At 42.3% G+C, this 273,920-nt stretch overlaps 3 protein-coding genes and 3 long non-coding RNA genes across 19 annotated transcripts; 4 read left to right on the top strand and 2 right to left on the bottom strand.

The window, feature by feature from the left end:
• Positions 1–45,550: 45,550 nt before the first annotated feature.
• LOC100054381 (adenosylhomocysteinase) lies at positions 45,551–62,693 on the top strand. 2 transcript variants are annotated; one of them, XM_001501175.7, is made up of 10 exons: positions 45,551–45,684; positions 51,059–51,249; positions 52,388–52,463; positions 54,037–54,186; positions 55,298–55,410; positions 55,876–56,083; positions 56,175–56,262; positions 56,360–56,477; positions 57,630–57,824; positions 61,787–62,693. In XM_001501175.7, the coding sequence occupies exons 1-10, from the start codon at positions 45,657–45,659 to the stop codon at positions 61,916–61,918; spliced, it is 1,299 nt and encodes a 432-aa protein (XP_001501225.4). In that variant the 5' UTR covers positions 45,551–45,656; the 3' UTR covers positions 61,919–62,693. The 2 variants fall into 2 exon arrangements, with proteins under 2 accessions (XP_001501225.4, XP_070103439.1); XM_070247338.1 differs by lacking the exon at positions 45,551–45,684 and adding an exon at positions 48,667–48,831.
• Positions 62,694–87,949: 25,256 nt separating this feature from the next.
• LOC106782400 (uncharacterized) lies at positions 87,950–92,234 on the top strand. Its single transcript, XR_001379463.3, has 3 exons — positions 87,950–88,055; positions 90,240–90,349; positions 91,173–92,234. It is a non-coding gene; the product is annotated as an uncharacterized lncRNA (long non-coding RNA).
• Positions 92,235–97,981: 5,747 nt separating this feature from the next.
• LOC138920149 (uncharacterized) lies at positions 97,982–103,569 on the bottom strand. 5 transcript variants are annotated; one of them, XR_011430865.1, is made up of 5 exons: positions 103,446–103,569; positions 103,168–103,340; positions 102,758–102,895; positions 99,835–99,958; positions 97,982–98,265 (listed from the first exon to the last, which is right to left on the bottom strand). It is a non-coding gene; the product is annotated as an uncharacterized lncRNA (long non-coding RNA). The 5 variants fall into 5 exon arrangements; XR_011430864.1 differs by having other exon boundaries at positions 102,815–102,895; XR_011430863.1 differs by lacking the exon at positions 97,982–98,265 and having other exon boundaries at positions 98,981–99,958.
• A 4-nt stretch (positions 103,570–103,573) lies between these two features.
• On the top strand, positions 103,574–120,125 carry AHCY (adenosylhomocysteinase). Of its 3 annotated transcripts, none has more exons than XM_023626392.2 (10): positions 103,574–103,712; positions 109,314–109,504; positions 110,643–110,718; positions 112,576–112,725; positions 113,607–113,719; positions 114,185–114,392; positions 114,484–114,571; positions 114,669–114,786; positions 115,577–115,771; positions 119,213–120,125. In XM_023626392.2, exons 1-10 carry the CDS (start codon positions 103,685–103,687, stop codon positions 119,342–119,344), a joined length of 1,299 nt encoding a protein of 432 aa, XP_023482160.1. In that variant the 5' UTR covers positions 103,574–103,684; the 3' UTR covers positions 119,345–120,125. The 3 variants fall into 3 exon arrangements, with proteins under 3 accessions (XP_023482160.1, XP_023482161.1, XP_070103438.1); XM_023626393.2 differs by lacking the exon at positions 103,574–103,712 and adding an exon at positions 103,909–104,312; XM_070247337.1 differs by lacking the exon at positions 103,574–103,712 and adding an exon at positions 103,941–104,731.
• A 6,000-nt stretch (positions 120,126–126,125) lies between these two features.
• ASIP (agouti signaling protein) lies at positions 126,126–243,412 on the bottom strand. 7 transcript variants are annotated; one of them, XM_070246852.1, is made up of 5 exons: positions 190,526–190,618; positions 182,904–182,995; positions 134,356–134,525; positions 132,991–133,055; positions 126,126–130,697 (listed from the first exon to the last, which is right to left on the bottom strand). In XM_070246852.1, exons 3-5 carry the CDS (start codon positions 134,513–134,515, stop codon positions 130,521–130,523), a joined length of 402 nt encoding a protein of 133 aa, XP_070102953.1. In that variant the 5' UTR covers positions 134,516–134,525; positions 182,904–182,995; positions 190,526–190,618; the 3' UTR covers positions 126,126–130,520. The 7 variants fall into 7 exon arrangements, with proteins under 7 accessions (XP_070102953.1, XP_070102955.1, XP_023481688.1 ...); XM_070246854.1 differs by lacking the exons at positions 182,904–182,995; positions 190,526–190,618 and adding an exon at positions 243,234–243,412; XM_023625920.2 differs by lacking the exons at positions 182,904–182,995; positions 190,526–190,618 and adding an exon at positions 190,661–190,769.
• On the top strand, positions 132,391–137,124 carry LOC138920148 (uncharacterized). The gene is made up of 3 exons (XR_011430861.1): positions 132,391–132,515; positions 136,811–136,883; positions 137,029–137,124. It is a non-coding gene; the product is annotated as an uncharacterized lncRNA (long non-coding RNA).
• Positions 243,413–273,920: the final 30,508 nt, after the last annotated feature.

The following is a 273,920-nucleotide window of genomic DNA, read 5'->3' as shown; positions in this document are numbered from 1 at the left end:
GCATTTTTAACCACAAACCACACTTGGAGAGTCACTCCTGTAGGGCAGTGTTTCTCAACCTTTTCTCTTTATTATCATTTCTCTAAGGAACATTTTTAGACGTTTTTTCTCTGATCATTCCACCCATGATATTTTAATATCACAAATATACTGTATATTTACATACTATATGTATATCTGTGTTTTTATATAAAAAAGTAAAAAAATTTTCTTCTCCACCCCTAACTAGTTTTTGTTCCACTAAGAATGTATGGAGGGGACGGCCATGCCAAGTGGTTAAGCTCACAGTGATCCACTTCTGCACCTAGGGTTTCGCCAGTTCCCATCCCATGTGCAGATATGGCACAGTTCATCGAGCTGTGCTGAGGCAGTGTCCCACATAGCACAACCAGAAGGACCTACAACTAGAATATACAACTATGTATTGGGAGGCTTTGGGGAGAAGAAGAAAAAAAAGAAGATTGGCAACAGATGTTAGCTCAGGTGCCAATCTTTAAAAAAAAGAAAAAAAGAATGTACGGGGCAGGCTGACCCAGTGGTGTAGTGGTTGGGTTCCTACACTCCATTTTGGCGGCGTGGGGTTTGCAGGTTCCCATCCTGGGCATGGACCTAGTAGTGCTCATGGAGCCACACTGTGGCAGCGTCCCACATAAAGTGGAGGAAGATTGACATAGATGTTAGCTCAGGACCAATCTTCCTCACACACAAAAAAGAAAGAATGTATGGGGCCAGCCCCAGTGGCCTAGTTATTAAATTCAGCATGCTCTGCTTTGGCAGCCCAGGTTCAGTTCCAGGGCACAGTCCTACATTGCTCTGTTAGTAGCCATGCTGTGCTAGTGGCCCACATACTGAAAAATAGAGGAACACTGGCATGGATATTAGCTCAATATCAATCTTCCTGAGCAAAACAAAACATGAATTTATGCTCTGGGGAATGTGGGTTTTTAAACTAGTGCCCTAGGTGATTCTTGTCACCAGGCAAGTTTGGGAAATAGTGTCTCTTTAAGGTATAAGGTATTTTTATGACTATTATACAGACAAAGAAATGAGTCTCAGTGAGATGACTAGTCCAAGATCACTCAGCCAGGAACCAGGGATCCAACCAAAGTCCTCTGGCTCCAGATTCTGTCTTCATCTACAATTTTTTAAATTATATCATGTTAGGCAAAACTAATCTATGGTGTTCGAAGTCAGGATAGAGGTTCCCTTTGCAGGGGGATAGTACCAAGGAGACACAAAGGGGCTTCTCAGGGCTGGTAATAATGTTCCATGTCTTGATCTGGGTACTGCTACACAGGCATGTTCACTTTGTGAAAATTCATGAAGCTGTATACTTATGATTTGTGTATCTTTCTGTATTTATATGTCAATAAAAGTTTACTTAAAATAAATACATGTTTTAAATGTATACACATTTTTGGAACAAAAAGGCACCTCTTTCTACTATGTGCCAAAGATTCTCAAGCTTTAGAGTGTCTCAGAATCACCTAGAGGGCTTATTAAAACTCAGATTGTTGGGGCAGGACCCGTGGCTGAGTGGTTAAGTTCACGCGGTCCGCTTTGGAGGCTCAGGGTTTCACCAGTTCAGATCCTGGGTGCAGACATGGCACCACTCGTCAAGCCATGCTGAGGCAGCATCCCACACACCACAACTAGAAGGACCCACAACTAAGAATATACAACTATGTACTGGGGGGCTTTGGGAAGAAAAAGGAAAAATAAAATCTTTAAAAAAAAAAAACCCTCAGATTGTCAGCTATCACCCCCAGAATTTCTGAGTCAGGAAGTTCTGGAATCAGGCCCAAGAATTTGTGTTTCTAGCAAATTCCCCAGGTGATGTTGATGCCCAAGGATCACATTTTGAGAAGCACTGGACCATGCTATCCTAACCTTCTTGCTAATGCCAACAGGGTGGAATAGCTCTGACCTAGTAGGCAGTACCCAGAAGAGTTAATAATTTAGGCTTCTTCAGAGGCATATGGATCAAAGATCTAGTCCTGCCTATCAACAACTTGCTTCAGGGTCTTAGGCAAGTCCCTTGAACCTCAGTGTCCAAATCTCTAAATGGAAATAATAGATCCTACTTCCTAGGATATTGTGAAGATTCTAGAAAAATCCAGGTAGGTAGTTGGTGGTTCTCCAAGGACAAGCTGAGTTGGTGAGAGCAGAGAATCCTAGCCTGGCCATTTCCTCATCTCCCATGCTGTGTGGCTTTGGCTCCCAGGTGCCCTGATCCAGAAGTTAGTCTAGTCTTGGCCTAGTCAGAATGCAGGACCTATGGCTGATAAAGCCTTGAGCCACCTACACCCTCCTTCTGCCTTGGACACCCAGGTCAGCCTGAGACAGGACCCAGCCCTGCTACAGCAGGGACAGGAGCCTAGAGGAGGCCCCCACCACTAAGAGAAGGAGCTTCCCAGGCCTCTGGGGAGAGAAGGATGCAAGGATTCAGAGCTGAAATGAGTGGGGAGAGAAACCCCAGCAGCCCACATGCCGTCTGTCACTTCCTGGCTTTCCCTGCAGAATGCTTAGTCACACTGCTGTCCCCCTCTTCCCTGAAGCCACTCTGCATTCAACTGCCAGAGGCAGGGGAAGACTTGAAATGTGGCAGAGCTGTGTGTTGATGGAGAAAAGACACTGGATGGGGCTTCTGGGAGCCTAAGATCTGGGTCCAAAGAGACCACTTAAGACCTGAGGTCATGGCTCCATCATTTCCCCTCTTTAAGACTGTTTCTTCACCTGTAAAATGAGGCACACAGGTTCTGCAGTCACTCCCTTCCAGGTAAGGTTGCCAGATTTAGAAAATAAAAATATAGGCTGCTCAGTTAAATTTGAATTTCAGACGAACAATGAATAATTTTTTAGCATAAATGTAACAAATATTGGTGTAACATACTTATACTAAAATTATTTTCCTTGTTTATCTAAAATCAAATGTAACTGGGCATCCTTCATTTTATTTGGCAACCAGACTCCCAGGGCTTTATACACTTTTTCCATCAGGGGTAGTAAACTTAAATTCCTCCAACAGCCAGTAAGGTAAAATAAAAAATAACAGCTAATGTTTGCTTTCTACATTGTAATTACCAAATAGAGTCTTAAGTGTTTTATACGCTCTATCTCATTGAATACTCGCAGCAACCTAAGTGGGGTGCTCAGTTTCCACATCTATAAGATGGAAATAGTTATATACCCTATCTCAAGGGTCGTTGTGAAGATTCAGTTAGCATATAAAACACTTAAAACAATGCCAGGCAAGCACTCAATAAGCATTAGTTATAATTTTTCCCATTATGCAGTTGGAGAAACTGAGTCTCAAAGCGGAAAGGTAACCAGCTCATGGTCATACATCTAGCAAGTAGCAGAGCCAGGATTTGAACTCAGGTCTAAAATATTGGCAACCAATTCAAAGCATTTAAAACTCCTGCGTGTTCCATCAGCAGGAAAATGGATAAACTGTGGTATATTCATTCATACAGTGGAATACTACTAAGCAATAAAAAAGAACAAATTACTAACACACTAAATAAAATAGATGTCTCAGACATTATGCTAAAAGAAAGAAGCCTTATACAAAGGAGCACACACTGTCTGATTCTATTTGTATGATGTTCTAGAACAGGTAAAACCTAATCAATGGTGGAAAAAAATCACAATAGTGGTTGCTTCTGGAGGGAGGGAATTTTCTGGGGTGTTGAAAATGTTCTTTCAGTATCTTGTTAGGTCTGTGGATTACATGGATGTCTGCATTTGTTAAAACTCAGCAAATGGTATACTTGAGATATATGCATACCATTGTATGTAAATTTAACCTAAAAAAATATATTAAACTCTAGTTAATGATAGGCATGCTGAAGTGTTTAGAGGTAGAGTGAACTCTGCAGCTTCTTTGAAAGGCATCAAAAAATAGGATGGATGGGGTGGAGCAACAGATGAATGAATAAATATGTGACAAACCAAATGTACCAAACTGGAAACAATTGTAGAATCTAGGTGGTGGGAAATGGATGTTCACTATACGATTCTTTCAGCTATTCTATATGTTTGAAATTTTTCATAAAAAATGTTGGGGACAGGGGAAATCCTGCACAAGCAAAATGCAGTCCATCCTCAAGGCTGGGTTTGTAACCCCTGATCCGTTCACAGGCATCTCCTTCTCCAGTTTATTCCTCTCTTTTGAGCTACAAACTGACATAACTTTATGCCTTTGTCCCAGTATTCCTCCTAATTAGGTTCCAGTCCCCTCCTTACTATTTACTTGCTGTATGGCCTGGCCTCCCTCGGCCTTTGCTGACACCTGGAAATTGAGGTCACATGTCCTTTTTTATCTAAAGGCAGCAGACTGGACCATTTAATCTTGTAAGATTTCCTCTTCCCCAAACCATAAGACTTTTAAGGGAAAAAAAACAATCTTAGCCATCCCTGTATTTCATCTGGCATGTGGTAACAATGTAAGGGTGCTCAGAAAATACTTGAATGAAAACTTCTTTGTAAATTGTGAAAGGAGGAGACAGAGACACATTTATGGAGCGCCCACTGTAGGTCTTGAAATAGATGAACCTATATTCCTCCCCAATGAGGAAGGAGGTATTGTGATTATCACTTTTGGAGAGGAAGAAACAGAGATTCAGAAGAATGAAGGGACTTGCCAAACTTCACGGAGAAACATACTTGGGATTTAAACTCAGAAGTGTTTCTTTCAACTACCTCACAAGTGATTCTTCTTGGATCAAGGTAAAGAAGAAACTTTGTGCTTCTCTGTATCCTTCAGATTTTCTATACTGAATATAGAAATAGAAAAAAAGTTATAAAAATAAATAGCCGTAAGGAGATCTCAGCACCTCCTCCTACAGTTTTTGGGAGGACTGAGATTCAGATGAGCAATTTCAGGACCGGAGAACTCCCTTACATCATAAACAGCACATCAGAGCTTCTTCTAGTCCTGCTATTATCCTGCTATAGTCCTGCTTATTATCTTCAGTTCCCTCTTTTCTTGCTCTCAAACCTAAAGATGTTCTTCTCCTAGGAAAGCACCATTGGCCCATCTCTACAGATTGCAGATCAGAATTATTTCTTGCCTACAGTCCGCACTGGAAATGTCTGTCCAAGACCAGAATCTACATCTCTTGAAAAAAAAAAAAAAAATTAAAGTCGTGCCTGCAAATTCCTCAGGCAAAGAAAGAATCAAGCCACAAGCATCCAGGTCACCTTATGCAAGCTGGGATGGTGTCGTCAAACCAGAAACACTTCTGGGCATCTTAGAACTTAGGACTCAGCCTTGATTCATGAGGATACCTCAGGTATACAGGTATGTGTGCCTGTCTTAAGTCCTCGAGGACTTAGATCAAATGGTCCAGTCACCTGCATTCAGGCTGCTTCCTCATCTATGAAACAGGACTAATAGTAGTACCTTACCTCTCAGGGATGTGGGGAGGATAAAATGAGAGAGCATTAACACAGAACAGGACGATACGAAGTGTTCAATTGAAGTTAGTGCTTGATTTTTCAGATGAGGCAACTGTATTCCAAGAGGTTTGACGACTTGCCTGAGATCAACTAGTGACTGGTGGAAGCAAGATTCAAATTTGGTCAGCCTGACTCTAGAGCCCTTACTCTTAACCTTTAAGCCAGTATCCTCCAAAGGGTTATGCACTGATGGGGGTACACAAGATAATTTTAGGTGGTGCCGTAAATAGTCATTTACAGAAAACTTTTCATTATGAAAAATTTCAAAGACATATAAAAGAAGAGAAGATAGTGTGATGAATTTCCAGCTTCATGCAGCTTCAAGTATCAACTCATTAACAATAGCTTTCATCCATTACCTCCACCGATAGTTTATTTTGAAGCAAATTTCAGACATCATATCATTTTATCTGTAACTATTTTGGTAGATTGCATGGTAATTTTTATCTTAGTAGTTGTGTTTCTTAGTAATGTATACCGAAACAGCAGGTAGCTAATACATCAATCCAGTTATTTCACAGATAATGCTTAAGATGTGGCTAAAGTAGGAATTCAGCAAATTAGAACTATGAGATGCTGTGTTTTCACTATTAGATTGGCTAAGAACAAAAAGTTTGATATCTCAATTGTGTTAGCAAACGTGTGAGAAAAAACTACGCTCACTGTTGATTGGTGTGGTGTCAGTTGTGTGGTGGGAAGACAATTTGACCATATCTATTGAAATTAAAAATACATATGTCAGCATATCCACTTATCAAAAGATGAGCTTATACCCATATTTCACAGCATACACAAAAAATATCTCAAAATGGATCAGAAACCTAATGAGAAGAGTCAAACTATAAGATTTTAAGAAAACATTGGAGAAAAATCTTTGAGGTCTTGGGTTAGGCAAAGATTTCTTAGATATGATGCCAAAACCATTATCAGTAAAAGAAAAAATTAATCAATTAGACCATCAAAATTCAAGATTTTTGTGCTTCAAAAGACGCTATCAATGAATCGTTCAATTTTAAATGGCTAATTTTATGTTATGTGAATTTCACTTCAATAAAATTTTTTTTAAAAGATGCCGTTGAGAAAGTGAAAAACAAGTCACAGATGCAGAGAAAATAGTTGCAAAACACAAATGTGATAAAGGATTTGTATCCAGAATATACAAAGAGGTCTTAACACTCAATAATAAGATGACAAACAACCCCATTAAAAATAAGCAAAAGATGTGAATAAACTTTTCACCAAAGAAGATACAGGTAAGCACATGAAAAGACGCCCAACATCATTAGTCATTAGTGAAATGCAAATTAAAACCACAGTGAGATGCCATTTTACACCCACTAGAATGGTTATAATAATAATAACAATATGAAAAACTCAGACAATAGCAAACATTGGCAAGAATGTGGAGAAACAGGAAGTCTCGTACATTGTTGACAGGAATGTAAAATGGTACAGCCACTTTGGAAAACAGTTTGTTGGTTTCTTAGGAAGTTAAACATAAATTTATCATACAACCCAACATTCTACTTCTATGTATCTACCTAAGAAAAATTTAAAAGTATTTCAACCAATGACTTTCATGTGAATGTTCACAGCAGCATTATTCACAATAGCCAAAAGTGAAAAAAACCTCAAATGTCCATCAACTGGTGAATAGATGAAAAACTATGCTACATTCGTACAATAGAATACTATTCATTAATAAAAGAAATGAGTTGTTGATACATGGTACATCATGGATGAACCTCAAAAACACTAAACTAAATGAAAGATGGCTGGGGCCGGCCCCGTGGCCGAGTAATTAAGTTCCCGTGCTCCGCTTAGATGGCCCAGGGTTTTGCTGGTTCGGGTCCTGGGCGCGGACGTGGACCACTCATCAAGCCATGCTGAGGCGGCATCCCACATGCCACAACTAGAAGGACCCACAACTAAAAAACATGCAACTATGTACTGGGGGGCTTTGGGGAGAAAAATGAAAGATAAAATCTTAAAAAAAAAGAAAATAAAGTCTAAACATTTGGTAAAATATAAAAATAAATAGACTATCTATCCATTTGCTTGTATATGCATAAAACATCTCTGGAAGACAAAAAAGAAATAAGTAAGACTGGATGTCTCTTAAAGGAATTGGGTGGCTAGGGGACAAAGGTAGGAGAAAAACATTTTCCTTCTATGCTTTTTCATACTTTTTGAATAATGTTTCAGATGCCTATATTAGCTATTTGAAAAACAGAATTTTTAAAAATAACTAAAATTGGGGCCCAGCCCGGTGGCACAGCAGTTAAGTTCGCACATTCCACTTCTCAGCTGCCCGGGGTTCACCGGTTCAGATCCTGGGTGCAGACATGGCACCGCTTGGCACGCCATGCTCTGGTAGGCTTCCCACATACAAAAAAGTAGAGGAAGATGGGCACGGATGTTAGCTCAGGGCCAGGCTTCCTCAGCAAAAAGAGGAGACTGGCAGTAGTTAGCTCAGGGCTAATCTTCCTCAAAAAAATAAATAAATAAATAAATAAAAATAAAAATAGCTAAACTTGTTAAGTTAAAAAGAAAAAGTGAGTTGATCTAAAGAAAGATATGAGTAAGTCACATCACAGAGTGTATGTGGGAAAGGACAAAGCACAAAGGTAGAATGTGGAATGTGTGGCTGGGAGCCAAGCCAAGGCCAACCACCAGGGCAGTGGGCCTGGGCCTGCCTACCTGGTGGCTCTACACCCAGCTCTGCTTGGCCTGGGCTTGGAGAGGGACAGAGACTAGGCCCCTGACATCACCTTCCAGAGCTCTTCCAGACACTGCCCGGCATAGTGGATATGGAAGGAGCTGTCAGGTGCTTGTGACTGCTGCCTAGCAGGGTAAGAATGGGTTCATGTCACAAAAACAGAGTTCCCAGCCACCAGGCTGCATCAATCCTGCTGTCACCAGGCATGGTCAGGGCACCTGGGTCTTTAGGACACTAGGAGGATCCCTCAGTCTCAGAAAGCAGAAGAAGTAAGGGTCTTTCTCCCACTCCTCTGTAGCTAAAGTGCAGAACTCAGGATGTGGAGTCAATCCTGGTGCTGCTACTTATTTGCTGTGTGACCTGTGTAAGTCACCTAACTTCTCGAAGCCTCAGTTTCCTCAGTTGTAAACATGGAAATGATATTTTTAGAAATACACATAAATGAAATAAAGCAATATGCAAAGGAAAGTAAGGGAACAAGCTAAATGTTATCAATAGGAGAATGAATAAAATAAATTGTGGTATATCCATACAATGGAATACATATAGCAATAAAAAAGAACAAACTACTGTTACACACAGAAACATAGGTGCATTGCACAAACATAGTGATGACTGAAAGAAGCCAGACCAAAAAAGAATATACACCATAAAAAGTGTACTTTTTTTTTTACTGTTTAAGAACTGGCAAAACAAACATAAGGTGTTAGAGGTAAGAATACTGGTTACTCTGGAGCGTCAGGAATTAGCTGGGAGGGGTATGAGGGAGCCTTCTGGGGCATGGGAAATGTTCTATATGTTGATCTGGTTACACGAAAATCTATACACACGTATAAATTAGAGTTGTATACTTAATATTTGTGTTGTTTACTGTTTATATGTTATAATTCCATAGAAATTTTTAAAAATAAAAAAGAGAGGGGATGATGAACAGATGATTCAGGAGGATGGTTCCCTTGGTCAGGGCAGGAGTTCAGTGGGGAGGGGAGCATGTGGTTAGATGCAGGTTATTGTGAGGTTCTGCATTTTGCTTTTGGGATGGTGGATTCACAAGTACCTATATCATTACTTTAAAAAACTAATTAGGGGGACCAGCCCCGTGGCCGAGTGGTTAAGTTCACGCACCCTGCTTTGGCGGCCCAGGGTTTTGCTGGCTCAGATCCTGGGTGCGGACATAGTACTGCTTGTCAGGCCATGCTGAGGAAGTGCCCCACATAGTACAACCAGAAGCACTCACAACTAGAACATACAACTATATACCAGGGGGCTTTGGGGAGACAAAGAAAAAAAAAAGAAGATTGGCAAAAGATGTTCTCAGGTGCCAATCTTAAAATAAATAAATAAGTAGATAAATAAATTTTTAAAAAGCTAATTAGGACCCAGCCTGGTGGTGTAGTGGTTAAGTTTGTGTGCTCCACTTCAGCAGCCCAGGGTTCACAGGTTTGGATCCCAGGTGTGGACCTACACACTACTCATCAAGCCATGCTGTGGTGGTGTCCCACATACAAAATAGAGGAAGATTGGCACAGATGTTAGCTCAGGGCCAATCTTCCTCACCAAAAAAAAACCCCCAAACACTAATTAAATAACTCTAAAATAGTTTTTAAATAATACACATACCTCATAGAGTTGTTATGGGGTATATCAATCAGGATTCTTAGTTGCAAATAAAAGAAACCAGCTCTCTTCTGTTTGAGGGAAGTAATATGTTAAAGGATGCTGGGTGGCTCCTAGAATCTTCATGACAGCCAGAGCACCAGGCTTGGGGGCTGTGTACAGTTGGGAACAACTCCCAATATCACCCTGAAGATTCAGGCCAGGAGAGATGCCAAGGTCACTATTGCAAAGCATGGACACCACAGCTGGCTTTGCCAACCCTGTGCTCTGGATGCTACCAACAGCTACCACTCTTACTTCTCTGTGCCTAGTTTGTGAAACAGTAGAAATAGAAACAGTATTACATGTATATTTTCTGGATGTGTATATGCATATGAAATTATGTACATAAAGTGCTGGGCCAGATGCCAGGCACACTGTAAGTGCCTCCTCAGTTAGAGCTAGCCATGGTAAGGTCATGTGGCAGCTGACAAGACTTGTTCTGGAACGCAGGTAAGACATCCTGTGAGATTCCAAGGAATTCTTGGAGGGGACTTGACAGGGAATGCCAGCCTGCTTTGGCAGATGGGAGCCAGGAAACGTGGAATTCTTTTAAAAAGTTATTCTAACAAGAATGTTTTATGCTGGTACAAATGCTATCATGTCCATTATCTTATGTAATTTCCACATTTTGGAAAGGGCAAGGACTGCGAGAGTCAGACATATTCAGGATTGATGCCAGCTCGGCAACTTCCCTGATATGTGGTCTTAGATGAGTCTTAATCCCTCTGAGCCTTGGTGTTCTCATCTGTAAAATGAGGACCGTAATGAGAAGTCATGATGAACAACGAAAGGGGATACATGCCAAGCTTGCCATAGAGTAGGGGCTTGATAAAGGTAGTAGAAGCAGGTGTTGTTATTTTCATTATCACTCATTTCTCTTACAGTCCAGGTCAAAAGAAGGACTAGCCAGGGGACAGGCTGTGCCGTGAAAAGCAGGATCTGGAGCCACCAGGGTAGAACAAGTTCTGGAGACAGAGCCAGCTAAAGGTGAGGAGAAGTCTATGATAGAGAGCAGAATGCAGGATTCAGAGATGATGGAGGCAGGTGACTGGGGTAACCCATGTTGGCAGTTGGCATGAGGTGGCCTGGCATAGACAAGCCCTGCGGGAGAGGAGACAAAAACACTCAGGGCCCCAGCCCCAGAGGCTGAACTCACTGAGTCAACAGTAGAGTAGTGGTTTGACCCAGGCTCTAGGGTTAGGCAGAACTGGCCTCAAATCCCAGTGTCACCTCCAAGATCACCATGTGACCTTGAGAATGTTCCTCACCATCTCTGACCTCCGTTTCTTCCCCTGTAGAAAGACTGATTGTTTTACTTCTCACCTCTACTCATGCCATCCTTCTAGCATGCCTGGTTCAACACGAGAGCCTTCCTTGGTCTCCTGACCTCCAATGACCTTGGTCTCCCAGGGTCATACTTGAACACCAAGTCTGAACCCTCGATTTCCCTTTACCGTGTCCTCCTTTTCCATCTTTGACCTCATTGAGACCACAAATCTAGTGGCCCTGACACACTGCCCACCCATCCCCTCTGCTTCCATATACCTCTTAGTCCACCTGAATTCCCTGCTCCATCATTGTGATCAACTCCTTGCCCTACCTGCTCCTGGGTAATTCCCAACTCAGATTGAACCCTATCCTCTCTCTGCCTTCTCTGGCATCCATGTTGAACACAGCTGGAGAAAACCATACATCTCAGTTTTCTTTTACTTTAGATTCAAGTTCATAAATCCCAGTAGAGTCTCAACCTTACTGGGATAACAACTTTGGCTCACTCTATCAGACAACCATTTTTTACATCCACCTATCTTTCAAACCTCTCTCATAGACTTCTGTCCACTTTCAGCTGGCAGTGTCGTCTCAAGCTTTTTGAGGAAATGAAGTCAAGAGAACTCCCTTACTTTCCCATCTGTACTGAAGAAATATCTGTCACAAAACCATCCCCTCCATTGGTGCTCTGGGTCTCAGGAACCCATTCCTTTCACCTTCTCAATTCTCCCCTCTCTCCCGCACCGCTAGTTTCTCCCTCTCTATTGGTTTATTCTATGAGCAAATGAACGTGTTTTGGAGCCTCCCGTAATGAGATCAGCATGCAACTCTCCTTTGACTCTACATCCCCCTCTATCTGTGTTTCTATCCTCTCTTCTCTTTTACAGCCTAACTTCTTCAAGGAACTGACTCGATTCAGTGTCTCCACATTCTCACCCCAAATCCACTCTTTATCGTACTCCAACCTAGCTTCTGTCCCCTCCTTTCCACTGAAATTGCTCTTATCAAGAGCACCAACAACTGCCACGTTTTGGAATCCAATGGGCATTTATAGGTAAGAGCTTGCTCTAGAGGCAAACTGCTTGGGCAAGAAACCAGGTTCCCTCACTTACTTGCTGTGTGGCCTTGGGTGAGTTGCTTAATCTCTCTGTAACTCAATTCCTCACATGGAGAATGGACGTCATAATAGTGCCGACCTCATAGGCTTACTACAAAGATTAAATGGGTAACTGTGTATAAAGCACTAAACACGGTGACTGGCTGTCTAGGAAAACTCACTGTTTTCCTTTACTGTCACAGTAGTACCACACTTACAACACATCTGACACCAGACGTGTGGGTTTCCACACCATGCAATCCTGACACTAATTGCCTGGCATTATCACAGATCTCGCAGGGTAAGGGCTCAGTCCCATAAGACTGTTCCCCACTTCAGATGCCAATCACAAGTAGTGGGTTCCCAGGTCACCACAGCCTCTGTCTGACTTGGCTGCAAATTGAAGGTTCCCATGACCCCCTCCTTGGGTTTGATAATTTGATAGAGCGGCTCACAGAATCCAAGAAAACAATTTACTTACTATTGCTGACTTATTACAAAGGATATCTTAAAGGATACAAATGAACAGCCAGATGAAGATATACACAGGGCGAGGTCTGAAAGGTCCTGAGCACAGGAGCTCTGCCTCATGGACTTGGGGGCCACCACTGTCCTGGCATCTAGATGTGTTCACTAACCTAGCAGCTCCCCAAACCCCATACTTTTGGGATTTTTGTGGAGGCTTAATCACTTAGTTAATGATGATTGATCGTTAAGTCAATCCCCAGCCCCTCTCCCCTCCCTGAGGATGGAGGGTGGGCTGAAAGTTCCAAGCCTCTAATCATGGCTTAGTCTTTTTGGTGGCCAGTCCCCACCCTCAAGCTATCCAGGAGCCCAGTGTGGACAGATTTTTGGGATCCCTCTCCCTGGTCTAACAGGCGAATCTAACTAGCAAACTGCACATGCTTTAAGACAGTATGGTGAAATCCATGCCATACTGTGAGGCAGCCGTGCAGGCCATCCTCAGCCTGTGTCAAAATGACCTTGCAACCCCACACTGCATGACTGAAGACACCAGCTGGACAGATCCACAACAAGAGAAGATAAAGGGGTACCTCGCTGTCACGTTTCCCAGCTGCGTTTCTTAGAGATTGCGGGAATAATTAACGACTCTGTTCGTGGCCTCCCCCAGCATATAGATAACGTCAGCATCTCTGAACTTGTTTGATGTATAACCAAGAAATTCCTGCTTATGCTTCCTTCAATGTATAATCTAGAGAAAAGTCCAGATGTACCCTCCTCCTCTTTTGAAAAAAATCTAGTTGTAAGTTTTTTTTCTTTTCCTCTCTCTGCACGTGCACTGTTTGTAAAGGAGACATAAGCTGCACACACCTCGGAGCGGTTCCATCAGAGCACTCTGTTGAACTGTTTGCCCAGGGTTTGAACTCTTCATGCTCATTATTGAATAACCTCCTTTTAATATCACCAAGACTCTTTATTTCAGTTGATACCAGCAAGAGTTGACTCATTAGAATAAAAGACACTCCTATCATCCAGGAAATTACAAGGATTTTAGGAGCTCTGCGCTGGGAACCAGGGGCAGAGACTAATATTATTTTCTATTATTTCATCCTGGCATATAGAAAAGAACCCAATAGGGGTTGGCCCTATGGCCGAGTGGTTAAGTTTGTGTGCTCCGCTTTGGTGGCCCAGGGTTTTGCTGGTTTGGATCCTGGGAGCAGACATGGCACCACTCCTGAGGCCATGCTGAGGCGGCGTCCCATGTAGCACAACCAGAGGTACTCACAACTAGAATATACGACTATGTATTGGGGAGCTTTCGGGAGAAGAAGAAGAAGAAAAAAAAAAGATTGGCAATAGACATTAGCTCAGGCGCCAATCTTTAAAAAAAAAAAAGGAAAAGACCCCAATAAATATGTTATTTGTTATTTTTAGTAGTATCTGTATCATGTTTGAGCTCTCAGCAGCTGTCAATACAATTGCAGACCCTCCATGGGCAATGACAAACTTTCCTCTCTGAGTTCCTGTGATACTTCAAATTCTTGCTTTCCTTCCTACCAACTGTTCTACTTGACATCTACATGCTGCTGTCCTCAGGGACCTGTTCTCTTCTCCATCTAAGTGATGAAACTCATTCCCGTGACTTAAAGTGAGTAAGGAACAATAGAGTGACCTTTGAACACAGAAAGTCTACATACTTAAGGGGATATATTCTAAGGACCAAAACTTCATCTGTTATTTTTATTGTTACTATTAATATTGGCACGGTAATTTTGGGACTATAGAATAGTGTAGGATAAAGCAAATAAGTAAACATGTTATTATTAGAAATCAAAATTTTCCATGTAAGAGAAAAGAGATCTCAATGTAAAGTCAAAGAAGTTCAGAAAAAACACTTACAAACTGGAAATAATAACATAACTGCGTGACCACATATATTCCTAGATTTACCCAATGAAAGGGAAGGCCTGGAAGTAATAACAAACCAGTATCAATGAGCATACCTCAAGCCCAAATCTTAGTCTTTAAATCTCTTTCCCCATTAAAAGTGGCCAAAATACTTTGGAGAAATGGCTGATTCTAGAGCTGGGGCAGGGAATGTATAAGCAGAGCCTGGAACATCTTGTTGTACCAAAAATATGGTTACCTTCAAGATTAATAAGAATGTGTCACGAAGAAGCGAAAGCCAGTTTCAAGAGGCTTCCACTGCCTAAATTTGGGACAATTTGAGCAGCAACAACAAAAAATGAATGTAATTAATTGTAAAGCACTGACTAAATAAAAATCTATGAGTTTATAAAATAACGAAGAGAGAAAGCATAAGAGAGAGAATGCATTTGCCACCATTGGAGATGACTGTTATGTCAATTCTTTACTCTGATTATCAGTTATTAAAAGGAAAGAGTTAACCACTTAACCTGTTTTTTTAGTAGGACCTGTAATTCATTCTCAGGAGAAAGGAAAATTCTTCTCTACAGAAGAGTGACGCTAATAAATGTAGACAGAGTGACAGAATTGAAAAATTTTGAATTAGCATTTTGCAACCCCCAGTGAAACAATTGATGAAAGACCACCAATGGCTGCTAAAACCATTAGGTAAAAGACTGTTGGACAACAGTATAGTCCCACTGTAAGGATGTGTCAGCCCATAGATTATTTGCTAATTGCAAAGAGGAAGTAGATCCTTTTTCTGATAGAGAGATCTGGCAGTTGGTTGCCACCTTAACCAATCCATCAACCTTAGCATCAGTTACTGAAGGACAGCCTGTTATGATGTGCCTACAGAAGTGATACAATGTGAAGTACCTGGGGTGGGCCTGGTGGCTCAGCGGTTAAGTTCACATGTTCCACTTTGGCGACCCGGGGTTCACCGGCCAGGATCCCGGGTGCAGACCTAAGCACTGCTCGTCAAGCCATGCTGTGGCAGGCGTCCCACATACAAAGGAGAGGAAAATGGGCATGGATGTTAGCTCAGGGCCAGTCTTCTTCAGCAAAAAGAGGAGGATTGGGGGCAGATGTTAGCTCAAGGCTAACCTTCCTCAAAAAAAAAATAAATAAAAAGATCATTTAAAAAAAAATGAAGTACCCCAAACAACCTATGAAGCATTGTATTTTTGCCCAAAATATTTATCCTGAAAATAATGAGGTTTTTAGACCTAGTTTCCAATTTATAGGAAATATATAAAACAGACCGATAATTTAAATACACCACAAAGAATTAGATAATGACAGAATGTAAGACATTCCTCAAGGCAATTGGCTTTGTTACTTCAAAACAGCAATGCCATAGGGAAGTAAGAGGGGAAAAGGGCTGCTGTTCTAGATTAGAGGAGACTAAAGAGACACAAAACTGAAATATATTATGTGAAATTTCAATGGATTCTGGTTCCAAAAAAGCTATATAATGTGCAAATAAGAATGTCTGACTATGAACTGGAAATTAGGTATTAGGGAATTATTATTCATTATCCTATGTGTGATAATGATACGGTTATGAAGGAAAACATCCTTCTTTTTAGGGCATGCATGCTGAGGTAAGTAGGGCTGAAATGCCATGATGTCTAACATTTATTTTCAAAGGGTATAGCCAAAAAAAAAAAAGGAACACACACACACGCCTATGGGTAAGTAAAGCAAATATAGCAAAATGTTAACAGTTGTTAAATCTGGACGCTGGGTATTTGGGTGATCATTGTACTATTCTCTCAACTTTTCTGTATATTTGAACATTTTCAAAATCAAAATTTACTTAAAAAAATAAAAATAAAAATTGCCATCCCTGGGCTAGTGACTCCAAATTTTATTTCTATAGCTCAGATCCTTCCTCTGAGCCTGGAAGGAAATATACTAAAGATATCAACAGAGGTTATTTTTCAGTAGTGTGATTGTGGGTGATCTTTTATCTTCTTTCTACTTTTATCTATTTTTCCAGATTTTATTGAGCATATATTACTCTTCTGGTTAAAATTTAAAAATGAAACAAACTCCCCAAATCCCAAAGAACTTGACATAAGAAAATATGTGCAATTTGAAGAAGAGACTAGATGGTCTATCAGAATGCCAACAGTAGTTGGGATTGTGTGAGATTATGGGATTAAGTTTTAAATGTTCTGTAACAGTATTCTAAAAATTTGCTGTATCTTAGAATCACATGGAGAACTTTTTAAACTAGCTTTATTAAGATATAATTGACATACAATAAACTATTCATATTTAAAATGCGCAGTTTGATAGATTTTGCCATATGTAAAGATCCGTGAAACCAAACCTACCCACACTCCCCAAAGTTTCCTAATGCTCCTTTGTAATCCCTTCCTTCTGCCCTTCCCCAGGCAACCACTGATCTGCTTTTTATCACTATAGATTAGTCTGTATTTTTTAGACTTTTATATAAATGGAATCATACAATATATACTCTTGTGTCTGGTTTCTTTCACTCAGCACAATTATTTTCAGATTCATCCATGTTGTAGCATATAGTAACAGTTCATTTGTTTCTACTGATGAGCAGTATACCATTGTATGAATATACCACCATTTGTTTATCATTCATCAGTTGATTGGCCACTGGATTGTTTCCAGTTTTTGGAAAATACACTCACAGAATAAAGCTGTTGCTATGAAAGTTTGTGTACAAATCTTGGTTTGGAAATATGTTTTCATTTCTCTCGGGTGTACGCCTAGGAGTGGAATTTCTCTATCATATGGTATTGTTAACGTTTTAAGAAATAGCCAAATTATTTTCCAAAGTGGTCGTACCATTTTACATTCCCAACCAGCAGTGTACAAGAGCTCCAGTTCCTCCAACACTTGGCAGGTCAGTCTTGTTAATTTTAGCCATTCTAACAGATGTGTAGTGGTTTCTAATTGTGGTTTTACGTTGCACTTCCCTGATAACTAATGACGTTGAACATCTTTTCATGTGCTTATCTGTCGTCCATATATCTTCTTTGGTGAAGTGTCTATTCAAATTGTTTGCTCATTGTTGGGTTGTGTGTTCTCTTAATGACTCTTGAAAGTTATTTCTATATTCTGGTACTTTACTATTTATGATTTACAAATATTTTCTCCCAGTCTGTGACTTGTCTTTTCATTCTTGTAACGGTGTCTTTTGAAAAGTGGAAGTTTTTAATTTTGATGAAATCCAATTTTATCAATTTGTCCTTTAATGAATTGTGCTTTTGGTATGGTATAAAGAAAACTTTGCTTAACCCAATGTCAGAAAGGCTTTTTTGAAAAGTTTTATATTTTTAGGTTTAACAGTTAGGTGTATAATTCAATATGAGTTAATTTTTTTATATGGTGCATGATGTGGATCAAAGCTCTTTTTAAATTTTATGTTTTTCTTCTGCATAGGGATAACCCGTTGTTTTGGCACCAGTTGTAGAAAAGACTCTCCTTTCTCCATTCAATTGCCTTAGAATCTTTGTAGAAAATCAGTTGTTCACATATGTGTAGATCTGTTTCTGAACTTTCTATTCTTTTCTAATAATCTATTTCTCAATCTTTATGCCAAGATCATATTATCGTGACTATTATAGCTTTATATTGGATTGAAATCAGGTTTTGTCTACACTAGGCTCTTGCATTTCTGTATGATTTTTAGAACCAGCTTGTCAATTCCTACAAAAAGCCCACTAGAATTTTTTATTGGGATTGCATTGAATTTATAGGTTGATTTGGGGAGAATTAACATATTAACACTATTAAATCTTCCGACCCATAACATAGTATTTTTCTCCACTAATTGAGGTCTTCTTTAGTCTCTCAGCAATGTTCTGTAGTTTTCAGAATACAGAGATATATCATATCCTTCATCATATTTATCCCTAAATATTTCATAGTTTTAGATGATATTATAAATTATATATATATATATATATATATTTTAAAGATTGGCACCTGATCTAACAACTGTTGCCAATCTTCTTTTTCTTTTTTTCTGTTTTTTCTCCCCAAGTCCCCCCAGTACATAGTTGTATGTTTTAGTTATGGGTCCCTCTAGTTGTGGCATGTGGGACGCCACCTCAGTGTGGCCAGACAAGCAGTGCCATGTCTGTGCCCAGGATCCGAACCAGCAAAACCCCGGGCTGCCGAAGCGGAGCGCGAGAACTTAACCACTCAGCCACTGGCCGGCCCCTATATTTTTTTTTTTGAGGAAGATTAGCTCTGAGCTAACATCTGCCACCAATCCTCCTCTTTTTGCTGAGGAAGATTGGCCCTAAGCTAACATCTGTACCCATCTTCTTCTATTTTATATGTGAGACACTTGCCACAGCATGGCTTGATAAGTGGTGTATAGGTCTGCACCTGGGATCTGAACTGGCAAACCCTGGGCCGCCAAAGCAGAACATGTGAACTTAACCACTGCGCCACTGGGCTGGCCCCTATAAATGATATTTTTATTCCAATTTCCAATTATTTATCACTAGTATATAGTTTTACTTTTAGATATTGATCTCTGTATTAGTTCTAACAGTTTCTTAAAAAATAGATTCCATTGGGCTCTGGTTCTACATAGACCATTATATTATCATATTTGGAAGATTTTCAGCCCATTATTGCTTCAAATAATTTTTCTGTTCCACCCTCCTCTCTTTCAGAGACTCCAGTTACACATATATTAGACTACTTGAAGTCATCTCACAGCTCACTGATGCTCTGTTCATTATTTTAAAATTCTCATTTCTCTCTGTGTTTCATTTGGGTATTTTCTATTGCTATATATTCAAGTTCACTAATCTTTTCTTATGTAATGTCTAATATGCTGTTAATCCCATCCAGTGTATTTTTTTAAATCTCATTCACCTCTAGAAGTTTGACCTCTTTTTATCTTCCACATCTCTGTTTAACTTTTTGGCTATGTGTAATATAGTTATAATAATTGTTTTAATTCCTTGTCTACTAATGCTAACACCTAAGTCAGTTCTGGGTCAGTTTCAATTCATTTTTCTCTTTATTATTTCCTGCTTTGCATAACTGGTAAATTTTTCTCTTGGATGTCAGACACTGTGAATTTTACCTGATGGATGCTGAATATTTTTGTAATACTATGAGTGTTCTTGAATGTTGTTCTGGGATGCAGTTGAGTTACTTAGAAGCAGTTTGATCCTCTTGGGTCTTGTTTTTAAGATTAGATGGGACCAAAGCAGTGCTTAGTCTAGGGCTAATTTTTCTCCAGTACTGAGGCAATACACTTCTGTGTCCTCTACTGAATGACCTATGAAACATGAGTCTTTCCGGTCTGGCTGATGGGACAGGTACTATTCCTGGCCCTTTGTGACCACTGAACACTGTTACCACTAATCCTTGTGGGTGGTTCTTTCCCCATCCTCAGAAAGTTTCTTCACATGCAGATGCTAGCGAGTACTTAGAGGAATACTTTAGATCTCTAGAGTTCTCTCTCTATGCAACTCACTCCTCTCTGGTTCTCTGTGAACTCTAGCCTCTTTGGTCTCCTCAGACTCTCTGCTCTGTCTCCCCAACTCAGAGAGTCTGCTGGGCTCCACCTGGGTTCCCCCTCCCTGCACCATGGCCTGAAAACTCTCTCAAGACAGTAATTTGGGGAATCATAGGTCTCACCTCATTTGTTTCCAGTCTCTCAGGGATCACTGTCCTTCATTACCTGATGTCCAGTGTCTCAAAGATAGTTGTTTCTTTCAGAGGAGTAAGGCAGTGGAGCTTTCAAAAATCCCAATGCCCAAGATGCCCCCGAGATAATTAAATCCAAATCTCTGGAGGTGGGGTCCAGGCATCAACCTTAACCCCTCAGGCTGATGCGAATGCACATCCAAGTTTAAGGATCAGTATTCTACACTGTGATTTAATATTTTGGTTATTTAAAAATGATTTCTTTTAAACTAGGCTTGGACATGGAAAGAAAGTACTATGCCACATTTTCAATTTATAGCTGAGCCCCTCATTAGAGATTAAATCTCCTTAAAGTCCCCTGATTAAAAAACAAAGTTGGTCTCAAGCCCAGAGCAGGGCAGAGGCTGCATGTGAGAGATAAGTGGCTCCAGCTGTGGGAGGACATCTCCTGGGGCAGAGCAGGGAGGTGGCAAGCACCTGACAGCCTGGGGGCATTCATAGTTTATTATTTCCATTTAACAAAGCATCCGTACTTCACTGTCTTACTTCATTTTCTTCCTCCAACAACCCTAAGGCAAAATTCACTCTCTCTGTTTGGCAGATGAGGAAATGGTGCTCAAGAGGTTGAGCGACTTGAAAAAGGGCAAATCAGTAGCAGAGTTAAAATTTAAACTTGGTTCTCAGAGACAGATTAAGGACAAAAGCAATCCTTAGCTGGGGTAAGAGAACATCTCAGGAAAGTGCTGAGAAAAAAGTGCAAATCCTGTTGATAAGGCCTTCTAGCAGAGGAGCAAGAAATTACTTGATAATCTCTAGGTGTGGCGGGGGTTAGAGACTGAGACCTGCAAGGGGAATGCTTGAGGAGCAATCAATAGTGCCCACATGGCCTTTTAAGGGGAGGAGATTGAGGTTGCTTGCAGAACTTCTGTCTTGGGAGAGAGTATGCAAGAGTAGCGTCAGAGTTGAATTGCCAGGAAAATAAAGAAGATACTGGGTGTTGCTACTTCATGCTCCCTCCGAGCCCTTCCTCACATGGTATTTAACCTCTGCTCTCAAATAATAAAGACCATGAAATAATACAGCAATATTGGCTCCCATCTACTAGTGTTTGCTATGAGCCAGAACATTTCCATGCATCATCCTTTTGAATCCTCACTGTGATTCTATGAAGCAGGTACTATCATTATCTCCATTTTAAAGATGAGGAAAGAGAGGCAAAGAGTGACTGTATTCATTATCTATTGCTGCATGAGAAATCACCCCAAAACTTAACAGCTTACAACTACAGTAAACATTGATTACCTCGTACATTTTCTGTGGGTCAGGAAGTTAAGAGCAGATTAACTAAGTGATTCTGGCCTGGGGCATCTCATGAAGTTCCAGACAAGATGTTGATCAGGGCTGCAGTCATCTTAAAACTTGACAAGGGCCTGAGGATCCACTTCCAAGGTGGCCCATGCACATGGCTGGCAAATGAGTTAGCAATTGGCAAGGGGTCTTAGTTACTTGCCATATGGGTCTCTCCATTGGGTTGCTTGAGCGTCCTTACAACATGGTAGCTGATTTTCCCCTGAGCAAGTGATCCAAGAGAGCAAAACAGAAGCTGAAATTTCTTTTCTGACTTAGCCTCAGAAGTCATATTGACATTTCTGCAATATCTTAGTGGTTTCACAGGGAGGGGCGTGGCTACACAAGGATATGAATACCAGGAGGTAAGAATCATTGTGGGCCACCTTAGTGGCCAGCTACCACAAGTGACAAAGTAATTTACCAAAGATCATGCACATGGGAAGTGTTTAGAGGTGGGCTTTGAATCTAGGCAGTTACTACGTCACAGTAAATATTGGCTTGAAGGAGCAGAGGCAGGCAGGTACCCACAGGTCTCCCCTGTCCTGGAGGAATTCAAACTTGAGGTCCTGTGCATCTATCTGATGTGTCTGACCCACCTGTTTTGCCACTCACTTCGGCAAAACAACGTAACCTGGGCATGTTTATAACAGATGGCACAAATCATCACTTGACGGTGGACTTGGTGATTCTGGCTCCAGCTTTGCCACTGACTTACTGTGTGACCCAGGGCAATTTCCAGCCCCTTTGAGGCCTTTGTTTTCCCATCTGTACAATGGGGTAGTTGGATTCCATGGGCCCTGAGGTCCTCTGGCTGAGAGATTCTGGGATTCTGTGCACAGAGTTGTTCACGAGGAAGCTGAAGGGATTCCTTCTCCTCTTTCCTCTGCTCTCTCAGAACTTTGCCCAAGTGGAGAGGACCTCTCAGGTGCAAGGGTTGCTTTTCTGGTCCCTGGCCAGGCCAGGCTGCTCAGCCCTGCTTCACCCGCAGCTGGCTGGCACCATTGTTCCCCATAAAGCCAGGCCCCTTTCCAGCTGCTGCTGCCCCGGGGGGCAGAGGAGAGGCTCAAAGAACTCAGTTGTGTGGCTTCTCCCCTCCCCCAGGGCAGGCCTGGGTCACCCAATGGGCTGACTCAGCCTATGCAGGGGAACAAAGGAGATGAGATATGGTTTAGGGAAAGAATTTGACATGTACTATTTCCTCCCCAAAAAACTCAAAGTAATCATCATGGGGAAAATCGTCTTACACTTATTTTATAGTTTAGTGGGATACGAAAAAATTGGGGTGAGGGCACTATAATCTTTCAGTGCTTTAAGGACCCACATTTTAATGGTTCTACAATGCACATTTGTTTGCCTTTTAACATCTTTGAAATTGAGATGCATGTAACAATTGATGACAAGTCATAAACTAATTGCATTCTTTAAAAGTATGTATTATTACAAAAAGTAATGGTGCACATTGCAATGCTGGATCTTAAATTTGACGAACTATGGTAATTAGGCCCTGTTCTTGGAGCCTGGGCCCTACTGCATCCCCTCCTCTAGCTCCCCCTACCCAGGCTTTCCACCACCCACAGTCTTCTTCCCCTACAGTCTTGTCTTAACCCTGTGTCTCCAGTACAATCCAAACTTGTTAAAGCTTTTCCTCTGCATAGGATCTTGAAGGAATTGTGAGGGGGAAGCTGTCCCCTATTTCTGATCAAGACAGAGAAGTTATTTAGTACAGTGAAAGGGCACAGAGAATGAAAAGAAATTTTATCCCATGAGTAATAGCTAACACATATCTTACACTGCTTAACAGGCACTATTCTAAGTGTCTTATGTGTGTTAACTCATTTAACCCTTACAAGCATTTATCAAGTAGCTACTAGTGTATCCCCATTCTAAAGATGGGGAAACTTAGGCACAGAGAGGCAATATAACTAGCCCAAGATCACAAGCTAGCAAGTGGCAGAACACAGGGGTAAAAAACCAAAATTCTTCCTTTGCCCCAAAGGTAACACTGGCATAAATGTGGTGCACATCCTGCTGGATCTTGTTTTCATGTATTTGTGGAACAAACATGTAGAAATATATCATTTTGCTTTCCAAGGCAATCATGTTGTTCTGCAACTAGTTTTTCCCACTTCACTCTGTGACTTAGAGATTTCTTTTCCATATAAGTACATATGGATTTAGCAGTTCTTTTAAACTATTGCCCAGTATTCCACAGTGCATATACTGTGAAAATACGCCCAAGTGCCTAGGAGGCACCAGGTCCTATCCTCCGTGCTTAACATGCATGTCTCATTTCAAGCCTCTGATCACTTGCATTCTTTCCACTTTAAAGATGAAGAAAGTGAGGCTTGGAGAGGTTAAGTATGTTACCTGAGTGAGTGAAACAGGATTAGCCCTGAGCTAACTACTGCCAGTCCTCTTTTTGCTGAGGAAGCCTGGCCCTGAGCTCACATCTGTGACCATCTTCCTCTACTTAATTTGTGGGATGCCTACCACAGCATGGCTTGCCAAGCGGTGCCATGTCCACACCCGGGATCCGAACTGGCGAATCCCGGGCTGCTGAGAAGCGCAAAGTGTGAACTTAACTGCTGCGCCACCCACCAGGCCGGCCCCCCAAGTGCCTTCTTAAACATAATAGTTTATTTAACTCATGACTCTGTTGGTGGATATTTGAGATGTTTCCAATTTTCCCCCATTACAAACAATGCTGAAGTGAATATCCTTGCACATGCGTCTTTATGTCCACACAGATATGTTTCCTAGGATGGGTTGTGATGGTGAACTTGCTGAGTCAAAGGCCATTACATTTCTAATAGTGATACTGCCAACCTTCCTCACAAAGGCCTCCCTAATTTATCTTCCCCTCAATTGAAGATCCTGTTTCCTCTAAGAAGCATAGGATTTGGAGCCACCACACCTGGGTGTGAGTCCTGCCTTTGCAACACGACTTTGGGCAAGTCATGTTGTTGTGTGTGTTAGTAGTTTCTTACCCTCCTCTTCTTCTTCCTCCTTCTCTCTCTTTTTGTTACAAAGTGTCCCATTGTATGAATAGTTCACAATTTATTCTGCTGTTGATGGGCATTTGTGTTATTTTCAGTGAAGAAGGCTGCTGTGAACACCCATGTACGTGTCTTTTGGGAGACATATGTATTCACTCCCCTTGGGTATATAAACCTAGGAGTATTGGCGAATCAGAAGGGAGGTGTATATTTAGTGCGTATTGCCAAATAGTTTTCCAAAGCGGTTGTACCAGTTTATTCTCCTACCAGCAATGGATCAGAGTTCTAGTTGCTTCTCATCCTCATCAACACTTGATATTGTGAGTCTTTTAAATTTTAGCTAATCCGGTGGCACTACACTCTTTTCACCTTCATACCACTCCTGAGAGGTGGATGTGTGCGTAGACACTGTTGGTTAGTGCCTGGCTTCGTCAACATCCTCCTTTCCAGCTACCTTCCTGCTAAGCAGGGGCCTGTGATATAGTTCTGGCCGACAGAAGAGAAGGTCCACTGGGTGAGACTCCTGGGAACATGTTGGCTTTCCTGAGAAAAGAAAAGACTCAGGTTGCTCATCCTTTATTCCTTTACCTTTTTTCTTCTGCCTGGAACATGGACATGATGTCATCTGTGGAACAACATATTTCACGAGGCCACAACATGAGGCAAAGGCCAAGATGATCACAGAGACACGGGCCATGACTTCATCAAGCTGGTGAAGCAACACAAGCAGCTCCCTGTGTTGAGACTTCCTGAAAGATAAAGTACCTACCATTGGTCAAGTTTTCTATTACTTGTAACCGAGAGCATTCTTTGGTAATACTTGGACTATCTCCACCTTAAAATTGAGGAAACAGGCTCAGACGGTTCAATTGACTTGGCTCAAGGAAGGATTTGAGTCCACATCTATCTGATTTCAAATCATGAGATTTTTTTCCCTGGCTTCCCAGGAGCCCGAGGAAAGGAAATTTAGGTCAGAGAAAGGTATGGCAGCAAATTTTCAGCCAGGCATCTAGCTTCACGAAATAAAAGGCTATATTTTCCAGAATCCTGTGCAACCGGCTGTGGCCATTTGATAAGTCTGGCCAATGTGATGTAAGCTGTGAGATGATTTGTGATTTCTGCGATATTTGGGGGAAGGGATGATGTCATATCTTTCTTCTTCCTGTTCTTCCTTCCCTCTGCCTAGAAAAAGGATGTGATGACTGGAATTCAAGCAGCTCTCTTGGACTATGAGATGACCCTAATGGTGGAAGCCACACTGAGAACAGTGGAGAAGGAAGATGAGATTTTGGGCTTCTGATGATATCAAGAAGCTCCCATAACAACCCTGGACAGCCTACCTCCAAATTCCTTATACATGAGAAAGTTATTTCTTTTTTATGCCACATTTAGTTTTTCCTTTCTATTCTATGCACCTGAATCTAATTTTTGCTGATACAACAGCATTTCGCATAGGCATGAGTAGGTGATACAGTTCTGGTCACTAGGGAAGTTTATTGCCATGAGTGGGAATGCAAGGGGGAGAGCACAGGTAGGAAAGTTTTCCTTTCATCTTAAAAAGTGACCGAAGGAAGTGAAGGTCCCTTTCTTATGCTTCTGAACATTGTCATAAGATGTGATATTTGGGCTTGGGGTTGCCATCTTGTGAGCATGCAGGGAGCCAGTTTGATGACAGAGCTACTACCTGAGGGCAGCAGAATGAACAGAAAGGAAGAATCTAGACTCTTGTTGAAGGCACAGAGCTGCCACTGAATTATTGTACTCTGGAGCCACCCTATCTCCAGATTGGCTTTTTTTTTTTTTTTTTTTTTTGCTGAGGAAGATCAGCCCTGAGCTAACATCTGTGCTAGTCTTCCTCTACTTTATATGTGGGTTGCCACCACAGCAAGGCAGACAAGTGATGTAGGTCCATGCCCAGGATCTGAACCGGTGAACGCGGGCCGCCGAAGCAGAGCACAATGAACTTAACCACCAGACCATGGGCCTGGCCCCTCCAGATTCTTGTTACATGAGATAATAGAATCCCTTTCTGTTAAACCCATTTTATTTGGGTTTTATGTTATTTGCAGCCAAAATTTTGACTAATATGAGCAGGATGATAAGATCCAGGGTGTGGCCATTGGAGTCAGTGGCTGAAATGAAGTGGAGGTGAAGGCCATTGGTGATCAGGAGGATGAGGAATCAGGAGGCCAAAGTATAAAAAGGGTCAATTTTCTATAATGTGAACTCTCCCAGGGAGATGGCAGGCCTTGGGAGGGAGAGAAAGAGTGTGGGGCAGAGGTCAAAGTACTCAGTGAGTGAAGAAGAGGTTGGGAACAGCAAAGCCGTGTAGAGGGGAACGTAATTGAATAGTGTGAATCCCCAAGGAGCTGGTGTTTTGATGTGAAGAGGAAAAACGTATCAATCAGAATAGTTTGGGTTGTAAGAAACAAAAAATAATTCTGGCTAATTTAGCAGAAAAATTATTTACAAAAAGATAATGGATAATTCACAGAATCTGGTGGATGTGTAGAGAACCAGGAGATCACCTAGCCAAGGTCAGTGTCCTAGAACATGGGCCAAAACTGTCCTTATGAAGACAGCACTGTTGCTGCCAGCAGCCCAGACATGGCGGCCTACACATGGAGTCTTCATGGACCTGTGAGTGTCTGATTGGTGGAGCCTAGGTCACATGACTATACCCTAGCAGTAGGAGAGGCATTTCTAGTTTCTAGCGTGGGAGGAGGGCTCTGTCTCAGAGGGAGGGGATTTTTCCCAAATACAAGAAAGGAGTTCAGATGCTGTGTGGCTAAAAGGGATGATCAACACCCATTACAAGAAGTAACAATGTGTAAGGAGCACTGGGAATGGAGAAGGTTCAGAGATGCAAGGGGTTGTTAGGAAATTAGGAGTGTCTGATTAAGAGGGTTCTAGGGGAAACAGTATCCTTTCTGAAGGCTCAGGAGGGGAGACAAGGCCACCAAGAAGGCCTTTGTGAAGATTAGGTATCTCCCTGGACAAATTTACAAAGCACCCTTCCTCCAAGTGAAGTCAACCTCCAGGCAGGGCCCCCCATTTACTCTCATACAGAGGCCCTGAAGGAAGGAAACATTCTGGGAAGGTGAAGTGTGCTTTGTATGGAAAAAAAGGTTCAGGGGCCACAGAGGAAATATCCAAGACAGGGACCTACGTGGGAGGAACCAGGGGTAGGGAAGCCTGGAACAGCAAGGGGTGATGGTGTGGCTGAGTGTGGGAGGGCTAGAGGCAGGGCAGGGGTGGGGCCAGGGTGGGAATCCAGTTTAGATACTGATGGGGTGACAGTCTTAGTGGAAGAGCCTGGCACGGATGTCCTCACACTGCCCCAACTCCCTCTGCTGGCAGTACCTGCTGAGGGTCCCTGAGAAATCCTGGCCTGGTCTCAGAGAGGTGGGAAAGATGTCATGAGATTTGTGATGGGGCAGCCAGGCTTTGAGCTGGTCAAAGGATGTCCCTGTGGGTAGAGTGTCCCTACACCCAAATCATGATTGTGCTTACCTCCCCATGTTTGTGTCTGTGGCCCCCAAGGAAGCTCCCTGAGGAGGGATTATAACCAATTTCCTTTTCCATCCCTGGGGTTGAGAACTGGATTGGGAATAAGAAAACCTACGCCTAACCTGACTTGTCTGTTAATTTGCTGTGTGACTTTAGACAAATCGGTCAACCTCTCTGAGTCTCAGTTTCATTATGTCTAAAACAGAGCATGGACTTGATCTCTGAGGCCCTCCTAGATCTACTACCTATGATCTTCTTACTTTTTCTTCTCTCTAACCCACCTGGTATGTATAAATACATTACACGAGTATACCACATTTTATTATCCTGTTGATGGACCTTCAGGTTGCTTCTAATATTTTGCATTTACAAACAAGGATGCAGTGAACAGCATTGTACGTGTCTTCTTATGTGTACATGTCTACATGGGTGAGTTTCTCTCAGGTATAGACTTGGGAGTGAAATTGGTGGGTCAAAGGCCATGTACAGCTTCAACTCTGCAAGTTATTGCCAAATGGCTCCCCAAAGTGGTTGTACCTATTTCCTCCTCTCCTACCAGCAAAGCATGAGAAGTCTTGGTGCTCCTCATCCTCATCAACATTTGGTACTGACAGATTTGTTAATGTTTTGATTGAGATATAATACACACACAGTTAAGTAAATAAAATGCACCTAATTGTCCAGCTGCATGCATTTTTACACTTGTTAAACTCATGTAACCTCTACCCAGATTGTTTCCAGACCACTAGAAGGCTCCTTCACGCCCCTTCCCAGGAGAGTCCCCAGCTTCCTTGCCAAAGTAACTACTATTTGAATTTCTATAAACACAACTTAGTTTTGCCTGTTCTTGAATTTCATACAAGTGGAATTAGGCAGCATGTGCTCTTTTTGTTTGGCTTCTTTCACTCAACATAATATCTGAGATGTATCCACGTTAAGAGAGAAAGAGAGAGATTTATTTTGAGGAATTAGCTCACGTGATTATGAAGACGAAGTTCCGTGATCTGCCATCTGCAAGCTGGAGACCCAGGCAAGCTGGTGGTGTAATTCAGTCCCCGGGCAGAAGGAGATCAATGTCCCAGCTCGAGCAAGCAGTCACGAAGGGAACGGTCCTCCCTTCCTCCACTTTTTGTCCATTCAGGCCCTCAATGGGCTGGATGATGCCCACGCACACTGGGGAGGGCAATCTACTTTACTGAGTCCACAGATTCAAGTGCGAATTGCACCTCATGACGTCATTCCAGTGCACACTCACAGACACACCCAGAAGTAATGTTTAATCTGGGCACCCCATGGCCCAGTCATGTTGACACACAAAATTAACCATCACGAAGGGTGAGGGTGGCAGGTACCCTTTGCCAACCAGAGCAGCCTCAGGAGGAGGCTCCAATCCTCGGCCTGCCCCTTCCTTTTTGACTCCCCTGGTGCCTAGTAGAGACTCCGTACTCAAAAGAAGCTCAAAAAACTTGATGAAGTGATTTATTCGTGGGGACATCCTCTGAATAATAATTCATCCTCTAATAATTCAAAATTGAGCACCCACTGTATGGTGGGGTGCCACAGAGCACGTTTGATATTCATGATCTCATCTTTCCCTCTTCACAAGCCTGGGACCTGTGCTATTGTCCTCTTTCACAAAGGTGGAAACAGAAACCTAGAGAGGCTCCACTTGGCTCTGCCTTAGATCCTGGAAAAACGAAGTGTAGTGGGTTGAACGGTGGCCCCCAAAAGCTATATCCACGTCCTAACTCCAGAACCCGTGATTGTGAACTTATTTGGAAAAAGGGTCTTTGCAGACGCAATTAAGTTAAGCATCTTAAGATGAGTTTAGCAGGGTCTCAAATCCTAAATCCAACAAGTATCCTCAGCAGGGACACACAGAGGAGAGAGACAGAGGGAGACGAGCAGAAGGCCGTGTGAAGATAGAAGCAGGGATCGGAGTGATGCAGCCACAAACTAGTGAGCTCCTGGAGCCTCTGGAAGCTGGAAGGGGTGAGAGGTTCTCCCCTACAGCTTTCAGAGGGAGTGTGACCCTGCCGACACCTCGATTTTGGATTTCTGGCCTCCATAACTATGAGAGAATAAATTTCCGTTGTTTTACACCACCAGTCCATGGTAATTTGTTCCAGCAGCCCCAGGAAACTAACACATGAGGGTAGTGGAGAAGGGAAAGGAGAGGAAGGAGAGTCATCCTCCTCTGCATAAACTCACAGTCCTCCATTTCCCAGCCACTTTATGACCCAGTTTCCTCTCTCTGCCCCCAGTTTACTTCACTGCAGCTCCAGTGGCCTCCTTGCCATGCCTGGAATGTGCCAGGCACTCCTCACCCAAGGGTCTTTGTCCTTGCTGTTCTCTCTGCTTCAAATGTCTTCACCCAGACACTCTCAATTCTCTGCCCCTCAGAGATGCCTCCCAGACCTCCTCTCTAAAGGGTCTCCCACCTCCCAAGTCACCCCATCCCTTTTATTTTTCATCATGGCACTCACCACCAGCTGACGTTATATTTGTTCATTATATATGTACTTACGCACATGACCCCTACTAGGACATTAGCTCCTCCAGGACAGAGGCTTTGCTCCCCGCTGTATTTCCAGCCTCTAGCACAGTGCCTGGCCCATAGGAGGCACTCAATAAGTGTTTGTTGAATGAATGAACAAATTATGTACTGATAGCAATGGGGAGGAGGAGGAGAGCTCAGATGTGGAGCTGTCATCCAAGCTGAAGAGGCCACTGTGTGTGGGAAGCAGTTGGCCCTGATAGGGCCCCTGGCTCCCAGCCCAAGCATGACTATGAACCTCAGAAAAGCCTTTCTTCACGCCCCTCCACCTGGCTTGCCTCGTCTTTCCAGCTGGTCTTAGTCCCCAGGGGTTCATTTGATTTGAACATCACTGGGTAGTTCTGAAAGCGTTCTTTGTTTCTACATTTTCTCATTTTTTGCAAGCCTCAAGCACCTTCTGGAAAACACACACACTCACGCACACATATACACACAATCTAACACACAATGCTTGGCCATATCCCACGTTCTTGTACACCCTCATGGCTCAGTCTACCCACGTCCAGTACTAATTACACATATGTGGACACACACTCACACTTGGCCTCAGTCTTTCTTACTCCCCTATCCCACACACTCATGCACACCCATAGTCCTGCATGTGCCCTTGTGTACACAGGCAGGCCTCCACCCAAGTTCCCACCTATACACGCACTCACACTGACACACACACTCATTCATTCAGCTCCTGTGGACATATGCACATAGACCAACTTGCACATACATCTTTGAACACACCTCCAGTCTTCCTCACATACATACAAACAGGCAATGGCCTGGTGTGGTGAACCACACTGCTCAGAGCTTAGCACGATGACCTGACCCAACAACAGTGATATCCACTGAGCACTGGCCTTGTGCCAGGTACTCTGCACTTTGTGTCCTTATCTCGTTCAATCCTCATAACAATCACATGAAGTAGGTGCTATTATTAGTCTCATTTTATAGATGAGGAAACTGAAACTCAGAGCCATAAATGGGGGAGCTGGGATTCTAACCCAGGCATCTGACTCCAGCAGCTCACCCCCATATTTGGTGTGGCAGAGTGTATTTTTCAAAAGTGATCACAACTGTATCTGCCATCCCTCATGCTCTTCTAGAAACTTGCTCCTCCCCAGTCAAGAGGTAGAGTCTATGGCCCCTTCTCTTGAACTTGGGTAGGTCTTTGTGACTGCCTCAACTAACAGTATGGTGGAAGTAATGCCATATGAATTCCAAGGTTAGATCATAAAAAGTGATACATACAATAGCCAAGACATGGAAACACCCCATGATGTCCATTGTCGGATGAATATACACACAATGGAATATTATTCAGCCATAAAAAGAAGGAAATCCTGCCATTTGGGACAACATGGATGGACCTTGAGGGCATTATGCTAAGTGAAAAAAGTCAAAGACAAATACTATATTATCTCACTTGTATGTGGAATGTAAAAAAGCCAAACTCTTAGAAATAGAGAGTAGAATGGTGGTTGCCAGGGGCTGGGGAGTGGGGGAAATGGGAAGACGTTGGGCAAAGGGTACAAATTTCCAGTTTTACAATGAACAAGTTATGAGGATCTAATGTATAGCAGGGTGACTATAGTTAACAATACTGTATTGGATATTCGAAAGTTCCTAAGAGAGTAGATCTTATGCATTCTCACTATCACCACCACCACAAAAAATTACCCAGTAATCATGTCAGGTGAATGATGTAGTGACTAACCTTGTTGTGGTAATCATTTCACCATATATATATATATATATGTGTGTGTGTGTGTGTGTGTGTATCAAATCATCACATTGCATACCTTAAAGATACATAATGTTATATGTCAACTATATCTCAATAAAGATAGAAAAAAATTTTAAAGAACAGTTTAAAAGAAAAAGGTGATACAAGGTCCACCTGGCTCTCTCTTGGGATGCTTACCCTTGGAACCCAGCTGCCATGCTGTGAGGAAGCCCAGGCCACATGGAGAGGCCACATGCATGTTTCCTGCTGACAGCCCCTCTGAGGTCCAAGTTGACAGCCAGCATCAACTGGTAGCCACGTGAGTGAGGGAACCTTCAAGATGACATAGTCCAGTCACTGCTTTACTGCAACCACACAAGAGACCATGAACAAGAATTGCCCAGGTGAACCAAATCAATCTCCTAACCCAAAAGATAATAATAATAATAAATGATTGTTATTGTTTTATGCCACTAAGCATGGGTGGTTTGTTACACAGCAATGGATAACCAGATGCCAGGCCACAGAATTATGTGCAGTCAGCCTCAGAACACCATGAAGAGGTGATGCCAAGCTCTTTGTCCTCCTTCAGGACATACAAGATCCATCTTCTTGGAGCACAACCCTCATCATTGGATCCTCACACTACAAGGCCACTGGCCCATCAATCTCCCTCTTTGGGTGTGAGCTCTTCAAGGCCCAGGCTCTTGTTCACCACAGACTCTGTGATGCTTCAGCCAAGTGCTCATCCCTCAGTCTCCTCTTCTGTAAAGTGAATAATGATCCCAGCCCTGCCCATCCCACAGGGAGCCTATGAAGATCCATTCAGAAGCTTGAGTTCAAGGGATTATTATTAATGCTTGTATTTTAGGATCCTGGTTTGCAGCTAGAATCACACAATGTCCTAAAAAGACCTTCCAGGATCACCTTGTCCAGCCTTCTATATTGTAGATAGAGAAGGTGGAATATTAATTATTTACACAGTCCTGGCACCTAATAAGTGCCCATGAATATGAGAGAATGTGATAAGGAAGAAAACAAAAACAGGCAGAATTGGATGAAGGATCCAACTTCTCTCACCACTTTTGTCTGAGAAGCCACACCCCATGCCACCCTCCTTCTCTCTGCTCTTAGGATTCCCTGCTGCTGTCTCCCCTCCCCTTCCTGGGTGACCCCTCTGCCAGACACCCTGCCTGGAATGGGTAGCTGGTGTGAGCCCCTGTCACTTGAGATGCCAGGCCCAGCCGCTTTGCTTCCCTACAGACCCACCTCACCCTCCCAAGAGCGGTTCCCTTGGGACACTTGCTTACAAGATTAAAATAAGGGACAACATGATGGGAAAGTGGAGTAGCACAGCGCTTACCAGTAGAGGTTCTAGAGTCAGTATCATTCGTGCTTCCTAACTTTGGGCCAATCAACCACTATAAGCCATAGTTTTTCTTTTTTCATCTGTAAGATGGTATTATTGCAGCAGCTACCTTATAGGGTGGAGCATAGGAAGTACTTAACGAATGTCAACTAGTATCATCACACTGAGTGTCACTATCAACACTCAGAGCAGATGCTTCCATGAGCTAAAGGCCCTCAGAACAAGTCAAAAGACTACTCACTAGCCATGTCCATCAAACTTCTCTGAGCCTTAGTTTCTTCTATGAGAGGGAGCAAAAACTGCATTTTGCCTGTCTCCCAGGGCGGTTGGGAGGTATACCATACATGAGATCACAGTACTGCGGTAGCGAAGCTAAAGCTAGGAGCTGGGTGCCCTCTCCTGGCAGTATGTGGTAAAGGTTGGCTCTCACCGAACAGAGACCAATCTCCCAGCAAATGGAGCCGGGCAGAGCGCCAGGGGGCTGGGGACTTTTATAGCTCCCCAGTATGAGCTGCATCTACCCTCTTTGTCTCCTGAACTCCTTCTCGCTTCAGGAAGTCTTCCCTGACCTCGGCCAGACTGGGCCTGGCACCCCTGCGACAAGTTCTCAGAGCATCCCGTGTTCATTTTACATTCCTCTGTGGGATTATTTAGGCAATGTCTCTCTCTCAGTGAGGGAAAGGATCATCTGAGAAACGAAAGGGAGTGTGGCGCCTCAGACTGTTGGATCCCTAAGGTCCCTGGACCAGGTTCTCAGCAAATGTTAGAATGAAAGGATCGTGGACTCAAGTGGGAATTGACCCAAAAGGACATCTAGCCCCCTTGGGGAACGCTCCAGACTCAGTTGGGGACATTAGAGACCCAGATTCCGGGAGCTCCTGACCCCTCAACATAAGACAGCCAGATCTGTGGGCTGAAGACAACAGACACTACAAAGTGGGCTCCTGGGCAGACATCTGGGAGCATTAATGCCCTCCACAAATATGGGGAGCCTTCTGTGTGCTAGGCACCAAGCTGAAGATTGGGAATACAGCAGCGGGCAAACCCAGACACGTCCTGACTCTCCCGAAGGAGTGGGACAGACACAGAATCAGGTCGTTTCGACATCATGATATATAATACACACACACCCACTTTACAGGTGGAAATATTGAGGCTTAGAGAGGGCATTCAGCTGGTGAGGAACATTCTTTTGTATTCTCTGAGTTTGGGGGGCTCCTCCAAGGAGAGAAGCGTATGAAGGGGGGAGGGGTGTGCAGGCAGCTCCAGGACTCTCGTAGGCTCCCTCACCACCTATGACGGAGCGGTCTAGGAAGAGAAGGATGGGGGAGAAGGGGGTGTTCCAAACTCTCTAAGAAATCCACCCCGGGTACGCCCCCGCCCAGCAGTGACATCAAGGCAGACCAAAGGGACGTTTACAAATCCAAGGGGGCTTGGAGGGAGGGGTGTGGACAGAGTTGGGGAGGGGGAGGAGATACCCTGAATGGGGAGAAACGGGGGGTAGGGGCTGTTGATTCCCCAGAACTGCATTATTCTGTCTCCATCAGCGGGCGTTGTCAGTGCCTGGACCCCATTCCTCAGCCTCTCAATTAATCCAGAGGATAGGCGCTAGAGGCCGGAGCAAGGGCAGTCTCCAGGGCCCCTGGGCCAATGGGCAGGTTCCTTTCCTCTCCTGTTTTCGCCCTCCACAAGGGTGACATAAGTGTCACCGACCGGGCTGGGTCAAAGGGCGGGCAGTGTGGCCGCAGAGCCTGGCTCGTGTCTGCCAGTTGCTTCGGGCACCCATGGCTTCCTCAGATCCCGCCGCTGGCGCCAGAGCTTGGAGAAGGCCGGTCCAACAGTCCACTGCGGCCTTCAGCAGATGGGGCGGGCGACCCTCGAGGAAGCCATGTTCACAGTTGCTTATGTAACCAGCCTCATACATATTTTTTGCGTATACAGGCAAATACCTGTTTGTGCATTTTTTCCTTTTACACAAATGATAATATACTTGCACTGTTCTGCATGTTCCCTTCTTTTTTCTTCACTGAACATTTTATCTTGATGATTGATCGTTTCATATCAATGGGTTAACATCTTTTTTTAAAAAGTGGCCACCTCAGTATTCCATCGCATGGACGGCATCATTTTTAATTTAAGAAGTCTCCTACTAAAGGGCGTTTAGACTGTTTCCAATCTTCTGCTCTTAATGTTACTTCACTCACGTGTGCTTACATCTGTGGGATAAGTTCCTAGAAGCAGGACAGCTTGGTCAAAGGGTATGTGACTTTGTAAACAACTGTTACCAGAGTGTTGCCCATGAAAGTTGGACTAATGTACAGTCCCAAAAGCAATGCATGAGGGGCTGGCTTCCCCACAGCCTGGCCAACAGATAAACAACAGTATCACACTTTATAATTTTTATCAATCCGATAGTAAACTTAAAAAGAAAATTGAGCACTCTCCTAACTACATGGAGAGCCTGGACTCCACTGCCACGTGGCATTAATAAGGAATCCCTTCCCTCCTTGATTTTTTTCTTATTGCTTCTTTTCTATTATATAATGATAAAAGGGTCAGTCCACCAAGAAGACAAAGCAATCCTAAATGCATATGCACAAAACAACAGAGCTGCAAAATATGTGATGCAAATTGATGGAACTGAAAGGAGAAACAGACGAACACATAATTAGAGTTGGAGACTTCAACAACTGATAGAACAACTAGACAGAAAGTCAGCGAGGATATTGAACCTCAACAACACCATCAACCAAAGTACCTAACTGACACATACAGAATATGCCACCCAGCAACAGCAGAATACGCCTTCGTTTCAAGTGCCCAAAGAACATACACCATGATTGACCACACCCGGGGTCATAAAACAAATCTCAACAAATTTAAATGAATTGAAATCATATGGAGTGTCTTCTCTCATCACAATGGAATCAAACTTGGAAATCGATATCAGAAAAGATAACAAGAAAATATCCAAACACTTGGTGACTAAACAACATACTTTTAAATGGTCCTTAAGTCAAAGAGAGAGTCTCAAAGGAAATAAAGAAATACATTGAACTGAATGAAAATAAAAGTAAAACATGAAAAATTTATCAATAACCTAAGCTCCTACCTCAAGAGCACAGAAAAAGCAGAGCAGAATAAATGCAAAGCAAGCAGAAGGAAGGAAATGTAATAAAGGTAAGAGCAGAAATCAATCAGTTTAAAACAGAAAAACAGTAGAGAAATTCAGTGAAATCAAGAGTCAGTCCTTTGAAAAGACTGATAAATCTGACAAACCTCTAGAAGACTGACGAAGAAAAGAGAGAGAAAAGACACAAATTAGCCATATCAGGAATGAAACATGGCTGTCACTACAGACCAGACAGACACCAAGAGCATAATACGGGATTACTACAAAGAACTCTACACACGCAAATTTGACAACTTCAACAAAACGCTCCACTCTTCAAAATACACAAACTGCCACAACTCATTCAATGTGAAACAGATTATTTGAACAGACCTATAAGTATTAAGGAAATTGAATTCATAGTTTAAAAACTCTAAGGAAAGAAATTTCCAGGTGCACATAGGTTTATTGGAGAATTCTACCAAAGTTTGAGAGAAGGATTACCACCAATTCTACAAAATCTCCTCCAGAAAATAGAAGAGAAGGGAACACTTCCAAATTCATTTTATGAAGCTTGTATCATCCTGATACCAAAACCGGAGAGACAGAACAAAGAAACTACAGCCCAATATCCCTCATGAATGTAGATGCAAAAATCCTTAACAAAGTGCCAGCAAATGGAATTCGGCAAAAATAAAGAGAATTGTAGACTATGCTGAAGTGGGGCTTATTCCGAGGATGCAAACCTGGTTTAATATTTTTAAAACCAATGAGTGTAATCCAGCACATTAACAGTCTAAAGAAGAAAAACCTCATGGTGTCAACTGATATCAGAAAAAGCACATGACAAAATTCAGCATCTGTTCAAGATTTAAAAAAAAAAAATAGAAAAAGAGGAATAAAGGGTAACTTTCTCAACTTGATAAAGAACATCTACAAAAAAATCTATGGCTGGGACTGGCCCTGCGGTCAAGAGGTTAAGTTTGCGCCTTCGGCTTCAGCAGCCCAGGGTTTGCCAGTTGGGATCCTGGGTGCGGACCTAGCCCCACTCATCAAGCCATGTTGAGGCAGCATCCCGCATAGCAGAGCCAGAAGGACCTACAACTAGAATATACAACTGTGTACTGTGGGCTTTGGGGAGAAGAAGAAGAAAAAAAAGAAGATTGGTGACAGATGTTAGCTCAGGTGCCAATCTTAAAAAAAAAAAACCAAAAAACCTCTATGGCCAACATCCTTAATGTTAACTATGTTATTTATGTGGCGACAACCTTGGGGAGAACCTTGGACCCATGGGAGTCGGAAGCTGACAAGGTAAGTGTGTTAAATCTGCATAAGCAGGAGTGCTGACAGCTCCAAGAGGCCACACTTTCCATTCACACCAGAACTTGATTGGAACACAGAAAAAACCTAACAATAAAGGACCCTATCATGTCTGTCTTTCTCATGGCACTTCGTACTAGCCAAACATGCTGAAAGTGATCATAGAGGAGGAAAAGGAAAGACAGGGAAATCCATGGGTCCTTTTCCTTTCCAAACTTCCTTACTCATTATTAAGCTGAAGGTAGAGAAAAGTGAAATAAAGTTGGTTTTGTTCAGTGTTTCCTCTTTCTGGTAAGACCAAAACACATATGCATGCACAAACTATGAAATACAAATTGTGTAATTTTGGTATGAACATGAATTAAATGCTCTTATATTTTCCTTTTAAAATGTCAGTGTATTGTAAAGATGAATGGTAAAATTAAAATTTTTAACTTGTCTTTATTTAGAGTGACATTAAATACCAAATTAAAAAACACCATGACAAGTCAAGAGAGAGACTATGGAAGAAAAGAAGTGGTTTTTTTTTTTTTTTTTTTGTGGTGAGGAAGATTAGCTCTGAGCTAACATCTGTTGCCAATCTTCCTCTTTTTGCTTGAGGAAGATTGTTGCTAACATCTGTGCTGATCTTCCTCTATTTGTTGTATGTGGGACACCACCACAGCATGGCTTGATGAACGGTGTGTAGGTCCATACCCCAGATCCAAACCTGCAAACCCCAGACTGGTGAAGTGAAGCACATGAACCTAACCACTATGCCACTGGGCCAGCCCAAAAGTTTTATATTTTAGTAGCTTTAATGGTACTTTTTCTTCCTGCTTTTGAACAAGGATCCTGCATTTTCACTTTGTATTGGTCTCTGCAATTTATGTAGCCAGCCCTGGGTACAGAGACACATTTCATACAATTCCTTACATGGCTCTATGGTGGGAGTGAGGAACCCAGAGTGCTGGCCAGCTCAATAATGCAGCTTCTCATTTGCTCTCCTTTCTCTGCTATGCCTCCTTGTCCTTCCTCAGTCTGGCTCCCAGGTTCATACACCCCGAAGGACCTACACTTAATCCTCTGTCCCAAGTTCTACTTTGTGTGAAACTTGGGCTAAGATGTGGCATTTTTTTTCTTTTCTTTATTTTCCAACTTTTCTATATAAGAATGAAAAATAAATTTAATTTAATGCCAAAAAGCTAAAATGTAACTACATTCAATCCATCAATCATACCACAAATTCAACATCTACCATGTGCCAGGATGATTATCTTAGGAGCCCAAGGGGCCAAAGTGCAGTTGACAACATTGCTGCAATGGGAAGGCAGTGTCTCAGGTTGGGAGGGACTTCAGAAGCCACTGAGGGCCCCTCTCTCCCCACCGAGTCACAGAAAAATAATAAGAAAGCTACACTATTGCGCACTTGATTTTGTGTTTGTGAAATTTGTGCCCTCTATAGGAAGAGCAGTAGCTTGTCACCAAGAGTCAGGAAATCTTCTCAAGCAGAGAGAATACCATGTGCAAAGGCCCTTAGGGCAGGGCAAACACATCCTTCACTGAAATAGCTTGTTCATTTATTTGTTATTTTCCATCCCCTGCCCACTAGAATGCAAATGCCCTGAGGGCAGGACAACGTCTGGCTTGATCACAGTTGCATTCTCAGAAGCCAGTTCAGTGCCTGGCAGAAAGTAGAACTCGATCAATACTGAATGAATGAAGGAACAAATGAATGACTTTAAGTTCTGGTTTTTATTAATATTTTTATTATTATTTTTATTAACCAAGGCCTGTGCTGGATTATGGTGTCAAAGAGAGAGATGCCCCCCAAAAGATGGTATAAAACCATGTGGAGAGTGCAGTGCTAGAGCTGCACTAGGGGTTTTACGGGAGCGCAGATGAGGTATTTAATCTGGCCTGGGGGGCTCAAGGAAGGGCTGGGCCTTAAAGGACAAGCGAGACTTTGACAGGAAGACCAGTCAAGGAGCATCCAGGCAGAGAGAGGGGAGGGTATTAAGGCTGGAAAGAACACAGTGGATTCGAGAGGACCATCTGGAAGTTTTGAGTTGCTGTAATGTGATCTGTGATGCTGTTGGGGGCAAAAAGACAAGGTGAAGTGGATAAGCAGGGACCACACAAGGGAGGGCCTTGAAGGCCACAGTAAGGTGCTTGGACCGTCTCTTGAGGCCAGCAGTCTCCAAAAGTTTTGTTGAAATGAACTTAACAGACATAAGTTAGCAAATACGCCCTTAGCTGATATCTCAAAGCACAACATACACTTAGCGTGAGATTCGTCATTAATGATAGAGCATATAAATTTATGTTTCAAAGTGTCATTTTGATAAATTTTTTTTCTCAAATTTTATTACATTCCTTACAGCATGGCTGTTAAATATTGGAGTTCATATGAGAAGGAGGAGACCTGTCAGCTTTGCCCTTTCCCCCCTTTTTTTTTCCTGCTGTTGTAATTTTAGTATTACCTGGAATTTGCCATTTCTTTGGAGGAATATTTTAAAGCCACTTGTCTGCTTTTTTTTTTTTTTTTTTGAGGAAGATTAGCCCTGAGCTAACTCCTGCCAATCCTCCTCTTTTTTCTGAGGAAGACTGGACCTAAGCTAACATCCATGCCCATCTTCCTCTAGTTTATATGTGGGATGCCTACCACAGCATGGCTTGCCAAGCGGTGCCATGTCCACACCCAGGATCCAAACCAGCGAACGCTGGGCCACGGAAGCAGAACGTGCGCACTTAACCACTGCACCACTGGGCTGGCCCCACCACTTGTCTGTTTTGTGGGGTTAAAATATGAAGTCCTAGTAACATGATCCTCATGTTTGCTTCGCCTGACAGAGGTGCATGCTACACACTACAATGTAGTGCAGAATGCTGATGGGGGGAGTGAGGGCCCCGCTGTCCACCCCTCCCAGGTGTGGACACCCCTCTCTCTCAGGAAGTCTCTGCTACCTCACATGACACTGAGCCTCAGACACAGGTCAGATACACACCAAATGAGGGTATTGGTGTCAATGCATTTACTAAATACTAGAAGAACTTAATTCCCTTTCCATTTTTAGGATTAACAATGAATAGAAATAGAAGGTCTAAATTTATTCCTTGGTATTTTACTCTTTTAGTTGCAATTGCAAATGGAATTGTATTCTTGAGTTCTCTTTCTGTAAGTTCATTATTGGAGTATAGAAAAGGAACTGATTTTTGTAAGTTGATTTTGAATGCTGCAACTTTATTGTAGTTGTTATTTCTATTAGTTTTCCAATGAATTCTTTGGGGTTTTCTCTATATAAGATCATGTTGTCTACAAATAGCGAGAGCTTCAGTTCTTCACTCCCTGTTTGGATTCCCTTTATTCCCTTCTCTTGCCTAATTGCTTTGGCCAGAACCTCCAGTACTATGTTGAATAAGAGTGGTGATAGATGGCATCCTTGTCTCGTTCCTGTTTTCAGGGTGATGGCACTCAGTTTTTGCCCATTGAGTATGATGTTGGCTGTGAGTTTGTTATATAAGACCTTTATTATGTTGAGGTAATTTCCTTCTATCCCCATTTTGTTAAGAGTTTTTATCATAAATGGCTGTTGGATCTTGTCAAATGCTTCCTCTGCATCTGTTGAGATGATCATGTGACTTTTATTCCTCAATTTGTTGATGTGGGCTATCACCTTGATTGATTTGCGGATGTTGAACCATCCCCATGTCCCTGGAATAAATCCCACTTGATCATGATGACCTTTTGATGTTTCGCTGTATTCGGGTTTCCAATATTTTGTTGAGGATTTTTGCATCTATGTTCATCAGCGATTTTGGCCTGTAGTTTTCCTTTTTTGTGTTGTCCTTGTCAGGCTTTGGTATCAGAGTGATGTTGGCCTCACAGAATGTGTTAGGAAGTGTTCCATCTTCCCTAAGTTTTTGGAATAGCTTGAGAAGGACAGATCTTAAATCCTCTCTGAAAGTTTGGTAGAATTCCCCAGGGAAGCTGCCTGGTTCTGGGGTTTTATTCTTTGGGATGCTTTTGATTACTGTTTCAACCTCTTTCCTGGGGTGTTGCCTTGATGACGTCACCCCCCGCAAAAATGTCTGCCCCATTAGAGGGCTTCCCTCTAGGCTGCAAGGGCCCTAGGGAGTCCTTGTTTCTGCAAATGAGCGTTCTCCTCCCCCACTCCTTCCCTCATGGATCCTCCTGCAGTCACAATCACAGTCTTTAGTGGAGGGAGTGAAGTTTTCTCTTACCCCATTCCAGCTCCTCCAAGAGGGGCTCCAGCCTCTTCACCCTCCATTGTGTGGCTGCATGTCTCTCCAACTTTTTTGTCTTGTGTTAGGATGTCCTCTGTTGGAGCACTGATGCCCCTTTTTGTTGTATGTTGGAAGGGAGAGAGTCCCGGGCAAGTTCACTCTGCCATGATGCTGATGTCACTCCCTTGCCTTGATTATTTTTAAGAACAAAAGACTCTGAAAGAAACTTTGACTTTCCCTCTAACTGCCTAAAAGAAATTTAAGATAAAGGCCTGTCCCCAGGACAGGCCATCACCATAGATAACTCTGGGTATCTGGTAGGTTGGGAGGATCCTTGCTAAGCCCACTCTTACCAAATTTCTATTTATCAAACATTTGCTTTTCTACTTCCACGTGGGTTGCCTTCCTCCCCTTTGTAGTGCCAAACTAACCGCACCACCCCCCAACATCCTCCTTTGCCTTTAGCTGAAGATGGTATTTAAGATGAGAGCCTCCATGATTTTGGTGATTTTTTTCCCTTTTCCTGAGTCTCTCCCATGTATACATGTTATAAAGCTTTGCTGGATTTTCTCCTGTTATTCTGTCTCATGTCAATTTAATTTGTAGCCCATCGAGAAGGACCTAGAGTAGGAAGAGGAAATGTTCTTCCTCCCCTACAGTAAAAACAAACCACCTATTTTTAAATGAGCAAAGACATGAATGGGAGTTTTCAAAGAAAGAAGCCTAGGTGGGTTATAATAACAACATGAATAGATCCTCAACCTTATTAGCAGTCAAAGAACTGCAAATTAAAACCACAATGAGATATTACTTCATATCTGCCAGATTGGCAAAAAATAAAATTTGATAATAGTAAGTGGTGATAAGGGCACAGAACAATAAGGTTTGTGGGGTTTTTTAATTGTTTTTTTTTTTTTCCCTGAGGAAGATTAGCCCTGAGCTAACATCTGCCAATCCTCCTCTTTTTTCTGAGGAAGACTGGCCCTGAGCTAACATTCGTGCCCATCTTCCTCTACTTTATATGTGGGGACGCCTACCACAGCATGCCTTGTTATGCGGTGCCATGTCTGCACCCGGGATCTGAACCAGCGAACACCGGGCCGCCGAAGTGGAACGTGCGTACTTAACCGCTGCGCCACTGGGCTGGCCCCAGAACAAGAAGTTTTATCCATTGTTGGCGGGAGTATAGACTGATGCAACTACTTTGGGAGACAGTTTCAAATTACCTAGTTAAGCTGGACATGCACATATCTGTTCAACCAATTTGACTCCTAGATATATGCACCTATATATACACAGAAGAATGTTAGAGCAGTATTCTTATAGTAGCAAAAAATGGAAACAACCTAACCTGCATCAACAATAGAATGAATAAATAACTGGTTTATACAGAAATGAAAATAAATAAACCACAGCTACAGCATCTACATGAATGACTCTCAAAAGTAAAGATGAAAGAGAAAAGTAAGTTGCAGAAGAACATAAACAGTATGATTTCATTTTTACAAAGGCAAAAAAGTCATCCCTAAACAACGTACTGTTTAGGGATAGTCTCATAGGTAGTAAAAGCAATTAAGAAAAGCAAAGGAATGATTAAGACAAAATTCACTGTAGTGGTTAACTCCAGGGGTGGGGAGAGGAGGCATGCGATTGAGAAAGGAACAGGAGGCTTCTGGGGTAAGGCAGTGTTTCATTCCACGGACACACGGCTCAACTGGATAGAAGTGGTCACAAAAGCCCTAAGTGTGGGTGAGACGGCCCAGGAAGATGGAGCCGAGTAAGAGCAAAAAGGATCACCAATCCTTGAAGGCACTAGAGGAGGAGGAGGAAGTTGCTATGGCCAGAGAAGGAACCAGGGGAACAGTGGGAGGAGAGGAAAGTGGAAGACAAGGGCACATGGATGCAGCAGAACAGGGAGGTGGGTTGGGACGCAGGCTGAGGCATATCCACTGGATTCAGCCAAGTTCCCTGATGACCTTGGCTGCAGCAGGTTCAGCAGAGACCTGGGGGTGGAGGCCACACAGCTGAGGACTCAGTGGGAGCTGAAAAAGTGCAGACGCAGAATAGGACAACTCTTAAAAAGAATGGGAAGGGGAGGAATGAGATGGGATAGCAGCTGGGTGGAGGTTGGGGGAAGGATTCCTGCAGAGATGTTAAAGGGTCTTCGGGTGGCCAATTAAAAACACAAGGAGACATTTTCACATCCATCAGGTTAACAAAAATTTGGGTCAGACTGACAAGTGGTGACAGAGATGTGGAGCAACAGGTCGTCTGAGACACTGCTGGTGGGAGGGTCAGTAAAGCTACCTTGGAGAGCAATTTGGCAGTACCTAGGAAAGCTTCAAATGTGCCTTCAGCCCAGAAACTCCACCCCTAGGTACACTTACGTCCCAGAGACACCCACTCATGGGCACTCAGAGACGATGTTCATTGCTTCATGGATGCAATAATGGCAGACTGGATACAACCTGAATCAGTAAATAGGAGAACAGATAAATTAATCATGGAATGTATACAATAAAATACTATACAGTAGCAAAGATGAATACTTTCAAGCTACATGCACGACTCTTACAAATACAGCATTGACAGAAAAAAGTTGCAGAAGGATAAGTACAGTACGGTACCATTGATATAAAGGTTTTAAACAAAAGAATTCTATGAGGCATTTAACGATTTACCCATATGTAGTAAGAGTATAAAAATGCATACAAATTTACCTAAACTCAGGATAGTGGTTACCTGGAGGATGGTGGAAGCTCTGGGATGTGCTAGGTGACTGACATATTGCAACTTTACTTATAACCTCTGTGATAGGTTATCATTCGGCCCATTTCTAGATGAGAAAATCGAAGCTCCGGGAAGTGAATTGGTTGGAATTTCAGTTCCACTCGGTTTTGACATCGGATTCATTGGCTGAATGAGTAAAAGAAAGAATGATCTCGGATTCGCTCTCAGGCCTCTGGCCAAGCTCCCTTCGCGACCCCGGGCGGAGAGACGAAGGAAAGCCCCAGATAGCATCTGGTTTCGTCTCAGCTGGGATCGACGTCCGTTCCGGCCCCGCCCCCTTGCGTTGGGTCCCGCCCCGGACCGCTTATCTGCCGCGGAACTTATGAATATGCAAACTAGAGGAAGGTATTTAAAGGCGCCGGTGCCGCCCGCTCGGGACGCGCCCTCAGTCCTAGGCCTGGGCGACTTTGTCTTGTGTCCATCACTGCCTGCAGAAGTGCCGCCAGCATGTCGGACAAACTGCCCTACAAAGTCGGTGAGTTCCAGGACGTGCAGCCGGGCGCTCCTCCGCGCCCGCCGAGCCAATCCGGGGCACTCAGGACTCCCTTGAATCGCCGGCGTGAAACGATCCTGGCTGCCTGAGACCGCTTGGGGGTTGGAGTTCTCGTATCGCGCTTAGCGGGTCGTCGGAGGCAGGCGCGGACTACAAGTCCCGGCGTGCCCCGCGAGGCAGGCTGCCGCGGCACGGGCTGCGGTGCAGAGAACTGGGGGCGTGTTCCCGAGCCAGCAGAGCCGGGTGGGGTTCGTGCACCTGGCCGCGGCTTGGGAGCGCTGGTACCTGCCCCCACCTGCACTAGGAGGCTCGGATCCTGCCTCCCGGGTGTGGACCAGCCCCCTGTGCGGCTAGGTGGTCCCGAACAAGTGCCCCCCTCTCTCTGAACCTCTTTCATGGGAGGCCAGGGCACTGGAGCTCTGAAGGGTGTGAAGAGAGGCCTGGAGAGCGAGCCTGAGACCGGGCCGCCAGTGGTCCAGCTTTCTGGGGACTTTGGACTTGTTGGTCAACCTCTGGGGTCACCTGCCTGACCAACAGGGACAGTCGTACAGAGATACTCTGGAAAATTTGGAGTGGTTAGAAAAATTCTGCTGTCTTGGGATCGAAGACTGACATAAGTTAAAGGCTTACTGAATATTACTGGGGGTGGGCACCACTTTCTACCTTTGTTATAGATTAATTCATTTTATTCTCACAGCTCTTTAGGGTAGGGACTATTTCTTATTTTGCTTTGAGTATACTGAGACACAGCAATAAAGGTAACTTAGCCATGATCTTACAGGTGTTGGAGCAGGATGTGAACCCTGGCCGTGTAGGCCTCTGAGCACGCCTTTTCACCAGTGTATACAAGTGAACACACTGGGAACAACCCTAATGAACTTTGAGCAAAAAACAGTTCATGCTGGCTAGCAGTCTTTGAGTAACTTCAAGACACCACTGAACCTGGAGGAAGGCATCAGCATTTATGGAGCACTTGCTGTGTGTCTGGTGATTTGCATGTGTTTAGAGAATGATCTTTAGAGATGGACATTATCCTAGTATACCAAGAAAGAAACTGAGGCCTGATAGGAAATGACTTGCAAAAATTCTCTAATAATCAAAATAGTAGCTTATCAAGCAGTGTCTGGAGTATACTGTTGTCCCTGTTGTTTGGATGATGAATCTGAAGCCCAGAAAGGTTAAGCTGAGGTCGCATCAGTGGCAGAGCTGGAAAGGGGCCTTGTTGTACTGTGGAGAGGTCAGAATGTCAGAGTTGAGGGTACCGAGTTGTGTGGGAGGAAATCAGGCTGCAGTAGGAAGCTGGGGAGACTGGTGGGGTAGGGTTGGAGGAACGAAGCCCCCATCCGGGAGGGCATACTGTGCCAGACCTTGCCCGTATGGCATCTCCTTTAACCCTCAGGACTCATCGCAAGGTTAGGGATGATTATTCCCACTTTACACATGAAGAAACTGAGGATCAGGGTGTTTGTATTCCTCTTGGCTTGTCCTGGGGCAGGTGTTCCTGCAACCCCTGCAGGTCCTCGGTTTCCCTGGGCACCAAAAGCCCCAGTTTGGAGCCCCAGACCCTCCTATGCTCTTGGAGTTGAGGAATCCACGGAAGACTCTTGAGGGTGGCACTGCTGTCCTGAGGGCAGTGAAGGAGTTATGTTTAGCTAGAAGGCCAGGTGGTAGTGGAGGGGGTGGTGCTTAGCAGGACAGGACAGACCCCATTGTCCACTACTGCTGGGCCCTCCCAGGAGCCTTGAGAAGGGCTTCTGGCTCTAGCTCTGTCTGGCCACCATCGACTGCCTACGGAACCTGGGGCAAACCCCTCTGTGGCCTTTCCTCATTGGTGAATTCTGGGAGTTGGACTAGGTTCAGATTTATTTCAGCTTTTTGCCACCCCTGTCCCATGTCAGCGCCTTTCATGCACCTTCTCTCATTCAGTCCTAACAACAGATATGGTCAGTAAACATTTGTTGACCCTTTCTCTGTGTCAGGCCCTGCTGGGCACTGGAGATACAAAGGTGACTCGAGGACGAGGGTGGGACAGACATGCATGTAGAGATAATGTAGTATTATTGTCTCCGTTTTGTAAGTGAGGAGATCTCTCCACTTCTGTGTCTCCGCAGCCACCACCCCACTTCTGGTCCCCCTCCTCACAGATCTCTGGGTGTTTTGCTCCACAGATCCCTGCAGCAGCCAAAGGGGCTTTCAAAAGACAAATCTGGTCATAATATTCCCCTTAACACTCTGTAGGCTTCCCACGTCATTAGGAGTAAAATCCTGACTCCCCATTTTACTCCCTCTGCTAGAGTCACCCTGGTGCACTCTGTTCCTACAGCAGCAATATACCAAGTTCCTTCCTGGCTCCATGTTTTTAGTGGGCATCCATTGTGTGCCACATACAGTCTCAGGGGCTTGGGGAAGAGCCTTCCAGCTAAGAGAACTATTTGGGTTAAAACCCTGAGGTGATAATGAGTTTAGCTGGTCTGAAGACAAAAGAGGTCATGTGGCTGAGCTAGTGAGGTGGAGAAGAGGATGGAGCGATGGGGGAGGAGGGTGGCAGCCATGGGTGTAGGGCTCTAAAGCTGTGTCAGGAGTTAGGACTTTATTTGTGACAAGGGGAAGCCATTGGAGGTTTGTATGGTTTTTACTTTAGTAGAAGAATGGAGATGATATAAATTAAATTTTAAAACCTTCCTTCCTCTGGCTTTTGTGGGGAGAGCAGTGTGTGTGGGAGCAGGAACCCCAGTGAAGAGGCAGCTTCAGCAGTCCAACTGAGATGTGGTTTAGATGACAGTGGTGAGATGTGGTTGGATTGCTTATACATTTGGGACATTGACCCAACAATGTGCTGATGGGTTGAAAGGGGGTGAAAGGGAAGCAGAGGAATCAGGAAATCTTGTAAGCTTTTGGCTAGAGCGGCTGATGCAATGGTGGTTTCATTTCCTAAAATAGGAAGTTGGTGGAGTAACAAGTTTTGTGGGGTGGCGCAAGGAGTCACAAGGACTCAAATTTATCACATAATAGATCCAATTGGGCATCCAAGTGGAGGTACTGAATAGGCAGTTGGATTACAAGAGTCTCAAGTTCAGGGGAGAAGTTTGGGCTGAAGATAAATATATGGGAGTCATTCCTGTGGAGAAGGTATTTAAAGCCGTAAGGTGGGATGAGTTCATCTGGTAAGAGTTAAAGAGGGAGATGATGGAGCCCCGAGGGCTTCCAAACATGAGTCAGTTAGAGGAGGAGGAGACAGTCAGGAGGAGGAAAACATAGAAGGCCAGGCATAGGAGCCAAGAAAAGAAAAGGTCTCAGAAGGAGGGAGTAATTAGTGGAATCAGCACCTCAGGGAGCAACATGAACATAGGTGATTGACCCTTAGATGTGGGGATCAGGTGGCTCTTCAGAGACTTGAGAAGAACAGTTTCAGTGGAGTAGTGAAGTCTGCAAGGAGGTGAAAGGATACGGGATCAGGCCTCATGGAGCAGGGACAGCTCGTCTATTGTAACAAAAGAATGCCCAGACTGTAGCTACAGATGAAGAGAACTGGGGGATTCCATGGAGGAAAAGTGGCACAGTTCTGAATTCTTCTCAATGAATTGTGAAGTGAGGTCATCATTGATGAGGAACAGTATGAGAGGTTTGGAGAGAGTAGAAAAGGAAAGTAAATTTACTAAGAAAATGTAATGAGATTGCTGGAGTGTCCCTTGAGATTTGTGATCTTAACAAATGAGACCTCTTGATGTGGTTGTGATTTTCCTCCTGCTGGGCACAGTGGCTTGGGTGCACTGGAGGGTTGGCTTTAACTGGAGTGGAAGTTTTGCCAAGGAGTTTTCAGAGGACAAGAGGTAGAAGGGACACTGTAATCTTAAACTGTGGAGGAAGAAGGTGAGAACATGCAGGGGTGTGGTGGGGGACAGTGTTAATCAGTAGGCTTAACAGATTAGAGGTTCTGCAGGCTTCTTGGAGTTGGGGCTCTAGAGGCAGAGGGTTGGGAAGATGAGACACCGTTGCTTGAAATGGAGATTTCCAAGGGAGAGTATCATAGGAGATGGCCTGCCGAGGTGGGCGGGGGTGGGGTTGGGGGATGATAGGGGGAGAGGGTGTGTGTTGAGGCAGAGTGAGAGTAGTCCCTCTCATCCGGGGAGGAGTATGTCATCTCTGAAATTGTTTAGATGTGCCGTAGGAAGCAGACCGACTTAATCGGTTTTATTGGTTATTACTGTATTAAATTCTCTGCAATCCTTTTCCTCACACCCTTCACCCCCCTGGGTGGTTGGCAGGATCTGAGCTTCCCTAAAGATAAAAATCACCAGGACTGCCAGGCTCCGTCCTACACATACTGAATCTGATTTTCCAGGGGAGATCTACAAGCTTGCCAGATGAGTCTTCACAGGGAAGCTTGCAAACACTGACCTTAGGAATGGCTAGTGTGGCAGGGAAGGGAGGGTGAGATTATCAGCAAGAAAACTATTGAGATAGTGAGCGCTCATAATAGTATCCTTTCCTGCCTGAGAATTTGGACAAATTTGAGACATTTGGGGTGGCAGATAGAAGCCAAAATTTAACTTTCATTACTAATAACATCGATGCCAGAGTGTGTGTTAGTTTCCAAATCCAATGATCCTGCTAACTGAACCCCAAATTCAGCAGTACCCACTAGTTACAGGTAAGGTGGGCCTGAGTAGGTCTCTGTGAGGAAGAACGTGCTTCCTGGAGGCAGGCTGGCTGCTGCTTGCTTGCAAAAGTGAGCTGAACTGAGCATGACCAGTTTATTCCCCTCAAGTTTGCTAATCAGAGGTGGCACTCTACCTCCCCTGGGGCAGACAGAGGTTAAGAGTGTTCCTGCATAAATGAGTTCCCTCCGTGTGGAAAGAAACATCAGGAGTGGGGAAGAAGGGTTTTCATATCTTCAAGAGGATCAAGGAATTGTGTTGCATCCAAGGTGTTTGATAATATCATTTGTGAGTGTTGGAGTCACCAAGAGTGATGACTTGGAACTTGGAGAGCCAGGAGCTAAAATCTTTAGGGAGTGAGGAGGTTGTTAGGTGGCAGCAGAAAGGGTTTTGGGAGGTATAGGTAGGGCGATAGCTGTTTTTCAAGAGGGCACCTTCCTTGTGTTGTAATTTTCGGTTACTGTGTGATTCTTTGATGAAATGTGTTCTCCCACAAGGCTGTAAGCTGCGGTTAGGCAGGGACCATGTCTTTCTTTTTCGACTGCCCCAGCTCCGTAAGTCCTGGTTGAAAGAGTCAGAGACTGCAGTGACCACATTGCTCAGCCTAGTATTTCGAGTCTAGGATGAGCGACGAGTCGCGGTGCTCCATGTTATTGGATGAGACTGCTCATGAACTCCCATCCATCCTGTCCCTGCAGCTGACATCAGCCTGGCCTCCTGGGGACGCAAGGCTATCGACATCGCAGAGAACGAGATGCCAGGCCTGATGCGCATGCGGGAGATGTACTCGGCCTCCAAGCCACTGAAGGGCGCCCGCATCGCAGGCTGCCTGCACATGACTGTGCAGACAGCCGTCCTTATTGAGACCCTTGTCGCCCTGGGTGCTGAGGTGAGGCTGGAAGGTGTTGTGGGGGGCGGGGAAGTCCAGGTGGTACCTCTTGAGGCCCAGCAGGGCGTCCAGCCTTGTCACAGTTAGTGCCACCCCTGGTGGTGACTATTCTGCACATTTTCTCCCTGACTGGGAAGATAGCATCTGACTGCCCTTAATTCACAGCCTCCTGACTGAGGAGCCCTGCTAGGAAAACTCAACCCCAGTGTCCCACTGTGTCAATTAAGGGGTGACTCTCATTGGCCCTCCCGGTGCCATGTGCTTGCCCTGGGCCAATCATGGCTGCCGGAAGGATGGTGTGCTCTGGTTGGTTCAGCCTGCGTTATGTGTACCAGTGATTGACAGCTCTTCCTATCTCTCCAGGAGTCTCCAAGCAAGATGGTTTCCTAAAGAGTGGGCTGGGCAGAGCAGCCAAATCTAACTGAGTTCACCAGGGCTTAGTCCTTGGACCTCTTCTTTCTTTTCAACATTCACACTCTGGGTGCTCTGATTTTATGGCTTTAAACACTGTCTATATGATGATGACTCCAAAATATGTACCAGCCTGGACTTCTCCCCAGAACTCCAGACTTGTATATCCAACAGCTGATTGTCATCTCCACTTGGAGGTCTAATGGACATGTCAACCTCAACACGTCCAAACCAACTCATGATTTCTTACCCGCCTCCCCTTCCTGCAGGCTTCCCCGTGTAAGCAAGTGGAAACTCTAACCTTCCAGGTTGTTTCAGTTCAAGAGCCTGGAGTCATCCCTGACTGTCTCTCAAACTCCAGCAACTAATCCTGCAGCAAATCCTGTGGGCTCAGCCTTCAAAATACACCGGTCATCACCTCCACCGCTACTGTTGCATTTCTTGTCTGAACTCTTACAACAGCTTCTTCACTTGTCTCCTTGCTTCCCTGTGGAGCCCTTTCCCCTCCGCACAGCACCAGAAAGATGTTTTAAAATGTCAGTCAAGTCTTGTCACTGCTCTGGCTCCCATCCACTTACCCGGGTCCCCAGCCTATGGTTGCGAGCTGGCTGGGCCTAGATCCCAAGCCTTTCACCCCGGACTCCAGGGCTTTTCCTCATCCCTGTCCAGTGACCCTGGTGCTTCTGAGCCATCTGCGACCACAGTTTTGTCTTGCTGGCTTTTCCAGGTGCAGTGGTCCAGCTGCAACATCTTCTCTACCCAGGACCATGCAGCGGCCGCCATTGCCAAGATCGGCATTCCAGGTGAGTCCTGCTTGCTGCTTGACGATGTGGGAATGCATGAAGGGGCTCTGCTTCTCCTTGTTTGCTTCACTGACTCACAGTGACCGGCTTCCCTATTACAGAGGAGAAGAGTCATGGCCCCAGAATCCTAGCCTAGTGACCCATAGGAAAGAGCTTTTTGGCCTACTGGTCATCTAAAATCCTATGGGAGGTGTTTATTGGCCCAGTTCAAGTTGTGACCAGGAAGAGTGGGATCTTATGCTTGGGGGAGTAGAGAGCATAGAGGGGAAGTTCCTTAAAGAAAGGAACTTAAGTTCCTTCCTTAAAGAAAGGATGTCGATCTGTTTCCAAAAGAATTGAGGAGGGACACTGGGCAGAAAATGAGCCCCAGTGTTCTATAGCTGAGAGTCTGATGGTCTATGGGACTGGGGAGGGACCAGGACTAAAGAGGGACTTTCATAAGCTGCTAGAGAAATGGGTACGTGTTGGCCTGGGCCTGGGGCGGGGAGTGCTTATCTCTTATGGTGATTAAATTGGACACTCAGGAGGTCTTCTAGCCAACCTCAGGTGAAGGCGTAAGGGTCAGGAGGACGCCTTCAGAGACTGACCAGGGCTGGATAGGCATGTCTCCTGCTCTTCAGCCTCGATTGTTTCTCATGGCCCTTTTCTGGGAAAGGCCGTTTTATCAAGACCATTTACTGCCCCAGTTAGGGTGAGGGGCAGCTGGCCCTGCTTGATCCGTGTCCTTTGCTCGCAGGAGGTTCATGGGATCCCTACATCTGTGTCTCCTCATACTGGATGATGGGAAGAACCTGGGCTGGTGGTCAGGAGCCCTGGGTTCTGATGCCTGCTCTGAAATGCCATACTGAGTGAGCTGGGGACCTCTTAGCCCCTCTGGGCATCTGTAAATGATGATGATGATGATGATGTAATGCCTGCCTCGTAGGGTTTCTGTGAAGAAAAATGAGGTGGGGCATGAAGCAGTGAGAGTAATGTCTGGCAGAGAAAGTGCCCCATATATAGTAGCTGCTATTAGTAAATTTTTGGGCAGGCTTTGCCTGAGGCCAGCCGCCACAGAGACTGCTGGACCCTCGAGTATTTTCAGTAAAGAGTGAACCTTGGATCTTGCCTTGTAGGTCCACCTGAGTGGCACCCTGCCCCTCCAGCATCCCCCTCCCAGCAGCAGACGTTGTGGGTGGTCACTGTAGGTTGATGCCCCAGTTCTTGGGGCCCAGGCAGAAGAGATTGGGAAAGGAAATAATTATATCCACATACCTATATCTGGGGGACCGGACTTGGCCTCTGTCTGACTTAATCCATACTACTGTGAGCCCCATTTACAGATGAGGAAAGGGAGGCTCAGAGAAGTGAAGTGCTTTGCCCAAAGTCATACAGCTGGCGAGTCCAGAACCAGGATTGGAACTCAGATCTGTCTGGCTCCAGGCTGTGTTCTTACCACCGCAGAGTCCTCAGAGGGGCCGGAGGTGGCTGGGGATGGGAAATAGGAAGCAGATGGTATTGGCTCTGCCCAGGTGGTTCCCTGGAGCGGGTGCCAGTGGGGAGGGCAGGTGCTGATGTGCCACTCACCCCCCAGTGTATGCCTGGAAGGGAGAGACAGATGAGGAGTACGTGTGGTGCATTGAGCAGACGCTGTACTTCAAGGACGGGCCCCTCAACATGATTCTGGACGACGGCAGTGACCTCACCAACCTCATCCATACCAAGTACCCGCAGCTCCTGTCAGGTGAGCAGGGCAGGTGGCTGGGCTCTGGGTGCTGGTGGTTTAGACGGGGCCTGCTTGCCCATGTAAAAGCAGCAGGTCTGGCAGGACCTCCAGTGCCTCGGGCAGCAGATTCTATGGAAGATGTGAGGACAGCAGGCTTCCGTAGACATGTTGGGGCCTGGGATCCTGACTTCTGATGGTGTGGGGGTAGCGTGGCTGGGGGAGGCCTGGCTGATGTGACTATGGCCCATGGGCAAACACAGGGCCAGGGCTGGAAACAGCTGGGAAAGGAGTCAGCTTTCTAAAAGCAGGTCAGAGAGGAAAGTTGAGGGGAGGGAGGCAGTGAGTGCCAAGGCCATGAAGCAGGAAGGGATGACTGATTATTCAGGAAAGAGAAAGGAAGCCAGGGTTTGGCTGGAGCATTCATGAAGACCAGATGTGTGAGGACTTAACAGGCCAAGAGAAAAGAATTTGGCTTAATCCTGAGAGCAGAGGGAGTAGTTGGAGGGTTTTGAAAAGACTTCTCTGAAATATCCATGTTAAAAATGTCTGCTGGGGGCAGCCCTGTGGCCGAGTGGTTAAGTTCGTGTGCTCTGCTTCGGCGGCCCAGGGTTTCGCCAGTTCAAATCCTGGGCATGGAGATGACACTGCTCATAAAGCCATGCTGAGGCGGCATCCCACATGCCACAACTAGAAGGACCCACAACTAAAAATACACAACTATGTACCAGGGGGCTTTGGGAGAAAAAGGAAAAATAAAATCTTAAAAAAAAAATATCTGCTGTGTGGAGGATGGGTTGTGGCTGAGAGATCAGGCAAGAGATGATGGTGGCAGGGACTAGGGCAGTGGCAATGGGAATGGGGAGTTCCGGAATGGTTGGGAGGTAGAATTGCTAGGACTGGTGCTGGTGCCACTCTTTACTCACCCTGACCTGGCTGACTGGGTGGACTGTGGTATCAGTCACAGAGTCACAGAGATGAGAACCCAGATAGAGGAGTGGCTTTTTAGGAGGCAAAGTTGAGGAGTTTGGGTGAGTTCAGGTGTAGGCTCTCAGGGCCTCATCCCAGAGATTCCCAGTCCTTTGGGCAGCCCCTTCCGGGCCTGAAGCTCATCCCGTCTGCCCTTGTTAAGGCATCCGAGGCATCTCCGAGGAGACTACGACGGGGATCCACAACCTCTACAAGATGATGGCTAGTGGGATCCTGAAGGTGCCTGCCATTAATGTCAACGACTCTGTCACCAAGGTAAGCCATGGGACAGTGGCAGCTCCAGCTGTTGGCTCCCAGTGCTGCTCAGGAGTAGACTCTTGAAGAGTGGCTGCTGGGAAGGCTGCAGACTAGAGACTTGAAGCCCTTATGTGGCGGGGGGTGGGGGGGTTGTAGACTGAGAGTAATGAGTGCCCTAAAGAGGGAAAGAGCTACACAGTGAGCCTCAGAGCTGGGCATCCACTGCTTTAAAGTGAAGCAGATTCTTTGACTGTGCAATCTCTCCTAGTAACTGATCCTCAGGAAGCCTTCTGGACCAGCAGAGAATGGCTGGCAAGGAGGTCCTGGGGCCGATGAGGGCGAGGGGCATATGGGTGTTAGCTGTTGGGGAGAAGTCACAGGAGGTGATCAGCCCGAGGCTCACCAGGCTGAGATGCTGAGAGTGGGTCTGAGGCCCCAGGGCCTTGCCTGCCCCCATCGCCCCCTTGCCCCCTCTCCTTTCAGAGCAAGTTTGACAACCTGTATGGCTGCCGAGAGTCCCTCATAGATGGCATCAAGCGGGCCACAGACGTGATGATTGCGGGCAAGGTGGCGGTGGTAGCGGGCTATGGCGACGTGGGCAAGGGCTGTGCCCAGGCCCTGAGGGGTTTTGGGGCCCGCGTCGTCATCACAGAGATCGACCCCATCAACGCACTGCAGGCTGCCATGGAGGGTATGATAGGGCGAGGGTTGGCTGTCAGCCACTGGGTCCAGAGGAGGGGCCAGACCACCCTGCATGACCCACGGTCACTGTCTCTATACAGGCTATGAGGTGACCACTATGGATGAGGCCTGTCGGGAGGGCAACATCTTTGTCACCACCACGGGCTGTGTTGACATCATCCTTGGCCGGTAGGTACCAGGTGGAGGGTCCTGGGGAACGAGGGAGGGGCGGGCTTGGGGCAGCTCTTGTCCCTGACAGTCTTCCATGGGCTTGGGCTCGCCACAGACACTTTGAGCAGATGAAGGATGATGCCATTGTGTGCAACATCGGACAATTTGACGTGGAGATTGATGTCAAGTGGCTGAATGAGAATGCGGTGGAGAAGGTGAACATCAAGCCCCAGGTGAGAAGCCCCAGCCCTGCCAGCAGGGTGGGCAGATGGAGGGCTGAGGCGGGCATGCTCGTGGGCTGGCCACGAAGGAGGGCGGATGCGGAGGGTCTGGCAACACGGACAGTGGGCTGGGGAGGAGGAGGGCCTGGTTCAGGGCCACTTAAATAGGAATCTCGGAGCCAGGCCAAGCCACCTCCATTTCTTTAAAGCTCTGAAGATGATTTGATGTGCAGCTGTGGTTGAGGACCACTGCACTCAGCTTTCACTAAGTGTGGTAACTGAGAACTTGGGCTGTGTCCTCAGACTGTCCACGCTCAGATTGCAGCCACTTCATAGTGTATGGCTCTAGACAAATGACCTAACCCTTGAGACTTCAGTTTCTTTATCTGTGAAATGGGGATAATAGTAGCACTTAAGTCATAGGGTTGTTATTAGGATTAAATGGGATAGTTATCTGTGTGTGTGTATGTATATGAATATATACATATGTTTTAAAGGTATGCTTTTGGTGTGGAAGGTTGGCCCTGAGCTAACATCTGTTACCAATCTTTTTTTTTTTATCCCCGATGCCCCAGTCCATAGTTGTATATCCTAGTTGTAAGTCATTCTAGTTCTTCTATGTGGGATGCCACCACAGCATGGCTTGGTGAGCAATGTGTACATCTGCATCCTGGATCTGAACCGGCGACCCCAGGCTGCCATACCAGAGCATGTGAACTTAACCCCTCGGCATTGGGGCTGGCCCCCTATAGAAATATTTTTATTTGTATGTGTGTGTGTGTATATATATATATGCATATATGTATAGTTATGTGTATGCTCTTAGCCCATGGCTCATGGCAATAATAATAATAATGATAAAGATAATGATAATAATAATGATAACAGCATTAACTAATACTTACCAAGTACTTAGTATGTGCCAAGCCATGTGTCAAGTGCTTTACACGTCAGGTTTTTAAATTCTCACAGCAGACTTGTGAGGTCTGCAATTTAGAGTTGCTTAATAAACATTGGCTCTTATTATGAACTGTGTATGCCAGGCCCTTTCATGGGCACTGTTGGAGGCAGGGAAGCCTGCTGGACCAGAGGGTAGGATGAGGCAGGAGTGGACACTGGGAGCAGTGCCCCACGAGCCCTCAGCACTGCTCTGCCCACTTGCAGGTGGACCGCTACTGGCTGAAGAATGGGCGCCGCATCATCTTGCTGGCTGAGGGCCAGCTGGTCAACCTGGGCTGTGCCATGGGCCACCCCAGCTTTGTGATGAGCAACTCCTTCACCAACCAGGTGCTGGCGCAGATTGAGCTGTGGACCCACCCAGACAAGTACCCTGTTGGGGTCCACTTCCTGCCCAAGAAGGTGGGTTCCCCCTCCACCGCAGGGCGAGGGTCACGTGTCCAACCCTGGGCTCTCCACACAGGGTTTGCCAGAGATCATAAAGTGCTCGCCTCTACCCTCTTAGAGATCCTCATAGGATTCTCCACAGGGCAGAAATCATTCTCTCCATGTAACGGAAGAGGAAACTGAGGCCCAAAGTGGGGGATGGCCCCCAGGAGTAGCAGGGCTGGGTGGTAAGAAGAGCATGGGCTTTGGAGTGAAATACACCCAGGTTTAAATCTCAGCCTTACCACTTAGAAGCTGTATAACTGGGGCAAGTTACTTAACTTCTCTGTGCCTCTGTTTCGTTACCTGTATAACGAGGAATAGTACCTCCTTTAAGGATTGTGAGGATTTCCTTAGATTAGGGGTCACAAATCCCACATGGGATTGGGCAGGTAAATGAGTGAAGTGGGCTGGGTGGGAACTGACCGAAGAAAACATGCCCCAGCTGAAGGGGCTGGCTGCCTGTCATCAACCTGAAATCTGGGTCCATTGGACCAGGGCTCCTGGTATAACCGAGCAAGGGCTCATTCTGCTCACTGCAACATGGTGCTAGTCAATTGCAAGACAAGTTGGCAGTTGAGAAAGGGGTTTTTATTTGACTAGTCAACATAATTGAAACACGGCGGACTCATGTCCCAAAGGCTACCTTGAGTAAGTACAAAATCTTGAGGCAGTTATATAGGGAGAAAAGCAGAATAAGGAGGGGGTCTAGTTATTTCTAGCATTCACTCTCTAGACTTTTTGTCTCTTGTGTTGCTGGCAGGGTCTGATGTTATTTCCTCTTCTAACAATGGGTTTCCATCATGGGCGGCCTCCTCATTCGTCTTGGTTCCTGGAAAATAACTCATACCCAGGTCAGCAAAGTTCCATATCAGATTTGAAGACTGCTGAGGCACGTCAATTGCAGCCCTTTAGGGAAACACACTTTTTACAGCAGTGCCTCAGCTAGGTTAATATAGATTAGTGATTGATTAGGAGCCTGTTATTAACAGTTACACTGACATTTCAAGGAAAGCCAGATATCAAGATGTTTGTGTGAAATATTCAATTTTGAAATATAGGCAACTCGTTGCAGTTTTTAAAAATAACCAGGTGAGTCCACTTGGACATGTCTGTAAGCCGAATGCAGCCTGCAGGCTTCAGGATTGTGACCTTGGAATGAGATGATGCCACTAATACACGGAGCATGGCACCTGACACGCTGTGGGTGTGTGGTCAGGGTCACCATGACAATGGAGTCCTCTGATGTCAAATCCAGTGCTCCTCATGAAACTCCATGCAACATGCCCATCCCAAGGGGTCAGAATGGCTGTTTTAGTCTTGGCTCTTTTTGCCAGGTTTGTGGGTGAACTTGGCTTTGCTGCTTAGCCTGTCTGGGCCTCAGTTTCCTTATCAGCTAAATATTAAGCGTAGGTCTTACTCTTCAGCCTTTGGCTACTGGACAGGCTGTGATGGAGTCTACATACTACCTCTCCCACCCCTTGAAAACTTGGTTCTGCCAACTCATAAGAAGTAGGAAGAGGCCTGGGTGTCTGTCCTCAGAGCCAGCCAGCTCCTTTCCCCGTAGTCTTCCTTAGGTGCTCTCTTGCCAGTCTAGATGTTTTACCCGTAAGGGCCTTGAAGGCTATCCCATTCTGTGCAGCCTGCCAGGTCCCCAGGCTTGTTGTGGGGTTTTAAAAAAGTCTCATTTGACCTTCATCTGATCCCAGTTGGAGGAAATATGGCTGTGAATATAGAGAGAAATTGAGCTGGGCTTTGAAATGAGGCCAGAATTGGAAGTAAAAAGGAAAACATCTCACCTCCTACCCCAACACCTTGACCCAACCCGACTTCCTTCCTCCATCACTGCTAAGACATGGACTGGGGACAGGCTTCATGCCTCACATGCAACGTGTGGGCGAGGGATTAGGTACCTTGATAAACAACGACAGAGCAGCCACCATTTATTAAGGTACCTACTTGCACCAAGCACTCTGGAGGTCACTGATTTTCAGTGTAACAGCCGTGAGCCATCCATCCTGCCAATAAGGAAACTAAGGTTCGGAATTGACTTGCCCCCACAGCTGTCAAGTATTAGGCCAGAGTAGAACCCAGCTCTGTCTGTCCAAGTTGTTAACCATTGTGACACACTGCCTTCTGGGTGCAGGGTGCAGGGAGAAGGAAGGATGTTCTGGCTTAGGCCAGGCCAAGTGAAGGAGGATTCAGTGTCCTCTGGGACTGGAGACCTTCCTTCTGCCTCGAGACCTGATGCGGTCTTGGGCTCTGCTCCTGCCTTTGCCTCTCCCCAGTTTCTTCATCCGCTAGCTAGAAGGATAAATCCTGCCCTCCTTCTTAGGGTTGTTGTGAGGCTGTAGTGAGGCAGTAGATCTGAAACCACTTGGGAATGTAAAGCTCTCTGGGCTGGGGTGTCGTCAAAGGCTGTCAGGCCATCATGGGATGGGGCTTGGGACCGTAGGGGTAGAAAGAGGCCCTGCCCAGAGCTAGAACCTGAGAAAGTGAGAGCCCCTTGTCTAACTGCAACCACATGCTCTTCTTTTCAGGGCCCTTTTATGCATTTCAGCACTGGTGAGACTTGGAAATTGGCCTTGTCTAACCCCAGCCTCTGTCCTCTTTGGTTTCTGTTCTCTCTCTTCAAAGCTGCTTTGGAGGCCATAAGTAGGGATGCTTGAGACAAGTGTTGGGACTTTGGAGCCGGATGGACCCGGGTTCAAATCCTAGTTCTGTCATTAACTAGTTGTGTGACTTTGGACAAGTCATTCTACCTTTCTGAACCCGAATTCCACATTTGTAAGAGGAGATGGCAATTTTATTAGTCAGGTTCCTTTTGGTGGCAAGTGGTAGATAGAAACTCTGTTCAAACTAGTGTATTAGTAATGTGTTGCTTTATAACAGTTTAACCCCCAAACTCAGTGGCTTAAAACAATAAACTTTTCAGTTTTTGTGGGTCAGGAATTTGAGAGCAGCTTAGCTGGAGGGTCTGACTCAAGGTCCTTCATGGGCTTGCGATCAAGATGTCAGCCAGGGCTGCAGCCATCTGAAGGCTTCACTGGAGCTGGAAGATCCACTTCACATCACTGTTGGCAGGAGGTCTCAGCTCCTTGCCACGTGGGTATCTGCATAGGGCCGCTTTAGTGTCCTCAAGAGATGGCAGCTGGCCTGCCCCAAAGTGAGTGATCCAGGGAGAGAGCAAAGGAAGAAGCTGCACGCCCTTTAGGACCTAGTGTCCAAGTCATACACCATCGCCTCTGCTTCATTCTGTTCGTTAGAAGTGAGTAACTCAAGGGGTGAGGAATCAGGCTCCATCTCTTGAGGGGAGGAGTATTATGAATTTCTAGACAAAGAATTTAAGGACGTATTTTAAAACATCCACAAGCAGTTTAATCTAAACAGGAACTCTCTTGGCTATGTAATGGAGGAGGCTACGTTTCAGACACTGGATCCAGAGATTCAGTGTCAGAGCTGACTTTTTCTGTCTCTTGGCTCTTTTTTTCCTCTCTATATTCACTTCATTTGTGAAATAGATTTGCCACTGGTGGGGAGAGACTGACACCCTCCCTGTTTAGGAATCCCAGTGGAATGGGAGAGCCCCTGTCTCTACCTGTCATGGAAAATATATCCTGTCCATGGATAAGTTCCAGAGAAGCATTTTGGTTAGCTGCTTGGGTTGGTGGAGGGCGTGGAAGGACATGTAATTGATAGTCGTACCAGGGCTTCTTGGATGGGAGGATGTAGCATGGTTCCCTCTGGAGGAAGGGGAACTGGGCAGCCCAAAACAATACATCCACTGAGGCTGGCTGTGAGGATAGAATGAGGTAATGTGCATAACACACATGGCAGATACCACAACAGAATAGTTCTTACCTCTGTTGGCAGCTGGATGCAGGTAAGCGGTCCCAAAGCATGGCACTGATTCCAGGTCTTCCTTTGTTTCTCCCCAGCTGGATGAAGCCGTGGCTGAAGCCCACCTGGGCAAGCTGAACGTGAAGCTGACCAAGCTGACTGAGAAGCAGGCCCAGTACCTGGGCGTGCCCCGTGATGGCCCCTTCAAGCCAGATCACTACCGCTACTGAGAATCAGGCCTGTCCTTAGCCTTCCCGCTGCCGCCCTTGCCCAGATTCCACCTCTCCTCCCCAAGAGCAAATGGTACCAACTTTGAGTTTGGTTTGTTAATGTCCTCCATCAACTTCATGGGTTGGTCACTCAGTTTTTGGCCTCTGCTGCATCCCTCATTCTCTTCTAAGTTTGACAGGGGGAATTGAGAAGCCCTTGCTCAAGCCTTGTCGTGGTGGAGGTACATGGGAGATACCCACAGGGAACCATGAGCTCGGGGGTTTTGGAACTGCTCACTCCATCAGTCGTTGCTTAGGCTGGAAGTTGGCAGTGATGGTCACAAAACCCATTCACTTTACCATCTAGGTCCCTACCTGGCCTGTGGACTTGATACTCATATTCTTGGTTTATAGGTTCACTGGTTCTTCAGCCCGTGACAGATGAGAAGGAGCTATATCAAAGGACAGGGAGGAACTGTTGGAGTGTGAATGTTCCTAAGAGCTTGGCTTAGAGCTGGGCATTCTCTTAAACCTCAGAACAGTGAGGTTGGTACTTTCAGTCCCTGTTCTACAGGGGTTAGAATATACTGTTAAGGGATAGTCAAGAAAAGACAAGAAAAATGACAGGCAGAGGCTGAGAGGGCCCAGAAAAACAAATACATGCATAAATCTGCCTCCACATTGTAACATGGTGGTTCCTGTCACAACTCTAGGTCAAAAAGAGATTAATTTGTTCTATAATTTTATAATGTTAAAAGAGTAGGAAGGTGGGTAAATAAATATTTTGTACCTAAAAGAATTTTGAGCTTTTATTGTATAGATAATCCATTGCCAACAATGTATGGCATGAGCATGGGGTAATAGTTGTGTGCTGATGAAGATGAGGGATTGTCTGCAGTGTGGGGTGATAAAGGCTGCAGGCAAACCCTTGGGCTTGGAAGGGTGGGTAAAGTGAAGAGAGAACTCTTATCTCTTCATGTATGTCACTTGTGAACAGCCTGTTTTTTAAACCAACCTGAGACTGTCATTTAATAGCTCAATTTAACCTATTTATATTTATTGTAAAACTGTTTGTATTTATTTCCTTGATCTTATATTTTCTGTTCCAATTCATATTTTCTTATTCTATCCATTTCCACTTTGGATTGATCCAGTGCTCCTAGGGGGACTGTTGTTTATTGAACACCTACTGGGTGCTAGGTGCTTTGCAGTTGATTTTCTTTATTCTCAAAACAAGCTTAGTGATATTATCCTAATTTCATAGATGAGAATGGAGCCTCATAGAGGTTAAGTATGTTTCTTAAAGTCACACAGTTTATAAGAGGCCTCATCATGATTCAAGTCATGGGAAGGCGGGTGGGAAGTTGGGCTCCCTCCTACTTGCCTGAATAGTCATTTACTGAACTGCTGTTCTGGTCTTGGAGTTGAAAGAAAAACAAGAACCCACGTGGGAAGGATAACTAGAGACTCTTCTAAGGGTCATCGACTGAATGGCAGGCCTGATGGGGATGCTGGGATGTTTTAGGCCTAACGCCAGCCTTCTGGGAATCTCAAGCTAGAGGGACAAGGCAGGCACATGAACAGCTTTGCCATCTGTTGCCACTTCCCCTTCTCTGCGCAGTCTCAGAGTCCAGTGCCTGGCAGCAGTAGGAAAAAGGGAGCAAGGGAGAGGCGGTGCTTGAAATGGATTTTGAAAGAACTGAAGATTTTTAATAGGAATTGAAGGCCAGGGCATTCCAGGCAGCAGAACAGATTAAGCAAGAGTGAGTTAGGAGGCAGGAGGTTTGGCTCTATTACAGGGCGAGCTATGAGATAGCGGGCTAGAAAGGTGGCCTGGGGGACAGGAAGGAGGGGCCTTGAACACCAGGATGAGACCTTACTTTTAATCCTTGAGCTGCATAGACTCCTGAAATGTCTCTAGTTGACTGAACAGTCCACACTTGTGGCTTGTTCCTTTTTGTATTCTTAGCCCCTGGCTGTGAGGTAGTATTATTACGCCCTTGTTACTAGTGAGCAGGGAGGTTGAGAGAGGCCAAGTGGCCTGACCCAAGATCATACAGTAAGTGGTGATGCCTGGACTGCAACTCAGGTTGGTCTGCGTCCGGGGCCATGCTCTCATGTGAGACAAACGGGGAGTATTTAAGTGAAGATTGCTCCACTTAAGGCATGATGTTTCGACAGAAGGTAGAGGGTTGGGGCTCTTTTTAGTATTTCTTCCTCCTTCAGAGTTGAGTTGAATAAACAAGGGAATGTGAGGAGATGGAGGTTGAGGCTGACCCTTCCTCACAGATCAGCTTTCCCACCTTAAGTCCATAGCGTCGTGCTTGGCACACCCTTGGCTGTATCTGGCGTTGTAATTCCCCCTCTTCTCCTATTTGAGTGCAAATGCACCTGAGTGCTACAATGAAGGCCTCGTTTGCTCTACTTATTTTTGAAAACTGCACTAAGTCAGGGCTCACGTGAAGTTCTAAAGGCATTTTTTCCCCCTGCATGCATATAGTTGAAGTTGCATTAGGTTACATACATACATGATATGACATGACTATAAATTTACAAACTGGTACTTCAGCTATTGTTAGCAACAAATGACATGGGAGTCAACTTTGAAGTGATCTCGACACAAATGTTCAAAACAGTCCGAGATCTACTACCTCATACCACCATTTCTTTTACACCTAATTGGTGCCTTTGTGCTAAGTAAGCTCTTATTTATTCCTTATGATAACCTTGTAGAGTCTTGAATTCCTGTTTTACAGTTCAAGAAACACTCTGAGATAGTGAGCTGGCTCTTGTACTAGGTAGGACTGTCTGAGACCCAAATTCCAGCTCTTTCCATATCCCCAGGCCCAGATTTGGAGGAAAGGAGCCTGGTTTCACTTGGAACAATAAATCTGGGAGTGTAACCCAGGTCCCCTAAACGCAAGGCTGCCACCAGACAGTGCTGCCTACAGTGCCCGGCTCAGCTCCTCTACCATGGTAGCCTTGGGACAATGACTTCTCGGTAGAAAACAAGGGCAAGATGCTGTACATCTGAGCCAGAGAGGTTAAGGGTCTTGTGTGGACAGCAGCCATGCTACTCCCTCCAAGTGGCCCCTGCCCATGGGGAAGCACACTCCCGTCCCCTCGAGTCTGTCTCCTCCCAGACACAGGAAATCCTTGTAGCAAAACTGCTTACAGCAAAGATGCTTATGGCGAAAATCCTGGACATGACAGGAAATTCCTTTCCAGATGTTTCTTGCTGTGAGATCCCATGCCGCCCCCCACCTCCTGTCCCCCAGGGGTTCTGGTTTCTGTTATCCCTGCCTTTTCCTTTTCTCTTTGGAGACGTCCTGCAGAACCTTTTCTGGCTTTTTTAAAAAACACCCTCTCCTTTCACATCTGGTCTCAGCCTTACCTCTGATCTTAGGTCTGCTAATCTGTCACATGTGTGACACTGACCAGGTACCTACCATGAGAGATGATGGGTCTCCTACTCCCTTAACCCCCTGTTCCTGATGTCCGGGGTCCCCCATCAAAACTTCATGGGGAAAGAAGGAATTGTCCAAGGGTCCTACAGTATCAGGCCTGGCCTAGCTGGATTTTCTTTCCAGGAAAGGAAGAAGGAAGGTTAAGGCCTGGGGCGTTTTGTGGAGCAGTGGACTGGGCTTTGAAAGGAGACCTGGCTCTGCTGTTAACTCAGCATGTGGCTTGGGCCAGGGACAGAAATACCCACCTCAGATGGTTATTTTGAGGGTCCGTGATGTAACATGTATGAAATGTTTCATGTCAAGTTTTAAGGGCTGTGTCAGGCACCAGTGGGTGAGATGGAGCTGTTTTGAGGGCAGGGAATTTAGAATACTTAGAAAACGAGACAATACTTTAGCAAATGATAGGGTCTTAGAACTTGGAAGGACCTTAGAGCATCTATAGAGCTGAATGCAGATTTGCATATGGAGAAATGGAGGTCCAGAGAGCTTAAGTGATGTCCAAAGTCGTCGTGCAGATCCAGGTGTCCTGCTTGCCTCCGGGTCAGAGCTCTTTCCTGCTCACCAAGCCCATCTGCCCACCTCCGTGGCAGGCTGTGGTGGGAGGACCCTGCTAGGCTGGAGGTGCTGGGATCCCTTCTCAAGTCCTGCTGGGGACAAGTAATGAGGGGCTTGGAGGGCTTGGGGTAGCATGGACTAAAAACCCAGGAGGGGGTGTGGGGGCGTGTTCATGCCAGTGAGAACTACAGGAGGTAGGAGGCAGGAGTTAGCTCTGCTCTGGATCCAGACTCTGATCACTGAGACCCACTCAGAACTACCCCAGGAGACAAGGCTAGGAAATCTGCTTGAAGTGATGGAGGCAGCCAGGGGTGCTTATGTGATTAGGCTTCATCAATCGGCTTCAACAAGTTCCTCATCAGTCAACTCTCCAAATTGGCTGAAGGTCGGGCATATGGCTCAAGTTGGTCCAGACTCCAACCCCAAACTTTAGGACTTTTACTACAAGTCTGGTGTGGTGCAATGGAATTGTCCATCAGTGACCCCAGAAGCTTACCCTGGGCTGCCTGGACCCAGTGGGGGCTGTGCTTGGACCCAGATTCCCCCAGGTCTACTGGCTTCCTCTCCTTGGCTGGAGGAGTTACAACCTCCCAAGGGTCCCAAAGGTCCCCAAGTGCTGGGCAGTGGGCCTTTCCTGACATAACCCATAAATAGTTGGCCCCTAAATTCACACTGCCTAGCACTCTTACAGGCTGATTGCTCCCAGTCACGGTTGTTCTCACACTTGCCCTATTACAAGGGAGAGAAAAAGAGAGGCGGATGGGAACATACACCCACAGGATGGCTCCCCATGTCTCTCCATGGGGACCTGTGTCTACTCTTCTACTAACTGCTGGCTTATTTGTATCCCCCCTAAATCCTGTTTCTTAAGCCAGTGGTTCTTACTGAGTGTGTGTCAGAACCACCTGGAGGGCTTGTTGAAGCACAGATCACTGGGCCCACCCCCAGAGCTTCTGATTCACTGGGGCTGGGATGGGGCCCTGTAATTTGCATTTCTAACAAGTTCCCGGGTGATGCCTATGCTACTGGTCCATACCAAGTGTTGTAGAATTTGCTCCTGTGCCTGTTGCACAGCAGGTGGCAACTGTAAAGAGACTCACCTGTCTTGAAAATGGAGAAAAGGTACTCTTTAATAGGGCTGTCAGTCTTGGAAGGAAGGTGAGCCTAGAGCCACTTCTTTGCCCCCACAATGACGAGCTTGCCAGAAGGTGATGCCAACACAGAAATAAAAGACAGAGTGACACATTCCTGACGACCTGAATCTAGCCATGCTGTATGCTGACTAGATCTACCCTCTGGACTTGGTAGTGATGTGAACAACCACAACAACGACAATGACAAAGTTCCCTTTTACTTTAGCCCATTTGAACTGAGTTGCTGTCCCTGGCAACTTCAAGAGTCTTGCTGATGTGAAGACACAGATGGAACCAGGTTGTAGGAAAACGATAGAGAACAGGAAGTTGGACCTTGGGGTCCCAACTCAGATCTTGTGGCTGAGTCTCCTGCATGGTGTTGGCTCTAGGCAGACGGAATCCCCTATGCCTGGCTTTCAGTGGCCTAGTGTTTAAGGGCATAGGCTTTGGAAAGACGTGGGCTAGGTGTGAAATCCAGCACTGAGGCATGAGATCTAGGTATAATATGTAGCCTCTCTGAGGCCCAGTTCCCTATTTATAATAATACCCACTGCAAGCAAACTTGAGAACCCTGGCTTAAGGTAGCTGCCCAATTAATAGTCACCGTTAGTATGATGTTGTGATAGCCACAGATCACACAGGCCTTGGGCTGTGGGCAGCAGCCCTGGGTCCCTGGCAAAAGGCAGGAAACAACCTCAGAGGCAGCCTGGGGATATGGGGCTTGTCTCAGGGCCCTCCAAAGCCATCAGCGAGTACAGGGGCTCTATGATTCTGGTTTGGAAGAAATTACTGAGGGTTACTTAGGGTGCTTCAGTACAGCTGAGCCTTCCTGGGGGGGTATCTGTCAGACAGAGATCAATTAATTCCCAGATCATTCAAGACTGGGAAAGCGAGGCTGTCTTCAGATTCCAAAGGGGTAGCCCTTGGCCCATCAGTGAATTCAGTGTCCCCTTCCCCTCATCAAATCCCCCTCTTTTCTTTATTTCCCAGTTCCCAAGGGGGTGCACTGCTCACTCTTCCCCCCAGGTCTCATCTCTGCTTTTCCTTTGCAACTTCTAACATGCATACATTATGCAGAATTCCAGATGTTGACAGATATTGGGATAAGTAATGAGAGAGAAAAACTAAACTTTTTCCCAAAGTCACAAGACTCTATTTTTTGATTTGAGAAGGAATCAGCTCACCCAATGACTTTTAAATATGATCTCAAGATATCAGGTGACTTTGACATCGAAGCTGAAGTGAGTTCACTCACCCAATATGCAGCAAGCCAATCTCTGACACTGAGTGTAGTGGAAGAAAGTAGGAATGTTGTTATTGCACATCTCTGAGCAAGGAGAAGTGGCAGCTAATGCTGAAATCCCCAAAACCCTGAAAAGCTAAATGTAAGAGTTTTTATTTGGGGTTTTAGGTAGGGGAGGGGGAGCATATGGCCTTGCTGGTCAGAGCTTTCCCATCAGCCTGGGGAGGCTGCTTGTAGGGAGGAGGAGAAGGGGATAATGAATCCAGGTGGCTGTCCTTGGCCATTTGTCTCTGTGGCAGATAGTGGATTCTGGAGCCAGGAAGCCAAGGAGCAAGCAGGGAATGAATGCTTTGGTTTTAACGTCACATATGCTGTGTTTAAGGTAGGGAAACCAGTATCAGGGCAAGTATCAATTCCTCCCTATTTTATGTTCATCCTTCATTCTTGAGGGATTTGGGATGGTGACCAATCTAGCTACTTTCTGCTGAATTGGGGCATAGGTTGTTCCATCTCATTAAACCAGTCTTTTAATAAGGCAGTGTTGCAGGTAGGCTCCCAAAGTGAGGCCTGTATCATGTAAGTAACCAGGTATTTAATAAGAAGTTTTTCTAGAGAAACAAAAAGAGGAAAACAAGGTGGATGGCTGGAACAAATTATAGACTAGTTCTTGAGCCCAGGGGGCAGCCAATCAAGATTCCTAGAAGTCAGGCTCAAAGCATCTTTTGCAGTTTGAAATGTCTCTGATGGTGTCATTGGGCACTCAGGTAGCTTTTTGAGTGGCTTACCCAGCAGCAGACATGAATCTCTCTTAAGTTTATATCAAGTCCTCCATGTGTACTTTGTAAAGCTTCAGGAAAAAGGGAAGATTTAGTTTTTAAATGATTCCAAGTGAAAATGATGGGAAAAAAGTGGAAAATGTTAGTTTGGAGATTTGTTATTTTGGATATGTCAGGAGACTAGAAGAATTCAGGACCTAGTTCAGTTTACAGATATAAAACAAAAACCTCCAAGACAGTTGACAGAACCAAAATCCAATATTTATAAATTTGTATTATAGTTTTTATTGAGACATAATTTTATTTCTCTAAAATTACCCTTAATTTTACCAAATATAGCCAAATGAAGACTAACTGGGTTTATCAAATAAGTCTAGTTTTAACAAATTTCACCTATTTACATAAGTGCAGCAAGAATAGTAATTGATTATCTGCTTTGCTGGAACTTTTTATAAAGAATCTCAGATTGAACTTTATAGGTCTCTTGATGCCAGGAAAGCCAGCTCAAGGACTTGTCATCAGTCTCTGCTTGTAATAACTACAGGTTTGGGTGAATTCCTCTCTTCGTGAGGTCCCCAAAATATCCTGGGGTTATTTGTACCTGCCAGAGGGAGTGACATTCTTTACTCATCCTTGTCAGGTCACTGGGGTCCCATAAGCAAGGTATCAGGCCAATATTTCCAAGTGGCTGTATTCCAGAAAGTCAACCTTTATTCCTCAAAAGCTGTGTTGTCATATCCAAGTCTGTATGTTTCTTTCAAATATAACATTCCTGTCAAAACCTTGGTAATATAACCAGTGTTTCCAGTTGTGTTTTGTTATAAGAAGAACAGGTTCTTATTGAACTTATGCAAACAACTATATAGCCGTGAAAATAAGAATACTTACTCATCAGGAGGTTTTAAATTTTGGAGGGATAAAATAGGGAGGAAAAAGATAAATGTTTCAATTTTGTTTACAAATGTGTAATTTCATCAAATTGCTGTAAGTCATAGTTAGCATAAGAGAAAAGAAAAAATGATTTCCTTTAGTCTGAGAAAACAAAACACAAAAGATTGAAAAAATCAGCAATATTTTAAACAAGTCACAAAAATTATAATCATCTCTATCAGTTCGTTTAGTTTTATGTAACCAACTCTTGATCTTTTGATGGCAGTTTCATGAGGCCATCAGTTTTTGAGTTACAGTTCTGTAATTTTTTATCCAGCTCAGTTTTATAATCTGAAAGTTTACCAGAAACCTGTAATCTAGAGTAAGTGCCAGAGTCCTTTCCATGAATTTCTCTGAAGATGAAACATATTTGCAAAAACATCAGAGTAAAACAACTGCTTGTAAATAACAAAACATTAAAACATAGTAATTGACAAAGACACTTGACCATTCTTGTGACATATAATACTTTGAGATAATAACCAGAATCATGGCTGACAATCAGAACAGATCAGAATTTTAGGACTATTATATAATTTTTGAAATACTTATATCAATAACACTCATTCACATAATATCACTGAAGAAAGTTTATCATTACTTATTTGACAACACTTCCCATATAATCTAATATACCAAATAAGCCTAATTAGTAGTACTTTTTCTTATAGGAAGAGAGCAAATTTCTCTGAGAAGTCTCAGGGGCCCTCTGGAAATCCCCAGAGAAATTCTCCCTCTTCTTCTGGGGCAAAAGAAAGCCTTTATTCAGGACTTGAATATTTTGGTGTGTGAGGGAGAGCTTGTCAAAAATATTAAAAGGCAAAGAAAAGTCTTTTATAACCTCTTTGTTAAGAACAGGCCAAAAACGGGGCTGGCCTGGTGGCACAGTGATTAAGTTTGCATGTTCTGCTTCTCGGTGGCCTAGGGTTCACCGGTTTGGATCCTGGGTGTGGACATGGCACCACTTGGTAAAAGCCATGCTGTGGTAGGCATCCCACATATAAAATAGAGGAAGATGGGCATGGATGTTAGCTCAGGGTCAGTCTTCTTCAGCAAAAAGAGGAAGATTGGCAGTAGTTAGCTCAGGGCTAATCTTCCTCAAAAAACAAAAACAAAACACAAACAAACAAACAAACAAACAAAAAGAACAGGTCAAAAGTTTAAGAAGATTATCCTTTTGAGAGAGAAAACCAAATTTTATTTTGCACCAGCTTACTTTTGATATGAAGACTTATTTACTTAATAAATTTATTTCAATCTCAGCCAACTTGACCATACACAAAACTCTTTAGGGTATTATTTCCATAAACCTTCTGTCACTTCCTTTTTACATTCAGAATTTGTCCTATGTCCTTGTTTTTTCCTAGTATTTTAGGACAGATTTATCTTTCTTAACAAAAGAAATAAAAATATCACTCTTCATTTTACCTTCTTTCCTGAAAACATACATTTTACTTTCCTTGTATACAGACCTTTTAGAAATATGTGTTTTCTCATAGAAAATTCCTCAGCATACATGAAACATGTGTATCAATAAGCCTAAGCATCTTTCAGTTTCTTTGAGATAAGAAACCAATGGCAGACAAATCTATGCTTAGGAGTTAACCTTTAACATTTTACCTTATGTGGAAATGATGTAGCTACCCAATAAACTTTTATTACTTAATTTAACTTAGTAAGGCTTTAAAGTTTAAGTTTCTAAAAAGATTATGGAAGCTGTTTTTTTTTTTTTAAGATTTTATTTTTTCCTTTTTCTCCCCAAAGCCCCCCGGTACATAGTTGTGTATTCTTCGTTGTGGGTTCTTCTAGTTGTGGTATGTGGGACGCTGCCTCAGCGTGGTCTGATGAGCAGTGCCATGTCCGCGCCCAGGATTCGAACTAATGAAACACTGGGCCGCCTGCAGCGGAGCGCGCGAACTTAACCACTCGGCCACGGGGCCAGCCCCTATGGAAGCTGTTTTTAAGTACGCAGACTATAAAACATAATTACTGTGCTTAAAAACTCTTACCCATTTTTAACAATTATGTTTAAATTAGTCTTTTTTCTCTTCAATTTTAAATTTTTCCTTCTTCTCCCCAAAGCCGCCAAGTACCTAGTTGTATATTTTAGTTGTGAGTCCTTCTAGTTGTGGCATGTGGGATGCTGCCTCAGCATGGCTCAGTGAGCGGTGCTAGGTCTGAGCCCAGGATCCGAACCCGTGAAACCCTGGGCTGCTGAAGCAGAGCACACTAACCCAACCACTCAGCCATGGGGCCGGCCCTCCTAAATTACTCTGAAAAACTTTGTGTGACATTAAAACAGTTAATCATCAACTTAAGTTGTTTTAAGTACATACACCATAATCCATATAATTATTGTTAACAAGTTTTTCCAAAAACTATTATACTTTTACATTTATTTAGTTTACCTTTCTTTAACAAGTATATTTAGATCATCTACAAAAACTTCACAAGACATCAAACAAAATCAGCTATTATACCAAGTTATTATTTTTGCTGATAAATTTTGTAACAAACATAACATGAGCCCACTTGACCAGTAAACCCAGGCTATATGTTTGCATTATATCCAATGCTGGTAACTTTGAGGATATGTCTATTTTAAATCAAACCAACAAATTTAAACAGGATCTGATTTACTAAAGATCATTTTATATCATGTTAAATAACTGTCTTTTAGAAGTTTTGGCATATTAATCAAAAACTGCATTCCATTATGAGAGGTTTAGAATCCGCTCTTTTCTGAAACAGAGGTTTCCCAGAATGGCCATTACAATTTTAAGTTATCTCAGAAGTTTAATTATTTGTACTTGCTTAATTTTAGATCAGGAATTTCGGGGGAGTTGAAGTGAAGCTCATCTTGCTGGGAAGCTCAGCAAGAGAGGAGAGAAAAGCAGCAGATTTGGAATTCAGCTGCTGGCATGTTTAATTATTTATTTTCTCTTAAAGAGGCAGTAACGTATTTCTGATTTTATTTAGAAGCCTCAAAAGATTAAAACAGGCTTCCCATTGTTGTAGCTGGCTTTTTCCAATTGCATACATCAGTTTGGGTAAACTGAAGTTGGCTATGTTAAAGAGAGATCTCCTTTAACATGTTTAATTAACACTGCCTGAAGGGGATTTAGATGCTCTTACACTATCAGGCAGGGGAAACGTTTCCAGTGAAACATAAGGTTTATCCCCATGACATAATTTACAATACAATCAGACAAAAGAGATGTTATTATTTTACTAACGCTCATTGAAGTATACCAATTTTTACAAAACTTTATCTTAATTTTACCAACTCATAGACTTTTAATTATAACTTATATTAGAATTCCATTAACAAGTTTTGGTATTACAATATTACATAGGGAAAGCATTCCCAGCTAGACATAACGTCTATGCCCAGAGAAAACATCCAGGCAAAGTTGATATAATCTCTTCATAATATTAGCTTAAACACTTTGATCTTTATATCAACCTGAGCAGCCTAACTGTTGCCCCAAATAATTGCTGGTCAGGTTTCTTATTGTGGTTTCTGCCTCCTGACCTTTTAAAATTTTCAAACTGGGATGAATAGAACAGGCCTGTCAGATGTCCTTTAATATTGGGGGGCCAATATGGGTGGTCCTTTAGCCCACCCAAGCTTAGGCAGTGTTTTATTAAAACCTTTGTTTTAACTTTATTTATGTCTGTTCCATTTATCTCATTTTCCTTTTCTATATCTAGCTAAAGATTTTCATCCTGTTGAGATGAGTCCTGTGACTCTTCCCTTTCTGATTTCTCCTTTTTTTCCCTTTAATATTTGTCTATTTAATACACTGCCTTATTTACCTTAACCTTATTATTATTATTATTTCAGGAAGATTAGCCCTGAGCTAACATCCACTGCCAATCTTCTCCTTTTTTTTTTTGCCGATGAAGAGTGGCCCCGAGCTGAAATCTGCACCTATCTTCCTTTACTTTATATGTGGGATGCCTGCCACAGCATGGCTTGATGAGTGGTGTTGTCGGTCTGCGCCAGGGATCCAAACTGGTGAACCCCAGGCTGCCAAAGCAGACCACACGAACTTAACCGCTGAGCCACTGGGCTGGCCTCTTAACCTTCTTATTTTTTAAAAAATCTTTAAAAAAATTTCCACCTTGGGGCCGGTCCAGTGGTGCAGCAGTTAAGTGCGCACGTTCCGCTTCAGCAGCCCGGGGTTCACCGGTTCGGATCCTGCATGCAGACATGGCACCGCTTGGCAAGCCATGATGTGCTAGGCATCCCACATATGAAACAGAGCAAGATGGGCATGGATGTTAGCTCAGGGCCAGTCTTCCTCAGCAAAAAGAGGAGGATTGGTGGCTGATGTTGGCTCAGGGCTAATCTTCCTCAAAAAAAAAAATTTCCACCTTGTTGAAAAGAGTTCCTTTATTTTTCCTCAGCTTTCTTCTATTCTTTTGTTAACCTAATGTTTTCATTAGCATCTGTAGGACCACAAGAAGAAGCTGAGACCTCATGTTTGATTAAGTTTTTAAGATTAGTCATAGTTTCCTTTTAATTTGGTCTTTTCATAGGTACCAACAAAACAGCTGTTTATGATGAGAGCTCTCTAAAAATGTTTCCAACTTAAGGATCTATTGTTTGGCCATTTTCTCTTTGGAATTTAAAGAATATTGTGGCCACGTGGTGTTACAAAAGAAAATCATCCCTCTTCAGACGTTGGCTTCTAACTATAGGTCGACCAATCAGCCAGAGTTTTTCCCAAGGGGCTCTTAAGTGGAATAGATGCAGCACCTCCCATGTTAACACTTTGAAAAGGACAGACAAACAGACAAAAAACAACAAATCCTAAACAAGCATGCTTTCCCAAAAACCCTTGGCCAGCAAATGGAAGTTAGAAACCAAAACCAAAGCCCAAACCCAAAACCAAAGTGCTTCCAGTCCCAGCTTAGTCCGTGTCCTACACTCAGTGGGCGCCCAACAAATGAAGATCCACTATGCAGATCTTCCCAAATGAGCAAGGACAAGGGACCTTGGTGTGCATACCGGGGGACTTACCAAAATCTGGCCAAGGTATTGTGACTTCAAAGCAACTGGAGCCCAGAGGGCTGCCAGGTACCCATCATTTCCAGATAGTCCTGTTGGAAAAGGTTAACACAAAGACAAAAACAAAAACTGCCGACTGCTTCCAAGAGACGCCTTCCTAAGACCTTAACATAGTTTCTTGTACCACCAAAGCAAAAGTGCCATGTGCCAACAATGTCTGGTTAGCAGCCAGTTACTTGGGGCTGTCCTGAGATGAGGGGCTCAGGCAGCTGCAGGTCAGCTTCCAAGAGAGGCCTTTAGCCAGAGGCCGGTGTGCCACAGGCGAGCCATCTCCTTGGGACAATGTCCCATCTGGGTTCCCAAATTGATATCGAACCTGAAGTGAGTTCACTCACCTGTTGTGCAGCAAGCCAATTTCTGACACTGGGTGTAGTGGAAGAAAGTAGGAATTTTATTATTGCACAGCACTGAGCACAGAGAAAGAGCAGCTAATGCTGAAATCCAAAACTCCCTGAAAAGCTAAAAGTAACGGTTTTTATTTGGGGTTTTAGGTAGGGGAGGGGGGCATATGGCCTTGCTGATTGGAGCTTTCCCACAAACCTGGGGAGGCTGCTTGGAGGAAGGAGGAGGAGGAGGAGGAGATAATGAATCTGGGTGGTTGTCCTTGGCCATTTGTCTCCATGGCAGATAGTGGATTCTGGAGCCAAGAAACCAGGGAGCAAGCAGGAAATGTGTGCTTCGGTTTAAACTCCATATATGCTAGGTTTAATGTAAGGAAACCAATATCTCAGCCAGTATCAACTTGAGAAGGTTATTTTTTATCATCATCATCATCATGATATTAATTTTTCTAGAAGTTATGTTTTTATTTTTGCTGTGGTATTCTATGCAGCTGTTGGGTCCAGGAATTCTAAAGAAGAGCTCTGGATGGTGTGAAAACCTTAAGGAGCCAAAGGAATGAAGCTATTTGCTGGGCTCCCCAGACAATAAGAAGGCAAAATTGTCATCATCATCATCATTGTCATTAAATGGTGCCATCTCCCCGACTCCACAATTCCCATAGCCTGCTGAGAGGGCTGGCAATAGCTCTTGTCTCTCTGTAAGCCATCAGTAGAAAAATCCTTTCTGGAGTGAATATCTGACGAGTTGATGCTTTTACTGATAAAACCAGAGACATTTTTGCCCCACCCCTACCTACAACAACACACACATCCTATATCCCACAATAAATATACTTGGTGCATGTAAGAAGAAAGAAGGAACAAGTTTACTCTAGACTAACCTGAAATTTACTGTAGATAGTTTGGCTAATTCAGTTAAAATCAAATTCTTTCCTTCATCTGTCCTGTCCCTTCAAACATGGGAAGTGGCTCTGAGAGTTAAATTCCTTTATGAAGTTTGTATCGTATGACTGGGGGTAATTTCCTGACAGTGGATAGAGATGTTAGATCTGTGGTTGTTCAAACAGATGGAGGAACCAAAGACTGCCAATTAGGTTGGCCTATGGTCCTTAATCCAAGAAGGGGTTTGAGGCCCTGAGGCCCTGCTACCCCTCTGGGTAGTGGTTTTTGAAGTATGTTGCTTCTGTAGAATCATGTGTTTCAATTTCTACTTTTAAAAACATTGAAGACTTTTAAAAGGTGTAATAAAAACATGCATGTCTAAATGTTCCATGCACCAATTTTAACATGTTGGAGACCATGTAGACCAGATTCTGAAATAAACCTCTTCCTGTTTCTGTTTAAGAGGAGACTAATCTGAGGTCCAAGGGCGAGCAGTTAAAACCTTTTATTTTTTGAGGAAGATTAGCCCTGAGCTAACTACTGCCAATCCTCCTCTTTCTACTGAGGAAGACTGGCCCTGAGCTAACATCTGTGCCCATCTTCCTCTACTTTATATGTGGGACGCCTACCACAGCATGGCTTGCCAAGCGGTGCCATGTCCACACCCAGGATCTGGCAAACACTGGGCCACCAAAGCAGAATGTGCGCACTTAACCACTGCGCCACAAGGCTGGCCCCTAAAACCTTTTTGCAAGAACTTCTCTGTGTGAATTAGACCTTTCTCAGTACTGTGCAACCAAAACAAAAGACAGAAACAAAATGGTTGCTGAGGCTGATATAGGAGGACAACTGTTAATCTCTGACCCCTGATGTCAAATTTTTATGAGCATCATTATAACATTTTACTAACTTAAAACTGCTTTGATGTGTATTATATTATGTGGTTCCCCCTAAGATTTCAACTGAGGAAAGGGTACCTCTCCTTAAAATTAAAAAAAAAACACCAAAAGAAAACCATTGCTTCAGATTATGTTGCAGAATTTCTGGGGCTGGAAGTATCCTCGGAATAAACCTGGAGTCCAGCCCTCTCATAAGGGCCAGTTGTGGATTTTGCCCCCCAGCAACTGTCTCTTTGATTTTCTCTTAGAGAATTACCCCTCCCACATTACAAACAGACTTTGTAGGACTGTCAGCCAAGATGGACCACCCTTTCCTGGGCATTACTTCAGGTCAATCAGTCTCCCTCTTGGGAATTCGAATTATGAATCGTCCAGTGCAAGAACTGAAGTGGTTGGAGCCGACCTATCCCGTGGCCTTGCCCTCGCCTTCCCTTGGGAAGACATTGTCCATTGCTTGCTTTGACCTGGCTCCTTTAGCACCCCTCAGGGTTCTGTCTTTTCCGAGGCCTGTTGTATGCTTATCCCTTTGATTCTTTAAGGTCCCCAGACGTCTCCAGTGGACTAAGCCCCTGCCCCACTTTAGTTTTCGCTAAGCTAGCCAGAATTGTTTCTGTTGTTTGCAGCCAAAACACTCCTACTGATTTACTCCTCATTTTGCAAATGGGGAAATGGTAGTAGCATCAAGAGGTCAGTGACTTATTGAGGCCACGCCCTGAGAACTTGGGGCACAGGTTTAAGGCCATGCCCTATAGGAGGAAATGATCCTGAATCAATAGCCACACAAGTGGAACAAATCTTTCTAGGACAGAGTTCACGCTATGTGTGTATGAGAGAGAGAAAGAGAATGAATAATGGTGTGGGAAATGCAGGGAGATCCCAGCTCTTCACAACAGTGGAACCATAACTCTGAGCCACAGATGCGGTTCAATACTGGTCACTCAGGCAGAGTGTTGCAGAAGCCCAGAACCATGCTCTCAGGACCCTAAGGTTTGAGGAGGAATTCTGAAAAAATGGAGGACTCTTAGGATCTCAAGCTGAATGGAAAGTTGGGCAGATAAATTCCTAACCAGGCATCTGAATCAACAGAAGCAAGAACTGAGAGTCCAAGGGAATAGAGCACACTTGCACATAGAGTCCAAGGGAACAGACCACATAACAGTGGTTCTACTTCTGACATTTTGTTTTGTGAGTTTTTGGTTAAAATGATGAGATTATATTCATTTTGATGTTTTCCTTCCCTTTATAATTAAGCGTTTGCTGACCTGTTCTGATAGAGAGCTGCAATTTTCTGATTTTGTCTGCCTATTTATCTCCTTGCTCAAAGCTTTGTAAACCCTTCATTTCCTTTTTCAGGTGTGAGGGGTTTTTGATCATTTCTTGTAGTGGGGAGGTCTTGTGGCAATGAACTCACTCAGCTTTTGTTTGTCTGAGAAAGTTTTTGTTTCTCCATCATATCTGAAGGATATTTTTGCTGGATAGATTATTCTTGGCTGAAAGTTTTTATCTTTCAGAATTTTAAATATGTCATTCTACTCTCTCCTAGCCTGTAAGGTTTCTGCTTAGAAATCCACTGGAAGCCTAAAAGGGGTTCCTTTTAAGTTATTTTCTTGTGCCTTGTTGCCCTTAATATGTTTCTTTGTCATTGACTTTTGCCAGTTTTACTACTATATGCCTTGGAGAAGGTCTTTTTACGTTATGCAAGTAGGAGTTATGTTAGCTTCATTTACAGGTAATTCCAGCTCCCTCCCCAGGTTTGGGAAGTTCTCAGCTACTATTTCTTTGAATATTCTCTCTGGTCCTTTCTCCCTACCTTCTCCCTCTGGAATACCTATAATCCTTATGTTGCATTTCCTAATTGAGTCAGATATTTCTCAGAGAATTTCTTCATGTATTGTTAGTCTTAGTTCTCTCTCCTACTCCACTTGAAGCATTTCTATATTTCTGTCCTGTGCATGCATGCGAGTAAATTGCTAATTCTTTCCTCCATAATTTCAGTTCTGTTATTTAAGGGCTCCAGATTTTTCTTTATCTTGTTCATTGTGTTTTTCATCTCCAACATTTATGATTGGTTTTTCTTTATAGTTTCAATCTGTTTTATGAAGAATTCATTCTCTTCATTAATTTTAGTTTTGATTTCATTGAACCGTCTTTCTGAATTTTCCTGTAACTCATTGAGGTTTTTTTGTTGTTGTGGAAGATTGGCCCTAAGCTAACATCTGTTGCCAATCTTCCTTTTTTGACTTGACGAAGATTGTTGCTAAGCTAATCTGTACCAATCTTGCTCTGTTTTCTTTGTGGGATGCTGCCAAAGCATGGCTGGATGAGCCATGTGTAGGTCCATGCGCAGGATCTGAACTAGTGAACCTTGGGTCGCTGAAGCAGAGTGCACGAACTTAACTACTACGCCACCAGGCCTGCCCCCCATTGAGTTTTTAAATGACACCTATTTTGAATTCTCTGTCATTTAGATTGTGAATTTCTGTGCCTTCAGGATTGATTCTTGGGTGCTTGTCATTTTCCTTTCACCTCATTTTCCATCTGGTCATAGTCCCCAGGGGTTCATTTAATTTGAACATTCCTGGGAAAGTCTGAAAACATTCTTTATGTCTACATTTTCTCATTTTTTACAAGCCTCAAGCATAGTCATCTTCTGGGAAACAAACACACTCATGCACACATATACACACAATCTAACACACATGCTTGACCATATCCACACACTCATACACCCTCATGGCATAATCTACCCACACCCAGTACTAATGGCACACACCTGTGGACACACACTTACACTAGGCTTCAGTCTTTTGCGCTCCCCTAACCCACACACTCATGCACATCCATAATCCTGCATGTGCCCTTGTGTAGACAGGCAGGCCTCCACTCAAGTTCCCACCTATACACACACTCACACTGACACACACACTCATTCATTCAGCGCCTGTGGACATGTGCACATGGACCCACTTGCACACACATCTTTGAACACACCTTTAGGCTTCCTCACACACTTACATACAGGCAGTCGCCTGGTGTGGTGAACTACACTGGTCAGAACTTAGCATGATGACCTGTCCCAACAGCAGTGATAACATTGAGCACTGGCCATGTGCCAGGACCCTGCACGTTGGGTCCTTACTTGTTCAATCCTTACAACCATCACATGAATTAGGTGGTATTATTAGCCCCATTTTATAGATGAAGAAACTGAAACTCAGAGCCATAAATTAGGGAAGTGTGATTCTAACCCAGGCATCTGACTCCAGAGGTCACTCCCTTATTTGGTGTGGCAGAGTGTATTTGTCAAAAGTGATCACAACTGTATCTGCCATCCCTCATGCTCTTCTAGAACCTTGCTCCTCCTCAATCAAGAGGTAGTGTCTATGGCCCCTTCTCTTGAACTTGGGTGGGTCTTTGTGACTGCCTCAACTAACAGTATGGTGGAAGTAATGCCATATGAATTCCAAGGCTAGAGCATATAAGGTGATATACAATAGCCATACAATAGCCAAGACGTGGAAACAACCTGTGATGTCCATCGATGGATGAATATACACACAATGGAATATTATTCAGCCATAAAAAGAAGGAAATCCTGCCATCTGGGACAACATGGATGGACCTTGAGGGTATTATGCTGAGTGAAAAAAGTCAGACAAAGACAAATACTGTATGATCTCACCTGTACACGGAATGTACAAAAGCCAAACTCTTAGAAATAGAGAGTAGAATGGTGGTTGCTGGGGAGTGGAAGAAATGGGAAGATATCGGGCAAAGGGTACAAATTTCCAGTTATACAATGAATAAGTTCTGGAGATCTAACGTACAGCAGGGTGACTATAGTTAATAATACTGTATTGCATACTCGAAAGTTGTGAAGAGAGTAGATCTTATGTCTTCTCACCGTCACCACCACCACAAAAAATTACCCAGTAATCATGTCAGGTGAATGACGTAGTAACTAACCTTGTTGTGGCAATCATTTCACAATATATATGTGTATCAAATCATCACATTGCATACCTTAAACTTACATAATGTTATATGTCAATTGTATCTCACTAAAGCTAGAAAAAATTTTTTAAAGAATACTTAAGAAAAAAAAGTTGATACAAGTTCCACCTGGCTCTCTCTTGGGATGCTTACCCTTGAAACCCAGCTGCCATGCTGTGAGGAAGCCCAGGCCACATGGAGAGGCCATGTGCAGGTTTCCTGCTGACAGCCCCACTGAGGTTGACAGCCAGCATCAACTGGTAGCCACATGAGTGAGGGAACCTTCAAGATGACATAGTCCAGTCACTGCTTGACTGCAACCACACAAGAGACCATGAACAAGAATTGCCCAGTTGAGCCAAATCAACCCCCTAACTCAAAAGATGATAATAATAATAAAAAATGATTGTTATTGTTTTATGCCACTAAGCATGGGTGGTTTGTTACACAGCCACAGATAAGCAGATGCCAGGCCACAGAATTATGTGCAGTCAGCCTCAGAACACCATGGAGAGGTGATGCCAAGCTCTTTGTCCTCCTTTTGGACCCACCAGATCCAGGTTCTTGGAGCACAACACTCATCATTGGATCCTCACACCACATGACCACATCAATCTCCCTCTTTGGGTGTGAGCTCTTCAAGGCCCAGGCTCTCGTCCACTGCTGACTCTGTGATGCTTCAGCCAAGTGCTCATCCCTCGGTCTCCTCTTCTGTAAAGTGAATAATGATCCCAGCCCTGCGCATCCCACAGGGAGCCTATGAAGATCTGCTCGGAAGCTTGAGTTCAAGGGATTATTATTAATGCTTGTACTTTAGGATCCTGGTTTGCAGCTAGAATCACACAATGTCCTAAAAAGAACTTTCAGGATCGCCTTGTCCCACCTTCTATATTGTAGATGGATATTATTTACACAGTTCTGGCACCTAATAAGTGCCCATGAATATGAGAGAATGTGAGAAGGAAGAAAATGAAAACAGGCAGAGTTGGATGAAGGATCCAACTTCTCTCACCACTTTTGTCTGAGAAGCCACACTCCATGCCACCCTCCTTCTCTCTGCTCTTAGGATTCCCTGCTGCTGTCTCCCCTCCCCTTCCTGGGTGACCCCTCTGCCAGACAACCTGCCTGGAATGGGTAGCTGGTGTGAACCCCTGTCACTTGAGATGCCAGGCCCGGCTGATTTGCCTCCCTACAGACCCACCTCACCCTCCCAAGAGCAGTTCCCTGAGGACACTTGCTTACAACCTTCAAATAAAAAGCTTTCTATAATAAACCCATAGCTTGCCAGAATGCTTCATTCCCTGCGAGTCTTTGGAGTCCCGGGGGTGGTGGTGGGGGTGACTCTGACCAACCCTTGCTACTGCCCCATCACCTCATCTTTCTCCATATTCTCCCTCTCTCTGAGGGACAGGGGAAACTGAGTTACCAGGGTCAGCCTTTTCCACGCTGCCCACTCTTCCATTTTCTCTCGCCTTCCCATCTGTGTTAGAGTCTTAGGGCTTCTGTGACAAAGTACTGCAAATTTGGTGGCTTAAAACAACAGAAATGTATTCTCTCACAGTTCTGGAGGCCAGAGTCCAAAATCAAGGTGTCAGCAGAGTTGGTTCCTTCTGGAGGCCCTAAAGGAGAATCTGTTCCATTCCTCTCTGCAGTTTCTCTGACTGATAGCAATCCTTGCCATTCGTTCACTGGGCGTAGATGCTTAACTCCAGTCTCTGCCTCTGTCTTCATGTGGTCTTCTCTGTGTCTGTCTTCTCTCCCTGCCTTCTCTTATAAGGACATTTGTCAGTGAATTTAGGGCCCACCTGAATCCAGTATGATCACATTTCAAGATCCTTAATTTAACGACATCTAAAAAGACCTTTTTTCTAGATAAGGTCACAGTCACAAATTCTATGTGAACACATCTTTTGGGAGGCCACCATTTAACTTACAACACCATCTTTGCCCATATTTCTGGACTAAGGTCCAGGAATCCATCTTGGCCCCTGAAAATAGGCAATCAGTAGGGTCTGGAGTGACCCCTCCCTGTCTGTCCCATCCTTGCCTTTGGCTGGGCAGCCTCTACTCCAATAGGGAGAGAGCAAGGCACAAAAGATGGCCTCATTGACATCAGCTAGAGGTGACAGCTGACAAAAGGGGAAAGATAGGTAAATTATAACCAACACAAGAATTCACGGAGTCCTACAATGTGGGGACATGTAGCGTAGGGGCAAAATCTCAGTGGATGTTCTGCAAATGAGAATGACAACCAATGTTCATTGGGATGATCCTGGACCATTGAGAAAACTTTAAGTCAGAGGTCAGGCTGGCATGACAACCGAAGTGGGCCAGGGATGGGGACATATGTTGGCCTGGAGAGCTTAAACAGCATCTAAAGAGGTCCACTAACATCCAGCTCCCCCACCCATTTCCATACGACAATGTAGGCTCAGTTGCTAGATCTGATAATTTCTTAAAGAGAAGCTGGAAATATGGATTTCCATGTCAACTCCTCTGATTTTTAAAAATTACCAGCAAATTCAAAATGTCAGAAAACGTCAGCTGTAAGGCAAACATCCCAAGGACTACCATGTTCTACCCTCTGCTCAAACCCATGTGTCATCCATTCTAGTCCACAAACCTTGACCAGGTAGCTACCCTGGGCCAGGCTGGAGGCTGGCATGCAGAGATGCCCAAGGCTTCGCGGCTTCCCTGGAGGAGTTCACAACCCTCTGAACTTTCAGAAGAGTTAGGGGCATGTATAACACATTTTACAAAGCTGTCTGCCCAAAACAAAACCAACCCGTGTGTTCCCTAAGGGCATACTATTTGGAAGTTCTTCTTGGGCAGAACAGCTTGTTGGGTAAAGGAGGCACCAGGGTACCTTGATGAGTTTTGGAGACAGTAGAGAGAGTGACACTACGTTGGTGCACCTGTCAGCATCCCCTTCAGTGTCAGAGGGAGAGAAAGGGAGGGTGTATATGTGTGGGAAGCAGAAGTGATCGTAGCCAAGGCATCAGTGGCCTGCGGCCATGAGCCTACACCCTGGAGCCAGGAGGAACTGGGTTCAGATTCTGACTCTGCAGCTTACCAGCTAGGGCTCCCTGATCCTCAGTTTCCATACCTATAAAACGTAGTAAATAATGATCTCTATCCCATAGGGTTGTTGAAGGAGTTTAACAGGATAATCTACACAGAGGGTTTGAAACAGTTCACGATGTTAGCTGCTATTTTTTTCCCCCCACTTTTTAACTGTGCCATGACTTTGCAGATGTTTTTCCACACCTGGGAAGGTCTCTGCTTTCTGCTTTCTCTGCCTGGCTTTTTCTGAAGACCCAGGTGGGAACCTCTCTCTCTGAGAAACCCCTCTAGCCCCCAGGCCTGTGCATCATCCCCTCCCTCCACTCTGGAGATTTTGCAGACCTGCCCTGGCATGATGATCTGTGTGGTGCTTGTTGGTGAGTCTTTCTCCTCCACTGCTAGGAAGTTCCTGGAGCGCAGGGGCCAGGTCTGAGTCATCCGTGTTCCCCAGTAGCCTGCCCCTGAGTGGACAGCTGGCAATGTGTTTGGAATGAATGGAAGGGAAAAGGAAAGGAAGGCTGTTACAAACAGCTCACAGGTCACTGGCTGAACCTCAGGCCCCAGGGACCTGGCAGTTAAAGCACAAGTCAAGGGACAGTCCTACACACTAACAGAGTAGGTGTGTGTCTGAATATGTGTGAATGAGCATGTGAGAGTGTGTGAATGTGTGTGCAAGTGTAAGAGTGTGAATCTGTGTGTATGTGTATTTGTATGTGATGGTTGGGAAAGTGTATGCATGAATGACCATGTGTGTGAAGGTTTGTATAACTGTAGTCGTGTGTAAAGACACACATGTCCACTAAGAAGGAGCTCCAAGGGAGCAGGGTCTTTGTTCTGTTCCTTCCTGTGTTTTCATATCTAGCATCTAGCACTCTGTAGTGAATGTGTGGTGGGGGGTATAGAGAACAACATGATGGGAAAGCTGAGTAGCAGTGCTTACCAGCAGAGGTTCTAGAGTCAGCATCACTGGTGCCTCCTAACTTTGGACCAATCAACCACTATAAGCCATAGTTTTTTTTTTTTTCATCTATAAGATGGGTATTATTACAGCAGCTACCTTATAGGGTGGAGCATAAAAAGTACTGAACAAATGTGAACTAGTATCATCACACTGAGTGTCACTATCAGAGCAGAGGCTTCCATGAGTAAAGGCCCTCAGAACAAGTCAAAAGACTACTCACTAGCCATGTCCATCAAACTTCTCTGAGCCTTAGTTTCTTGTACGAGAGGGAGCAATAAACTGCCTTTTGCCTGTCTCCCAGGGCAGTTGGGAGGTATATCATACACGAGATCACAGGACCGTGGCAGGCTGAAGCCAAAGCTAGGAGCCAGGTGCCCTCTCCTGGCAGTATGTGGTAAAGGTTGGCTCCCATTGGACAGAGACCAATCTCCCAGCAAATGGAGCTGGGCAGAGTGCCTGTGATAACAGCCCTGTTATTGGTTTCCCTACAATAAACCCAGTATATATGGAGTTAAAACCAGACACTCATTCCCTGCTTACTCCCTGGCTTCCGGGCACCAGAATCCACTATCTGCCATGGAAACAAATGGCCAAGGACAGCCACCTGGATTTGTTATCTCCTTCTCCTCTCTGCCAGTAGTCTCAAGGCCAAACACAGGCTGGTGGAAAAGCTCCAACCAGCAAGGCCACGTGCTCCCTCTCCCCTACCTAAAACCCCAAATAAAAACCCTTACTTTTAGCTTTTCAGGGAGTTTGGGATTTCAGTGTTAGCTGCCTTTTCTCCTCGCTCAGCACTGTGCAATAATAAAATTCCTACTTTCTTCCACTATACCCGGTGTCAGAGATTGGCTTGCTGCGCAACAGGTGAGCAAACTCACTTCAGGTTCGATATCAATTTGAGAACCCAGATGGGACATTGTCCCAAGAAGACATCTCGGCTGTGGCACACCAGCCTCTGGCTAAAGGCCTCTCTTGGAAGCTGACCTGCAGCTGCCTGAGCTCCTCATCTCAAGGACAGCCCCAAGTAACTGGCTGCTAACCAGACATTGTTGGCACATGGCGCTTTTGCTTTGTTGGTGAAAGAAACTATGTTCAGGATTAGGAAGATGTCTCTTGTAAGTAGCTTGCAGTTTTTGTTTTTGTCTTTGTGCTAACCTTTTCCAATAGGACTGGCGGGAATAATGGGTACCTGGCAGCCCTCTGGGCTCAGTTTGTTTTGAAGTCACGACGCCCTGGCCAGGTGTTGGTAAGTCCCCTGGTGTGCACACCAAGGTCCCTTGTCCTTGCTCATTTGGGAAGATCTGCATAGCTGATCTTCATTTGTTGGGTGCCCCCGGAGTGTAGGACACAGACTAAGCTGGGACTGGAAGCACTTTGGTTTTTGGTTTGGGTTTTGGTATTTGTTTTGGCCTCTGTTTGTGGCCAAGGGTTTTTGGGAAAGCACACTTGTTTGGTCCTTGTTGTTGTTTGTCTGTTTGTCCTTTTCAAGGAGTTAACGTGGGCAGTGCTGCATCTATTCCACCTAAGAGCCCCTTGGGAAACACTCTGGCTGATTGGTCGACCTATAGCTATAAGCCAATGTCTAAAGAGGGATGATTTTCTCTAGTAACACCACGTGGCCACAATAGTCTTCAGATTCCAGAGGAAAAAAAATGGCCAAATAACCGATCCTTAAGTTGGAAAAAATTTTCAGAGAGTTCTCATGATAAACAGCTGTTTTATTGCTACCTATGAAAAGACCAAATTCAAAGGGAAATATAAGGACTAGTCTTAAGAGCTGAATCAAACTTGGGGTCTCAGCTGCTTCTTGTGGTCTTACAGATTCTAATGAAAACATTTAGTTAACAAAGAGAAATCAGACAGGGAAGAGGCACAGGACTCATCCCAACAGGATGGAAATCTTTAGCTAGTTATTAAAAAGAAAAATGGGATAAATGGAATAGACATGAATAAACTTAAAACAAAGGTTTTAATAAAACACTGCCTAAGGTTGGATGGGCTAAAGGGACAGCCCCCATTGATCCCCCAACATTACAGGACATCAGACAAACCTGTTCCTTTCACCCCAGTTTGAAAAAATTAAAAAGCCAGAAGGCAGAAATCACAATAAAAAACCCTGACCAACAATTGTTTGGGGAAACAGTTAGGCTACTAAGGTTGATAAGACTATAAAAATTAAAAGCATTTAAGCTGATATTATATAAAGAGGTTATATCAACTTTGCCTGGATTTTTTTTGCGGGGGAATAGATGTTCCGTATAATTGGGAATGCTTTCTCTACATAATATTGTAATACCAAAACTTGTTAATGGAACTCTAATATAAGTCATAATTAAGGATATAAGAGTTGAAAAATTAAGATAAAAGTTTGTAAAGATTAGTATATTTAAATGGGCGTTAGTAAAATAATTATATCTCTTTTGTCTGGTTGTATTGTAAATTATGTCATGGGGATAAACATTATGCCTCATTGGGGAATGTTTCCCCTACCTGATATTCTAAGAGCATAGAAATCCAGCTTTCAGGTAATGTTAATTAAACATGCTAAAGGTGACCTCACATTAAAATGGCCAAAACGGGCCAATTTCAGTTTACCCAAACTGACGTATGCAATTGGAAAAAGCCAGCTACAACAATGGGAAGCCTGTTTTAATCTTTTGAGGCTTCTAAATAAAATCAGAAATACTTTACTGCCTCTTTAAGAGAAAATAAATAAATAATTAAACATGCCAGCAGCTGAAGCCAAATCTGCTGCTTTTCTCTGCTCTCTTGCTGAGCTTCCCTTCAAGATGAGCTTCACTTCAACTCCCCCGAAATTCCTGATCTAAAATTGAACAAGTAAGAATAAGTAAACTTTTGAGATAACTTAAAATTGTAACGGCCATTCTAGGAAACTTCTGTTTCAGAAAAGAGCGGATTCAAAATCTCTCACAATGGAATGCAGTCTTTGATTAATATGTCAAAACTTCTAATCGACAGTTATTTAACATGATATAAAATGATCTTTGGTGAATGAAAGCCTAAGTTTGCTGGTTTGATTTAAAATAGACATATCTACAAAGTTATCAGCATTGGCTATGATGCAGACATGCAGCCTGGGTTTACTGGTCAAATGAGCTCAGTTATCTCTGTTACAAAATTTATCAGGAAAACTAATAGCTCAGTAGAATAGTTAATTTTGTTTGATGTTCCATGAGGTTTTCTTAGGTGATCTAAATATAATTCTTGAGAACAGGTAAACTAAATAAATGTAAAAAAGATAAAAATTTTTCGAACAGCTTTTTAACAATAATTTTAGGTATTATGGTGCATGTACTTAAAACAACTTAAAATGATAGCTAACTGCTTTAACTTTACATGAAGTTTTTAAGAGCAATTTAAAGATAATTGTTAAAACTGGGTAGCAGTTTTTAAGTACAATAACTATGTTTTATATTCTGTATACTTAAAAAAACAGCTTCCAAAATCTTTTTAGAAATTTAAACTTTATAGCTTTGGTAAGTTAAATTTAATAATAACAGTTTATTGGGTATCTAGGTCATTTCCACATAAGATAAAATATTAAAGGTTAACTACTAAGCATATATTTGTCTGCCTTTGGTTTCTTATATCAAAGAAACTGAAAAGTTCTTAGGTTTATTGATAAACGTGTTTTATGTATGCTGAAGAATTTTCTATGGGAAAACACATATTTCTAAAAGGTCTGTATACAAGGAAAGTAAAATATATGTTTTCAGCAAAAAAGTTATAAAGAATGGAAATATTTTTGTTTCTTGAGTTAAGAAAGATAAATTTGTCCTAAAGTACTGGGACAAATTCTGAATGTAAAAATTAAGTAACAAAGGTTTGTGAAAGTAAAACCATAAAGAATTTTATGTATGGTCAAGTTGGCTGAGATTGAAATAAATTTATTAAGTAAGTAAGTTTCAATATGAAAAGTATGCTGTGCAAAATCAAAATTTGGTTTTCTCTCTCAAAAGGATATTCTTCTTGAACTTTTGGTCTGATCTTAATAAAGAGGTTATAAAAGATTTTTTTTTTGCCTTTTAATATTTTTGACAAGCTCCCCCACACACAAATATGCAAGTCCTGAATGAAAGCTTTCTTTTGACCTGGGGGAAGAGGGAGAGTTTCTCTGGGGATTTCCAGAGGGCCCCTGAGACTTCTCAGAGAAATTTGCTCTCTTCCTACAAAAAAATAAAGCTAAACTAATTAGGCTTATTTGGTATATTAGATTACATGGGAATCATTGTCAAATAAGTAATAATAAGCTTTCTTTTTTTTTTCTTTGAGGAAGATTAGCCCTGAGCTAACTACTGCCAATCCTCATCATTTGCTGAGGAACACTGGCCCTGAGCTAACATCCATGCCCATCTTCCTCTACTTTTTTATATGTGGGACACCTACCACAGCATGGCTTTACCAAGCAGTGCCATGTCCGCACCTGGGATCCGAACCAGTGAACCCCAAGCTGCCGAGAAGTGGAATGTGCAAACTTAACCACTGTGTCACTGGGCCAGCCCCTAACAAACTTTCTTAAATGGTATTATGTGGATAAATGTTATTGACATAAGGGTCTCAAAAATTATACAACATTCCTAAAATTCTGGTCTGTTCTGATTGTTAGCCATGATTCTGGTTATTACCTCAAAGTATTATATGTCACAATAATGGTAAAGTGTCTTTGTCAGTTGCCACTTTTAGATGTTTTGTTATTTGCAGACAGATGCTGTTTTACTCTGATGTTTTTGCAAATATGTTTCATCTTCAGAGAAATTCATAGAAAGGACTCTGGCGCTTATTATAGAGTACAGGTTTCTGATAAATGTTCAGATTGTAAAACTAAACTGGGTAGAAATTACAGAACTCTAACAGAGAAACTGATGACCTCATAAACTGTGACAGAAGATTAGGATCAAGAACTGCTTATACAGGACTGAATAAACCAATAGGGATGATTATAATTTTTATGGCATTTTGCTTGAGATACTGCTGATTTTTGATGTTTTGGTTTTTTTTCAGATTTAAGAAAACCTTTTTCTCTATTCTCTTAAGGAATTATGATTTCAAAATTGAGGTATTTATATTTTTCTCGCTATCTGAGCCCTCCAAATTGGAAAAACTCCTGATGAGTAAGTATTCTTATTTTCATGGCAATATGGTTATTTGCATAAGTTCAATAAGAATCTGTTCTTCTTATAGCAGGACACAATTGGAAACACTGGTTATAATACCAAGGCTTTGACTGGAACATCATATTTGAGAAAAACATACAGGCTCAGATATGACCAGACAGCTTTTGAGGAACAAAGGTTGACTTCCTGGAATAAAGCCACTTGGTAATATGGGCCTGATACCTTGCTTATGGGTTCCCAGTAACCTGTAAGGTTGGAGTAAAGAGTGTCACTCCCTCTGGCAGGTGCAAGGAAGCTCAATATTTCAGGAAACCTCACAAAGAGAGGAATTCACCCAAATTTGTAGTACTGCAGTTGGAATCTGATGATAAGTCCATGGCTTGGCTTTCCTGGCCCTGAGAGGCCTTTAAAGTTCAATCTGAGATTCCCTATAAAAGGTTCCAGCAAAGCAGATTTGAAAGAGCCTACTTAATCAATTACTATTCTTGCTGTACTTATGTAAATAATTGGGCCAAGTTTATCAAACTAGACATTTTGTAAACCAGTGGGTCTTACTTTGGCTTTGTTTAGTAAAACTGAGGGTAATTTTAGAGAGAGAAAAATCATGTTTCAAGAAAAACTGCATTTTTGGATATTGGATTTTGGTTCTGTCAATTGTCTTTAAGATTTTTGTTACATCTGTTCACTGGACTGGATCATGAATTCTTCTAGTCTCCTGAAATATCGGGCTACAAACCTCCAAACTAACATTTTCAGGATTTTTCCCCATCATTTTCACTCAGAATCATTGAAAACAAAACCTGCCTTTTTTCCCCTGAAGCCTTGCAAACTGAAGCTGGAGGACTTGATACAAACTTAGGAGAGATTCACGTCTGCTGCTGGGTGAGCCTCTCAGAAAGCTACCTGTGTGCCCGATGACACCATCAGAGACATTGCAAACTGTGAAAGATGCTTCAACCCTGACTTCTAGGAATCTTGATTGGCTGCCCCCTGGGCTCAAGAACTACTTTATAATTTGCTCCAACCATGCACCTTGTTTTTCTCTTTTTGTTTCTCTAGAAAAACTTCTTATTAAATACCTGGTTGCTTATTTACACAATACAGGCCTAACGTTGGGGCCTACGTGTATAACTACCTTATTAAAAGACTGGTTCAGGTCCCAGCCCTGTGGCACAGCAGTTAAGTGTGCACGTTCTGCTTTGGCGGCCTGGGGTTTGCCAGTTTGAATCCCAGGTGCGGACATGACACCACTTGGCAAGCCATGCTATGGTAGGCATCCCACTGATAAAGTAGAGGAAGATGGGCATGGATGTTAGCTCAGGGCCAGCCTTCCTCAGCAAAAAGAGGAGGATTGGCAGCAGATGTTAGCTCGGAGCTAATCTTCCTCAAAAAAAAAAAAAAAAAAAAAAGACTGCTTCAATGAGATGGAACAACCTAGGCCCTGATGCAGCAGGAAGTAGCTGGATTGGTCACTGCCCCAAATCCCTCAAGAATGAACATAAAATAGGGGGAAATTGATACTGGCTCTGATATCGGTTTCCCTACATGAAATCCAGTATATATGGAGTTAAAACCAAGCACTCATTCCCTGCTTACTCCCTGGCTTCCTGGCTCCAGAATCCACTATTGGCCATGGAGACAAATGGCCAAGGACCAGGATTCATTATCTCCTCCTATTCCTCTCTGCAAGTAATCTCAAGGCCAAACACAGGCTGGTGGAAAAGCTCCAACCAGCAAGGCCATATGCTGCCCCTCCACTACCTAAAACCCCAAATAAAAACCCTTACTTTTAGCTTTTCGGGGAGTTTGGGATTTCAGTGTTAGCTGCCCTTTCTCTTTGCTCAGCACTGTGCAATAATAAAATTCCTACTTTCTTCCACTACACTTGGTGTCAGAGATTGGCTTCCTGCGCAACCATGAGCAAACTCACTTCAGGTTGGAAATCACCATGGGGCTGGGGAGGGGACTTTTATAGCTCCCAGCATGAGCTGCCTCCTCCCCCTTTGTCTGGTAAACTCCTCCTCCCTTGGATCTCATTTCAGGAATTCTTCTCTGACCTTCGGGAGGAATGGGCCTTGCACCCCTGCAAGAAGTTCTCAGAGCATCTGGTGTACATTTTGCATTCCTCTGTGGGATTATTTAGGCAATGTCTCTCTCTCAGTGAAGGAAAGGATCATCTAAGAAACGAAAGGGAGTGTGGCATCTCAGACTGTTGGATCCCTAGGGTCCCTGAACCAGCTTCTCAGCAAATGTTAGAATGAAAGGATCGTGGAAGCCCTGACTGAAGTGGGAATTGACCCAAAAGGACATTTGGCCCTCTTGGGGAACGCTCCAGCCTCAGCTGGGGACATTAGAGACCCGGATTCTGGGTGCTCCTGACCCCCCAACCCACGGACAGCCAGATCTGTGGGCTGAAGCCAAGAGACACCACAAAGTGGGCTCCTGGGCAGACATCTGGGAGCATTAATGCCCTCCACAAATATGGGCAGCTTTCTGTGTGCTAGGCACCAAGCTCGAGATTGGGAATATGGCAGCAGGCAAACCCAGACACGCCCCGACCCTCCTGCAAGGGGTGGGACAGTCAGACACATAATCAGACAATTCTGACATCCTCATATAAAATCTGCACACACCCCCACGTTACAGGTGGAAAGACTGAGGCTCAGAGAGGGCACTCACTTGGTGAGGAACATTCTTTTGTATTCTCTGGGTTTGGAGGGTTCCTCCAAGGGGAGAAGCATGTGAGTGCGCGGGAAGAGTGCAGACAGCTCCTGGGACTCTCTTAGGCCCCCTCACCATGCAAGACCAAGCAGTTTGGGAAGAGGAGGGGGTGGGGAGGCTGTTCCAGGCTAAGAAATCCCCCATCTCTGTATCTCTCTCCCAGCAGTGACATCAAGGCGGACCCAAGAGACATTTACAAACCCGAGGGGGCCTGGAAGGAGGGGCGTGGACAGAGTTGGGGAGGAGGAGGAGCCACCCTGATTGGGGTGAAGCAGTCGAGGTTAGGGTGACGCCCCAGAACCGCTTTTTCTGTCTCATCGCCATGAGCGGGCGTTCTCAGTGCCTGGACCCCATCCCCCCACCGCGCAGCCTCTCCATTAATTAAGGGTCTGAGCACCGGACGCCTGAGTGAGGGCAGTTTCCAGGGCCCCTGGGCCAATGGGCGGGCTCCTTCTCTCTCCGCCCTCCACACTGGGGACCTAAGTGTCAGCAAAATCAAACACCGACCAAGCAGGTTCAAAGGGCAAGCAGCGTGGCCGCAGGGCCTGGCTCGTCTCTGCCAATTGCTTCCACCGCCTGTGGCTTCTTTAGATCCCGCCGCTGGCGCCTGGGCTTGGAGAAGGCCGGTCGGACAGTCCACTGTGGCCTCAGAGGATGGGGCGGGCAACTCCCGAGGAAGCGCTGTTCACAGTTGCTTGTGTAACCAGCCTGATACGCATTTTTTGCGTATACAGGCAAATACCCGTTTGTGCATTTTTTCCTTTTACACAAATGATAACATACTAGATGCACTGTTCTGCACGTTCCCTTGTTTTTTCCTCACCTAATGTTTTATCTCAACGATTAATCATTCCGTATCAAAGGGTTAACATCTCCTTTTTTGAAAACGTGGCGGCCTCAGTATTCCACGAGTGGACCGCACCATTATTAATTTAACAAGTCTCCTACTAAAGGGCGTTTAGACTGTTTCCAATCTTCTGCTCTTAACGTTATTTCACTCACGTGTGCTTACATAAGTTCCTAGAAGCAGGACAGCTTGGTCAAAGGGTACGTGACTTTGTAAACTTGTTAACTATTACCAGAGTGTTGCCCATGAAAGTTGGACTAATGTACAGTCCCAAAAGCAATCCATGAGGGGCTGGCTTCCCCACAGCCTGACCAACAGATAAACAACAGTTGTCACGCTTTATAATTTTTATCAATCTGACAGTAAACGTAAAAAGTAAACTAATCACTCTACTAACCACACGGGGAGCCTGGACTCCATCCCCACCCGGCGCTAACAAGAAATCCCTTCCCTTCCTTGATTATATAACCATAAAAGGGTCAGTCCAACAAGAAGACAAAGCAATCCTAAATGTGTATGCACAAAACAGCAGAGCTGCAAAATATGTGATGCAAACTGATGGAACCAAAAGGAGAAATAGACGAATACACAATTAGAGTTGGAGACTTCAACAACTGATAGAACAGCTAGACAGAAAGTCAGCGAGGATATTGAACCTCAACAACACCATCAACCAAAGTACCTAACTGACACATACAGAATATGCCACCCAGCAACAGCAGAATACGCCTTCGTTTCAAGTGCCCAAAGAACATATACCATGATTGATCACACCCTGGGTCATAAAACAAATCTCAACAAATTTAAATGAATCGAAATCATACGGAGTGTCTTCTCTCATCACAATGGAATCAAACTTGGAAATCGATATCAGAAAAGATAACAAGAAAATATCCAAACACTTGGTAACTAAACAACCTACTTTTAAATGGTCCTTAGGGGCCGGCCTCTTGGCCGAGTGGTTAAGTTTGCGCACTCCGCTGCAGGCGGCCCAGTGTTTCGTTGGTTCGAATCCTGGGCGCGGACATGGCACTGCTCATCAAACCATGCTGAGGCGGCGTCCCACATGCCACAACTAGAAAGACCCACAACAAAGAATATACAACTATGTACCGAAGGGCTTTGGGGGGACAAAGGAAAACAATAAAATCTTTAAAAAAAAAATGGTCCTTAAGTCAAAGAGAAAGTCTCAAAGGAAATTAAAAAAATACATCAAACTGTATGAAAATAAAACATGAAAAATTTATCAATAACTTAAGCTCTCACCTCAAGAGCACAGAAAAAGCAGAGCAGAATAAATGCAAAGCAAGCAGAAGGAAGGAAATGTAATAAAGAGCAGAAACCAATTAGTTGAAAACAGAAAAACAGTAGAGAAATTCAATGAAATCAAGAGTCAGTCCTTTGAAAAGACTGATAAATCTGACAAACCTCTAGAAAGACTGACAAAGAAAAGAGAGAGAAAAGACACAAATTAGCCGTATCAGGAATGAAACATGGCTATCACTACAGACCAGACAGACACCAAGAGCATAATACAGGATTGCTACAAAGAACTCTACACACGCAAATTTGACAACTTCAACAAAACGCTCCACTCTTCAAAATACACAAACTGCCACAACTCATTCAATGTGAAACAGATTATTTGAATAGACCTATAAGTATTAAGGAAATTGAATTCATAATTTAAGAACTCTCAGGAAAGAAATTTCCAGGTGCACATAGGTTTATTGGAGAATTCTACCAAAGTTTGAGAGAAGGATTACCACCAATTCTACAAAATCTCCTCCAGAAAATAGAAGAGAAGGGAACACTTCCCAATGCATTTTATGAAGCTAGTATCATCCTGATACCAAAACCAGACAGACAGAAGAAAGAAAGAAACTATAGCCCAATATCCCTCACGGATGTAGATGCAAACATCCTTAAAGTGTCAGCAAATGGAATTCAGCAAAAATAGAGAATTGTAGACTATGCTGAAGTGGGGCTTATTCCGAGTATGCAAAGCTGGTTTAATATTTTAAAACCAATCAGTGTAATCCAGCACATTAACAGTCTAAAGAAGAAAAACCTCATGATGTCAACTGATATCAGAAAAAGCACATGACAAAATTCAACATCCGTTCATGATTTAAAAAAAAAATTAGAAAAAGAGGAATAAAGGGTAACTTTCTCAACTTGATAAAGAGCATCTACAAAAACTCTGTGGCTAACATCCTTAATGTTAACTATGTTATTTATGTGGAGACAACCTTGGGGAGAACCTTGGACCCATGGGGGTTGGAAGCTGACAAGGTAAGCGTGTTAAATCTGCATAAGCAGGGGTGCCGACAGCTCCAAGAGGCCACGCTTTCCATTCACACCAGAACTTGACTGGAACACAGAAAAACCATAACAACAAAGGACCCTGTCATGTCTGTCTTTCTCATGGCACTTACTCTGTACTAGCCAAACATGCTGAAAATGATTATACAGAGGAAAAGGAAAGACAGGGAAATCCATAGGTCTTTTTCCTTTCCAAATTTCCTTACTCATTATTAAGCTGAAGGTAGAGAAAAGTGAAATAACGTCTGTTTTGTCCAGCGTTTCCTCTTTCTGGTGAGAACAAAACACATATGCATGTACAAGGTATGAAATACAAATTGTGTCATTTTGGTGTGAACATGAATCAAACGCTCTTATATTTTCCTTTAAAAATGGCATTGTACTGTATAAAGATGAATGGTAAAGTTTAATTTTTCTTTATTTAGAGTGACATTAAATACCAAATAAAAAAACACCAGGACAAATCAAGAGAGAGACTATGGAAGAAAAGGAAAAGTGTCCTTTGCTTTTTATTTTGTGGTAAGGAAGTTTGGCCCTGAGCTAACATCTGTTGCCAATCTTCCTCTTTTTGCTTGAGGAAGATTGTTGCTGAGCTAACATCTGTTGCCAATCTTCCTCTTTTTGCTTGAGGAAGATTCTTGCTGAGCTAACATCTGTGCCATCTTCCTCTATTTTGTATGTGGCACACCACGACGGTATGCCTTCGGGAGCAGTGTGTAAGTCCACAACCCGGATCCAAACCCACGAAACCTGGGCCACCAAAGTGGAGCGCACGAACTTAGCCACTATGCCACCGGAACGGCCCAAAAGTTTTATATTTTAGAAGTTTAATGGTACTTTTTCCCCCTGCTTTTGAACAAGGGTCTTGCATTTTCATTTTGTATTGGGCCCTGCAATTTATGTAGCCCGCCCTGGGTACAGAGACACATTTCATACAATTCCTTACATGGCTCTACGGTGGGAGTGAGGAACCCAGAGTGATGGTCAGCTCAATAATGCAGCTTCTCATTTGCTCTCCTTTCTCCGCTATGCCTCCTCATCCTCCCTCAGTCTGGCTCCCTGGTTCACACTCCCCAAAGGACCTACACTTAATCCTCTGTCCCAAGTTCTACTTTGTGTGAAACTTGGGCTAAGACATTGCAATTTTTTCTTTTCCAACTTTTCTATACAAGAATGAAAAATTAATTTAATGTCAAAAAGCTAAAATGTAACTACATTCAATCCATCAATCATACCACAAATTCAACATCTACCATGTGCCAGGATGATTACCTTAGGAGCCCAAGGGGCCAAAGTGGAGTTGACAACATTGTTGCAATGGGAAGGCAGTGTCGCAGGTTGGGAGGGACTTCAGAAGCCACTGAGGGCCCCTCTCTCCCCACCGAGTCACAGAAAAATAATAAGAAATCTACACTATTGCGCACTTGATTTTGTGTTTGTGAAATTTGTGCCCTCTATAGGAAGAGCAGTAGCTTGTCACAAAGAGTCAGGAAATCTTCTCAAGCAGAGAGAATACCAGGTGCAAAGGCCCTTAGGGCAGGGCAAACACATCCTTCACTGAAATAGCTTGTTCATTTATTTGTTATTTTCCGCCCCCTGCCCACTAGAATGCAAATGCCCTGAGGGCAGGACAATGTCTGGTTTGATCACAGTTGCATTCTTAGAAGCCAGCTCAGTGCCTGGCAGAAAATAGAACTTGATCAATACTGAATGAACAAATGAATGACTTTAAGTTCTGGTTTTATTAATATTTTTATTATTATCTTTATTAACCAAGGCCTGTGCTGGATTCTGGTGTTAAAGAGAGAGATGCCCCCCAAAAGATGGTATAAAGCAATGTGGAGGGGCTGGCCCAGTGGCGCAGCAGTTAGGTTTGCACGTTCTGCTTCTTGGCGGCCCAGGGTTCACCGGTTCAGATCCCGGGTGCGGACATGGCACTGCTTGGCAAAAGCCATGCTGTGGTAGGCGTCCCATGTATAAAGGAGAGGAAGATGGGCATCGATGTTAGCTCAGGGCCAATCTTCCTCAGCAAAAAAAAGAGGAGGATTGGCAGTAGTTAGCTCAGGGCTAATCTTCCTCAAAAAAAAAAAGAAAAAACAAAGAAAAACAAAGAAAAACAAACCATGTGGAGAGTACAGTGCTAGAGCTGCACTAGGGGTTTTATGGGAGTGCAGACGAGGTATCTAATCTGGCCTGGGGGGATCAAGGAAGGGCTGGGCCTTAAAGGACAAGTGGGACTTTAACAGGAAGATGGGCAGGGACTGTCCTGGCAGAGAGAGGGGAGAGTATCAAGGCCGGAAAGAACGCAGTGTGTTCGAAAGAACCATCTGGAAGTTTTGAGTTGCTGTAATGTGATCTGTGATGCTGTTGGGGGCAAAGAGACAAGGTGAAGTGGATAAGCAGGGACCACAGAAGGGAGGGCCTTGAAGGCCACAGTAAGGTGCTTGGACCGTCTCTTGAGGCCAGCAGTCTCCAAAAGTTTTGTTGAAATGAACTTGACAGACATAGGTTAGCAAATATGCCCTTAGCTGATATCTCAAAGCACAACATACACTTAGCGTGAGATTCGTCAGTAATGATAGAGCATATCAATTTATATTTCAAAGTATCTTTTTGATAAATTTTTTTTCTCAAATTTTATTACATTCCTTACAGCATGGCTGTTAAATACTGGAGCTCATATGAGAAGGAGGAGACCTGTCAGCTTTGCCCTTTCCTATTTTTTGCTGTTGTAATTTTAGTATTATCTGGAACTTGCCATTTCTTTGGTGGAATATTTTAAAGCCACTTGTCTGTTTTGTGGGGTTAAAATATGAAGTCCTAGTAACATGATCCTCATGTTCGCTTCGCCTGACAGAGGTACCCGCTACACAGTACAATGTAGGGCAGACTGCTGATGGGGGGAGTGAGGGCCCTGCTGTCCACCCCTCCCAGGTGTGGACCCCCGTTCTCTCAGGAAGTCTCTGTACCACACATGACACTGAGTCTCAGACACAGGGCAGACACACAGACCAAATGAGGGTATTGGTGTCAATCCGTTTACTAAGTACTAGAAGAACTTACAGTATTTTTCTACTATACCTCAATGGATGGTCTTGTGATGAGACTGGCAACTGTACATTCTACTTTACAGACCACTACTTTAGGCAACGGGAAGCCAATGAATAGTTTTAAGCAGGGGGAAGATAAGGGCATATTCGTGTTTTCAAAAGATCACTCCGGCTATGGGGTGGAGGATGGGGGCGACATGGCTAGGCTAGATGCTTGGAGACCAGTGAGGAGGCTGGTACACTGACCCAGGTGGAAGATGATGAAGGGTGGAATTAGGCTATTGGCCTTGGGGCTGAGAGGAAGGGATGAATTTAAGAGCTCTACTGATGATAAAACGTTGCTGGGTGGAGGGAGGGTCGGCTAATCAATGAGATGAAGGACACAAGAGGTAGTGGAACAAGATACCGGTGCGCACATCCACCTCTTCCAATTACCATTGTACCACAAGTCTAGCCAGGACATAGGGCAAGAAAAAAGAAAAGACAAAACAAATCAGCGTCAGCATTGGAAAATAAGAAATGAAACTGTCATTACTTACAGATGATTTGATTGTGTACATAGTCAACGCAAAGAATTTATAAGCAGTGAAACTTCATCAAGGCTGCTAAATAGAAGATCAATCTACTGGAAGCAATTCATTTCTATACATCTGCCATAAACATCTAAAAAATAAAAATTGAAAAAGATAAAAAAATAACATTAAAAACACCTAGGAATAAATCTAATAAATATATTCAGGACCCTTATGGAGAAAATATAGAACTTTATTGAAAGACATTAAAGAAGATCTTAATAAATAGAGAAAAATAACATGATATATCTACATATATCATGTTAATGGATTAGAATACTCAATGACATAAAAATGTTAATTCCTCCTCCATATAATTTAAAGATTAATATAATTTCAGTAAAAATCCCCAAAAGCTTTTATCCTCCTAGAACTTGACAAGGTGATTTTGAAAGTATTTGGATGTGCAAATGTCTAAGACAGTCACGACATTCTTGAAGACAAGCAAGATGGGGGACTTGTCTTATCAGATATCAAGATTTGTTACAAAAGTCTAGTAACTTTGACAGTGTAGGGTTGGTGTAGGCCAAGGCATCGATATAGAGAGTGCAGAAAAAAACCTGTGTATTTAACCTCTGACAGAGATGGCACTATAGGTCACCGGGGGAAGGATGCACTACTCAACAAGCGGTGCTGGGACAACTCCTTATCCTTACGGGACAAAAATGAAATAGAATTCCTACCTCACACCACATACATATTTGAGTTATAAAACTTTGGGAAGACTATAGGAGAAATTCTTTATGATCCTGGGAAATACTGGCTTTCTAAAACAAGGCAAAAACTCCCACTAACTCTCAGGGAGAAGACTGATAAATCTGACTACATTAAAACTAAGAATTTCTATTTATCAACAAACAACATACAGAGGGTGAGAAGATAAACCACAAACCTGGAGAAGGTATTTGCAACACACATAATTAGCAAATCCATATCCAGAACATATAAAGAATTCGTATTAATTGAAAAGAAAAAACAAACCACCTAGTTATAAATGAGCAAAGACATGAATGGAAGTTTCACAGAGAAAGAAGCCTAGATGGGTCATAATAACAATATGAATAGATGCTCAACCTCATTAGTAGTCAAATAAATGCAAATTAAAACCACAGTGAGGGGGCTGGCCCAGTGGCGCAGCAGTTAAGTGTGCACGTTCCGCTTCAGTGGCCCAGGGTTCACCCGTTTGGATCCTGCGAGCGGACATGGCACCACTTGACACGTCGTGCTGTGGCAGGCGTCCCACATATAAAGAAGAGGAAGATGGGGATGGATGTTAGCTCACGGTCGGTCTTCCTCAGGAAAAAGAGGAGGATTGGCAGCAGATGTTAGCACAGGGCTAATCTTCCTCAAAAAAACAAAAAAAAACAAAGAAACCACAATGAGATATCACTTCATACCTGCCAAATTGGCAAAAAAATAAAAATTTGATAATAGGAAGTGCTGATAAGGGCACAGAACAAAAGGTTTTATCCACTGTTCGTGAGAATATAGACTGATGCAACCACTTTGAGAGACAGGTTCACATTACCTAGTTAAGTGGGACATGAGCCTATCTGTTCAACCAATTTGACTCCTAGATATATACATTGATATATACACAGAAGAGTGTTAGAGCAGTACTTTCTTTGTTCTCTTTTTGAGGAAGATGAGGCCTGAGCTAACATCTGCTGCCAATCCTCCTCTTTTAGCTGAGGAAGACTGGCCCTGAGCTAACATCTGTGCCCATCTTCCTCCACTTTATATGTGAGACACCTACGACAGCATGGCCTGCCAAGCAGTACCATGTCCACACCCAGGATCCGAACCCTCGAACCCCAGGCCACCGAAGCGTAACGTGTGCACTTAACCGTTGTGCCACCGGGCTGGCCCAGAGCAGTCCTCTTTATAGTAGCAAAAAAAACAGAAACAACCCAACCTCCATCAACAACAGAATGAATAACTGGTTCAAACAGAAATGAAAATAAATAAACCACAGTTATAGCATCTACACGAATGACTCTCAAAAGCAAAGCTGAAAGAGAAAAGTAAGTTGCAGAAGAACATATACAGTATGATTCCATTTATACAAAGGGAAAAAAGTCAAAACTAAACAATGCACTGTTTAGGGATAGTCTCATAGGTAGTAAAAGCAATTAAGAAAAGCAAAGGAAGGATTAAGACAAGATTCACTGGAGTGGTAACTCCAGGGGTGGGGAGAGGAGGCATGCGATTGAGACAGGAAACAGGAGGCTTCTGGGCTAAGGCAGTGTTTCATTCCACGGACACACGGCTCAACTGGATAGAAGTGGTCACAAAAGCCCTAAGTGTGGGTGAGACGGCCCAGGAAGATGGAGCCGAGTAAGAGCAAAAAGGATCACCAATCCTTGAAGGCACTAGAGGAGGAGGAGGAAGTTGCTATGGCCAGAGAAGGAACCAGGGGAACAGTGGGAGGAGAGGAAAGTGGAAGACAAGGGCACATGGATGCAGCAGAACAGGGAGGTGGGTTGGGACGCAGGCTGAGGCATATCCACTGGATTCAGCCAAGTTCCCTGATGACCTTGGCTGCAGCAGGTTCAGCAGAGACCTGGGGGTGGAGGCCACACAGCTGAGGACTCAGTGGGAGCTGAAAAAGTGCAGACGCAGAATAGGACAACTCTTAAAAAGAATGGGAAGGGGAGGAATGAGATGGGATAGCAGCTGGGTGGAGGTTGGGGGAAGGATTCCTGCAGAGATGTTAAAGGGTCTTCGGGTGGCCAATTAAAAACACAAGGAGACATTTTCACATCCATCAGGTTAACAAAAATTTGGGTCAGACTGACAAGTGGTGACAGAGATGTGGAGCAACAGGTCGTCTGAGACACTGCTGGTGGGAGGGTCAGTAAAGCTACCTTGGAGAGCAATTTGGCAGTACCTAGGAAAGCTTCAAATGTGCCTTCAGCCCAGAAACTCCACCCCTAGGTACACTTACGTCCCAGAGACACCCACTCATGGGCACTCAGAGACGATGTTCATTGCTTCATGGATGCAATAATGGCAGACTGGATACAACCTGAATCAGTAAATAGGAGAACAGATAAATTAATCATGGAATGTATACAATAAAATACTATACAGTAGCAAAGATGAATACTTTCAAGCTACATGCACGACTCTTACAAATACAGCATTGAGAGGAAAAAGTTGCAGAAGGACAAGTACAGTACGGTACCATTGATATAAAGGTTTTAAACAAAAGAATTATGAAGAATTTAACGATTTATCCATATGTAGTAAAAGTATAAAACTGCATACAAATTTACCTAAACTCAGGATAGTGGTTACCTGGAGGAGGGTGGAAGCTCTGGGATGTGCTGGGTGACTGACATATTGCAACTTTCCTTATAACCTATGTGATAGGTACCATTCGGCCCATTTTCCAGATGAGCAAATTGAGGCTCCGCGAAGTGAATGGCTGGAATTTCAGTTCCACTCGATTTTGGCACTGGCTTCACTGGCTGAAGGAATAAAAGAAAGAATGGCCCCGGGTTCGTTCTCAGGCCTCTAGCCGAGCTCCCTTCGCGACCCGGGGCGGACAGTGGGAGGAAAGCCCCAGATGATACCTGGTCTCTTCCCAGCAGGGATCGATGACACTTCCCGCCCCGCCCCCGTGCGTTGGGCCCCGCCCCGGACCGCTCGGCAACGGCGGGACTCATGAATATGCAAGCTAGAGGAAGGTATTTAAAGGGGTCGGCGCCAGTCGTAGGTCCCTGCCTGGCGCCACCCGCCCGTTGCGCGTCGTCAGCCTGAGGCCCGGCCCCCTTCGGCCGTGTCCATCACTCTGTGCGGAAGCACCGCCAGCATGTCGGACAAATTGCCCTACAAAGTCGGTGAGTTCCAGGACGTGCAGCCGGCCGCGTCTGCTCCGCGCCGGTCGGGGGCCTGTGGGGCGGCGGGCGCGAGGCCAATCCGGGGCACTCGGAACCCCTTGAGTCGCAAGCTCGGCGCGATCCTGGCCCCGCGGGGCCGCCTGGGGGTTGGAGTTCTCGTTTCGCGGCTAGCGGGTCGTCGGAGGCAGCCGCGGACTACAAGTCCCGGCGTGCTCTGCGGGGCAAGCTGCCGCCGCGCGGGCTGCGGAGCCGTGAACTGGCGGCGTGTTCCCGAGCTAGCGGCGGCGGCGGCGTGGGACGGCTGCTGTCTGCATAGACCTTCTCTAGGAGGCTCGGGTCCTGCCTCCTGGGCCTGGACCAGCCCCTTGTCCGGCTAGGTGGTCCCGAACAAGTGCCCACCCCTCTCTGGGCCTCTTACAGGGCAGGCCAGGGCACTGGAGCCCCGAACGGTGTGAGGAGAGACCTGGAGAGGGAGCCTGAGGCCGGCGCCGGCACTGGTCCAAGCTTCCTGGGACTTTGGGCTCATTGGTCAACCTCTGGGGTCACCTGCCTGACCAACGGGGACAGTCGTGCAGAGAATTTCGAAGAAAATTTGGAGTGGTTAGAAAAATTCTGCTGTCCTAGGGATTGAAGACTGATAGAAGTTAAAGGCTTACTGGGTGTATGCTGTGGGATGGGCGCCACCTTCCACCTTTATTATAGATTAATTTATTTTATTGTCACAGCTCTTTAGGGTAGGGACTATTTCTTTCTTATTTTACGATGAATATACTGAGACACAGCAATAAAGGTAACTTGCCCACGATCTTACAGGCGTTGGAGCAGGATGTGAACGCTGGCCGTGTAGGCCTCTGAGCACGCGTTTTCACCAATGTATACAAGTGAACGCACTTGGAGCAACCCTAATGAACTTTGAGCAAAAAGCAGTTCATGCTGGCTGGCAGTCTTTGAGTAACTTCCAGACACCACTGACCCTGGAGAAAGGCATCGACATTTATGGAGCACTTGCTGTGTGTCTGGTGATTTGCGTGTGTTTACATAATGATCTTTAGAGATGAATTTTATCTCATTATACCAAGGAAGAAACTGAGGCCCTGATAGGAAGTGACTTGCAAAGATTCTCTAATAATCAAAATAGTAGCTTATCAAGCAGTGTCTGGAGAATACTGTTGTCCCTGTTGTGTGGATGATGAAACTGAAGCCCAGAAAGGTTAAGCTGAGGTCGCATCAGTGGCAGAGCTGGAAAGGGGCCTTGTTGTACTGTGGAGAGGTCAGAATGTCAGAGTTGAGGGTACCGAGTTGTGTGGGAGGAAATCAGGCTGCAGTAGGAAGCTGGGGAGACTGGTGGGGTAGGGTTGGAGGAAGGAAGCCCCCATCCGGGAGGGCATACTGTGCCAGACCTTGCCCGTATGGCATCTCCTTTAACCCTCAGGACTCATCGCAAGGTTAGGGATGATTATTCCCACTTTACAGATGAAGAAACTGAGGATCAGGGTGTTTGTATTCCTCTTGGCTTGTCCTGGGGCAGGTGTTCCTGCAACCCCTGCAGGTCCTCGGTTTCCCTGGGCACCAAAAGCCCCAGTTTGGAGCCCCAGACCCTCCTATGCTCTTGGAGTTGAGGAATCCACGGAAGACTCTTGAGGGTGGCACTGCTGTCCTGAGGGCAGTGAAGGAGTTATGTTTAGCTAGAAGGCCAGGTGGTAGTGGAGGGGGTGGTGCTTAGCAGGACAGGACAGACCCCATTGTCCACTACTGCTGGGCCCTCCCAGGAGCCTTGAGAAGGGCTTCTGGCTCTAGCTCTGTCTGGCCACCATCGACTGCCTACGGAACCTGGGGCAAACCCCTCTGTGGCCTTTCCTCATTGGTAAATGCTGGGAGTTGGACTAGGTTCAGATTTATTTCATCTTTTTGCCACCCCTGTCCCATGTCAGCGCCTTTCATGCACCTTCTCTCATTCAGTCCTAACAACAGATATGGTCAGTAAACATTTGTTGACCCTTTCTCTGTGTCAGGCCCTGCTGGGCAGTGGAGATACAAAGGTGACTCAAGGACGAGGGTGGGACAGACATGCATGTAGAGATAATGTAGTATTATTGTCTCCGTTTTGTAAGTGAGGAGATCTCTCCACTTCTGTGTCTCCACAGCCACCACCCCACTTCTGGTCTCCCTGCTCACAGATCTCTGGGTGTTTTGCTCCACAGATCCCTGCAGCAGCCAAAGGGGCTTTCAAAAGACAAATCTGGTCATAATATTCCCCTTAACACTCTGTAGGCTTCCCACGTCATTAGGAATAAAATCCTGACTCCCCATTTTACTCCCTCTGCTAGAGTCACCCTGGTGCACTCTGTTCCTACAGCAGCAATATACCAAGTTGCTTCCTGGCTCCATGTTTTTGGTGGGCACCCATTGTGTGCCACATACAGTCTCAGGGGCTTGGGGAAGAGCCTTCCAGCTGAGGGAACTACTTGGGTTAAAACCCTGAGGTGGGAAAGAGTTTAGATTATCTGAAGACAGAAAGGAGGCTCACTTGGCTGAGCTAGTGAGGTGGAGAAGAGGATGGAGCGATGGGGGAGGAGGGTGGCAGCCATGGGTGTAGGGCTCTAAAGCTGTGTCAGGAGTTGGGATTTTATTTGTGACAAGGGGAAGCCATTGGAGGTTTGTTTGTATGTTGTTTACTTTAGTAGAAGAATGGAGATGATATAAATTAATTTTAAAAAGCGTCCTTCCTCTGGCTTCTGGGAGGAGAGCAGTGTGTGTGAGCAGGAAGACCAGTGAAGAGGCAGCTTCAGCGGTCCAACTGAGATGTGGTTTAGATGACAGTGGTGAGATGTGGTTGGATTGCTTATACATTTGGGATGTTGAGCCAACAGTGTGCTGATGGGTTGAAAGGGGGTGAAAGGGAAACAGAGGAATCAGGAAATCTTGTAAGCTTTTGGCTAGAGCTGCTGATCCAATGGTGGTTTCATGTCCTAAAATAGGAAGATTGGGGGAGTAACAAGTTTTGTGGGGTGGCGCAAGGAGTCACAAGGACTCAAATTTATCACATAATAGATCCAATTGGGCATCCAAGTGGAGGTACTGAATAGGCAGTTGGATTACAAGAGTCTCAAGTTCAGGGGAGAAGTTTGGGCTGAAGATAAATATGTGGGAGTCATTCCTGTGGAGAAGGTATTTAAAGCCATAAGGTGGGATGAGGTCTTCTGGTAAGAGCTAAAGAGGGAGATGATGGAGCCCCGAGGGCTTCCAAACATGAGTCAGTTATAGGAGGAGGAGACAGTCAGGAGGAGGAAAACATAGAAGGCCAGGCATAGGAGCCAAGAAAAGAAAAGGTCTCAGAAGGAGGGAGTAATTAGTGGAATCAGCACCTCAGGGAGCAACATGAACATAGGTGATTGACCCTTAGATGTGGGGATAAGGCAGGTCTTGAGAAGAGCAGTTTCAGTGGAGTTGAAGTCCTCAAGGAGGTGAAAGGATATGGGATGAGTCTGTAGTCACAAGTGCGGAGGTGTAGTGGATTCCATGGAGGAACGGTGGCACAGTTCTGAATTCTTCCCAGTGAATTGTGAAGTGAGGTCATCATTGATGAGGAAAAGTATGAGAGGTTTGGAGAGAGTAGAAAAGGAGTGTAAATTTACTAAGTAAATGTAATGAGATTGCTGGAGTGTCCCTTGAGATTTGTGGTCTTAGTAAATGAGACCTTTTTTAACAAAAATCTTTTTTAAAGATTGGCACCTGAGCTAACATCTGTTGCTAATCTAGTTTTTTTCTTCTCCCTAAAGCCCCCCAGTACATAGTTGTATATTCTAGTTGTAGGTCCTTCTAGTTGTGGCATGTGGGACGCCGCCTGGCTTGATGAGTGGTGCCACGTCTGCGGCTTGGATCCAAACTGGCGAAAACTTGGGCCGCCGAAGTGGAGCATGTGAACTAAACCGCTTGACCCTGGGCCGGCCCCTAAATGAGACCTCTTGATGTGGTTGTGATTTTCCTCCTGCTGGGCACAGTGGCTTGGGTGCACTGGAGGGTTGGCTTTAACTGGAGTGGAAGTTTTGCCGAGGAGTTTTCAGAGGACAAGAGGTAGAAGGGACACTGTAATCTTAAACTGTGGAGGAAGAAGGTGAGAACATGCAGGGGTGTGGTGGGGGACAGTGTTAATCAGTAGGCTTAACAGATTAGAGGTTCTGCAGGCTTCTTGGAGTTGGGGCTCTAGAGGCAGAGGGTTGGGAAGATGAGACACCGTTGCTTGAAATGGAGATTTCCAAGGGAGAGTATCATAGGAGATGGCCTGCCGAGGTGGGCGGGGGTGGGGTTGGGGGATGATAGGGGGAGAGGGTGTGTGTTGAGGCAGAGTGGGAGTAGTCCCTCTCATCCGGGGAGGAGTATGTCATCTCTGAAATTGTTTAGATGTGCCGTAGGAAGCAGACCGACTTAATCGGTTTTATTGGTTATTACTGTATTAAATTCTCTGCAATCCTTTTCCTCACACCCTTCACCCCCCTGGGTGGTTGGCAGGATCTGAGCTTCCCTAAAGATAAAAATCACCAGGACTGCCAGGCTCCGTCCTACACATACTGAATCTGATTTTCCAGGGGAGATCTACAAGCTTGCCAGATGAGTCTTCACAGGGAAGCTTGCAAACACTGACCTTAGGAATGGCTAGTGTGGCAGGGAAGGGAGGGTGAGATTATCAGCAAGAAAACTATTGAGATAGTGAGCGCTCATAATAGTATCCTTTCCTGCCTGAGAATTTGGACAAATTTGAGACATTTGGGGTGGCGGATAGAAGCCAAAATTTAACTTTCATTACTAATAACATCGATGCCAGAGTGTGTGTTAGTTTCCAAATCCAATGATCCTGCTAACTGAACCCCAAATTCAGCAGTACCCACTAGTTACAGGTAAGGTGGGCCTGAGTAGGTCTCTGTGAGGAAGAACGTGCTTCCTGGAGGCAGGCTGGCTGCTGCTTGCTTGCAAAAGTGAGCTGAACTGAGCATGACCAGTTTATTCCCCTCAAGTTTGCTAATCAGAGGTGGCACTCTACCTCCCCTGGGGCAGACAGAGGTTAAGAGTGTTCCTGCATAAATGAGTTCCCTCCGTGTGGAAAGAAACATCAGGAGTGGGGAAGAAGGGTTTTCATATCTTCAAGAGGATCAAGGAACTGTGTTGCATCCAAGGTGTTTGATAATATCATTTGTGAGTGTTGGAGTCACCAAGAGTGATGACTTGGAACTTGGAGAGCCAGGAGCTAAAATCTTTAGGGAGTGAGGAGGTTGTTAGGTGGCAGCAGAAAGGGTTTTGGGAGGTATAGGTAGGGCGATAGCTGTTTTTCAAGAGGGCACCTTCCTTGTGTTGTAATTTTCGGTTACCTGTGTGATTCTTTGATGAAATGTGTTCTCCCACAAGGCTGTAAGCTGCGGTTAGGCAGGGACCATGTCTTTCTTTTTCGACTGCCCCAGCTCCGTAAGTCCTGGTTGAAAGAGTCAGAGACTGCAGTGACCACATTGCTCGGCCTAGTATTTCGAGTCTAGGATGAGCGACGAGTCGCGGTGCTCCATGTTATTGGATGAGACTGCTCATGAACTCCCATCCATCCTGTCCCTGCAGCTGACATCAGCCTGGCCTCCTGGGGACGCAAGGCTATCGACATCGCGGAGAACGAGATGCCAGGCCTGATGCGCATGCGGGAGATGTACTCGGCCTCCAAGCCACTGAAGGGCGCCCGCATCGCAGGCTGCCTGCACATGACTGTGCAGACAGCCGTCCTTATTGAGACCCTTGTCGCCCTGGGTGCTGAGGTGAGGCTGGAAGGTGTTGTGGGGGGCGGGGAAGTCCAGGTGGTACCTCTTGAGGCCCAGCAGGGCGTCCAGCCTTGTCACAGTTAGTGCCACCCCTGGTGGTGACTATTCTGCACATTTTCTCCCTGACTGGGAAGATAGCATCTGACTGCCCTTAATTCACAGCCTCCTGACTGAGGAGCCCTGCTAGGAAAACTCAACCCCAGTGTCCCACTGTGTCAATTAAGGGGTGACTCTCATTGGCCCTCCCGGTGCCATGTGCTTGCCCTGGGCCAATCATGGCTGCCGGAAGGATGGTGTGCTCTGGTTGGTTCAGCCTGCGTTATGTGTACCAGTGATTGACAGCTCTTCCTATCTCTCCAGGAGTCTCCAAGCAAGATGGTTTCCTAAAGAGTGGGCTGGGCAGAGTAGCCAAATCTAACTGAGTTCACCAGGACTTAGTCCTTGGACCTCTTCTTTGTTTTCAACATTCACACTCTGGGTGCTCTGATTTTATGGCTTTAAACACTGTCTATATGATGATGACTCCAAAATATGTACCAGCCTGGACTTCTCTCCAGAACTCCAGACTTTTATATCCAACAGCTGATTGTCATCTCCACTTGGAGGTCTAATGGACATGTCAACCTCAACACGTCCAAACCAACTCATGATTTCTTACCCGCCTCCCCTTCCTGCAGGCTTCCCCGTGTAAGCAAGTGGAAACTCTAACCTTCCAGGTTGTTTCAGTTCAAGAGCCTGGAGTCATCCCTGACTGTCTCTCAAACTCCAGCAACTAATCCTGCAGCAAATCCTGTGGGCTCAGCCTTCAAAATACACCGGTCATCACCTCCACCGCTACTGTTGCATTTCTTGTCTGAACTCTTACAACAGCTTCTTCACTTGTCTCCTTGCTTCCCTGTGGAGCCCTTTCCCCTCCGCACAGCACCAGAAAGATGTTTTAAAATGTCAGTCAAGTCTTGTCACTGCTCTGGCTCCCATCCACTCACCAGGGTCCCCTGCCTGTGGTCGCGAGCTGGCTGGGCCTAGATCCCGAGCCTCTCACCCCGGACTCCAGGGCTTTTCCTCATCCCTGTCCAGTGACCCTGGTGCTTCTGAGCCATCTGCGACCACAGTTTTGTCTTGCTGGCTTTTCCAGGTGCAGTGGTCCAGCTGCAACATCTTCTCTACCCAGGACCATGCAGCAGCCGCCATTGCCAAGATCGGCATTCCAGGTGAGTCCTGCTTGCTGCTTGAGGATGTGGGAATGCATGAAGGGGCTCTGCTTCTCCTTGTTTGCTTCACTGACTCTCACAGTGACCGGCTTCCCTGTTACAGAGGAGAAGAGTCATGGCCCCAGAATCCTAGCCTAGTGACCCATAGGAAAGAGCTTTTTGGCCTACTGGTCATCTAAAATCCTATGGGAGGTGTTTATTGGCCCAGTTCAAGTTGTGACCAGGAAGAGTGGGATCTTATGCTTGGGGGAGTAGAGAGCATAGAGGGGAAGTTCCTTAAAGAAAGGAACTTAAGAACTTTCCTTAGAGAAAAGATGTAGGGGGGCCAGCCCTTGGCCAAGTGTTTAAGTTCACGCTCTCTGCTTCAGTGGCCCGGGGTTTTGCCTGGTCAGATCCCGGGTGGGGACATGGCACCGCTCATCAGGCCATGCTGAGGTGGCATCCTGCATAGCACAACTAGAGGCACTCACAAGTAGAATATACAACCATGTACTGGCGTCTTTGGAGGGAAGAAGGAGAAGAAGAAGAAAAAGGAAGATGGGCAACAGATGTTAGCTCAGGTGCCAATCTTTAAAAAAAAAAAAAAAGAAAGGGTGTGGGTCTGATTCCAAAAGAAGTGGGGAGGGACACTGGGCAGAAAAAGAGCCCCAGAGGTCTAGTGCCTAGAGTCTGATGGTCTAGGGGACTAGGGAGGGACCAGGACTAAAGAGGGACTTTAATAAGTTGCTAGAGAAGTGGGCACATGTCAGCCTGGCCTGGGGAGAGGAGCGGTTATCTCTAATGGTGATTACATAGAATATTCATGAGTCCTAACCACCCTCAGGTAGAGGAGAAAGGATTGGGAGGACCCCTCCAGAGACTGACCAGGGCTGGATAGGTCTGTCCGCCACTCCTCTGCCTTGGTCAGTCCTCATGGCCCTTTTCTGGGAGAGGCCGTTTTATCAAGACCGTTGTCTGCCCCAGTGGGGAGGGCTGGGGGTGGGGGGCAGCGGGCCCTGCTTGGTCCTTGTCCTTTGCTCACAGGAGGTTCACAGGAGGCCTACACCTGTGTCCTCGTCATACCGTATGATGGAAAGAGTTTGGGCTGGTGGTCAGGAGCCCTGGGTTCTGATGCCTGCTGTGAAATGCCATACTGAGTGAGCTGGGGACCTCTTAGCCCCTCTGGGCATCTGTAAATGATGATGATGATGATGTAATGCCTGCCTCGTAGGGTTTCTGTGAGGAAAAATGAGGTGGGGCATGAAGCAGTGAGAGTAATGTCTGGCAGAGAAAGTGCCCCATACATAGTAGCTGTTATTAGTAAATTTTTGGGCAGGCTTTGCCTGAGGCCAGCTGCCACAGAGACTGCTGGACCCTCGAGTATTTTCAGTAAAGAGTGAACCTTGGATCTTGCCTTGTAGGTCCACCTGAGTGGCACCCTGCCCCTCCAGCATCCCCTCCCAGCAGCAGACGTTGTGCGTGGTCACTGTAGGTTGATGCCCCAGTTGCTGGGGCCCAGGCAGAAGAGATTGGGAAAGGAAATAATTATATCCACATACCTATATCTGGGGGACTGGACCTGGCCTCTGTCTGACTTAATCCATACTACTGTGAGCCCCATTTACAGATGAGGAAAGGGAGGCTCAGAGAAGTGAAGTGCTTTGCCCAAAGTCATACAGCTGGCGAGTCCAGAGCCAGGATTGGAACTCAGATCTGTCTGGCTCCAGGCTGTGTTCTTACCACCGCTGAGTCCTCAGAGGGGCCGGAGGTGGCTGGGGATGGGAAATAGGAAGGAGATGGTATTGGCTCTGCCCAGGTGGTTCCCTGGAGTGGGTGCCAGTGGGGAGGGCAGGTGCTGATGTGCCACTCACCCCCCAGTGTATGCCTGGAAGGGAGAGACAGATGAGGAGTACGTGTGGTGCATTGAGCAGACGCTGTACTTCAAGGACGGGCCCCTCAACATGATTCTGGACGACGGCGGTGACCTCACCAACCTCATCCACACCAAGTTCCCGCAGCTCCTGTCGGGTGAGCAGGGCAGGTGGCTGGGCTCTGGGTGCTGGTGGTTTAGACGGGGCCTGCTTGCCCATGTGAAAGCAGCAGGTCAGGCAGGACTCCCAGTGCCTTCCGCAGCGAACTCTGTGGAAGATATGAGGACAGCAGGCTTCCGTAGACATGTTGGGGCCTGGGATCCTGACTTCTGATGGTGTGGGTGTAGTGTGGCTGGGGGAGGCCTGGCTGACGTGAGGATGGTCCACGGAGAAGCCTAAGGCCAGGGCTGGAAGCAGCTGGGAAAGGAGTCAGCTTTCTTAAAAGCAGGGCAGAGAAGAAAGTGGAGGGGAGGGTGGCAGTAAGTACAAAGGCCCTGAGGCAGGAAAGGATTGACTATTCAGGAAAGAGAAAGGAAGCCAAGAGTTGCATGGAGCATTCATGAAAACCAGATGTGTGAGGACTTAACAGGCCAAGAGAAAAGAATTTAGCTTGATCCTGAGAGCAAAGGGAAGTAACTGGAGGGTTTTGAAAAGATTTCTCTGAAATATCCATGTTAAAAATGTCTGCTGTGTGTAGGATGGGTTGTGGCTGAGAGATCATGCAAGAGATGATGGTGGCAGGGACTAGGGCAGTGGCAGTGGGAATGGAGAGTTCCGGAATGGTTGAGAGGTAGCATTTCTAGGACTGGTGATGGTGCCACTCTTTACTCACCCTGACCTGGCTGACTGGGTGGACTGTGGTATCAGTCACAGAGTCACAGAGATGAGAACCCAGATAGAGGAGTGGCTTTTTAGGAGGCAAAGTTGAGGAGTTTGGGTGAGTTCAGGTGTAGGCTCTCAGGGCCTCATCCCAGAGATTCCCAGTCCTTTGGGCAGCCCCTTCCGGGCCTGAAGCTCATCCCGTCTGCCCTTGTTAAGGCATCCGAGGCATCTCCGAGGAGACCACGACGGGGGTCCACAACCTCTACAAGATGATGGCTAGTGGGATCCTGAAGGTGCCTGCCATTAATGTCAACGACTCTGTCACCAAGGTAAGCCATGGGACAGTGGCAGCTCCAGCTGTTGGCTCCCAGTGCTGCTCAGGAGTAGACTCTTGAAGAGTGGCTGCTGGGAAGGCTGCAGACTAGAGACTTGAAGCCCTTATGTGGCGGGGGGTGGGGGGGTTGTAGACTGAGAGTAATGAGTGCCCTAAAGAGGGAAAGAGCTACACAGTGAGCCTCAGAGCTGGGCATCCACTGCTTTAAAGTGAAGCAGATTCTTTGACTGTGCAATCTCTCCTAGTAACTGATCCTCAGGAAGCCTTCTGGACCAGCAGAGAATGGCTGGCAAGGAGGTCCTGGGGCCGATGAGGGCGAGGGGCATATGGGTGTTAGCTGTTGGGGAGAAGTCACAGGAGGTGATCAGCCCGAGGCTCACCAGGCTGAGATGCTGAGAGTGGGTCTGAGGCCCCAGGGCCTTGCCTGCCCCCATCGCCCCCTTGCCCCCTCTCCTTTCAGAGCAAGTTTGACAACCTGTATGGCTGCCGAGAGTCCCTCATAGATGGCATCAAGCGGGCCACAGACGTGATGATTGCGGGCAAGGTGGCGGTGGTAGCGGGCTATGGCGATGTGGGCAAGGGCTGTGCCCAGGCCCTGAGGGGTTTTGGGGCCCGCGTCGTCATCACAGAGATCGACCCCATCAACGCACTGCAGGCTGCCATGGAGGGTATGATAGGGCGAGGGTTGGCTGTCAGCCACTGGGTCCAGAGGAGGGGCCAGACCACCCTGCATGACCCACGGTCACTGTCTCTATACAGGCTATGAGGTGACCACTATGGATGAGGCCTGTCGGGAGGGCAACATCTTTGTCACCACCACGGGCTGTATTGACATCATCCTTGGCCGGTAGGTACCAGGTGGAGGGTCCTGGGGAACGAGGGAGGGGCGGGCTTGGGGCAGCTCTTGTCCCTGACAGTCTTCCATGGGCTTGGGCTCGCCACAGACACTTTGAGCAGATGAAGGATGATGCCATTGTGTGCAACATCGGACACTTTGACGTGGAGATTGATGTCAAGTGGCTGAATGAGAATGCGGTGGAGAAGGTGAACATCAAGCCCCAGGTGAGAAGCCCCAGCCCTGCCAGCAGGGTGGGCAGATGGAGGGCTGAGGCGGGCATGCTCGTGGGCTGGCCACGAAGGAGGGCGGATGCGGAGGGTCTGGCAACACGGACAGTGGGCTGGGGAGGAGGAGGGCCTGGTTCAGGGCCACTTAAATAGGAATCTCGGAGCCAGGCCAAGCCACCTCCATTTCTTTAAAGCTCTGAAGATGATTTGATGTGCAGCTGTGGTTGAGGACCACTGCACTCAGCTTTCACTAAGTGTGGTAACTGAGAACTTGGGCTGTGTCCTCAGACTGTCCACGCTCAGATTGCAGCCACTTCATAGTGTATGGCTCTAGACAAATGACCTAACCCTTGAGACTTCAGTTTCTTTATCTGTGAAATTGGGATAAGAGTAGCACTTAAGTCATAGGGCCGTTCTTAGAGTTAAATGGGATAATTATCCGTGTGTGTAAATGTATAATTATGTGTATGCTCTTAGCCCAAGGCACATGGCAATAATAATAATAACAATGGTAACTAATACTTACCAAGTACTTAGTATGTGCCAGGCCATGTGTTAAGTGTCTTACACAAGTCAGCTCTTTAAAGTCTCACAGCTGACGTCGGAGGTCTGCAATTTAGAGTTGCTTAATAAACATTGGCTCTTATTATGAACTGTGTATGCCAGGCCCTTTCACGGGCACTGTTGGAGGCAGGGAGGCCTGCCTGGCAAGAGGGTAGGATGAGGCAAGGGTGGACACTGGGAGCAGTGCCCCACGAGCCCTCAGCACTGCTCTGCCCACTTGCAGGTGGACCGCTACTGGCTGAAGAATGGGCGCCGCATCATCTTGCTGGCTGAGGGCCGGCTGGTCAACCTGGGCTGTGCCATGGGCCACCCCAGCTTTGTGATGAGCAACTCCTTCACCAACCAGGTGCTGGCGCAGATTGAGCTGTGGACTCATGCAGACAAGTACCCTGTTGGGGTCCACTTCCTGCCCAAGAAGGTGGGTTCCCCCTCCACCGCAGGGCGAGGGTCACGTGTCCAACCCTGGGCTCTCCACACAGGGTTTGCCAGAGATCATAAAGTGCTCGCCTCTGCCCTCTTAGAGATCCTCATAGGATTCTCCACAGGGCAGAAATCATTCTCTCCATGTAACAGAAGAGGAAACTGAGGCCCAAAGTGGGGGATGGCCCCCAGGAGTAGCAGGGCTGGGTGGTAAGAAGAGCATGGGCTTTGGAGTGAAATACACCCAGGTTTAAATCTCAGCCTTACCACTTAGAAGCTGTATAACTGGGGCAAGTTACTTACCTTCTCTGTGCCTCTTTTTTGTTACGTGCAAAATGAGGATAATAGTACATCCTTTAAGCATTGTGAGGATTTCCTTGGATCACATGTTACAAATCCACATGTCCACGTTGGATTGGGTAGGTAAATGAGTGAAGTGGGCTGGGTGGGAACTGACCGAAGAACGCCTGCTCCAGCTGAAAGGGCTGGCTGCCTGTCATCAACCTGGAATCTGGGCCCGCTGGATCAGGATTCTGGACATTTCAAAAAAGCCGGATGTCAAGATCTTTGTATCGAATATTCAGTTTTTAAATGTGGGTCAAGTTGCACGTGTCTGTAAGCTGAAGGCAGCCTGTAGGCTTCAGGACTGTGGCCTTGGAATGAGATGATGCCACTAACACACGGATCATGGCACCTGACATGCTGTGGGTGTGTGGTCAGGGTCGCCATGACAATGGAGTCCTCTGACGTCAAATCCAGTGCTCCTCATGAAACTCCGTGCAACATGCCCACCCCCAGGGGTCAGAATGGCTGTTTTAGTCCTGGCCCTTTTTGCCAGTTTTGTGGGTGAACTTGGCTTTGTTACTTAGCCTGTCTAGGCGTCAGTTTCCTTATCAGCTAAATATTAAGCGTAGGTCTTACTCTTCAGCCTTTGGCTGCTGGACAGGCTGTGATGGAATCTGCATACTACCTCTCCCACCCCTTGAAAACTTGGTTCTGCCAACTCATAAGAAGTAGGAAGAGGCCTGGGTGTCTGTCCTCAGAGCCAGCCAGCTCCTTTCCCCGTAGTCTTCCTTAGATACTCTCTTGCCAGTCTAGGTGTTTTACCCATAAGGGTCTCAAGTGCTATCCCATACTGTGCAGCCTGCCAGGTCCCCAGGCTTGTTACCAGGTTAAAAAAAAGTCTCATTTGACCTTCACCTGATCGCAGTTGGAGGAAATATGGCTGTGAATGTGGAGAGAAATTGAGCCGGGCTTTGAAATGAGGCCAGAATTGGAAGTAAAAAGGAAAACATCTCACCTCCTACCCCAACACCTTGCCCCAACCCGACTTCCTTCCTCCATCACTGCCAAGACATGGACTGGGGACAGGCTTCATGCCTTACATGCAACATGTGGGCGAGAGATTAGGTACCGTGATAAACAATGACAGAGCAGCCACCTTTTATTAAGGTAGCTACTTGCACCAAGCACTCTGGATATCATTGATTTTCAGTGTAACAGCCGTGAGCCATCCATCCTGCCAATGAGGAAACTAAGGTTCAGAATTGACTTGCCCCCACAGCTGTCAAGTATTAGACCAGAATAGAACCCAGCTCTGTCTGTCCAAGTTGTTAACCATCGTGACACACTGCCTTCTGGGTGCAGGGTGCAGGGAGAAGGAAGGATGTTCTAGCTTAGGCCAGGCCAAGTGAAGGAGGATTCAGTGTCCTCTGGGATTGGAGACCTTCCTTCTCCCTTGAGACCTGACGTGGTCTTGGGCTCTGCTCCTGACTTTGCCTCTCCCCAGTTTCTTCATCCGCTAGCTAGAAGGATAAATCCTGCCCTCCTTCTTAGGGTTGTTGTGAGGCTGTAGTGAGGCAGTAGATCTGAAACCACTTGGGAATGTAAAGCTCTCTGGGCTGGGGTGTCGTCAAAGGCTGTCAGGCCATCATGGGATGGGGCTTGGGACCGTAGGGGTAGAAAGAGGCCCTGCCCAGAGCTAGAACCTGAGAAAGTGAGAGCCCCTTGTCTAACTGCAACCACATGCTCTTCTTTTCAGGGCCCTTTTATGCATTTCAGCACTGGTGAGACTTGGAAATTGGCCTTGTCTAACCCCAGCCTCTGTCCTCTTTGGTTTCTGTTCTCTCTCTTCAAAGCTGCTTTGGAGGCCATAAGTAGGGATGTTTGAGACAAGTGTTGGGACTTTGGAGCCGGATGGACCCGGGTTCAAATCCTAGTTCTGTCATTAACTAGTTGTGTGACTTTGGACAAGTCATTCTACCTTTCTGAACCCGAATTCCACATTTGTAAGAGGAGATGGCAATTTTATTAGTCAGGTTCCTTTTGGTGGCAAGTGGTAGATAGAAACTCTGTTCAAACTAGTATATTAGTTATGTGTTGTTGTATAACAGTTTAACCCCCAAACTTAGTGGCTTAAAACAATAAACTTTTCAGTTTTTGTGGGTCAGGAATTTGAGAGCAGCTTAGCTGGAGGGTCTGACTCAAGGTCCTTCATGGGCTTGCGATCAAGATGTCAGCCAGGGCTGCAGCCATCTGAAGGCTTCACTGGAGCTGGAAGATCCACTTCACATCACTGTTGGCAGGAGGTCTCAGCTCCTTGCCACGTGGGTATCTGCATAGGGCCGCTTTAGTGTCCTCAAGAGATGGCAGCTGGCCTGCCCCAAAGTGAGTGATCCAGGGAGAGAGCAAAGGAAGAAGCTGCACGCCCTTTAGGACCTAGTGTCCAAGTCATACACCATCGCCTCTGCTTCATTCTGTTCGTTAGAAGTGAGTAACTCAAGGGGTGAGGAATCAGGCTCCATCTCTTGAGGGGAGGAGTATTATGAATTTCTAGACAAAGAATTTAAGGACGTATTTTAAAACATCCACAAGCAGTTTAATCTAAACAGGAACTCTCTTGGCTATGTAATGGAGGAGGCTACGTTTCAGACACTGGATCCAGAGATTCAGTGTCAGAGCTGACTTTTTCTGTCTCTTGGCTCTTTTTTTCCTCTCTATATTCACTTCATTTGTGAAATAGATTTGCCACTGGTGGGGAGAGACTGACACCCTCCCTGTTTAGGAATCCCAGTGGAATGGGAGAGCCCCTGTCTCTACCTGTCATGGAAAATATATCCTGTCCATGGATAAGTTCCAGAGAAGCATTTTGGTTAGCTGCTTGGGTTGGTGGAGGGCGTGGAAGGACATGTAATTGATAGTCGTACCAGGGCTTCTTGGATGGGAGGATGTAGCATGGTTCCCTCTGGAGGAAGGGGAACTGGGCAGCCCAAAACAATACATCCACTGAGGCTGGCTGTGAGGATAGAATGAGGTAATGTGCATAACACACATGGCAGATACCACAACAGAATAGTTCTTACCTCTGTTGGCAGCTGGATGCAGGTAAGCGGTCCCAAAGCATGGCACTGATTCCAGGTCTTCCTTTGTTTCTCCCCAGCTGGATGAAGCCGTGGCTGAAGCCCACCTGGGCAAGCTGAACGTGAAGCTGACCAAGCTGACTGAGAAGCAGGCCCAGTACCTGGGCGTGCCCCGTGATGGCCCCTTCAAGCCAGATCACTACCGCTACTGAGAATCAGGCCTGTCCTTAGCCTTCCCGCTGCCGCCCTTGCCCAGATTCCACCTCTCCTCCCCAAGAGCAAATGGTACCAACTTTGCGTTTGGTTTGTTAATGTCCCTCATGAACTCCCTGGGGCTGGTCTCTCAGTTTTTGGCCTCTGCTGCATTCCTAGTTTGACAGGGGGAATTGAGAAGCCCTTGCCCAAGCCTTGTCGTGGTGGAGGTACATGGGAGATACCCGCAGGGAACCGTGAGCTCGGGGGCTTTGGAACTGCTCACTCTATCAGTCGTTCCTTAGGCTGGAAGTTGGCAGTGATGGTCACAAAGCCCATCCACTTTTCCTCTAGGCCCTTACCTGGCTTATGGACTCGATACTCATGTTCTTTATTTACAGGTTCACTGTTCTTCAGCCCATGACAGATGAGAAGGAGCTATATCAAAGGACAGGGAGGAACTGTTGGAGTGTGAATGTTCCTAAGAGCTTGGCTTAGAGCTGGGTATTCTCTTAAACCTCAGAACAGTGAGGTTGGTACTTTCAGTCCCTGTTCTACAGGGGTTAGAATATACTGTTAAGGGATAGACAAGAAAGGACAAGAAAAATGACAGGCAGAGGTTGAGAGGTCCCAGAGAAATATAAATACATGCATAAATCTGCCTCCACATTGTACGTGATGGTTCCTGTCACAACCCTGGATCAAAAAGACATTGATTTATTCCATAATGTTTGTATAATGTTTATAATGTTAAAAGAGAGTAGGCAGGTGGGTAAATAAACATTTTGGTGCCAAAAAGAATTTTGAGCCTTTGTTATATAGATAATCCATTGCAACAACATATGGTGTGAGCAAGGGGTAATAGTTGTGTGCTGATGCAGACAAGGGGTTGTCTGCGGTGTGGAGTGATAAAGGCTGCAGGCAAACACTTGGGCTTGGAAGGATGGGTTAAGTGAAGAGAGAACTCTTATCCCTTTTTGTGTGTCTCCTGTAAACAGCCTGTTTTTTAACCCAACCTAAGACGTTTAATAGGTGATTTGAACCCATTTATATTTATTGTAAACCCTGTTTGTGTTTATTTCTTCTACCTTATTTTTTGTGTTCCAATTCATAGTTTCTTATTCTATCCATTTCCACTTTGGATTGATCCAGTGCTTTTTGGGGGACTGTTATTTATTGAGCACCTACTGGGTGCTAGGTGCTTTGTAGTTGATTTTCTTTATTCTCCAAACAAGCTGAGTGATATTATCCTAATTTTGTAGATGAGAATGGAGACTCATAGAGGTTAAGTATCTTTCCTAAAGTCACACAGCTTATAAGAGGCCTCATCATGATTCAAATCATGGGAAGGTGGGTGGGAAGTTGGGCTCCCTCCTACTTGCCTGAATGGTCATTTACTGAACTGCTGTTCTGGTCTTGGAGTTGAAAGAAAAACAAGAACCCACGTGGGAAGGATAACTAGAGACTCTTCTAAGGGTCATCGACTGAATGGCAGGCTTGATGGGGATGCTGGGACGTTTGAGGCCTAACGCCAGCCTTCTGGGAATCTCAAGCTAGAGGGACAAGGCAGGCACATGAACAGCTTTGCCATCTGTTGCCACTTCCCCTTCTCTGCGCAGTCGCAGAGTCCAGTGCCTGGCAGCAGTAGGAAAAAGGGAGCAAGGGAGAGGCAGTGCTTGAAATGGATTTTGAAAGAACTGAAGATGTTTAATAGGAATTGAAGGCAGGGCATTCCAGGCAGCAGAATAGATTAAGCAAGAGTGAGTAAGGAAGTAGGAGGTTTGGCTGTGTTACAGGGCGAGCTATGAGATAGCGGGCTAGAAAGGTGGCCTGGGGGACAGGAAGGAGGGGCCTTGAACACCAGGATGAGACCTTACTTTTAATCCTTGAGCTGCATAGACTCCTGAAATGTCTCTAGTTGACTGAACAGTCCACGCTTGTGGCTTGTTCCTTTTTGTATTCTTAGCCCCTGGCTGTGAGGTAGTATTATTACTCCCTTGTTACTAGTGAGCAGGGGGATTGAGAGAGGCCAAGTGGCCTGACCCAAGATCATACAGTAAGTGGTGATGCCTGGACTGCAACTCAGGTTGGTCTGCGTCCGGGGCTCAGCTTTCCCACCTTAAGTCCATAGCGTCGTGCTTGGCACACCCTTGGCTGTATCTGGCGTTGTAATTCCCCCTCTTCTCCTATTTGAGTGCAAATGCACCTGAGTGCTACAAAGAAGGCCTCGTTTGCTCTACTTATTTTTGAAAAGTGCACTGAGTCAGGGCTCACGTGAAGTTCTAAAGATACGGTGCCAAGGAAAACCCTTGAGTCACAGTGGCCCGTGGCCTGACAGGTGTGAAGGGCTGAAAACTGGAGGATCAACAGACCCCATGCTCACTCAGGCTTAGATGCTCATCAGGATGTCCTGCCGTAAGATAATTGATTCTCACCTTTTTTCTTTCCTGCATGCATATACTTGAAGTTGCATGAAGTTACATACATATGTGATACGACACCACTGCAAACAATTGACAGACTTTGGTGCTTCAACTATTATTAACAAATGACGTGGGACCCACCCTTCTACTGATCTTGATAACAATGGTCAAAACAGTCTGGGGTCTACTACCTCCGACCACCGTTTCTTTTACACCTAATTGGGTGCCTTTGTGCTAAGTAAGCACTTATTTGTTCCTCATGATAACCTTGTAGAGACCTGAATTCCTGTTTTACAGTTCAAGAAACACTCTGAGAGAGTGAGCTGGCTCTTGAACTAGGGAGGACTCTGAGACCCAAATCCAAGCCCTTTCCACTTCCACAGACCCAGGTTTAGGAGGAAGGGGGCCTGGTTTCACTTGGAACGATAAATCTGGGAGTGTAACCCAGGTCCCCTAAACGCAAGGCTGCCACCAGACAGTGCTGCCCACAGTGCCCGGCTCAGCTCCTCTACCATGGTAGCCTTGGGACAATGACTTCTCGGTAGAAAACAAGGGGTACATCTGAGCCAGAGAGGTTAAGGGTCGTGTGTGGCACAGCAGCCATGCTACTCCCTCCAAGTGGCCCCAGCCCATGGGGAAGCACACTCCCTTCCCCTCAAGTCTGTCTCCTCCCAGACAGAGGAAATGCTTGAGGCAACACTGCTTACAGCAAAGATGCTTACGGCGAAAATCCTGGACACAACAGGAAATTCCTTTCCAGATGTTTCTTGCTATGAGATTCCATGCCGCCCCCACCTCCTGTCCCCCAGAGGTTCTGGTTTCTGTTATCCCTGCCTTTTCCTTTTCTCTTTGGAGACGTCCTGCACAACCTTTTCTGGCTTTTTTAAAAAACACCCTCTCCTTTCACATCTGGTCTCAGCCTTACCTCTGATCTTAGGTCTGCTAATCTGTCACACGTGTGACACTGACCAGGTACCTACTATGAGAGATGATGTGTCTCCTACTCCCTTAACCCCCTACTCCTGATGTCCGGGCTCCCCCATCAAAGCCTCATTGGGTAAGAAGGAATTGTCCAAGGGTCCTACAGTATCAGGCCTGGCCTAGCTGGGTTTTTTTTTCCAGGAAAGGAAGAAGGAAGGTTAAGGCCTGGGGCGTTTTGTGGAGCAGTGGACTGGGCTTTGAAAGGAGACCTGGCTCTGCTGTTAACTCAGCATGTGGCTTGGGCCAGGGACAGAAATACCCACCTCAGATGGTTATTTTGAGGGTCCGTGATGTAACATGTATGAAATGTTTCATGTCAAGTTTTAAGGGCTGTGTCAGGCACCAGTGGGTGAGATGGAGCTGTTTTGAGGGCAGGGAATTTAGAATACTTAGAAAACGAGACAATACTTTAGCAAATGATAGGGTCTTAGAACTTGGAAGGACCTTAGAGCATCTGTAGAGTTGAGTGCAGATTTGCATATGGAGAAATGGAGGTCCAGAGAGCTTAAGTGATGTCCAAAGTCGTCGTGCAGATCCAGGTGTCCTGCTTGCCTCCGGGTCAGAGCTCTTTCCTGCTCACCAAGCCTGTCTGCCCCGCTCCGTGGCAGGCTGTGGTGGGAGGACCCTGCTAGGCTGGAGGTGCTGGGATCCCTTCTCAAGTCCTGCTGGGGACAAGTAATGAGGGGCTTGGAGGGCTTGGGGTAGCATGGACTAAAAACCCAGGAGGGGGTGTGGGGGCATGTTCATGCCAGTGAGAACTACAGGAGGTAGGAGGCAGGAGTTAGCTCTGCTCTGGATCCAGACTCTGATCACTGAGACCCACTCAGAACTATCCCAGGGGACAAGGCTAGGAAATCTGCTTGAAGTGATGGAGGCAGCCAGGGGTGCTTATGTGATTAGGCTTCATCAATCGGCTTCAACAAGTTCCTCATCAGTCAACTCTCCAAATTGGCTGAAGGTCGGGCATATGGCTCAAGTTGGTCCAGACTCCAACCCCAAACTTTAGGACTTTTACTACAAGTCTGGTGTGGTGCAATAGAATTGTCCATCAGTGACCCCAGAAGCTTACCCTGGGCTGCCTGGACCCAGTGGGGGCTGTGCTTGGACCCAGATTCCCCCAGGTCTACTGGCTTCCTCTCCTTGGCTGGAGGAGTTACAACCTCCCAAGGGTCCCAAAGGTCCCCAAGTGCTGGGCAGTGAGCCTTTCCTGACATAACCCATAAATAGTTGGCCCCTAAATTCACACTGCCTAGCACTCTTATAGGCTGATTGCTCCCAGTCACGGTTGTTCTCACACTTGCCCTATTACAAGGGAGAGAAAAAGAGAGGCGGATGGGAACATACACCCACAGGATGGCTCCCCATGTCTCTCCATGGGGACCTGTGTCTACTCTTCTACTAACTGCTGGCTTATTTGTATCCCCCCTAAAGCCTGTTTCTTAAGCCAGTGGTTCTTACTGAGTGTGCGTCAGAACCACCTGGAGAGCTTGTTGAAGCACAGATCACTGGGCCCACCCCCAGAGCTTCTGATTCATTGGGGCTGGGATGGGGCCCTATAATTTGCATTTCTAACAAGTTCCCGGGTGATGCCTATGCTACTGGTCCACACCAAGTGTTGTAGAATTTGCTCCTGTGCCTGTTGCACAGCAGGTGGCAACTGTAAAGAGACTCACCTGTCTTGAAAATGGAGAAAAGGCACTCTTTAATAGGGCTGTCAGTCTTGGAAGGAAGGTGAGCCTAGAGCCGCTTCTTTGCCCCCACAATGGGGAGCTTGCCAGAAGGTGATGCCAACAGAGAAATAAAAGACAGAGTGACACATTCCCGAGGACCTGAATCTAGCCATGCTGTATGCTGACTAGATCTACCCTCTGGACTTTGTAGTGATTTGTCTACCCTCTGGACTTTGTAACAACGTCAATGACAAAGTTTCCCTTGTCTCCTTCAGCCCATTTGAACTGAGTTGCTGTCTCTGGCAATTTCGAGTCCTGCTGACGTGAAGGCAGACATGGCACCAGGTTGTAGGAAAACAACAGAGAACAGAAAGTGGGACCTTGGGGTCCCATGGCGCCGAGTCTCCTGCATGGTGTTGGCTTTAGGCAGACAGAATCCCCTGTGCCTGGCTTTCAGTGGCCTAGTGTTTAAGGCCATAGGCTTTGGAATGAGGTGGGCTGGATGTGAATTCCAGCACTGAGGCATGAGATCTAGGCACGATACTAGACTCTCCGAGGGCCAGTTCCCTTATTTACAATAATACCCACTGCAAGCAAACTTGGGAGCCTGCGTATCACCCTGGCATGAAGTAGCGGCCCAATCAGTGGTCACTGTTGGTATGTATTGTGAAAACCGCTGATCACACAGGGCTCAGGCTGTGAGCAGCAGCCCTGGGTCCCTTGGCAAAAGGCAGGAAACAACCTCAGAGGCGTCCTGGGGATAAGGGGCTCGTCTCAGGGCCCTCCAGAGCCGTCAGCGAGTACAGGGGCTCGTGAGTCTGGTTTGGGAGAAATTACTGAGGGTTACTTGGGGTGCTCCAGTACAGCTGGGCCTTCCTGGGGGGCGTCTGTCAGACGGAGATCAACTAAGTCCCAGATCATTCAAGACTGGGAAAGTGAGGCTGCCTTCGGATTCCAAAGGGGTAGCCCTTGGCCCATCAGTGAATTCAGTGTCCCCTTCCCCTCATCAAATCCCCCTCTTTTCTTTATTTCCCAGCTCCCAAGGGGCTGCACTGCCCACCCTTCCCCCAGGCCTCATCTCTGCTTTTCCTTTGCAACATCTGACATGCATACATTATGCAGAATTCCAGATGTTGATAGATATTAGGATAAGTGATAAGAGAGAAAGAGAAGAATAAGCAAATTTTCCCCCAAAGTCACAAGACTCTTTTTTGATCTGAGGAGGAATCAGCTCACCCAGGACTTGTAAATGTGACCTCACCAAATCAGGTGACTTGGGAAGGTTATTTTTTATCATCGGCATCATGCTATTAATTCTTCTATTAGTTATGTTTTATTTTTGCTGTGGTAGTCTAGGCAGCTGTTGGGTCCAGGAATTCTAAAGAAGAGCTCTGGATGGTGTGAAAACCTTCAGGAGCTTAAGGAATAAAGCTATTTGCTGGGCTCCCCAGACAGCAAGAAGGCAAAATCATCATCCTCATCATTGTCACCATTAAATGGTGCCACCTCCCAGACTCCACAATTCCCATAGCCTGCTGGGAGAGCTGGCGGTAGCTACTGTCTCTCTGCAAGCCATCAGTAGAAAACTCCTTTCTGGAGTGAACATTTGATGGGATAAAACAAAAGACATTCTTGCCCCACCCTTACCCCCTCCAGCACACACACATCCTATACCCCACGATAAATATACTTGGTGCGCAGAAGAAGAAAGAGAGGAACAAGTTTACTCCAGACTAACGTGAAATTTACTACAGATAGTTTGGCTAATTTGGTTAAAATCCATTCTTTTCTTCACCTATCGTGTCCCTTTCACATAAGGGAATCGGCTTTGAGAGTTAACCTTTATGAAGTTTGTATCGTATGACTGGGGGTAATTTCCCAGCAGTGGGTAGAGATGCTAGATCTGTGGTTGTTCAAACAGATGGAGGAACCAAAGACTGCCAATTAGGTTGGCCTATGGTCCTTAATCCAAGAAGGGGTTTGAGGCCCTGAGGCCCTGCTACCTCTCAGGGTAGTGGTTTTTGAAGTATATTGCTTCTGTTGAACCATATGTTTCAATTTCTTTTCTTTTTTTTTTTGAGGAAGATTAGCCCTGAGCTAACTGCTGCCAATCCTCCTCTTTTTGCTGAGGAAGACTGGCCCTGAGCTAACATCCGTGCCCATCTTCCTCTACTTTATATGTGGGACTCCTAGCACAGCATGACTTTGCCAAGCGGTGCCATGTCCACACCTGGGATCCGAACCAGCGAACCCTGGGCCGCTGAGAAGCAGAACGTGCGCACTTAACCACTGTGCCACTGGGCCGCCCCCCAATTTCTACTCTTAAAAACATTGAAGCCTTTTAAAAGGTGTAATAAAAACGTGCCTGTTTCAATGTCCATGCACCAATTTTAACACGTTGGAGACCACCGGGACCAGATTTTGCAATACACCTCTTGCTGTTTGTTTAATAAGAGACCTCAGTCCCAGGAGTGAGCTGTTAAAACCTTTTTGCAACAACTTCTCTGCGCGAATTAGACCTTTCTCAGTACTGTGCAACCAAAACAAAAGACAGAAACAAAATGGTTGCTGAGGCTGATATAGGAGGACAACTGTTAATCTCTGACCCCTGATGTCAAATTTTTATGAACATCATTATAACATTTTACTAACTTAAAACTGCTTTGATGTGTATTATATAGCGTGGTTTCCCCTAAGATTTCAACTGAGGAAAGGGTACCTCTCCTTAAAATTAAAAAAAAAGAAAAGAAAACCATTGCTTCAGATTATGTTGCAGAATTTCTGGGGCTGGAAGTATCCTCGGAATAAACCTGGAGTCCAGCCCTCTCATAAGGGCCAGTTGTGGATTTTGCCCCCCAGCAACTGTCTCTTTGATTTTCTCTTAGAGAATTACCCCTCCCACATTACAAACAGACTTTGTAGGACTGTCAGCCAAGATGGACCACCCTTTCCTGGGCATTACTTCAGGTCAATCAGTCTCCCTCTTGGGAATTCGAATTATGAATCGTCCAGTGCAAGAACTGAAGTGGTTGGAGCCGACCTATCCCGTGGCCTTGCCCTCGCCTTCCCTTGGGAAGACATTGTCCATTGCTTGCTTTGACCTGGCTCCTTTAGCACCCCTCAGGGTTCTGTCTTTTCCGAGGCCTGTTGTATGCTTATCCCTTTGATTCTTTAAGGTCCCCAGACGTCTCCAGTGGACTAAGCCCCTGCCCCACTTTAGTTTTCGCTAAGCTAGCCAGAATTGTTTCTGTTGTTTGCAGCCAAAACACTCCTACTGATTTACTCCTCATTTTGCAAATGGGGAAATGGTAGTAGCATCAAGAGGTCAGTGACTTATTGAGGCCACGCCCTGAGAACTTGGGGCACAGGTTTAAGGCCATGCCCTATAGGAGGAAATGATCCTGAATCAATAGCCACACAAGTGGAACAAATCTTTCTAGGACAGAGTTCACGCTATGTGTGTATGAGAGAGAGAAAGAGAATGAATAATGGTGTGGGAAATGCAGGGAGATCCCAGCTCTTCACAACAGTGGAACCATAACTCTGAGCCACAGATGCGGTTCAATACTGGTCACTCAGGCAGAGTGTTGCAGAAGCCCAGAACCATGCTCTCAGGACCCTAAGGTTTGAGGAGGAATTCTGAAAAAATGGAGGACTCTTAGGATCTCAAGCTGAATGGAAAGTTGGGCAGATAAATTCCTAACCAGGCATCTGAATCAACAGAAGCAAGAACTGAGAGTCCAAGGGAATAGAGCACACTTGCACATAGAGTCCAAGGGAACAGACCACATAACAGTGGTTCCAGCTTCTAACAAGGGCCAATAGTCATGCCCCAGTGGACCATAAGCTCCATAACGAGAAGATCCATATTGGACTTGTTCACCACAGTATTCACAGCACCTGGCCCAATGCCTGGCATATAGGGGGTGCTCAATACACAGTTGCTGAATGAGTGAATGAGTTGGTCTTCCATGTAGTTGTCTGGATCCAGCAGCCAAGTGGTGTTGTCACTAATGGACTCTGCCTCATCCCTGGGGACCAAACGGTGCCTGGTTGGTGAGCAACATCTAGAAAAAATAGGCGCTGTGGCTGCAATATGTTCCCAATATTCTCATTACTGATGACATTTACTCAGCAGCAGCTGTGGTACAAGGAACAAAAGGTTCTTGTCCTGTGGACTTGCAGTCTAAATGACAGAAAACAAAACAAGCAACTGGCAGCTTTTCTGTGTGTGTGTGTGTGTCTGTGTGTGTGTGTATTTCTTGTTGTGTTAAGGCACACACAGCATCACTATCTCAGATTTATAACAACAGCAGGAATGACTATTTCCCATTTTATAGACAAGTAAATGGAAGCCCAGAGAAACACAAAGACTTTCCCAGTGTGCAGAATTGTGTCACCAGCCTAGCCTGGCACACTCATCTTTCTTTTTGGGCTCTGTCCCAGTGGTTCCCATGCTATCCAGTCCAGGGTCTGAGGTTGCCTCCTTGATTCCATACTGGCTGTGTCACTGCAGGCACAACCTGGGTCTCCAGTTAGAAAAAGGTCCTTGGAGAGGAGAGAGTTTTAAGGAATTTGTAAATGGAAGACTGCAAGTGGACAAGTGGGCCAGGCGAGGTGGCCTCACCTGTGCTGGCCCCTGAGTGCTGCTGTCCCCACCTCAAGGACAGAGATACTTGGTAGTTATCAGGGCTGCAGCAACCACATTATTCTGTCTCACAGCCTCTCTCTAGAATCTTTCACGAGCACAGGCCTTTTCTAAGTCATCTTCTTATACCACCATTGTTTGCCACTTCCTCTTTCTTGCTTATAGTGGTTCTTGGGGAAGAGCTCCAGCTGCTGCGGGGCCCTGACAAGTGGCGTCACAGCTTTTCCCCCTACTGGCAGGGATGCCCCCAGCCAAACAGTCCAAGTAGATGATGTCATTTGGAGCCCTTGCCCCTTGGAGTTTCTATGTGACCCTGCATCCTGGCTGGTCCTTCCTCACAGACCCTGCTCTCACCTCGAACCCCTCTGTCCCCAAAGCAGTATCCCAAGTGCTTCCCTCCCAGGGTCCTTCCAAAGATATAATGTTGCACTCAGTTTCCCACAGACTCAAAGAATCTCTAAGGATGGAATTCCAGGCAGCGGCTTGGGACATTTCAGGCCACAAGGCCTGATGATTCGGGACAAAGGTTGCCGTCTGCTCACCAAGCCCAGGCCCAATGCCTCCTGACTGGCTGGCAGGGTTGCACTGGGGAGTAAGGAAGGATTCCTGAACCCAAGCTTCTTACTTGGGTACCCTAACTCTAAGGTGTCAGAGTTAAAAATGCCTGGGAACCAACGGTCAGTGTTCATTCAGCCTGAGAATGGGAGAAACTCCTCCCAGGCCCCAGCACCTCTGGGAACCCCTGGGAGAAAGTGAGGAGTGGGCACAAGTGGCACCCTTGTTTGGAAGCCTCCTAAGGCTGTAGGATCCTCAGGCCAGAGCCTTCTGACCGTAGGGACCCACGGCAACGCCCAGCCACAACCAGCCACAGATCCCCAGATCCCCTGGGCAGACAGCCCAGTGAGATATGTACGGAGTTGTAGCCTTTCTCGTTTTTTCAGGAGTCGGGGGAGATCCTTAGAGGGGAGGAAAGGATGAAAGAGAGAACGGTGCTTCCTTAATGGCTCCTTTCTGCCTGGCTGGTCTGCGTTGCTGGTTTTGGAGGCAGCCTCGGGTGTTGCCAGGTTTAAACGTAAGGGGCAGCACTGTCTCCAGCAGCCGGATCCGGAGACACGTTTACCAGGAGCGCAGCCCTACGGCCAGGTACCCGGCTCGCCCCAGGTCCGGGATACAGCGCGTGCGCAGTCCGCGGGACGCTGGCGGAGAGGCCTCGGCGAAAGAAAAAGAATCTTTCGGGGCCTTTAAAGAAACAGTCACACATCTTCGAGCAGCCTACACATATTTGGATTTTTAGTCCAGCCCAAGCCAAGTCTCCTTGAAGTCCCGCCTCCTAGAAGCTCCGCCCCAACCTTAGTAGCCCCGCCCGCGCCCAGTACTAGGCAGTCACGCCCGCTAGAGCCGCTGCGAAGGGCCCTCAGGGTCTCCAGGGTCTCCAGGGTCCCCAGGGAGTCCTGCCCTCGACCAGGAGGCGGGCTCAGCAGGTGCGAGTGAGCACACGGCAGGAGCAGGCGCTGCGGAAGAAGCGACACTGGCAGGAGGCGCACGGGTCGCAGCAGGCGGGCGCCGGCGGCTTGCAGCTGTCGCGGGTGGCCACACAGGGGGCGGGCTGCAGGAGACGGGGCCGCGCCACCTTCGTCATCGAAGCCTTTTTCTGCGGAGAAACGCTGGGGCTGCCCGAGCCTGCGACGCCCGCCACGCCCGTCCTCACCCCTCCTGGGAGCTCTTTGGACTATGGAGGCCGCCGACCAGACATCGCCCCCGTGCCCATCTCCCGCTCGCGCCTGCCCACAGGGCACCCCAACAGGTCCCTGCCAGCTGCCCCAGCAATGGCCCTGCTGCCTCTTCAAAACTTACCTGGCTCCGGCCTGGCCCTCTTTTCTGTCTTGGGGATCCCAGTCAGCTCTACAGTTTATAACTACCATCTCTCTGTCTCCCCCTTCCAGTGCACCCGCAATCCTGTTAGTTCTGTTTTCACAGCAGATCCGGAGTCCACCCACTTCACCGCTGGCCAGGCCACGATCTTCGCTCTGCTGCTCTGGCCCTCTTATAGTCCCTCTAGTGCACCTAAGGGACCTCTCTGAAGACCTGTGATGGCATCCCACTCTGGCTTAAAGCCCCCCAGTGGTTTCTGTTTGCACTCAGAATGAAGCAAACTTTCCTTTGAGCCTTGAGGCCCTCTGTGTTTGACTCTGTCCATCTTTCCGACTAGTCTTTACCCCGCTGCCCCATTGGCCTTGTGTGCACCGGGCGCAGCAAAGGAGTGCCTGCTGCAGGGGCTTTGAGTTTGCTGCTCCCTTTCCTGGGGACATTCTTTGCTGTGCTGTCCAATACAGGTAGCCACTAGCCCCATGTGGCTACTGAGTTTTTGAAATGCGTCTAGTGCAACTGAGGAACTGAATTTTCAAATTTTATTTAATTTAAATTGAAATTTAAAATAAGCAGTGTAAAATATTTTGTCTGTTAAACACAAACTATTGTTTTGTTAGGAGTATATTTCACTTTAAGTGTAAAAAATTAGCGTTGTAATTGAAAGTGTAAAATATGTATCAGTTTTCAAAGACAGCACACAAAAAAAAGAATGTAAAATATCTTAATAACTTATACTGATTACATATTAAAATGATAATATTTTGGATATATTGGGTTAAATAAAATATTAAAGTTAATTGCGCCTGTTTCTTTTTACTTTTTTAAATCTGGCTAGTAGAAAATTTAAAATTATTTACATGCTCACATTGTATTTCTACTGGACATTTCTGCTGGAGATTACTGAGTTTTTCAGTCTTTAAGCGCTGCTTCCTTCAAGAGGCCTTCCCTGATGAGTCTTCCCTTCACTCTGTCTCATTACTGTACTTTAACTCCTTCACAGTGTTTATCATTATCTGAATTTATTTTACCCATTTACTGGTTTACCTGATGTTCTCCTCTTTTCCCCCACAAGAATGTAAACTCCATGAGAGCAGGAATCTCTCTCTTGTTCACTACTGTATTCCTAGTACGTAGCATGTAAATAGATTTGTCAATTCTGTCAATCATCTGATCTGCTTGTTCACTTTACAGAGGGCCCAGAAAGGAGCAAGAACTTTCTCAAGATCACTCAGTACCAGGTCTTACCTCTCAATACCTAGTCTAGGACTCCCTGCTCTGGTTACAGTTGATCTGATAAATACACATTAAGACAGGAATAATGTGTGCATTTCAACAGTGCCTTAATCCAGTATCTCCCAGTGTGGGAACCTGTACCATGGTGGTATGATTTTAGGTGGTACATGACTATTAAATGACGCTGGATCACCTGATGGGAAAGGATTCTTTTTTCAATCTCTCTAAACTTGAAAGGCCCAGTTTGGTGCCAATATATCCTTAACGCTTCCCCAACCCTCTCTAATCTTTCTTTAGACACAGAGAGCAAGCATCACATTTAGAGCCTCTGACAGGCAACACCATCAAGCTAAAATTCACTAACAAGGTTGTATTTTCATTTTACTTATTTTTATGGTAACCTCTATATATGGCAAGTGGTACTGTTTTCTATCATAGTGATATAATTTTTTTGTTTCAATTTTAAACAAATATATTAAATAAACAGGTGAAACTCAGATATGGCAAAGGTTGTGGAAATGGTGCTGAAATGACTGAGGTTTGGGAAACACTGCATTTGTCCAAAAGAATGAATGATGGTAAAATTTTGGGCAGGGGGCTAGCTAGTACAGAAAGATGCTTTTCAGCAAGTAAGCTATTTTGCTCAGCAAACATCAGCTCCCTGAGCTTCTGTGGGGTCTGGTTCAGGGCTCCAGGCCAGGAAGCCTTTTGGTAGCTTTCAGCTTCTTTTGTTCATGTAGGCCTGAAAAATCCTTCATTTAGTTCCTAGCCAGAGCTTGAGGGTCAGGGTCCTCCCCTTTTAAGTCTGGTCCCACCCCTACAATGAGAAGTCCAAGGCCTACCTTGGAAGATCTCTTCTTCTTTTCTGCTTCTTTTCTGCTGATCTTTTTGGATTTCTTGTTCAATGCTTCAAAGAGAGACAAAAGGAGCAAAGCCAGATGTTTCTGGTCTTTTCCCCCTTGCTCTTCCCCCACCGCCCCTTACCCCATGAACTGCAGAGAATTGGGAGGAGTGGAGGGGACTCGGGGAAGTCCCAGGGTGATGGAGAGGAGGAGGGATTGGCTGGATAGATTATATCTTGGGACTCAGGCCATCAGGTTCTCATTAGCCTGGCTGCTGACCTGGAGATAGGGACTAAGGGCAAAATGTCCTCTGAGGGAAGGCAAAGGGGAAATCCAAGAAGGCCCTGCAAAATGGACTCAGTGTCTTGACATGGATGGACCTGTGTTTCCTGTATTCCTACCCTCCATTTCTCAGAGCCTTGGAGCCAGGCACACTTGATTTGAATCCTCACTCTGCCATATAACAGTTGTGTGGCCTTAAGCAACCTACTTAACTTCCTTAAGACTCAAGTTTTCTCATCTGTAAATAAGGTACTGTAATACCTAGCTTGCAGGGTTATCTTGAGGATAAACGAGGTATGTTTATAAAGTGGGAAATCTGTCACATCAAAGGTGATCAATCAATGCTGATGTGCCCCAGCCCCTTCCCTGCTCTTACTTCCCCGGTATGTCTAGAATATCCCCTTTTCCTAGTGAGAGGCAAGGCAGTAAGGGACATTAGTTTTGAGCTTAGGTTCTGGAGTTAAACACCTAGGTTTGAATTCTGGCTCTGCCAATTAAGAACTGTGTGATCCTATGTTAGTTACTTAAGCCTCAATTTCTTCAACTGTGAAATAGTAATAAAAACAATACTCACTTCACAATGCCTAGCACACAATAAGTATATCTGTCATTATTATTATCAGATGAAATCAAACCAGAAGATCTCCCATGCCAGGCTCTAATGCCCCTGATATTTTTCCTGAGTAGTGACTCTCAACCCTGGCATGACAGGACTAGTTCATCCCAGACTTCGTTATATTCTGCAGCATTTCTTAAAGTTGTTTACCACTGATAATAGTTCCGTGATTCAGTAAGTTTCAGAAATGCCAAGTTAAACCAAATCCACCTTGTGTCTTGACTTCAGGCTTTCTCAGAGCCTCTAAAATGCTAAGCTGCATATTGGATTGGTGGCGTGAAGGGCCTTCCCAAACCAAATGAGTCAAGGGACATTTTATTCCTCCAGAATTATTTTGAGGAATGAGCAAGGAGCTCTGGCCTATGGCAGTGGATCCTGGTTATCAGCCTGGAGAGCATGTTTGACATCTTGCAGTCCCTTCTCATGGGCTGGAGGCCAGAATTGAGGCCCCAGGCCAGGCTACTCACCCATGATAGAGACAGAAGGGGAATCCAACAGGTTCATGGAGGAGTTGTTCCTCAGGCTCCTGTCATCTTTGGGCTTCTCCTCAGGTGACAGGTGGCTGTAGGCAGTGAGGAAGCAGAGGCTGACCAGCAGGGTGGCCAGGAACAGGTGAATGACATCCATCCCAGGAGGACTGTGTGGGGCAGGGAAGGCAGTCAGGCAGGTGGGCAAGGGGTTGTGGCAAGAGGATGGGCCCTCTTGCTTTCTTTGTGATTCTTTGGGCTGGTGCTCTGACCCCATTCTACAAGTGTCCCAGTGGAGCTGGAGAACTAGCAATGCTTAGGATAGGGAAGGGGTCTTGAGGAAGGAAGAAGAGAGAAAAGGAAAGACGGGGAGAGGAAGAGAGAAAGACAAGGAAGGGAAGGAGATTGAAGCAAAGAAAAGGAATGTCATCCAGAGGGTGGAGTAGTGGTTTTTTAAGTCAGTGGCCCTAGGAGACCCTAGGCCTGGGCAGAGTTGTTGGAAGTTCCCCAGTAGCGCCTCACAGTGAGAGAGGTTTTACTAAGGTGCAGAGAATAAGGCTCATAAGTTAAGACTCAGTGAGAAAGATGCAGGGATAAATGGCTTCTTCAGACAAGTACATATGTCGTTGCATACACTATATTCCCACACCCAGAGGGAATAAATGCAGGTATGGTTTGTGTTAGGAGGAGGGACCTGTTGACACAGGCTAACTGGATTTGTGGATTTACTGCTAGGTGAATTTTGATGAAGCAGATGGATTCCAGAATGGATTTCTTCCCTCGAATGCCAGCGTTTGGCTCAATCAGGGCTTCAGCAGCATCTTTATCTTCTCCCAGTGCCAGATCCCCACCCTTCACCCACCCCGTGGGTGTTCTCAGGTCTGGGACAAAGTTGAGGCTGCTTTTCCAAGTTTCTCTCCACCCTGCCTTAAGGCAAGAAGAGAATAAAATAGTCTTCTCATGCTGGTCCTGCCTACTCCTGGGCTCCCCTTAAAGCAGCCTGGCCAGTTTCTAGCCTATTCCTCCCAGGTCTCAGCTTATTGGAGTAAAATTTTCTGTATGTTTGTTACATTCCAGGAAGAGGGACCCACAGAGTTGGCCCTCGCCCTCATTATACACTTCTTGGTGTCCAGCCTCTATTCCTCTCAGCCCTGATGCCAGCTCTGATTTCTTCAGATCCTTTCATCCTTTCACAGGGCATTTGCCTATCATGAACTGACACTGATTTTCTTTCTCAAAGCCTGGTAGTGAGTCAATGAAATGAGTCCTGGGCTGGCAGTCAGGACCTCTGAATTCTTGTCTTGGCTCAAGCATTAGTAAGATGCATGACTTTGGACAAATCCATTCTCTTTTTTGTTTATGGGCTCTAATTTCCTTCTTGGTAAAATGAAGGGAGTGGGCTAATTCAGTGGTTTGCATTCACTTAACAGGGGAACTCTTTCTTTAAATAAATGCTGACTTGTAGACTCCCAACACGTAAAAGAGAAAGAGGCAATAAAGAGGTTTCTCAGGCAGCTCATATCTTTGTTGTGTGATGGGACAACACATCTTCTCAGGTCCTAAAGCCCAAAGCATCTCTTGAGGCCCTCAGCTTCCTAGTTCGTGCAGTCTGATCTCTGAGGTTCCTAGCTCCTATCAGCATAGTTAAACCAAAAAACCTGTATCAGAAAAGTCTAGGGACCGAGGCATAGTTATTTGCTCCATTCTCTGCTTCTCAGAACTTCACACTGTCCTCTGTCAAAGCCTTTATCATGTTATTTATGTTTGTCTCTCCTAGTTGATAGAAAAGGGAGAGGTTATGTTTTACTCATTTCTATGGCTCTGGACCAGGCACACTGACCAGCCCGGAGCAGTAACTCAGCAAATGTCAGCTTGATAAATGCTCATGTCTTAAACTAAGCTCCTCATCTTCCCAGCTTAGTGGGTTTCTGAAAAGAACACTGTTAGTTGCCTCTTTAGCATCAACTATGATCGTCCCCCTTTCTAAGAGGATCTTGGATTTCCTAGATACATATTTTGGGTGACAGTGACCTGACCCCAAGATCCAGGAGAGGCCTTGATTTATTCACGACAAACAGCAAAACCCCATCCCATCCTCACAGTATTGGTTCAGGCATGGGCATGCGACTGAAGATGATCTAATCCGAAGAAGCCCAGGCCTTTTTCTGATTGATTAGGGGAGCTCTTTCTCTCTCACTGGCTATGTAAGGAAAAGCCCGCAGTCCTGGTTAGTGCTGGCAGCGATCTTATAAAGGGGAGCTAGTCTTAGATTGAAGCTGACATAGTGGAAAGCAGACTGGACAGACAGTAAGAGAGAACATTGGTAATATAATTAAGCCACTAGATCAGAACTTGCCTGAAGCCATGTTATATTCGGACTTACCAATTAGATAAGCCAATACATTTCCTTTCTTATTTTAAACTAATATGAGTTTTCTGTTTTTCTCAATCCAAGGCATTCTAACGGATACTTTTGCTGTGTCAATTGCCCTGGAGTTGCATGTCTATGCCTATAACCAGACTCTAAGGTAAAAACTGCACACAGCACAAATTTTCTTCAGCATGGCAAATGATGGCTGTTGTTTTCCTTTTTCCATTTCACACCATAATAAGTAGTTAGCTTGCCTTTAGGAGTCATATTGTAAGAAACAAATTCTTTTCTTTGAACACCAGGATCACAGTCGGCGTAGTGAAAGGTTCACACCGTGAGAGGTGTACTGGAACTGAGACCAGCTGAAGGAATAGCAAATCCTCAGCTCCCAATTCTGGGGTGAGTATCTCCTCGCCCCAGAGCAGGAGCTCTCTGGATGGGATATTGAATAGAATTGTCTGCATTATTTAAATTGCTCCCCTCCCCTCTCACGCACTTACTAAGTACATATAGTTGGCTTTGCATAAATTAAATGGCTGTATGATCTGGCTCTTCTGTACTCTCTACCTTTGTCCAATGAACCTTCCTCCCCAGTCAAGAATCTTGATCTTAACCTTTGCATTTCTTTCCTAATTTTTTTTTTTTTTTGAGGAAGATCAGCCCTAAGCTAACATCTGCTGCCAATCCTCTTCTTTTTTCTAAGGAAGACCGGCCCTGAGCTAACATCCGTGCCCATCCTCCTTTACTTTATATGGAGGACGCCTACCACAGCATGGCTTGCCATGGGGTGCCATGTCCGCACCCGGGATCCGAACCGGCGAACCCCGGCCTGCCAAAGCGGAACATGTGCACTTAACCACTGAGCCACCAGGCCGGCCCCTCTTTCCTAATTCTTATATCCTATCTCTCACCAAATTTTACTTTATGTTTCCTTCAAATTATCTCATATTTTCCATTTCCTCTTCACCCCAGCCAGTTCCTTGCTCTCAATGGAACAAGGCAAACTGACTCTGTCTCCCTGCCTTTGTTCTTGTTTCCACAACATTGTCCACTCTCAACTCCCCCAGTCATGTCACCCTTCCTCCAGGGCCCAGCTTGATGTCAGCTCTAGTATATTTTCTCTTGCAATATTAGGCCAGCTCAAATAGCTCTCTCCCTTTTCTGAACTCCTCCAGCTCTTACATTCAATACCATTTCACTTAGTACTTCATTGTTCTCTAATTGTTAATGTGGGTCATTTTGATCAATCAGATTTAGTTCTTTGTTTAAAGAAGACAGGACAGTGCAGCTGAAAGAATGCAGGCTCTGCAGTCAACTCTGGTTTTACCACTTACAAGCTATGTGAGATCAAATTGCTTAACCACTCTGAGCCTCAGCTTCTTCATCAAAGAAAAGGGACATCATAATACCTACTATACAGGGTATGCTGGGAATTGGAATAGGATCAGGAGTTAAATGCACTGCCTGGTGTAAACGTTACTACTTGTATTCATTGCAGTGGACATATGTTTAAAGAAGTTAATTCTGTCAATTTTATATTTTCTAATTCTAATTTTTCATATAGATTTGATTTTAAAGCTTGACAATAAGGGACGGTCCCTCCAACTTTAAGAAGCTTAGAATGAAGGTTGGGGCCAGCTGTTTGGCTCTCCTCCTCCTGGAATGTAGTAGACATGCAGAATATTGTTCTAACCAAGCTGAGGGCTGGTAGGAGCAGGCTAGAAATTGGCCAACTAAGGGGAGACCACTTACTACACTGTGGCCTTGGAAATTTGATTTAATCTCTCTGAGTCTCAGTTTCCCATTTGCAAAGGGATTGGAATCTCAGTGCCTGCCTCAGAGAGTTATTGAAAACATGGAAATAACCTTTCAATAAAGCACCTAGCACAATGCTAGATATACATCATCGCTCGGTAAGTGTTTGCTGAAGCTGAATCTCTCTCCTGCTTGGGTCTCTCTCTGCCCTCTTTTTGCAGCAGTTCTATTCTGCCTAGTTGATCCTGCTAGCAGAATGAGCTGTATTCTCCTTGCTCACTGGTGGTGACTTCATTTCATTTTGGTTCACATCCCTAATAGCCCCACATGTTTCTGGTGCCCCACAGCCCTCATTCTCAGTCACTGATGGCTTCAAACTGCTCCTGCCCACCCAGAACCTTCCACAGGGGCCCAGAGCATCACGGTTGCCTCCCAGCTGCTGTAGCTCCATTGTCACCCATGCCTATCCCAGTTTGCCTTCCTGCCTGTTTTGGATGCCAGGGCTGCTTGGACTCTAACTTCTTACCTAGCTGAAAGGGTTTTCTAGACTGGTTCAGACCAACTAGAGCCAGCAGTGCTCTTTGGGATGGCTAGTTGGTTAAGACTGAGGAAAATGAGCTGACCTATATTTGAACTAATTCCTCCATTCCCTCCTTCTCAATTCCTGAGCCCTCTCTTCCTAGCAGTACTCCCTTCTCTCTCTAAGGACGCTGTCTGGGACAGCTTGAAGAGCAATTTCTCCTTCTCTCTTTTTCCCCACACCAATCAGTCACTAAGTTCTAGTGATATTCATTCTCTCCATTTCTTACATCCCTCCCTCCCTTTCCATTCCTTCTTACCCTAGGAGCCTAGTTCCTCCCACCTGGCCTTCCATGGGAGCCTCCTCACTGGCCTCCTTGTCTCCAGAACCAAGCTAAGTTTCCTTTTAAAGCTCTATTTTCATTCATTTACTCATTCATTCATTCATTCATCAAGTCAAAAAGTATTTGTTAAGCACCTACTGTGAACCAGCACTATGCTAGGTTCTCGGGATACAACCGTGATGTAGTCAGACATGATGCTTGTCTTTACAGCGCTTACATTCTATCAGGGAAGACTGACAAATTAAATAAGTTATTCTAATAAAGCTTGTTCTACGGGATATCTAAACTAGTGTGGGGGCTAGGGAAGCAAGCTGCACTGAAGCTGAGAACGGAGGGCTGCGTTGGAGTTAGCCATGTTGGAGAAAAGGGTGGAAGTGGTGATGGTTGTGTTGCAGACACTGAGAATCACATATGTGAAGATCCAAAGGTGAGAGGATGGTACACTGGAGAAACTACAAAAAGTTAAGTAAGGCTGGCAAATAGATGTAACAGGAGTTGGAGGCAGGGGCCAGATCATGACAGAACTGGCAAACCAGGGTAAGGAGTTTGGATAATATCTTAAGGTCAATGAAAATGACTGAAGAGTCTTGAATCGGGGAGGGACTTAATCAGATTTGCATTGTAGAAGGATGCCTCTGACTGCAGGGTTGAGACGGGGGCAAGACCAGGAGGAAGGAAAAACCTGTTAAGAGGCTGCTGGATTCCAAGCAATGTCATTCCTCTGCAGAGCTTATCTTGATTATCAGATAAAATACAAACTCTGCAGCCTCAGAAAGGCAACAGGGCCCTCCCCAATCTGTCCTCCACATTCCTTTCCAGCTTTATCTTTTCTTACAGAAAGCATATCTCCCAGCCAATCTTGGCTAATTCCTGGTCCCCATACAAAGCTCCCGACCTTTACTACTTCTGAAGCCTGACCACTTCTGAAGCCCTGATCACAGTACCTATCTTGCTATACAAGAATTTATTTACTTATCAGTTAATGTTTACTGAAGCTGAATCTGTAGCCCTTAGGGACTGCAGTACTCATTCACCTTTTCCACATTTTATGTAGCATTTGTACAGTCTTTGAGTTAAGAATGATATTTACATTTTTAAAGCTTTCTATTAAAAAATATATCCAACAGAGACTCTATGTGGTCCACAAAGCATCAAATATTTACTATTGGCCTTTTATAGAAAAAGTTTGCCAACCCTGTCTAGCTTGTAAGAATTGTGAGGGATTGGAGCAAGCACATGATATTTGCTCTATGAATATCTATTAACTGATAGGGTAATTAACTGCTTCTTTGGGTAAAAATATTAATGACCCTTTTTAAAAGGCAAATGTGATCTTAGGAAAGATAACTTGTGCCATTACCAACTAATAATATTTCTCATTGATTTATCAGGTTTCAGATTTGATTTAGGACAGAGTTGAATCTTAACGAGACAAGAATTAGGACTGGTAAATTTTGATTATTAGAGGCAAGGGGATAATCTGCATCATAGTTATCACAATGTTTTGAAACTTTCTATTATACCATGCTGCCTATAATTCACAAAGAATCAATGCAATAACACCTGGATTACACATAAGAAATACAATTACTGGAAATTGCAAGACAACATTTTGATTAGTTACATAAAATTAAATGTGTATTTTAAGATTTTATTCTGTATTCTCTGGTCTCTTCCAAAAGCAATTTTGTATTTAGTATTTGCCTATTGACTGTTGCTAAACACACCATTTTTTTAAATATATATTTCTTGTTTGTTTGTTTTTTTTTTTAAGGATTTTATTGTTTTCCTTTTTCTCCCCCCAGTACATAGTTATATATTCTTCGTTGTGGGTCCTTCTAGTTGTGGCATGTGGGACGCCGCCTCAGTGTGGTTTGATGAGCAGTGCCATGTCCGCGCCCAGGATTCGCACCAACGAAACACTGGGCCGCCTGCAGCAGAGAGCGCGAACTTAACCACTCGGCCACGGGGCCAGCCCCTAAACACACCATTTTTTCAAGTGGCAGAGCTCCAGCAGCAATGGGTATTAATTAGAAGGACAAATCAGAAACAAATTTCACTTGAAAAGAAAAAGGAAAGGATGGAGATATGGCAGAATGGATTGGGGAAAAGCTCTAATTAAGGAAAGGCTCTGATTAAGACAAGACACAAGAGTCATGTCATTGATTGGGAGGCAGTAGGTGTAGTTACTCTATTTCTTTGGGTTTTCCTTATGATAAATGATATAATGCTGGCCAAAAAGCATGCTGGGAATTCCTGCAAAGAAGCAAAAGGGTGGTTGAGAAATCTGTGTTAGAATAGGAGTGGCTGGAGTTTGGGGAAGATTAACTGAGACCCAAAGTCCGCATTTACCACTTGCCCTGAACATCTGATAATGCAGGAAGAAGACTTCACCAATCAGAGCAGCCAGCAAGCCTAACATAAATACTAGCCACTGCACAATGGGAAGGGAGCAGATCTCCCCAGGCAACATCTCCAGACTAACTCAGGATACATAGTGAATCGAAGGGTTTAATTTTTTTAAAAGTTTCCTTTGCTGTACAAGTAAGTCTGAAGGAATAAACTTAAAATACAATTTCTTAGAACCTCAGTAACTTGGTGGAACTATAAAACTGGACTGAGCCTGGGAAAGGTGAAGTCTCAGTGTAATTAATCTTATTTGGGTGTTGGGAGAGAGCTAGGAACCAGGATTCCTTACACCAACCCAAGGGGAATATGTATATTCTAAATGTAATATAAGTCCATAATACTTAGTTGTATTATGATCCTTGGGGTCAGATATTTTTTAGAGTTCAGAATTTTGTGGATTTTAGAAAAACAGTATCATCTATACACTATATTAAACCACATATAAGGGATCTGGGAGCACCCATAATAAAAATATTGACACTTCTGCAGAAAAAAGTTGTGAATATTCTTAAGAAATAAGATAAACAAAGACCATGAATTGATTCGCATTAATTCAGGACAGGTTTTGTTGCCAAATGACTTCAGGTAAGGTTAGGTTTTGCTGCCAAATGTGTTACCAAAGGGAAAAAAATGGCTAGTTTTCAGAGTTTTGGGATTTTGCAATTTCAGGTAAAGAATTATGAACCTGTACAAACCCTCATTGCTGTTACTATTCAACGTGGGACACACACTCCCTGCTGTTAATACAGGATAATAATCCTGACAGCAATGACTACCTGTGAAATTGTGTTTCTTAAGAGTAATTTGTCCTTCCACTCTGTAGTGGTGAAGACTGTTTTTTGAACTGTGGTATCACTGATGATAATTTCCCCTCTTAAACTCATCATCTGCTTTAAGTTACTGCTGAGGACTTAAGATGAGTTCCTCCTCAGCGCAGTGGATATACAGAATCCAGAAAGGGGAGTCAGGTCACCTGGACACACCTAACTTTTAAGTGACTGTGTGACCCTGGGCCTGTCTGGGCCTCTGCTCTCTCATCTTTGGATGAGAGGATAGGACTACACAGCTTAGTAGAGTACGAGGCACACAGCAGAACTTTAATAAAGATTTGCTTACTGAATGAAAGAATCTAAGGACCTTTCTATTCTAAAATTCTATAAATCCATAATTTCTGATTCTTGCTTCCCAGGCTTTGGGGCAGGTTAAACAGTTGCACAAAGAAAGATTTTGTAAAGGCCACTTGTTCTGTATCCTTATGAGTTGAAGGATTTATAAATGCATGAGTGTGACTGAATCTCATTAAGCCCTGGAAAGGAGGGCATGGAAAGTCATAGCTAAATGCAATTGGCTTATGCATCTCAGGAGTCTTGTTGATGTGTGTGTATGTGTGCATGCGTGCATACTGATGTGTAAGGGCTCTGATTGAGGGAATACAGGAGACAAAAGTGCCCAGATCATTACTGACTAGGATGAGACAAGGAGACAGTGTATCAGTATACGGTGTACACTGAATGTGCACTGCAGACATCCCCTTAGCTATGGCCCTGAGGATAGCCTGATATCTTAATCCTTTAGGATCAGGGCCTTGGTCCCCAAAGCAAAGGAAAAGATTACAATCTCCCAGTGATGGGGCATGGCTAACTATCTAATGGGACAGAGGTATAGTGAGCGATGAGAACTGAGGAAGAGGTGAAGGCAGCAGAGTCTTCTTGAATACAGTGAACAATATCAGCTGTTGACCATACTAGGTATTAACAAGGTGCAGCCCTGAACGCCTGCCCTGGGCTTTGCTGGTGGCACACCAGTAAGGAGAGCCAGGGTGTCTGGGCAGGGGAGGTGACTGGGCTCAGTTGGTTGTTATAATAGTGGCTTCCACTGGCTTTGCTAAGCACCAATGGCTGAGGACTTGGGGGTCTAGGTGAAGCTCAACCCTGTGGAGAAGAAAAGTGACCAGAGGTGAAGTAGTGTTTGATAGGGGCCCAACATGGAGGAGCAACTGTCGACTGCAAAGACTTATATAAGCTAGTTGTGACGGAGGCAGTCTTTTGGAACAAAACGTATACTTGAGAAGAAAAGGAAATTACAGCAGGAGGGAATCTTAACCTTGAAATCATCTGCAAAATTTTGTGCATATGTTCATTTTTTTGGAGAGAAGGTCCATAGCTTTCTCTGGATCCATAAGATGGTCTCTGCCCCCTTAAAAGCTCAGAACCGCTCAGCTTCTAGGAGCTAAAATGGAGACACCCTTCTTTGTATATTATGTTCCTGCAACCTGAATGGGCTCATCCAGAATCACAGGCACATGAGAGCAGAGGGTATTGCCATTTTTTTCTGTTCAGGCAATAATTCAGTTCTATACCTGGAAGAGTGTGCTTCTGGAAGGGGCACATCATTCCAGATTAGTGCTGGCTCAGAATGTATTAAAGAAATATAACATTGAAGCAAACTGAAGAATACAAACAATGTGGTCCCACTTGTGAATAAATATCAAAACTCCCTCAAATGTGTATACTCTTAGATACGCAAAGAAAAAACCCTGGAAGGATATATATTAAAAGTTTTTTTATTGAGTTATTGATAGGTTACAATCTTGTGAAATTTCAGTTGTACATTATTGTTTGTCAGTCATGTTGTAGGTGCACCACTTCACCCTTTGTGCCCACCCCCCACCCCACTTTTCCCCTGGTATCCACTAAACTGTTCTTAGTCCATAATTTTAAATTCCTCATATGAGTGGAGTCATACACAGATTATCCTTCTCTCGCTGGCTTATTTCACTTAACATAATTCTCTCAAGGTCCATCCATGTTATTGCAAATGGAATGATTTTGTTCTGTTTTGCAGCTGAGTAGTATTCCATTGTATATATGTACCACATCTTCTTTATCCATTCGTCTGTTGATGGGCACTTAGGTTGCTTGCACGTCTTGGCTATTGTAAACAGTGCTGCAATAAACATTGGGGTGCACAGGACTTTTGGGATTGCTGACTTCAAGCTCTTTGGACAAATACCAAGCAGTGGGATGGCTGGATCGTATGGTAGTTCTATTTTTAGTTTTTGAGGAATCTCCATACTGTTTTCCATAGTGGCTGCACCAGTTTGCATTCCCACCAGTAGTGTATGAGGGTTCCTTTTTCTCCGCAACCTCTCCAACATTTGTTGCTATTAGTTTTAGATATTTTTGTCATTCTAACGGGTATAAGGTGATATCTTAGTGTAGTTTTGATTTGCATTTCCCTGATGATCAGTGACGATGAGCATCTTTTCATGTGCCTATTGGCCATCAGTATATCTTCTTTGGAGAAATGTCTGTTCATGTCTCCAGCCCATTTTTTGATTGGGTTGTTTGATGTTTTGTTGTTGAGTTGCGAGAGTTCTTTATATATTATGGATATTAAGCCTTTGTCAGATATATGACTTCCAAATATTTTTTCCCAGTTAGTGGGTTGTTTTTTTCTTTCAATCCTGTTTTCATTTGCCTTGAAGAAGCTCTTTAATCTGATGAAGTCCCATTTGTTTATTCTTTCTATTGTTTCCCTTCTCTGAGAAGGCATGGTGTCCGAAAAGATCCTTTTAATACTGATGTCAAAGAGTGTACTGCCTACGTTTTCTTCCAGAAGCCTTATGGTTTCAGGTCTCACCTGATCCATTTTGAGTTTATTTTGGTGAATGGTGAAAATGAATGGTCAATTTTCATTCTTTTACATGTGGCTTTCCAGTTTTCCCAGCACCGTTTGTTGAAAAGACTTTCTTTTCTCCATTGTATGCCCTCAGCTCCTTTGTCAAAGATAAGCTGTCCATAGATGTGTGGTTTAAAAAAAATTTTTTTTTTTTTGAGGAAGATTAGCCCTCAGCTAACTACTGTCATAATAGTAGGGGCTGGCCCTGTGGCCAAGTGGTTAAGTTTGCATGCTCGGCTTCGGTGGCCCAGGGTTTCGCTGGTTTGGATCCTGGGTGCGGATGTGGCACTGCTAATTAGGCAATGCTGAGGTGGCGTCCCACATGCCACAACTAGAAGGACCCACGACTAAAATATACAACTATGTACTGGGGGTATTTGGGGAGAAAAAGCAGAAAAAAAAAAAAGGGAAGATTGGCAACAGTTGTTAGCTTAGGTGCCAATCTCTAAAAAAGGAATTTTTTTAATAGTGATTACTTCTTAGGAGTGAAATCGAGGATGGAGAGTAAAGTAGAGACATGCACTTCTTTACATACTTCCGTATTTGAATTTTTTTACAACTATGTTATTACTTTGTAGGAACAATAAAGGATGATAGAAATAAAATACTGGATGCTGCTTGACAAATCATCAAAAGATTTAAAGAAGCTGGATAGAGAGTTATATTTGATTTGTGACAATGAGGCTAGGGAATTGGCCGGACCCTCCTCCTCTTTTGTACCTCAAGTTCAGAGTGCAGTTTGTTCTTAGCACCTACTGCTCTGTCACCAGAACAAAGGGCTTTCTCAGAGCATAGCTTCCTTTTCCCTGGGGTCTCTTCTTCATGCTGGAATAGTCTCAAACCCTACTACCCTTCTGGTTCATCAGCCGCTGTTTCTGATATGACAAAACCTAGAAGAGGTAACATAATTTGTGTTGTGGTTTAGTTTCTCAGCCAAACTAGTGTACCAAATGCTGAGGGCAGGGCCAGAGGAGAAATATCTCTCATTCATAGATACCTAGATTCTCCACATCAGATAATGGCATAGGGATCCCACTCTCCACACATCTTTCACTCACCTGGGCAGCTGGTAGGGCTGAGTTTAGGAGGCTCCATTAGGGCTACTGGCCCATTCCTTAATGTTCACTCAGGCTTATCAGTGATCATTTCTGGGGTAGCATGAGGTGGCAATATGTTTTATCTACTTAGTTTGTCTTAGAATAGCCATTCAAGCAAAAGATATTTTTTGAATGCCATGGGAAGCCTGCCCCGACCACCTCCCTCTAGGGGAGTTAATTATTCTCTCCTCATTAAACACACTGTATTGTAGTGATTTGTTCATTTGCCCGTCTCTTCTAGACTGAGGCCTCTCTAAGGGCGGGGCCTGTACCTTATTCACCTACATGCCCTCCCCTCCCCTCTACCCCCTGCCCCAGAGCCTAGCACCATGCTCAGCACAAAATAAGGTCTCAGTACATGTTTCTCTCAATCGAATCAATTTACTATATGCTCAGGATAGATGGATAACAGAGTCCTTGCCTGTAAATGGCTTTCAGTCCGGCAGGGAAGACAGACAACCAACAAGAAAAGGAGGAGAGAAGTGCTAGAGTTGAGGTATAAGGGAAATAAAAGCCTTGGGTCGGCAGAAGAAACAGAATGGTTAAACAAACAGTACAGGTCTTGGATGATTTTGAGTTATTCTGGAGCAAGAATCTCTCTAATTTCCTCAGTTTCCTTCCAATTTTGGGCTTGCAGCTCCTGGAGCACTCCCACAGTCACCTCTATGCTGCTCTCCCCGGACCCTTCCTGGCTCACAGAGTTCTGTGCAGCAGACAGGGGTGCCCTTCCTCTCCAGCCTCTGCTGCCTTTCCCTTAAGCAGTCTCCCTGAATTTCCTGCTCTAGAGGGCGGCTTCCTTTTACAAACATTAGGCCAGTGACAGCCAGAGTGCACAGCCAAAGCTAAGTCCTGAGATTTCCATCCTATTTTAATCAGTTTAATTGGCTGGAGGTTTTCTTAAGAGACCAAATCTCATACTGGGAAGATCATTAGGTCCTGCACATCCAAATCAGGCAGGTGACCCTGGGGCCACAGAAAGTACTGAGTGGCCTGAGTCAGTGGTACAGGTGCCAAGTTCTCAAACCTCTCCCGGGGATAATTCTAGGCATTTCATTACCTCTCTCCAAACAAAACAGGGAGCCAATTTCCTCCTCATTCCTATCTCCCAGGATGTAACTTAGAGGCAGGTTACCTAATTTGCAGGGCTCCATGCAAAATGAGAATGCAGGACCACTTGTTAAAAAGTTAAGAATCTCAAGAAGGTGACAGGAGAGCATTAAACTAAGCACGAGGCCCTCTAAGTGTGGGGCCCCGTGCAACTGCACAAGTTGCCTGCCCAAGAAGCCAGCTTGGTTACAAGATTGAGAAAGCTGACACTGATAATGTGACATTATGGCTATGAAGAAGTTTGTGGATTAGGGGAAACACTAAATTACACTCAGTTAAGTTTTAGCAGTAAGTTATGTAATAATGAGCCTGCTTATAGACATCACCTGCAAGCTCACTAACCAGTGCTTCAGGCATCAGACATCTCAAAGGAGCAGGGGCCAAAGAATGGACCTGGGTTCTTGACCCAGCCGTCCCAGGTCTGGCAACTTCTGGCAAGTTACTTTCTCCCTATAGGCATCTTTTTCTTCACCTGTACTGGAAAGGATTTGAATTAGACGTTTAAGTTCTCTTCTACCCCTGACTTGCTGTGATTCCAGATGAGTGGCATCCCCTTTTGAGAAGCTGCCACACATGCTGTTGAACATTCCTTTTGCTGGCAAGGATTTGCCCTCTGAAAATAAACCTGATTTCTGGAAACAGATAATGCTTTGCAGCCAAATCTGGTAAGGATAGTAATGTGTGGCCTAAGTCATGAGATTTCATAATTTAAACATGACTTTAATTTTTAGCTGACACAACCAGAATTGAAATAGCCAGTTGAGTATTTTTCCCCAAAGTCGTAACCTTGAGAGGCCATAAATTCATTCTGATGCTGAAAGTTGCTTAAACTATCTTTAGAATTCTGGACACGCCTTTAGAGGCAATTTAGAGGTCATACAAGAAAAAATACCCTATAACTTAATAATCACAGCTTTTATCTTGGGATGGAAACCTGTTTCAATTAAGGACCAGACATGCATCCCTAAAGTAATCAAAAGCCTTATGGAGGCAAATATAAATTCCTTCTTTTTAAAAAAACTTATTTAGGAGAGGAGCATATAAAATGTAAGCTCACCAGATTTTAGAATTAACGAGAAGAGAATAAAACAGGCAAAAAAGGAAAGTAGAGAGGAGAAAGACAAGTAGAAAAAAAAGGAAATAGAAGAAGAGTTATGGGGTTGGGAGCTGGGGGGTAAAGGGAACTTCCAATTTACCTATAGTCTTTTTGTCTTTTTTTTTTTTAAATAAAAAAGACTTTAAGCAAATATGGTAATAAATAAGGATAATTCTGGGTGGAGGTTACATGAAATTTTCTATATTTAAAAATATTCTCACAATATGAAAAAGGAAAAAAAAAGAAGAGGTAAATTGTACTCTGGTCTCTGGTAGATCACAGCCCTTTGAAATATTGATTAGGGGTTCAGAGCTCTTGGGTCTTTAGACTTTCTAAGAGTGGGACAATTATTTACCACCAAGCCAAGATGGAGGCTCTGTCTCTGTCTGAATGGGATGACTCTCTAACTAGAGTAAAGTGTGTCTCATCCCACCCACAAGATCAGGGTTTGTGACTTAATGTTGCTTATCCCTAAGTGGACTCCATCTTGCCCCAGTGGGGAGAAGAGTGAAGGAAGGAAAACATGGGCCCCTCAGCATCGGTCAGAATCAGTGTCAGACATAGGCTTATGCTTGAGTCCCTGCATGCTTCTCCACAATCATGGGCAGGGAATAGAGAGCAAGATAAGAGCAGAGTTGTGTACTTCTGGACCTGTTGCTTCTAGTTTGCAAATGAGAGTTTCTTTTCACCTTGTCTAGAATGCCATGGCCATTCCCCATCTTCTTCTCCAAATCCTACCCTTCCCTTCAGGAGCCTGCTTAAACCCTGCCTCCTCCAGGCCCACTGTTCTCTGGCCTGTCTCTGGGTTCTCGTCTTCTGCTAGACAGAGGAGCCCCTCTACCTGGGGACTGCCTGGATTGTCATCTCTTAAAGTTTGTTTGGAAAGCCAGTCCCACTCTGTGCTGCTCCAAATCTCTCCTGCTGATCCAGGCCACAGAGGTCCAAGATCAAGAATGTTTTCAGTTAATACTTTTCCTCAGACAACCTCTCTCTCCTAGTCTGAGTTCTATGGGAAGGCAGAGTGGGACAACTCACAAAACAGAATTTTAGCCACATTCCGCCTCAAAATATCTTCCCTGAACTAGCCAGGTCCCATAGCATGTCTTAAGGGATACTAAAGTGCAAATGCTCTCAGTCATGATTAGATTGTAGCAATTAGAGTTACTGGATTAGTTTACTGTTTTGAAGCTTTTTTTAAAGGAAGATTAACGCTGAGCTAACTGCTGCCAATCCTCCTCTTTTTGCTGAGGAAGACTGGCCCTGAGCTAACATCCGTGCCCATCTTCTTCTACTTTATATGTGGGACGCCTGCCACAGCATGGCTTGCCCAGCGGGGCCATGTCCGCTCCTGGGATCTGAACCGGCAAACCCTAGGCTGTCAAAGCGGAACATGTGAACTTAACCTCTGCGCCGCCTGGCCAGGCCCTACTGTTTTGAAGCTTAAGGGGCAGAACTCTGAGGAAGATAGGGGAGGAGGAAGCAAAGAAAGGGGAGTTCAGAGAGCTTTGGGGCACGGTGTTAGGAGGGCAGATTCTGCTGAGTGTGGAGAATGAGACACCAAAAGGGAGGAAGGGACTGATGAAGAGGACCTGGGGAAGCCCTGGTCATAAATTTGGCTCACTTCTCGAGGCTGCCTCCTTGTGAATGGGTCTGAAGAAAGGCACTTCACTTCAGAGACTGAACTCAACATTTTGAGAGTTGCTTTAATCAGCCTCATCCATGTGGGACATGAGGAAACATTAGAAAGACAAGGCCAGTTAAGCATGAGGAATTCATCAATATCTAAAGTTGTTAGTTCTTCCTGTCTGTCTTTGGTTAACTCAGTCTCAAAGGTTCAGAATCCCTGCTGAACCAGTAACCAAAGCTACCCTGGGCTAAGCCATCGTAACTGTTGCCTGGACAGCTGTGAATGTTTCTTAATTGACATCCTGCCTTCATTCTTGCCCTGTTCCATAGCCAGACTGATTTTTTTTGGGGGGGTAAAGGGAAGCACAATTAAAATCACACATCACTGCTTGCTTAAAACCTTTAATAAGGCCGGCCTGGTGGCACAGTGGCTAAGTTCACACGTTCTGCTTCGGCCAACATCAGGCTGTCAGGCTGATACCAAAGCCTGACAAGGACAACAGAAAAAAGGAAAACTACAGGCCAAACAAAAAATCCACTGTTTCCTTGTTGATTTTCTGTCTGGATGACATATCCATTGATGTGAGTGGAGTGTTGAGGTCCCCTACTATTATTGTGTTATTATTAATATCTGCTTTTAAGTTTGTTAATAGTTGATTTATATACTTTGGTGCTCCTGTGTTAGGTGCATACATGTTATAATTGTTATGTCTTCTTGATGGAGTGTCCCTTTGACCATTATATACTGCCCCTCTTTGTCTCTCTTTACCTGTCTTATCTTGAAGTCTACTTTGTCTGATATAAATACTGTGACACCTGCTTTCTTTTGTTTGCCATTAGCTTGAAGTATCGTCTTCCATCCCTTCACTCTGAGCCTGTGCTTGTCATTGGAGCTGAGATGTGTTTCCTGGAGGTAGCATATTGTTGGGTCTTGTTCTTTAATCCATCTCGCCACTCTGTGTCTTTTTCTTGGAGAATTCAATCCATTTACATCTAGGGTGATTATTGATATATGGGGGCTTAATCCTGCCATTTTATCACTCGTTTCCTGGTTCTCTTGCATTTCTTTTGTTTCTTGTCCTGTGTATTTCGGTCTACCAGTTGAATTATTTAGTTTTTAATGATGTGTTTCTTTGTTTTCTCCTTATTTATTCTTTGTGTCTCTATTCTGCTTTTTTGTTTAGTGGTTACCATGAGGTTTGTATTCAGAATCTCATGTATAAGATAGTCCATTTTCTGATGGCCTCTTATTTCTTTAGACTAAATCTATTCAGTCCCTTTCCTCTTCCCCTCCTAAGCTGTTTTTCTCACATCTTACTCCATCTTGTGTTGTCAGTTTGTGGTTAAAATGACAAGATTATCTTTGTTTTTGGTGTTTTCCTTCCCTTTATTTTTACTGCTATATTTGAGTATTTGCTAATCTGTTCTGATTCTGTCTACCTATTTATCTCCTTACTCCATGCTTTTCAACCCCTTTCTCCCCTTTTTTTTTCATATATGAGGGCCTTCTTGGGGATACTGGTATGTGTGGGGACATCTCATAGCTATGAACTCACTTAGCTTTTGTTTGTCTGGGAAAGTTTTTCTTTCTCCATCATATCTGAAGAATATTTTCACTGGATAGAGTATTCTTGGCTGAAAGTTTTTGTCCTTCAAGGATTTGAATATGTCATTCCAGTCTCTCTTAGCCTGTAAGGTTTCTGCAGACAAATCTGCTGAAAGCCTGAGAGTGGTTCCTTTGTAGGTTATTTTCTTCTGCCTTGCTGCTCTTAGTATTTTTTCTTTTGTCATTCACGTTTGCCAGTTTTACTACCATATGCCTTGCAGTAGGCCTTTTTACATGGACATATCTGGGAGATCTGACAGTGTCTTCCACATGGATTTCCATCTCCTTCCCTAGGTTTTGGAAGTTCTCTGCTATTATTTCTGCTCCATTCTCCTCTTCTTCTCTGGAATACCTATAATTTTTATGTTGCATTTCCTAATTGAGTCAGATATTTCTTGGAGACTTTCTTCATGTCTTTTTAGTCTTAGTTCTCTCTCCTACTCTACCTAGAGCATTTCAACATGTCTGTCTTCCTATTATGCTGATACGCTCCTTTATGATGTCCACTCAAGTGTTCAGGGAATCCATGTTTTGTTTTATTATTCGTTCCATTGTGTCTTTCATCTCTAATATTTCTGATTGATTCTTCTTTATAGTTTCAATCTCTTTTGTGAAGTAGCTCCTCAATTCGTTGAATTGTTTTTCTATATTCTGTTTTACGTCGTTGAGTTTTTTGATGATAGCTATTTTGAATTCTTTGTCATTTAGATTACATATTTCTGTGTCCTCAAGACTGATTTCTGGGTACTTGTTATTTTCTCTCTGGTCTGGAGATTTAAAGATTTTATTTTTCCTTTTTCTCTCAAAGTCCCCCAGTACATAGCTGTGTATTTTTAGTTGTGGGTCCTTCTAGTTGTGGCATGTGGGATGCCACTTCAGCATGGCCTGATGAGTGGTGCCATGTCCGCACCCAGGATGCAAACCAGCAAAACCCTGGGCCGCTGAAGCAGAGCAGGCGAACTTAACCACTTGGCCAAGGGGCTGGCCCCTGGAGATTTAATATAATGTTTGATACTGCTAGCAGGCATGGCTTTTTTTATGCATTCTGGTATTATTTGGTTGCAGTTACTGCCTATCACCACTGGGTGGGGGTCAAGAGCTGCATATTCTGAGCCCTCAGCCTTCTGCTAAGATCCCAGGCACTGGAGCCAGTGCTGGGCGGGTCAGGGGAGGGGCACTTTCTCCTGCATGCTCTGGGCTTTTTCTTGCTCTACTTTCCTGGGGTGTTTGCTTGATGAGGTCACCCCCTACAAAGCTTTTGCCCCAGGAGAGGGCTTCCCTCTAGGCTGCAAGGGCCTTCAGGGACCCTTGATGTTCCCGTGAATGAACTTCCCCTCCCCCGTTCCTTTCCTTTCAAAGGCTTCCTGCAGTCCCAGATCACAGTCTTTAGGGGAGGGAGCAAAGTTTTCTCTTATCCTGTTCCACCTTCTCCAAGGGGGAGCTCCAGCCTCTCCGCCCTCCACCATATGACTGCATGGGTCTCTCAGACGTTTTTTGTGTTGTGTTTGGATGTCCTCTGTTGGAGTATGAATGTCTTTTTTGTTGTATGGTGGGAGGGAGAGATTACCAGGAAAGCTCACTCTGCCATGATACTGACATCTCTCCCCCTGTGCAGACTTTTAAAGGTGTGGTACATCGTCCTAAAGTTTTAAAACAATAGCTGTGGAGTCTTTGTGTATGTGTGTCTATATGTATGTTATATATGTGTGATATTTTACCTCTGGATGGTATGGCCAAAATTAAGAGCTCTATTTGTAATTGGCTTAAAGTAACTGCTTACATAAATTCTTTCTAAATGTAATAGAAACTAACCCAAATGTTTTTCAAGTTAATGTGATATGAAATAATCTTTGGTAAATGGAAACTTTTTAAATTTGTTGGTTTGATTAAAATATGCTCGTCCTCAGAGTTATCAGCCCTAGATATGATGCAGACATGCAGTATGGGTGTACTAGTCAAATAAGCTCATGTTATCCCTGTTACAAATTTGTCAGCAAAATAATAGCTTTAAATAATAGCTGATTTTGTCTAACATCTCATGAAGTTTTCGTGGGTAACTTAGACACAATTGTTGAGAGCAAATGATTTAGATGTAAGTGAGATAAGGGTTCATAGATAAACTTTTAGCAATAATTATAGTTCATGGCATGTGTACTTAACTTCCAAAATCTCTTTGGTAATTTGAAACTTTGAAGTTTTGCTAGGTAAAATTAAATGATAACAATGCATTGAGTATTTAGATTATTTTCAAATAAGATAAAATATTAGATGTTAATTATTAAAGATAGGTTTATTTACTTTTGGCTTCTTACTACACAGAAACTAAAAAATGTTTGGGTCTATTAGAAAACATTTTGTATTTTATTAAAAGATTGTACTATAAAGTAAACATGTTTCTAGTGTGGGGGATCAGAATTGACCACCTCAAAATGTATCTCTTTGCCTTGATTATTTTTAAGAACAAAAGACTCTGAAAGAAAGTTTGACCTTCCCCCTAACTGCCTAAAAGAATTTAAAATAGAAGGCCTGTCCCAGGAAGGAGCTAATACCCTAAGATAACTGCAGTGTAATGTAAAATGTGTCTTTCAGGTCACATTGGCTAGAGTTGGTCCATTCTCATTTCCATCTTCACCTAAATTGCCTTCCTTCCCTTTGAAGCCCCAAACCACTACCCCCAACATCCTCCTTTCTCTTTAACTGAAGATGGTATTTAAGGTGACAGGCTTTGGCCGTTCTGGCAAGTTACTCCGTTTTCCTTGGTTTCTCCCATGTATACATGTCATTAAACTTTGACTTTCTCCTGTTATTCTGTCTCATGTCAATTTAATTCTTAGACCAGCCAGAAGGACCTAGAGAGTAGAGGAATTGTCTTCCTCCCCTACAGGGCTATTGCACAGAGAATTTGTCCCTACTAGCATTCCAGCTTCTATTACATACTGTGTGGGCTCAGGCAATATTACTGGTTCCCATTTAACATGGCCAATTAACATTGCTTGAAGGGCGGATCTACATGCCTTCTGTTTTACAATATTAGGTAGGGGAAATGTTCCCCAGTCACATACAATGTCCATCTCCATAACAGAATCAGATAAAGGGATGCAACCACCTCACAACAAAGCCTGTTCAAATATACTAATTCTTCTACAAATATTTACCTTAATTCTATCAAACCTTACGTTCCTAACTGTAGCCTCCACTAGGACTTGATGAACAGGTTTTGGTTTTATAATACTAGTGTTGGTGAGCACAATGCAGTCTATACAGAAACTGATAAATAATCATCTACACCTAAAATTACACAACGTTATAAACCATTATGACCTCAATAAAATAATTGAAAAAAACAAAAAACATGACTACAGGCCCAAAATGGAGTCATTTATGCTAAGCTCCCCATCACCAAACGTAGACTTAATTACAGTTTTGGCTCTCCCAGAAATGGAATCTTAAACCAGTCAATCAGGAACTGCCTGATCAGTACTAGTGTGGTAATCTGATTGATAGACTCCTGTCATTCCCTAAGGGAAATTGACTTCACAATAAGCGGGCTGCTTTTTTGCCTTGTATAACTTCCTTGTTCCTGCTCGTTTCTGGCTATGACAGTCTTTCATTTTGCACAACTCCTTGGAGCTTCCTTCCACCTGCTATATATGCCCACTTCAAATAGATTTTTGCTCAAATAAACTCTTAAAAGTTTTAATATGCGGGGCTGGCCCGGTGGCACAGCAGTTAAGTGCACACAATCCACTTTGGCAGCCCAGGGTTCGCCGGTTCGGATCCTGGGTGCGGACATGGCACTGCTTGGCATGCCATCCTGTGGTAGGCATCCCACATATAAAGTAGAGGAAGATGGGCATGGATGTTAGCTCAGGGCCAGTCTTCCTCAGCGAAAAAAGAGGAGGATTGGCAGCAGTTAGCTCAGGGCTAATCTTCCTCAAAAAAAAATTTTAATATGCTTGGGGCCAGCCCAGTGAGTGGCACAGCGGTTAAGTTCACACATTCCACTTCCCGGCAGCCCGGGATTCACTGGTTTGGATCCTGGGTGTGGACATGGCACCGCTTGGCATGCCATGCTGCGGTAGGCATCCCACATATAAAGTAGAGGAAGATGGGCATGGATGTTAGCTCAGGGCCAGTCTTCCTCAGCAAAAAGAGGAGGGTTGGCAGTAGTTAGCTCAGGGCTAATCTTCCTCAAAAAAAAAAAAAAACATTTTAATATGCCCCAGTTCATCTTTTAACATTGTGTAGGGGAAATGTTCCCTGGCCAGACATAATATCTATTACCATAAAATATTTGGGTAAAGTTAACCCAAGTTCTTTACATAATGCCTGTTTAAACATTCCAACTTTCACAATCCTATCAACCCTTACACTTTCATGTTCTCTCAGTCTAACTGTAGCCTGAGTCAGGGCTTCACCAATGGGTTTTAGTACCCCAGAGTTTCCTGTATCAAGCAGTCTTGGAAACTTCTCTTCTCCACCCCCTACCCCTTTTACCCAATCTTGTGCAAAAGGCTTTGGGTCCCCAGTGAGGGGTCGAGCCAAGAAACCCTGACCCTTTCGTCAATCTTTATCTTAATTAGCTTAATCACTGCCCCAAGCAATTGCTGGTCAGGTTTCTCATTGTAATTTCTACCTTTTGACTTTTGTGTGTGTGTTTGTGAGGAAAATTGGCCCTGAGCTAACATCTGTGTCAGTCTTCCTCTATTTTATGTGGGATGCTGCCACAGCACAGTTTGATGAGCAGTGCTAGGTCCATGTCTGGGATCCAAACCTGAGAACCCCAGGCTGCTGAAGTGGAGTGCACAAACTTAACCACTATGCCACTGGGCCTGCCCCTACCTTCTGCCTTAAAATTTCTCCAACATGGGTAAATAGGGTAGACTTCTTTGAGGCCCTTTAATGTTGAGGGAAGGATAAGGGGCCCCTTTGGCCCTCTCAGTCTTAGGTGGTGCTGTATTAACATCTTTGTTTTAATGCCATCATGTCTGTTTTATTCATCTCATTTCTTAATAACCATCTAAAGATTTCAACCCTGCTGAGACTGAGTCCATGACTCTCCCCTTTCTGTTTCCTCTTTCTTTCACTCCTATCAAAATTTGCTTTATTCATCTTACTTCTTAATAACCTTTTTAAAAATTTCCACCTTCTTGGGAAAGTCCCTGGCCTCTCCCCACTCTCTTGTTAATTAACCTAATGTTTTTATTAGCATCTGTAAGACCCATGAGGGGAAGGTGAGATAGCAAATTTGGTAAGGCTTCCTAAGTTGTTTCTTGGTTTTACAACAATAAGCTTATATGAGATTGTAAGTGAACATAAGTGAGGCCATCTTGTTACACTAAATAACCCTTTCCTAGTTGAAATCTTTCTAGCATGTGATCATTACAAATTGCTGCAAGCTTTCATGATTTTCTGGCCCTGATCCTGTGCAAATACCCCTGTTGAGGTACTCTGATAGCTTTGTTCTTAACAATTTTAGTGAATTTTCCCAGGGAATAAGAAGGCCTCCAGAAAGAAAGAACACCTGTAGAATATTCATCATCATCAACAGAAGAAAAGCACAATGAGAGAACCTGGAGTCCAACATGCACATTTCTAAACACCCTCCTTACCGCTCACTTTCCCTATATAACTGCCTTAAGATTCTGTAATCCTTGAAGATGGGTTTTTGAGACATTAGTCACCCATCTTCCGACTTGCCAGCTTATATAACCTAATTAAACTTCCTTTCTCAGTCTCTAACTGGGTGTGATTAATTGGCTCAGATCACAGTGAGAAGAGTGAGCCCATTGCTTGGTATCAGAGTGTCCTTGTGAAAGGACCACAGCATTTACCATGACCTGGGTATTGGGTGTATTAAGTGGGTGGATATCCCAGTTAGTCCACATGGCTTGCATATGAGACATATCAGCTGCTGCATCTGGGGTATATGATTTGGTGTTTAGAGAAGAAGTTGGGCAGTCTCCCTTCTCAGGTAAAAGGTGCCATGAACAAGAAGGGAAGATCTACACATGCCCCAAATGCCCCTGCCCCGAGTGATGACTCAGAGAACCCTCTCTCTTCACACCTCATAAGAACCCTGCTCACCTTCCCTTTGAGGAGAAGGTGTTTTAGAGCATGAGCTCTGCCCCCTCCATTCATTGATCAATGCATAATGTTTCTGCTCTGCTATTCCAAACCTGGTCTCATTCTATTGGTGCAGGTGGCTCTGGGCAAAAGGACCCACTTGTGGGTCACCGGTCCCTTGGGGCTTAGTAACAGTTTCAACAGTTTCTTGGTTTTGCTGTTCTCCCATGTTAACTTCCCCCACCCACCAGAGGTCTTAGAGTTATTTTCTATTGCCCCTGCACAACTTTTCCCTTCAGAGGGAGCGTTGAGGCTCTTGGTGGAAGCTCAGACTGAAATCTGAGCTTGGTCCAGCATCAAGGTCCAACCCAGCATTCTCTTTTCCTTTTAGTTTAGATGTTACAGATAACAATAACCAGGGGACAGAATATTTTGCTTTTTTCTTATTAGCTTGCATTTCCTTATGCATCCAGTGAACCGACTCCTCAGGAGTTGGATCCATCTCTAAATTCCACTGAACTAAGGGCAGCATAGCTTCTGCTCCATACCATGGGTGACCACGTGGCCACCTAGGAATCAAAGGTTCCTCACCCCCACACTTTCATCCTTTCTTTTCCCAAACCACAGGCTTCTGTGAGCCAGAGTCATTCTAGCAAATACCATTTCACTGGCACCAATTTTTTGGGTGGTTGTTTCCAATTGTAACATGTGGAGGGGATTCCCCCACACTTGCAACAAGCAATTCTTGGACACCAGCAAAGTGTCCAAGAACTCAACTCAATTCTGATTGCATCAGATTCTATAGGTTAAGGGTTCAGTCCTGCAGAAATACCCCCTCCATCCTCCATCCTCCCCACTTCATAGGCCAGTTGCAAGCCCAGGTTGTCACCTGTACTTCTGACTGACTGCCTATAGATCAGAGGTTTCCAGGACCCCATCTTTGGGTTTGATTAATTTGTCAGAGCAGCTCATGGAACTCACAGAAATATTTTACTTACTAGATTACTGGTTTATTATAAAAGGATGAAACCTGTAAACAGTTAGCCATTGATGATTAGGTAGCTAGCAACTAAAGTTTTTTTCTTTTTTGCAGTTACTAATTATAACTTTTAGCTGTTCGCCCACCCATTGTTAACTGTGCTGCTTAGGCACTATGCTATCTGACTCCAACTAGTTTCCTATAGATAACATCTCCCTGGTGCCTATGTCACCAGGGTAATGGGTGTTCCAGCTATTTTTCAGGAATTAGGACCCTCTTTCCCAGTTCAGTCTGATTGAGACCACCAACCCATCAACTGGGCCCACACAGATGTCCAGTAAGTGACCTTTCAATGTCAAGAGGCTAAAATCTCCTCCCTAAGATCATGCTAACACCTCCATTTTGTGAACATGCATCCTATGAAGAGGCATGAAGTTAGATTATGCTTACGCATATCATCAATTACCTCACCTCTCCTCATCTCCATCATCTATCTCTGTACTTTAAACTACCTTGCTCTCTACCCCATAAATATCCCCAAGTCTGCATTTTTGAGGAGGTGGACTTGAGACTTGTTCTCCAACTTCCTTGCTTGGCTGCCTTGTGATTAAAACCATCTCTCTGCTGCAATCTGATCATCTTGGTGTTTGGCTTTCTGGTTAATGGGCAAAAACAAACCTGGTTTGGTAACAAGGGTATAACTCAGGAACAGACAGTTGGAAGAGATGTATAGGACAAAGTATGGGGAAAAGGTGTGGAGCTTCCATGCCCTCTCCTGGTGTGCCACTTTCCCAGCACCTCCATGTGTTCACCAATCGAGAAACTCTGAGCCTCAGCATTTTGGGTTTTTATGGGGCTTCATTACATAGGCATGATTGATTAAATCATTGGCCATAGTAACTGATTCAGCTTCCAGCCCCTCTCCCCTGCCTGGAGTTCAAGGGGTGGGATGGAAAGTCCTAACCCTCTTATAATGTGGCTGGTTCCATTGGCAACCAGCCCCCATCCTTAGGTGCTTTCCAAAAGTCACTTTATTAACATAATAAGAAACATTTTGATCACTCTCAACACTTTGGAAATCCCAATGGTTTTGGGAGCCGTGAGCCAGGAACTGTGAGGGAAGACCAAATATAAATAAGAACTATATATTTGGTCATTTAAATGACAAATCACAATATTGCAACCCCACTTCTCAAGCCCTGGCTTTAGAACTCCTTCAGTTTTGTACACTCAGTGAACGTTGTTGACTGTCAGATTGCCTAAAAATGTGCCAGCCAAGGGGATAGTTTGCTTGATCACTAGCTCTTCCTTCTCTACTGACAAGTCTCCCCCCAGGAGTCGGGACTGCAAATGCTGCCAATGGGTCTGTCAGGGATGGTTCTCCACATCTAGGAAGCAAGTTTCCCAAAGTAGGGAGGGCCTTGACTCTTTCACTAGGGAGTAAACTGATCCTAGCAATCAGGGACTAGAATGAGTCAGAGACACATCCACTAGCTGAGATGCTGAACCTGGAGTCCTGAGAGTCTGGCACACTCTCTTTTTCAATAATAAAGAAGTCTGGGAAGAATAAGTGAGGAGCTGGCTGAGGAAACTGGAGACTTCTATTTTGTAGCTGGTTGGGGGAGTAGGATAGGAAAGGATGGGGAGAAAGAGATGTAAGCTTGTAGATACTGACAAAGACTCTCTCCCTGAACAAATTTAGTTAGGCTCCCCTGAGCCCTCTTCTCAACTAGGCCTTGACCTTGGCCCTTATTCTGTCTTTGGCCCACCTACCCCAATCTTAGTGAGAATCCTGTCAATTTAGTGAGAATTGATATCTTACCCTTGATATCTGATCAAGTTCCTCATCCCCCACCTTTGATGTATAAGTCTCCCTTTAGCAAGAATCTCCCTACTCTTGATGTCACCTTTCAGTAATTTTCCATTCACTGACTCTCTCACTCTGCTGGTTGGCTATAAATCCCCAACTGTCTTTGCTGTATTTAAAGTTAAGCCTGATCTCCCTGCCCTATTGAAATATCCCTATTGAAATAGTCTTGAATAAAGTCTTCCTTACCATTTTAACAAGTATCAGAATAATTTTTTCTTTAAAAATATAAAAATGATTTGATCTCTTGGACTGTATCTATATACACAGATTGATTTTTACTGTTGTGACTGAATTGACTAGTTTAATTCTTATGCCTAACAGATGCCAAATTGAATATATTCTAATCAGTGATTTGGATCTTATGTGGACAGCCTGCTTCAAGACTCTTCTTATGAGATCAAGAACCATGTGGGAGGCCCAGGTTCTGCCTAAGGGGCTCTGAGTTATAATTTGAAAGAAGGCTTGAGGCTGTGTTCCTCCTCAAGAAGCAAAAGGACACAAATCATCCAGGCAGCTGCTTATCAGCACGAAATCTATCTCCCTGTTCCACTGAAATGGGTTGGAGTCCAGGCTTCCCAGATATTCATTTCCACAGTGTACAGGAGATACAATGCTGGTAGGAGTTGCCAAAATGATTAAGTTAATCTCCTGACATCATTCCCTTCAGCCTGATTTAGTGCTCATCACTAAACAAAGACCTTAGTGGCAATTTTATTGATTTTGTTTTTGCCCCCCAGAAACCACTTCTCTCTCTTTTCTTTGTCCCAGTAATCATGCTGTCTTCTGGTTTTCTGAAATCCTTCTACTTGGGATGCATTCTGCACTCAGTAAAATGTTCTGAAGCTGAGCCAATAGTTTGCTACAGCTCTCAACAACTTTACAGCAGAAGTAAGGAAAGAGGCTTTGATGTCTGATGAAATTTTCTGCAGAAAAGGATCAAGGGAGAACCAAGGAAATACAGCTTAGCAAATCTTAAGATGATAAATGAATTAGTTCTGTTTAGTAGAAAAGATTTTGAGACAGACACATATGAAAGTATTTTTTGGAGTGGGTCAAGATCTCTTGATCCCACAAAGACACCCAAAATAACCGAAGAAAACCTGATAGATAAATGACAAGCAATAGGCTATATTGGAGTATATGAGGAAGCCATTTGGTGTCAAACTAATTCAGCCTGACTTTGTTTTTCCAAAAGGGCCTGAGGTGGCCATTGAGCATGCATTATATATCTGCTTTAAGTATTTACTATGTCCCAAAGACAAAAACAAAGACTTTTAAGATAAAGAAAGATGTAATTTCCCCCACGGCAGCATTTCCTTAAGGGTAGGCATCTCTCCCTGGGCTAGGGATTGATTGCTGACCTGCTGTGACCACCCAGCTCATCACCACAGACCTGCTACCTGTTGTGTTCATCAATTGCTGTGTGAATCATGGGCCAGCTAGGCAATCTCATGACTGTTGTAAAAGGGACATTCCAATCATATGTGATACATGCTCTTTGATGGTATATAACCACTCTGTACACTCCGCTTCTTTGATGCCCTTCTTTCCTTGGAGAAAGAAGGCCCTGGGCTAGTCCTCAGATCCAGCTCATAATAAACTCAGCTCAATTTTGATTTATAGATTAGTTATGGATTATTTGTGTTGACAACCAAAAGTGACTCCAATGTGCCTTCCCTTTGGCTTCCTAGAGCCTCTCCAATGGAAATGGCAGAATAAATGTCCAATGTCACTGAAGCAGAGCAAACTTATCCACAACTGAAAATATTAATCCATACTTTCCTCTTATGGGCATGAAAACATGTCAAAGTGGGCATCCACTCTGAAAAATAAAATACTTAGAAAGGAAAAGGAGAATTTGCAATAAATGGAATTTTGTTCTTCTGTTTCAGCTCTAATAAATATGAAATGAACCGATTCTACACGGGCAAACTGATCACAGATCTTAAATTCTGCTCTGTGAGAGTCATTAGAAATCTGATACTACAAGCAACTTTCTGAAGACATTTAAAGAAGAGCTAAAATGTGACTCTGGAGTCAGGGTTGAAATTTTGGAGTACTTCTTCCTATGGAATTTTTTGTTTGTTTGTTTTTTACTGCTGAAAAATGGAAAAAGCAGAGTAAAGAGAAATAAGAAGATACTAGTCAGCAAAAGGTAGATTGATTCCTTTATGCTAAATCCCTAACTACTCTGACCCACAAAAGTGAAACAAATAAATCTGTTTAGCTTTCCTCAAAACTACGAAAAGAGGGATGACTGACAAGGTTTTTTAAACTTTCCAAAGCTGCAGCAGCTTTACTGTGAAAGCAAATCAAAGTTGCCAACTAAACTCATATGCTTCCCCTCAAAGAGCAGAGAACAAAGGAACTTCGCTTCTCACCCTACAGCAGAGGAGGCTTACTGCTTGCCTGTCTGTAATTTCAAAGACAAGAAGAAGAAGAGAACCAACTATACTACAAAAATGATTTCATCCTCAATCCATCTCAGGGGCAGGAAGATTCTGTAGGGGAGGAAAACATTTCCTCTACCCAATGTGAGTTCTTCTGGCCAGAGAAAGAATTAAATTCACCATGAGACAGAATAGCAGGAGAAAATTGAACAAGCTTTATAACATGTATACATGGGAGAGGCTCAGGCAAGCTGAGCAACTCGTCAAAATGGCTGAAGCCACCACCTTAAATATCATATCCAGCTAAAGAAAAAGGAGGATGTCGGGGTGGGGGGAGTCAGTTACAGGAGGTTACCAGACAAGCACAATAAACAAATGCAGATTTAAGTCCTTGCCTTCCCCATTGATTAAGAGTTTCTAGAGATAAGGTCCTCCCCCCTTCTTCCTGGTACAGAGAGGGAGACATCTTTACAGATGGAGATTTCCTTTACAATGTAAACGTCTCTTACAAAGGGTAAGTAAATTCTACTTTTCAGTTGCTTTCCTGTCTGCAAAGTAACCAGCCCCAAATAATCATCATGCCAAAGAGACATATCTTGGGGTGGCCAATTCCAGGCCCCCACAATTCTTGCCAATGCAAAATGAAAAGAAGAAATGTTTCATCAGCTGAAAAGCAGCAGTAAGTAGAACAGGAGAGCAGGCTTTACAAAAGAAGCAAAAGTAAAGGGTAACATTTATTTTACGGAGAGGATCTCTAGCAACCCAGGTCATTTGAAACTTAACCTAAAGAAAGAGATAAGATCTCTGTAGGCAGGAGAAGAAAAGAAAATTGTCTTCCTCCTACTTACAGTGCCCTTTATCAGCCTCTCTAAGCGTAGCTGGAGCTGAGCGTCTTCCCTGTCCTTAGGCAGCAGAGGCAAGATGTGTTGCTGAAGGATTTTTAAGAAATCCTGGGAACTCCCAGCAGCTGGCTTCCCCATTTTATCTCTTTGCTTTCAAAGAGATGGCCACAAGCCTTGTGGTTTGATCTTCCTGTGTTTCTCTCCAGTCTTTGGAATTAGAATGGGTGTTGACACTGAGGTTAGAAGGCGTTGGAAGGGAAGTGGCTGTGCTGAGGATACTCACAGGCAGGATTTAGTGAGAATTTAATTCACAATGGATCCTAGGAGACAGAATAAATTTGGCCTAATGAGTTAATCTGCAAAAACAAATACTGTCAGAGAAAGATTTGATTTAGCTTCTTTCAGAAATTCTGGGTGATCTAAGGAGCATTCAGTCGGAAAGTTAAACCCTAGTTGGGCAGATTGATTGCTGAGGCCTCGCCTGCCTTATTAGTAAAATTTCTTTGGGGACTTTCAATGTTGGTCTCATCATTTTCAAATTTTTATGTAAATTTCATTAATTGAAGAAGCTGCCCTTCTGTTGACTCTGTAAGTTATTAGGCCGTGGCTCTCCTCTTCTCACTCACTTGGGTTTTATTTAATACAAGGCCCTGCAGCAAGCATTGTCTACCTTTGTGGGAATGACCATGGAAGAGTGTGGTAAAAGGTGACACAGCCCTACATTGATTTATCCTCATTTCCAGGAAGCAACTTTTTTCTGGTGGTTTGAAGAGATGGGGGCAATTGGAAAGAGAAGTGAATAAGGAGTCAGGAGATGTAGATTCCATATCAGGCTTTGTTACTTTCTCTTTGTGATATTGGGCAAGTCACATAAACTGTCTGAACTCACTATCTCATCTGCCTACCATCTGAGCTGAAAAGAGGATCAAATAAGATCATGTAGACACCTTGAGAACTGTGACCCACTCCACAATGTGAATGCTTTCTAAATTTTAATTCATTATGTGACCCACCAAGTAAGCCTTTCCAATAAAGAATTTGGATACGGAGTTAGGAAGAGAGAGCAAAGTCTTAAATCTGATGGATATTAGGTGATGGGAATATAGGGTTATGGGAGGAGAAGCTAAGCGGGAAAGAAAAAGAAAGAGGAGGGAAAGCAAGCAGAAAAGACATCAAATTCCTAGAGAAAGCCTTGACTCTCGTGCTGATTGGGGCTTATGATCCTGAAAGACAATCTTGTTCGAATATGGAGCAATAGAAGGTAAGTGAACAATCAAAAAAATTATTTCTTTAAAAGTGATTAGCCAATAGGATAAACACAAGTTATTCAGCAGGCAAAACCATGAAGCTTCAGAGAAAAACCAGGAGGTAAAACAGATCATATAAGAATGGCAGGATGTTGGTAGGGGTGGTAGCGAGGGTGAAAAGTATCCTGGAAGTCTGGGGACCTAGCTCCTGCCACTGACTCATAGTAGGCCCTTGAACAAATTACTCTTTGGTTGGTTCCCTAATCAATACAGACTGGCTCCAAATCCTAAATGAGGGAATTAGACTAGGTGATCTTTTAATAAAAAATCTGTCTTTGTTACTTATCATATGTGACCTTGGACAAGGAATATAAACTGTTACATTCACCCATGTGCTCACCACAGATGTTAATATTTTCCCCATATTGACCTCAGATTTTTAAACAAAGAAATAGAATGTTATAAATTAGCTCCTCATTCACCTCTCCCCTTTCCCCCAGAGGTAACCACTATCCTGAGTTTGTAAGTACCACTCTGACGAATATTTTTATACTTCTACATATATGATTTTATAAAAACACACAGAAATATTTTGAGGGTTTTAAACATTTACATAAATGGTTTCATACTGTATGGATCTTTTTGCATCTTGATTTTTCAGCAGTATAATACTATTGAGAAGCAGTATAACCTGGTGGTCAAGCACTAATGATTCCAGGGCTCATATCCTGTCTTCACTGTTATTAGCTGCATGATCTTGGGTAAATTGATTAACCTCTCTGAGCCTCAGTTTCCCTATGTGTACAACAGGGATAGTAACAGCACTAACCTCATAGGGCTTCTGTGAGAATTAAATAAGTTAAAACATGTAAACCCTGGGGGCTGGCCCTGTGGCCAAGTGGTTAAGTTCAAGCACTCCACTTTGGTGGCCTAGGGTTTTGCCGGTTCAGATTCTGGGTGTGGACCTAGCACTGCTATCAAGCCATGCTGGGGCAGTGTCCCACATAGCACAACCAGAAGGACCTATAACTAGAATATACAACTATGTACTGGGGGCTCTGGGCAGAAGAAGAAGAAAAGAGAGAGAGAGAGAGAAAGAGAAAGAAAAGAAGATTGGCAACAGATGTTAGCTCAGGCGTCAATCTTTAAAAAACAAACACGTAAAGCCCATAGAGTAATGTCTGTACATAGTAAGCACTATGTGTTTGCTACTGTTATTTGAGATTTATCTATATGGGTAATTAAATTTTAGAAGTATAGATAATTAACTTCTATACTAGAGTTTGCTATTATTATTGCTATTGCTACTAGTCTTGGCTATTGTGAATAACGCTGCAGTGAACATAGGGGTGCATAAGTCTCTTTGAATTGTTGATTTCAAGTTCTTTGGATAAATACTCAGTAGTGGGATAGCCGAGTTCTATGGTATTTCTATTTTTAATTTTTTGAGAAATCTCCATACTGTTTTTCATGGTGGCTACACTAGTTTGCATTCCCATCAGCAGCATATGAGGGTTCCCTTTTCTCCACATCCTCTCTAACATCTGTTATTTTTTGTCTTGGTGATTATAGCCATTCTAACAGGTGTAAAGTGATATCTCACAGTCGTTTTGATTTGCATTTTCCTGATGATTAGTGATATTGAACATCTTTTCATGTGCCTATTGGCCATCTGTATCTTCTTTGGAAAAATGGTGGCTCATATCCTCTGCCTGTTTTTTGATCAAGTTGTTTGTTTTTTTGTTGTTGAGTTGTGCAAGTTCTTTATATATTTTGGAGATTAACCCCTTGTCAGATATGTGATTTGCAAATATTTTCTCCCAGCTGGGGGGTTGTCTTTTCGTTTCCTTTGCCTCACAGAAGCTCTTCAGACTGATGTAGTCCCAGTTCTTTATTTTTTCCTTTGTTTCCCTTGTCCGAGTAGACACAGTATTTGAAAAGATCCTTCTATAAGACAGATGCCAGAGTGTACTGCCTATATTTTCTAGGAGTTTTATGGTTTCAGCTCTTACCTTCAAGTCTTTGATGCATTTTGAGTTAATTTTTGTATATGGTGTAAGGTAATGGTCTACTTTCATTCTTTTGCGTGTGCCTGTCCAGCTTTCCCAACACTGTTTATTGAAGAGACTTCATTGTATGTTCTTGGCTCCTTTATCAAAGATTAGCTGTCTGTAGATGTGTAGTTTTATTTCTGGGCTTCCAATTCTATTCCATTGATCTGTGTGCCTGTTTTTGTACCAGTACCATGCTGTTTTACTTACTATCACTTTGTAGTATGTTTTGAAGTCGGGGATTGTGATGTCTCCAGCTTTGTTCTTTTTTCTCAGGATTGCTTTAGCTATTTTGGGTCTTTTGTTGCCACATGTGAATTTTAGGATTCTTTGTTCTATTTCCGTGAAGAATGTCATGGGGATTCTGATTGGGATTGCACTGAATCTGCAGATTGCTTTAGGTAGTATGCACATTTTAACTATGTTTATTCTCCCAATCCATGTGCATGGAATATCTTTCCATTTCTTTACATCATCATCAATTTCTTTCAATAATGTGTTACAGTTCTCAAGGTATAGGGCTTTCACCTTCCTGGTTAAATTTATTCCTAGGTATTTTATTCTTTTTGTTGTGATTGCAAATGGGATTTTGTTCTTGAGTTCTCTTTCTGTTACTTCATTATTAGAGTCTAGAAATGCAACTGATTTTTGCAAGTTGATTTTGTACCTGAAACTTTGGTGTAGTTGTTGATTATTTCTAATAGTTTTCCAATGGATTCTTTAGGGTTTTCTATATATAAAATTACGTAGTCTGTAAACAGTGATAGTTTCACTTCTTCATTGCCAGTTTGGATCCCTTTTATTTATTTTTCTTGCCTAATTACTCTGGCCAAAACCTCCAGTACTATGTTGAATAAGAGTGGTGAGAGTGGGCACCATTGTCTTGTTCCAGTTCTCAGAAGGATGGCTTTCAGTTTTTCCCCGAGGAGTATGATATTGGCTGTGGGTTTGTCATATATGGTCTTTATTATCTTGAGGCACTTTCCTTTTATACAGTTTTATTGAGAGTTTTCATCATAAGTGGCTGTTGGATCTTGTCAAATGGTTTCTCTGCATCTATTGAGATGATCATAAGGTTTTTATTCCTCATTTTGTTAATGTGGTGTATCACATTGATTGATTTGTGGATGTTGAACCATCCCTGTGTCCCTGGTATAAATCCCACTTGACCATGGTGTATGATTTTTTTTAATGTATTGCTGTATTCAATTTGCCAATATTTTGTTGTGGATCTTTGCATCTATGTTCATAAGTTATATTGGCCTGTAATTTTCCTTCTTTGTGTTGTCCTTGTGTGGCTTTGGTATCAGGGTGATGTTGGCCTCATAGAATGTGTTAGGAAGTCCTCCATCTTCCTCAATTTTTTGGAATAGTTTGAGAAGGATAGGTATTAAGTCTTCTTTGAATATTTGGTAGAATTCTCCAGAGAAGCCATCTGGTCCTGGACTTTTATTTTTGGGGAGGTTTTTGATTACTGTTTCAATCTCTTTACTTGTGATTGGTTTATTCAGATTCTCTATTTCTTCCTGGTTCAGTTTTGGGAGGTGGTATGCTTCTAAGAATTTATCCATTTCTTCTAGATTGTCCAATTTGTTGGCATACACTTTTTCACAATATTCTCTTATAACCCTTTGTGTTTCTGTGGTATCACTTGTAATTTCCCATTTTCATTTCTAATTTTATTTATTTGAGCCTTCTCTCTTTTTTTCTTAGTGAGTCTGGCTAAGAGTTTGTCTATTTTGTTTATCATCTCAAAGAATAATTTCTTTATTTCATTGATCCTTTCTACCATTTTTTGCTTGTTTGTTTCAATTACATTTATTTTTGCTCTAAATTTTCTTATTTCTCTCCTTCTGCTGACTTTGGGCTTTGTTTGTTCTTCTTTTTCTAGTTCTGTTAGGTGTAGTTTAAGATTGCTTGCTTGAGATTTTTCTTGTTTGTTAAGGTTAGCCTGAATTTCCCTCTTAGGACTGCTTTTGCTGCATCCCATATGAGTTGATATGGTGTATTTTCATTCTCATTTTTCTCCAGATATTTTTTCATTTCTCCTTTAATTTCTTCAATGATCCATTGGTTGTTCAGGAGCATGTTGTTTAGTCTCCACATATTTGTCACTTTCCCAGCTTTTTGCTTGTCATTGATTTCTAGTTTCATAGCACTGTGGTTGGAAAAGGTGCTTGATATGATTTCAATCTTCTAAAATTTATTGAGGCTTGCCTTGTTTCCCAACATACAGTCTACCCTTGAGAGTATTCCATGTGTACTTGAGAAGAATGTGTTTTCTCCTGTTTTGGGATGGAGTATTCTATATATATCTATTAAGTCCATCCGGTCTAGTTTTTCGTTTAAATCCACTTTCTTTGTTGACTTTCTGTCTGGATGACCTATCCATTGATGTAAGTGGGGTGTTAAGGTCCCCACTATTATTATGTTGTTGTTGATATCTCCTTTTAGGTTTGTTAATAGTTGCTTCATGTATTTTTGTGCTCCTGTGTTGGGTGCATATGTATTTATAACTGTTATGTCTACTTCGTGGAGTGTCCTTTCATCATTATATACTGCCCCTCTTTGTCTCACATTACCTGTTAGGTCTTGAAGTCTACTTTGTCTGATATAAATATGGCAACACCTGCTTTCTTTTGTTTGCCATTGACTTGGAGTATTGTTTTCCATCCCTTCACTCTGAGCCTGTGTTTGTCTTTAGAGCTGAGGTATGTTTCCTAGAGGCAGCATATTGTTGGGTCTTGTTTTTTAATCCATCCAACCACTCTGTATTTTGTGTGTGTGTGAGGGAGATTGGCCCTGAGCTAACATCTGTGCCAATCGTCCTCCACTTTATGTGGGATGCAGCCACAGCGTGGTTTGACGAGCAGTGCTATGTCCACACCCAGGATCAGAAACTGCAAACCCTAGGCTGCTGAAGTGGAGTATGTGAACTTAATCACTATGCCACTGGGCCAGCCCCCTACTCTGTGTTTTTTGGTTGAAGAGTTCAGTCCATTTACATTTAGAGTGAGTATTGCTATATGAGGGCTTAATGCTGCCCCTTTATTGCTTATTTTTCAGTTCTTCTGCCTTTCCCTTGTTTCTTGTCTTGTGCATTTCAGACTACCAATTCAGTTTGGTAGTTCTCTATGATGGTTTTCATAGTTTTCTCTTTATTTATCATTTATGTCTATGTTCTGATTATTTGTTTAGTCATTACCATAAGGTTTGTATAAAAACTTATAGATGCGATAGTCCATTTTCTGATAGCCTCTTATTTCCTTAGTCTTAATCAATTCCATCCTTTTTCTCTTCCCCTTCTAAGTTATTGTCACCACTTATTCCATCTTGTGTTGTCAGTTTGTAGTTAAAATGATGAGATTATATTTATTCTTGATGTTTTCCTTCCCTTTATCTTTACGGTTATAATTAATTATTTGCTAATCTGTTCTCATACAGAGTTGCAATTTTCTGATTTTGTCTGCCTATTTATCTTCTTGCTCAAAGTTTTGTAAACTCTTTCTTGCTTTCCAGGTATGAGGACCTTCTTGGTCCTTTCTTGTAGGGTGGAGTCTTGTGGTGATGAACTCCCTCAGCTTTTATCTGGGAAAGTTTTTATTTCTCCATGATATCTGAAAGATATTTTCAATGGATAGAGTATCCTTGGCAGAAGGTTTTTGTCTTTCAGAATTTTGAATATATCACTCCACTCTCTACTGGCCTGTAAGGTTTCTCCTGAGAAATCTGCTGAAAGTTTGATAGGGGTTCCTTTGTAGGTTATTTCCTTCTGCCTCGCTTCCCTTAACACTTTTTCTTTGTCACTGACTTTTGCCAGTTTTACTAACATATGCCTTGGAGAATGTCTTTTTACATTAATGTAATTAGGAGTTATATTAACTTACTTACTTGTATTTCCAGCTCCTTCCCCAGGTGTGGGAAGTTCTCAGCTATTATTTCTTTGAACAAGCTTTCTGCTCCTTTCTCTTCTTCTTCTCCCTCTTGAATACCTATAATCCTTATGTTGCATTTCCTAATTGAATTGGACATTTCTCAGAGAATTTCTTCATTTCTTTTGGTCTTCATTTTCTCTCCTCCTTCATCTGAAGCATTTCTATATTTCTGTCCACCAAGTTGCTAATTCTTTCTTCCATAATTTCAGCTCTGTTATGCAGGGATTCCAGATTTTTCTTCATCTCATTCATTGAATTTTTCATCTCCGATGTTTCTGATTGCTTTTTCCTTATAGTTTCAATCTCTTTTGTGAAGAAGTTATTGATTTCATTGAACTGTCCATCTGTATTTTCTTCTAACTCATTGAGATTTTTTATGATAGCTATTTTGAATTCTGTCGTTTAGATTATAAATTTCTGTGCCTTCAGGATCGATTTCTGGGTGCTTGTCATTTTGCTTCTGGTCTGGAGTATTATAATATTTTTTCATATTGTTGGATGGCATGTATTTGTGCCTCTGTGTAGTGATAGTATTTCATTGCAGCTTCCACCTACTGTCACTGGGTGGGGGTCAAGAACTATGTAGTCTGAGCCCACCTTGATCCATGGTTTGCATGTTCACAGCTGCTGCTTTTCTATCGTATGCATGGGTGCTCTGGCCAAGTTGCTGAGCTGGAGTGCTGAACAGGGGTGATGGGGAGCACTTTCTTTTGCCTGAAAGACCCGGGGGGTTTCTTGCTCTGCCTTCACTATCTGCTGTCATTGGGTGCTGGCTTGATGAAGACACCCCTGCAATTGCTTAGCCACCTCTGTGTGGGGCTTTCCCTCAGGCTGTGCAGGAACTTGGAGAGCAAAAGTGTTCCTGTGGAGGATTGCCCCTCTCCCCTCTCCTCTCAGAGCCACAAACAGTCCCGGGTTGCTGTCATTTGGGAGGGAGAGGAGATTCCCTTACCTCCTTCCACCTCCTCCAGGGTTCCAGCACCTCTACCCTCAGACTTACGACTGCATGGATCTTTCAGATATCTTTTGTGTTGTGTGAATGTCCTCTGTTGGTATATGAATGTCCTTTTCATTGTATCTTAGAGGGGAGAGTCTAAGGGAAGTGCTCACTCTACCATGATGCTGACATCACTCCTCTAATTTAGTCTGTTTTTGAACTTTATTTGAACTTTATCCAAATGGAATAATTCTGTATGTATTATGGGACTTACTTCTTTTGTTTTATCTGTTGATGTGTGAAGTTCTGGTTTAATTATTTTTGCTGCCGTATGGTATTCAAGTGTGTGAATATCCCACAATTTACTTATCCATATTTTACTGTGATGGTCATATCAGTTGCTCTAAACATTCTTGTATAAGTCTCCTGGGCACACTTGCAGTGGGTACTCCATATACTTGAGAATGGAATTGATAGGTTATAAGGTTATGTGCATGTTCAACTTTATTAGGTAATGCCCAACTGTTTTCCAAGTTCATTTTACCAATTTAACACACCAATGTTTGGTTATTTTTTGACTTTTAAAATTTTTGCCCATCTGGTATAAAACAGTGTTTCATTATAGTGTTAATTCATATTTTCTTGACTACTAAAGAGCTTGAGCATCTCTTCATACTTTTATGGGTATTTGAATTTTCCTTTCTGTGAAATTCCAGTTCAAGTCATTTCCCCATTTTCCCACCAATTGTCTTTTTCTTATTGTTTCATAAATATTTTGTATACAAATTCTTTGTTGGTTACATGTGTTGCAAATATTTTCTCCCAATTTGTGGCTTGCCCTATCACTCTCTTTATGGTATCTTTGGATGAATCAAAATTCTAAATTTGAATGTAGTCAAATTTATCAATATTTTTCTTTCTTTATGTTCAAGAGATCCTTTCCTATCCCATGGTCATAAAGGCATTTTCCTATATTATCTTCTAAAAGGTTTATAGTTTTGTCTTTCACATTAAAATCTCTAACTTTTTATAGTGCGGAATTTCAAATATATACAAAAGTAGAGAAAATAGTATATTAAACCCATATATTCCCTTCACCCAGCTTCAAAAATGTTAAAATCAAGGCCAATCTTGTTGTATCTTTACTCCCAACCACTACACCCTCAAAAACATAATATTTCATCCATTAATATTATAAAATGTATTTTTAAAATATAAGAACTATTTTTAAAAACCTAACCACAATAATAATATCATACCTAAAAATCTTACAAATTTCTTAATATCATCAAATATCTATTCAGAGTTCTTTGTATTTCAGTCTTTATCAATCTAGAATTAATTTTTGTATATAGTATAAAGTAGAAATCCAATATAATTTTTTGCCATGTCATAACAATTGCCCCAGCACAACTTATTGAATTGTCCATCTTTTTCCTTCCTTTCTGCAATGCTACCTCTGTCATAAACCAAATTTCTACATATGCTTGGGTTTGTTTCTGGGATTTCTATTCTGTTTCATTGGTCTATTTGTCTTAAGATACTATTTTAATTACTATAGGTTTATAAATCTTAATATGTGATAGGGCAAGTCCTTTGACTTTGCTCTTCTTCACGAATTTCTTGGCCATTCCTGGTCCTTAGCTCTTCCATGTAAAAATTATAGAAACAGCTTGTCAAATTCCACAAAAAAAGGCTGTTGGGATTTTTATCAAAATTGTATTAAATCTATAAATCAATCAGAGGAGAAATGTCATCTTTACAATATCTTTTTATGTGAACATATCTGTCCATTTGCTTAGGTAGTTTTTCAATGTCTTTCAATACACTTTTAAAATTTTCTCCATAGGGCTTGCACAATTTTTATTAGATTTATTCCTAAGTATTTTTTATTGCTATTGTAAATGGTATCTTTATATAAATTTTATTTACTAATTGTTGCTGGAATATAGAAATGAAATAGACTTTTATAAACTGATTTATACCCATAAACCTTCTAAATTCTCTTAATTTTAATAATTCACTGAAAGTTCTTTTGGATTTCCTGCATAGATGAACATATATCCACAAAAGCCACCATTTTCTCTCTTCCTTTCCAATCCTTATATATTTTATTTCCCATTCTTATCTTATTGTATTGGCTAGAGTCTTCAGAATAATGTTGAATAAGATTAAACATTCTTGCTAATCTTTCAACAAAAGAGGTACTTTCAACATTTCACAATTATATGTGATAGTATAGATGCCTTTATTGGATTAAGAAGGTTCCTTTTTATTGCCTGTCTTCTTTTTAAATCATGAACTAACCTTGGATTTTTCTTCATCTATTGGTACAATCATATGGTTTTTCTCCTTTAATCTGTTCATGTGGTGAATTAGATTAATTTACTTTCCATTACTGAACCAACTGCATTCCTAGTATAAACCTAACTTGGTCATGTAGTACTATGTTTTTTCCTGTCCTGTTTTCTTTCACTATCCTTGTTTGGTTTTGGTATCAAAGTGATTCTACCTACATCAGATAAACTGGGAAGTGTCCCTCATTTAAAAATTTTTTTAAAAAAAATTCTCTGAAAATTTTGTGTAAGATTGTCTATTCCTTGAAATTTTGGTAGAACTTACTGGCCAGGCTTATCAGAGTGGATCACACAGAGCATGGTAAGATTTTTAAATTATGGTCCAATTTCTTTAATGGTCATAGGACAATTCAGGTTTTCTATTTCTTCCCTAATTGGTTTGAATTTATTTATTTCATATGTTTTCAAATATGTTGGCCTAAAATTGTCTATACTGTTCTTTGTATCTACTTAATCCCTTCACCATATCATATCAACTTTTTTTTTCTTTTTGGTGAAGAAGATTGGGCCTGAGTTGACATCTGTTGTCAATCTTCCTCTTTTTACTTGAGGAAGATTGTCACTGAGCTAACATCTGTGCCAACCTTCTTCTGTTTTGTATGTGGGATGCCACCACAGTGTGGCTTGATGAGTGGTGTCTGAACCCACACTGGGGGTCTGAATCCACAAACCCTGGGCTGCCGAAGTGGGGTATGTGAACTTAATCACTATGCCACCAGGCTGGCCCATATCAACTTTTATTATTTATAATATTTATTTTTGCATTCTCTTTTGTTTACTTAGTTAATTTTACCAGAAGTATTTTCAAAACACCAAATTTTGGCTTTGTCAACCTTCTCTATTTTATGTTTGGTTTCCTTTTCATTAATTTCAGCTTCACTTTTTAACTTATTTTTTTCTTTTCCTTTCTTTGAGATTGTTCTGCTATTTTTTTCCTTAACTTCTTTTTTTTTTTTTTTTGAGGAAGATTAGCCCTGAGTAACATCTGCCCTGAATCCTCCTCTTTTTGCTGAGGATGACTGGCCCTGAGCCACTATCTGTGCCCATCCTCCTCTAGTTTATATGTGGGACACCTGCCAAGCATGGCCCAACATACGGTGCACAGGTCCACACCCAGGATCCAAACTGGTGAACCCTGGGCCACCGAATCAGAAAATGTGAACTTAACCACTGTGCCGCTGGGCTGGACACCTTAACTTCCTTTTGAGTGCTTGATTTTTTAATTTTAAGACTTTCTTCATTTTTTTCCTTTAAGGCTATGAATGTCTCTCTAAATAGTGCTTGCTTGCACCCCACAGGTTTAGATACATAGTAGTTTTACTACTGTTCAGTTATAAGTATTTTCTAGTTTCCATTATAATTTCTCTTTTAGCCTATGAGTAGTTAAGAAGTATCTTCTTAAATTCCCAAATATGTGAAGTTTTTCAGATTTTCTTTGTATTATAGATTTCTAACTTAGTTGCATTGTGGTCCCAGAATGTGGTCTGTATGATACTAATCCTTGAAAAATTTGTTTAGCCTCATCTTATGGCTTAGCATTTGTTCAGTTTTCAGAAATGTTCCAAGGGTACTTTTTAAAAATGTGTTTTCTGCAATCATTAGGTACAATGCTCTTTTTGCCCTCAGTCCCAGAGAATGTCCCCTTGATCTCCAGCAGCTCAGAGATCACTTAAAAATCACAGCAGAGGAAATGGCTGTTTTTCCTGATGCCAGGAACTCTTTGGCACTTAACTCTATCAAAAATATCTCCCAAGAATGGCTATACCCTCCTGGAAGCACTAAGCACTCTTTTGTCAGACATGTTACAGAGTCAATAAATTTTCATTCAAACCTCACATTTTCTTCCTTGGCGTATATTCACGTTGTTTCACTTTCAGTGTTTGCAGAATTCAGACCCCACCTTGCCCCATTCACGGTCTGGTTCTTTCATAACTCCTCAATGGCTTTGGAGGAAGCAGATTTTCATGAAAACTGCTGTGGCTATTGTTATTAGAGGAAATAACACTTGACGATAACTAGCACTATGCTTGACATTAGTAGGTGCTCAATAACTATTTGTTGAATGGAAAAATTAAAACAAAATACTATACAATGTCAAAACTGAAGTTCACTCACTAATTTTATAGTCAAGGCAGAAGATCTCACTTTAATTAATAATGAGGATATAAAGTTAGACATAAATATAATCCACAAATTAACTAACTGTTCTTTTCTCACTGAGAATACAAACTAGCTAGCACTCCCTCTTCAGTCATAGAATGCACACGTGTGCCATACACACACACACAGAACTAATGCGTGACAGCAGATTAAATGAATATAGTGAAGGCATATTGCAACCTGGGGTTACAGTCTAAAGTCAGTATATATTGTGAAAATTGCATATAGTCAAAATAGCCCTTTAAATCCCTTAGGAAGATGCCATAGTGTCTTAATATATTTCACACAGCCAGTTTTTCCTCTAGTGTTGGAACAGATTGCTGTTACTTCAGTTAAGTACCAGATTAAAGAGCTGGTTTGCATTTAGGAGCCATGCTGTTAAAGACATTCTTTAATCACTAGACTCACAGTTAAGCTAGGCTAGAAGGTCATCATACAATAATTGAGATAGCCTGAGGAAATAGCAGATTTCTAACTCCCATTTTATACGATTATTGAGAGGAGAAATCTCCAGCGCTATTTAAGTCCCTCCTTCTCTTCCTTATTTCCTTGCTTTTTGCTTAGCAATATGAATGAGTTTTTAGGTTTTCTGTAAAGGGGTATCTTCATTTTAACAGCTTCTTGGTGGACACATCTTGAGTGACAGCAGTGCTGACACTAGGGCAGGCAACGAACTGAAGCAATCTTTGGACCAGGATGATTTTACTGAAGGTCTAAAATCCCACAAAGCAAACATCCAGATTCTCAATGAGTTCCAGTATATTAATTCATTTGATTTCAACAATTTCAACAAATTCAGATATTTGTTGAGCATCTATTTTGTGTCAGGCATCATGGGCACTGGAGATACAACAATAAGCACTTCAGACAAGAGCTCTGCCCTCCTGGAGCTTATAGAGGGAGGAGCCTACATTCTAGTATTTGACTTGTTTAGAAGTCTTTCTTAGAAGCTTCTGGACTCCCTTCTAAATGGTGCCTGAATGGTGGTTACTCATTCTCCTCAGGGTGGGAGGAGGAAGGATGACAATGGACAGCAAGCCCCAGAGCCCCAGTAAAAAGGCAATGTGGCTATGGCTGAAATAAATGATGTTAACAATGAGGACCTTGAGTTTTGGGGTAAATAAAAACATTAGAAGTTTGTTTGGTTGAACAGGGAACAAGTGGTCCAGCAGAAACAATACAGATTCCTAGGAAGAGAAAAGGAAATCAGAGAGTGAGTTAAAGGGTAAGGGCCATTTCCTAGTATAGCAGTACCACCTGCCTGACAAAGCCACCAAGTACAACCCTTAAAAAAAAAAGAGTCAACTGCCAGTACCATGCTGTTTTGATTACTATAGCTTTGTAGTATATTTTGAATTCAGGGAGTCTGATACCTCCAACTTTATTCTTTTCTCTCAGGATTGTTTTGGCTATTCAGGGTCTTTTGTTTTTCCTAATATAAATTTTAGGATTCTTTGTTCTATTTCTGTAACGAATGTCATTGGGATTCTCACTGGGATTGCATTGAATCTGTAGCTGCTTTAGGTAATATGGACACTTTAACTGTGTTTATTCTTCCATTCCATGTGCATGGAATATCTTTCCATTTCTTTCTCTTTTTTTTGAGGAAGATTAGCCCCGAGCTAACTGCTGCCAATCCTCCTCTTTTTGCTGAGGAAGACTGGCCCTGAGCTAATATCCATGCCCATCTTCCTCCACTTTATATGTGGGATGCCTAACACAGCATGGTGTGCCAAGCGGTGCCATGTATGCACCCAGGATCCGAACCAGTAAACCCTGGGCTGCTGAAGCAGAACGAGTGAACTTAACCACTGCGCTACCAAGCCGGACCCCAGTTTCACTTCTTCATTGCCAGTTTGGATACCTCTTATTTCTTTTTCTTGCCTCATTACTCTGGCCAAAACCTCTGGTACTATGTTGAATAAGAGTGGTGAGAGTGGGCAGCCTTGTCTTGTTTGTTCTTAGAGGGATGTCTTCCAATTTTTCACCACTAAGTATGATGTTGGCTATGGGTTTGTCACATCTGGTTTTTATTATGTTGAGGTACTTTCCTTCTATACCTGTTTTATTGAGAGTTTTTATCATAAATGGGTGTTGGATCTTGTCAAATGGCTTCTCTGCAGCTATTGAGATAATCATGTAGTTTTTATTCCTAATTTTGTTAATGTGGTGTATTGCATTGATTGATTTGCAAATCTTGAGCCATTCCTTCATCCCTGGTATAAATCCCACTCAGTCATGGTGTATGACCCTTTTAACATATTGCTGTATTCAATTTGCCAATATTTTGTTGAGGATTTTTGTATCTATGTTCATCATCAATATTGGCCTGTAATTTTCCTTCTTTGAGTTGTCCTTATCTGGTTTTGGTATCAGGGTAATGTTGGCCTCATAGAATGAGTTAGGAAGCATTCCATATTTTTCCACTTTTTGGAATAGATTGAGAAGGATAGGTGTTCCATTTTCTTTGAGTGTTTGGTAGATTTCTCCAGAGAAGCCATCTGGTCCTGGACTTTTGTTTTTGGGGAGGTTTTTGATTACTGTTTCAATCTCTTTACTTGTGATTGGTCTATTCAGATTCTCTATTACTTCTTGATTCAGTTTTGAGAGGTATGAGCCTGAATTTACCCATTTCTTCTAGGTTGTTCAATTTGTTGGCATATAGTTTTTCATAGTATTCTCTTATAATCCTTTGTATTTCTATGGTATCTGTTGTAATTTCTCCTCTTTCATTTTTAATTTTATTTATTTGAGACTTCTGTCTTTTTTTCTTTGTGAGTCTGGCTAAGGGTTTGTCTATTTTGTTTATCTTCTCAAAGAACTAGCTCTTAGTTTCATTGATCCTTTCTATTGCTTTTTTAGTCTCTAATTCATTTATTTCTGCTCTAATTTTTCTTATTTCCCTCCTTCTGCTGACTTTGGGCTTTGTTTGTTCTTCTTTTTTTAGGTCCGTTAAGTGTAGTTTAAGATTACCTATTTGAGATTTTTGTTGTTTGTTAAGGTGGGCCTGTATTGCTATAAATTTCCCTCTTTGGACTGCTGTTGCTGCATTCCATAAGAGTTGGTATGTCGTGTTTTCATTTCCATTTGTCTCCAGGTATTCTTTGATTTCCCCTTTGATTTCTTCATTGATCCAATGGTTGTTCAGTAGCATGCTGTTTAGTCTCCACATATTTGTCTCTTTCCTAGCTTTTTTCTTGTTGATTTCTAGTTTCATAGCATTGTGATCATAAAAGATGCTTGATATGATTTCAATCTTCTTAAAGTTATTGAGGCTTGCCTTGTTTCCCAACATGTTGTCTATCTTTGAGAATTTTCCATGTTCACATGAGAAGAATGTCTATTGTGCTGTTTTGGGATGGAATGTTCTCTCTCTATATAGTAAGTCCATCTGGTCAAGTATTTAATTTAAGAGTACTCTTTCCTTGTTGAGTTTCTGTCTGGATGATCTATCCATTGATGTAAGTGGAGTGTTGAGGTCCCCTAGTGCTATGTGTTGCTGTCAATTTCTCCCTTTAGGTCTGTTTATAGTTGCTTTATATACTTTGGTGCTCTTGTGTTAGGTGCATACATGTTATGAGTGTTATGTCTTCTTGGTGGAAAGTTCCCTTTATCATTATATACTGCCCCTCTTTGCCTCTCATTGTAGTTTTTATCTTGAAGTCTGCTTTGTCTGATATAAGTGTGGCAACACCTGCTCTCCTTTGCTTGCCATTTACTTGGAGTATTATCTTTCATCCCTTCACTCTGAGCCTTTGTTTGTCTTTAGAGTTGAGATGTGTTTCCTGGAGGCAGCATATTGTTGGGTCTTGTTTTTTAATGCATCCAGCCACTCTGTGGCTTTACATTGGAGAATTCAATCCATTTACATTTAGAGTGATTATTGATATATGAAGGCCTAATACTGCCATTTTATCTCCTGTTTTCTGGTTGTTCTATATTTCCATTGTTTCTTTTCTCTTGTATTTCTGACTGCCATTTCAGTTTGGTGGTTTTCTGTGCTGGTTCTCTCAGTTTTCTCTTTATGATTTGTGACTCTACTCTGATTTTTTTTGTTTAGTGGTTACTATGAGGTTTGTATAAAAGATCTTATAGATGAGATAGTCCATTTTCTGACAGTCTCTTATCTCCATTAGCCTAAGCAGGTTCCATCCCGTTTCTCTGCCTCTTCTGAATTACTGTTGTTACAAATTGTTATTTTCCATGTTGTGAGTTTGTGACTAAATTGAAGTGTTTATTGTTATTTTTGATGCTTTCCTTCTCTTTGTTTTTCATGTTATGCTTAAGTGTTTACTGACCTATTCTGATATAGAGCTGCAATTTTCCTAGTCTTTCTATTAATTTTCTTGCTCAAGATTTTGTAAACTTTTGCCTTTTTGTTACAGTTAGGAGGGCTTCCTTCATCATTTCTTGTAAGGGAGGTCTAGTGGTGATGAACTCCCTCAGCTATTGTTTATCTGGGAAAGTTTTTATTTCTCAATCATATGTGAAGGATAGTTTCACTTGATAGAGTATTCTTGGCTGAAAGTTTTTGTCTTCAGTATTTTGAATATATCATTCCACTGTCTCATAGCCTGTAAGATTTCTGCTGAGAAACCCGTGGAAAGCCTGATAGGGGTTCCTTTGAAGGTTATTTTCTTCTGCCTTGCTGCCCTTGACATTTTTTCTTTGTCATTGACTTTTACCAGTTTTAATAGTATATGCCTTGGAGAAAGTCTTTTTGCATTGATGTAATTAGGAGTTCTACTGGCTTCATGCACTTGTAAGTCCAGTTTTTTCCCCATATTTGGGAAGTTCTCAGCTTTTATTTCTTTAAACAAATGCTCTGCTCCTTTCTCCCTCTCCCCTTGCTCTGGAATACCTATAATCCTTATGTTGCTTTTCCTAATTGAGTCAGATATTTCTCAAAGAGTTTCTTCATTTTCAAAAAATTCTTACTTTTCTCTCCTCTTCCACCTGAAGGATTTCTATATTTCTAACCTCTAAATCACCAATTCTGTCCTCCTCCATAACATCAGCTCTATTTTTTATGGATTCTAGATTACTTTTATCTCATTAATTGTGTTCTTTATATCCAGAATTTCTGTTTGGTATTTTTTCTAGAGTTTCAGTTTCTTTTGTGAAGTATCCCTTCTGCTCATTAATTTTATTCCTGAGCTCATTGAAGTGCTTTTCTGAGTTTTCTAGTAACTCATTGAGTTTCTTTGTGATAACTATTTTGAATCCTCTGTCGTTTAGATTGTAAATTTCTGTGACTTCAGGATTGTTTCTGGGGACTTGTCATTTTCTTTCTGCTCTGAAGTGTTAATGTAGTTCTTCATGGTGTTTGATGAAGTAATCCTTTGCTGACACATTTACGGCAGTATCAGGTCAGATTCCACCTGCTGCTGCTGAGGGGAGAGCAGGAGCTGTGTTTTCTGATCCTGCCCCATCTGCTGGAAGTTTTGCAGGTAGGGCTACTCTGCAATTGCCCAGGCTGGCCGCAGCCACTCTGCAGGTTGTGCTTACATGGGTAGGGCCTCTTTGCTGGGTGGGTGGGTTGGGCACCATAGCCAGGGCTCTGTGCTCAGCAAGGGACTGGCTGACCTACCACATTCTAGGTGGGAGGGGCACCTATGCAGAGCTGAGCTGCCACTCAGTGGATCCCATTGGCTGCTGTGCTCCATGGGTGGGGGTCCCTTCTGAGTGAGCAGGGCACCTTTTCGCCTGTGCTGTGCTAGGGGTGAGGTGTGCCCATGCAGGGGCTGAGCTGCCACTCAGTGGGTCCTGTGGGTTGCTGGCTCCATGAGTGGGGATGCATTCTGAGCAGGTGTGGTGCCTTCTCACCTGTGCTATGTTCAGTGGGTGGTCACTATCATATGGGCTAAGCCACTGCAACTCAGTGTAGAGCATTCCCACTGGTAGGGATTCTGCAGCATGGTGGGTGCTCCCATGGGCCAGGCTGCAATTTGGAAAGCATTCACACAGGCTGGGCTGTCCCTACCTCCTCTTACAGTTGTGCTGGCCACCGTGTGAGGATCCGCCACCTGGCTCACTGCTGCTGGGGAGGGGAAGGAGTGAGCTCACCTAGTTATACTGCCTCCCAGGGATCAAGGCCACCCACCTTCAGATGTATAGCTGCGTGGATCTCTCAGATGTCCTCTTGTGCTGTGTGAGGAATCCTCTGCTGGTTAATGAATGTCCATTCAGTTGTGACTTAAAGGGGAGAGACAAAGAACAACTCACTCTGCCATGATCCTGATGTTACTCTGAGAGTTTTTATCATAAATGTTGGAACTTGTCAAATTCTTTCTCTGCATCTATTGAGAGGATCATGTGGTTTTTAATCTTCATTTTGTTAACATAGTGTATCACATTGATAGATTTATGGATGTTGAACCACCCCTGCATCCCTGGAATAAACTCCATTTAAGCATGGTGTATGATCTTTTTAATGTATTGCTGTATTTGATTTGCTAATATTTTGTTGAGGATTTTTGCATCTATGTTCATCAGTGATATTGTCCTATAATTTTCCTTTTCTGTGTTGTTCTTGTCTGGTTTTGGTATCAGGGTAATGTTGGGCTCATAAAATGGGTTAGGAATCATCCTGCCCTCTTCAAGTTTTCAGAATAGTTTGAGAAGGATAGGTATTAAATCTTTGAATGTTGGTAGAATTTAACAGAGAAGCCATCTGGTCCTGGACTTTTGTTTTTTTGGGAGGTTTTTGATTATTGCTTCAATCTCTTTCCTTGTGATTAGTCTATTCAGAAAAACAGACATACAGATCAGTGGAACAGAATTGAGAGCCCAGAAATAAAACCATACATCTATGGACAGCTAATCTTTGACAAAGGAGCCAAGAACACACACTGGAGAAAGGAAAATCTCTTCAATAAATGGTGTTGGGAAAACTGGACAGGCACATGCAAAAGAACGAAAGTAGACCGTTATCTTTCACCATCCACAAAAATTAACTCAAAATGGATCAAAGACTTGAAAGTAAGAACTGAAACCATAAAAATCCTAGAAGAAAATATAGGCAGTATGCTCTTTGACATTGGTCTTGGCAGTATCTTTTCAAACACCATGTCTACTCAGGTAAGGGAAACAAAAGGAAAAATAAACAAATAGACTACATCAGACTAAAAAGCTTCTGCATAGCACAGGAAACCATCAAAAAAATGAAGAGACAACTCACCAACTGGGAGAAAATATTTGCAAATCACGTATCTGACAAGGGGTTATTTTCAAAAATATATAAAGATCTCATACAACTCAACAACAACAACAAAAACACATGATCAAAAAATGGGCAGAGGATATGAACACACACTTTTCCAAAGAATACATACAGTTGGCCAACAGGCTCAAAAAAAGATGTCCAACATCACTAGTTATTAAGGAAATGGGAATCAAAACTACAATGAGGTATCTCCTCACACCCATCAGAATGGCTGTAAACAACAAGACAAGAAATAACAAATGTTGGAGAGGATGTGGAGAAAAGGGAACCCTAACACACAGCTGGTGTGACTGCAAACTGATACAGCCACTATGGAAAACAGTATACAGATTTCTCAAAAAATTAAAAATTGAAATACCAGGAGGTCCTGGGGTGATGTCAGCAACATGGCAGAATGAACTATTTCCTTTATTTCTCCCCCTTCAAACTACACAAAATGGACATTCATTGATCAATGGAGGATACCCACACAGCACAATAGGACACTTGAGAGACCCACAAGACTATACATCTGAAGGTGGATGGACTATCCCTGGGAGGTGGTGAGATAAGTGAGCATTCTCCAGCTCCCTTGCAGCCCTTTACATGCATGTGACTGCTTTCCCAGCTGGAGCACCCATTGTACAGCTGTGGCCCCGAGGGTGGGAGTGCACCTTAGTGCGATTGCAGGAACAGATTATAGCAGCCCTGAATCCCCATGTGATTGCTTTCCCATCCAGTTGGAGAGCCCATAGTGCTGCTGTGGTCCCAGGGAGTGGCCCAGGCTCAGATCTAGTGGGGAAGCCCTGCCCACTAAGCACAATGGCCAGTGTGACCTAGGATTAGGTGGTTGCAATCTGCATTCCAGGACGAACAACTTCTCAGCTGCCAAGAAGGCCCACAGTACTGCTTGCTGTCCTGAAGGTGGGAGCATGCCTCAGTGGCACTGTGGGAGCAAGCAGTAGCAGCCCTGAGCCCCCACGTGATAGCCTACTCATTTGGTGGGAGAGCCCACTGTGCCACTGTGGCCCAGGCTTGGACAGGCACAGCAGCCAGGGATTTTGGTGGCCTCAGAATACACAGCTCATGCAACACCCCCCTCCAGTGGCAGCAGGTGGAATCTGTGACCAGATACTACCACTATGCAAAGACACAAATCCACCCTGTCAAATAGTATAAACAGGTATATTAACACTTCAGATCAGAAAGAAAAAGACAAACACCCAGAAATCAAACCTGAAGACACAGAAAGTAACAATCTAAATGACAGAGAATTCAAAATAGCTATCATAAAATACTCAACAAGTTATGAGAAAACTCAGAAAGGCAGTTCAATGAAATCATGAATAAAATTAATGAACAGAAGGAATTCTTCACAAAAGAGATGCAAACTATAAAGAAAGGCCATTCAGAAATGTTGGAGATAAAAAACACAATGAATGAGATAAAGAAAAATTTGGAGTCCTTAAATAACAGAGCTGAAATTATGGAGGAAAGAATTAGCAATTTAGGCAACATGCATGCAAAGGACAGAAATATAGAAATGCTTTAGACAGAGTAGGAGAGAGAACTAAGACTAAAAAAAAATGAAGAAATCTCTGAGAAATATCCAACTCAATTAGGAAATGCAACATAAGGATTGTAGGTAGTCCAGAGGGAGAAGGGGGGAGAAAAGAGCAGAGAGCTCTTTAAAAGAAATAATAGCTGAGAACTTCCCAAACCTGGGGAAAGAGCTGGAAATATAAGTAAAAGAAGCTACTATAGCTCCTAATTACATCAATGTAAAAAGACCTTCTCCAAGGCATATGTAAAACTGGCAAGAATCAATGACAAAGAAAAAATGTTAAGGGCAGCAAGGCAGAAGAAAATAACCTACAAAGGAACCCCTACTAACCTTTCAGCAGATTTCTCAGGAGAAATTTTAGAGGCTAGGAGAGAGCAGAATGATGTATTCAAAATTCTGAAAGACAAATCCTTCAGCCAAGAATACTCTATCCATTGAAACTATCTTTCAGATATCATAGAGAAGTTAAAACTTTCCCAGATAAACAAAAACTGAGGGAGTTCATCACCACAAGACCCCACCCTATAAGAAAGGATCAAGAAGGTCCTCATACCTGAAAAACAAAGAGGGTTTACAAAACCTTGAGCAAGGAGATAAATAGGCAGATAAAATCAGAAAATTGCAGCTAGAGAACTGGTTAGCAAACACTTAATTATAACATTAAAGATAAAGGAAAGGAAAACATCAAGAATAAATATAACCACTTCATTTTAACCACAAATTCACAACACAAGATGGAATAAGTTGTGACAACAATAACTTAGACAGGGAAGTGGAAAGGGATGGAAACTGCTTAGACTAAGAAAATAAGAGGCTATCAGATATGGACTGTCTCATCTATGAGAACTTTTATAAAACCTAATGGTAACCACTAAACGAAAAATCAGAACAGAGACACAAATGATAAAGAGAAAACTGAAGAAACCATCATAGAGGGCCAATAAACTGAACTGGCAGTCCAAAATACACAGGACAAGAAACAAGGGAAGTACAGAACAGCTGGAAAAAAAATGATAAAATAGCAGCATTAAGCCCTCATATATCAATAATCACTCTAAATGTAAATGTATTGACTTCTCCAATCAAAAGTCACACAGTGGCCGGGTAGATTAAAAAACAAGACCCAAGAATATGCTGCCTCCAGGAAACACATCTCAGCTCTAAAGACAAACACAGTCTTAGAGTGAGGGGGTGGAAGGCAATACTGAAAGCTAATGGCAAACAAAAGAAAGCAGGCGTTGCCATACTCATATCAGACAAAGTAGACTTCAAGATGAAAAAGGCAATAAGAGACAAAGTGGGGCAGTATACAATAATAAAAGGGACATTCCACCAAGAGGACAAAACACTTATAAATATGTATGCACTTAACACAGGAACACCAATGTACATAAAGCAACTATTAAATGATCTAAAAGGAGATATTAACAGTAGCACAATAATAGTAAGGAACCTTAACACTCTACTTACTTACATCAATGGATAGATCATCCAGATAGAAAGTCAACAAGACAATAGTGGAATAAATGAAAAACTAGACCAGATGGACTTAATAAATATATATAGAACACTCCATCCAAAAACAGCAGAATACACATTCTTCTCAAGTGTACATGTAAAATTCTCAGAGATAGATCATATGTTGGGAAACAAGGCAAGCCTCAATAAATTTAAGAAGATTGAAATCATACCAAGTATCTTTTCTGCCCACAATGCTATGAAACTCAAATCAACTAAAAGAAAAAAGCTGGCAAAGTGACAAATATGTGAAGACTAAACAACATGCTCCTGAACAACTAATGGATCATTGAAGAAATTAAAGGAGAAATCAAAAAATATATGGAGACAAATGAAAATGAAAATACATCATACCAACTCATATGGGATGCAGCAAAAGTGGTCCTAAGAGGGAAATTCACAGCAATTCAGGCCTACCTTAACAAACAAGAAAAATCTCAAGTAAGCAATTTTAAAGTATACTTAACAGAACTAGAAAAACAACAAAGTCCAAAATCAGCAGAAGGAGTTATATAAGGAAAATTAGAGTAGAAATAAACTAAATGGAAACCAAAAAACAGTAGAAAGGATCAATGAAACTAAGAGCTGGTTCTTTAAGAAGATAAATAAAATTGACAAACCCTTAGCCAGACTCACTAAGAAAAACAGAGAGAAGGCTCAAATAAATAGAATTAGAAACGGAAGAAGAGAAATTAAAACAGATACCACAGATATACAAAGGATTATAAGAGAATACTATGAAAAACCATATCCCAACAAATTGAACAACCTAGAAGAAATCGCTAAATTCTTAGACTCATACAACCTCCCAAAACTGAATTGAGAGGAAATAGAGAATCTGAATAGATCAATCACGAGTAAAGAGATTGAAACAGTAACCAACAACCTCCCAAAAAATTAAATTCCAGGACCAGATGGCTTCTCTGGAGAAATCTACAAAACATTCATAGACTTAATACCTATGCTTCTCAATCTATTCCAAATAATTGAAGAAGATGGAACACTTCCTAAGACATTTTATCAGGCCAACATCACCCTGGTACCAAAACTAGATAAGGACAACACAAAGAAGGAAAATTACAGGCCAATATCGCTGATGAACATAGATGCAAAAGTCCTCAACAAAATGTCAGCAAATTGAATACAGCAATAGTTAAAAGGATCATACACCATGATCAAGTGGGATTTATACCAGGGATGAAGAGATGGTTCAACATCCACAAAGCAAACAATGTGATACACCACATTAATAAAATGAGGAATAAAAACCACATCATCATCTCAATAGATACAGAGAAACCATTTGATGAGATACAACACCAATTTATGATAAAAACTCTCAAGAAAACGAGTATAGAAGGAAAGTACCTCAACATAATAAAGGCCATATATGACAAACCCACAGCCAACATCATACTCAATGGGGAAAAACTGAAATCCATCCCTCTGAGAACAGGAACAAGACAAGAGTGACCACTTTCAGCATTCTTATTCAACATAGTACTGGAGGTTTTGGCCAGAGTAATTAGGCAAGAAAAAGAAATAAAAGGTATGTAAATTGGCAAGGAAGAAGTGAAATGGCCACTGTTTGCAGACAACATGATTTTATATACAGAAAACCCTAAAGAATCCATTGGAAAACTATTAGAAATAATCAACAACTACACCAAAGTTTCAGGGTACAAAATCAACTTACAAAAATCAGTTGCATCTCTATATTCTAATAATGGACTAACAGAAAAAGAAGTCAAGAATACAATCTCATTTACAATCACACAAAAAGAAAATATCTAGGAATAAATTTAACCAAGAAGGTGAAAGACCTATACATTGAAAACTATAAGACACTGTTGAAAGATATTGATGATAACATAAAGAAATGGAAAGATATTCCATGCACATGCATTGGAAGAATAAACATAGTTAAAATGTCCATACTACCTAAAGCAACCTACAGATTCAGTGCAGTCCCAATCAGAATCCCCATGACATTCTTCACAGAAATAGAACAAAGAATCCTAAAATTCCCCTCCTGCAGTCCCTTTAACAGGTCATCGCCAGTCAATTTAGGCAATTCTTTACTGAAAGTGTCTGCAATCGATTGTTCAAGTTGCATTATCTCTGCAGTTAAATTCTGATGACCCCGTAAAGAGCGCTTAATCTTTTCCCATCCTTCTGACATGCTAAAATGCAGTGGGGTGACACACATTTGTGTAGAATTCCAATCACATTTCAATATACTGCGGGTAGCAAGAACTGTCAGTTGATCCCCTAACCAAGATACAGTATGTTGCAAGTTAATTACATCAGTAGCTAATTGAGCATCTAAGTCCTTTTGCTGTTGCCATAAGGCATGAGAGTCTTTATGCCATTCCCTGATAAAGTCCGCAGTTTGTATCTCTTGCTGCAGTGCCAGGCTGGCCACAGCGGCCATCGCAGTAACGGATGCAACCGCAAGGATAGTCGCGACGATCAATCCCACTAGTCGACGGGAGCGATGTAGAACAACTTGAAGGGCATCATACAGATGTGAAACAGCAATAGAGTCAGACCAAGGATGTGTCAGATTAATAGGCATCCAAAGCTTGGAACGAGCTTTTACAATTATTACAGATTTGTTGGTATTTTCGATTGTCTCCCACCAAGTTTTGTTTACACATTGAGTAAAGACACAAGCAGCAGTACAATTTACATATCCCTCTGTAACATTTAACATAATTTTCCCTGATAGTAAGGAATAGGGAAATTTGACACAAGCAGTTGCAGTGTAGGTGTTATTCTTATGCAGATGAACCTGAAAAAGATCTAGAACTTTGAGACACATTTAAGGTAAAATTATTACCATACAGTCAAATGTCCAGACACCGCCCACAATTGAAACAAGTGCCCTGCCGCTGAGGTTTCAAGGCAGTAGCCATTTTGGAAATCAATTTATCTTCTTTTTTCTCCTCATCACTATCTTCCTCAGAATCTGAGCTAGACTTAAAAAATCCCATCAGGAGGCTCCGGCGGAGGGGGAGGGAAAGACCCCTCCTTTTCATCTCCTCCTTCCACCGGAACGTCCTCATAATGAGCCTCACTAGGACGGGAGTTAACCTCACTATCTGTTTCAAAAATTTCAAGCGCCTGAGTAATGGCACTACATAGAGTCCAAAGTTTAAGAGACATAACGTTTCCCCGCTGATGTTGCTTCCGCAACTCCTTTTGAACTTGCTTCTACTCCCCCAAATTTAACTGAGCCTTTGTCTGATGACGAAACCAATAACAATGGCATTCAATATGCAGAAATAATTCATTCAAGCGCCGAGAGGACGCTTTCATCCCGATGGACTTAAGGAGTCCCTTTATGAGGTCTAAATACTGTGACCTTAGGGAATTAGAATTCCCCATGATTTATTTATTCCCAAAAGTCCCCCTTTCACTTTTCTGGGGTGCTTACCCTTTCGGTCTCGTCGAGCCCCGCGACGAGATGTGCCTATTCCCGAAAGTCCCCCTTTCACTTTTCCGGGGTGAAGTCCCTTTCGGTTTCGTCAGATCCTGAAAGTCCCCCTTTCGCAATACCCGGGGTGCTTACCCTTTCAGTCTGGTCGTGCCCCACGTTGGGCGCCAGATGTTGCTGACGAAATGAATACACGAACACCGGTTGCTGTGTAGTAGTCTTCTCTCTATTCTATACCCCGAGCTAGCTGGGCTCTTTATTCTTGTAGCCCCTAAACAAAGCCGGCCTTTTGCCAAAGCAGTGAGTCAGCGACCTAAACCTGCGCAAGCGTCCCACAATAATGACCTTTCCCCTACACATCTGTTCATAACAGGTTCCTTCATAATGTTTCAAACTCCCAAGGTCCCAGGCTTGCTCCTTTTGAGGAGCTGATAAAACATTCTTGTTTGCAAGCAATGTTTTTCTTGGGGCCTTGTGAGTTCACCAGGCAGAACATTCTGTTTGCAGAAAAGTCCAGCCAGTCTTGTGGATGCCTCGCGTGCAAGAACAACCACATTTCATGCCAGGTCTCCTTCACCCACCAACTGGTAGAAAATATTTGCAAATCATATATCCAACAAGGTGTTAATCTCCAAAATATATAAAGAACTCATACAACTCAACAAGAAAAAAACAACAAAATGATCAAAAAATGGGCAGAGGATATGAACAGACATTTTCCCAAAGAAGATATACAGATGGCCAATAGGCACATGAAGAGATGTTCAACACTGCTAATCATCAGGGAAATGCAAATCAAAACTACAATGAGATATCAGCTTACACGTGTTAGAATGGTTATAATTACCAAGACTAAAAACAACAAATGTTGGAGACAATATGGAGAAAATGGACCCCTCATACACTGCTGGTGGGAATGCAAACTGGTACAGCCACTATGGAAAACAGTACAATGATTTCTCAAAATATTAAAAATAGAAATACCATACAATCCAGCTATCGCACTACTGTGTATTTATCTAAGGAACTTGAAATCAACAATTCAAAGAGACTTATGCACCCCTATGTTCATTGCAGCATGATCCACAATAGCCAAGACGTGCAAGCAACCCAAGTGCCCATCGACTGATGAATGGATAGAGAAGATGTGGCATAAATATACAATGAAATACTGCTTAGCCATAAAAAAAGACAAAATCGTGCCATTTGGGACAACATGGATGGACCTTGAGGGTATTATGCTACGTGAAATAAGTCAGACAGAGAAAGACAAATACCATATGCTTTCACTCATATGTGGAAGCTAAACAAACAAACACATGGATAAGGGGAACAGATTAGTGGTTATGAGAGCAGACAGGGATGGAGGGAGGGTGAAAGGGGTAAAGGGGCACATATGAACTGTGACGGATAAAAACTGGACTGTTGGTGGTGAACATGATTCAGTTCATACAGCAACTGAAATACAATGATGTACACCTAAAAAATTTACAGTGTTGTAAGCCAATATGACCTCAATAAAATAATTTTTAAAAGAAAAGGCAACTGTTACCTCCTACTGAGCCCAGGTTGAAACTAAATGCCTGACCTATAGAGGCTGTGTGACTCTTCAGCCTGATAGTTCCATTTTGCATGGATCAACAAGAACTTTACAACTAACCAGGAATGGGGCCAACAGACCTCACTATTCAAATAGAAATGGCATACAGATGGTCCCTGACTTAGGATGGTTCAATTTATGATTTTTCAACTTTATGATCATGTGAAAATGATATGCATTCAGTAGAAACCATACTTTATATTTTGAATTTTTATTTTTTCCAGGGCTAGTGATATGTGATAGTTTCCCTAAATGCTGAGCAGTGGCAGTGAGCTGTAGCTCCCAGTCAACTATGCGATCATGAGAGTGAACAACCGATATGCTGGCATCTGTACCCAGATAACCATTCTGTTTTTCACTTTCAGTACAGTATTCAATAAACTACATGAGATATTCAACACTTTATTATAAAATAGGCTTTGTATTACATGATTTTGCCCAACTGTAGGTTAATGTAAGTGTTCTGAGTATGTTTAAGGTAGGCTAGGCCAAACTATGATGTTTGGTAGGTTAGGTGTATTAAATACATTTTCGACTTACAATATTTTCACTTTACAAAGGGCTTATTGGGATGTAATCCCATCATAAGTTGAGGAAGATCTGTACTCAAGAGCGCAGCTAGGCTGGCCCTAGTGACACATTGGCTTTACGTGAAAACTTTCTCCCCTCACTGGCTCAGTTGGGTCCTTGATTTACAGAGGTACTCCTAAATGCCTAAACCTGGTTCATTGATGGTTTTGCTAAAACAAAAGCTGATGGTGTCCACTGGACGGTTGGCCCAAGTGACAATTCTCAAATGCCAACTGCAGTAAGGGCCAATTAGCACAATGAGCTGAAATTAAAGCCATCACCTTTACCTTAGGACTCGTCGTGTTATATTTTTACTGACTCTTGGGCTGTTGCCAATGGCCTAGCTGTCTGATCTGCTGTTTGGAAGACTACAGACTGGCAGATTAAAGGCACCCCTCTTTGGGTCATGAACTATAGAAACAAATTACAGATGTCAATCAAACAGTCTGCATCACTCATCTGATGTACACAATCAGGGCTCATTCTTTGATGAGACCAACTGGAATCAAGCTACTGATCAAGCCTGCACCACACAGATTGCCACAGCTGCTACCTAGATCCATCATCACATTGGACATGGCAGCACATCATGGACTGGGCACAAAGTAAAGGACTCTATGTTTCTGATGCAGAAGCTACCACTGCATGCCATACTTGTGACTTCTGCCAAAAGTTGGCTTATTTGTCTTAAGGTGAATGAAGCTATATTGCACTGGGTATTAACCCTACTGGCTCCTGTAGAATTGATGACAGCAGACCTTTGATCCCTTCTGAGGACTTCCATTAGTGTCTCATTGCATTGACTCTTTCTCAAATTATGGTTTTGCTATTCTAGTCTGATCAGCCAACTCTAGCCATTTTGTGGCCCTTGAAACTAATGTGTGTCATGCTTTTGGCTTTTTGGACCATGATAATAGTGCACATTTCTTGCAAATCTCATTCAACGATGGGCTGATATTAAAAATATTTGATAGTCATTTCACTCCCTTTATCATCCTCAGACAGCTGGCATCATTGAGAGATGGAGTAAACATTTTTTTAAATAACAGTTTTATTGAGATATAATTCACATAACACAAAATTCATCCCCCCTGCTTTTTTTGGTGAGGAAGATTGGCCCTGAGCTAACATGTGTTGCCACTCTTCCTCTTTTTTTTCCTTCCCCAACCCCGCCAGTACCTAGTTATATATCCTAGTTGTAGGTTTGTCTAGTTCTTCTATGTGGGACACCACCTCAGCATGGCATGACGAATGGTGCTAGGTCCACACCCAGGATCTGAACCAGCAAACCCCAGACTGTCGAAGTGGAGTGCATGAACCTAACCACACGGCCATGGGGCTGGCCCCAAAATTCACCCTTTTGAAATGTACAATACAGTGGTTTTTAACATGTTTACAGAGTTGTGCAACCATCTTACAATATGTAGTCTTTTCTGACTGGCTTCTTCGACTTTGCGTAATGTTTTCAAAGTTCATCCATGTTGTAGCATACATCAGTACTTCATTCTTTTTCATGGCTGGATAATATTTCATTTTATGAATATACTACATTCATTTATACATTCATCTGTTGATAGGCATTTGAGTTGTTTCCACTTTGGGGACAGTATGAATAATGCTGTTTTGAACATTTGTGTACAAGTTTTTGTATGGATTTATGTTCATTTCTTTTGGGTGCATACCTAGGAGTGGAATTGTTGGGTCACATGATAATTTTATGTTTAACATTTTGAGGCACTCTCAAGCTATTTTCCAAAGTGGGTGCACCATACCATTTAACAATCCCATAAGCAATAAACCAATTTCCCCACATCCTTGTCACCACTTGCTATTATCTTTCTTTTTGATTATAGCCATCCTAATGGGCGTGAAATGCTACCTCATTGTGGTTTTGATTTGCATGTCTCTAATGACCAATGACGCTGAGCATCTTTTCATGTGCTTATTGTCCATTAGTATATCTTCTTTTGAGAAATGTCTGTTTAAATCCTTTGCTCATTTTTAAATAGGCTTATTTGTCTGTTTGTTGTTAAGTTGTAAGAGTTCTTTATATATTCTGGATACAAAATCCTTACCAGATATATGATTTACAAATATTTTCTCCCAAATATTTTTCTGTGGGTTATCTTTTCACTTTCTTGATGGTGTTCTTTGAAGCACAAGAGTTTAAACTTTTTTTTGCTGAGGAAGATTAGCCCTAAGCTAACATCTGTTGCCAATTTTCCTCTTTTATTGCTTGAGGAAGATTAGCCCTGAGCTAACATCTGTGCCAGTCTTCATCCACTTTATATGTAGGTCCCTGCCACAACATGGCTACCAAGTGGTGTAGGTCTGTGCCAGGATCCAAACCTGTGAACCTGGGCTGCTGAATGGAGTGTGCCAAACTTAACCACTATGCCATGGGGCCAGCCCCAAAAGTCTTAAATTTTGATGAAGCCCAATTTATCTTTTTTTTCTTTTCAATTGTACTTTTGGTGTCATATCTAAGAAACCACTGCCTAATCTAATGCCACGAAGATTTATTCTTATGTTTTCTTTTAAGAGTTTTATAGTTTTAGCTCTTCCATTTAGGTCTATGATCCATTGTGAAAGAACTTTTGCATGTGGCAAGAGTTAGGCATCTGACTTCAATCTTCTGCCTGTGGCTATCCAATTGTCCCAGCACCATTTGTTGAAAAGACTATTTTTTCCCCACTGAATGGTTGGCACATCTGTCAAAAATCAATTGACTGTAAATGAATGGATTTATTTCTAAACAATTCTATTCCATTGATCTATTCATCTATCCTTAGGCCAATACTGTAATTGTTAATTTTATGTGTCAACTTGGCTGGACTACAGGATGCCAGGATATTTGGCTAAACATTATTTCCAGGTGTGTGTGTGTAAATGTTTTATGTTATGCACATGCTCAGCAACATAGACTTCCACTCACCAAGGCAAACCTGGCTACAGCCACCAGTGAGTCCTCAATCTGCCAGCAGCAGAGACAAACACTGAGTCCCCAATATGGCATCATTCTCTGGGGGTGATAAATGAGCTATCTGGTGGTTGGCTAATTACACTGGACCACCTCCATCATGGAAGAGGCAGCATTTTGTTCTTACTGGAATAGACACTTACTCTGGATATGGATTTGCCTTCCCTGCACATAATGCTTCTGCCAAAACTACCATCCGTGGACTTAGAGAATGCCTTAGCCATTGTTACAGTATTCCACACAGCCTTGATTCAGATCAAGGAATTCACTTCACAGCAAAAGAATCATAGCAGTGGGCCCATACTCACGGAATTCACTGGTCTTATCATGTTCCCCACCATCCTGAAGAAGCTAGATTGATAGAATGGTGAAAAGGCCTTTAGAAGATTCAGTTATAGCACCAGCTAGTGGCAATATCTTGCAGGACTGGGGCAAGGTTCTCCAGAAGGCTGTGTATGTTCTGAATCATCATCCAATATATGGTGCCGTTTCTCTGACAGCCAGATTCACAGGTCCAAGAATCAGGGAATGGAAATGGGAGTGGCATCACTTACTATTACCCATTAGCAAAGTTTTTGCTTCGTATTCCCACAACTTTATGGTCCGCTGACCTATAGGTCTTAGTTCCAGAGGAGGGAATGCTTCCACCAGGAGACACAACAATTCCATTAAACTGGAAGTTAAGACTGCCACCCAGAGATTTTGTGCTCTTCATGTCTCTGAATCAATAAGCAAAGAAGGGAGTTACTATACTGGCTGAGGTGATTGGCCATGACTGTTAGGAGGAAATTAGACTACTACTCCACTATGCTACTACTCCAGTGTGTGTGTGTGTATCTGCTATTGATTCTGTTCCTCTGGAGAACCATGACTAATACAAGTACCATGCTGTTTTGACTACTATAGCTTTGTAGTAAGTTTTGAAATTGAAGTGAATCCTACAACATTGTGCCTCTTTTTCAAGATTGTTTTGGCCATTCTAGGTCCCTTGCATTTCTACATGAAGTTTTGGATCAGTTTGATAATTTCTGCAAAGAAAAGGCAGCTGGAATTTTAATAGGGATTGAGTTGAATGTGGAGCTCAATTTGGGAATTATTTCCACCTTAACAATATTAAGTCTTCCAATCCATGAACTGGGAATGTCTTTCCATTTATTAAGATCTGCTTTAATTTCTTTCAACAATGTTTTTGGTTTTTAGTATACAAGTCTTGAAGTTTTTTGCTAAATTTATACTTAAACATTTTATTTATTGATGCTATCATAAATTGAATTGTTTTATTAATTTCATTTTTACATTGCTCCATGCTAGTGTACAGAAATAGAATTGATTTTGTATTTTGATCTTGTATCCTGCAACCTTGCTGAACATACTTAGTAGTTCTTATGGTATTTTGTGGATTACTTAGGATTTACTATGTACAAAATCATGTCATAAAGATAAAGCATGTCAATAGAGAAAGTTTTACTTCTTTCTCTCAAATCTGGATGCATTTTTATTCTTTTTCTTGCCTAATTACTCTGGCTAGAACCTCCAGTACAATGTTGAATAGAAGTGGACATTGAATGGACTTTTAAAAAATTAACTCAAAACAATTTCTGACTCTTATCTCTTTAACTCTCCTGGTCCACACATCTTAGAAAGGAAATTTAGTTATGGAATGTGGCTATCTCTAGAAAGAAATCATCTCCTCTTATGTGCTTAATGGTTAATGATCAAGATGAATGAGGTGAAGAGTTATATAGACCTATTTTGGAAATTTAGGTTTCTGCCTGACTATTCCTGGACATAATGTACCTTTCTTTCTCCCAACAGTAGCTCCAGGTCAGCCTGGTTGTTACACCCTCTAGGGAACAGCCCAGCCAAAAGGATGTCTAGGGCATTCAAATTTAATTCTGATTCAGCTACCTAGATTCTTTTGTTAGACTGACATGGTCCTAAATCATGAGAACAATCACTACATGGTTGAGTATACTACTGGCTAAGTCTTCCTACAGTTGCCCAAGCAGGCTGGGGAGAGGATATAATGTGTTTTCATCAATTTTTAAAAATGTCCTTGTCCCACTGGCATTTGACCTTTTCAGATGAAAAGTCTGGTGTGAGTAGAGAAGAACTGAAGAAAAGGTGAAATTACAGCTACTGGGATAGGATACACTATAGACACACATTGTGGCTATGGAAGGACAGCAACAACCTCAGCACCCAGAGAAGGAACATCTTAAGCCCTAGGAAATGTGGAGAGATGGGGAACAATTAAAGTTTTCTTTGTCCTTTAGATTCAGCATTGCAACCTAGCAAAATAATCATCTGGTTTGTTTGAGTCTGACTGCCATCAGGCTGGCAATCTCACCTGCTGCTGGGTTTGTCATCCCTGTCCATGTGCTGTGAAAACAGATAAATTCATGTGGACTTGGCCCGACACTGCACCTTCCGTGCCTGATACTATAAATATCAGCTCCCCAAAGAGGATTTCCCCAAGTTCTCCCAACATGTGCATATATGCAAGCTCACAGATTGGCATAACCATGTTTCAGTCTGACAAGTACAAAATCATATGCCTCTCATGATGCCTGAGTGGCCTTGGTTGTGCTATGAATGGTGATTGAGACTGGCCTTAGACTACATCTTGGCTGTCTGAAATAAGACCTGTTGATCCTCTCTGGGATTTATTCATAGTTGACTGAGTCTGGGACCCTGGAAGACATGGTTGAGGTCAGTACTGCAGGTTGGCCTCATCCTGTTGCTTAGAGACCTATTGGCAGTGGCCTATGCTATATGAGATAAATTGAATGGATTTGGTTCCAGCCTCTATCAGTCATATTAATCAGAGTGGCCAACAGAATGACTTACTCATGTGAAAATCCATCAGAAGCTAAGATGATTTGGGACTGAAGGTGGATGTTGTTAGGACACTGCCATGGGTCTCATGTTCCCTTTCATCTTACAGAGTATTCCAAGAAGCAAGAAATTGATAGCCCTTTACCCAGGACATTTCTCAGGATTGCCTTTGTAGCAAGCAACCTTAAGGTAGGAGTTAATATCTCCCTAGGACAAAAAGCAGGCTTGATTACTGCTTGCTTTAAAACAGTGGGTTTCCAAAGCTCATAGATACAGAGAACAGACTGGTGGTTGCCAGAGGTTGGGGGTGGGTGAAATGGGTGAAGAGAGATGAAAGGCACAAATTTCCAGTTATAAAATAAATAATGGGGATATATGTACGGCATGGTTACTGCAGTTAATAATACTGTATTTCATATTTGAAAGTTACTAAGAGAGTAAATCTTAAAAGCTCTCATCACAAGAAAAAAGATTCTGTAACTATGTATGGTGACGGATGTTAACTAGACTTATTGTGGTGATCATTTTGCAATATATACAAATATTGAATTATTATGTTGTGCACCTGTAACTAATGTATGTCAGTTATACCTCAATAAAAATATTACATTCTGATATAAATAAAATAAACTGTAGTTGTTACAATAAACAAAACAAAATAATGGGTTCCCCGAGCTCAGCATTCCTCTTATGTAAAACATTTCACTGTATTTGCAGACATTCATCTGGGTCCTCTGTGTTGTCCCTGTTGAACTTGCAAGCAAGGGGAACTGATGCAAAAGGTTGATGCTCAAGCTGCTTGCTATATGGTAAGTAATAAAGTACTTTGTCTCTGACCCAAGAGTCTCATATCTTCTGTCAGCATCCATGAAACAATAACAAGCTAACTTTTTTTTTTTGAGGAAGATTAGCCCTGAGCTAACTACTACCAATCCTCCTCTTTTTGCTGAGGAAGACTGGCCCTGAGCTAACATCCACGCCCCTCTTCCTCTGCTTTATATGTGGGATGCCTACCACAGCATGGCTTTTTGCCAAGCGGTGCCATGTCCGCACCAGGGATCCGAACTGGCAAACCCCGGGCTGCCGAGAAGTGGAACCTGCGAACTTAACCTCTGCACCACGAGGCCGGCCCCCAAGCTAACTTATTAACTTGTAAGTAGGGTAAAATCAAATCCTAGACCTGACATGTATGAGAGTTCCATTTGTTCCACGTCCTCATCAACACTCCATATGGTCAGTCTTTTTAATTTTAGAAATTCTAATAGGTGGGTGTAGTGGTATCTCACTGTGGTTTAAATTTGTATTTCCCTAATGAGCTTATTCCTACCTGAATATTTCCTTTGGTAGAGTGTCTGTTCAAATATTTTGCCCATTTAAAAAAATTGGGTTGTTTTCTTATATTTCTTATTATCTTCTGGATACAAGTCCTTTGACAGAGAAGTTATTTGTAAATAATTTCTCCCAGAGGCTTGGATTTTCATTGTCTTTAACAGTATCTTTTGAAGAGTAGAAGTTCTTAATTTTGATGAAGCTCAATTTATTAATTTTTTTCTTTTATACATTGTACTTTTCAAGTCATGTTTAAGAAATCTTTACTTAACCCACAGTCACAAAAACTTTCCCCTATATTTTGTTTTAAACACTTTATTGTTTGTCTCACCATATAATAAGATTTTACATTTATGTCTACAGTCCATTTCAAATTAATTTTTGTAAACAGTGTGAGGTTATGGGTTGAATTTCATTTTATTGCATATGGATATCTAATTCTTCCAGCACGAGCACCATGTGCTGAAAAGACTATCCTTTGTAGCTTTGTTGGAAATCAATTGACCATATATGTGTGAGTCTATTCCTAGACTCTTTATTTTAAACCATTAACTTATTTCTCTATCTTTATTCCAATACCACATTTTGTTGATTACTTTCTAAGTCTTTAAGTCAGGGAGAGTAAATCTTCAAACTTTGTTCCTCTTTTTCAAAGTTGTGCTGGCTATTCTAGGTTCTTTGTATTTCCATGTGAATTTTAGAATAAGCTTGAAAACTTCTAAAAATTCCTGCTGGGATTTTGATTAGGGTTTTATTGAATCTATAGACTGACATAGAGGGAACTGACATCTTGACAACATTGAGTCTTCTGATCCATGAAGTATATATCTCTACTTATTCAGGGCATATTTAATTTCTCTCAGCAATGTCTTATAGTTTCAGTATACAGGTCTGTATATGTTTATCACGAAGAATTTAATATTTTTGATACTATTATAAATGGTATTTTTTTTACATTTCAATTTCTATTGTCTTTGTTACTATATAAAAATACAATTGATTTTTGTATATTCATCTTGAATGCTTCAACCTTGCTAAACTTACTTATTAGTTCTAGTACAGTTTTTGAGGATTTCATTGGATTTTCTACATAAGCTATCATGTCTTCTGCAAATACATACAGTTGTAACGTTTCATTGCCAAACTGGGTGGATTTTATTTCTTTTTCTTGCCTTAGTGTATTGGCTAGAACCTTCAGTACAATGATGACTAGAAGGTGCAAGAACAGATATCCTTGTCTTGATCCTTATCATAGAGGGAAAATGTCTTTAATCATTAAGTATGATGTTAGCTGTAGGTTTTTTGTAGATGCTCTTTATCAGGTTGAGGAAGTTCTTTTCTATTCTGGTTAGCTAAGATTTTTTTTAAAAATCAGAAATGGATGTTGGATTTTTGTCAAATGTTTTTTATGCATCTACTTAAATGATCATATAGTTTTTCTTTTTTAGTTTGTTAAAATGGTAAATTACATTGATAGAGTTTTGAATGTTAAAGCAACCTTGCATTCCTGAGATAAACCACTTGGTCATAATGTATTATCCCTTTTAGTACATTGTCGGATTTGAATAGCCAAAATTTTGTGAAGAATTTTGCATCTATATTCATGATGTATATTGGTCTTTCGTTTTCTTTTTCCGTAATGTCTTTGATTTTGGTATGAGAGTAATCCTAGACTCATAATGAGTTGGTATATGTTCCCTTCTTTCTTACTTTTTCAGAAGAGTTTGTGTGGAATTGGTATTATTTCTTCCTTATATATTTGGTAGAATTTACCGATAAAGCCAATTGGGCCTAGAATTTTCCTTATGGGAAGAGTTTGAACGACAAATTCAATTTCTTTAATAGATTTAGGAATATTGTTATATGATTTTTTTTCTTGAGTGAATTTGGGTAGTTTCCGTCTTCCAGGGAACTTGACTATTTCATCTAAATTGCTGAAATTCATCTAATTGTCTATTTCATCTAAATGTATTGGCATAAAGTTGTTCCTGATATTTCCTTATTATCCTTCTAATATCTGCAGAATCTCTAGTGATATCCTCTCTCTAATTTCTAACCAGGTAATTTATTTCTTCCTTCTTTTTTCCCTAATCAGTCTGGCTACATGTTTATCAATTTTATTGATCTTTTCAAATAACCAGCTTTTGTTTTCATTTATTTTCTTTATTGCTTTTCTATTTTACTAATTTCTGCTTTTTTAATTCTTTATTATTTCCATTTTTCCTCAATTTTATTATTTCCTTTTATCTGCTTACTCTGGGTTTCATTTGCTCTTCTTTTTCTAGGTCTTTAAGGTGATTTGAGAACATCCTCTTTTTCTAACATAGGAATTTAGCACTATAAGTTTCCAAATACTGCTTTATTGGCATCCCATAAATTTTATTCAATTCACAATATTTTCTACCTTTTCTTTTGATTTCTTCTTTGACTCATGGGTTATTTAGAAGTATGTTATTTAGTTTCCAAATATTTGGGTATTTTTCAGTGATCTTTTTGTTATTGACTTCTAATTTAATTACACTGTGGTCAAAGTACATATCCTGTGTGACTTAAATCATTTAAAATTTATTGAGACTTATTTTTAGCCCAGAATATTGTCAATCATGGTAAATATTCTCTGTGCACTTGAAAAGAATGCATTCTACTGTTGTTGGGTGGATTAGTCTATAAATACTAGTTAGGTCAAATATCAGTTGATAGGGTTGATCAAGTCTTCTATATCCTTGTTGACTTTTTTCTATTTGTTCTATTGATTATTAAGATAGGGATGTTGAAATCTCTTACCATAATGCTGAATTTGCCTGTTTCTCCTTGCAAGTCTATCACAGTTCTTGTTTCATGTATTTTGAAGCTCTGTTGTTAAGTTTATAAACATTTAGGACTATTATATCCTCTTGATGAATTGACCTCTTTATTATTATTCCTGGTAATACTCTTTGCCTTGTAATCTACTTTATTTGATATTAATAGAGCCATTCTAGCTTTCTTTTGATAAGTGCTAGTATATCTTTTTCCATTATTTTACCTTTTTATTTATGCTTTTATATTTAAAGTGAGTTTCTTGGAGGACATTTGTAGTTGGGTCTTGCTTTTCTATCCAATTTGACAATTTCTGCCTTTTAATATTGATGTTTAGACCATTTGCATTTAATGTGATTATTGATATGATTGAGTTTAAATCTGCCATCTTGTTCTTTGTTTTCTATTTATCCTATGTGTTCTTTGTTCTTTTCAGCTTTCTTTTGTATTAATTGAGTATTTTTCTTACTTTTATTTATTTATTTATTTTTTGAAGAAGATTAGCCCTGAGCTAACATCTGCTGCCAATCCTCCTCTTTTTGTTGAGGAAGACTGGCCCTAAGCTAACATCCATGCCCATCTTCCTCTGCCTTATATGTGGGATGCCTGCCACAGCATGGCATGCCAAGCAGTGCCATGTCCACACCTGGGATCCGAACTAGCGAACCCCGGGCTGCTGAAGCAGAAAGTGTGCATTTAACTGCTGCGCCACAGGGCCAGTCCCAAGTATTTTTATTGTTTTATCTCCTTTTTTGTTATTTTTATCTTTGCTAAGATTTTCTTTTTATCATGAGTTTTAAGAAATTTGATTATGATGTGTCTTGGTATAGGTTTCTTCATGTTTCCTGTGTTTGAGTTTGAACTTCTTGGATCTATGTATTTATAGTTTTCATCATATTTAGAAAAGAATCGCCATTATTTTTTCAATTTTTTTTCCTGATTCTCCCTTCCTTCTATTTTTAGGAATTCCAATTACACATATATAAGCCTGCTTAAAATTGTCCCAGAGTTCACTGATAACTCTGTATATGTACTTTTCAGTCATTTTTCTTTGTGTGTTTCACTTTGGATAGTTTCTATTGCTGTGTCTTCAAGTTCACTAATCTCTTCTGCAATGTCTAATATGTCATTAATCTCATCCAATATATTTTTCATCTTTATAAATTTGATTGGGGCCATTTTTGTGTCTTCCACGTCTCCACTTACCATGGTCGATCCTTTCTTTAGCCTCTTGTACATAAGGCATACAGTAACAATAATTATTTCAATGTCCTTGCTACTAATTCTACCATATGTATCATTTCTGGGTTGGTTTCTTTTTTTTCTAAGTAGGCTTTTTTTTTTTTTTTTTGGTGAGGAAGATTGGTTCTGAGCTAACATCTATTGCCAATCTTCCTCTTTTTTTTTCTCCCCAAAGCCCCAGTACATAGTTGTATATCCTAGCTGTAAGTTATTCTAGTTTTTCTATGTGGGATGTTGCCACAGCATGGCTTGAGTGGTGTGTAGGTCTGCACCCAAGATCTGAACCAGCAAGCCCCAGGCTGCTGAAGTGGAGTAGATGAACTTAACCACTATGCCACCAGGCTAGCCCCTGGGTTGGTTTCTACTGATTAATTTTTGTCCTAATTAAAGGTCATATTTTTCTGCCTCTTTGAATATGTGGCAATTTTTGTTTGGATGGTCAGACATTGTAAATTTTACCTTGTTGGGTGATGTATATTTTTGTATTCTTGTAAGTATTGTTGAGCTTTGTTCTGGGGTATAGTTAAGTTACTTGGAAACATTTTTATTCTTCCAGATCTTGAATTTAAGCTTTGTTAGGCTGGACCAGAGCAACCTTTAGCTAGAACTAGTATTTCCCCAGTATTAAGGCAAAACTCTTCTGAATACTCTTCCTTATGCCTTGAATTATGAAGTTTTTCCACTCTGAATGGTGGGAATAGGTACTAGTCCCAGCCCTGTGTGATCATCGGTGTTTTTTTTCCTGCTAATCCTTTGCAGCAATTCTTTCCCCAGCTTCAGGGAGTTTCTTCATAGGCTGCTATATACTTTAGCGAGATCTTCTGAAGATTTCTGGAGTTCTTTCTCTGTGCAGCAATTTCCTCTCTGATACTCTGCCCTGCAGACTTTATGTGCTTTGGCTTTTAAAGACTCATAGCATTGTCTTCATCAATTTAGGGACATTGCCACTTTGCCTGGATTCCTCCTCACTGCACCATGGCCTGGAAAGTTGCCAGTCACTAAGCTAATCATAAGGCTCACTTGTTTTCCATCTTTCAGGGAACACTGGCTTTCATACCTGGTGTCCACTGAAACCATTGCTTCATATATTTTGTTATGCTTTTTAGGTGTTTCAGGTGAGAGGGTAAATTTAATCCCAGTTATTCCACCTCGGTTGGTTGTGTTTATTCTATTCAAAGTAACAAAATTAAGGCCCTGAACAGAAATAAGTGGTGTTCTTAACCATCTGTGAGTCAACTATATACTATACTAAACTCTCATCACCAGTGATTAATTGGAGTTGATGAATTTTTTGTATTATACCTCTTAGAGGAAGTAATCAAGTGTCAAAAGCATGTCTTTGGAGTTAAAATTGGATAACTTGGGTTTAAATTCTATCTTTATCATTAATTAGCTATGTAACCATAGATAGGCAATTTTAGCTCCTTGAGCTTCAGTTTTATCATCTGTAAAATAAGGATAATGATATATATTTACTAGATTGCTGTGAGCATTAATTGAAATAACCAATACAAAATATCTATCCTAATGACTGGTACATAGTAAAAGTCTTGACAAATGGTAGCTGTTATTATCAAAGGCACTTTTTTTTACTAAGATTACCATTACTATGGTTTCTGCATAGATATTCAAATTTAATAAACTATAAGCCAAGTGACGACATTGCTCCTTTATTGCAAATTTGTCACTTGTCTTAAAATTAAATTTTGTGGCTTTCTTGGATGTTACTGTCTTGCAGATAATTTATGAAGTTTGTGTTTGTGTGTGGGGGGGGGGTTGCTGAGGAATATTCACCCTGAGCTAATATCTGTGCCAATCTTTATGTATTTTTTAGTATGTGGGCCACCAGCACTGCATGGCCACTAACAGAGCAGTGCAGGTCTGCACCCAAGAACTGAACCCAGGCCGCCAGAAGCCAAGCATACTGAACTTAACCACTAGGCCACTGGGGCTGGCCCTATGATGACTTTTTCTTTTTATTTATTTATTTATTTATTTATTTATTTATTTATTTTGAGGAAGACTAGCCCTGAGCTAACTACTGCTGGTCCTCCTCTTTTTGCTGAGGAAGCCTGGCTCTGAGTTAACTTCCTCTACTTTATATGTGGGACGCCTACCACAGCATGGCGTTTGCCAAATGGTGCCATGTCTGCACCCGGGATCTGAACTGGCGAACCCTGGGCTGCTGAGAAGCAGAACATGTGAACTTAACTGCTGCACCACCAGGCCAGCCCCTATGACGACTTTTTAAAATAGTATCTCATGATTAAACCAAATTTACATTCATAATGGCCCAAGAAAATGCACTAGCTAACTAATATAAATTACGTACATAATACCCAGGTAGAGTGTTTTTGCCAACATGGTCAGTCAACATATGAGACATATGTTCCAAAATAGTGGTAGGTTTAATTACTAAATAAATATTTAAAAATCAATGGTGTTGGTATATGCCAACAATAACAACTTAAAATGTATAATAGCAAAATAAAAACATCTCATTCACATCAGAAAGAATTACAAAAATAAAATAATTAGAAATACATTTAGGAGAGGTTCTTGTCAAGATGGCGCTGTGAGCAGATGTTGAACTCGCCTCCTCCCACGAACACAACCAGGTTACAACAATTTTGGGAAGAATCACCCTGGATTGAAAACTGAAAACTGGATAAAAAGAACCCCCACGACAAGGGACAGTCCTGACGAAAGCAGAAGAGGCAGTAACTCTGGCCGGAGAGGAAAAAGGCCACCTATGGGAGCAGCAGAGCTTCTCAGCAGGCCAGGCGGAAGCCAACCTAAGGTACGCAGCCCTCCCTGGAGGAGTGAGGTCTGGAGCGGGGGCAATACCGCTATAACCATCCTTCGGACTCAGCCCAACTGAGATGGGGGTCTTACTGTCTGGCTTTGCTGGCTATTAACTGCAGCGAGGACACCCCAGAAAAGCTATCGGCCGAAAGCCTAAAAGATCCGGGTCTTAAAGGGCCCACGCACAAACTCACTCATTGCAGCAACCTAAAATCACCAGAGAGAAGGCTGACTGTCCTTTGGTGAAACAAGACTCACCTGGTGGGTTCTGGGGGCATCTTGGTGAGAGGAGGATCCTCTCCTGAGACTGAGACATTGGTGGGAGCTGTCGTTCTGAGCTGATCCAGGTGTGCTGATACAGACACCAGTGGGGGCCATTGAGGTGTGTCCCTTGGGCTGTTAGCCCAGGGGTCTGCCACATCCACTAGAGCACAGATTTAATCCAGTTCAGCCAGGGCAGGCAACCCACCCTAGGGACTGGCCCCACCTAACAGCAAGCCCTCAGGTTACTTTTCAGCCTGCATTGACTGAGTGCCTTGATCCTCTACAGGCAGGCAAGGGTGTCTGCCTCTGTGGGGCAGGGCTTGTGTGAGGACCAGGTGAACTGTGGGGGGCATTGGGGCAGAGGTGGGGGCCACTGCAGGGTGGCAGTGGGGTACGCTCCAGGGGGTTGAGAAGTGTGCACGGACCAGGACTGTGCTGACAGTGTATGCGGTCCAGAGGGGGGTGAGGCTTATCAGTGGCAGAAGACTTGTGCTTCACAAATAGCCATAAAAAGGATCAGCCCCACCTTCCAAAGCCTGAAACAACTGAGTGCTCCATGTCAAGGGCTAGCCCCACTCAGCTGCACTCCTAAGAGAACTGACATCAGCCTTGTTGGCCTCAGGCCTATCACAACTGTACGCCCCTGAGCCTAGCAACCAGCTACACTGAGTACCAACCCAATTAAGAGGACACTTGCAATTAGAGTGTGCTAATAAACTTTGTAGCCAACAGTGCTGAGGCCCCTCCAAACCCGATTTACAAACAGCTGGCCAGGGAAGGAAAGACCAGACTCCCTGGGTACCTGCAGTGGGAGCAACCCTGACACAGCAGAAGAACACAAGTAGCCCACAAAGGGGTCACTCCTGGTTCTTATGGTCTCCTGACGAGAGGGAAGCACACTGTTGGGCTCTTGTTTGGAGCTCTCTGTGCTTCCTGAACTTGGATGTCTGTTTCCCTCCTCAGGTGAGGAAAATTTTCCTCTATTATTTCGACAAATAAATTTTCTGCCCCTTTGTCTCTCTCTTCTCCTTCTGAGACCCCTATAATCCGAATGTTAGCACGCTTGATATTGTCCCAGAGTTCCCTTACACTGTTCTCAGAGCTCCAAACAAGAGAAGCCCAAAGAGGCCCACATAAGGCATCTCATACATAAGGCCACTTCTCCAAGATCAGGAGACAAAGCCGACTCACCTAGTACAAAGAAAATAGCACAGAGAAAGAGGCATAATGAGGAGGCAAAGGAATACTTTCCAAGCAAGGGAACACTACAAAACACCAGAAAAAGAACTAAGTGAAACGGAAACTAGCAACCTCCTTGACAAGGAATTCAAACAAAATATAATGGGGATGCTCACAGATATGCAGAGAAGAATGGATGAACACAGTGAGCACATCAGCAAAGAATTGGAAGATATAAAAAAGAACCAATCAGAAATGAAGAGTACAATACTTGAAATGAGAAATTCACTAGAGGGACTCAATAGCAGAGTAGAGGAAGCAGAAGAACGGATCAGCGAGCTAGACAAAAGATTAGAGAAAATCACCCAAGCAGGATAGAAAAGAGAAAAAAGAATTAGGTAGAATGAGAACAGTGTAAGGGAACTCTGGGACAATATCAAGTGTGCTAACATTCGGATTATAGGGGTCCCAGAAGGAGAAGAGAGAGACATAGGGGCTGAAAATTTATTTGTCGAAATAATAGAGGAAAATTTTCCTCACCTGAGGAAGGAAACAGACATCCAAGTTCAGGAAGCACAGAGAGCTCCAAACAAGAGAAGCCCAAAGAGGCCCACACCAAGACATATTATAATCAAAATGTCTAAAATTAAAGACAAAGAGAGAATCCTAAAAGCAGCAAGAGAAAGGCCACAAGTGACATATAAAGGGAAGCCCATCAGGCTGTCAGCGGACTTCTCAGCCGAGACCGTACAGGCAAGAAAAGAATGGCACAACATATTTGAAGTGCTAAAAGGAAAAAACCTACAACCAAGAATACTCTATCCATCAAGGCTGTCATTCAGAATGGAAGGAGAGATAAAGAACTTCCCAGACAAGCAAAAGTTAAAGGAGTTTATCACCAAGAAACCAGTTCTACAAGAAATGCTGAAGGGACTTATTTAAGTGGGAAAGTAATGACCACAAATAGAGATAAAAGAAAAAAATTATCAAAAAAACCCAAAACAATAACAAGAAAAAACAGGCAATAAAATCACTTGTAATGTAAAAGTATAGTAAAGGCAGCAGATCAACTACCTGTGGAGGTAATATGAAGGTTAAAAGACAAATGTACTAAAATTAGCTATTTCAATGATAAGAGGGTAATGGATATACACACACTAAACAAAAGACTATATATGATGTGAAAAACATATGATGTGGGAGGAGGGGAGTGAAAAAGTAGAACTTTTAGAAAGAGGTCAAGCTAAAGAGTCTATCTACTCAATATAGACTGTTATATGCATAGTATATTAAATAGGATCCTCATGGTAACCACAAACCAGAAACCTATAACAAGCAGGAAAAAAAGTAAGACAAAAGAAATCAAACATATTACTAAAGATAGCCATCAAACCACAAGTGAAGAAAGCAAGAGAAAAAGAAAGGAACTGAGAAGAACTACTAAAACACCCCCCCCAAAAAAAGAAAAAGTGACAAAATGGCAATAAATACATATTTATCAAGAGCTACTTTAAATGTCAATGGACTAAATGCTCCAATCAAATGCCATAGGGTGGCCAACTGGATAAAAAAACAAGATCCATGTATATGCTGCATAAAAGAGACACACTTCAGACCTACAGACACTCACAAACTGAAAGTGAAAGGATGGAAAAAGATATTCCATGCAAATGGCAAAGAAAAGAAAGCGGGGGTAGCAATACTTATATCAGACAAAATAGACTTTAAATAAAAAACTGTAATAAGAGACAAAGACGGGCACTACATAATGATAAAGGGAACAATCCAACAAGAAAATATAACACTTGTAAATATCTATGCACCCAACATAGGAGCACCTAAATATATAAAGCAATTATTAACAGACATAAGAGGAGAAATAGACAGTAACACAATAATAGTAAGGGACTTTAACACTCCACTTACACCAATGGATAGATCATCCAAACAGAAGATCGATAAGGAAACACTTGCCTTAAAGGACACATTAGACCAGATGGACTTAGTAGATATATACAGAACATTCCATCCAAAAACCACAGAATACACATTCTTTTCAAATGCCCATGGAACATTCTCCAGGATTGATCACATATTAGGCCACAAAACAAGTCTCAATAAATTTAAGAAGATTGAAATAATACCATGCATCTTTTCTGACTACAAAGGTATGAAACTGGAAATCAACTACAGAAAGAAAACCAGAAAAGCCACAAAAATGTGGAGATTGAACAAAATGCTACTGAACAATGATTGGGTCAACGAAGAAATCAAAGAAGAAATAAAAAAATTCCTGGAGACAAATGAAAATGAAAACACGACATGCCAAAATCTGTGGGATACAGCAAAAGCGGTTCTACGAGGGAAGTTTATAGCAATTCAGGCCTACCTCAACAAAGAAGAAAAATCCCAAATAGACAATCTAAAAGTACACCTAAAGGTACTGGAAAAAGAATAATAAACAAAGCCCCAAATCAGCAGAAGGAAGGAAATAATAAAAATCAGAGCAGAAATAAATGAAATAGAGACTAAAAAAAACAATAGAAAAAATTAATGAAACCAAGAGCTGGTTCTTCGAAAAGATAAACAAAATTGACAAACCCTTAGCTAGACTCACCAAGAAAAAAAGAGAGAAGGCTCAAATAAATAAAATCAGAAACGAAAGAGGAGAGATTACAACGGACACCTCAGAAATACAAAAGATAATAAGAGAATACTATGAAAAGCTATATGCCAACAAATTGGATAATCTAGAAGAAATGGATAAATTCTTAGAAACATACAACCTTCCAAAACTGGACCAAGAAGATGTAGAAAATTTGAATAGACCGATCACCAGTAAGGAGATTGAAACAGCAATTAAAAACCTCCCAAAAAATAAAAGTCCAGGACCAGATGGCTTCCCTGGTGAATTCTACCAAACATTCAAAGAAGACTTAAAACCTTTCCTTCTCAAACTCTTCCAAAAAATTGAAGAGGAGGGGAGGCTTCCTAACTCCTTCTATGAAGCAAACATTATCCTGATACCAAAACCAGACAAGGACAACACAAAAAAAGAAAATTACAGGCCAATATCACTGATGAACATCGATGCAAAAATCCTCAACAAAATACTAGCAAATCGAATACAACAATACATTAAAAAGATCATACATCATGATCAAGTGGGTTTCATTCCGGGGATGCAAGGATGGTTCAACATCCGCAAATCTATCAACGTGATACACCACATTAACAAAATGAAGAATAAAAATCACATGATCATCTCAATAGATGCAGAGAAAGCATTTGACAAGATACAGCATCCATTTATGATAAAAACTAAATAAATTGGGTATAGAAGGAAAATACCTCAACATAATAAAGGCCATATATGACAAACCCACAGCAAATATCATTCTCAATGGAGAAAAACTGAAAGCTATCCCTCTAAGAGGAGGAACCAGACAAGGATGCCCACTGTCACCACTCTTATTTAACATAGTATTGGAAGTCCTAGCCAGAGCAATCAGGCAAGAAAAAGAAATAAAAGGGATCCACATTGGAAAAGAAGAAGTGAAACTGTCGCTCTTGGCAGATGACATGATTTTATATCTAGAAAACCCTAAAGAGTCCACTAAAAAACTTTTAGAAATAATAAAGGAATACAATCAAGTTGCAGGATACAAAATCAATGTACAAAAATCCGTTGCGTTTCTATACACTAACAAAGAAGTAGCAGAAAGAGAAATTAAGAATACAATCCCATTTACAATTGCATCAAAAAGAATAAAATACCTAGGAATAAACTTAACGAAAGAGGTGAAAGATCTGTACACCAAAAACTATAAAACATTGTTGAAAGAAATCAAAGAAGACACAAAGAAATGGAAAGATATTCCATGCTCTTGGATTGGAAGAATTAACATCGTTAAAATGTCCATACTTCCTAAAGCAATCTATAGATTCAATGCAATCCCTACAAAAGTTCCAACAACAGTTTTTACAGAAATAGAACAAAGAATCCTAAAATTTATATGGAACAACAAAAGACTCCAAATAGCCAAAGGATTCCTGAGGAAAAAAAAAAAGAACAAAGCTGGAGGTATCACACTCCCTGATTTCAAATTATACTACAAAGCCATAGTAACCAAAACAGCACAGTACTGACACAAAAACAGACACACAGATCAATGGAACAAAATTGAAAGCCCAGAAGTAAACCCACACGTTTATGGACAGCTAATATTCGACAAGGGAGCCAAGAGCATACGATGGAGAAAGGAGAGTCTCTTCAATAAATGGTGTTGGGAAAACTGGACAGCCTAATGCAAAAGAATGAAAGTAGACCATTCCCTTACACCATGCACAAAAATCAACTCAAAATGGATTAAAGACTTGAGTGTAAGACCCGAAACCATGAGACTTCTAGAAGAAAACATAGGCAGTACGCTCTATGACATTGGTCTGAGCAGCATATTTTCAAGTCCCATGTCTGACCAGGCAAGGGAAACAAAAGAAAAAATGAACAAATGGGACTACGTCAAACTAAAAAGTTTCTGCACAGCAAAGGAAACCATCAGCAAAAGGAAAAGACAACCTAACAATTGGGAGACGACATTTGCAAACCACATATCAGATAAGGGGTTAATATCCAAAATATACAAAGAACTCATGCAGCTCAACAAGAAAAAAACCAACAATCCAATTAGAAAATGGGCAAAAGATCTGAACAGAGATTTCTCCAAAGAAGAAATACAGATGGCCAACAGGCATATGAAAAGATGCTCAACATCATTAGCTATCAGGGAAATGCAAATCAAAACTACAGTGAGGTATCACCTCACTCCCATCAGAATGGCTATAATTAACAAGACAGGAAACAACAAATGTTGGAGAGGGTGTGGAGAGAAGGCAACCCTTGTTCACTCCTGGTGGCAGTGCAAACTGGTGCAGCCACTATGGAAAGCAGTTTGGAGTATCCTCAGAAAATTAAGGATAGATCTACCATATGATCCAGCTATTCCACTGCTGGGTATTTATCCAAAGAACTTGAAAACACAAAGGCATAAAGATACTTGCACCCCTATGTTCATTGCGGCATTATACACAATAGCCAAGACTTGGAAGCAACCTAGGTGCCCATCAAGGGACGAATGGATAAAGAAGATGTGGTATTTATACACGATGGACTACTACTCAGCCATAAGAAATGACGAAATCCAGCCATTTGTGACAACATGGATGGACCTTGAGGGTATTATGATGAGTGAAATAAGTCAGAGGGAGAAAGTCAAATACATATACATATGATTTCACTCATAAGTAGAAGATAAAAATGACAAAAAAATCCCCCACATAGCATTGGAGACTGGACTGGTGGTTACCATTGGGGAAGGGGGGAGGGGGGAGGGCAAAAGCGGTGATTAGGGTCACATGTGAGGGGATGCACTATAATTAGTGTTCGGGTGGTGAGCATGATGTAATGTATCCAGAATTTGAAATATGATGTACATCCGAAAAAAATAAAAATTAAAAAAAATTAAAGAAAAAAAGAACATCATGTGTTTTCCAGAAGATCCAACCTGCTATTTCTGAAAGAAAGAGTAAATTATCTCAGAGACCATGAGATGCAAATTGTATTTTAATGGATAGGTTTGGGTGGTGAGGGATAATGAATATTTATAATAATATTGGTTCTCATCCATATATGAATATAGATGTATCTTTCCATTTATTCAGGCATTCTTTCAGGCCCTTCATTATTGTTTTATCAATTTTCAATGCCTTTGTTAGACTTATTCTCAGATATTAAAAAGTTTTGGTTGCTGTTGTGAATGGAAAAAAAAAGAAATGCATTTAAGCAATTATGAAGATGTATATAAAAAAACTATACACTCTAGTAAGAGACATGAAAAAAACTTGAATAAGTGGAAAGACAAGCTATTTTCCTTGATGGTAAGAATTATTATTGTAAAAAAATATCTCCCCCAGATTAATATATAAATTCAACATAATCTTTAAATCTCAATGCAATTTTTATTTTTCTGTAAATTGCCTCTGAGGTTCATTTGAAAAAAACTCAGAATAACCAAGAAAAGATTGAAAAAGAAGGATAATAATGGGAGCAAATCCTATGAGATATTAAAAGTATTATAAAGCTGTAGTAATTTTAACTGTGTGGTACTGGAACCAGAATAGGTCAACAGAACCAAATAAAGTCTGAAAATAGACTCAACAATAGCTAATAATTTTCTATATAACAAAGATGACTATATTTAATGAAGCCTAGTGGTAGGGCTGCAGGGAGTATAAGGATGAAAAGATGCAGTATCCAATCTAGAAGGAAGGTTGAGATAAGGGCACAACTTTTAATACAAAATAAAAAGAGTTAAGTTGTTAGTGCCATCTGAAAGCTAAGATAAATACAGCATAAAGGAAGCCACTTTTTAAAGGGGAACCACGTTAGGAGTATAAATGACCCCGATCCATAAGACACCCCCCATCCTTGTCAGCAATACTTTAGTTTGCACGTAGCCTAGATAAGTACACACCTGCTTGTAAGAAATATTCATACTCTGGTATTTTCATAGTCTTGGCTTATACCTAGTCCTCCCTATTTCGATAAGGTAATAACTTTGCTCTCTAAGTTTTCCCAGGGATGTAATGACCTCTGGGAGAAAGCCTTCTGCTGGTATCTGTCACTGGTGACAAGAGGAAGGGATGATCTGAAGTCTCAAGGACTACCACACCAGATGGTCAACATCTGGAGACCCCATACCTTCAGTCCATTTGCTCTATATAACTGCTTCAAAATTTTGTAGTTTTATTTCTACAGAGAAGATATATGGATGGCAAATAGGCACATGAAAAGATGCTCATCATCATTGATCATCAGGGAAATGCAAATCAAAACTGCACTAAGATATCACCTTATACCTGTTAGAATGGCAAAAATAACCAAAACAAAAAGTAACAAATTTTGGAGAGGTTGTGGAGAAAAAGGAACCCTCATACACTGCTGGTAGGAATGCAAACTGGTGCAGTCACCATGGAAAATAGTATGGAGATTTCTCAAATAGTTAAAAATAGAAATACCATATAACCCAGCCATCCCACTACTCAGTATCTATCCAAAGAACTTGAAATCAGCAATTCCAAAAGTCCCATGCACCCCTATGTTCATTGCAGCATCATGTACAATAGCCAAGATGTGGAAGCAACATAAGCACCCATCAACTGATGATTAGATAAAGAAGATATGGTATATATATATATATATACTACTCAGCCATGAAAAAGGGTAAAATCATCCCATTCACAACAACATGGATGGACCTTGAGGGTATTATGTTAAGTGAAATAAGCCAGATAGAGAAAGACAATCTCTGTATGACTCCACTCATATGTGGAAGTTAAACATGTAGACAAAGAGAACAGATTAGTGGTTACCAGGGGAAAGGGGTTTGGGGGTGGGCACAAAGGGTGAAGGGGTGCACCTACAACATGACTGACAAACAATAATGTACAACTGAAATTTCACAAGGTTGTAAACTATCATAATCTCAATAAAAAGTTTTTAAAAATTGTAGTTTTAAGATGGTTCTTTAGGATACTAGCCTACCACCTTCCCCCTGGCTAGCAAGCTTTAATAAAAAGACCCTTTCTCTCCTACCTCTTTGCCTCTTGACTGTTGGCTTGTCTTTGCAGCAAGTAGAAGGCGTCTTTTGGTGGTTACAAATTTGGCGACCCAGATGGGACTATAAGTCCTGCTTGTGGCTAGTCGACCTTGGATGGGCAGCCTGATGGGTGAATCCCTAGCACCTGCTGAGGCCCTTTTGTCTTGGCAGTTTGCCTTTCCAGCTTTCTCATACTGACATCAGTTGCCTCCTTATGCTGACTGTGGTAAAGAGAGAAAGGGCTACATCTGGCGAGTCCACAGGCTTAATCAGGAGTAGGATAAGTCACCTCAGGGATGCCCAAGAACTCCCTTCCCCTCCACGTGGGGTCTTGCCATTTATGGTAGTGCCATCTAGGCATGCAGTCAGAGTGGGAATAGTTGTAGGACTTTACCTGAAATCTGGGAACTAGTTCACTGGTGTCTGGTTTTATCTGGTACTTGTTTGTATTTCCGTGCCTGTGTGTATGTGTGGGACACATCATCTTTGTGTAATAACAATGGGAAGTTCCTGATTGGTTCCCTGAAAAAGCTCCTTGGGGCAAATTTCGAATAGTTGGTCTGATTATACCTATGAGTCAATGACCAGGAAAAAGATTTTTTATTGCAACACTGCCTGGACACAGTACTCCCTAGGGTCAGGTGAGAACTGGCCAATTAATGGCTCACTGAATTGTTACACCATGTTACAGCTAGAATTGTTCTGTAAGCAAGCTGGTAAAGATGATGAGATCCCATATGTCCAGGCTTTTATGTTGTTATATCAGGATAAGAAAAGGGAGGGAAAAGATCTCCTTATGGTACAAAGAACAAAAGGAGAAAAGGGACCAGTTTTACAGGAAACTCAGAAGGAAGAAAAAGATATGACAATCATTCAAACCCTCAACCCTCCCCCAACAACACAAGCACAAGCAGCTGTGGCTGCCCCTCTTGCACCTCAGTCCCCAGAGACACCTTTCACCATGGGAGCTGAGGCCCCAACATCTTATGAGGGAAATGCTGAAAAGGACACAGGGCCAGCAGGCTGGGTTTCACCCTCCCGGGCTAGACAGGGAACACAGTTTGGCCAGGGGGCTATTCCTGGAGCTGGGCAATTTCCCATAAGGCAATATCCAATACGAGTTAATGCTGAAGGACAACCTGCCGGTTTCATATGGATGCATAACCCCTTTTCCACCTCTGATCTGTTTAACTGGAAAAATAACAACTCCCCCTACCAGGAGGACCCCCAGCAGATGACTGACTTGTTCTCTTCCATTTTTGCCACCTATTATCCATCATGGGCAGATGTTCACATTCTGATAAACACACTGTTAACTAGGGATGAAAGGAGATTGGTATTAGATAAATCTAGAGAGGAAGCCACTAGATTCCATGTGGAAGACCCCAATAACACCTTTGAATCTAATGTGGCTGTCCCATTAGTAGAACCAGATTGGGACCCCCATGAAGCTGGGGGCCGAGCCTGGCTGGAACACTATAGGCAGTGTGTTCTGCTAGGTCTCAAAAACAGGGTTCCAAACCAAAGAGTCCAAATAAGATTCAGGGACTCCAGCAGAAACAATGAGGACCCCTCTGAATTTCTTGAGAGAGTTTACCAGGCCCACAGGCATTACACTGATGCTGATCCTGAGGCCCCTGAAAACCTCAGGATGGTTAATATGACTTTCATAGGGCAAAGTGCCCCAGACATTAAGAGAAAACTACAAAATTGGATGGGGTCTTAGGAATGAACACTTCTCAGCTTGTAGATATTGCTTTCAAGGTCTATAACAGCCGATAACATGGAATGAAACAAGAGGCTGCCAGACGAAGTAGCACCATCCTGGCTACTGCCGTAAGCGACAAGAATATAAACTACTGGAAGAAGCCTGGACAACAGGAGGACGGTGAGCGCCCCCTTGGGAGAAACCAATGTGCCTGTTGTAAGGAGGAGGGACACTAGAAAAGAGAGTGTCCTAAGAAAAACAAAACCTCCCACCCCGGAGGAGAAAACTAAAGAAAAAGCCCCCTTGATGGTAAGGGATTTTTGTTCTGACCAAGACTGAAGGGCCCAGGGTCTCCTTTGAACCTAAAACAACCTATTCTAAAATTTCCCAACTGGAGCCCTGGGTATAACTGTCAGTGGAGGACAAACTGATTGATTTTCTAGTAGACACTGGTGCTGCCTATTCTGTTTTAAATACAAAACTGACAAAAAAACAAACCAGGTCAACTCCAGTAACTGGGTTTTCTGGCGAAGTCCAGGATCCGTCGTTTTTGCAGCCATTAGAATGCCAAGTGGGAGACCAAATTCTAAAACATAGATTCATGTACATGCCCCGAATGCACCATCCTACTTTTGGGCTGGGATCTTCTTTGCAAACTAAACACACAGGTAACTTTTGCTCCAGGACAACTAGACATGCAAGTCCTTCAGGAATAATCTCTAAGATTACAAATGGCCTTGCTGGGAATTTCAGAACTGGAGCCAGAACTATTACTGCCTGAAATCTGTGAGGAGGTAAGACCTAATGTATGGGCAAATGGGGCCTGGGGTAAAGCAAAGAATGCCCAGCCAATACAAATACCATTAAAGGAAAAGACAGCCAAGCCTAATTTAAAACAGTACCTGCTGAAACAAGAAGCCCAAAGAGGCATACAACCCATTTTTAAGAAATTCCTGGAGACAAGACTGATTAGGCCCCATCAGTCTCCATATAATACACCTATTCTCCCAGTGAAAAAACCTAACGCCAATGAGTACTGCTTTGTCCAGGACCTACATGTCATAAATGAAGTGGTTCAGGACTTACACCCTGTGGTACCTAGCCCTTATACTATATTGACAAATATACCTGGAGAATATGGTTGGTTTTCAGTTTTAGACTTAAAGGATGCATTCTTCTGTGTACTATTGGCTAAGAAAGCCCAATAACTGTTTGCTTTTGAATGGCATGATCCTGATAGTAAGACAACACAGCAATATCGTCAGACTGTCCTTCCCCAGGGCTTCAAAAATTCCCCCACTTTATTCAGGGAAACCTGGCTAAAGATTCAAGTCATTTAAAACTGAAGGATGGACTACTGTTACAACGTGTGGATGACCTGCTGGTAGCGAGCCCCTCTTAGGAACTATGTTTAACAAATACCATCAAAACTCTAAGTCACCTGGCTGAATGCAGATATAAAGTCTCCCAAAGGAAAGCTCAAATCTGTAAACAAAAGCTCACTTATTTGGGGTTCTTTAGTTCTAAAGGGCAAAGGGAATTATTGCCCAACCAGAAAAAGGCAATTGCCTGCCTGGGCCCTCTCAAAACCCCCCGACAATTGCGAGGGTTTCTGGAATGGTTGGCTTCTGTTGGATATGGATCCCTAATTATGGACTTATTAGTAAAACCTCTGTATGAAGCCCTAAAAGGCTCAAAACCTCTGGACTGGACTAAAGAATGTCAATTGGCATTTGACACCATCATAACTAAACTGGTAACAGCCCCAGCTTTAGGTCTGCTAGACCTAGAAAAACCTTTTAATCTTTACGTGCATGAGAGGCTGGGCATAAGCCTAGTGGTGCTAACCCAATAGCTAGGGACCCTTCCGAGACCTGTGACCTATTTCTCCAAACAATTAGATCAAACGGTAAAAGGCTGGCCTCCCTGTCTCAGAGCCGTCGCTGCTACTTGTGACATCCTGCAAAAGCCTGAGAAAGTCACTCCAGGCCAACCCACCACTGTCTATGTACCCCACCTGTCCTCACCTTACTGGAACAGAAGGGAGGAAATTGGCTCATGTCAGGCAGAATGGGCAAACATCAGGCCATCATGCTAGATAACCCAAATGTCAGGTTGCAAGTCTCTTCAATCCAGAATCTGGCCACCTTACTCCCCAACGAAACTTCACAAGCAACAGGCCATAACTGTTTACAAGTCATAGAAATGGTTTATTCCAGCCAACCAGACCTAAAAGATCGACCATTTGAGGACCCTGAACTGGAGCTGTTCACAGACAGCAGCAGCTTCCTGGATCGGGGTAAGAGATGCGCCAGATGTGCAGCTGTGACTTTACGAGAGACTTTAGAAGCTGCAGCCCCGCCTCCAGGAGCCTCAACTCAAAAGGCAGAAATCATAGCCCTAGCCCGAGCCTTACAACTATCTTGGGGAAAAAGGTGACTGCTTATACAGATTCCGGTTATGCATCTTCAGTGGTCCATGCCCACAGGGTGATCTGGAAAGAAAGGGGACTCTTAGCTGCTGACAAAAAGAAATTAAACATGCTACAGAAATATTACAGTTATTAGAGACCTTTAATGAGCCTTCACAAGTGGCCATAATACACTGCCCTCGTCATCAAAAGCGCGAAGCCTCTATCGCTAAAGGAAACGGGCTGGCCGCTCAAGCAGCCAAGAAAACAGCCAGAACAAAAGGCTCTGCCATAACTGGCCCTTTGCTTCCTCAAATAAACTTGTCTGAGTATCAGCCAACTTACTCAGAAAAGGACTCAGAATGTGCAAGAGACTGAGGTTTCCTCTCAGACCCGCAGACAGGCTGGAAGATGAACGACCAAGGAAGAATTCTTGTGCCTGAGGCTCTCCTCTACCCGCTCCTAAAACGGGTGCATGAGAGCACTCATTATGGGAGAGACGATACTTTACACTGGGCTCAAAAATGTATTGTGGGACCTAATTTTAAAAAGACTGTGCAACAAGTAACTAAGAGTTGCATGATTTGTGCAAAAGATTACCCCAAAACTGCTCCAGGGCCTCCACAATGAGGAGTCTGACACACAGGGGAATGGCCGACGGAAGACTGGCAGACGGGCTTCACCCGAATGCCCCGCGCTGCTGGAGATTACCGATACTTCCTGGTACTGGTGGATACGTTTTCTGGGTGGGTGGAGGCTTTCCCCACCTGGTCGGAGAAGGCTGCTGAAGTCGTCCAGGTTCTGTTAAAGGAGATCATTCCCAGATTTGGCCTGCCTAATACCACACAGGGTGACAATGGACCTGCTTTCGTGTTTCAAGTCACTCAGCAGGTTTCCAAGACATTAAATATTAGATGGACGCTACATTCAGCCTGGAGACCCCAGTCTACAGGAAAAACAGAAAAGATGAACTCTAAAAAAGAACATTGCTAAAATCCGTCAAGAACCTCATCTCACCTGGGACAGAGCATGGCTGTTGCCCTGCTGCAGATTAGGGTGGCTCCCTGAAGCGGGCTTAAATTGAGTTCTTTTGAAATTTTATACACTCTCAGGATTTTCTTTTTCAGGTGAATCACCTGAAGCTCTAACAGATGTTGCACTCACAGCTTCTGTCAAATCCTTAAGTGCTGTACTGACTTCTATTCATGAGTTTGCCTCTAACAGGGCAGCTTACCCATCTGATGTGCCCCTCCATCCTTTCCATCCTGGTGGCCAAGTACTGCTGAAGACCTGGAGGGAACAAGGACCTGAAAACCAGCTAGCTGCCAGATGGACGGGCCCTTTTGACATACTGCTGACCATGCACTCCTCTGTTAGGTCGCCAGAATAAAACCGTGGGTACATCACTCTCGGATAAAGGTGGCTCCAACCTCACAGGAAAGTGTACCTCATAATAAAAGGGATACTTGGGCAAAGGAAAACAGGATTGAAACAAAAAAAACAGCCCACTGATTGGGAAAAAATATTTACAAGTTATTTATCCAACAAAGGGTTAATCTCCATAATATATAAAGAACTCACACAGCTCAACAACAAAAAAAATCAAACAACCCAATCAAAAAATGGGCAGGGGACATGAACAGACATTTCTCCAAAGAAGATATAAGGATGGCCAATAGACACATGAAAAGATGCTCATCATCACTAATTATCAGGGAAATGCAAATCAAAACTACACTAAGATATCACCTTACACCTGTTAGAATGGCAAAAATATCCAAAACCAAGAGTGACAAATGTTGGAGAGGTTGTGGAGAAAAAGGAACCCTCATGCACTGTTGGTGGGAATGCAAACTGGTGCAGCCACTATGGAAAACAGTATGGAGATTTCTCAAAAAGTTAAAAATAGAAATACCTTATGACCTAGCCATCCCACTACTCGGTATCTATCCTAAGAACCTGAAGTCAGCAATTCCAAGAGTCCCACGCACCCCTATGTTCATTGCAGCATTATGTACAATAGCCGAGACATGGAACCAACCTAAGTGCCCAGCAACTGATGATTGGATAAAGAAGATATGGTATATATATACAATGGAATACTACTCAGCCATAAAAAATGACAAAATTGTTCCATTCACAACAACATGGATGGAGCTTGAGGGTATTATGTTAAGTGAAATAAGCCAGACAGAGAAAGACGAACTCTGTATGACTCCACTCATAGGTGGAAGTTAACATATAGACAATGAGAACTGATCAGTGGTTACCAGGGCGAAGGGGGTGGGGGGTGGGGGGAGGGCACAAAGGGTGAAGTGGTGTACCTACAACATGACTAACAATAATGTACAACTGAAATTTCACAAGGTTGTAAACTATCATAATCTTAATAAAAAAAAAAGGGATACTTGGCAAATCGAGCCCCTAAAAGAGTTAAAATATGTATTCAAGGAAAAAACCTTAGCTTTTCATATGCGTTTTTCTCCTTACTATTACTGTACCCTGGAAAAATAATGGTTTAGTCCGTATCACTCAAGCTATTGCACCCTCTACTAACATCGCTAACTGTTGGATTTGCCATCCCAAGCCCTCTTCTGTTCTTGAACATGGGGATCCACTCATCTGCCTCATATATAATTTTTCCCAGGTTCCTCCAGGATGGACCAAAAGGCCCGTAACCAAGAGTCTGATGTACTGGGTTAGAAGAGCCCAGTTCTCAACTGAAAGACAGGAATGCTTCCCTGCCTTGCCATACCCTTAAAAGGAAAACCACACAAATATGTTGTTTTCTCCAGAGAGCAATACGTTGCCTTTATGTGCAACTTCCCCAGTTGAAATCCTCACATATGGATTTAGTCAGCAAGAATTAAGAAATTCCTTGCTGTTATTTTCAAACAAAAGCTCTCACCCATGGACTCAAATATGGAACACTAAATCCCCCCAGATAATTCAACAGGAAAGGATGTTCAATGTAATACCTGGTAACAATGTTACCCTACATTGTGCCCTAACTTCTACTTCACCCATGGGTCCCGTTATGTGGTTTAGAGAAATCAAAGTGGTCTGAGAACTGTTTTTCCATTTTAACAGGTACTCTTTCCCTTGGGTCACAACTGTTGCAGATACCACTAGAAGAAATAATTTGGATTTTTCAATCTGTATTAGCAATGTTACTGCTCTGGATGTGGGATTTTATTTCTGTGCAAAGTTTCAAAAAAGCAACCAAGATATAATTAAATCTGGCATACGTATGCAATTTATTAGAAAGACCAAACCATCCTCATCTGTAATCCAAATCGCCCCTGAAGAACATACAGACTCAACTTTTCCAGGTCACAATTGGGTGGAAAGGCTGCGCTGGTTATCAGTATAAACACTGATCATATGTACTGTCCCCCTGGAGGATATATATTCATATGCAGTCATAATGGAATACCCTGGGCACACAACTGTCTGTGGAGTCCAGCAGACTCAGGCCAATGTCTATTGGGCAACCTAATAATACCTTTTAACTCATATTCTAATGAAGAAACTAAACATTGGACACATTCCCTAAAACTACTCAATAGAGTCAGCCGAGATTTATCTGGTGGAATTCCTGACGGGGACGCTTATTTCTTTGGATATACTCTGCTACCTTGGTGGGGAGTTGCAGCCCACCAACATGTTCTTTGAAACTTATTTTATACTCTTGAAATTATAGCAAATGAAACTGCTAACTCTCTTGCTAATTTACAAACTTCTCTGGACCTTTTAGTCAAAGTAGTCTTGGGTAACAGAAAAGTTCTGGATTACATCCTTGGGGAACAAGGTGGTGTATGCGTGGTGGCTAACTCCACCTGCTAAGCTGTGTCAATACTTCTTCCCAAGTAGAAACCAGCACTAACAAAATAGGAGAACAAGCCGCCTGGATACAGACAAGCTTAAGTCATCAAACTCCTTTCCTGTTAGGAACAGGTGATTGGTTTACTAACCTTTTCTCCTGGATGCCAGCTGGAATTCAATCCATTCTTGTGGGTATCATAAAAGGTGGCCTAAGGCTCACTAATATATCTAGCCATTAAAATTGGAATAAAATATATATCCACCTTAACCACCAAGGCTTCCAAGTCAACAGCACAACAATTCCCTCTTAGGCACCCCTTGGCTCATTTTAAGAAGAGAGTAAATCTCTTCCACACCATGGTCCCTTCATGCAACCCAACTTCAGCAGGAAGTAGCTAGACTGGATATGATGGCCCTATTCCCTACACCAGCATAGGATTATGCTGGGGGTACAACTGATAGAGGGGAAATTGTTAGCACCGCCTGAAAGTTAAGATAAAAATGGCCCGTGGTTAACACAGGTTAGCATAAGGGAAGCTATCTTACAGAGGGGAACCATGTTAGGAGTACAAATGACCCTGATCCATAAGACACTCCCCATCCTTGTCAGCAATACTCTAGTTTGCACATAGCCTAGATAAGTACACACCTGCTTGTAAGAAATATGCATGCTCTGGTATTTTCGTAGTCTTGGCTTATGCCTAGACCTCCCTATTTCAAGAAGGTAATAACTTTGCTCTTGAAGTTTTCCCAGGGACGTAATGACCTTCGGGAGAAAGTCTTCTGCTGGTATCTATCACTGGTGACAAGAGGAAGGGATAATCTGGAGTCTTAAGGACTACAACACCAGATGGTTGACATCCCAATTCACCCCTCCCCCCTTTTCATTTAAGAAAATATAGGCCTGTTTCTGATTAATTCTTATTTTAGGGTGATCATTCTTAAAAACGCTGTTGACATCTATAAGCCTTTAGAAAAACTCAATAGGCCTGTCTGAGCCAATCTCTTGGAATATGAGTATCTCCTTCTCCTTCACAGCCAGTGGAATAGACTGGCCTTGATCAGAAAGAACGGTCTGGCAGTCCTGAGGCTGGGTGTGGTGAAGTCGAATAGATCCTGAGAAGGCATGGACGCAGACACTAGTCCAATCCTCCTGAAGAGGCAGCTTATCTTTCCCTAAATGTTTCTCTAACAGTCTTTTGAGCACCTTTTGCATAAGCATCATCTCAAGGGCTTGTTAAAGATTCCCAGCCGCACTTTAGACCTGCAAGTCAGGATCTTAGGATCTAGGTCCTTAAAACACTTTTCATAAGCTTCTCTGCATGCTAAGCCTTCTAAAATGCCCCAAGCTCTGTCTGTAGTTTTGGAGCTGCTCAATGTGATAAATACTGCCCCCTAAACAATGGTTCTCAGAGTCTTTGCCAGTTTTGTTTTTAAAAGATCCTTCACAGTCCCTGAGCTCTAAACCTCAATGAAAGACACCTAAGGCCTGAGCTACTTATTAGCTGCAGATCACAGCAGTTATAGCCTCACCCTCATTCTGTAGCCGTTTTTTTTTTCATTTCCTCTCTGTAGCCTACCATTCCCAACTTAACTTCTTTTAGGTTTTGTAAGCTGTAACTGAGCATTTCCTAAGGTAAAAACTTATATCCTTGAGGTAAAGATTCTCTATATCCTCAAGGCCTATCCAATCTTTCTTTAAAATGTCTCTTGTTCCTTTCTATTCCTTCTGCCATACCCTAGAGACCCGTATCACCAGAATTAGGCTCACACACAGCCTCTCGTTAGACTGTATGATGCTAGTCTTCCCTCTCTCAAATCTTTTCCACTTAATTTTTTCTCCCACCTGCTCAAAAGCCTAAGAGGACTCTTGGTATCAACTGTATCAAGTCTAAACTCCTCTGTTTGTTTTCTAGGCCCTTTGCAATCTATCCCATTTTGCTTAGTAGATTTTATTTTCCACTATTCCACATATGCTTTCCATTTACTGCCCATAAACATGTCCTGACCATTTCAACCCATGGGCCAGATTCATTTCAGTGTTCCCAGAGCTTGGTATAAGGAGTCAGGGTAGGGGTCCAATAAATGTGAGCCAACTGACTCAATAGTTGGCATTTGCTTCCTTCTCAATGTCCTCCCTTTTTATATTTAAATTCCACACATCCTTCAAGTCTTACATTCTGCTTCAAGACTTCCACAGTTTCTCCAGCTCTTATGATCTCCTTATTTATTGGGGGAGGGGAAAAATCAAAGAAAGGAAAGAAAGGAAGGAAGGAAGAAAGCAAGGAAGGAAAGAAAAATTCCCCACAACAGAGAATCGGCTTTAGGAGTTGCAAAAGCAAAGAAAAGAGAAAGAAAGGTTGGTAGTCTGATAGCTTCCACTCTGAAGTCATTCAAAGTCATGGAATAGTCACTGTCATGGAATAGTCACTGACTTTCTGTAGTGCCACATAACCTGTATCATTCTGTTTAGAACACATTTATTGTCAGCATTTCTTGTGAAGTGTTTCAGACGCATTCATTCTGCCTTCCCTCATGTTAGTTTAGGAGTAATTTCTTCCTGCTTCCCTGATCCCCCATATTGAGCTAAATTCCTCCTATTCATGCACCCTTTATTCACTTTTAACTCCATATTTTATAGTGAAAGTGCCTGTTTGTGAATCTGACTTACCTTAGACCGTGAGTTTCATGAGAGAAGGTCCAGGCTTACTTGTCTTTGTATTCTCTGTAACTTTTATAGGCATAGAGATTCTGTACATGTAGATGCTAAATAAATGACCTCTGAAGTAACTAGGCTGTAAGCTTTGGAAGGTGAGGACCATACTTTATACTTCTTGTCTTTGTATTCTGAATAACCAATTCAGTGTTTAGGTATTCAGAAAAAGTTTGTTAATGTTAACATTTCTGTGTTCTCTTCCTCTCACCACTCACACATAACCTTACCCTTACCCCAAAAACTCTAGTAACTGAACATTTACTAAGTGCTCAACACTCTTATTCACTAAGATTAATGCTGATGGCTGCTATAGCTGAGAAACAACAAACAGAATCATTAATTGTACTTCTGTTTAGAAACTTTATTGCAGAGTCTAATTATTTAAATAAGAACTTCTTCCACTCTTTCATTCTTTCAGAGAATAGGCTTTGGAGCCAGGCAGAATTAGATTTGCCTGGCTCCAGAGCCTATTAGAATTTTGGGTCTGCAAATGCCCTAGCTATTTGACCTTGGGTAGGGCATTTTGGAGCCTTAAATTAAAAATGGGGATAACAGTATCTATTCTGTAGGATCATTATGAGGATTGAATGTGATAATATATATAAGGTGTCTTAGTGCCATACTTGGCACATAATAAGTATCAACCAGAGTTAGCTCTTGCATCTTGATCCTGTCCTTCAAGAGGGTCATCTCTTTCCACACAGTATCCAGTGGATCATGTGATATTATCTGGTTTCGCCTAAGGTTAAACTTCCTGTTCTCACACTACCTGTTCTACAAGAGCTATCAGTCTATGTATATGTACATTTGAGTGTGTAATATGTATGCGCTTGGGAGTGTGCTTGGGACATCTGTATGACTGCCTATAAATGTACATTTGTGTACAAGAGCCATAGGCTTCCAGTTAGTCTCACATTTGATTTGAGAAACTTTAGAGGCTGAAGTTAAAATTGCTGAATAGGGCATATTCTCCTCTCCTCTTGCTGCTTTTACCTCCACCAACCTGATTTCCCCTGTTAAATGACAGTATAGTGGGAAATTCCTGGGATTAAGCTAGAGTGAGCAGATTCCTCTATCAACATCTAAAAGCAAATATGAAGAGTGCTCCCCCATATTATCCAGCTATAAAACCTACTTGCTGTTATAGCTCAGTAATGGAAAAATGATGAATGGATGACACCACCTTGCCTCAGTGAGGCTGGATGAAGGTAATGAACAAGGGGATATTATCTCCAACTTCTCATTTTTGGGGGAGACTAGGGGAGTGGAAAATTTATAAGGCACACCAAGTAGCCTTGGTGAGTAGCTTCGAACATCACATTCTGTTTGTAGCCTCTCTCATTCTATCTGAGGGTCTGTGGTAGTTTTACCCCTAATAATGCTAAAGCTAAACCTCCATGCTAGCAATTCTCCCCCGCTGCCCTCCCCCATCCCAGGTAATTGCCAATTATCTCCAGAATCATTAGAAAAGTCTGAAAATATTTTCAAAAACAAAGTTAATTTTAATTAACTTATACTTTAAAAAAAATGTATGTCAGAGAGTTCTACTCCCAGCAAAGGCTGAATAATTAGGCAGTTACAGACAAACCTCTTTTGAGAACAATCAGAAAAGCTGGACAAATTATTATTTTTTAAAACACCAATTTGAAGGCAGAGAAGAGTTGCTAGAGCAGTGAGAATTTGCTGATCCAAGAACTGGAAGAAAAGGGAAGCCAAGAAATGTGAGCCTGGTGTTTAGGGAAACTTTACCTGGAAGATATCTGCTGATTCCAAAAACAAAAGCAGCACTGAGAAGCTGAGAAACTAAAAAGAGCTTTCAGTAATTTCCTAGCCAGGAATGGCAAGACAAAAATTGTAATATAGAGCCTGAAAAGGAGGAAAGGCCCTAGTAAACACCCCAGGCTTTCGATTAGGACTGTGAATGACTTCACCCTAGGAATAAGGATGAGCTGGAAACAGACCAGCCCTTGTAAGGACTGAAGCTCAGCTTTGAATTTCTCAGACATTTATTAGATGAATGTATTTAGCCCTAGCCTATCTGCTTGACAGAAACAAAACTAAATCCTCTCTGGAGAGAGATAACATCATATAGAACATTAAATCATCTCTGGAGTTCAGCAGAGTTTTTTGAAGAAGTTGACAAGGTGGTTCTAAAATTTATATGAAAATGCAAGGGACTGAGGACCTAGAATAAGCAAAACAATACTGAAAAAAGAGCAAAGTTAGAGTGCTTATATTCCTGAGTTCATGATTTACCATAAAGCTGTAGCAGACTCACAATACAAGTAGATAGAAATAACTTAATAAACAGAACCAAGTCCAGAAATAGACTAAGACATATAGTCAATTGATTGTCAACCAAGGCACCAAGTCAATTTGATAGGGAAAGGATAATCTGTTTAACAAATTGTGCTGGAACAACTGGATATCTCTATGGAAAGACAATTCTGATTTCAACTGCATTCCATACACAAAAATTAACTCAAGACGGATCATAGACCAAAATGTAAAATCTAGAACTGTAAAGCTACTAGAAGAATGTCTTTGCAACCATAAAGTAGGCAAAGCTTTTCTAAGCATAACATAAAATGTACTAACCATGACAGTAGAAAGCAAAATGTTGGATTTCAAGAAAATTAAAACTTTTGCTCGTCAAAAGACACCATTTTGAAAATGAATAAGCAAGTAACACATTGAGAAAAAATACTCTAACACATATATGTGGCAAAAGATTTGCATCTTGAACATATGAAGAACTCCTACAGGAGAATTCTGGGAAGAGAATGGAGTAAGAAGGACAAGGAATCTGCCTCTCCACCCAGACAACAACTGCAACTGACAGAATCTGCCTGATGCAACTATTTAGGAACTCTGGAGTATATTGAAGGCTTACAACTTCCAAGGGAAGGCTTAGACAGTAAATTGTGGTTAATTTTGGCTCTTACCACAATAGCAGCTACCTGTGGTAGGCATCTGTGCACGTGTTCCTGGAGGAGCTTGCATACAGCTTGCAGGAACCAGGGTAGGCAAAAAGGACCCTATCTTCCAAATATCAGGATCTGTGTTTTGATTTCTGATTGCTGCCTTTGATCACAGAGGTGCAGACAAAGCAGGTGGCCAATGCTGTTGCACCTCCCCACACTGATGCAAACCCCTCTCTCTCTCCAGCCAAAGTGACTTCCAGGGAATTTAAAGGAACATCACCCCTTTCCCCCTTTCATTTTTCTCTTTTTGGGAGCCAGACATTAAAGACTAGGGCATTCAAAAACAATGGCATAGACAAGGAAAATTAGAAAGTGACAGTACATGCTCACAGAAAGGCTTAGAAAAGACCTGAGAAGACTCTGAGTTTACACTGCAGGTTGATACGTGGCAAAGAGACAACCTATAATAACAAAAAAACAAAAACAAAAAAACACCAAACCCTGGGGAAGGAGGAGAATCTGAATTCTAGAGATACCACATTATTAGATTCAAATGTCCACTTAAAAAAAAAAAGCATAGAAAGAAATAAGAAAATATGGCCAAAGGATAAAGAAAATAAACCAACAGAAACTGTCCCTGAAAAATTCTAGATGGCAGATATATTAGACAAAGACTTTAAAAAAACCATCTTATAGATGCTCAAAGAACTAAAGAAAAATGTAGGGAAAGTCAAGAAAACGATGTGTGAGCAAAATGGAAATGTCCATAAAGAGATAGAGAACCTAAGAAGAAATCAAAAAGAAATTCTGGAGCTGAAAAGCACAATAACAGAAAAGAAAAATTCACTAGAGGGATTCAAAGGCAGTTTTGAGCAAACAGAAGAAAGAATCAGTTAATTTGAAGATAGGACAATGGAAATTATTTCATCTGAAGAATAGAAAGAAAAAAGTTTGAAGAAAAGTGAACAGAGTCTAAGGGACCTGTGGGATACCATTAAACAGACCGACATGTGCATTGTGGGAGTCTCAGAAGAAGAGAGAGAAAGAGAATTGGACAAAGAGATTATTTGAAGAAATAATGGCTGAAAACTCCCCAAATTTGATAAAGGACATAAACATAAACAAGAAGCCCAAAAAACTCAATGAAGATGATCTCAGAGACCCACATTAATACACATTATAATCAAACTTTCAAAAGACAAAGAATATTGAAATCAGCAAGAGAAAAGCTATTCTTCATATACAAGGGATCCTCAATGAGATAATCAGCAGATTTCTCATCATAAATATGAATGCCAGATAGTCAGTGGATTTCTCATCATAAACATTGAAGGCCAGAAGGCAGTGGGCAGATATATTCAAAGTACTAAAAGAAGAAAACTGTCAACCAAGAATCTTATATTTGGTAAAATTGTCTTTCAAAAGTTAGGGAGAAATAAAGACATTCTTGGATAAACAAAAGCTGAGAAAGTTTGTTGCCACTAGACCTTACCCTGTAAGAAATGCTTAAGGGAGTCCTGGAAGGTAAAAAGAAAGGAGACTAAACAGTACCTTGAAGATTTATGAAGAAGTAGAGATTTCAATAAAGGTAAATACATAGGCATTATAAAAGTCAGTACTATTGTAACAATGGTTTGTAATTTTAACTTTTGTTTTCTAGATGATTTGAGACATTTAAAAATAATTATTAGTCTAAAAGCAAGTATTATTGTAACTTTTTGGTGTAACTGACATTCTGTTTTCTACAAAATTTAAGAAACTAACAGGGGCCAGCCACATGGCTGAGTGGTTAAGTTCATACACTCTGCTTTGGTGGCCCAGGGTTTTGCCTGTTCGGATCCTGGGCACATACATGGCACCACTCATGAAGCCATGCTGAGGCGGCATCCCACATGCCACAACTAGAAGGACCCACAACTAAAAAATATGCAACTACGTACCAGGGGACCTGGGGAAGAAAAAGGAAAAATAAAATCTTTTAAAAAAAAGGGGAAACTAACGAATTTAAAATAATTATTAGTTATGTTTGTGGGCATGCAATATATAAAGATATAATTTTATGACATCAAAAACTGTAAGGGGGTGGGGATAGAGCTGTAAAGGAGAAGAGTTTTTGTATGTTGTTGAAATTAAGCTGGCACAAGTTCAAATTAGGGCATTATAACTTTAGAATGTTAAATGTAACCTCCATAGTAACTGCATATAAAATAGCTATAGAATATACACAAAAGGAATGAGAAAGGAATTTAAACATTTCAATATAAAAAATCAACTAAATATAAAATGAGACAGTAATATAGGAAATAAAGGATCAAAAAGGCTATAAGACATAGAGGAAACAAATAGCAAAATGACAGAATCAAGTCCCTCCTTATCAGTAAGTACTTTAAATGTAAATGGATTAAACTCTCCAATCAAAATACAGAGATTTGCAGAATGGATAAAAACATGTGATCCAACTATATGCTCTCTACAAGAGACTCACTTTAGATTCAAAGAGACAAACAGATTGAAAATGAAAGGATGAGAAAAGATATTCCATGCAAAGAATAATCAAAAGAGAGCAGGAGTGGCTATACTAATATCAGAGTAAAATAGACTTTAAATCAAAAAAGTTTACATGAGGAGCTGGCCCATGGCTGAGTGGTTAAGTTTGCATGCTCCGCTTCAGTGGCCCTGGGTTTTGCTGGTTCAGATCCTGGGCACGGACACGGCACCTCTCATCATGCCATGCTGAGGTGGCATCCCACATGCCACAACTAGAAGGACCCACAACTAAAAATATACAACTATGTACCAGGGGGCTTTGGGGAGAAAAGGAAAAATTAAATCTTTAAAAAAAAAAAAAAGAGGGCCAGTCCGGTGGTGCAGCGGTTAAGTGCACATGTTCCCGCTTTGGTGACCCAAGGTTCCCTGGTTCGAATCCCAGGTGTGGACATGGCACTTCTTGGCAAGCCATGCTGTGGCAGGCATCCCTTATATAAAAAATAGAGGAAGATGGGCATGGATGTTAGCTCAGGGCCAGTCTTCCTAAGCAAAAAGAGGAGGATTGGCAGATGTTAGCTCAGGGTTAGTCTTCCTCAAAAAAAAAAGAAAAAAGAAAAAAAAAGAAATTGAAATTAAAAATAAAACACAATACTATTTAAAAAAGTTTACATGAGACAAGAAGGATATTATATATTAATAAAAGGTTTAATACAGCAAGAAGATATAATAATTATAAGCATTTACTCACCTAATGACAGATCACCAAACTATATGAAGCGAAAACTGTCAGAATTGAAGGGAGAAATAGACATAAAAATAATAGCTGGAGACTTCCATATCCCACACTCAATAATGGATAAAACAACCAGATAGAAGATAAGTGAGAAAAGACTTAAACAACACAATAAACCAACTATATCTCAGACACATACAGAACACTCTATCCAAAAAGAAGAGCACAGACATTCTTCCCAAGTGCACATGAGACATTTTCCAGGATAGACCATATGTTGGGCCACAAATTAAGTCTCAAGAGATTTAAAAAGAAAGATATCATACAAAGTATCTTCTCTGACCACAATGGGATGAAGTTAAAAATCAATATCAGAAGCAAAACTGGAAAACTAACAAATTTGTGGAAATTAAGCAACAAACTTAAGCAACCAATGGATCAAAGAAGAAATCACAAAGGAAATTAGAAAATACTTCCATATGAGTGAAAACAAAAACACGACATACAAAAATTTATGAGATGTAGTGAAAGCAGTGCTAATGGGGAAATTTATAGCTATAGATAAACAAAGAAGATCTCAAATCACAACTTAACTTTACAACTTAAGAAACTAGAAAAAGAAGTACTAACTAAACTCAAAGTTGGCAGAAGGCAGCAGTAAAGATTAGAGCAGAGATAAATGAAATAGGAAATAGAAAAATAATACAGACAATTAATGAAACTAAAAGTTAGTTCTTCTAAAAGATCAACAAAATTGACAAACATTTAGCTAGATGGACTAAGAAAAAAAGAGAGAAGTCTCAAATTACTAAAACCAGAAATGAAAGTGGGGACATTACTACCAATTCTACAGAAATAAAAATTATTTAAGAGAGTACTATGAACAATTGTACACCAAAAAATTGGATGACCTAGATGAACTGGACACATTTCTAGAAACACAAAACTCACCAAGACTAAATCACAAAGAAATAGTAAATCTGAATAGACCTCTAACTAGTAAGGAGATTGAATTAGTAATTTAAAAAAACCTCCCAGGAAAAAAAGCCCTGGACTTGATGGCTTCACTGGTGAAATCTACCAAATATTTAAGAATACCAGTCCTTCTCAAACTTTTCCAAAAAACTGAAGAAGGAACACTTCCTAACTCATTCTATTGGGCCAGCATCACCCTGATACCAAAGCCAGACAAAAGCACTACAAGAAAAGAAAGCTAGAAACCAATATCCCTTATGAACATTGATGGAAAAATGCTCATGAAATACTAACAAACTAAATTCAGCAGCATATTAAAAGGATTATATGCCATGATTAAGTTAGATTTATTCCTAGAATGCAAGGATGGTTCAATATATGAAAATCAATCAATGTTATACACAACATTAACAGAATGAAGAAAAAAACCCACATGATCAACTCAGTTGATGCAGAAAAACCCCTTGATAAAATTCAACACCCTCCTGTGATAAAACCACTCAAAAAAGTAGGACTAGAAGGAGACTACCTCAACATAATAAAAGCCATATATGAAAAACCCACAGCAAACATCATACTTAGCAGTAAAACACTGACAGCTATTCTTCTAAAATCAAGAACAAGGCAAGGATGCCCACTCTTACCACTTCTGTTTAACATAGTACTGGAAGTTCTAGCCAGAGCAGTTAGGCAAGAAAAAGGGGCAAGAGGCATCCATATTGGAAAAGAAAATGTAAAATTATCCCTGTCTGCAGATGATATAATCTTATACGTAGAACATCTTAAAGATACCACAGAAAAGAACTGTTAGAATTAATACACGAATACATCAAAGTAGCAGCATACAAAGTGAACATACAAAAATCAGTTGCATTTCTATACGCCAACAATGAACAATTTGAAAAGGAAATTAAAAGACATATCCCATTGACAATAGCACAAAAAGAATAAAATTCTTTGGAGTTAATATAACCAAGGAGGTGAAATATTTGTACAACGAAAACTACAAAACACTTCTGAAAGGAATTAAAGAAGACATAAATAAATGGAAACACATCCCATGTTCATAGATGAGAAGACTTAATACTGTTAAGATGTCAATGCTACCCAAAGTGGTCTACAGATTCAATGCAATCCCTATCAAAATCCCAATGATGTTTTTTGCAGAAATAGAAAAAAGTCATCCTAAAATTCATATGGAATATCAAGGGACTCAAATAGCCAAAACAATCTTAAAAAAGAAGAACAAAGCTGGAAGACTCACACTTCCTAATTTCAAAAGTTACTACAAAGCTACAGTAATCAAAACAGTGTGGTACTTGCATAAGGACATACATGTAGACAAATGCAATAGAACAGAGAGCTCAGAAATATACCTTCACATATATGGTTAAATGATTTTTGACAAGGATGTCAAGAGGATCACAGGGAAAAGACAGTCTTTTCAACAAATGGTGCTGGGAAAACTGCATGTCCACATGCAAAATAATGAAATTGGACCCTTACCTAACACCATATATAAAAATTAACTAAAATTGGATCAAAGACTAACTGTAAGAACTAAAACTATAAAACTCTTAGAAGAAAATAGGGCAAAAGTTTCATGACATTGGATTTGGTAATGATTTCTTGGATATGACATTAAAGGCACAGGCTACAAAACAAAAAAAATAGACAAACTGGACTTCAAGAAAATTTTAAAAATTTGTGCATCAAAAGATAATATCAACAGAGTAATAAGGCAACCCACAAAATGGGAGAAAATGCTTGCAAATCATATATCTGATAAGGGATTAATATCCAGAATATATAGAGAGCTCCTAAAACTCAACAACAACAAAACAATGAATTAAAAAATGGGCAAGAGATTTGAAGAGACATTTCCCCAAAGAAGATATACAAATGACCAATAAGCGTATGAAAAGATGCTCAACATCACTAATCATTAGGGAAATGCAAATCAAAACTACAGTGAGATAATTCACACCCATTAGGATAGCTACTATCAAAAAACAGAAAATAAGTGTTGGCAAGGATGTGGAGAAATTGGAGCCCTTGTACACTATTCTTGGGAATGTAAAATGGTATAGCCACTGTGTAAAACAGTATGGTGGTTCCTCAAAGAATTTAAAATAGAATTACCATATGATCTAGCAATTTCACTTCTGGGCATATACCCAAAAGAATTGAAGGAAGAGTCTCAAAGAACTATTTGTACAGCTATGTTCATAGCAGGATTATTCACAATAGCTAAAATGTGGAAGCAACCCAAGTGTCCATCAAGAGACTAACAGATAAGCAAAATGTGGTGTATATATATATATATATATACAATGGAATATTATTTGGCCTTAAAAAAGGAAGGAAATTCTGATGTATGCTACAATAAGGATGAAACTTGAGCCCATTATGCTAAGTGAAATAAGCCAGTCACAAGAAGACAAATACTGTATTTCACTTATATGAGGTACTGAGAGTAGCCAAAATCACAGAGACAGAAATAGAAGGATGGTTGCCAGGGGCTTGGGTGAGGTGAAACGTAGAGTTATTGTTTAATGGGTATAGAGTTTTGGTTTTACAACATGAAAAGAGTTATGGAGATGGATGTTGATAATGGTTGTACAACATTATGAATGCATTTAATACCACTTAATTGTACACTTAAAAATGGTTAAGATGGTAAATCTTATGTGCATTTTACCATAATACCAAAAAATTGGGGGGAAAAAAGCAAATCAGTGGTCGCCTAGGGTTGGAAGTAGAAGAAGGAGGATTAACTGCAAATGGGCACAAGAAAACTTCTTGGATGATGGAAATGTTTTAAATTTAGATCATCATGATGGTTGCACAATTGCATAAATTTAATGAAAACCATTGAATCACTTAGAATTGGTGACTGTTACAGTATGTAAATTATATCTCAATAAAGATAAAAAAGAACTACATGGAGATACAAAATCATGAAAAATTCAGAAAAGAGTATAAGAGACATATGGGACATGATAAGAAGCTGTAATCCTAGTAGGTTAGGAGACAGATAATGGGGCACAAGCAATATTTGAGAAGACAATGACTGAGAATTTTCCAAAGATTACATCTTTATATTCTTGATGTCTTTATCCAGTTACAGATTCAAAAAATGCCACAAGGCCCAAGCATGATAAATTTACACTCAAGTGTATTATAGTAAATCTGTTAAAAACCAAAAAGCAAGAGAAAAATCCTAAAATTAGAATAAGAAAAAAGTCAATTTACTAGCAAAAGATCCAAATTAAGACTTCCAGCTGACTTCTCAAGGAAACAGAAACCACAAAACAATGGGATGATATCTTCAAAATGAGATTTAAAAACTGCCAAGTTAGAATTCTACATTCAGCAAAAATATTTTTCAGAAATCAAGGTGGAAATAAAGACAACTTTAGAAAAATAAAAACGGAGAGAATTTGTCACCAGTAGACCTACACTAAAAGAAATGCTAAAAAGGTATTCTTCAGGTAGAAGGAAAATAGAAAAGCACAAAATTGAAAGGAGAAATATAGAGCAACATAAAATTAAAGATAGTAGGCAAATCTTAATGAATACTGATTGCATAAAACAATAGCAATGACAACAAGAATATAAATAAAATTTATATAAAATTATATTTAAAATAGAAATAATATATATAAAATTAAGATACATGGCAATGAGAACACAAAAGGGGTGTGTGTGTGTGTGTGTGTGTGTGTGTGTGTATGTGTGCACGTGCGCATGTGTGTATGGTGATAACAGGATTTAAAGTGTTTTTAGGCTCTTACATTGTCTGGGAAATAATAAAAGTTCCTATTTGATTCATGATGTAATCTGCAGGGTACCTATTTTTAAAAAAGAACAAAATAATGTTAAACTAATAGGGGAAATGAGATTAAAAATATCATTATTAGGGCCAGCCCCAGTGGCCTACTGGTTAAGTTCAGCACACTCCACCTTGCTGGCCTGGGTTCAGTTCCCAGGCACAAACGCTCTGTTAGGAGCCATGCTGTGCTGGCAGCCCACATACTAAAAACTAGAGGAAGATTGGCATGGACATTAGCTCAGGACAAATCTTCCTTAGCAAAAAAAGCCAAAAAAAATCATTAGTTCAAAAGAAGTTAAAAAAAAAGGAGAGAAAAGGGAAGAACATAAAACAAGCGGGACAAATAAAAACAGATGATAGATTTAAGCTCAAATATATAAATAATTACATTAAATGTAAATTGGCTCCAATTAAAAGACAAAGATCGTCAGACTGTATGTTAGTTTCCTATTGCTGCTGTAATGAATTACCACAAATTTCATGGCTTAAAACAACACAAATTTATTATCTTAAAGTTCTGGAGGCCAGAAATCCAAAAAGTGTTCAGGTGTTTCATGGGCTAAAATCAAGGTGTTGGCAGGGCTGCATTCCTTCTGGAGGCTCTAGAGGAGTATCCATTCCCCTTGCCTTTTCAAGATTCTAGAGTCCACCTGCATTCTTTGCCTCACAGACCTTCCTCTATCATTAAAGCCAGCAGTGTAGCATCTTTAATCTCTCTTTGACTCTGTCTTGCCTCCCTCTTTCACTTATAAGGATACTTGTAATTATACTGGACCCACCCAGATAATCCAGCATAATCTCCTCATCTCAAAATCCTTTACTTATTCACATCTGCAAAGTCCCTTTTGCCATATGAGGTAACATAAATCGAGGTTCCAGCAATAGGATATAGACATCTGTGATGGTTAGTTTTATGTGTCCTCTTTACTGGGCCACAAGTACCTAGATATTTGGTCAAACAATATTCTAAGTGTTTCTGTGAGAGTGTTTTTGGATGAGATTAACATTTAAATCAGTAGATTGAATAAAGCAGATTGCCCTTCATAATGTGGATATGCCTCATCCAATCAGTTGAAGGTCTGAATAGAACAAAAGGCCGACTCTCCCCCGAGTAAGAACAAATTCTTCTACCTGATGGCCTTTGAAGTGGAACATCAGTTCTGATTCTACAGCAGCCTGCTGGCCTTTGGACTCAAACTGGGACATCAATTCAACTCTGCAGATTTTGGATGATTTGTCAGTCTCCATAATCACATCAGCCAATTCTTGTAACAAATCTCTCTCTCTCTCTCCTTTATGGATATGAGTATATATATATATATATATATATATATATATATATATATATATAAAACCTATTGGTTCTGTTTCTCTGGAGAACCCACTAATACAACATCTTTGAGGGACCATTATTATGACTACCAAAGAATGGATAACAAAAGCCAACTCTACGCTGCTTGTAAAAGGTATGCTTTAATTATAAGATTTAGACAGTTTAAGAGGATGGAAAAAGATATGACATTACAAACACCAACCAAAAGAAAGCTGATTACATTAATATCAGACAAAGTAGACTTAAAGGAAAGAAGTATTGCTATAGGTAAAAAAGATTCTTCATAATGATAAAAGATTAACTCAACAGGAAGGCTAACAGTTCTAAATGTACTTGTAGCTAATAACATAGTCTCAAAATATATAAAGCAAAAATAGACAGAACCAAAAGGAAAACTAGACAATTCTAATTTGTAAAGTGTGATATTTTAATATTCCTCCCACAGTAACAAACAGACAAAAAAATTTAATGACCTAAAAAATATGATTTAAAACTCGAACTTACTAACTTAATTGAATGTTGGCGGCTGCAGAATATACATTCTTTAAAGCATGCATGGAACATTTACCAAAATAGACCATACACTGGACCATAAAGAAATTTTAAACAAACTACAAAGGATGGAAATTATACAAAATATGTTCTCTATCAAAGTAGAAGTAAGATAGAAATCAGTAACAAAAATAATGAGAAAAATCCCTCTAAGATATGAAAAAGATAAAATATTTTGAACACCATTTTGACAGTAAATTTGAAAATTTAGGCGAAGTGGATAAATGCTTGCAAAAATGCAAACTACTTAAAGTGACACAAGAAGGAAGAGAAGATCTGAATAATCCTGTCTCTATGAAAGAAATTGAATGAGTAATTAAAACTTCTACACTAAGAACATTCTAGCCTTGGATGTTATTCACCAGTTGATTGATCCACAAATTTAAAAAAGAAAAAACATCAATCTTACTCAAACTCTTCCAGAGAATTAAAATTATGAAGCTAACATGACTTTTACATCAAAATCTAATAAGGACATTACAAAAGAAAATTACAGGTTAAACACTCTAATGAAGAGAGATACAAAAATCCTAAACAAAATACAAGCGTATAAAAACTAGCAATATATAAAAGGACTAATACTCCATAACCAAATTGGGTTTATTCCAGAAATACACGATTGAGTTACCATTCAAAAAATTCAATTACTATAGTTCATCATATTAAAAAAAAATCCAAGGCTCATTTTAATTGAGGAGGAAAATGCATTTCATAAAATTCAGTATCCTTTAAACATTTAAAAATAATTTCAAACTAGGAATAGAACTGCCTCAATCTGATAAAGGATACCTACAAAAGTAAACTTCAGCAAATATCATACTTAATTGAAGTATTGAAAGCTTGCTTTCTGCGATCAAGACTAAGACAAAGGTACTTGCTCTCTTTGCTTTTATTAAGTATTGTACTTAGAGTCCTAACCAGTCCAATAAGTCAAGAAAATTTTCACGTGGTGAAAATTCATCGAGCTGAAGACTTTTTTGTTTAATAAAAACAGAAAAACTTTCAATAAAAACTTTACTTAAAGAAAAATAAAAGTGTGTCCAGACCATTCAGGAGCCCAGAGAAGAGGGAGATGAGAATTCAAAAAAATAAGCAATCAAGTGAAAAATTCAGCTATTGCAATGTGCTTTCTCTCTCTCACCCCGTTCCTTCTTCCCCAGCTAAGGCAGACACATTTGGTTGTCATCTTATCCTCAAGCGTCCTTGCAAGTAAGGGAGGCTAGTCTTTGTTTTCACATTTGATGCACAGGAAGACGGAAGCCCTAAGCAGGTCAACAATTAGATTAAAGCCTCACAGGCAGTTAGAAGCAGATGCAGGACCAGAAATTGGTCTCCTTAATTCCTGCTCCTGAGGTTTGTGCACCAGAGCCTGTTGCTCCTGCAAGCCAGGCCACCAAACTGCTCTGATGCTAGGCTTCAAGGAGCGAATGCCTTCAATAGGATCTAGTGAATTTTTCTCTGGGCCTCTAATTTATAGTGATGCCAAGGATGGGGATGGCATCCTAATTTATTTCACAGTTGAACTGACAAAGCAGTATCTAGTCTGTCATCACTGCCTACATTTCCCTGGAAGCAAATGTCAAGGGGTGCAGCAATAGAACATAAGGAGGCGATTTTAAATAACCACTTTTCCCCCTTCCAAAAGCCCAATTACTGACTGTTTGTATTGAACGAGGTCTGATGGCAGTTGAAAGCAGAATAAACCAAGAGAAGAGAGAATGAAACGCCTAGGATCCTGTCTGCAACGACCATTTCTAAACAAGTGAACAGAATCACACTTCTCATCCCTTCATCTTTTAAACAAGATTCAAATGTGGTTTAGAATGTTTTGAATTTAGTACATTTGCTCCAAGCCGATTCTTCTTAAAAACATCTGAACGTAAAGAAAGAATCTGTAAGTACAGGTTTGGGAAACAGAACTGGTGGCTGTCTAGCAGGCAATTTATGGCTGGATTCTACCTTTGTGGGGGCCATCAGAGGGGCTTTTGGAACTCTCTGCCCTCTGCAATGCCCCTAGTCCACTTCCTTTCCTCAAGACAGCTGCCTTGAGCAAAATGTACACCTCTATGCGCTCTAGGAACTACTTTGGCCCCCAGATCCAGCCACACAGATATTTAAATTGGATACAGACTCTAGCTTTACAGTTCTTTCCAATTTCCTCCCTGCAATCTGAATAAATCTTCTCTACCCAACTGAAGTTAGTTTCCTCTCAACTCACAATCTGTCTCTGTGTACCTTTCCCCCTCCGAATCATATTCTTTCTTACCCTAATCAAAGACATCTGATCTTTTTGGTTCCTAGTTTTTATTTCTCTTCTATAGGAAATCTCTCTTTTGACTGGTCTCCTGGCTCTGGTTCCTTACTTCTTGTGCCCAACTCTGAACACTTGGCTCCTTTGATTTCCCATGCCAGACTGTAACAGCATCTCTGCTAGAACGCTTACCCACATGCAGAAGTGCTTGGAAGAGAGAAACATTCATGGTGTAACCGAAGGATGGCAGTGCAAGTTTTATGTTATTTTAACTTTTGAGATTCCTCCAGACTATCTTGAAGAACCAGAAACAGCCCTTTTCTTAGATTGCATTCCAACCCAGAGCCACTTACACAAAATGCGGGTTACGGCACTCTACAGTAAAACAGCCAATTAAAAGTAGTCGTCTCAATTTGGGTTATACGCTTCCTTATACCCTCGAATTTTCAGAGGTCCAAAGCAATAGAATCCAGTGTGTGGTTTCCTAGACCCACAGGTCTGCTTTTCAAAGTCTCAACCTGACAGAAACTAAAACCAAATACTTTAACCTACAGTTTACTTCTTTTGAGGTAAGAGTCAGTCTTCTTTCTACGTCTGTCTGACAGGATGCTTGAGCGACCAAATCAAAAGGCTATAATGGGCCCCCAACTCCTGGTAATTACGTTTGCCTGGGGCCGTCCTGCTGGGGGTTGTGCCCAAAGTGAAGCCGTTAGTGTCAGTGACCTGATCCTTACTGAGATCCCTGTGGTTTAAGCTGAGAAGACACAGACACATTCCCTACCTTTAAGGTGAGTCGGAATCTTTTCCTTTATTTTCAGAGCAGTTTGACCAAAGGAACCATCTCATTCTCAGTGCTCAGCTCGGTTGTGAGATTTGTAGTTTCATGCTTCCAGGATATGGTTCCATTACTCGCTGGACTTGCCCTTCATATTGTCCATGTTGGCGGCTCATTGCAAGATGGCTGCTCCCTCCATGAAGGTTCTTCTCCTTTCCTACATGTATCTCAATAGAGCTTCACATTCTGGTACAGTGAAGGGTACAGACCTGCAGGCTTCTCTTCTCTGGTGCCATCTCAGCTACCTGTCTACAAGGCATGGGCAGTGGCCAGCTGCTTTTACAATAATTTAGGTGCTTAACTATTTAGGAAGAGTCCGCACCCAAATAAGAAACTGTGATTTTGAAACTCCAATTAGAGGAATGTACCAAGCAAAAATCATCTAGGCATTGAGAGCTTGGGGAAATTTTTACTATAGAGGAAAGAAACAAACAAAAAATAGAAGATGAAGGGCCAGCCAGCAGCACAGCGGTTAAGTTCATGGGCTCCATCCACTCCAGTGGTGGGGTTCGCCTGTTCAGATCCAGGCATGGACCTGGGCACCGCTTATCAAGCCATGCTGTGGCAGGCATTCCACATATAAAATAGAAGAAGCTGGGCACAGACGTTAGCTCAGGGCCAATCTTCCTCAGCAAAAAGAGGAGGATTGGCAGTGGATGTTAGCTCAGGGCTAGTCTTCCTCAAAAAAAGGAAAAAAAAATAGAAGAGGAGGAGGAGGAAGGAGCAGGAGGAAGAAGAGGAAGAAGAAGAAGAATTTGAGCCCATAGATAGCATACTAAGTATATATATCGTACTGTACCAAAACAACCACTGAGAAAGAGAAAGAGAAAGAGATTTCTTCTTCCCATATTCGGGCTCACCTCTCACTATACAGGGCCCTGTCCCAGGAATCGTCAGTAGCAGCTCTCTGTGGTCAATAACAGATAATTCCAGAACAAGAGAAAGGTTCTGAAATCAAGATGTCATTTTTAGATCAATGGTTTTCCAAGTGGAATCCGGGGATCTCTGGTGGGTCTGCAAAGATTCTTCCAATCGTTCTGTGGGCTGGGTCAAAAGGCAAGGCACAGATGTATGTTGGGTGTGGCTTTTTTCTCCCCTTTGAAACATATTTTCCACTGTGGATTTCAATCAAAACTTAAAAGCACCAAAACAAACATGTTTAAAGGAAGTGACAATCACAGGGATTCAGTAAAAATACCACAAATGTGTTTTTTTTGTTTCTGGCTAGTTTATTTAATCTAGTAAATAGCTGAGACTCATGCTACTCAAGTAGTATAAGGAGTAAAAATTTTGAGATCCACCTGTCCAGATGAAAAGATAAACCTTGCAAAGCACATCTTTTTGAGGGGAGGAAAGTCAGGTCCTTTCTTCACTGAGTTTCCCATTTCCCAGGGTCATTTATTTCCTGGTCCTCTCTCAGCCTTGCTTTCTAGCTCAATGCTCACAGCTCTGAAATCACAAACCACCACTGCCAAGAAGAAACTTTCTCTGCTGCCACAGCTGTCTTTACTCAAGTTTCTCTCCAAGGGATCAGGAGCTCAACTGTAGGGTCAAGGAGATGTCATTTGTGGCTGCAGCTTAAGAAGAGCTGTTTTTCCTCATCCTAGTCCTACGGCAAGAGTTAACCCCAGGAAAGCCTGGCCTGCTGGAGAGGAGTTTTGTGAGTTATATAATGACCTGTGCCATATAGCATGACAAAGCTGCCACGCTATCTAGGATGCTCAGATGCTATGAGATAAAATTTAGTACTTATGGCTAGGTCTGCTTTTCCCTCTCTAACAGAGCAATGTGACATTCAGCTATTTGTTGGACCAATTTGCATAGCCATAGTTTCTTACAAGGATTTCTAAACAGATGCACTGCCTACACTGCAGGTAAACAGTGTGGAAGCTGTAAATTAGAATGGATTTGGAGGAGGCCAGTCCCCTGGCTGAGTGGTTAAGTTCACGTGCTCCACTTTGGCAGTCCAGGGTTTCGCAGGTTCGGATCCTGGGCGTGGACCTAGCACTGCTCATCAAGCCATGCTGAGGTGGTGTCTCACATAGCACAATCAGAAGGTCCTACAACTAGAATATACAACTGTGTACTGGGGGGCTTTAGGGAGAAGAAGAAAAAGAAAAAGAAGGTTGGCAATAGATGTTAGCTCAGGGTCAATCTTAAAAAAAAAAGAATGGACTTGGAGACCTCTAACTGGATTTTCCTGCAGTATTTGCAATACCTTTTACCTATCTAGATAATTCTGTCATGTGTACACAGTGCTCTCCAATAATTCTGAAGCCATCCTGAATTACCTAGATGCTGTTAGCCCTCTTGATCCTTTGGTGAAGACCCACCAAAGAATAAAGGATGTGATATTCTTCCCACCTTGCTTGCTAAGGTGAAAATAACTTGTTTGCTCTTTGAATATGATTGAAAAAGGAAGGGGGGGGGGACAGAAAAAAATAGAAAAAACCCAATCCCAACACCTGGATGGTTTGTACGTACCTCTCTGGGACTCCCTTGTTCTTGAACAGTTTGGCTAATGATTCCCTCTTTCAAAGTTTACAGAGGTTCAATGAGTCAGCCTGTCAGGAATGATACTTTGCTTCCAGTTACCACAAATTGGTTTAAATAGGTTGTCAAGATGCTATAGCTGTGACCTGGCAGGGGGAGGTAGGGCAGCATATACCATATAAGTATGCTCTTGTGTTTCTGTGTGGATACCTAGTGGAAAGAGTATTTGCCTCTTCTAGAGAAACTGAAGGTTCTCTACTATATTGCATGGTATCCCAGTCCTAGAATCTGCCTCATGCAAATAAATTTCATGAACCTGCTCATGTCTTGAGAAGATCTATGCTTGATTCCTATTATGGCTAATGTTTCTGGATCCCTAAGAAAGAGGACCAGAGTATCAGAAGACCTGGTCTCAGCTCCAGTCACCACTTACAAGCTCTGGGATTTTAAGCTAATTTATCTGCCTTCTCTGGGCTTCAGTTTCTTTATTGGTAACTTGGGTAAATAATGCCCTCAGTGGAGATCCTGGGGAACAAATCAAGATAATGGTATGTAAAGTGCCTGGTGGGGCTCCAAGCACATGAACTGCATATGAATCTGGGGGAGCACACTGTGGCAAAAGAAGACCCTCCCTTGAAAAAGGAAGGCCCTACAATTATAATGGGAGCCCAGGGTAGGGGTTCAATGACTGCTAAGTCCTCTTGTCTTATTACAAATTTTTGGAGGATGTTTGCTCTTAAGGTGGAATGGTGGAAAAGGGACTGAACTGGGAGTTAGGAAATCAGTGTTCTAGTCCTGATTCTGGTGACAATAGAGCTAGATAAGTTTGGGCAAGTCATTTAATCTCTTTCTTTCTGTTTCCTCGCCTAAATAATACTGATAGTCATACTTTCCCTTTCCAAAGCATAGTATTACTGTGAAGCTCAAATAAGATACGGTCTACAAAAATATATATATAAAACATATAAAAAAATATAACTTATTTTGGTAAAAAACTTCAAAACAGGAGTGACGTCAGCATCATGGCAGAGTGAACTTGCCCAGGATTCTCTCTCCTCCAACATACAATGAAAAGGGACATCCATACTCGAAGAGAGGACATCCTAACACAACACAAAAAACATCTGAGAGACACGCAGCCATATGATGGAGGGTGGTGAGGTTGGAGCCTCCCTCAGAGGAGCTGGAACAAGGTAAGAGAGAACTTTGGTCCCTCCCCTAAAGACTGCAATCTGTGACTGCGGGAGGCTCCAAGAGTGAAGGAATGGGGGAGGGGATGTTCATTCATGGGAACATTAAGGACCCCGAGGGCTCATGCGGCCTAGAGCGAAGACCTCTGTCAGGGCAAAAGCTTTCGTCGGGGGTGACCCCAGCAGGCCAACATCCCAGGAGAGCAGATAGTGAGAGCAGAGCGAGAAAGCCTACAGTGCATGCAGGAGAAAGCAACCCTACCCCCACCCACCTCACCACTCCACTGCCTGGGATCTCCTCTGAAGGCAGAGGGCTCAGAATATGTGGCTCTTGACCCCCACCAAGTGGCAATAGGCGATAACTGCAATAAAATAATATCAGGATGCATAAGAACTGAACCACCTCCTCTAGCAATATCAAACACTATATCAAATCTCCAGACCAGAGAATAAATGACAAGTACCCAGAATTCAGTCCTGAGGACACAGAAATATGTAATCTAAATGACAAAGAATTCAAAATAGCTATCATCAAAAAACTCAATAAAGTAAAAGAGAATGTAGAGAAACAATTCAACAAGTTCAGGAGCTACTTCACAAAAGAGATTGAAACTATAAAGAAGAATCAATCAGAAATATTAGAGATGAAAGACACAATGGAAGGAATAAAATACCCATTCCCTGAATGCTTGAGTGGACATCATAGAGGAGCATATAAGCATAATCGAAGATAGACATGCTGAAATGCTCCAGATAGAGGAGGAGAGAGAACTAAGGCTAAAAAGAAATGAAGAAAGTCTCTAAGAAATATCCAACTCAATTAGGAAATGCAACATAAAGAATTATAGGTATTACAGTAGGAGAAGAGAAGGAGAATGGAGCAGAAAGTATGTTCAAAGAAATAATAGCAGAGAACTTCCAAAACCTAGGGAAAGAGAGGGAAATCTGTGTGGAAGAGGGTCCAGATCTCCTAGATACGTCAATGTAAAAAGACCTACTTCAAGGCATATAGTAGTAAAACTGGCAAAAATGAATGACAAAGAAAGAATACTAAGAGCAGCAAGGCAAAAGAAAATAACCTACAAAGGAACCCCTATTGGGCTTTCAGTGGATTTGTCTGCAGAAACCTTACAAGCTAGGAGAGAATGGAATGACATATTCAAATCTTTGAATGACAAAAATTTTCAGTCAAGAATACTCTATCCAGCAAAAACATCCTTCAGATATGACGGAGAAATAAAAACTTTCCCAGACAAACATAAGCTAAGGGACTTTGTAGCCATGAGACACCACCCTAGAAGGAATTCTCAAGAAGGCCTTCATACCTGGGGAAAAAAAGGGGAGAAAGGAGTCAAAAAACACAGAGTAAGGAAATAAATAGGTAGACAGAATCAGAATAGGATAGCAAACACTCAAGTATAGCATTAAAGATACTAGGGAAGGAAAACACCAAAAACAAAGATAATCTTGTCAGTTTAACCACAAACTGACAACACAAGATGGAATAAGATGTGAGAAAAACAACTTAGGAGGGGAGGAGGAAAGGGACTGAATCAGTTTAGACTAAGGAAATAACAAGCCATCAGAAAATGGACTATCTTATACACGAGATTCTGAATACAAACCTCAGGGTAACCACTAAACAAAAAAGCAGAGTAGAGACACAAAGAATAAGTACAGAGAAAACAAAGAAACACATCGTAAAAAACTACATATTTCAATGGGTAGACCAAAATACACAGGATGAGAAATGAAGGAAATGCAGGAGAACCAGAAAACAAGTGATAAAATGACAGCTTTAAGCCTTCATATATGAAGAATCACCCTAAATGTAAATGGATTGAATTCTCCAAGCAAAAGACACAGAGTGGCGAGATGGATTAAAGAACAAGACCGAGCAATATGCTGCCTCCAGGAAACACATCTCAGCTCCAATGACAAGCACAGGCTCAGAGTGAAGGGATGGAAGACGATACTCCAAGCTAATGGCAAACAAAAGAAAGCAGGTGTCTCAATACTTATATCAGACAAAGTAGACTTCAAGATAAGACAGGTAAAGAGAGACAAAGAGGGGCCGTATATGATGATCAAAGGGACACTCCATCAAGAAGAAATAACACTTAAAACTATCTATGTACCCAACACGGAAGCACCAAAGTACATAAAGCAACTATTAACAAACCTAAAAGCAGATATTAATAATAACACAATAATAGTAGGGGACCTCAACACTCCACTCACATCAATGGATAGGTCATCCAGACAGAAAATCAATAAGGAAACAGCGGAATCAAATGAAAAGCTAAACCAGTTGGACTTAATAGACATATATAGAACACTCCATCTGAAAACAGCAAAATACATATTCTTCTCAAGTGTGCATGAAACATTCTCAAGGATAGACCATATATTGGGAAACAAGGCAAGCCTCAATAAATTTAAGAAAATTGAAATAATAACAAGCATCTTTTCTGATCACAATGCTATAAAGCTACAAATTAATTACAAGAAAAAAGCTGAGAAAGGGAGAAAGATTTGGAGACTAAACAACATGCTATTGAATAAGCTATGGATCACTGAAGAAATTAAAGGAGAAAGCAAAAAATATCTGGAGACAAATGAAAATGATACCATATCATACCGACTCATATGGGATGCAGCAAAAGCCATATTAAGAGGGAATTTCATCACAATACAGGCACATCTTAACAAACAAGAAAAATTCCAAATAAGAAATCTCAAATTACACCTAACTGAATTAGAAAAAGAAGAACAAACAAAGCCCAAAGTTAGCAGAAGGAGAGAAATAATAAATATCAGAGCAGAAATAAATGCTATTGAAACAAAAAAGGCAGTAGAAAGAATCAATGAAACAAAGGGCTGGTTCTTTGAGAAGATAAATAAAATTGACAAACCCATAGCCAGACTTACAAAGAAAAAAAGAGAGAAAGCTCAGATAAACAAAATTAGAAATGAAAGAGGAGAAATAACAAAGGAACCACAGAAATGCAACAGATTATAAGAGAATACTACGAAAAACTATATGTCAACAAAATGGATAATCTAGAGGAAATGGATAAATTCTTAGACTCTTACAACCTCCTAAAGCTGAATCAAGAAGAAACAGACAATCTGAATAGACCAGTCACAAGGAAAGAGATTGAAACAGTAATCAAAAGCATCCCAAAGAATAAAACCCCAGGACCAGATGGCTTCCCTGGGGAATTCTACCAAACTTTCAGAGAGGATTTAACCCCTATCCTTCTCAAGCTATTGCAAAAAGTTATGGAAGATGGAATACTTCCTAACACATTCTATGAGGCCAACATCACTCTGATACCAAAGCCTGACAAGGACAAAAAAAAAAGGAAAACTACAGGCCAATATCGCTGAAGAACATAGTTGCAAAAATCCTCAACAAAATTTTGGCAACTCGAATTCAACAATACAAGAAAATGATCATACATTATGATCAAGTGGGATGTATACCAGGGACACAGGGATGGTTCAACATCCACAAATCAATGTGATATACCACTTCAACAAATTGAGGAATAAAAGCCACATGATCATCTCAATAGGTGCAGAGAAAGCATTTGACAAGATCCAACAGCCATTTATGATAAAAAAAAAAAAAAAAACTCTTAACAAAATGAGGATAGAAGGAAATTACCTCAACGTAATAAAGGCCATATATGACAAACTGACAGCCAACATCATACGCAATGGGCAAAAACTGAACGCCATCCCCCTGAGAACAGGAACAAGACAAGGATGCCCACTATCACCACTCTTATTCAACATAGTACTGGAGGTTTTGGCCAGAGCAATTAGGCAAGAGAAAGGAATAAAAGGAATCCAAATAGGGAGTGAAGAAGTGAAACTCTCACAGTTTGCAGACGACATGATCTTATATACAGAAAACACCAAAGAATCCATCGGAAAACTAATAGAAATAATCAACAACTACAGTAAAGTTGCAGGGTACAAAATCAACTTACAAAAATCAGTTGCTTTTCTGTGCGCTAATAATGAACTTACAGAAAGAGAACTCAAGAATACAAATCATTTGCAATCGCAACTAAAATAATAAAGTACCAAGGGATACATTTAATCAAGGAGGTGAAGAACTTACACAGTGAAAACTATAAGACATTACTGAAAGAAATTGATAACGACGTAAAGAGATGGAAAGAGATTCCATGCACATGGATTGGAAGAATAAACATAGTTAAAGTGTCCATACTACCCAAAGCCATGTACAGATTCAATGCAATCCCAATCAGAATCCCCAAGACATTCTTCACGGAAATAGAACAAAGAATCCTAAAATTCATATGCAGCAACAAAAGACCCAAAATTGCCAAGGCAATCCTGAGGAAAAAAGAACAAAGCTGGAGGCATCACAATCCCTGACTTCAAAATGTACTACAAAGCCATAGTGATCAAAACGGCATGGTACTGGTACAAAAACAGGCACATAGGCCAATGGAACAGAACCGAAAGCCCAGAAATAAAACCACACATATACAGACAGCTAATCTTTGACAAAGGTGCCAAGAACATACAATGGAGAAAAGATAGTCTCTTCAATAAATAGTATTGGGAAAACTGGACAACCACTTGCAAAAGAATGAAAGTAGACCATTATCTCACACCATACACAAAAATAAACTCAAAATGGATCAAAGACTTGAAGATGAGTCCTGAAACCGTAAAACTCCTAGAAGATAATACAGGTGTACGCTCTTTGGTATCGAACTTAAAAGGATCTTTTCGAATACCGTGTATTCTCAGACAAGGGAAACAAAAAAAATAAATAAGTGGGAGTTCATCAGACTAAAAAGTTTCTGCAAGGCAAAAGAAAATGGAATCAAAATAAAAAGACAACCCATAAATTGGGAGAAACTATTTGCAAATCAGATATCCAACAAGGGGTTAATCTCTATAATATGTAAGGAACTCACATAACTGAACAACAAAAAAACAAACAGCCAGATCAAAAAATGGGCAGAGGATATGAACAGACATTTTTCCAAAGAAGATATACAGATGGCCAATAAACACAAGAAAAGATGTTCAATATCACTAATCATCAGGGAAATGCAAATCAAAACTACACTAAGATACCACCTTACACTGGTTAAAATGGCTATAATCACTAAGACTAAAAATAGCAAATGTTGGAGAGGGTGTGGAGAAAAGGGAACTCTCATACACTGCTGGTGGGAATGTAAATTGGTGCAGCCACTCTGGAAAACAGTATGGGGATTCCTCAAAAAACTAAAAATAGAACCACCACAGGACCCAGCTATCCCACTACTGGGTATCTACCCAAACAACTTGAAATCAACAATCCAAAGTAACATATGCACACCTATGTTCATTGCAGCACTATTCACAATAGCCAAGACATGGAAACAATCCAAGTGCCCATCGACTGATAATAGGTTAAAGAAGATGTGGCATATATATACAATGGAACTACTCAGCCATAAAAAAACACAAATTCATCCCATTTGCAACAACATGGAAGGACCTGGAGGGAATCACACTAAGCGAAATAAGCCAGACTGAGAAAGACAAACACCAGATGATTTCACTCATGTGTGGAATATGAATAAACACATGGACAAAGAAAACAGTTCAGTGGTTACCAGGGAAAGGGGTTTGGGGGGTGGGCACAGGGGTGAAGGGGAACACTTATGTGGTGACAGTCAAGAAATAATGTACAACTGAAATCTCACATTGATGTAAACTATTATGAACTCAATACAAAACAAAAACAAAAACAAAAACAAAAAACAAAAAACAAACCTTCAAAACAATCCTGCCAAGCCAGCAGTGCTTAATACATTCTAGCAAATTTGTCTGAAACTTAATTTAATCCTGTTTCTGTGACTGACAAGAATGAAGCTTAACTGGAAATACTCCCACTGAACTCACCCAAACAGCCAGTCCCTTGGGTTCTGTGTGTAGTCCTTGAAGGGCAAGGAGAACTAACAACAGGAGATGAGCAAAGCCTTAGCTCCAACTTTTCTAAATCTCCTGTGAGTTCATGGTTGAAGCTTCTAGAACCAGGGCTATGTCTTTGACGGCTAGAATTGAGGACCCTCTTTGGAGACAAAGAGTTTCAGGAGCTTACTTCCTGCTCTGATCTCAGTATATAGTGGAGCAAGTCAGAGGGTCTGGGAAGCAGGGAAAGGGTCATCCTTACAACTTTGGGAAGCTTAAGACAAAGTCTCACCCTGAAATCACTCATCACCCACAACCTTGTGAACACTTTCAACAGCAGCCCAAAAGGAGAACCATCTTGTTTATCAGACTTTTCGTTTCTCGTCCTCTCCCAGAAATACCTGTAGAAGAAAGTTAGGAAAACCTATGTTTGTTTGTTTTGTTTTACTTTTTTGCTTTTTCTTCCATAACCCAGCATGTGGCAGACCTGCCCTGGGCAAACAGATCAGGGGAGAAGCCTATGGAACAGGCTCTCAACTCTGAAGCACTGAGTCTTTACCCCCTTCTTTAGCAAAGGGCTTCCTGGAATGTTCCCCATGTACCAGTTGGCCTGGGCCCTGAAGCAAAAGCATCTGGCCCAAACTCTTCTGCATGGACATGGGGACATGCGGACATAGATCTTTTCCTACAAATGCTGCCTTTTGCATGGAACCACTGAAGCAGTAGGTTGGAAGGCAGCAGGTGGACAGTGAGAATTAGGATTTAACTTTTCTTCAGGTGCCTTGGCCTTTGTGTGCAGAGCAGCAGACACTGCTGGCTATCCCAGTTGCAGGCATACAGCACCTCCTCCCCAACTTGTCCACAAACAATCCCTGCTCAGGTATCAGTAATGACAGGAACACACAACAACTACCACAAGCCCTAGCATTTAAAGTCCCCAAGCAGATCCAACTCCAGGTTTGCCACACTGGGCCCATGTAGTCTATCCTTGTAGAAGGGGTCGTTAGTACGAATTCCTTTTTAATGCTTGTGGGGATTCTACCTCAAATGGACTTTGGAAAAATCAAAGACCTCTTCTTAGAGAATTTGTATCTATTTAGATACACAGTAAACAAGCAGATAAAGGGCTGCTTGCTTAATATTTCCAAGATGTGGGGTACGCCAGTTCATTAGAGAAAAGAGCAAATAGGGGCAGTTCTCATTTCGGAGGCATCTGATCAGGAGGCCCTTAAGGGACCCTGACATTCCAAAGAGCCGATAGTCTTATTCTTTCAGGCTTTGTTGTTTGAACTTCCACCAGTTGGGGCAGAGGAGAGTCCAAGCGGGTCAGGAGTCCAAGACAGGAGGCCCCTTAGGGAGGAGAGCTGAACTTGTGAGTACAGGGCTGCCAGGATTGGGTAGAACCCTTACATATACCCTAAAAAGTTTGTCCCGTGGCCCACCTTCCTCTAATTTTTCAGGCCCTGTGATCTTTACTGCAAAGCAAACCATATGTTTTGATTCTTGCTCCTGGCTTACTCAGAGCGTTTCATGTGTCTGGCGGCAGGAAACCCTCCGGCCTCTTTAAGCAGCAGCTCTGGCACCAAAGAGAGGAGGCCAGGTTTTTTGGACTCCTCACCATCTGGGCATGGCAGCCCAGTGGAGGGCAATGCATAGTGTGGAGGAAGGGTAACAAGAATGGCTGTAGGGTTGGGAAGACACTCCTGGGATTCACAGAGGTGGACTCCAGGCTCAGGCACCTGTGGGTGCCTGTCCAGAGAATTAGCTTTTTCCTCTCCATACTACCCCTGAATTTCTATCTGAGTCTTCCTGTGAGACGACCCTTCCCTGGAGATGGGAGAGCAGGACCTAGTCCTTCTGGAAGACATAGGGGAGGGAAGTATTGTCCTATATAAGGGACCACACAAAGCTTCTAATCCTGTAGATTGATGCTTCAGTCACCAAGATGGTTGATGTCAGATAAACTTCAGATGAGCTTCAATGCAATTTGTTGGAAGAAAATTCTGTGATTTGAGTGGTAGGGAAGGTGAAGGCTAGGGAAAGTCAGTCACTTCTCAGAAGGGATCAATTACACTTGTGTGAAAGGGGTGAAGGGATGGTGACAGATTAAGGAAAACCTTAAAGTAATTATTTTGTTTATTTATATCATGTTTTATAATTTTCAGTTATTTGGTCTTGTCTCTGGGCCTGTGCAGTTGCTGAGTTTCCCCCCTGAAATGTTTTCTCAGTAGATCCCCATATGGCTATGTCCTTCTTGTTCTCCAGATTTCAAATGTCTCCTCCTCAAAGAGGGCTTACCTGACCAATCTCTTTCAGGTGATTCCCACTTCAGTCTCTATCACATGGCTTTATTTTCTTCCTATAATTCATCATTATTTGAAATTATCTTATTTGTTTACTTGTTTTGGTCTAATTATCCAACCGTAATGTAAGCTGCATGAAAATATCCCATCTATCTTATTCACTGCTGTATCCTCAGTGCCTGGAATAGTGCCTGTTGAACAGGAAGTGTTCAATAAATGTGTGCTGAACAAGGGAATAAATGAGTGGAGTGTTAGGGTTGGGAGAGCTAGCCAAGGAAAGCTAGGTAAAACTGGAATGGGATGCATATAGCCAGAAAGACAAAAATGATCAGGAGAGAAATTTGGGTCCAGTAACCAAAACCTCCTGAGAAGCGGAAATAGAAAATAAAAATAAAAGAACAACCACATTTTGCTTGATGCCTTCCAGCTTTCACCATATTCAGCAAATGCTTGTTCAGTACTTCCTATGTGCCCAGCATTATGCTAAGAGCCGCAGATATAAAGATGAATGAAGTAATAGGTTGAAGAGGATGGGGAGAGGAAGTCAAGTCAGGAGTGGCTCTTTCTTGAGTTCTCAAGTCATTCACTGAGTACACCATCTGATAAGGAGACACATAAAAAATAGCTACAAGAAGATGGGACAAGGACTACCTGGAGTATTAATGAACTTCAATAATGGGAATATGTCAGGGGAAACTACAGAGGAGATGACATTTGATTTGAGCCTTGAAGATGAACAAAGATTTAATCAAGCAGAGAGGAAGAAAAAGGGTATTCCAGGTAAGGAAACCACATGAGAAAGGCATAGAGGCATGAAAGCACTTGTTATGCTTGGAAAACAGCAAGCAGACCAAATTGTTCCCTGTGACCAGAGTAGAATGTGCATGGGGGAATGGTGAGACATGTGGCTAGAAACATGGATGGAATGAAGTGGTGAAGGGCTGGCCTTATTATGGGCCATGCTAAAGAATGTGGACTTCATCAAATCAGAACAACCTAGGTTTTGCTGTGAAATTCTTGGATCCTTATATGATCCCTGATAGATGGCAGCATGTTAGCAAATTCTCTCCAACTACGACATCAGTCAAAGGACTCTTGGTTTGATGTCCAGAGGCCTCAATGTACTTCACAAGTGTGGCCTTAATACAGTCTATCTGAGGATCTGGGAGAAATGCCAGCCTAGGATGCTGGGCCCCTAACTCTCACCCAAGGTCGGGCTGAGATGCTTGCGTCCTACCAAGGGTCTCACACAGCCAGGCCCAGGCCACTCCCCACATCTCACAAACCACAAGGGCTCCAGGCAGCTCAGGAAGTGGCAGCCACCCAAGGACTAGGATGAGACAAGGAAGGCATGCATCTGACAAAATTTAAGGGTTTGCCAAAATAATGATATTTTAATGAAATACTTTTCTTAAAATTATGCAAAAGAAATCAATGATCAAGGGAGATCTCTTCTATCATCCCATTATCTAGCTTATTATTCCAGGGTTAGATGGGGTCCTGGTGAAATTCTCCCATGGGTTCCTCAAACCTCTTCTTGAGATCAGGAAATGGGAAGGCCTAAACTAAGCCAGCCCCAGGGAATTGGAACCTGGAAGTACCAGTTCCACCCTCCCTAGTTAATCTGGGACCTACACAGAAGATGGGGGAGCCTAAGTTTGCTGCTTACTTCCAACCTGAAGCACTCCCCAGTGCGAGGCTGGAACAGTATCAGTGTGGATCTCCACCCACAGTTTGGCCTACTGCCACTTCTTGGAGAGGCTCCATACTCTGGGAACAAGGTATGAGACAAGCACTGCTTCAGTGTTTGCTGGGCTAACCTGCTCAAGGAATTAATTGTCTTATCTTCTGTGGTGTCAGCCATTTCTGTTCTTTGTGAAAGAATGAACTATTCCTATCTTGCTCCTCACTCCTCGTCCCAAAAGAGTAACCAGGACCTTTTGTTCTAGAGATAAGGGCTTCTCCCACCTCAGAAAAAAGTAAACCAATAGGCTTTTGTTTTGGAAACCAGCCCAGGGCAAAGCAGTTTTGTCTGAGAGAAAGAAGGGCCCTTAGGATTAGAGGAAGACAGAGAGAGAACTTCCTGAGCCTGACTCTGAAAGCGATGGTGCTAAGGAGCACTGCAGTCTCCTTATATGGCCAGGTCCTGCTCGCACTCTCCCCCAGACCCCTGGGATGGTAGGACCTTGAATGTGGATGACTGTGTGCTTACAGAGGTGAGTAAAGGCACTGCTATTTGGGACCCTCAGCAGAGGTCTCCATGCCCCAGGTAGCCTAGAGAAAGGGTTCTAGAATAGGACCATCTTCATGGACAAAGAGCATGAGTGGCAGGCAGTGACTGAGAGAGGTCTTCTGGCAAATATCTGTAATCTCCTGAAAAAGGGCCAAGACTGGATTTTCCACCCATTGGTGGATAGGAGCCAAGGATATTTAACTTAAAAAACTAAAGAAATGTGGCATTTCCATGACCTGTATGACCTGGAACAAAGTTATACCTGTTAATAGTGTTTAACACTAGCCTTCACACTTTCCTTTAAAGTATTCAGGTTTCCTGGCTCAAAGAAACCTCCAGCTTGATATGTTTAACCCTGCCTCTCAGGACTTGGAGGCTGGAAGTGTTCCAGGATACGGGTGTATGGGGTTGGCCTGGTGGCACAGTGGTTAAGTTTGCACATTCTGCTTTGGTGGCCCAGGGTTCACTGGTTTGGATCCTGGGTGCAGACCTATGCACTGCTTGTCAAACTATGCTGTGGCAGGCGTTCCACATATAAAATAGAGGAAGATGGGCACAGATGTTAGCTCAGGGCCAGTCGTCCTCAGCAAAAAGAGGAGGATTGGTGGCAGATGTTAGCTCAGTGCTAATCTTCTTCTTCTTCAAATCAAAAAGGATATGAGTGTGCAGGCTGTACTGTGAGAGTACCTCACACTTGAACACTAATTCCAGCCCCTCTCCCATCAAGTGAATGGGAGCCTGAGTCAAAGGTAGACATCCCCTGGAAGTGGGAGGAAAGGAAGTTGGGCAGAGTGGCACACAGGACTGGGATTGCTCACATCTGGGGCTCCCTAAGCCTTGCTGTGAAACCCATCCACAAATCTGCACTGCCCCCAGGTGGCCACACCAGAGCTCTGCTCTGCACTTCGTTTGAGAAGAAGATCTGAGACGCGTGTGTCTCTCCCAGCTGGAGCTCTTTGGAAACCCAGTAGTGGGGAGATGAGGGGAAAAGCCAGGACCTACAATCATCAAGTTGGGTACTGGGATGTTTAAGGAATGTCTCTTTGCAATATCACTTTATAATTGTTGGCATAAACTTAAAATACATTCAGAGAAATTGATTTCAGTTCGTTACTAAAATGCTCAGGGATTTGGAGTGAGAAAATGGTAGGTAACTGAGATTTGACTAAAATAATTTTCCAGGTTTTACCATTGAAGACATTTTTTTCCTTTTTATTAAGATTATGATAGTTTACAACCTTGTGAAATTTCAGTTGTACATTACTGTTAGTCATGTTGTAGGTACACTACTTTACCCTTTGTGCCCTCCCCCCACCCCTCCTTTCCCCTGGTAACCGCCAATCAGTTTTCTTTGTCTATATGTTAACTTCCACCTATGAGTGGAGTCATACAGAGTTCGTCTTTCTCTATCTGGCTTATTTCATGACATAATGCCCTCAAGGTCCATCCATGTTGTTGTGAATGGGATGATTTTACCCTTTTTCATGGCTGAGTAGTATTCCATTGTATATATATACACCATATCTTCTTTATCCAATCATCAGTTGCTGGGCACTTAGGTTGGTTCCACATCTTGGCTATTGTACATAATGCTGCGATGAACATAGGGGTGCACGGAACTTTTGGAATTGCTGATTTCAAGTTCTTTGGATAGATACCGAGTAGTGGGATGGCTGGGTCATAAGGTATTTCTATTTTTAATTTTTTGAGAACTCTCCATATTGTTTTCCATAGTGGCTGCACCAGCTTGCATTCCCACCAACAGTGTATGAGGGTTCCTTTTTCTCCACAACCTCTCCAACATTTGCCACTTTTTGTTTTGGATATTTTTGCCATTCTAACAGGTATGAGGTGATATCTTAGTGTAGTTTTGATTTGCATTTCCCTGATGATGAGTGATGATGAGCATCTTTTCATATGTGAAGACATTTTTTTAAAAGCTAAAACTACTTTTCTGACATTCATTCAAACAATTATTGGGGGCTTAGTTTATGTCATGCACTACACTAGAAACAGAGGATATAAAGACGTTGTCTCTGCCTGCAAAGAGTTTATGGTCCAGGAGAAGGGACACATAATTATAATGTAATTATAAGAAAAATAACAATAATAAATGATCTCTATGCTTTGATACAGATATACATAAGATACACAAGCATAATATATACCTTATATATATACATAAGATACCTAATGGACCAGGGGATGGGGCTAGTCAGGGAAGGGTTCTTGGAAGAAGTGACATCTGAGCTAAATGAATCTTAAATGATGAATAGGATTATCTATGTGGGGCAGGGGGTTGACAACAGAAGGAGACACATTTCAGACAGAAAGGCCAGCAATAGCAAAGATGTGGAGGGGAACAAGAATGAGGACAGGAGGGGAACAAAGGTCAGAAGCAGCAGACAGGGAGGGCCTTACACATATCAGATTAAAGAGCATGGATCATATCCTGTGGTGTTGCTAAAGGGTTTTAAGTAGGGGAAACATATGGTCAGATTTTGTATTACAAATACCACACTATCAAGGTGTGGAGGGTATATTGAGGTGACGCATCTGGAGATAAGTTGACTACAGAGAATAATCTAGGCTAAAGCAGAACAATACAGAGGAAAGACAAATGAACACCTGAATTAGTGAGTTTGAGGAAACAGATCTAAAGGCCTTGGATGCAAGGGGATGAAGGCAAAGGAAAAAGCAAGAAGGGCTCTCCAGTGTCTAGTTCAGGTGACTGTGTGGCTGATGATATCACCAATTAGATGCTGAATCTCAAAAGAAAAGCAGGACTTAGTGAGGAAGGGGGTGAGTTCTGTGTACTCTAACTTATCTGTGGGATACACTGAAATAGAGATAACTAGAAATCTGTTAGAAATAAAAACTAAAGTTATGGGGAGATATCTAACCTAGACATGCAGATCTGAGTGTTACTGACATATAGATCACAAGTAAAACCAGAGGAACAGATGAGATCATCCAGGGAGAATGGGATTAGAGAAAAGGACCAAGATCAAAGGACTAAACTTTGGAAAGGACTAGCAAAGCCTTGGTAATACCGTCTTGTACATTTTTCTGGGGCTTTGGAGTTTACCAAGGGTTACTGTAAACATTCAATAAGAACATGATTACCCTTGACCTTGTTCCCAACATAGATATACATGAAAGGAAGTTAATCTTGTCAATTTGCTGTTTTTGTGTTTAGCCTGAGGGGTGACTCAAAGGTCACAAGGATTAATGCACTTGTTATGCAGAAGAAAAAGAATGTCTTCAAGGGAGTTACACCACTAGATAACAAGCCCCCAGCTGCCATTGAGGCCCAGAAGTGTGATTGCCCAAGGGCTTATCTGGAGTGAAAGAAACATGGATTTCCCCTTTGTTTCTCTGAAATGCCTCCTCCCAAGTCCCTTAGCTCTATAAAACCTCCTGCTTTCTTCTCTTGTTAAGGTGGATTTGAGAGAACCTATCCTTCTGCCTTCTCATTTTGGCCAATTAGAATAAACCTTTCTCCATCTCCAAGCACTAGCATCTCAATGATTGGCTTATTGCGCATTGTGCATACAAACTTGAGATTAAGAGGCTTGGTATTATTTTCATATCTATTATCTTACTCACTTCTCATCTGAGGGGTTCTGTAAACTAACTGGTAAATTCAGGTGTGATTCTGATGATGCCAAGGTTGCAGTAGATCCGGTTCATTGGATGGCCAGGCAGTGGAATTCAGCATATCCCCACCCTACACAATGTCACAGAAGATATTCCTAGCTGTTGACTCAAAGCCCCAGGTTAACAGGACACAGCATGATTCCTAAGCAGACTGAAACGCTTGCCTAGACTCCTGGTCAAGAGTACAGCTGGCCTGTGACCCTAGGTCACTGTGGAGGAACAGTGGCAGAACTGACAGGAGCTCTGCAGGGGCTCATTTCCAGAAGTAGGTACAGCCTGCCTGCCTCTGCATGTCCTGAAGGCAGCAGTCCACCAGCCCCACCTGAGGAAGGGCTGCAGGCTGGGAGGGAAGGCATCCCTTCCAGAGACAGAAATAAGGCAGCAAGAGTACTTGCTCCTTCCTGTGTGTCTGGGGTCAGTGTGAGGCATTAAGGCTGGCCTGGTCCTACAAGGAGGTATGTGAGCCATTGTAGTAGAAGGCAGGGCAGAGAGATGAATGCAATGAGGTGACTCCCTACTCCTCTGGTAGAACCTTCACTTCTTCTGAGTGGTCTCATGCACTCTGAATATATTTCTACAGCATCTCTGAGTTTCACTGTGTTACATTATTGTGCACTTGTTCACATGCTCCCTTGAGTTCCTCAGACTCTTCATCAGTGTGGCTTCTCTAGGGTTTGCCTTATGCTTAGGGGCAACAGGTAGGTACCCATGTGACCAGAGGTTCTGTGAATCTTGGCTTTGATCCTTATTGGTTGAATGACTGAGAAAAGGTTTTGTTCAACTTCCCTGAGCTGCACAGGGTTGTTGAGAGGATTAGAGAATACTCAAAAAGCCCAAATAAGTGGCACACTCAATATTATCAGTGTGAAAATTTCACCTACTACAAATATCTTATCCTGTAGTTTTAAAGATTTTTATTTTTTTATTTTTTCTCCCAAAAGCCCCCCAGTACATAGTTGTATGTTTTTGTGTTTTTTTTTGAGTTGTGAGTCCTTCTAATTGTGGCATGTGGTATGTTGCCTCAGCATGGCTTGATGAGCAGTGCCATGTCTGCGCCCAGGATCCAAACCAGCGAAACCCTGGACCGTCAAACCAGAGCGTGCAAATTTAACCACTCGGCCATGGGGCCTGCCCCTTATCTTGTATTTTTAAAAATTTCTACCATTAAAATGATCTCTTCACATTCAAGCCCTGAAAGCCCTATTATATTGCTTATAGGGTAAAAGTATGATTCCAACTCATCATCAGTCATTATCATGATCCTGAACTGGTTTAGGTCAAGCAGAGGGCAGGAATGGGTCAAAAAAAGTAACCTTGGTTGGGCTGGAGCTGAGGACGAGAAATGTTTCCCAAACTTCAGTCATTTGGATAGCAGCATCAGGATTTCAACCATATCCCCATACCACCTATATTATCATTTACTTAATATTTTTCTTTAAATCAACTAACTTTTCCAAAACTCAAATACATTCATATAAAAAGGAAAATTTATATATCAGTGTCATTTGTCATAAACAGAATATAATCCTAGAAAAGAAAATGAATAAAACAGTATCATTAAATTCTAAATAGCTACTGTTGCCATAAGAAAACTCCAGGCTTGAGGTATATTTTCCTGGTTAAAAAGGAGATTAAGGGGCCAGCCCAGTGGCACAGCGGTTAAGTTTGCACGTTCCCCTTCCGCGGCCCGGGCTTTGCCAGTTCAGATCCCAGGTGCCACCTATGCACCGCTCGTCAAGCCATGCTTTGGCAGGCATCTCACATAAAATAGAGGAAGATCAGCACAGATGTTAGCTCAGGGCCAGTCTTCCTCAGCAAAAGGAGGAGGATTGGCAGGAGATGTTAGCTCAGGGCTAATCTTCCTCAAAAAAAAAAAAAAGGAAATTAGTAAGTGTTGGAGTATGTTAATGACATATTAGGCCCAAATGAGACTTTCTTCTACCTACACATAATCCAGGCTTGAAAAGAGAACAGGAAAGGGAATTACTTTCTTATGATGTGATTCTTTGCTATTTTACGCTTGTCCATTTGCCACCTAAAATCATGTCCTGCATAACTTAATGTCATCCCATATACTACCGCTGATACATGTCCTAAACTTTTGGAAACAAAGGTCTGGTGCATGAGGGTAAATAAGGCCTGGGTGTGGGAGCTAAAACTGGGGCTGAGTTCTAGAAGTAAATTAAATAAATCAAATTGGAGGATCTTCAAAGGCCAACTTCACTTCCTTTACAGTTTGTGTAAACACTTTTACAACCTGTGTAAGATTTCTCTTTCTGCATCCCCTCTGGCATCTAGGATAGGGTGAGAATACATAACAGATGCTTGATGAACACCTGGAGCTGTCTGACTGAATAAAATGGTATTAATAGAACAAATCATCCAAATAGGACCCTGGAACCCCAAGGGGAAGACAGGTTTTCTGAAAGGTATTCCTTTATCTCCCACCTCCAACTGATAACAGGCTCAGCCTAAAGTCTAAGCAAGATGGGGTCATGCCATACACCAGAAGAGTAGAATTGATTCTTCTTTTTTTTTTTTTTTGAGGAAGATTAGCCCTGAGCTAACTACTGCCAGTCTTCCTCTTTTTGCTGAGGAAGTCTGGCCCTGAGCTAACATCATGCCCATCTTCCTCTACTTTTTATATGTGGGACACCTACCACAAAACATGGCATGCCAAGCGGTGCCAAGTCCGCACCCGGTATCTGACCAGTGAACCCCGGGCTGCCAAGAAGCAGAACGTGCGAACCCAACTGCTGTGCCACCGGGTGGGCCCCAAGAGTAGAATCGATTCTAAGGATAGAACCTTGCAAAGATGGTTCTTTCTCCTCTTTAGGACTTGGAGATCTGGCCTTTGACAAATAACTTTATTTACTCCTGTAATGGTCCTGTCCCATTTTCAAGTGGTGAAACAACTCCAAGGTAGCTTCCCTTCATAAAGGTCATTTATAGTAAGTGATGTGCTCCAGGTGTGTCTTGCACTGAAAACAAACTATCAAGGAATACTCCTTACCTGCCATACCTAAGAGACTGGTACTCTAAGTTTGTATCCGTTAGAGTCTATTTTCTTTCTTTCTTTCTTTCTTTTTTTGAGGAAGATTAGCCCTGAGCTAACATCTGCTGCCAATCCTCCTCTTTTTGCTGAGGAAGACTGGCCCCGAGCTCACATCCATGCCCATCTTCATCTACTTTATATGTGGAACGCCTACCACAGCACGGCTTGCCAAGCGGTGCCATGTCTGCACTCAGGATGCAAACCAGCGAACCCCAGGCCGCCAAAGCAGAACGTGAGCACTTAACCACTGTGCCACTGGGCCAGCCCCCAAAGTCTATTTTCTTGACTTTGCACAGAGAACAAGTGATGGATACACAAGGACTGTAACTACTATTTATAAAATAAAATATCTGAGTCTCTCAAAGGCAGTTTGGGAAATTCAGGGCCCTCCTAAGAGAAAGATGAAAACACCACAGTAGATATTCAGCCCTGAGAAAGTCTACCTTAAAGTTACCAGGCCTGTGGACAGAGAGAAAACTGACAAACTGTACATACTTTGCCTTAGCATGGAGCAGGGAATTGACTTTTTCTCTGAGAAGGGACTTTAGAAGCCAAAGGAAAACAAAGACTAAAAATAAACTCCTCTCTGAAAGGGTACAAACCAGCTATGGAAAAAATTTCGGAAGTCTTCTGGTCAATGAACCTTTCTCCCCAACCTAGTTTGGTGGAACCAGCTTCTGACAGTGGCTAGAATTATTCACTTATGACTCCCCTCCCCATTTGGGATCATTGATGGCAACTTCTAAGTGACCAGTTGAGTCCCTTGTGTGCTTCATTCATCAATCAGTGCATTCTCAAAGACTATTAATTATTTTGATTTTCAACCCAAGTTAAATATAATCAGGAACCTTCCTGCTGCCTAGGGCCACCCAAAATCCCAAAGTTAAATGAATTCCAGAGGTGGGCCATCCCTCTGATCACTTTGCCTGGCCTCCCAGATCTTCAGTGCTTTCAGAGCTAAGGGGCCTCTATTTTCTCCTGCTCCCTGGCCTCCTCTGACTCAAGGATCTCCACCTCCCAAGAGTTGCCAACTCAGCAGGCGTTTCCCTGGTGTGAGTTCTTTTGCTTTATGGCAACTGACCTATCACATTTCTAATCCAGAAGTAGCCTGAAATTAAGATGCAAAAAACTGAATTTGGGAGACCAAAGGGGTTTAGTGCAATTGAATTTCAGGCATTGTTGGGTCTCCCTGGAGTTAAACCTACTGTGTAAGGGCCTCTTGCCCATGGTTTTGGAGCAGTTTGATAACTTGAAACATCACTTAGCCATGATAGAGTCCTGGTAGAGCCAGAAACCAGCATATTTCCGAACTAGGACTCCATCCCGTGCCACTCTCCAGTTTGAATCAATATCACTTACTAGCTCTGTGACCTTAGCCAAGTTACCTAATCTCTTTGGGCCTCAATCTCCTCAGATGTAAAACGGGGACAGTGAAACTCCACAGAATTAATGTGAACTTTAAATGAAATAGAATATGTGAATACATGGCAGATGCTCAATGAATTTCAGCTTCCTTAACCCTACTTTTTACATTTTAGAGGAAATCTATTCACCTGCCTCTCCTCTTACTTAGTAGGCGGGATGAGGCTTGGGTTGAAATATTACTCAGGGGCACCTGTAGGAAGGATGTGGGGCAAGTAGCTTAGGAAGTCACAGGGATTGGTCTCTTTCTCAGATCCTAGGTTACAATGGTAAGACCAAGTCTGAATTCAGCTCCACTTCACTGAATGCTTGCAATGTTCATTTCTGGGACAAGCCTATCAGTAGGCATGACCAAGACTCCTCGTTAACATAGCCCAGCCCAGAACCTTGGAGATGGGAGTGATTCTAATCATAGAGAATGGAGTAGAATGTGCTAGACCATATATCTGGCTTTTATATATGGCTCTTAAGAGCAGAAGTACTTATCACAAGAACATGACATTACTGGGTCCATATTCTAGATAATTATTTACATGACTCTCAACTCTTTCAAGCAGGAATCCCCTCTTATTCATGTTTATTTCCCCTAAGTAGCTACCATATTGCTTTGCACATTGAAGGTGCTCATTAAGTTGGATTGAATTGACTCAGTATCTCAGAGCATGAAACTGAAGGAAAAAACTGGAACATAACATTGCTAGAGAGCAAGATTCATACTGACTAAACGAACCAGGAAGAAACAAAAGGTAGGCAGAATCTTTTCTATGTGCCAGACTTTGCTCATGTAACTTTTATCTGTGGACTTTCACCATCTGATAGAAAGTTGTTATTGCACTCAAGAAGACTATCTAAGGAATATGTCGTTAGTAGCATAAATAGCTAAAACAGTGGCTGGAATAGATAGTCTTGTTTCTGAAGCCATGCCTAGTTACCATCAAGTGACAAGTAAGACTTTTTTTCCCCCCCTGTGGCATGGGTTTAAGACAACACTTTGCCACCAACCATTCTGTACTGCCACAGGGCTGGGAGCTTAGCTCAGATCTCTTCTGCCTGGGAAGAGTGCTATTGCCTAGGAGAATTTAAGTTTCTCGATCAATTTTTATCCTCTCTGTGTTTTGTCCTTGATGCTTAGAGAGTATTTTGTAATTCATTAGTTAAAATTTTCCTTTCCGTTAAGGCTTAGTTTTGCTAACTTCAGGATTGTTAGTATGATTTTGTTTGTTTGTTTTTGGCCTGAGAGCTGAAATGGGAATGTTCCATACTGGAGGAGAGAAAAGCAGAGAGAGTCATTTAATCTTAGAATGGTTTGGGGTGTTAATAAACTGCTGATGGGGTTGCCTCCTCCACTAGATTTTTAACTCCTGAGGGCAAGGACTGTTCTTATTCATCTGTGTATCCCCACTGCCTAGTGGGGTTCCATGATGGATGTTTGATAAATGCTTACTGATTAATAAATGAGCCAAATATAACCAACATTGCAAAAAGTTAGAGGTGTGAAATTGGTAGTATCGGTAATATGCAGTAGAGAAGTTCAGAAGAAGAAGAAATCATTGTGGGCCAAGATGGTCAAGGAAGACTCTATGAAAGGAGTAGGAAGTTTCCACGGAAGAATTTGACAGAGATGGAATGGAATGTGGAAGGAATATGGGCTTCCAAATCAAGTAAACTCTGTGAGCCTCAATTTCTCCTCTATCCAAAAGTTTAAATTTAAAAAATGGGTACAGGAGCCGACCCAGTGGCGCAGCAGTTAAGTTCGCACGTTCCGCTTCTCGGCGGCCCAGGATTCACCTATTCGGATCCCGGGTGCAGACATGGCACCACTTGGCACGCGATGCTGTGGTAGGCGTCCCACGTATAAAGTAGAGGAAGATGGGCACAGATGTTAGCTCAGGGCCAGTCTTCCTCAGCAAAAAGAGGAAGATTGGCAGTAGTTAGCTCAGGGCTAATCTTCTTCAAAAAAACAAAACAACAACAAAAAGTGGGTACAGTAAACCTATACCATACATAAAGAGCAAATGAGAGAGCTATATAAAGTAATTAGCACAGAGTGTGATGCACACAAAAGAATTTGTAAGTTTTCTTTCTTTTACTGACCTGTATAGTCATCTCATTGGATTTGAAAGCTGTCCTGATAGTATTCTGGAGTTTATGACGTCATTTCCTTCACCAACCAAGAAGCTTTCTAGACACCAGAGGAGCTATTCCTCTGGTGAAAACTACTCCAGGGAGGCCTTGTTCTTTCTCTAAGGACTAATAAGATAAATAACCATGCTGAATACTTTCTATCTTTTATCCTTGAGCACATATGACCATGTTGGACATGGGAGACCTTTACTAGGCAATGCATCTCCAATTTAATTTCCATTTCTGCCTCACGGAACTTTATTATTGGAAGAGCTCTTGGAGACAATTTAGTATAAAGTTTTCATTTTACATATTTAAAAAAAAACCTTTAGCCCAAAACAGTTAAGTGATTTACTCAGCTAGTTACCGGCAGAACTGTGAACTACACTTGGGGTCTTTTGACTTCGTACCCAGCACTCTTTCTAACATATCAGGCTATTTCACATTTCCATCAACAATTGGCAACCCATTTTTTTTGGTGAGATTCAGAGACATTCTCTGGCTTGTTTATCAAATGACTAGGAGAATCAAATGATTGACACAAATATAAGATATTTCTGCAAATTCATGATTCTTGACATCTGTAATATTGGTTATTTTAGGTGAGTTCTTCGTCCCTCAGTGACTGTATCTGGAGCAAGATGACATTTTGTTATTTCTCAAGATATTTACTTTTTCAAGTTTGAACACATTGTTAACATCATTTATTAGAATTTTATATTCCAAATTTCCATTAATTTTTTGCTGAATTTCATTTCTATTATAAAATTAATTAAACTTTAGCACTTTAAAGTTATAATTTTTCCCAGTGTATGTGCCAGATTAATCCAAGAAATTGTGTAATACTTCTTTAGGTAAAGTGGATAGAAGACATATGTTCCTTAATTATGTTTTCTGTATTTAATGAAGAATTACCTTATCCCTTCTTCTACCCTCAGAGAACAATTTAGTCATCCAACAAATATTTATTAAGTACCTGCTATGTGCCAGATTCTATGCTAGGCAATGAGAATACAGTATTGTACAATGAAAATCGAGGGAGATGAAAAACAAATAATGAACAACAATAAAAAACAAAATTATAGAAAATAATGAGAGTGCTAAAAAGAAAATAATGAGGATAATGCCAAAGAGTAATTGCAAGGGACCTACTCTAGACAAGGTGGTCAGGAAAGCATTCTCTGAGGAGGCAATGTTAGAGCTAAGACCTGAAGAATGAGAATGAACCAAATATGCAAAGAACTTGGAAAAGAGTGTTCTAAACAGTGGAGAAGGTAAGTACCAGAATCTTGAGGCAGGAAAGAGCTTGGCATGTTTGAAAAACAAAAGGGAAACCAGTCTGCCTACAGCATAGTGAACAAGGGGGAGAGAATGCAAGATAAACTGCAAAGACAGGTAGAGACTAGATCATGCAGAGCTTTGTAAGCCATGGTAAAGAGTTTGGATCTTAGCAACAAGAAGCAAAGAGTTTTAAACAGGGTAGTAACATAATCTAATTTTTTTCGTTTTTTAAAAATGGAGATATGATTTATATACAATGTGATATACAGGTTGTATGTGCATAGTGTGATGAGTTTTGAAAATTGCACATGCCAGGGTAACTTATTCCTTATCAAATATAGAACATTTCTTTCAGCCTAGAATGATTCCTCAAGCCCCTCCCCAATCATTCCTCACCCTCCCTCATACCCACTTTTAGATTTCTTTCACCACAGATTAGTTTTGCTTATTCTAGAACTTTATATTGGAATCATACAATACGAACTCTTTTGTGTCTGGCTTCTTTTACTCAACATGTTTTTGAGGTTCATCCACAGTGTGTTTCAGGAACTTGTTTTCTTTTATTTATGAGTAATATTCCAATTAACGGATATACCACCATTTGTTTCTCCATTCATCTGTTGATGAACAATTGAGTTGTCCATTATGAATAAAGCTGCTATGAATATCCTTGTGCAAGTCTTTTTGTGAAGGTTATATCTTCATTTCTCTTGGGTAAATACCTAAAAGTAGAGTTTCTGGGACATAGGGTGGATGTGCGTTTAATTGAATGAAAAACTTCAGACCGATTACCAAAGTGGTCAAATCATTTTTACATTCCCATCAGCAATGTATGAGAGTTCTGTTTGCTCCACATCCTCACCAACATTTGGCAATGACAGGTTGTCTTTTTTGTTTTGTTGTTGTTGTTATTCTAATGAGAGTAAAATGGTATCTCATTGTGATTTAATTTGTATTTCTTTTTTTTTTTAAAGATTGGCACCTCAGCTAACAACTGTTGCCAATCGTTTTTTTTTCTGCTTTATCTCCCCAAATTCCCCCTGGTACATAGTTGTATATCTCAGTTGCAGGTCCTTCTAGTTGTGGCATGTGGGACGCCGCCTCAACGTGACCTGATGAGCAGTGCCATGTCCGCACCCAGGATACCAACCAGTGAAACCCCAGGCCGCCACAGGGGAGTCCTCGAACTTAACCACTTGTCCACGGGGCCAGCCCCCTAATTTTTGTCATATGTTTATTGTCCATCTGTATATCTTCCCTTATGAAGTGACTGTCCAAGTTTTTGCCACTTTTTAAATTGGGCTTGTTTGTCTTTTTATTATTGAGTAGGAATTATTTATATACAAGTCTTTTGTCATATATATGTGTGTATTGTGAATATTTTCTAGGCTAGAGTTTGCCTATTCATTTTCTTATCAATGTCTTTTGAAGCACAGAATTTAAAAAATTTGGGGGGAAATAATTTCAAATCTATGGAAAAATTAAAAAAATTAAAATAGTATAAAAATCATTTATAGTGACTTTACCTATGTTTACCATTAACATTTTTATCCATTTGCTTTATCATTTTCACTGTCTGTCTCTCTCTCTCTACACACACACTCACTTACACATGCACGCACACAGTTTTTTTCTGAACAATTTTAGAATAAGTTGCAAACATCATGGCCCTTTACCTCTAAATACTTCCATATGTATTTCCTAAGAATATGGATCTCTTGTTACCTAACCACACAATGTTGACCAACTTCAGCAAATATGCATTGATATAATACTTTAGTCTATTGTCCACACTCCAATTTTAATTGACCCAATAATGTCCTTTATGGAATTTTTCCTCTCTGGCACAGGATCCAGTCTAGGATCACGTATTACATTTGGTTGTCATAGCTCTTTAGTCTTTAATCTTGAACATTTCCACATCCTTTCTTTGTCTTTCATGACATTGACATTTTAAAAAATAGAACATCCCCCCAAATAGAAACATTTTGGGTTTGTCTGATGTTTCTTCATAATTAGATTCAGTTTATGCATTTCTGATCAGATTACTACATAAATGCTGTATGTTCTCCTTGGGGCTTAATATCTAGAGGCACAAAATAGCCATCTTCCCCTTATTGGTGATGTTAATTGTGATCACCCAGCCAAGGTGTGTGATTTCTCCATTGCAGAGTTATTAATTTTTCCCTGGCAACCAATAAACAACTTTTTTATGGGGACACACTCTAAGATCATGCAAATATCCTGCACATCATAAAAATTTGCTCCTAGATTTAATATTTGTTGATATTCTTGCCTGAATCAATCTTTGTTATGATGGCTGCAAAATGGTAATTTCACAACCTCAGCATTCCCTACACATTTAGCAGTAAGCATTACACATTCTAATGTAGCAACAGTCCTCTCTCCCTTATTTATTTATTTGTCTGTTTATTTGTTACGAGTTGAGATTCACAGATTTCTGCTTTTAATGGCGTATTATTCATTACAGTCCTCAATATTTCTGTGCTAAAATTTTCAGATAGGGTCAATAGGAGCTCCTTGAAGCTGGCTCCTTTGCCCCCATTCTTATTCTGAGTAATTCCTTACTTTAAAGCATAACAAGATGTTACAAGCTAATCTTGTACCTCCTGTGTCCCAGCTCTGGAATCAGCCATTTGCCCAAGGAGTCCTGGTTCTACAAAAAAAATTTTAAGGTGAACATACGGTAAAACTGACTTTTGCGTATACAGTTCATTTTCATACATGAATAGATTCTTGTAACCACCACCACAAACAGAATACAGAACAGTTCCATCACCCCCCAAAATTCCCTCTTGCTATCCCTTTGTAGTCATGCTCCCTGCCCAGTCCTCATCCCTAACTCATCCCTGGCAACCATTCATTTTTTTCCATCCATCAGTATAGTTTTTTGTCTTTTTGAAAATGTCATAAAAACAGAATAATACAGTATATAAAGTGAAACATCTGGGATGGGAGATTCCTTTTTTGGTAGGTTTTAATTATAAATTCAATGTCTTTAATAGGTGTAGAAATATTGAGTTTATCTGTTTCATCTTGAGTGAGGTTTGTGGTTTTCAAGGAATGAGTCCATTTCATCTAAGTTGTTGAATTTATGTGCAGAGAGTTGTTCATAGTCTTCCCTTATTATCTTTTAAATGTCAGTAATTTTTATTATCTTTTAAAAGTCTATAACCACTTTCATTACTGATTTTGGTAGTTTGTATTTTCTCTCTCTCTTTTTTTCTTTGTCGGTCTTGCTAGAAGTTTACCAATTTTATTGATTTTTTTCAAAGAACTAGTTTTTGGTTTCCTTGTTTTTCCTGTTTTCAATTTCATTGATTCCTGCTCTTTTCTTTATTACTTCCTTCCTTCTGCTTGCCTTGGGTTTAGTTTGTTCTTCTCTACTTTCTAAAGGTGCAAGCTTAGATTATACAATTGAGACTTTTCTTCTTTTCTAATATAAGCATTTGATGGTATAAACTGCCCTCTAAGCACTGCTTTTGCTATGTTCTGAAACTTTTGATTTGTTGTATTATCACTTTTGTTCAGTTTGAAATATTTTATAATTTCACTTGAGACCTACTCTTTGAGCTTTGATTACTTAGAAGCATGTTGTTTAATATCCAAATGTTTGGAAATTTTCTGGTTTTGATTCCTAGTCTAATTTCATTATGGTCAGATAACATGCTTTGCATGATTTAAATTCTTTTAAATTTGTTAAGGTTAATTTTATGACCCAGAATATGGCCTATCTGGATTACAATTTCCATGTACACCTGATTATTTTTTCCACATACGCTTGAAAAAAAAGTCTTTTGCTGTTGTTGGATGTAGTGTTCTATAAATGTCAATTAGATCCATGTGGTTGAGTTCTTCTATATGCTTACTAATTTTTTATCTAGTAGTTTGATCAATTACTGAGAGAAGAGTGTTGACATTCCAACTATAATTGTAGATTTATTTATTTTTCCCTTTCAATTCTATCAGTTTTTCTCCATGTATTTTGAAACTCTCTATTAAGTGTATACACATTTAGGATTGTTATATATTCTTGGTGAATTGACCATTTTATCATTATGTAATGCCCCTCTTTATCCCTGGTAATTTTCTTTGTTCTGAGACTTCATAGTTCTTAACTATTATCTCTTAAATAGTACTTTGTCTTGATATTAATATAGCCACTCAGATTTCTTTCGATTAGTGTTTGCATGTTATATCTTTTTTTCCAGGCTTTTACTTTAACCTAGCTGTATTATCATATTTGAAATGAGCTTTTTTTGTAGACAGTATATAGTTGGGCCATTTAAAAAAATCTATTCTCACAAACTTTGTGTTTTACTTGGTACATCTGAACCTTCTACATTTAATGTAATAATTAATATGTTTGGATTTAAGTATACCATTTTATTATTTGTTTTCTACTTGTTTCCTCTCTTTCTGTTCCTCTATTTTCCCTTTCCTGACTTCTTTTGGGTTATTTAAATTTTTTTCATATTCCATTTCATCTATTGTGGGCTTTTTTTTTTTCTTTATTGTAAGTTTTTTCTGTGCGTGGTTGCTACGGGGATTACAATATACATACTTAACTTTTCACAGCTTACTTACAATCAATGTTTTACCAATTCAATGTAGAAACCTCATCACTATATTAGTCTCTTTACTCTCCTCCCTTTGTGATGTGGTTGTCTAATATATTACATCTACATACATAGAAAATCCTATCAAGATATTATAATTTTTGCTTTCAATCATCAGACATTTTAAAGAACTCAGAGGAAAAGAATGGTCTATTATATTTACCCAGATATTTACCATTTCTATTGTCCTTCTTTCACTCCTGATGTTCCCAGTTTCCTTCTGGTATGATTTCCTTCTCTTTGAAGCGCTTTCTTTAGTAATTCTTTTAGAGCAGGTCTACCGGCGATGTATTCTCTTAGTTTGCCTTCATCTGAGAATTGATTTCATCTTCATTTCTCAAGGACATTTTCTCTGGATATAGAATTCCATGTTGACATTCCTTTAGTACATTAAAAATGTTGCATCACTTCCTTTTGGCCTCCATAGTTTCTATGAGAAATCCACAACCATTCAAATCATAGTTCTATAAGTAATATGTTATTTTTACTATGTTTGCTTTCAGTAATTTTTTCTTTGTCTTTAGTTTTCAGTAGTCTGATTATGAGTGTCATTTCATGGATTTCCTTGAGTTATTCTGTTTGGGGTTTGCTGAGCTTCTTGAATTTGTAAGTGAATGGCTTTCACCAAACTTGGGAAGTTCTTAGCTATTATTTCTTCAAATACTTTTTCTGCACTACACTGTTTCTCCTCTTCTTCTGGAACTCTAATAATACAAATGTTAGACCCTTTGATATTGTCCCTGAGGCTCTGCTTATTTTTTAAATCCTTTTTTCTCTGTGCTTAGATTGAAGAATTTCTATTGATCTATCTTCAACTTCACAGACTCTTTCCTCTGTTATCTCCATTTTAGTATTTAGATCACCAGTGAATTTTTTATTTTGGTTATTTTTCAGTGGGGTTGTAGTGATATCCTCTCTTTCATTCCTAATATTAGTAATTTGAGGGTTTTTTCTTAATCAGTTTAGCTAGAGGTTATCGATTTTGTTAATCTTTTCAAAGAAAAAACTTTTTATTTCACTGATTTTCTCAGATTTTTGTCCATATTCTATTTCACTGATTTCCATTCTTACATTTATAATGTCCTTCCTTTTACTTACTCTGGGTTTAATTTGCTCTCTTTTTTTCTAGCTTCTTAATGTGGAAGTTTAGATCATTGGTTTTAAGAGGTATAAATTTCTCTCTCATAACTG

This window comes from Equus caballus, chromosome 22 (assembly GCF_041296265.1).
Source record: "Equus caballus isolate H_3958 breed thoroughbred chromosome 22, TB-T2T, whole genome shotgun sequence".
NCBI classification, from domain to species: Eukaryota; Metazoa; Chordata; class Mammalia; order Perissodactyla; family Equidae; genus Equus; species Equus caballus.
The sequence above is the reverse complement of the archived record's forward strand: the minus strand, read 5'-3'. Positions and strand labels throughout refer to the sequence as shown.

Coding starts and splice junctions, on each gene's coding strand:
- ASIP (XM_070246854.1), bottom strand. CDS start 134,515: ATGGATGTCATTCACCTGTTCCTGGCCACCCTGCTGGTCAGCCTCTGC. Junction 133,056..134,355: donor CCCTTCTGTCTCTATCATGG/GTGAGTAGCCTG, acceptor CTCTCTTTGAAG/CATTGAACAAGAAATCCAAA. Junction 130,698..132,990: donor AGAAGAAGAGATCTTCCAAG/GTAGGCCTTGGA, acceptor GTTTCTCCGCAG/AAAAAGGCTTCGATGACGAA.
- AHCY (XM_023626392.2), top strand. CDS start 103,685: ATGTCGGACAAATTGCCCTACAAAGTCG. Junction 114,393..114,483: donor ACTGCAGGCTGCCATGGAGG/GTATGATAGGGC, acceptor GTCTCTATACAG/GCTATGAGGTGACCACTATG. Junction 115,772..119,212: donor TCCACTTCCTGCCCAAGAAG/GTGGGTTCCCCC, acceptor GTTTCTCCCCAG/CTGGATGAAGCCGTGGCTGA.
- LOC100054381 (XM_001501175.7), top strand. CDS start 45,657: ATGTCGGACAAACTGCCCTACAAAGTCG. Junction 45,685..51,058: donor CAAACTGCCCTACAAAGTCG/GTGAGTTCCAGG, acceptor CTGTCCCTGCAG/CTGACATCAGCCTGGCCTCC. Junction 56,478..57,629: donor AGGTGAACATCAAGCCCCAG/GTGAGAAGCCCC, acceptor GCCCACTTGCAG/GTGGACCGCTACTGGCTGAA.